General features: G+C 44.5%; 6 protein-coding genes and 3 long non-coding RNA genes across 25 annotated transcripts in view; 6 read left to right on the top strand and 3 right to left on the bottom strand.

The window, feature by feature from the left end:
* Positions 1-116,968: 116,968 nt before the first annotated feature.
* On the bottom strand, positions 116,969-222,838 carry LOC133515307 (mediator of RNA polymerase II transcription subunit 13-like). 5 transcript variants are annotated; one of them, XM_061847748.1, is made up of 32 exons: positions 222,659-222,836; positions 191,554-191,791; positions 153,966-154,050; positions 149,527-149,610; positions 138,029-138,174; positions 135,811-136,008; positions 134,875-135,039; positions 134,493-134,649; positions 134,315-134,419; positions 133,922-134,215; positions 133,568-133,837; positions 133,077-133,290; positions 132,888-132,966; positions 132,678-132,799; positions 131,206-131,302; positions 130,905-131,125; positions 130,331-130,509; positions 129,240-130,168; positions 128,834-129,013; positions 128,545-128,774; positions 128,275-128,473; positions 127,908-128,175; positions 127,339-127,591; positions 125,963-126,151; positions 125,441-125,664; positions 125,179-125,321; positions 123,858-124,016; positions 123,588-123,752; positions 122,294-122,457; positions 120,578-120,742; positions 120,124-120,233; positions 116,970-118,827 (listed from the first exon to the last, which is right to left on the bottom strand). In XM_061847748.1, the coding sequence occupies exons 1-32, from the start codon at positions 222,728-222,730 to the stop codon at positions 118,695-118,697; spliced, it is 6,237 nt and encodes a 2,078-aa protein (XP_061703732.1). In that variant the 5' UTR covers positions 222,731-222,836; the 3' UTR covers positions 116,970-118,694. The 5 variants fall into 5 exon arrangements, with proteins under 5 accessions (XP_061703731.1, XP_061703732.1, XP_061703730.1 ...); XM_061847747.1 differs by having other exon boundaries at positions 116,969-118,827; positions 133,568-134,215; positions 134,493-134,642; positions 134,875-134,992; positions 222,659-222,838; XM_061847746.1 differs by having other exon boundaries at positions 130,905-131,122; positions 133,568-134,215; positions 222,659-222,837.
* Positions 120,707-122,282, top strand: LOC133515310 (uncharacterized). The gene is made up of 3 exons (XR_009799006.1): positions 120,707-120,837; positions 120,914-121,023; positions 121,106-122,282. It is a non-coding gene; the product is annotated as an uncharacterized LOC133515310 (long non-coding RNA).
* LOC133515311 (uncharacterized) lies at positions 134,554-140,497 on the top strand. Its single transcript, XR_009799007.1, has 3 exons — positions 134,554-134,659; positions 134,868-135,019; positions 139,839-140,497. It is a non-coding gene; the product is annotated as an uncharacterized LOC133515311 (long non-coding RNA).
* Positions 142,876-147,806, top strand: LOC133491110 (uncharacterized). 3 transcript variants are annotated; one of them, XR_009792359.1, is made up of 4 exons: positions 142,877-143,658; positions 143,889-143,963; positions 145,945-146,072; positions 146,145-147,806. It is a non-coding gene; the product is annotated as an uncharacterized LOC133491110 (long non-coding RNA). The 3 variants fall into 3 exon arrangements; XR_009792358.1 differs by having other exon boundaries at positions 142,876-143,127; positions 145,945-147,806; XR_009792357.1 differs by having other exon boundaries at positions 142,878-143,658; positions 145,945-147,806.
* A 16,264-nt stretch (positions 222,839-239,102) lies between the features above and the next one.
* Positions 239,103-244,422, bottom strand: mtfp1 (mitochondrial fission process 1). Its single transcript, XM_061847666.1, has 4 exons — positions 244,268-244,422; positions 242,450-242,577; positions 242,124-242,356; positions 239,103-240,876 (listed from the first exon to the last, which is right to left on the bottom strand). Exons 1-4 carry the CDS (start codon positions 244,335-244,337, stop codon positions 240,810-240,812), a joined length of 498 nt encoding a protein of 165 aa, XP_061703650.1. The 5' UTR covers positions 244,338-244,422; the 3' UTR covers positions 239,103-240,809.
* A 397-nt stretch (positions 244,423-244,819) lies between these two features.
* lman2la (lectin, mannose-binding 2-like a) lies at positions 244,820-250,676 on the top strand. 2 transcript variants are annotated; one of them, XM_061847655.1, is made up of 9 exons: positions 244,820-245,163; positions 245,354-245,472; positions 246,840-246,957; positions 247,044-247,126; positions 247,585-247,617; positions 247,775-247,936; positions 249,035-249,149; positions 249,443-249,565; positions 249,644-250,676. In XM_061847655.1, exons 1-9 carry the CDS (start codon positions 244,959-244,961, stop codon positions 249,784-249,786), a joined length of 1,101 nt encoding a protein of 366 aa, XP_061703639.1. In that variant the 5' UTR covers positions 244,820-244,958; the 3' UTR covers positions 249,787-250,676. The 2 variants fall into 2 exon arrangements, with proteins under 2 accessions (XP_061703639.1, XP_061703640.1); XM_061847656.1 differs by lacking the exon at positions 247,585-247,617 and having other exon boundaries at positions 244,830-245,163.
* Positions 250,677-256,398: 5,722 nt separating this feature from the next.
* wbp1 (WW domain binding protein 1) lies at positions 256,399-261,105 on the bottom strand. Of its 3 annotated transcripts, XM_061847659.1 has the most exons (5): positions 260,972-261,103; positions 260,566-260,848; positions 259,688-259,790; positions 259,434-259,601; positions 256,399-257,883 (listed from the first exon to the last, which is right to left on the bottom strand). In XM_061847659.1, exons 2-5 carry the CDS (start codon positions 260,578-260,580, stop codon positions 257,384-257,386), a joined length of 786 nt encoding a protein of 261 aa, XP_061703643.1. In that variant the 5' UTR covers positions 260,581-260,848; positions 260,972-261,103; the 3' UTR covers positions 256,399-257,383. The 3 variants fall into 3 exon arrangements, with proteins under 3 accessions (XP_061703643.1, XP_061703641.1, XP_061703642.1); XM_061847657.1 differs by lacking the exon at positions 260,566-260,848 and having other exon boundaries at positions 260,972-261,105; XM_061847658.1 differs by lacking the exon at positions 260,972-261,103 and having other exon boundaries at positions 260,566-260,884.
* On the top strand, positions 260,942-266,268 carry LOC133515273 (ADP-ribosylation factor-like protein 3). 6 transcript variants are annotated; one of them, XM_061847665.1, is made up of 7 exons: positions 260,942-261,082; positions 261,890-261,931; positions 263,683-263,826; positions 263,897-264,016; positions 265,063-265,113; positions 265,297-265,482; positions 265,602-266,268. In XM_061847665.1, exons 2-7 carry the CDS (start codon positions 261,929-261,931, stop codon positions 265,647-265,649), a joined length of 552 nt encoding a protein of 183 aa, XP_061703649.1. In that variant the 5' UTR covers positions 260,942-261,082; positions 261,890-261,928; the 3' UTR covers positions 265,650-266,268. The 6 variants fall into 6 exon arrangements, 5 of the variants coding, with proteins under 5 accessions (XP_061703649.1, XP_061703648.1, XP_061703647.1 ...); XM_061847664.1 differs by having other exon boundaries at positions 260,951-261,082; positions 261,876-261,931; XM_061847663.1 differs by lacking the exon at positions 260,942-261,082 and adding an exon at positions 261,167-261,298 and having other exon boundaries at positions 261,876-261,931.
* Positions 266,269-284,107: 17,839 nt separating this feature from the next.
* Positions 284,108-288,358, top strand: part of pax8 (paired box 8) — a 12,104-nt gene continuing 7,853 nt past the window's right edge. For all 3 annotated transcript variants that reach the window (XM_061802118.1, XM_061802119.1, XM_061802117.1), the window contains exons 1-2: positions 284,108-284,221; positions 285,927-286,125. In XM_061802118.1, the coding sequence (XP_061658102.1) occupies positions 286,104-286,125 (22 nt within the window). In that variant the 5' untranslated portion in view covers positions 284,108-284,221; positions 285,927-286,103. The remainder of the gene's footprint in view (positions 284,222-285,926; positions 286,126-288,358) is intronic.

The raw sequence follows: 288,358 nt of genomic DNA, 5'->3' as shown, positions 1-288,358 counted from the left end.
GGCGCACTGATTGATATGAAAAGTGTGCGCACGGAACCCGGAGGCGCGCCTTCGGTGCCTTTTACTTGGTTTGACCGTCTGCGGCTGTTATAGGCGCCTTAAGAGCTTATGGATTAAAGAAGAGGATGTGCTGTACGTTTGAGTGCCGTGACGAGACATTAGGCGCTCTTTGGTGGAGACAATTACACGGACGATGGGCGTAAAGCATTGCTACAAAACATTGTGATGCATGGAACAACGCGTTACAGGTGCCTTTTTAGAATCCTCAGCCGCATTCGCTTCCACGCGGTATAGATCTGCACACTCAAAGTTAGGCACACTGGCACAACAGCGCGGGATGCAGCGCGAGAACGTTCTGCACGTGCAAAACGAAGCATTCTTACCCGATAGCATGCTACAGTATAGCGACGCATTTCGGTGTACGCGTTCAATTACAGGAAGTGCACTTCTTTAGTCTGGAGAACAGATAAGGAAAAACACCATCTTCCCTCAACGCGAGTGTTTATTTGTACATTTCCTTAAACGTCACATTTTTGTTGTGTTCTCACATTCCGTTGATGAACAAGACTTATTTTTTTTTTTTTAAACTAGACACCTTTTTCTAAACAGGACACTTCCAGTAAACAAAGTCTCCAGCCCACGCCAAGATATGAGTCACGTTGGAATCTTTTTATTTACCCAACAAACATGTTTTGTAAAGCTCCCAAGATGTTTTATTTCAAGTGTTCAAGGTTAACATTTCCTGTTGTATCTGTGCAGTGGTGTGATACGGCACTTAGATCTTATGAAGAGCTGTTTGTAATATTTTGTCTCTTCCATGTTTCTAAATAACACTTTGGATGATGGAGTGCAAACCAACCTTGAACCAATGGTTTACCTTATTTAGCTACACCAGAGAGACAAAACTTGAAGGTATTTTGAGAAAAGATTCAATTATGATCGGAGGCATCGAGGCTTTGAGGGGGTTGTTATCGCTCTTTTGTCTGGTCAGCTCCATCCTCAGGACCCTTCTACCAATATACTCGCTCTCTCGCCTCTGGACATGTCCAAACCATCGAAGTCTGCTCTCTCGAACCTTGTCTCCAAAACATCCAACTTTGTCTGCCCCTCTAAGGATCTCATTTCTCATCCTATCCAACCTGCTCACTCCGAGCGAGAACCTCAACATTTTCATTTCTGCCATCTCCAGTTCTGCTTCCTGTTGTCCCGTCTTTAATCCGTACATCATGGCCGGCCTCACCACTGTTTTATAAACTTTGCCCTTCGTCCTAGCGGAGACTCTTCTGTCACATAGAACACCAGACACCTTCCGCCAACTGTTCCTTGGACCCGTTTCTTCACTTCCTTACCACACTCTCCGTTGCCATTGAACGACTTAACTGTGCTCCAAATATTACGATTCGGTACAAACTTTGGTTTTAAGTCCAGATTTTTGTTCATAGTACACTCCGGGAATAAAAATGCAGACCTTTGAGGGCTTTGTGACTGTTAAAATTATTTTCTCACTCACTCTCAATCAATTTGATCTGCACAAAAACCTAGCGGTAACGTTGTGTTTTATACGAGTTGGGCGGATGTTCCGATAAGTGAAGAGAAATTTTCCGTAGGCAAGATATTTTGTGATGGATAAGTAATTTTAGGCAGAAAAAAATGAAGCTTTTGTGGGTCACATAAAATGAAGTGGATGGCTACATTCGGCCCTCAAGCCTTGAGTTTAACACCGGCGCCGACGCCTAATTGTGTGCCCGCTAAGTGCAAATTCAGCCGCCGAGAGAGCTGCTGGCCACACACGGCGCTTCAATTCAACACGTTGTGAGACATCAGAAATGTCTCCCGTCCGTCTCCAATCTCTCGCCATCAGCCGTCCATCAGCTGTCGGCGGAGATGAGAGGCGAGCGGACAGATCTGCGGCCGCCGTATCGCTTGGGTTTTTATCAGCTTTCAGCCCTCAGCCCCGCCGGTGATTAGAGGGGCCGCGGGGGGAGGGCTCAGCACATGTGGGAGATGCGCCGAAAGCACTGACGAGGCGTCGGCGTTGGTGCCTCTGTCGGAATTTACAAGATCCTGAATTCCATGAATACGCTAAAAAGCAGAGCGGTATAACCGTACTGTTAAAATCCGTGAACGAGCACAGGTGTTAAACTCGTCCCTGGGCCAGATCCGGCCTGCCAGATCATTTTGCATGGCCCATGAAAGTGAGTCGTTTCTGTCTGCTGAGTATTAGGGACGCGCTGATACTAGTGCCAGGATCGGCGCTGAAACTGTACTGCACGTCTGTACTTGTACTCTAAAAAATGATCAGGTATTGAGTCACGGATACCACTAAAATACTACCAGACTCACCTTTTGACCTAGCTCCTTCTTTACCACCACGGACTGATAAAAGGCTGCACCGATCCGTCTGTCGATCTCCTGCTCCGTTCTACCCTCACTTGTGAACAAGACCCCAAGATACTTGAACTCCTCCACTTGGGTAAGGATCTGGCTACTTAATATTAAACAGCACACGGTTTTGGTGTCTTGGGAGTGAGTATAAAGATAGCTAAACTGTGAGGTGTTGGTAAAAAATAATGTTACGACATCAAGATATTAGCTTTCCTCAAGTCACAAGCAGTTAGCGATCAAGCTAGCTCAGCACCTGGCCGGCACTGGAGGCATCCGCATCATTCTTGACAAGAGCTTAATGTCTTTGTTGTCAAATATGTACTTTTTTTTTTTAAAAGATAAAACCTGCACACTTGTCTGTCACTATGTACCGTAAGTACTGACTTTATATAATCCCCCTCGTGTTCAGACCGAGACTCCACAGTACCACATAGCTGAAAATCCTCACTGCATGCTAATACTTAAGCGAATTGTATAGCACAACTGTTAGGAAAAACATCGCAGTTTGATGTTAAAGGCTAGTTTGGGACTCTAACTAGTTTCGTGCTTGACTGAAACCTTTGCCATGATGTTTCTGAACACTATTTGATTAAAATAAAGCACATTTCCGTCACAATTGCAACGTGAGTAAATGTACTTGTATGTGGTTTCAAAAAAATATAAATATATCAGTGCGGGCCTGTATTGGAAAATCCATTAAAAAATAAAATAACTTTATTGTAGGGGCGCGAAGGATCACGCGCGATACAACACATTGTAACCCTAAATATAAACTAAAATGTCATCCTGCTGCAGGGGCGTTGATCACACACTCCGCAGTTAAAAGTGTCATTTTGGCAATAAACGAAATTAGGTCACCTCACATGTTAACACTGTTAATAAAGGTTGTGTTTGTGTGTGTGTGTGTGTTTAGATGATGATGATGATTTTTTCTTTTTTAAACACTGCACATGTGGATGCGTATGCCGCTTCGGGGCGCGACTGCAGTAATGATTTACTAAATGTCAAATGAACACCAGTTGGGAGAAAACACCATGCAGCAGGCGCGTTGGCTGGGAGCTCTTTTAGCATTTCACGCCCTGATTGTGAGACGGCTCCGTTTGAGCGGCGAGCGGCGACGTGTCCGCCGAATGAGCGCCCAGGGAATTAAGCGAGCGGTCATTTCGAGGGGCCCTTTGCGACACTTTGCAACGGCGCGCCGCAAATATCCAGCGACCGTTTTGCAGACCGGATCGAACGGATGTGAATTGCTGCAGTCAGGACCGACCGGCACGCGTTTTATAATCTTTTTTTTTTTTTTTTTTTTAAAGGCCGAATAGCACAAACCATCTGCGCAATAATAGCTTTTATGAGTTTGTTCCCATCTCGCGGAAAGAGCGTAAACGTGGTCTCCCGGGTCGGGCATCACGAGCGGCGACAGCCTGATGCGGTCTGAGAGCCGCCCGGCTGTCCTGTCTGGGCGCTCTCAGCCTCGTCTGCGGGGGTCCGCAGAGACCCGCCAGGAAAAAGGGGGCCTATCGCCAGTTCTCCGGAGCCGTAATCACCCCCCCCCCCCTTTGCATCCTCACGGCCGCTATTCGCACTCTGGCCCCGACGCCATCATTTATTTATCCGCCCCCCCCCCCTTCTCGAGTGTTGTTTTCCATTCGGCGGCATGTTTTTTTCACGACGGGCGAGTGTGGTGGTTTCGGGGTTTTAGTTCGTGGCGCCGGTGGTGATGATTTCTTCCACACAAATTGGAGCAGGGGGGCACAAACATGCCCAGGAATAGAAGATAGTTGTCACGCAGCATTCAATGACTTCTCGCTCTTTACCTGCTTTGACTGTGCTGACCGAGGCCGAGGCTATGAATAGTGGACGGACCGGTCCAAAGTGTCACCCGCGACTTTATGTAAATGTGGGTCACCGTGTTTGGCACGAAGGAAGTGGGGGGGGGGGTACCAGTTGACGCGTCTAGACAGGTTATTGGTTTGCCTCATCTGTCCATTTTCTTAGTCGGTTATCCTCACAAGGGTCACGAGAAGTGCTGGAACCCATTCCGGCTGCCAACCGGCAGGAGGCGGGGTACACCCCATACTGGTTGCCAGCCAATCGCAGGGAACATCCAGACAAACACCCACACTCACAAAAATCACACCTCGGGGCAATTTAGAGTGTCCAATTAATGTTGCATGTTTTTGGGATGCGGGAGGAAACCGGAGTGCCCACCTGGAGAAAACCCACGCAGGCACGGGGAGAACATGCAAACTCCACACAGGCGGGTCCAGGATTGAACCAGGGACCTCAGAACTGACTGAGAAGAGCTAACGCTTTACCAGCTGCGCCACCCTCATTGTTACCAAAGATAGACCATCATTCTTCAAAATAAAAGCAAGAATGAATCGAGTCCATGTTCTTTATTAATTTATTTCGCCCCAAGATTTCCCATTACAATTATTATAGTCACAAATATACATTCTGCAAACTGGTACGTACGAAGTCAGGTTTAATTTAAAGTTGAATTCAAATTAGTAGAAGACATCATTAATATTTATTCAACACAGTAGAGCGGTCCCCAACCTTTTACAGGTTTTGCAAGTGACCGTGCTGGTTATTAGTACAATATCTCCATACGCTTATAGACTCGTCCGACGGCATGCCATACTGCGACCGGCGTCGTGCCGCTATGTTGTTAAGCGATACAACCGTCACGCTGCTGGTTTGCGTGGGTTGTGATATGAATCACGTTGCGGTGATCGCGCAATTGTTGTGTGCCAAATATTGGCCGAAACATTTCGAGGACCAAGATGGAGATTCACTTTGCGCCGCGGTCCTCCTTCCACGCCGGCGGTCTCGGGGTCGCACCGGTATGAATATTTTAACGCTAGCGGCGATCAAAATAGTCGACGCTAGCGAGGGTAACCGCTATTCTCTTTCGCAGGCGTCTTATTTTTAACACTCTCGGAGCCACGCGGATGTATGAAGACTGTCGTGTTGTTGCTCGGACCGTTTTGCTCTTCAGACCGTTACGGTCTGGTCATGGCAGCAGAAGCACGAGTCCAAAGTCAGTACAGTACATTCAGTACTGTAAAGCGCTATTCCTTGTGTTACATTAGCATTGAGTTAGCATCCCAAAAAAACCTTCTTTGAACCGTTTTACTTTTCCCACAAACATTTAATAGGTTTTAACTTATAGTGTAAGATTTGTTTTTGGGTTTTACTGTTTGCGTGGCACTTAATTTTCACCTGAAAAGTGCAAGGGCATCACAGTGAGTTAATAATACGTCAACACATAACAAAACAAATTGCTATTAACCGCAGATTCTCGAGATGTAGCGAAGATTTCCGTCATGAATATACTGCCTTCCATAGATAACATAGATAAGGGATCAACCCAGAACACCTAGGAGAGGTGAGACAACCAATAATCTACATATACCTTATAGAATCCACACAGCTTTTCCGCTACACTAATGCTATGTTATCTATGGATGTTGTTCTATGTTTTTACCTGGGCAGTCCATGATATCCTCTCATTGGTTACATGTCCTCGGCTCGGCTAGCCAGTTAGCATAGCATCGGGTCCACCGAAAAATGAAAACAAGCAGCCCAGACAAAAAAAAAAAACAGTTACTCACAGGCGATATCTGCTGTCTTCTGGCACCGTGTAAATGCTACCGGCTTCTTGTGTGCACGTGACAGATCACACAGGTTTCTGTAGCAATGAACGTTTATCGGAGTCCGAGGACGTGTAGCCAGCGAGAGGGTATCGTGGACTGCCCAGGTAAAAACATAGAACAACATCAACAGATAAACATAGGTAAGGGATCATCCCATAACACCTAGGAGAGGTGAGACAACCAATAATCTACAGTATATTTTGAAATGACTTTTTTGCGGCTAGCATGTGAACAGCTGCCACCCTGAGTGGAATAACCAGGAGAGAAAATCTGACACTGACAAGTCAGAATCATTCATATTCATCCATCCATCCATCCATCCAATATCTTCCGCTTTTCCGGGTCGGGTCACTGGGGGAAGTAGCTTCAGCAGGGATACCCAGACTTCCCTTTTCCTAGCCACTACTTCTCGCTCTTCCGGAGGGATCCCGAGGCGTTCCCAAGCTAGCCGAGAGACATAGTCTCTCCAGCGTGCCCTGGGTCATCCTCAGGGTCTCTTTCCGGTGGGACATGCCCGGAACACCTCACCAGGGAGGCGTCCGGATCAGATGCCCCAGCCACCTCATCTGGGTCCTCTCAATGCGCAGGAGCAGCGGCTCGACACTGAGCCCCTCCCTGATGACCGAGCCTCTCACCCTCTCTCTAAAGGAGAGCCCGGACACCCTGCGGCAGAAACTCATTTCGGCCGCTTGTATCCGGGATCTTGTTCTTTCGGTCACATAGGTGAGGGTAGGAACGTAGATCGACTGGTAAATTGAGAGCTTAATCTTTTGACTTAGCTCCCTCTTCACCACAACGGACCGATACATTCAAATTCAATTTGATTTAATTGTCATCCCTGAAAAATGAACGTGGAATTTTTAAAAGTACTGTTGGAAAACAGGAGCTCATCTCTTTCTGCCGGTCTCCGTTCAAAGCCCCAAGTTATTGCGCCATCATCCAGGTGTCGGCGAGCATTCCATGATATTCTCTTCCGCGCATATTTCTCCAGGTGTTATCTCACCCGCGGTGTAAAAATGCGGAATGTGGTTACAAGAGACAACTTTTCAAAGCTGCCTCAAGGAAAAGCGTCATGTTTTGTTTTGTTTTTTTTCATTGTGGTAGCATCGTCTTTTTAACGGGCATTCGTTGTTGTCGTTTTTAACTTCCTGGTTTCAAACACTGCCTTCTGTGCCTCGGCTGTATCGCAAGGGGAGGAAGAGGGAGTCGACGGGTGATAAACCGCGGGTGCAACAAAGTTCACTTTTTTTTTTTTTTTTCCACTCTTGGAGGTGAAAGAAGTCTTGCCAACATGTTTCTCTTGCGGATGAGTCACATCCCTGCAGCACAAACTCATGGCTAGCGCTACAGATTTGGCTAACCTCAGATTAAATTATTTTCCCCATGTTATGCTGATGTTTTATTACTTCCGCTGCAGAGGTTATTTTCATTGGCGGCGGGGGTGGGGGTGGAGGGTGCTTATCCCTTTAGTAGTTTGTGTGCAACATACTGTCGACGGTCCTTCATACATAAAAGCGGGAGATTTGGCACGATTTTGCAGCGCTTCTTCCAAAGATGTTCCCCGTCACGTCTCGTGAGAAACGGAAAAAGAAACGAGTCGGCGAGCGGGAATAAGGCGACTGAAAACGTCGCGGAGCCGTCGCGTCGGTCGGCTAAAGCCGTAATCGTCGTTAAAGGGGCCGCCGCATAAGCGGAACGTCGCCTGTAATTCCGCGGCGCAAACTTGTTCGCGGCGTGCGGGGAGGTTAAAATGCAGCAATCAGATTTTTGAAATGTTCACGTTTATTCCATGAAATTGTATTAATGTAGCCCCAGTAATCCTTTGCCTTCATTTGGTACCGTTTCTCTTGGCTGCACTGCTTCTGGGACATCTATATTTAGCTGATTAGCTATTAGATATTGAATTTATATTAAAAAAAAAATGTGTTTTTAGATCTACTTACCAATCGATTTAATCAATTATTTATTAATGGATGTTTACCGGTTTTGCTACGCTATCTTTTCATCCTACATCTGGACTCTGTTGGGCAAGATGGGTTCTTGGATTGCATTGGGCACAGGTGTCAAACTCAAGGCCCGGGGGCCAAACCCGGCACACCAAATTATTTCATGTGGCCCGTTAAGGCAAATCATGTGCGTCAAGAATCATAAAAGCCAATATTGTGATATTGCCAGCATTTTGCGCTACCAAACATAAACAACAGTTGGAAAAAAAAACTGTTCCCTTGATTTCTGACTTCAAAAGTAGTTCATAAAATTTGCATGTAAATACGACGAGGCGATTATAAAGATTTTTTACGATTTCACAGTCATAACGGCCCTCTGAGGGTAACCGTAATCGCAATGTGGCCCGCGATAAATGAGTTTGACTGTTTTTGTTTTTTTTTTGTTATTCATGATATACGATTGTGGTTCGGTGTTTACTGTGGTTCATTTCGCCCGTCAAAGTACAAAATCAAAAGTGTTTTTTTTAACAGATAAAGTAATTAATACTTTAATTATCGAACACAATCAGAAAAAGACGATTTCGCTCCTTTTCTCACCTGCTGCTCGCTGCCGCGTCGAGCTTATCTTGCAACTTGTGAGCGCGAGATCGGACAGGTGTTCTTGGACGGTGTACCTTTCCGCCGGCGTGAGCGATAAGACAATTTATCCAAAACAACTGTTGTGTTGCAACACAATCGCCGGGGATGTGTGCGTTTGTGCGTGCGCAAAGTGTCTCATCTTATGTTTGGAAACCGGGGTGGGGGTGGGGGGGGGGGTATCTGGAGTTTAGATTTCATCCTGATAGCGGGGGCAGCCATGGAGGAGGGCCAAACATATGTTCCTAGGGCCAGGAACAAAAGCACTGACACGTTAGCCTTTTTTTTTTTTTTAACGGAGATGACCTTTCCGCCGCTCCCGATCCCAGACTCGCCGCCTGCCGCTGTCCTTTTGTCTGCCAGCTCGCCCCGGGCCCAGCTCGGGCCCAGCGCTAGAATTTCTCCTCATCTCCCCAAATCTCCCTTGACTAAATGTCAGCATTACATATTTCTGTGCTCACAAACGGGGAATTTAATTAGCGCAGCGCTGTCTATGCATGCGCTATATTTATATATTTATATTCATGTGTGTCTACGCATCAGGGGGCTAATGAATATGCATTAGCGTGAACCACTTTGCAGTTAAGAAGCTCCCGTGGAGCTTCCCCGTGTTGAGTCCGAAACCTTTTGACCACAGAGCTGTGTGAAAATGAGTGGAACGGGGGTCGTATCGGGGGTGGACTAGGCAAAAAAAAAAAAAACAAAATTACACTTGACACTTGTGCTAATGTGTAAATGCACCGCAAATAAAGAAATAAATGCAGGTTCAAAGATGACACACGAGGTCACGTTAAATACCCGCGGCTCAGGTGGCGTGCGCACGAACACGGGTATTTTTAAGAATGTACCTTTTTCCCCTGATGTGTTTCTGCCTTTCTTCCACACGCAAACCGCGTTTTAGGTCACTGGGAATGTAGTTTGTCGAGTCGAGGCATGCGATTCTTTAGAGGGGAAAACGGCTAAACGCATTAGCGTATTTAGCGCTGTTTAGCGGATGCTAACAGTGTGGATTAGCTGATGCCAACTCTTTTGGTCAACCGGGCGAAAAGTCATTTTTCAAACATTTTTGATATTGAAACATAGTTACCAAGAGGATCGGTATCACTAACGTTATTTCCAGCTACCTTAACCGACTCTGTGTTTAGGCTAGCGTTCCTACTAGTGATAATGTAGTTCAACGCTGCTTCAAACGAGCCCCTAATAAATTTGTGTTTTACAACATTATATTAAAGCAGGCAAGCTCTTTTTCCCATTAGCACGTTTATTAGTATACTATGACTTTGTTACTTCAGGTATTGCTTATTTAGCAATACAATAATCATTTTTTAAGATCCTCACTAGGAACTTTTTAATCCAATCTCAAATATTTAACAAATTTTACACGATCGACCTGTCTACGACTTCATGTTTAAAGCCACTGATCTGTCGTCATGACAGTAACTTGCAAAATAATAATAGTCTTGAGGTTACAAAATATTTTTTTAATCAGTTAAGTGCGGGTTAAAATGTCATTATGTATATCTACCCCCAGATAAATTGACCATGATATTTGAAAGTGGTGTTTTTGGCAACCACTTTTCCTATTCTGAAATAACAACCGTGATATTAGGCTAATATTATGTCACAATTTAAATTCATATCTTGAAGTTCAGGATTGGCTTTGACACATGAATGTCAGGCATTTTTGTTTCTTTATTTTTTTTTTGGGACACTGACATTGTAATTGATAGGCTAATGCTAACTCTACTAACCCTGCTTCTGCGGCAAAAAAAATAATAAAAATAAATAAAAATCATGCTAATATAAACAGCTGTGCCGGTGGATGCGAACAAGAGGCTATTGTTTTTTTTTTGTTTTTTTTTTGTATGTTTTTCCGGAAAATGTTCATTTAAATAACCACAGGCACGCTCTATTGTTCTAAGTTCGAGAGGCTATTCCGTGTCTAAGGGGGCTGATGTTAATTAAGGAACAATGATTTAATAATTCACGCTTGTCTACACTGCCCACCGACACTGTTCTCAGCAGCCTGACTTGATGGCATTAAAACAAATCTACATTAACCACAAAAAAAAAAAAAAATCACACTCATGTGGCAATACATAACACCGATGAAAGAAAAACTTTGCTATAAATATCTGGAGGTGGTGCCAACGGATATGGGGCACCGCAGTATGACGGTCCGCGTGCGTGTTGGACTTTTGAAGGGACGTCACATCACACTGTCAAGACGGGCTCGTGTACTCGGAGAGGCTGGCACTTACCCAGTCCTCCACGGGCGCACGCCGGGGACTGGTTCTGAACTGGTTCCCTGACTCGGGGCGAGCCTGGGATCAAACCCTCCGTCGCCTCTAATTAGGGGAGGCGCCCAGGCGCGGGCATAACGAGCTGATGAATAATTAGAATTGGAGGAAATTGTGCAGCCAGGGTGGCAAATCTGGAGGGACAAGTGCTGAAAACAAGGCAAGCGGCATTAAGTCTACAGTCAGTCAAATCTGTGAACTTGGCCGGCGGCGTTAACACTCGGCCTGTGTGAAGAGGAATAAAGCTCCAGCGCTGGTGGCTGGCCAAGGCCACGCTCGCGCCCCCAGGGCCGATTAAAAGAAACAAATAGGAAGCGGGTGATAAATGAATCCATAAATTGCCGCCGATGAATATGAATTTTAGCGTGCTCCCGTCATGTGATACCGCTAGATAGCCGGCAAAAGGCGAGAGAACGTTCGGGTTTTCGGAGGCGGCGTGTCAGAATCCAGATGAATGATTGATAGACGCGTTTGGCCGCAGAAGACGTTCTCGCTTCCAGCGCTCATGCAGAGACGACGACCGCCTCACCACTTCGTGTAGCGACAGTTGGATTGACGAGAGCGAGCGAGCGTGACTAATAACTGGAATTTATTTTATTGGTCCCATAGTGCTGATGCACAGAAATCAGGGGAACGGGGTACTGCTCCAAGGTAAAACCTACACTAACGCCATTGTTGGACTGAAAGTAAACGTGAACGTAGCGGTTCACGCAGTTCGCGCTAGCCTCAACGCCCGGTGACCACTCCGGGGATTAGAGACAGGCTCCAGAACCCTGCGACCTTAACGAGGATGATATAGAAAATGGATTGATGGAAGGACGGTAACTGTTTCTGGAACCACTGGAAGTCTAGTAGTTCACACGGCTGATGACCATTGTTCTCTTGGAAGGCTCAGTTCCTGACTCGCTAGTGACCAATTCAAGGAGCAAGTCTCCTCATTTGACATTGACTCTAGCTCTCTGTGGTCCTTATCAGGACACATGGATAGTAATTTTTTCTACAATAGTGTAGCAATGCATATAGGTGACTTTTATGAAGATAACAAAGGCTTAATTATCGGTAATTTGGTAGCTATGGTGGACTCCAGACCCCTTTCATCATGATCAGCGTCAGCAGTGTGAAACAGAGACGGATGCCAACGGTTTCTCGGCTTGTTGGAAGGGTAGTGATTAAACTAGCCAGCTTTCTGTAATATACGATGTTTAAATTTGTTATTATTCCGTTACAGTCATTGGCGTGCAATGCCATAATGTGTTTGTAGCTCATCTCCAGCCTTAATATCATTTTCCATTGTCTTGAGCCCAGGCGCTAACGCCTCTTTTGTGTTTTGCGAGAAGATGAACTCCAATTGTTTCTCCACAAGTCACGCCTGAGGCTCCGTCGAATAGAAAACGGATGGAAGGTACTTTTTTTTTTCCCAGGCCCAGAAACACTCGGGCGTGTTCCAAAGCTGTGAAAGGAAAGCGTCAAGGGTATTAAATCACTATCCACGACTGCACAATCCGCAACTGGCACAAGTTAATCTTCACCATCAAGAACGTGTTTTTGTAGCTTGCTAAGGTGCGCGACTATAGCAACAACATGTTAGGCCAGCGTTTTGATTGACATGGTCGGGGTCGGCCTTTTCCTCGGACAAACATCCCCCTCATTAGCATGGGGGCTGGCATGAGAGGTTGTTAGTTGGAGGGTGGGGGGTTGAAAATTAGTCCCCGGGCTAGGAGCGGTTGAGTGATGACTACATCCGAAGGGGTGAATCCAAGGACTGCGCACCCCTCTTCCCCCACAGTGACGATTCCCCTGACAGCCAAAATGGCCGCCCGGCGTTAATTAGTGCTGGCCTTCCCCAGTCACCAAGGTTGTTGAGCACCGTGGGTCATTTAACACTCTTGCCCGCTTTGCGCTTGCTCTTTTCTCTGCCAGCTGTGCCACTTCGTCTTGGCAGAGTGGCATCACGCCGGGGTGATGACGGTGCCCGGGCATTAGACGTGTGACTTTCATGTTTTCACCTCATTGCTCGGTGACCTGTTTGTTTTGTCATGTGCTACCGGTATGTGCGAAAGGCGGAGGAGGCGGTCCCTCGTCCGAACGACTTCAGCGTTCATTTGACGCTGTAATAATGACCGAGGTTTTCTTTTATTGGAGTTTTGCCCTTGACTCTAGCTCCGTTGGCGAGGTAGAAGCATGCTAGAAATTGTAGCGCAGGAATATATTCCGCGATATTACAGCGATGGAAAAAAGCAGCATTTCAATAACAAAAGGCCAAGTTTTCAGGTCCATCAGAGAGTTCTTCAATCAGTAGAGCGTAAATTGCGAGGAAACGTGTCCGTGCAAGGTCATACAAATTAGAATGAGATAAATACATCATATATTTACTGCCCCAGTTTGGTATCGAAGATTCCAGAATGTTTGTTAGCATCAGGTGCCAGGATAGTTCTGGGAGACTGCGACTACTGCTGACCTGAGCACAAAAAAATCCCAATTAATCCAACGGAACTTTCAAAGAGTTAATATCTGATAAAATTAAAATGCTTCTTGGTAGCGTATCACTCAATCCAATGCCTTGAAAATGAAATAACCTGCTAAAATTAGAATATTCTCAGGCATGCTTCCATCCTGGGAATCAAACCTCCATTACAGGGTTTGTGGAAGACATTTATTTTCTCTAGAAATGTGTAATGGTTAGCTGGCTAACACGAGGTCTGGTTTAGCCCCATTTCAACACTTTTGTGCCATTAATCCAGGCTACAAAATCAAGGTCAAATGATCGTAGCCTTCTTAGCTAGCTAAGAAGGACATCGGCCATGCTAGCTACGTCAACTATCTACACTAACCTAACAGATTGTGAGTCAAACAGCATCAGTCACAAAAAGAACCACTTAGCGGTCGGCTAAGCTAATTTACAACTGAAGGTAGTATGCTAGCCTGTAGGCTACAACTACCATCACCAAGCTATTTCATTTATCATTATCTCTGCATTAACTCACCAATGATCACATTAACAGTGATGTCTGTAAAATGTTTGAATTTCCACGTCTAAAATATGAATCACGTCGGACGTTGAGTCTTCCATCCAAGCAGTTTGGCATTTAAGACTTCCCGTGCCAGAAATCTCAGTTCCGCTACTTTGTTTACTCATTGAGAAACTCTGTGTTTTGCCACCCTGTCGAATGCATGACGTCACAGTATTATCGCATAAAACTTTGGCTCGGATCATAGAAAGGATTCCTTACACGGGAGTGTTTTGCTTTTTCTTGATTTTCTCCCACTACAGAAGGTTGCCGCTGATAAGGACCGTTGAACCGCTGCAGAAATGTCGTCCGCCTTGTCTCTCTTCTGGCTGCTTAGTGCAATATAGATAAGTCGAGGATATCAAACAAGGGGAAGGGAACGTCCACCCACGTACACGCTAGCTGCGTTTAGTGTTTATACTCTACAAAGATATAATTCCCGTCTGTATGTTTTAATAACACGTAGCGCAACAAGGCATCTGTGTGTACTAGCAAGCCGGTGTAGTACATGAGTGAAAATGATCTATGAAAACATATTTACATACTGGCGAGGTCTCACTCATTTGGTGTCTTTTTGATTTTGAAATAACTCCTAGTCCCAAAAATAAAACCTCAAACCAACATCATTTTGTGGTACAGTAAAAATCCATTTTGAATATGTCACGCTGCCAACGTACCAGCTGTGGCTAATGTCAGCTTCTTAACAGTGCTAATGCTAGCTTAGTATTGCTAGTGTTGCGATTTTGTTGAAGTTGTTTTCCCTGTGACTATTTATTGCAACCCCGCACTTTCATAATCACACGCTATCTATTATTTAGTGGGTGAAATGGCGAAATGAGGAAAGATTCAAATTTTTAACAGTTTTAAATCCCCAAACGCTCCTCGGAATACAAATTTGGGTGATGTAGCTGATGCGACAATGGAACCCCCGACCCTGAAATATTATTGTTCTTTGTTTTAATTTTAAGTACGCATTGTTTTTAAACCATTTTTGGGGATTTAACTATGTTAAAAAGTGAATTTTTTCTGGTGAGTGGCCTTCGTTTCGACTGCCTCGGATTGTTTTTGCTTGAGTTTGTGTAAGAAAATCAGTTGCACTCGCGTACACTCGATAAAATGTCACTGAAAACGTTACCTCTACAATTTCTAGAGGCCTGGAACACATTTACTCGATATTTCTTGTGAGGAGCCGAAATCGGAAGTTAACCAGCGGTGCCGCAATGTGTTTTCCAGTATTTAAATCTAATATAATATTTCCCTTTTTCCATTTCTGCGCACATCTCTGCATGCATCACAATTTCCAGCCGCTTTCCCGAGAGCATTCTTTCCCGATGGCGGCCGTCGCATGACTTGTTTATATATAAAACATGTGGTCAAAATAATACGCTTCCGTTGCGCATCGCGAGGCAGATAACGGGAGGAAATCACGCAACTGCAAATGCGACTCATCTCCGTTCCTTTCTTTTTTTTTTTTTTTTTTTTTGCAATCTTCCGAGCCATTTGAACGCGATGCCGCGTCTTGATCCTTCCGATGCCAGTATGGCGTCGGGCGGCGGCGGATTTGAGGTCAACGCTCGTTAGCTTCCCCCTGTAAGAAGCGTGCCTGGGCGCTGATGGCTCTTAAACACGGGAAGTTATGTTTTTCCATTTTTTTTTTTTTTTTTTTTATTTTTCCCAGTTTCCACGTCATATCATTAGCCACGAAAAGGAGGGAGCACGCGGTGTCTCAGCATCCCTGCTCTCCGTCCCCTTTCCACATACATTAGTGTCTCCATGTCACATTTCATGTGTAGCGGAAGGGGGCGGGGGGGACGCGTTGGTTCCCCTGGCCCGAATGTGGGCTAAAGGGGGGCGGGGGTGGGGAGCCGGGCCTTGGGCAATCGCAGCAAAGGAGAGTTGTGGCATTAATGGTGATGAGTAGTGATCACAGACTCTGGTCATTAGACTAATGGGACTGTATTCAAATTAGCCAGGGATGTTGCCCCCCCCCCCCCCCCCCCCCGTTATTATCAAGCCTTGAAAAACACATATCCCGATCCGAGCTCATCTCCCTTCATTGTCTTAATAAAAGAACTAATTAAATGAGGCCTTCCTTCCTAATTAATAATTATTTTCCCCCTGTCAAGCGGAAGAATGTTTGATTTTTCTTCCCCCCCTGCTCATTATTTGACATCTTGTGTGGTTTTGATTGGGCTTTTAAGAGTGAGGGATGCTCTGCGCACGGACCATGACATTGATGACATCATTAGGACGCAACTAACAGTGGGAAAAATAACGAGGGTTAATGAAATGCTGTCGAATGAAAGCCTTCAAATCCATACGGAGCGCATTGGTAACTGCAAGCCTCTGTGTAATTGAATTTAAAGTTGGTGTATTTTTATAATGTAGTATTTTGTGATTGAATACCTTTTGGCAGATTTCTTGTGATGAGAATCGTTGCATTTATTTCTCTCTTCTTCCCCCACACCCTTGTCGTTGACATTATTATAAGCTATAAAGTCATCAGTCGTCATATTTGCCACATTTTTCCCCTTTGCCCGAACCTTTTCTGCTAAAGACCCATTTATATGCAGTAAAACCTCGGTTCTCGAACGTTCCCTGTTTTCGAACAAATCGCTTCTCGAATGAAAATCGGGACAAAAATAAAATGACACATTGCGAGCGGCCAGACCAGCTGACCCGCGCCGCGCTTTGATGTGAATTCCCACGCCGCCGAAAAAAACCCGGAAATAACATAAATGTGCACGGCGCGAGCAGTTGACCCACCCACGACGCGTTTTGTTCTTGTCAATTCGAACGCCCCCCGAAAAAAAAAATGGAAATGACATTACGCGTGCGGCGCAACCAGCGCACTTTTGTTATTCTGTATAACGCCGCCTCTGTACACAAACGTCTCCCGGTAGTGGCTTGTTTTTCTTCTCATAGACGACTAGCGTATTAGCCCCCGATCATGGCTGCAAAGAAGGCAAGTTGCTTGTTTAAAGTTATTCTGCACTTTTGTCAATAAAAAACAGCTTACAAGGGTGGGGGCCGAGCCGCTACAGAAATGGCAATGCGCTCCCAGCCTAGCAAACTACTATTATACTATTAAAGCATATGTTTTAAGCAAAAAATAAATGTATTTCTTCAATTATTTTATTATATAAATTATTTAAACTATACATGTTTTACTACTATGCAGTTTATTATCAGGAAAAGCTAAAAATAATGCTTTAAAATGACGCATTTTTTTTATCCTTGGAACACATTATTTATTTTTCCATTCATTGTAATGGGAGACATCGATTCGGTTTTCGAACAAATCACCTCTCGAACCGTTTTCTGGAACGGATTGTGGTGGAGAACCGAGGCGTCGCAGTACTGCATAACAATTATAGATGAATCCAAATTGTCTTCCTCCTCCTGAGAGCCAAATTTCAATCCCATTTTTGGCATCTTTTTATATCCACCAGAAGAAAGCCTTTCCCAGAAAATCCACCCCTGCTTAATGAACGATAATTAAACGTTCGACTTCCTTTGTTTTACAAACCCCAAGTCGCACAGCGTAAATACTAATCATGTAACGCTAATATTGAGTGCCTGTATTATCAGCAAATGTTGTGTCCAGCGCATGTCGTGGGTGTTGACAGCGGAATTTGCAGTTCACTGACTTTGTTTTCCCTCAAACATCTCCGTCAGATGAACCCGCACAACCCGACAGAATTTTTGCCCCCCCCCCCACCACAACTGTTTTCTTACTAAATGAGCCCGACTCATTATCGGGATTCGTCTCCTCTGGTTCCCCACATGTCGCGGGTGTCGACAGCAGAATTTGCAATTCACCGAATTTGTTTCCCTCAAATATCTCAACCAGCTGAACCCGCACAACTCGGAATGAGAATTTCATCCCTTTTTTTTTTGTTGTTTTTCACCACAACTGTTTCCTCACAAAATGAATCCGTCTCATTATCAGGACTCGTCTCCCCCGGCATGCTGCGTTTATTGTGGGGGGGGGGGTAGCGTCATATCATCGAAAGAGTGATAGAATCTTGCGACATCCCTGCGCATCAGCGGCAAGCCTTAAAAACCGATATTGAGTTCAAGTCCTCCCGCGCGGATGCGGAAAGTTCATCTTTTAAAACGCGGAGACAACATTTTGGAAGTGATGCTTATCCTCTGTGCAATGCCATCAGGTTCTGTTAGGTCTTCTAATGCCACACACGGCTCGCGTTACTGCAGGTAAAAGCCAGCGTAAAGGTCTCGCCGGTCCGTCCGCGTTTGCGCTGAGCTCGGCGCCCGTGTGCCGTGATGACGGCCGACAGGACCGCGGGCGTCGGCGTTGATCAATGTGTCGGCGCTCCGGGGGGGGGGGGCGCATCCACCCGCCTTTAAAGACCTGGACCCCGCTCGAGTGGCGCTTGGGGCCCCGGTGTGATTTTAGGGGCTGACAGTGACCCTGCCAGGGATGGGGCGAGTACTGTGGTGCTCTGTGGAAATGTCCACAGGGTGTTGGATGTTGTGAAGGGTAGCGGGCGGCGGGGCCGGGTGGGGGTGGTGGGGGGGGGGGGTGTATGGGTAAGCTAGTTGCTGGGGGTCAGTTTATATTGGGCCTCGTTCATCCATGTGGTGACCTTGCAGGCCGCTTTGCCCACTGGGGAGCACGAGGGAAGGGGAAGTGGAGGGTCACGATCCCTGCGGTGCACGTGTTGGACGCAGATGCTAACGCGGCCTGACGAGGATCTATTGGAAACATATTCTCCGGGCCCTCGCCACTTTAGCCGCGCTCTTTCCCCCTTTTTTTTTTTTCCTTTGGCTGTCCCCCCCCACCCGACCCGATGAGGCCGAGCAGCGATCGCTGACCTTTTCCCTGACACTGAATTGTTCTGCCCAGCACCATAGGATCACTGTTTACGCACCCCGGGCGAGAGCCTCGGGGAGGAAAAGCACGCTGCCTACAGCGCATGAGCACAAACAGACACACACACACAAGAGTTGAGTGGAATTGAGCGCTTTCTGGTTCTGTGCGAGTCCTTTGTTTCCGCAAATTGTTATTATGCGAGGTTGCCCAGGAGACGACTGCGCAGAAATGTCTGAATACATCATCGACAATGTCTTATTGTGGTCAAGCCGAGGCGGAATCGTTATATTTTCACCATCTGGGGCACGGGGGTCCGGGTTTCGTGTTCCGGATCTTCCTTTTTCGCAAAGGCTCGCAACGCCGCCAAAAGCCGACGTTTGTACGCGTTAGCACTTTTTGTTCGTTTGCGCCGTCGCGCCCGCGGCGCTCAAAGGGTCTTTCGGGGGAAGCGGGCGCATCACGCACGCTCCTCTTCGAGCGCCTCGCCGCCGTCCTGTAATCTCCCATCTGGAATGTGTAAATCACGACTCTGTATACGCTCAACGCCGCAGCCCTGACAGATTTATACAGCACGAGCTTGTGTTTCTTAGGCTCTAGAGGCAAAGAAAATGTAAACTTTTTGAAACAGTTTATCACGGCGACCCGCTTTGCTTTCAAAGTTTGGGGATCACGAACGCTTTGGGTGAGAAGTCCTGTTTGTTTTTCGGAGTTTTGTGATTCCGTGTTTACGGCAACGGTCGACCAACCTTTTTTTTTTTTTTTTTTTTTGCTGCACGGACCAGTTCCGGGTAAAGAAATGTTTTTCACAGACTTGCATAAAAAAAATCTAATCTTGGGGTAATCCGAGACAATGACGACTGAAGTGTCTGATGTTCAGTTTTACTTTGCAAATTTGTTTTGGTCAACGTCATGGCAGAGACTCCCGCTTCATTGAGTTAGGATGTTGGAACTGGAAGCCAAGAATTCAGGCGGGGGTCAAATCTCAATTGAAATCCAGGACACAAGTCCTCGATCTGAAGGAGTTTTGAAGGCTTCATTGCCTGTCAAAACATATTACACGGAGGAATACTGCAAGTAACTGCTGATGTTGTCTCTTAAATGCAGTTTTGAGTTTCTTGGAAGTTGCAAGCTCTTCTTCTATCGCACCTTTTGGCCTTTCCGACTTCTTGGGGCTTCCTGTTTTACAACCGTATCGCGTGACAGACGAGCGATGAGTAGGCAGATGCGGCCAATTTTGCAAATAAAACTTCTTAGTGTTAGTCCCAGCTGTCGCCCGATGCGTTGGGCACAGCTACTTCACAAGACGGCAGCCCCCAATTGTCTATTGATAACATAACCCGAGCGCGATCGAGTTCGCACGTGACGCCCTTTCAGTGCCTCCGCCGGCGTCCGAGGTCGACCGCTTTAAACGGGCGCTCGTGTCGTGTTCTGCATCAGCGTCGGGGGCCGCTTGAGCGTCGGCGGCAGGGGAGCCGACATCGAACACGGAGGTTAAGTGACAGGCGGGGCACAATAAGGTCAGCGTCGGCAGTGTCGGCCTTCCAGACCTCTCAGGAACAGAGCGGCAGGAAAAGGCCCAGTCAACTGCTTGCAGATGTGTCTGGACGCATGCTTCGCCGGAAAACACCAGGCAGGCGCCGCTCTCTGATGGTACCGCCGGTCACTTCTAATCTGCATCTGGTTGACAAGGGAGACGTGCAACACTCCAGTCAGGACTCACATGTGTGCGTGTGTAATCTCAGCCACTCGACTGAATTGGACCTTGACAGGATATTTTGACTAATCTCCTGATAGCTGGCATCTTTGCTTGAGCTTGAGGAGTTCATGCACCAGGGGAGGTCATAAACATCCTCAGCCATCAACTTTGATTTCGTTCACTTTTCTATGCCTTCCACTCGTTGAGTCGTGTTGCGTGTAATTTGCACAAAAGCGACACATTTTGGGGGTTTATTTGAAAAGTAATCCCATGCCACAATAAAATGAATTTGCTACATTATTTCAAACCCTACAGTAAAAATAACACAAAAAAAGCTCCCAACACAGTTAAATATAATTTCAAACTTGTTGCAACGTTAATCCAAAAATAAATGGTTTAGCTTTTCATCGGCATTTTGAATCATAAGTGAGCCAATTTACACGTTTTTCGAAAGATTGCTGGGTCAATTTTATTTATTTTTGCTCTGAGCAAAAATTTACGACACGAGCGCTACGTCGTGGGAGGGAACACAAACTCGCGTCCCGATTGAAGTTTACTGTCAAACTAAACTTAAAACAAAGAGAATTTCACATATTGTGAGTAGCGTTTTTTTTTTTTTTAATCTTATATTTAAACTATTACGAAAGGAAAAGCCGAAAGGAAAAAAACAACAACAACAGATTGCTAGAACACAGAAGGCCAAAACAAATTTTCTAGTTTTGTTAAGTTCAGTGCAACTCTTGTTTGGACTGCTGGCAGTTAATAATAATTTAAAAAAAAAAAAAAGTTAATAATAAAAAAAAGTCAATTAATTGGTGCTTGAAACAATGTGTCCTTGCCACTTAATTGAGAAAATAATAAAAAAAAAAAAAAATATGCCTCCAACAAATACCTTAGCTGCCCCTTCCTCTCCCGCGGTTAATAAATAAACACCCTCGGCCACCGTCTGAAGAAATACGAGCTTGTAAGTAGAGTCGACAGTGTTGCCGTGTTTGCTGATGCCTCGGCCACTTCGTGTTTAATTGATCAGCGTGACGCGGGTGTGACTTAACAAAAAAATCACAAATCTATTTGAAGAAGACGCCATTTTGTCAAAACCTGCCGTATACCTTCAAATCCATGCGGCCTTTTTTCTGAAAAAAAATTAACACCCAGGTTTGCGTGACCTTGATTATCTCCGGGTGGAGTGGGGTAATTTCTTACAATATTAAATTAAAGAATTAGATATTCTCGCCATAGGTCTGCGCCACGTCTACAACGTTGTGCGACTTTTGCAAAAGAGGGAATGAATGTAAGGAGCGACTCGGATCTGGAATGAGATTCGGGCAGTAATTGCTTAACTCTCCTCACGGTAAAATCAATTTGTGTTATTATATTTTCTAATCAACGTGGAGACGGCCACTTTGGCTGTCTCGGCTGTCTCAATGTAATTTAAATTTACATTTTGACTTGGAAAAAAAACAACATAAAATACCCTATTAACAAAAAGGTTGGAATGTTACAAGATCAAGCATCAGAGAGTGAATTTCAAATTTTTGCGATCCTCACACAAAAATGCTGATGTTGTCTATGGCTTGTTGGTATTATTAAATATTGACATCTATCTTTCATTATGTGTAGAGCGTTTCGTGACACTTGACAAATTTTCTGGTGTACTTTACAATGGCAGAAAGAGTTTTGTTTTTTTTCCCCCTCACAGAAATACAACTTTTTAAAAGTACTTCAACCGCTAAAAACAAAAGGTTCCTCTGTTCTTTCAGTATTAATATCACAAAATACATCTTTTTTTTGGTCCACGACAGATTTTTCTCATGGAAATATGACTTTGCAGTGACTTACTTATCATAGTTTTCACATTTATTCTCATAACTTCAAGACAATAACAACTTTGTTCTAATTTTTTTTAATAAAAAGTAATTGGTATCGTTTAACTTTATTCTATTCTTTCATTATTTCATCATGTTTTGTTATGTTATGAGGTTTTTATTTTAAAAATTCAGCCTTCACTTCATTCTCATAGTGTACATTGAGACATATTTTTTGATTTAAAAACAAATATAACTTCATTCTTTTCAAGACTTTTACTTTATTCTTGAACATATTTTATAAATTCTACCATCCTGAACTTAATATCATAATTTTCCAAGTCCGTTTTTAACTTAATCTCAATTTAAAAAGTAAAACTACAATGTGCTTGCTAAAAAAATATATATTTTTACTTTTTTCTGCAAATCTGCAAAGTTTAAATGCAGATTTTATTGTATTTTTTGCTTGTTTTGTAAAATATTAGAATATTTATTGTTAGCCTAATAACTTTTTGATCGATTACATTTCAGGTTTCCTTCATGCAAATACGACTTTTGATGACACTTCTTGAAATATGTATCAGTCTTTGACTTTATTTTCATAAACTTGAGACATATGACTGTTGTCATGATATTGCAACTTTTTTCCCCATTGTTTGTAATACTTGGACTTTACTCCCCCCCCCCTCCCCCCTTACATTTCTGTGTCGCCTCAACACATCTCGAAACGGCTTCAGCAAATATGTGCAGAAAAAGGGAAAATCTTTCAATATGTTCATTCCCGCTGTCATCGTCTCCATTTTTTTTCCCGCCATTCCAGGTCTTGTTTTCATCTGATTGTGTGCACCTATTGACTGACAAGTGGCTCCAGAGCCACTCAGGCCTCTTAAAATACCAAGGCCGGGGCTTCGGGTTTCAGGTCCCGGCCTCGGGCTCGGGCTATTGTCTGCGTCTGGAAGGCTGGCTCCGTCCCATCCCATCCCATCCCGGCCCGGCCCGGCCCGGCCCGGCCCGGTCGGCTCCCCCATTCAGCCCCGATTGCTTTTATGTGGGCTGCTGCCTGCTCGTTTGCTCACCGGGCCCTGCGCTAGGTGGGGCTGACAAGGTGTCAACACTGACAAGAACACGGCAGTTGGGAAGAGGGACAGGTAGACGGCACGCCTTCCGTGGCAGCCCATCTCAAGGGTCTTGCCTTTCTAGTGCTCCTCACTCATCTTTTTTTATTTGCCGCCGTTGTCTTTCGTCCCCGTCGCAACTTCACAGGTTCCCCGACCGGGAGGTGGTTGGCGGTGGCCGCTCGCGGTTTGCGTCAATGGGCCGAAGCTCACGTTTCCCGCTCCGTGAATGGCGCGTCCAATCGAATCTCCTGCACCGGCCCGCTTTGTGTCTGCGGGTAATTACGTACAGTTCGGTTATCGTGATGGCGACCGTAGCGCCGGCCGGCATCACGCCCTCGCGCCTCTTTCATGTGGGGCTCGGCGTCGCGTCTCGTCTGCCCTATCTGACATTTTAATCAGGCTGAGTTGTTTGCGCCGCCACATCCCCTCAGCCCGAAGTCTCATCCGGAGAATGCGTGTAATGAAATTTGCCCTAAATCACGGACATCGGGCTGGAGGTCCCAAAGGTTAAGAGGAACGCCGGGTCAGGGCCCATATAAAGCTCCCTGGGCAGAATTAAAAGGGAAAGGCTTCCTTTGTCCAAGCGGCCACGCGGGTCAAGCGGGTCAGGAGGTCAGTGTCTGAGGGTGGAAAGGTGGACCGGGGTGGAGTGGGGGCATTACCTCACTCCTCCACCCTCCTGCAACTCCACGCTCCATCCCCTGCTCCAAAATCCAAATCGCCTCTTGAAAATTTGTTTATTTTACGGCCAGGGGCACAAGAACACCTTTAAATCCGGTGGCTTGCAAGTACCACCATAACGACCGCTCCTCAAAAAAAAAAAAAAATCTTTTAAATTTTTTAATCCCATTCAGCCAGCCATTCCTTTGCTAAACCGCTTATCCCGTTCGGGGTCGTGGGTCGCTGGCGCCTATCCCGTGTGAAGACTACACCCTGGACTGGTCACCGGTCACTCACAGCCCAGATATTGGGACAGACGACCGTTTATACTCTGCTCACGTTCACCGCGTCACTGCCTGCGACAAAGTTCGGCAAGTGTACCACTTCACTATCCTTGACTTGCTTCCTTTCATAAACAAAATATATATATTATTGTAAATTACTGTAACCCCTCATTCCCGGTTTGGGCACCAATGTCGGAAAATGAAATTAAAAAAAAAAACAATAATTGAACACGTAATGACTCAAATTCTATTGCACCAAAAAAAGATTAGGACCTAATGGAAGAGGAAGAAGCTCACAGTACAAGCACCTGTGACATCATTGTTAGCGGCGCATGAGGGCAGATGACACAGGGGGGGGGGGGGGGACGATATGTTTGGAGGGGCCAAATTAGATTCACGTCAAAGCCCCTTGCTCATTGATAAAGATGACAGATGCTCGCGCGGGGCACGGCGCGCCAGAGTCAGACGTTAACGCGGTTAACTGTTATTTGCTAGCAGTGCTATTACTCTAAATGGCATTACGGCGGGATGGGTGGCGGCAAGACGCGCCGGTGGGCCGACTGGGTGTGTCCTCGCGTGTTTTATGGCTCCGCTGTTTTTAAATATTGAATGAAAATGGAGGCTGATTGAGACGAATGGGTGTTGATGGCCGATGTCCCAGTTGGGACAAAGAGGCTAAGAGAGCTAAGAGCGCGCTAATCGTGGGTAAACGCTACTGGATAAGTTGCTAGCATGGACGGTCACGAAGCGGTTCAGTACAATTCCGTCTGGAATGACAAACAATGCAACAATAACAGCAGTGAACATTAAGAAATTACAAATAATTTGTGAGTGTGGTTTTTCAGATACCAGGACTTTTGATGATGATTATTATTTTTGTCTGTTATGTTCGAGATTTGAAACCAGATATCGGTACTATAGGAAAACTGAAGGAAATGGGGAGATAAAAATGAAATATTGTGGAGTGAAAAGAAGTCTGAAAAGTAGCGCTAGGCGGCGAGTTAGCAGCCCCGGACGAGTTTTTATCCTGCTGGTTGGCGCACTAGACTCCGGACCTGGGGGATCGTCGTGGGTTTGAGTTGAGGGCAGGATCGCGCCAGATGATCACCGTCACACTAACAGTTCACCTTTTTTCTTCGTCTTCTGTAGTAGTCATTTAAACGAGTTGAAATTCTAGTTTTCTCATTTTTAATAAAGGAAAATAGCACTCAGCTGTAGTTCAAATGAAACTACTCAAGGAGAAATAAACTGGTTTCATAAAGCGTAAGTATTGTACACACTGTAGAATGTGTTGCATGTGTTCCTTTAAGGGGCACGGCCGAGTGAGTGACATCAGGAGCCCCTACGGCGCCCCCTTTTGGGCATTCTTGACTGTTTGTGTCTTTCGTGACCAGAATTTTTGCTTGCATCACAGTACAAAAATAAATCAAACATGTAATTAAATCATTGTACCACTGTACTAATTATGTTTCTTCTTCTTTGTATTTACTGCCTGTCTGGAGGCAATCTGGTAACATACTGCCCCTCACAGGTCATTCTTGGGATTGCAGTAGGGGCAGTGGACTCCAAACTGTCGATTATGTGCATGGTTTGTTGTTAATAATCTAAAGTGCACTACAACGGTATACAATTGTGTGACGCGTCTGTTGGCGTGATACTGTAAGAGCAGTAAAAAACACTTTGTAATATTTTACGGTTTAACTATCCATCCATCCATCCGCCCGGTATGCGCCTTCCACCCTTGACGAGTTTTGACAACAGACGCGCACAAAAAGGTAAAAGGTAAGCCGCGCGTCTTTTCAATCCACTTTGATGAGCTCCGGAAACACCGAATACATGTGAAAGTATGCGTCGCTGATAGCAAATCCTCAGACCAACAGGAGGATCAATTAGATAGAGTAGTTTGCGTCTGGTCTCATGTCTTCGGGGTAGATCGAGAGATGTCTGCCATGTTTACGTGGAGTGACCCTCATTCTTCTTGTCCATTGCAAGGGCTCTCCTTCTCTCTCTCTCTCTCTCTCTTTCTGCCTCTGTCGGTTTCACTCTGGCGCTCTCTATCTCGATCTACCTCAGTGTCTCGGCCTCGCTTCCCTTATCAGGCTGTCTGCGCTTGTTGACCCAACCTGAGTTGGTTAGTCATCCTCTCCAGGCGTCACTAAGGCAATTTCAGGCATGACCGTAAATCAGCTGACGGGCTCCGCTATCACTAACTGACACATTGAACATCTAAAGCAAAGTTTAATGGCGAGCTATAAAACCTTTTTGGGTATGGCTTTTCTTTTTTTCTTTTTTTTTGTGTGCGTGGAACTCTTTGGTGGAGTATCTCTTTGGAACTAGTTCAGTCCCTCTCTTCTTATCATCCACACACCATGTCAGAGTTACAGAGACAAAACAAGCTGCCGGCACCCACGTAACCTGTTTGTTAAGATCGGAGTCATTCCGCCAAAAAAAAAAAAAAAAACGCTGATGTATTTATACTTCTCCTCTGATTGGACTGTTGAATGACTCCGGGGGTCAAAAGGTGCTGATAAGGCCCCCAGAAAGGTGTGAAAACAGCGCTTCGAATAACAAGGCACAAGGTCGGGTTTGTTCCGAGTTAAGAGGAATATAATAAAATAATCTGCGGGACCTGTTTTTACAGCACTCCCACTTTGTAAACACTTTAATCAGATAAAGGAGCAAGGAAAAAATGTTGAGTGGTGTGGACTCCCCGAGCATCAGGACTATTTAGCCAAGCTGTCAAAGTGGGGCGTCTGACCCGGAGGATACGTGAGCCTCTGGGAGATTAATACGAGCCGAAAATTGCGCTCTAATGCGAGCGACTCAACAAATATCAGACAAAGTTATTTTATTGTCTGCTGCCCGAGTGTGGGATTGCCTTAGCGCGATGTCTTGACTTGAAATAGATTTTGGGGGAAGGCTAAAATTGCCCAAATCGACGGCATGTTAAAACTGCAATTAATGTTAATGTTAATCAAATATAGTACATAACCAATTATTATCATATTTGCTTTACCATCCCTTTACGTTTCAGTTTTGCGTATACACAATAGTTTTAGTGTTGCCCTGAGATACAAGTGACCCAATATTACAAGTTTTTCGAGACATGAGTCGTGGTATAACGGAGTTGTAATTTTCAAAAAAAAATTAATTTTATATTTATAATTATTTTTTTATATTTATTTAACTTGTGAGGGGGGGGGATTATGTGAGCACTGTATATTAGCGGTGAACTCAACCGACTTTACAGGATGCTGTATGGCGGTCAACGAACAATTCTTCAAAAAAGAGGCGTCAAGTAGTTTATTGCCACCCCCAGTTAAAGTCTGCTGTCAAATTCAATATAAAACTAAGAGAATTACATGTTACATATTCAAAACAATCACATATTTTGGCCTTAAGACAGCCTGTTAGCCTAATGCTAACAAGTTACTCAAAATGCCATCAATGGGTCGATAGATTCGGTATTAGGTTGTTATAACCCTTTAAGCAGCAGATGTTTGAACACACATTGTGGCGTAGTACACAAACAATATTCCCACAGGCAGATATTCTTTATCCACTGCGATGAACGACAATATATTGCAGCTTGTTAAAGAGTTGTGATCGTCTCTGTCTGTATTGTACAGCCCCAGCTGGGCCAAGCCACACAGACCAAAGGTGCACATTCACAATGACTTCAATTTTTTAATTCTTAACATTGTATTTCAATTTGTTATTTTTAAAATGTACAATGTTAAATAGCGCTGTATTCCATATTTAAAAAAAAACAACCAAAATCTGTTGCTTTTTTCAGAGGCAGCTGGAACAGATTGATGGCATTCCAATTCATTTCAATGGGAAAAGATGATTTGAGATACAAACATGCATTATCACTGTACTTGTGTAGCATGCAGGCAAGTATAGTATACCATCAGTGGCAATCCCAAAATTATGTATTAAATATTTTAAAATAAAATAAAAAAAAAAAGTCATGACCTGACTTTGACACAGTGCTGCACTGGTACAAGTCATCTTTAAGCATCATGACAAAATAATGTTTGTCCCAAAGTGCGCGTTGAAATCAGTTTTCCCATCTGCACATTGTGTGCACTCGTACAATGGATAGCACAGTTTGGCATCCCAGTGCAGCGCTCGCACACACACACACACACACACACACACACACACAAAAAGTTCCCTTACAGTGCAAAACAAAATCGCTGAACAATGCAACAAAGGAGTTCGCCAAGCATCCCGGATCGCGAGTGGCGGCGGCGCGGCGCAGATATGACAACGTGGGTTTAATTAGAGCATCAACGCCAGCATGCGGCAGCGGCCGGCTGATAAGGAGAGCAGACAGATGACAGGAGGTGTGCGAGGCCGCTTGGAGACAGTCTTATCTCGGGGCGGAGAAAGACTGCAGCCGCCCCGGCTTCCTCACGCAATGGAGGGAGGGGCGGAGGAGCTTGTGTGGATGTGTGTTTGCGGTTTGGATCTGCGCTAGGCTTGTTACCTGTGAGTCACCCGCGCTTTTCTTCCCGGATGACCGGCACGTGTCGCGGGCGGGGGTCGAAGGCCGCCGTTGTCAACCTCGGCGCCTCAGTGCCACCTTCCGTTCTCTCGTGTTTTTCCGCGAAAGTGGCGCAGTGGCAATGGGGTTGATCCTTGAGGAACACCCAAATGGCTAAATAAGGGATCCGCACGGTCGTCGACGTTTATATGGCCAGCCGTGTCCTACATTTGACAGCTCGTCAGAATCAGATTGTAAATATTTCAAACTGGAATTCACATATCCATATAGAGTTCCAACTACGCCATCTTGTGTGTCATAGAGGTCTAAGAAAGCAGGTGATAGGTGAAGCCTGAAGTTTTTTTTTCTAGCGTTAATTTATCCGATTGGTCGTTGGAAACCTATCCATTCATAAATGCGGCGGCACGGTGGCTCTGCTGGTAAAGCGTTGGCCTCAGAGTTCTGAGGTCCTCGGGTTCAATCCCCGCACCCGCCTGTGCTGAGTTTGCATGTTCTCCCCGTTTCCTGCGTGGGTTTTCTCCGGGCGCTCCGGTTTCCTCCCTCATCCCCCCCAAAAAAGCACGCAACATTAATTGGACACACTAAATTGCCGCAAGGTGTGGTTGTGAGTGCTGCTGTTTGTCTCGACGTGCCCTGCGATTGGCTGGCGACCGGTTCAGGGTGTACCCTGCCTCCTGCCTGTTGATAGCTGGGATAGGGTGCGGCCCTCCCCGCGACCCTCGTGAGGATAAGGGGCAAAGAAAATCGATGGACGGATTTATAAATAATAATAAATTGTAGCTAGAATCTGGAACTACAGACGACATGCACCGGAATGCGAAGAGTGATGTTATTTGTACTCGTGAGAATATGAATATAGAATATGGTTTGAACAATTAATATAGGCATTTTTTTTTTTTTTAATTTTGGGCGGTGTCATTTTCACGCGGCGTTTCGCTTTCTCCGGCGCAAGTGCGACGGCGCCCCGATTGTATTTATAAGCTATTCCGTCCGTAGCGGGTTGAAAAATGTAAACCCAAAAAGTTCGACGCGGCTAAAGCGTTAAGATCAGACTTGGTGGAAAAAAAAAAAAACACAAAAAATAAAAGTGGGCGACGCAGTTTTTCATGTGCTCTGGAAAGGGGAGGCTTGAAATGAAGTGCGGGCAGATGGATGACCATCTATTTGTGTTTGTGTATGCTAACGTTTATGGGGGATATTAAGTCACCGAGGTAGATGTCCATAAAAACGGAAAAAAAATCTATATAGCCCTGCTGCTATGGCTTTAGTGCGTGTATGAGTGTGTTTGTGTGTATGAGTGGGTCTGGGTGGGGTGGGGAGTTGTGTGTGTGTGTGTGTGGGGGGGGGGGGGTGAGCGTGAGGCTCTGGCTCCTAGCTGTCTGCGCCTCACTCCCTGCCGCTCACTGCACACCACATTATTTTTAACCCACTGCCTCCGAGAGGAAGCAGGAGACGTTTGGGCCTCTGAAGTCCAGCACAATGAGGAGTGCACACACACACACACACACACACAACACAACACAACACAATTAGCGAGTAGCACACGTGCGCTCGTACACCTCCGCGCACGCACAGACAACAGACGCGGCGGCGGCGGCGGCTTTTGTCATCCGCCAAACTAACTTTTGTCATCTGTCGGCGTACACGCGCGTGCATTAACGGGCGCTTTTACCGCCCCCCCCCCCCCCCCCCCCGACTCAGCTGTCAACCTTCCGCTCTCGGTGGGACGCGCTGGCCTCACCCACTCGCCGTGACGCCGGGGCGAGTCCCCGTTGACCCAGATCCCCCCGGCGGGTCACCCCGGGTCAGCGGGCCGCAAATGAACTGCTGCTAATTACGGTAAACACCAACACGGCGGCGGCGGCGTGTTGGCGTGCCCGCCTGCGTGTGTGTGCATGTGGAGAGTGGACGTGGCTAATTCTTGGGAAAAGGGAAGCTCCCATGAGGCAATCAGCCCCAGTGTTGATTGTCCCACTTTGGGGGGGGGGGGGGGGGGGGGCGTTCAGCATTTAGGCGCTTGTATCTATTTTCTCACTTCCCCTCCTGTAAACTTAATCAGGGGGCCCCCCTCTGATTGGCACCTGGAAATGCGGCGTTTGGGGTCCAAATAAACCGCAAAGCTATCAGCAGGAAGTGAGAACATTTTGCAGAGGCGGGGGAGTCCAGTCACGTGACCTGACCCAAGCTAGACTCAAGTCGTCACATTTTAGGTTAGCTAAAACGTACGAAAGACTCGACTTGATGAAGACTCGGTTTGACTTCGTTTGGCATTTTAAAACCTGCACGCGATAGAAGTGTGACCAGATATGAAATCGACCATATTTGGACATGGGTGGCTCAGCTGGTAAAGCGTTGGCCTCACAGTTCTGAGGTCCCGGGTTCAATCCCGGACCCGCCTGTGTGGAGTTTGCATGTTCTCCCCGTGCCTGCAGTGGGTTTTCTGCGGGTGAGCCCTCCAGTTTCCTCCCACACCCCCCCCCCAAAAAAAAAAACATACATTGATTGGAGACTATAAATTGCCCGTAGGTGTGATGATGAGTGCGACTGTTTTGTCTCCATGTGCCCTGCGATTGGCTGCCGACCAATTCAAGGTGTACCCCGCCTCATGCCCGTCGACAGCCGGGATAGGCTCCGGTGCTCCCCGCGACCCTCGTGAGGATAAGTGGTGAAGAAAACTGATTGATGGATATTCGGACATACAGTTATGGTTTTTGCCCGAAAATGATGATAGTCGCTAGTTACCTGTAGATGTAGCTAGCCTGGGATCACATGATCCACTCACCCGCTCCTCGCCCCCCCCCCCCCACTCGCCTCACATGACTCCATCTTGTCTAATTGACTCCACTCTCTGCAACGCACCCAATCAAGCGCTCCCAGGATGCCTCGCAGGGTGGGGGGTGGGGGGGGGGCGACAGACTGACTGAGTGGTGCCTTGTAAGTGTTTAACCTCCTGCAGGGGGGGGGGGGACACACCAACACACACACACACACGCGGCGTGGCTGAAGCCGGTGCCATTGACATCAGATTACAGATGAGGCAGCCCATAATTTCCAGAAAACCGCAAACGCAGCGGCCTTGGAAACATACACCTCTTCTTTGCTCCTTTGCTTCAAACACACACGCACACACCCGTGCAAAAAGCCACGCGTCCACACGCCCGGGCGCGCGCACACTTGACGGGAAAAGGTGATCAACAGGGAAAGTGACGGGTCGGGGTAAATTGAGGGTAATTAAGTCCAGAACCGCCGCGTCTGAATCGATGAGATGAGAGGTCGCAGGCCCGGCGGCTCACGTTGCACTTCTCCGTCTCAGCTCTTCTTTCCGTCCTTTTTCCGCCACCCACTTGTTCGTGATCTGTTCCATTTTCTTTTTAATTTTGTTTTTGTTTATTTTTGTGTGTTCCCGACCAGACATCTTAATCGATTAATGAGACGATTGGGGGTTTCCGCCGGACGTCTTCGCACCCCCCCCCTCACACCCCCTTGAAAAAATGCAAAACAAAAGCCATCGGCCGAGGGTGTCAAACTTGGGTTTTTTTTTTTCGTCACGGTTCGCGTCGTAGTCGCTGGCCCGTTTCGACCGCGGAACCAAATGATGCGCGGCTAGTAATTATTTTAAAAGGAGGGTTGCTACGATATTGCAGTGTTGTCGAAAAGGGGGAAGACAATATGCAATTATGGTATTTGAACAAAGAAACACATGCAGTCGACGCAAGATTTGAAATAAAATGATGTAGCGGGCTGGAACTGCACCCCCCCCCCCGCCCAAGCCTTCAGTTTCACACTTGCGGTATAGCGAACGTCCCTGTAATTTTGTCCAAGTGGTGCGTAGTGCTGCCGCGCGCGCTAAATAATAACAGCCACCCCCCCCCCCAACCCCACTCCACTCGGTTCTCTCCCCAGCGGGGGCGGCAGTTGACATCCTGCTTCGCGGCCCATCCAGCCGCCACAGTGTGCGGCCCGACGCCCTGAAAGTGTCTGCGGCATTGTTCTCCCACTTGAAAGTCAGCAAAGCTTTGTCAGCGTCCTCTCGCGCCCCCCCCCCACCCCCCAAAAAAATCCCTATTCACACGCTTTGCCCTATTTTTAGCTCGTCCGACTTCGTTCCTGCTGTTCCGGCAATTCTTGAGTAATCTTTTTCAGACGACGCCCCCCCCCCCCCCCCCTTCTCACCCCCTCCCACGCCCCACGGCCGCGCCACCTCCAGGCCATTGTATTTTTGGACAAAGGTGAATAATGGCAGAACTGATTGTGAATTATGAAGGGCCTTCCCGTTGATGAGGGGTTTGAGATTTTTGCAAAAACACGTCATCAACAGCGACAAAAAAAAAAAATGACCCGGAGAGGATATCACTGAAGTTTTACTTTTTTCCCTAACTGCACAGAAAAAAAAATCATAACCCCACATCTTCAAAAAAAAATATATATATATATTCAAGTCATTTGTGGTCTTGTAAAAGTGAAAACTTTAAACCAAAGCTCCTGAAACCCAAGCTAACAGCCCTGCATTAGGCTGCGGGAATGTCTTCCGTCTCCGATTGGTTATTTTTCCTCAGGTGCGGTGGTTCATTGCAGATCAAAGTGGAGGCATAAAAGAGAAAGCTGAAATGTATTTTTATTTTTCACTTATTATTTTACTCATGGGCGGCACTGTGGCTCAGCTGGTAAAGCGTTGGCCTCACAGTTCTGAGGTCTCCGGTTCAATCCCGGACCCGTCTGTGTGGAGTTTGCATGTTCTCCCCTGTGCCTGCATGGGTTTTCTCCGGGTGCGCACTCCGGTTTTCTCCCACATCCCCAAAACATGCAACATTAATTGGACACTCTAATTTTCCCCGAGGTGTGATTGTGAGTGCCGCTACGTGCCCTGCGATTGGCTGGCGACCAATTCCGGGTGTACCCCGCCTCCAGCCCGTTGACAGCTGGGATAGGCCTCCGGCACTCCCCGCCACCCTCGTGAGGATAAGCGGTGAGGAAAATGGATGGATGGATGGATGGATGGATTTTACTTGTGGACTACTACTATCGGGTCATACGGACAGTTTTAACAAATATGACAAAAAGATATCTGTGGGCCATTTTTAAACTCCCTCTTCGAGAGTTGCCATGAATGTGTACTCCTCCTTGTATTTGGACCCCCCCCCACCTCCCCAAAATAAATATCGGGGCAGAGAAAATACAAGCACAGAGGTTAAAATCATTCATAAGTGTGTGTGTGTTTGTGTGAGAGTGTGAGGCTTGAATCCACAGCAACTCTGTCAGTGGGCAGGGGAGTGGCCCGTGGGAACACCACCTCTGAGAATGTGACACATTATCTCTGTTTTACTGTACTGGGGTCCCCCCCCCCCATCCAAAAAAGAAATGACACCATTGGAAATATAAATATGAGTAACTGCACATCTACAAATGAAATTGAATAGGCTTCATGATTGAAAACAAGATTTATGAATTACAATTCAGGCGACATATTCTGCTCGGTATGCGCATCATCTGTCTTTTTGCCATCCTTTTTCTATTTTTGTACAAATATGCTCATTATTTGCTGTTATTGTTTTGAATTGAATTTGCTGAAAAATGCACACTTGTTTGACTGTGTTTGGCCATATTGTAATGCACCAAATGCCTTTTCATTGCGACTGAATATCTTTCTATAATCTGAAAACATATTAGAAAACATTGTACTTGAACTTGAGTTAAACGTCTCGCTAAAATTTGATAAATTCATCCAGAATTGGTGACATGATTGGACTTACAGAATATAGGCCTTTTTTGGAATACCCTGAATTTGGGTTTGCGCGTGAATCACGTTAAGCAAAAATTGAAAAAGGTTAAAATTGTGTAAAATCCAATTTGCTGCACTTTTAATTGTACCGCCGTCAGCCACGCTGATAGGAAGCTGCGGCGTCGGCGTGAAGCTCAAATATTTCCGCTAATTACGACTCCCAAACTCAAGTTCGCACAATCACAAGGTTGCGAGGTTGATTCGTGCTTTTTAACTCGTTGCTGGCAAAATCAGCTGACGCTCATCCCGTTCTGAATCGGGCTCCATTTCCACTGCAGGTCCAAGTGACAAATTTCCATTTATTTGATTATAATTTTTTTTTTTTTTTTGAGTGCCTACAACACATGTGTCAAACCCGAGGCCCGGGGGCCAGATCCGGCCCGCCGCGTGGCCCGCGAAGGCAAATCACCGGGGTCAGAATCTATGATTCTTTTGAAAATATGTCCCAACACTTCAAATTGTGGATGTCATAAATGCTAATGTTCAGATATTTTGGTTGCCAAAGATGAACAATGGTTGGGAAAAACCCATTAGAGTTGATTTCTGATTCCAAAAGTAGTTCATAAATTTCAGGTGTGAATACGATGAGGCGGTTCAGGATTTCCATGGTTTCAGAGTCATAACGGCCCCCTGAGGGAAATCGTAAATAGATTGTGGCCCGCGACAAAAATGAGTTTGACACCCCTGGCCTACAACATTTTTAGCATTTTCCTGGCCGTTTCGTAACATCAAAATTACTCCGTAGGTTGACGTCAGCCCCAAGTGTGAATGTTTATAAATGCAGGTTGAAAACTTTTTTTTTTCCTCATGCATTTTTAGAGTAGTTCCACTTTACTTCACTTATTTCTTGCACTTTACGCTGTTATTAATTGTAATTTTTGGGGGTGATTTTTATGTATATATTGTCATTTTTAGGTTTTTCCTCCTGTTTTAAATGTTTTATTGCTTTGTATTGAAATCCTTTTAATCATGTAAACACATAGAGTATGAATTGTGCTATATGAATAAATTTTAATTAATAATTTTAATTTAAATTAATTTTAATATCATTTTAATTACTTAGATTTATTTAATCATGGATAGTTCTCTCATGTAGCATATTTAGGCCGTGTTTGATTTTCAACACTTTTGCTGTCGTTTAAATTTCAAGTGAGGGTTTTTTGATGGGTTTTTTTTTTTTTTTTTTTTTTTATGTATTGCTTGGGAAAACTCGTGTGTAAATTTCACTAATTAGTGTTTTCAAATGACATCTAGCCGGGCTTGTCCAGGCTTTATCCCGCCTGTGCGTTTATGCTGCATGTGTGTCGACATCAGACTTAATGCACGGCCAATCAAAGCAGCTCCTCTCATTCCCTTTCAACAGAGACGCGCCTGTGGGAAAGAGCACCTCGGGTAATCGCAGCTTCCCGTGCAACGTCACCGGTCTTGGGCGGTGTGGCAACGTACATCTTTAGCAGGTACCCTTATTAAATACGGGACGAGCCGATGAAAACTATTGGTGGTACATCCTGCTTGCTAAACCAGACCAGTTTTCTAAATTGGCAGGAAAAAGGCAGCTTGTTCGCCAAACCCTTGCGCTTGCATGAAAATCACAATGTGCCAGTTTTGGGACTCAACCGCAGTTGCAACATCCTACGAAAAATAAGGCCCGGGGGACCTCTTTTGTTGAAGAACTGCTCCCAATCTGTGCAGCTCGTTTTGAAGTTTGCTCGCACCATTTAGCGCTTGGAATTTTCATACCCAAAAAATGGAGGTCAAAACAAAAAACATCAGCCGAGTAACGACTAATATCTTGGAAAAACCCTGAAATCGGGTAACTTGTAAGTCGACTGAATATCAAATCAATATTGAAATGGCATTATTTGATTGCAGCCCCTCGAAAAAAAATTGTTTAATTAAAAACCTGAGAAATTTATATATTTATTTATTTTAAATAAACAAACAAATAAATAAATAAATCGGTGAGTAAATAAATAAATAGCTTGATTGAACAGCGTCCAAAAAAAAAAAATCGATTTAGGTTTGAGTTGCCGCTGTACCGCAAATAAAAATAAATTCCCAATTGTAGGGAGTTTGATGAAATCCTACATCGTACTGAAATCAGACTCTATGAAGAAGCTCGAATGAGCGGGTACGCGGGCCCGTGACCTTTTGAATCAATTTCAACGACCGCGCGTTTTTGTTGTTATCGGACGAGAGCTCCAATCCGACTAATAGACGCGAGCAAATGCGACGCATTCCGCGGAGAACACTCTCCTGCGCGGCTTAATTGGTTTTCTTGAAGTCGGACGGGGCGAAAGTAGGGAAGGGGGGAAAGTGGGTGGGGGTACTTGAAGGGGGTGAGTCAAACCACTCTGACAATCCACGTTTAAGGCGACCGTGTTTCATTTCCTGTTGCCCGCCTCAGTTCCCCCCTTAAGCGGCATTACCTGTTGAAGCCAGTTAAATCGCGGACAGTGTGATTAGAAGGCCACTGAGGACACTCAGTCTGGGCAACAAAGTCGGGACTAGCCTTTAATTCAATTTCTCTTTGCAAACATACACATCTGTGGCTAATTTCCCGCAAATTTTCGAGATGTCTTTTACTGCTCCGGCGGAAAAGTTTGGCCTTAACTAAAAAACACTCTCTCCTCCCGTATCTGGATTTTGATCATGTAGCGCCCCCCGTAATAAGGTCTAAAGGTAGTGAGTGCTGCACGAAACAGTACATAAAATATCGTCCTAATGGTGCGTTAATGGCCGGGATCAAAAGACGACCGCATTAGCTGGGGGATTGCTTATATTTCCCTGGGCCGGTTCCGGGTTAATGAGGATATGTGGTTTCCCTCCCAATGTTATTTTGATGGATTCGCGCTTTGTGCTCCGCGTTAAATCCCGAGAAAAATCCCGACATTTTGCAGGAACTGTTATTAGCCCTGGATTTGAACGTTGCCTTGGACAGCGCGACCTTTTGGAGAACTTCTTTTTCTACCCGTGGAAAGCGAAGTCCGGTACCTGGGTTTAACTTGGAATGAAGCGGGGGGGTCGGGGCACCAAATCCAAAGATGGTGCCTACTACCCGTCAAATCTCGTCACGAAAACACTTCACAAGTATGGATAGATAGATAGATAGATAGATAGATAGATAGATAGATAGATAGATAGATAGATAGATAGATAGATAGATAGATAGATAGATAGATAGATAGATAGATAGATAGATAGATAGATAGATAGATAGATAGATAGATAGATAGATAGATAGATAGATAGATAGATAGATAGATTCTAACGGCGGGTCGTCGCACGCGATGCGTCCGTTTTATGACGCTCCCCAGTCGGATCGGGTGCCCGATGAAGCATGTGTGGCTACGCTATACTTTATATCTATTTTTTTTTTTTTTTTTCGAGGGCGGGAACCCGACATGTTATGGGATCAATTTTAGGGTCATGAAACTAGTCGTCTACTGTCTTTGGCCGTTCATATTTGTCCGATATGCTTTTATCGCGTCAGACCTCACGGGTCCTGAGGTCCTTTGGCAATCGGGCCTTTTTATCAATCCCACGGCTAGACCAAAACCTCATCGAGAGACTGCATTCGACCACTATGGCGCGCGACGCTGGAACAGTCAATATAATTACATCCATAATCTCCTATGATGATGTATTGATTGAAAAACCCGTCAAGGGAGCCCTTGGGTCAAAGTATCAACATTATGCCATCACCTAATACAAAAACACTTAACTGTATCGGTTATCATTTTTCTTAATTATATTGAAGCACAATATGTATATTATCGCAGATATTAGCCGGCGGTGGGCTTTGGCAAGCTATCCGCACACCGTTTGAGGAATGTCACCAGTTGGTTTGATATTGAGCAGGCTACATTAAACGCGCATGCTCATGTGGGGTTCCTTTGGTTTTCTTTGTGGTTCTAAGCCCCGCTGTACACGGAAAGTACCTTTTTAACTTTTGCTGCGAATTGGATTCACATAAATACTTCGACTGTGATGCATGGAGAATGACCGGAGGCGTTGCATTCTGGGGCAAAGGGAGCAAGTCAATTGCGACGTGAGCGGCAAACACAACAAGTTCATCAACAAAGCTGCTTTTTTATTTGGATTTTATTAGAAATTGGTTTTGTAGATTTTTGGTTATCGACCCCTACTATGTTGTGGCTTTATCGCAGATGATATTGCGATCTGCAGGGTGCAGGCGGAAGAACAATTAGAAAGATGGATGGAGGCACGCATTGGAAAGGAGAGGAATGAAGATTAGCCAAAGTAAAACAGAGTATATGTGCGTGAATGAGAGGAGCGGAGGATTAAGAGTGAGGCTCCGGGGAGGAGAGATGGCGAGGGTGGATGACTTCAAATCCTTGGGGTCAACAATTCAGAGCAATGGGTGTGGTAAGGAAGTGAAGAAACTGGTCCAAGCGGGGTGGAACAGTCGGCGGGAGGTGTCTGGTGTTCTATGCGACAGAAGAGTCTCCGCTAGAATGAAGTGCAAAGTTTATAAAACAGTGGTGAGGCCGGCCATGACGGACGGATTAGAGACGGTGGCACTGAAGGGACAACAGGAAGCAGACTCGGAGACGGCAGAAATCAAGATCATGTGGTTCTCGGTCGGAGGGAGCAGGTTGGCTAGGATTAGAAATGAGATCCTTAGAGGGACAACCAAAGTTGGATGTTTTGGAGACAAGGTTAGAGAAAGCAGACTTGGATTGTTTGGACACGTCCAGAGACAAGAGAGTGAGGATATTGGTAGAAGGATGGTGAGGATGGAGCTGTCAAGGAAGAGATGGATGTTGTGAGAGAAGACATGAGGACAGTGGGCGTTAAAGAGGAAGGTGCACGAGATAGGCTTAGATGGAAAAAGATGACACGCTGTGCCGACCCCTAACGGGACAAGCCGAAAGGAAAAGAAGACTATATTGTGGCTTTTGAAGGAATATTTTTTCATGTTTTTACGATATTAAGGCGAGTTAGACTTCAGAGATTTGCGCTTTCTGTATGTTTAACTCTCAGGAGCATTTTTTTGTCTTTTTTTCGGGAAGAATTGTTCACTCTGTGTCAAGCCATCTCATGCTAGTATTGCAAATTTTTGCTCGCAATTCAATGGTTGCGTTTCTTGAAAGTCGAGGTATTTTGGTTTTGAAATACTAAAGCTACGATTGAATCGACGTGAATCGGAATTTTCACATTTGACTCAAAATGAATCAAAGAAGAACGTGCTCATTTATTCTGGTAAGCGTTGCAACGCCGCCGCCGCCGCCACCATTGTTTATGGCAGCCGCCAGTTTGACTTGCCGCTCATTGCTTCTGCGCATGTATGTATTGTAGCGTCCCCAAAAGGTCCAAAACGAAAAAAAAAACAGAACAGTTTTAGCAACGGGGGACAGTCTTGCTAACCACTTTTCCCAGCATGCTGCCCGCGCGGGATCCGTGGGATCCCCATTAGCCACGTCCACCACGCTCACCGCCTCTTGTCATCTTGTCCGCAATCCCAGGTCCTGTTTTGGAAATATAGGGGTCACACCCCTTCAGCCTCGCCCCCGGGACCCCCACCGCCACCCCCTGTTGTATTAGCATCCAAACGCGATGTAATTACACCCACTTAGCCGCGGACGAGCCGCGGAGGACTGACAAGTAGGCCGCGGTCTAGGCTCCCTGTCTCCCCCCAAGACAAGGGCCGTCGTGACCCACCTTTTGTCTACCACGTTGACCCTCAGACACCATAAGACAACCGGCGGACATAACGAGGACGTGCGTATGTTTTATTTATCTTTTAGCACATTACTGGAATCGAAACCGCCCCACCATCCCCCAAAAAAGTGACACCGCAGCCAGCTGTAACCACGCCACGCACGTCATTAGGGTGTTATCGGTGGCTGCATCAAAGGATGGGCCGAGGGAGACGTGTAACAAATCCTTTGCCGCTTAAAGTCAGATAAGCATCATTTATCACTCCAGAGTGCGGCTGGCCCATTAACAACCACAGCTCCATTAGCGCTATCTGCGAGGCTTTTATAATGCTTTGTCTGGCCACATCTTTACGTTTGTGCGAGGAAATCATTAAGCATTGTTTGTGCCGGGCGGATGTAGCTTTTAGGCTAACGGCGCAGCTGGATATCTCCGCCGGCGTCCTGCTGGGGCGGGTGGAAGAGGCGCCAAAGTGTTTTGACTGACGTGCTAGGGATTTTATTTGGGGCGTCGGGATGCTAAAGGTAGTCGTGTACTCATGTGCTATAATTCATAATCACAAAAGGAATTTGCATTGACACTTCAGCGATACAGTCATTTAAAGGTCAAGTGTCATCCCCGTAAACATTCTTAAATAGATATTGAAATGAAAAATACATATAGTATTCACTTCAATGTCTATAAGAAAAAATAAATGTGAGCGGAGAGCGCGTCATCCAACGCGTCAAGTTGCGGAAATGTCATTCGACATCCAAGTGGTCGCCACATTGGCTGCATCTCCTGCCCGTGATGTCACCCCGGATGGTCGCCATTGAAAACGCGCGTGGCCCCAACTGTGGGATACGAACACGCCCCTTCTGACACGGAAGATCTTTTCGAATCGAGTGAAGTTACCGGGGCAATATTACCCTATCGTTACCAGCCATATTTAGAAGATATGCGGATCACGGCCAAACCACCTCCCCGACCGATCCACCTCCGCGCGGCGGTGATAAAAACAACGTCGCCCGCGGGTGACATGACGCCGCGGCCAAACCGCCTCCCTGTCCGACCCACTTGCGCCGCCCAGCCGCGACGAGTCACCCTGGCCGACAAGGCTGCCGGCTGACTCGACTTTGTCGACAAGGCCGGTGGCGATCCACAAGGCCTGCGGAGGCCGTCCTTCGGCGGCTTCTGCACGGAAGCCTTCCGATGCGCACATCAACACATTTAGCACCCCTGATTTACGGATTACGCCCCCTCCCAACTATTGTTTTGGTTTTTAGTAGCTGTATACACACCTACATGTCCTTTGGACTCGTGCACTCCATTTTTCACGGCGAACCGGGTCTTTTGGAAAAGTATGAAGAGCGAATCCATCCTCCCGAGTGCTGGAGCACTATCCAGCAATGCAACGAGCCGGCATTTTGGCTAACGCGAAGGAGCAACGAGTTACCTTCTAGCAGGTAAAACTTGTAGACAGATACGAGACCGCTTGAGTGCGCTACTACCCTGTACGTCACTTCCTGCTTCTTCTCGAAAACAAATCCGTCGTGAGGATTTTCATGGCGGGAGTTACAACAAGCCATATACGTCAAAATTATGTTTTGTGGTGAAAACACGGATTCATAACATACTAAAAATCATCCATTTCATGACAGTGGCACTTTAAAGTGTCTTCTAAATTTCAGTGTTATCAACAATCCTGCCAATTTTGAACGATGAACTCATTCACTGCCACGGACATTTGTATTCGTCCAGAGGAGCCTGACCCATTCCCACCGGGTCTCGTCAGGTCCCGGGGAGTGGGAGTGAATTTCATTTTTAATCACCCCGGAGGGAACGTCACTGGGATTGGGCGAGAAAGGGATGACAACAAAAAGACTGACCGTAGAACCCATGACATGAATGGATATGCATGTGTTTTTTTTTTTTTTGTGTGGTTTTTTTTTTTTTTTTTGCGATATTCTTAGAACTGTTAGAATTGGGAGCGGGACTCAAAGTCCACTCCCTTGTCAGCCTCGAGTAGGCGTGAAAGATGAACTTTCCCAGCTTGTGTATGAAATTCCCTTGGACACTTGTAGGAACGTGGGAAGAAAAAAAATTATTCCAGCAGGGATTTGCAACCCTTTTAGAAATGGACAAAATATAAATTGACATATTCTGTACATTTTACGTTTTTTGTTTATGGTACTGTACATCCGAAAAGTCAAAACAAAATGGAACATATGGAAGATGAGTCATTTTTCTTCAATAGGAAGTATGACAAAATCTAAAGCATGCACTAAAAAGTTCTGCTGAGTGATCAGTACGATATCTGAAAGCATAACTTACCCAAAAAAAAAAAAAAAAAAAAACTTAAATTAGGCTATATATAGTTGCGTCTTGAGATATGAGTTCAATTCATGACTTGAACTCGCTAGTAACGCAAAACACTCGTATCTCAAATGTATTTAGAATGAAATTGTTTTGCCATTGCTTGAAATCGATGGATATTGTGTTACTCCTTCGAGTGTGTGCATCTTGGCATCCTGGGGGGGAGTAAAAACAGACACAGTACATGAAACCGGTCAAAGCTGCTCTAAAAGCTGCAATAATATTAGTTGTTGTATTTACAAAATACAGAACATATGCCCGTGAGTGTTTTTATGTTTCAACGTGTGTTGCTGCACTGTTTGTGTTCATCCCCGTTTCCGAAAGGGTAAGAAGACATAGATGCTAATTGCTAGATATATAGCATGTTAGCATAAAGGTAGCGGAGACTATGTGTTTGTTTTAAATAGACAATATGTTCTTCTCTATGTTTTATGTTTAATTTGACAGTAACATTAATCTGACAGCATAAATAAACATCTCAAACATTTTTTTTTCTCAGAATATTTAATAATTATATTTGGGAAACTCCCTCGTATCTCCAGGCACCACCGGGCGTCTTTATTACTACAATAATAATAACAGTACATTTTCAGAATTTGAGAATTGTTCACGCAGAGCAAAATATAGCCACATATTCGACTGTATTTGTTGTTCTCATGGGAACGGGCTAAACTGGGAATGTATAAACAAACTGGTCCAGTCACCGCCAGCGGCATTAAAATTGGAAGACGAGTGTTTACTGGAGGGGGGGACAAAAGTCGAGGCCGCCGTCGTGTAAACTTTTCTCAAATTAGCTACTTGTTGTCAGAAAGCCTTTTCCGCCTCTCAGGTTGTGAGAACGAGACCCCCGCCGCCCACCCCGACCGCTTCTAATCCCGCCTCTTGTTGCGTTGAAGAAGCTCGGGGGGGGGGGGGCTAAACAGTCATTTCCATTTGTCCCTCGGTCTGAATCAATGGAAGGGGGGGGGGGCACGGGGGGGGGTTATATGTACGGGTGAGGGCTGGGGGATTAAGATGGAAGAACGAGGGATGGGGGGGGGACGGACTCATGCGCAGATGAGGACAGTTATGTTTGTATGAACAGACACTGGATTTCATTGTCCCACACACTTCCTGCGCCCTCGCTGACATAAAATGACCCCCCCCCCCCCCCCCAATACTCAATCTGCCGAGGTATCCTCACCCTGTGAAGATTTGCGCCTAGGCGCACGCTTCCTCTTTCTGCCGATCGGGTGACATCATTAACAATCATTACCGGGACACCAGGAAGCGCTCGCGTCACGAGATCCGGTTCGCCTTCGCTCGTACCCCACTGGATTTCATCGACGCCTCGCCAAAAAAAAAAAAAGATTAATTTGCGTCGAAATCCAAACCTATTGTTTTCTTTCAAAGAATTCCGCCGCAAGCGCCCGTGTGAACCGACGCTCCCCTGTCGGCAGTTTGCGAAAATGAAAGACACACTTTGAGGCTTTGATTGGACGACCTCATCGTTTATATTTAGGCTTCCTCTGATGTTGGCGTCCGACCACTTCAATGTGACACGGATGCAAAGGCGGGGGCTTTTTTTATTTTTTTTGTGTGTGTGTGGTTTTGCGAGGCCGGCCCCGCTTTCGGGATTCGGGCTGGACCCAACCCGGTATGGCCTCTCGGAGCCAAGGCCGGCCGGGCTCTCGCGGGTGACGCAAAGCTTCCTTGAGGCCGCTGGCGTCTCGGTAGGCCGTCTTGTGTGACGGCGACCGCAGCTACCGCCGGCAAAGGCGCGACTGATGTTGCTTTAGGCGAGAGCGGATCCTTGACGGTGCGCGCGGTTCTGCAGATGTGCGCGCTGGCAGTGAAGCGGGAGCGAAATAAAAGGAGGGAGGCGGCGGACACTTCAGAGGCTTTTGGTTTTATTCAGCCGCTCGTCCGTTTCGACTCCACGTCTCGCTTTTTCTTTCACAGCGGCACCGAGTTAAAAATATCGTTCGGTGTGATTGTAAAGCAGAATGTGGATATACTTTGTTGATAGGGCAAGGCGGCTGACACCCGGAAACGTGTATTTTTGTCGGGAAAGTTCATGTAGTACAAGGCGGCGTCTTTTTTTTTCGGGGTTGAAACTGTGATTCGAATTTTGGCATCGCGTCGGCCGCTCGTTGAAAGTCGTCGCCAAACCGCGCGCGCAGTTCAGTCGGGTTGGGCCTTGTTGCAAGTCGAAATAACATTTCTGCAGCCCCCCCAAAAAAGATGAAAATTATATATATATATATAATATATATATATATATAGTGGCACTGTGGCGCAGCTGGAGAGCGTTAGCCTCACAGTTCTGAGGACCGGGGTTCAAATGCCGGGCCCCGCCTGCGCGGAGTTTGCATGTTCTCCCCGTGCCCGTGTGGGTTTTCTTCAGGCGCTCCGGTTTCCGCCCACATCCCCAAAACGTGCTTTAATTGTAGACTCTAAATTCCCCCAAGGTGTGATTGTGAGTGTCGTCTGTCTCCATGTGACCTGCGATTGGCTGGCGACCAGTTCCGGGTTTACGCCGCCTCGTGCCCGAAAATAGCCGGGGTCGGCTCCAGCACTCCCGCTACACCCTTGTGAGGATAGGCGGCGGCTCAGTAAATGGATGGCTATAACTTTGTGGTGTTTTAACACCATCACCCATGTTTGACAGCGAGGAAGTTGTTTTTCCCCAAGCATACGATCGAACTGTAGCTGACTCGCCACTCGTGTCGAAAGCGTCATTTGTGTGACGTTTAAGTGCTTGTGGTTATTTCTCTTAATGCCTTTTTCTACACCAGCAGTTTTATTTTTTTCTTCCCAGCGTCAACATTAGCAAAGCAAGTTTGACCGCCCGTCACGCCGCGGAGTGTCGGGTCCAAGCGCGCTCCTTGAGGAACAGGTGTTGGGCATCAGATACGCCAGACGGATTAAAACAAGTTGGTGAGGGATTGTCAGTAAAAGCGGAGATTTGCAGATTACGCGCATAAAACGGGAAATTCACACTTTAATCCCACCGAGGGGATATTGCCGGGGTGTAACGACTGTATTTCAAGATATTTCTCTATTAGTCAGCATCAAGTATGCTTACGTTGAGAATATATTTACCGTAATTTCTCGAGTATAACGCGGACCCCCAAAGTTGACCTGAAAAAAATCAGGAAAACACTTCCACCAATGTACAACGCGCACCACTAATTTGCTGCTATCCCTATGCTCAAAATATTGGGAATTATCTATTTCTGTTTTGCTAGGTTTGTCATTTTTAATGTTTGTCCTTGGATTGTTTTACAAAAAGTCATCAGTAATAATAATTTTTGTGCATGTACTGAATCAGCAGTAATATACATTTCAGGACAGGCCACAGGACACGCTCGCTGCCGGTTTGGCCGCGTCACGATCATAAAATGGAGGAGGTCAGAGTTCAAGTTGGTGGCGCACATTACCGTAATTTATAGAAATGTGTAACATAAGACATCAAATATCATACCGGTATATATTTGTGTATTTTCTTTTTTTTTTTTTTTACCAGTCTACGTACCTGTATACGAGTATAAAAATTCATTTTATTTTTTTTATTTTTCATCCGTACCTAAATATAATGCGCTCTCTTGACTTTTGGAAAATATTTTTCAAAAAAATTCCACATTATTTTCGAGAAATGACGGTATGTATCGGGGCTACGTAAAAAATGAAAAATTTTAATGAGAAAATAGCACTCTATAATGTTAATTCTAATAATGTAGGGGATTGTGTAACGTAAGACATCAAAATTGTGTAACGTAAGACATCAAATATCTTACCAAAATGTATTTGTATACTTTTTTTTTCATTTATCGCTATACGACTATACAATGTGATTGTATTTTTTTAATTTTTCATCCGTACCTAAATATAATGCGCTTTCTTGACTTTTGGAAAATATTTTTTGGAAAAAAAATTGTGCATTATTTTCGAGAAATGACGGTATGTATCGGCGTTACTTAAAAAATGAAAAATTTTAATGAGAAAATAGCACTCTATAATAATTCTAACAATGTAGGGAATTGTGTAACATAAGACATCAAATATCATACCGAAATGTATTTGTATACTTTTTTTTTGTTTATCACTGTACGTACCTGTATACGACTATACAATTTGAGTGTATTCTTTTAATTTTTCATCCGTACCTAAATATAATGCGCTTTCTTGACTTTTGGAAAATATTTTTGGAAAAAAATTGCGCATTATTTTCGAGAAATGACGATATGTATCGGGGTTACTTGAAAAATGAACAATTTTAATGAGGAAATAGCACTCTATAATGTTAATTCTAACAATGCAGGGAATTGACATAAATAGACGGAATTCAAAATAATTGAACCATTTCTGTCCAAATTTTTCTGTCGTTATGTACAGACACACTATACTACTTCTCTTTCAGCTTCTTGGTTTGGAAGTAATGTTAGTTGTTCATACTGTGTGCCCGTCAGTATTATTACACATTATTTTTCTTTTCTTTTATTACGCCGCACGATGTCTCTTCTTAGCTTCTTAGCTCGCTGCTCTATACGCACTTGATCTGTCATAATCATGTCATTTATCTAATTGGCTGTGCCTCGCCCATCTATTCACGGACGCGATGCCTTTATTGCGTCCGCGCCGTCCAAGAAGGTCAATATCAACATATTACCGAGCCGTGACCGAGCCGGCAGAAAGTCACAATGGGACGGAATCGGCGAGTCGGCAGCACCTGCCGCTGTTTGCGTGGGACCCGAACGCGCACGAGCGCGGATGAATAAATACACAAGGACGCTGGCACGTACACACTGGTGCCACTACCCCCCCCCCCCCCCCCCGACCCCCCCTCGACCCACCCAGCGGCTTAATCTAATCATGTGCGATGGCTAGCTCGATTAATAAAGCCAGCTATTGACTTCTAATTGGCGCCGCTCTGCTCTGCTAATTTCCTGGGACGATGTTACACTAATGCAGTTTGCCTGATGGACTACTTATAGTTCGCTCCCGAGAGAGCCGGCCGGGGCCTCCGAGGCGGATAGATGGCAAGGTTGAAGAGAAGGGGGGTTGGGGGGGGGGGTGGAAGAGGGCGGGAGGATGTTAAAGTTTGATAAAGATCACAGGCTGTTGTTTCAGCGCAGAGCATTTTCTAATCAGTGGCCCTTTGGAAATGTCATCCAGGCCGGTGTCGCTTTACCGCGCCATGACACAGGAAAAGGGGCGGCGGGCGGGGGAGTTCGGGGGGGTGGAGCGGGACAGCTCGCGCCGCCGCCTTTCACCGGTGCCCTGTAACACTAGCCACCTGTACACGCGCTAATGAATTCCCCGCAAACCGCTCCGGAGCGCCGAGTGCCGCGCACGCTCGGGCCCTGATCGCGTTAGTTCTGGCGAGCTGACCGCGAATATCTGCCCGCGTAAATAAAACAGATTGACAAGTCAAAAAATAGTAAAGAAACACTTGGATCCCAGTTCGTTTTTATATTTTTATTCTCGACTGAACAGCAGGCAAGACGAGAATTTTTTTAAAAATATGTTCACCACATAGATATAGTATAGTGTGGGGGGGGGGGTGTTCGCATACGTCCTGCAATATGTGAAAATTACATTATTTATTGCTTCCACAGCCAAGATCGTAGCACAATTTACTCGTGCATCCACTTTCTCAACGGAATCTACCTGCGGCCTTTCACTGACCGCAATTTTCCGGCCTACAGAGCGCACCTGAGTATAAGCCTCACCCAGTACATTTGTAAAGGAAATACCATTTGGTACATGCGTAAGCCGCAAGTGCCCACATTGAAACCCACGTTGAAAAACGAGATATTTACAAAGAAAGACGGTAAACAGAGAATATCTTATCTTAACATAGCAACAACACAAACAGGGCTGGTTGGAAAAAAATAACAAACAAACAAACAAAAAAAAAAACATACCGGTAAAAAAACAGCCACGGCAGCTACACAGTCGCAACACGGTAGCACAGCACTGTCAGGGCCGGTTGAAGAAAAACATACTTAAATCACTGAGACGCGGCAGTAACACAGCAGCAACCACTAGCGCCGTACTAACCGCTAGAGCGGCGCTAACAGGGCCGGTTAAAAAAAAAAAAAAATACTGGCAAAAGTCACTTCCTCGACACACATATTCCACCGGTCTCACTCTTACCTTTTCCGCTCGAGCGCCCCCTTGCGGCCGTTAGAAAAAATGCACAAATTAGCCGTATCACTGCATAAACCGCAAGGTTGAAAGCGTGTGGAAAAAAAACACGGATTATAGGACGGAAATTACGCTAATCTAGTTCCATGGACCTTTGTGCTGTTTCAGATAACATTGCACAGCACCATATTGTGTGCTAAACGTTGCCCACTCAGGCATCCGTTGTAGCTTGGGCAACCCGATCGGACAGGGCTGTCAAAGTCATTTTTCATCGCAATTATTGGTTTCCCTCAAAGGGCCGTTATGACTGTGAAACCATAAAAGTCTTTAATCGGCTGATCATTATGACACGTGAAATTTGTGACCTAGTTTTGAAATCAGAAATCGAGGCGAATGGGTTTGTCAACTTTTGTTCACGTTTGGTAACACAAAAACGTTTACTTTTAAAAAGAATATCATGGAAGTTGTTGCAACGTGATTTACCTTCACGGGCCACGTAGGCTCATGAGGCGGGCCGGATCTGGCCCCCGGGCCTCGGGTTTGACACCGGTGTCCCTTTCTCTCCAAATGGGGGTTTTGAGTTTTTCATTTCCTTCCTTGCCTCGGGCGGCGTCGATGAGGGGATGCGGTGGATCTTTTTCAGGTGTGACTCTGCGAAACCCTTTGAGACGCTTTTGTGATGAAAGGGCTGTTCTCCACAATAACCATTGAATTATTAAAAAAAAAAAAAAATAATAATAATAATAATACATCTCCTATCCATCAACACTTTGGATTGAAAAACTGTTTACAGTACTGACATTTGTTTTCAATTAAAGTAGGGAAAGAAGTTCCAGTCTAGAACTCCTGTGCAATAATCCTCCCCAATCTGCCGTCAAAACACACACACACACAATCCCAATTTTGTTTTCTCAAGACGGAGATTGTGATCAAGACATGCCAACAGATTATCTGGTGAATTTAGCACTATCTGCGTCTTATTGAGTTCCTAATCTCCCATATTTGCAATCTCAGTCTGTATGGCCGGTAATTCTCCCGGTGGCGCGCTAACAATCCCGCCGCGACACATCCCGTAATCCCGGGTTGACACGGATTCCGGAGGTCCGGGCACCTGCTCTCGCCTCGAGATTAAGACGTGTCACGTAAACACATTATTGGGAAAATATTTTTATTGGATGATGTAGGGTAGAATGGTTTTATTACTGGTCCTGATACGCAAAATATTAGCTAGAGTGAACTAGTTAAAGTGTAAAAATCGGCTATTCCTCCATGAATTTCTCCCTCGTCCTTTCTTTTGACCTGGATCGCGGCAACTTTTCTTGATCCAGTGTTAAGATCTCGTATTAGGGAGAGGATTGGTGTGTCTTTAATGCCCCAGATTGCCAGTAATCTTATCTCCTCGGATTACTGAAGAATAGGAGCACGCCGGCGTCCAGCCAATTTCCGACGCCCTTCCTTGACGTTTAACCGAATTAAAATAAGGAACATTTTTGGAGTCAAGTGAGGCGAGGGGCATGAAATAGATCAAGGGTTACGTGGTCGTTTCCTGTTTTCGGCTCTTGTTTTTGCACAGGGATATGTCATTTCATAAATGATTTTAAAACCATCCGCTGCAGACATCGTGAAATTGCATATTAAGCATATGAAACGGTAAATCCACTTAGTCGGTACGCAAATGATTTCCATTTTATTCATCCAGACCGAATAAACACAAAAGCTAAAAATTGTTTTAAAGTGGATCAACAATGGAAAGATACCTTCCGTGATTAATATAAAAAGAAAACATTGACTGTTACATGCGAAACTCGGTGTGCAATTTTGCTGGGGAGAAAATCCGAGTTGATCCGTTAACGGATCTGGTTTTTTTCTGATTGAGCTCATGTGACGGCTTGATTTAATCTCTCCCCCCAAAAAAAAAAAAAAAAAAAAAAAAAAAGGCGAAATGCTAGTCCAAAAAGATAAATCAATTTCTCAGCATCCGTCTCTGCGGGCTCAGTCCAATTTGAGGGAAACACATGACGGCGAAGGCCGGCAAAGATCATGCCATGTGCTCTTCTTCTTCGCACCGGAGCGCTGACAACTTGAAAGCTTGACTGTCATGCCTATAAACGTTCTAAAATAGATATTGTAATGGAAAATACATATAACATTATTCACTTCAATGTCCGTACGAAAAAATAAATATGAGCAGAGAGCGCGTCATCCATGCGCAAAGTTTCGGAACTGTCATTTGACATCCAAGTGGTAGCCATATTGGCTCCATCTTCTGCCTGTGACATCACCCCGGACATCCGCCAATGAAAACACGCTGCGACCCCCTTCAGACACGGAAGCTCTCTTTTCGAAGAAGAGAACATCTCACAACCGAGTGAAGTGACTGGGGCAATATTACCCTATCGTTTCGAGCCACATTTAGATGATATGCGGATCACTTCTAACTAACAACAGACTCCCAGACAGTATGTATGAGCCAGCCCGGCCGAAGCTAGTCCGGCTACCTACTATGAGACGCGGAAGCTCTTTTCAAAGAAAAGAACATCTCACAATCGAGTGAAGTGTCCGGCGCAATATTACCCTATTGTTTCAAGCCATATTTTATGTGATATGTGGATCACGTCTAACTAACAACAGACTCCCAAGACAGTACGTATGAGTGGTCTGAAAAAGGTCGTCCGCCCACCTACTATAGGACACGGAAGCTGACGGGCACATGGACACATTTAGCACCTCTGACTTACGGACACGGATCTTTTGTTACGTTCTGAGAGGATTATGTCCTCCCCCCAAACTATTCCCTGCTAAAAAATTTCTACAGAAATTCTCCAGAATTCTATAGAATTTGTTCAGACCAACTTGTTCTATAGAACTTTGGCTGAGATTTTCTATAGAATTTCTACAGAACAATAGAATTTCTAGAGAAATTCTATAGGAAATGGGTCCTAAAGTTCTATAGTTCTTTAGAAATTCTTTAGAAAGGTTCTATAGAATGTTTTTTTAACAGAGTTGGGTTTTTTTAGTAGCTCTATACACACCTGCCCACGAAGCTCTCGTCCTTTGCGCCCGTGCAATCCATTTTTCACGGCGAACCGGGTCTCTCGGAAACTTACGAAGGGTAAATCCGTCTCCCCACCTCCCGAGTGTTCGAACGATATCCAGCAACGCAACGAGCCGGCAATTTGGCTAACACGAAGGAACAACGAGCTACCTTCCCGCAGGTAAAACTAATCGAAACAAACGAGTCCATCTCGAGTGCGCCACTGCCCATAACGTCACTTCCTGTTTCTTCACCAAAATAAATCCCTCGAGAGGATTTTCATGGCGGGAGTTACAAAATGCCATATTTGTCAAAATCATGTGTCTGTACTCCTTTTTTTCCATGAATAACATACTAAAAATCATGCATTTCATGACACACACACGAACAAGCACAAAGGCTCGTGTAACCGGGTCCCCTTGACCGAGGTCCAGGCCCGCGCTCGTTCAATTAGCCGGGACCGCCAGGGCGACGTCAACACGGGCCTCCGAACAATGGACGTGTGGGGATTCATAATGCGGCAGGGAGGAAATATGAGCTAATGCCACGATTCCAATTAAAGCAACATTTGTTGCCCCCCCCCCCCGTCGTGACACCTAAACGTGACTGCGGCACAATAGAAGGTGTGCGAGGGGGTTAGGCTGCGTCGTATCGGTGGGCCGGCGATTGTGTGAAAGGTCGAGCGCCTCTCTCTCTTTTTCTCGCTCCTTCTGTGGTGGTGCGGGGGGGGGGATTTTTGTTTTCCCTTTTTCAGGGTGTTTTCCAGCACTCCCTGAAGCGCAAACATAAATCCCATCTGCTGAAATATGTCCTACTTTTTCAAAATACAGTGACTAGTTATCTGCGAAGGATCTGAAGGGAGGGAAAAAAACGATAAATTCCGTGAAGAGGTGGATTTCCAAATGTCGAACCACAAATATGTCCGCTGGAGTAGTGTTTTGTTGTTGTTTTTTTAAACTACTATCATCCCAAAAGAGTTAAATATGATTTCAAACTCACCTGACAACGTTACCGTTAAAAATCAACAACTTGGAGATTGTTTGATTTTGACATTCACACCAGAGGAAAATGAAAAATTTGTCACTGAAGCAAAGGTGCGCATTTTTCAAACGTGGGAGGACGTCGAGATGAAATACCTGCGGAACACCTCGGAAAGAATATAAAACCTCCACACGCAGGCCGGAGCCAAAATTCGAACCCCTTGAACCTCAGAACTGTGAGGCGCTAGCTAGCATACCGTGCTAATCATGGTTTGATTTTGAATGCACTTTTTTTGTTGGAGACCCAAGAAGGAACAACCAGACTCATCCTGAGGTACTGATTTAAAGGTCCCCCTGCCATGAAAATCCAATTTTCGCCACCGATTTACGCATAACGGCGCAAAAATGAGTCCGTGACCTGACTTAAGTGTGACATCCTCGCCGTTTGTCGATCGTTTGCAGTAGCTGATGAAGCGCGAAAGTCGTGGAAAACGGGCTGGAACTGAATTAGGTGTGGTTGCGATGAACTGCAGATACGCTGCAAATAGCTCAACGTGGGGGGGTGGGAGTCGCCGACGATCATTTCATTTCGCGGACGCCGAGATGTCTGCCAATCAGAGCAATCACCTCCAAAACATCCAAGTTTGGCTGTCCCTCGAAGGATCTCATTTCTAATCCTATCCAATCTGCTCCCTCCGACCGAGAACCACATCATCTTCATTTCTGCCACCTCCAGTTCTACTTCCCGGTATTTCTTCAGTGCCACCGTCTCTAATCCGTACATCATGGCCGGCCTCACCGCTGTTTTATAGACTTTGCCCTTCATCCTAGCAAAGACTCTTCTGTCACATAGTACACCAGACACCTTCCACTTGGTCCAGTTTCTTCACTTCCTTACCACACTCCCCATTGCTCTGTATTGTTGACCCCAAGTATTTGAAGTCATCCACCCTCGCCATCTCTTCTCCCTGGAGCTTCTCCGCCCCTTTCATTCATGCACATATATTCAGTTTTACTCCAGCTAATCATTCCTCTCCTTTCCAGTTCCATTTTAGGCATTTTAGACCATCTACACCCGCTTGAAAAAATTACATGATGGGCATTATCCGCCCAGGTCTCACCACTGTTTTATAGACTTTGCCCTTCATCCTAGCGGAGACTCTTCTGTCACATAGTACACCAGACACCTTCCACTTGGTCCAGTTTCTTCACTTCCTTACCACACTCACCATTGCTCTGTATTGTTGACCCCAAGTATTTGAAGTCATCCACCCTCGCCATCTCTTCCCCCTCCGCCCCTCTCATTCACGCACATATATTCAGTTTTACTCCGGCTAATCTTCATTCCTCTCCTTTCCAGTCGCATTTTAGGCGTTTTCGACCAACGACACCCGCTTGAAAAATGATATCATGGCCGTTATCCGCCCAGGTTATCTTCCAAACCCGATGAAAGGACGTCAAAGATTGCAAAAGTTTGTAAAAAAAATAACAAGTAGAAGAAGACATCCATTTCTTCTCCATTTCTACTCCTCTCCCCCACATTCTTTTTGATCCCACGTATTGTTTGCGCCAAATGTAAATAATAGGAGCGAAATGGGGGGGGGGGGACTGTTAAAGAAAATATTTGTATTTTACTGAGCTAAATTACATTGCCACTGGGGCTGAGAGTGTTGAGTTTCCAGCGGAAAAGATCTAAAGGCTTTGTGTGCCTTTTACCACATGGGAGTTAAAGAACCACAAAATGATCAACACAGCCAAGCAACTGGAACCCGTCTCGGTCTCACCCAGACCGGACGGCAGCAGCCAATCTTTTGCTCCGGGGCTCTGTCGGATTTCAAATCACAGCCGCCTCTCCCGGATTCTTCCACCGCGTGTTTGCACGTATTCGGTCGCTCGCAGTTCCGTCTCGATATTGTACACGCTAGCGTCGGGGGCCGAGGCCCCCCTAAAGATCACCGGGCTCCACTGGCCCAGAAAGCGCAGCTCCCCCCGGGCTACGTCTGAGACGCTGGTGGCTAAGTTGGCCTGACAGCTACATGCTTGAAAAGGAGGCATTCCCCCTTCCGCGCAAAAACGCCTCCGTGGGTGCCGATAAGTTCAAAAAGTAAGCTTGTACTGCCGCGGCGGTACGAGAGAGAAGGCGGTGTTGGCCGTCGTGATCAGTTCTTCGGTTTTATGAGGCGGCAGCGACATTATCAGTCAGTTTAATGTACATTACATGAATGTGTATCGTGGGAAGATGATTTTTTTTTCCAATTGAGGTCAGTTAGCCGTGCTAACCACCGCTTCCACCGTGCCGCCGAAATCGATTTGTTTCCTCGGCTTCTCCCGTTCGCGCCGCACCTCTTTTAGGGTGAAATTCCCAAGAGGCGAGACGGAAACCGTCGCCCGCAATCTTTGCAAGCGTTCCCAAAAACGAGGCGTCTAATTCCTCCCAGATTAAGACAAAGTATTCGCTGCTGATTCGCACACAAGCGGGCTTTTTACCGCAAATTTTCCTCTCGCATCAGTGGAATTAAGTCGGTGCCCTCTTCTCCAAATGTTCCCATGTTTGACAAAGGGCCCATTCCGCCGGCGTCCCAACAAACGCCGCCATTCACGCGCGCCAAATCATGTGAAGCGCGGCAGAAGACGTGACCAGCTGCTAACCTCCTCCCTGGACTCCAGTGCACCTCAGGAAATCAATGCCGATGACTCAAAAGTCAGAAGAAACAAAAGCCTTCATCCGTTCTCTCTCTCTCTTTTTTTTTTTTTTTTAACATGATCCCCCCGCCGGCTCGCCGCTCTTCCCACTTTTCGACTTTTACACGCGGGCGTGTAAACACGGCCTCAGAGGATGTGGCGTCGGGCGTAATAGAAATGATCCGTCAGTGCCTCTTTCAACGGGACCGAAAACAAAACCGTTGGAAACTATTTACAGCCAAAAACGGCGGCTTGTGGGGAAGCTCAAGTATTTTTTTTTTCCAGAGGTAGCAAAAGCGCTCGCGCTCTGTACTTCAAAGTACGGCGGTGCCTTGAGATATGAGTTGGATTTATTACTCAGCCTCTCTCGTAACTCAAAACGTGTCATTTTTCTCCATGAATGTGAATGGAAATGCCAATAGTGTATTCGAGCCTCGCCAAAAAAAAAAAGATAAAACCATGCCATGTCATTATCCGGGCCGCTTATCCTCACAAGGGTTGCAAGAAAGTTGGAGCTTATCTGAGATAGCTTCGGGCAGACGACACCCTGAACTGGTTCCCGGTCAGTCGCAGGGCAGATATCGACACCGCCACTGAGCGGGAATCGATCCCAGGCTGTCCGCACCAAAGGCAGGCGTGTGTACTACAACACCATCAGTGAGTCCTACTATGAAATCATACTTTATAAAAACATACTAAAGACATTGAATAGAATGTAAAAAAAAAAAATGTTTTTGACTTTTTACCCTCTTCAGTTCAATGGACATTGTGCTGCTCCTTTTGGTGTGGATGGTTTAGCTACCTAATAGAATCCAATATATGTATATGAGCATATTTATAATATCAACAGTTGTTGATATGGATTAGATTTCGTCCGTGTATCAATAATCATTACTAAGAGTTATAACTATTGCAAAATGGATACTAGTTTTGTTCTCCCGTCTGTGGTGTTTTGTATTTTGTTGGCACTATCACATTGTTGTTTAAGAAGTTGCGATTATTAGCTTTTATGATATCAAAACATTGTTCTCGTACCCTTGCTAACAATGGGAACTGTTTCATACACACATTAAAATGATAATAGTAACAACTGCAAAAGTATTATCATATCTTTTTTTTCCCAGATGAGACAAAAACTGGTGGTTGTTCGGTCAGCATAAGCGCCGAATCATTCTTGTTAGCTGACAAATTAATAATCCTCCATAATAACATCTCGTTCCTCCGAATCGGTTGTGGTTGTCGAAAATGCTCTTCGGTTCACGTTCCTTCATGTCGCCGCTGTCCTCGTAAACCCCCCCCCGGCCCCCCCAAGACCTCAGTCAGTCAAGATCTCAACCGCAGTCGACTTCACCTCTCTCGATCTACGTATTTTTTTTTTTCTTAATAACCTCACGTTGTCGTTTCGACAAAGCGAGGAGTAGAAAGTCCGGATGACTTATGAAGTATAAAGTCATCAGAAAAACAAAATGCTCCAGCGGCGGGAACTAAGTGGGTACACAACCGCTGTTGTTTTGCAGCGTTTTCACCGGCCGCCTCCTACTTTCGGCCTCGTGCCGCGACGCGTGTTTGTGTTGCGCTAGGAAAAGCAGCACTTATTAGGTGTCACGTCGCGTTAGAAGCTGCGACCTGTCAGGGCTCGTCTCGCCACTTATCTGTCACCGGCTGCCTGTCGAGCAATCCGGCGGCGCACCTTCGCTACGGATGTCTGCTGCTCGAACGTGCCCCCCGCCCCTATTGACAACGCAGGGGTCGCCCATCGAGATGACCCCGATTGTCAAACCGCAACAAAACACAAAGACGGTTTATGCGCTTTCAAAGCCTGGGGGCTGCGTGGCCAGACCGCCGTTATCAACAATTAGCATTTTAGCTGGAGATGAGATACGGATTTTACAACAATTTTATTTAAAAAAAAAAAAACACTTGAAGTTCCAGACCACTGCCTAAACCATAGAATAATCGGGAATAGTCGCTGCTGTCAAATTTGAACAAAGACATAATTGTACCATTTGGAATTTTCCTTTTTTTTTTTAAATCAAATGATCTGCTATTCATTTTGAGGGCAATGTTAGAAATATTTTTTGATATAATATTTAGTGATATTTACAGTTTAACCCAGCGGTGCCCAATTTTGAATTAAACGTGTGGCTGTCTAAAGAGCGTGGGAAGTCCATCACGTCTTCCTCTGGTCTTCCAAAAAATATATTCATAATAAATTGGTTTTATTCTGAGCTTTTCACTGGCAGCAAAGATGCGAATAGCGCAATTTCCAGTTTGATCAAAAAATTGTAGGAATCACAATTTTCTGCACTTTCGATCTTCTCGAGGCCCGATTTTACAGCAAATCACAGTCATGATCTTAATGAACAGTCCTTACTGCAGATTGCTCCGGTTTTTGGTTCTCGGTGCAGGCGTCGATCTTTTCTTCGTGGAAGATCGACCACCCCGAAATCCTGAGAAAAATCATAAACTATTTTCATCAGCACCTCCTAATCCGAGACTACGGTCCTCGGTCGGAAAAGGGCGATGTGCCCTCTCCAGGTCGGGGATGAGATCCTTCCCCAAGTGGTGGAGTTCAAGTGTCTTGGGGTCTTGTTCACGAGTGAGGGAAGATCGGAGCGGGAGATCGACAGACGGATCGGTGCGGCGTCCGCAGTGATGCGGACTTTGTATCGGTTTGTTGTTCGTACCCTCACCTATGGGCACGAGCTGTAGGTCGTGACCGAAAGAACAAGATCCTGCGTACAAGCAGCCGAAAAGAGTTTCCTCCGCAGGGTGTCCAGGGTCTCTCCCTTAGAGATAGGGTGAGAAACTCGGTCATCAGGGAGGGGCTCAGTGTCAAGCCGCTACTCCTCCGCGTTGAGAGGAGCCAGATGAGGTGGCTGGGGCATCTGATCCGGATGCCTCCAGGACACCTCCCTGGTGAGGTGTTCCGGGCATGTCCCACCAGAAAGAAATCCCGAGGACGACCCAGGACACGCCGGAGAGACTATGTCTCTCAGCTGGCTTGGGAACGCCTCGGGATCCCTCCGGAAGAGCTGGAAGAAGCGGCTGGGGAAAGGGAAGTCTGGGTATCCCTGCTGAAGCTACTTCCCCCGTGACCCAACCAGGAAAAGCGGTAGATAATGGATGGATTCTTATCGGCCTCAGCAAAAAACTGTGGAATGTAATACGTTACATATCAAACGAATATGTAATTGCTTATCCTATCTTTACATACTCTATCGGATTGTTTTTAGCATGTTTGATTCATTTTAGGTAGCGAATGTCAAAGTGGTCCTCGCAGCTTTCATTTTTCAGTCTCTTCCAATAAACTCCCAGGGACGAGGACTCCCCTATCCATAAAACTAAGTGACACCCCTGGTGTGCCCAATTATTTATTATATTTATTATACTATGACCGGAAAAAATAAAAAGTATACAGTACTTCAAATAACGTGGAGGACTTGGAGGATAGGGAAAACCAAAACGAGGACGCTGCTTTCTGAGGCTTCGGCCCCCGCGCAGGCAATTCTCCAAGCTATAAATCACGCTTGTGATGGAGGCCTGGAGAAACTGGAATGCGAGAACGTGACAGTGATGGAGGTGAGCCGCCGGGTTCGGGCGTCAGGTAGCCGCCGCACGACGGCAGTCGGCGCAGCGGCGCGCCAAAAAGGCCCGGGCCGGCCCGGCGAAGACGGTCGGGGATGGCGACGGGGTGACGAGAAGCAGAAGCCGTCGGGAAGGGGCGGGGGGGACGCGAGGACGGGATGTCACGTTACGGCGGCCGCGTAGACGTGGCGCCGCTATCTCTGCGGAGACAGCTGCGAATGCGCTCACCGGGTGGTGCTGATGATTTTGTGCGTCACTTCAAAGACGGAGCTGGCCGGGTCTGAGCCTCTCTCGCCGTAGGAACTAAAAATGGAGCCTCTCGTTTTTTTTTTTTTTTTGCATAGCTCAGCCACACTTGTGTTTTTCACATGCTGCTTGTACACGGTGCTCGTGGACATATTTTATCAATAATGGCACAATTATTGCGTTGTCAAGACAGTGGAGCTCGTATTACACTAATGCAGTGTTTGGCGCCTTGAGATGCGAGTTTATTTCGTTCCGTGACCAGGCTCGTTAGTCGAAGACTGTAAGAATGTCTTTCTTCTTCTTCTTCTTCTTGTTCTTTTCCTTTCGGCTTGTCCGGTTAGGGGTCGCCACAGCATGTCATCTCAGATGGACGCATATTTGTTTGGCACAGTTTTACGCCGGATGCCGTTCCTGACGCAACCCCTCTGCATTTTAGCCGGGAATAAACTGTAAGAACATCTTTGTAAGCTGCAATAATAGAAGAAAATATGTCTGTGAATATTTTGTCATTCACGTGTTGCTCAACTGTTTGGATTGAAATATCAATTTCTTGAGGGATTTTGATACCGATGCTATTTGTTAGAATGTGTATAGCAGGAGTGAAGAAAGGTGAAGGTGGTTTTTCCTCTGTCCGGCGTACTCACGGTCCTCGTCCCTTTTTCTTCCTTGAAGTCCAAACACAGCCTCGAAGCTAGCGCCCTTGTCCTCTCCCTCGTGGTCCAACAGACAGGCCTTGCTAGCTAGTGTTAGCTGGTTGCTAGCCCCCAGGCCAAGTCCCATGCATGCACTTAGAACACGGTGGTAGCGGCTAACTCCACCACGTTACGGCGTTATTTGAGTAGTCCACTCAAACGACACACTATCCCAGTTGAGATTTCAACATTCCTTGTCGAACACGTTGATCAAACTTTGATAAACGTCCACCTTTCACTTTCTTTGTCCGTTCATTCTCGTCCGACCACCACTGTACCTTGTACCCCGTCTCGCCTTTGTTTTCTCTCTCTTTTTCCCGCGTCTCCTCAACACGTCACTTCCCGTCCTCCTTAAGCAATGGTTACAACAATAAAATGACAAACAAAAGTATTTCTTTTTCCACAAATCCCTACAAAGAAAATAAAGTCAGCACACACAGTTTAACATATATTCCATCAAATTGCATAAAGAAAACCTATAACATAATTGCTATTCTATGATACTGAACTTTTACTTGTACCAACTTTTAACCGGGTTACACTGTTCAGCTACTTCTTGGATGTATAAAAATATTTTTAAACCTCGGAGTCTGGCTTTAATCATCTGTGTAGACAGATGGTAAAACCCAGCGTGTCATCGCAAACTCACAAAGACAAAGCTGAGGTGAGTTTGTGGATCTGCGGCCACGCCGAGAGGTAGAAGCCGTTCTCACCAGATGAGACGGACGGCAGGAATGAAATGATAATTGTGAAAAGTGCGCGATCGGCGCGGCGCTCAATGTGCCGCTTGTCAGCGATTCTCATGATGCCGAGCGAGCGCAAAAGATGCCTTTGTGCCGCCGAGGTCGGTCGCTCAAAGGCGGCATTCACAGTTGTTTGGACCTCCTCGGGGGCCCGGCAAAAGTCCCCTGATGCTGGATTTTATGTAAGAATGGCAGCGGAGGTTGGTGCCGACATTTTTCTTTGACTGACTAAATTGTGAGCGACTTTAAAAGTCATAAATTGTGCCATTGTCGGTACAACCGCACTCGATATCTCCTCTGTAGATCAAACCAACTTTTCTTGTGGCAATAACATTTTACTAAACCCTCTTTTACCGCTGTTGCATTTTTCTTTTTGTAATCTAAGTTTTTGAAAGACTCCTTTGATGGTTTACTGCACTCAAACCGAGCAAATGAACGCCGCGATTTTGATTTCGACAAGTGGGGAAAAACCCTCGACTGACCGTGGAGAGAATTTGTATTTTGGTTTAAGAAAATTAAACTGGTTATTAAAAAAAAAAAAAAAAATTAAAACGATATTTTACAGGAAAGAGAATTGAATGCAAAACTAACAAATAACAGATTTAAAGAACTGTAAAAATTACAGACTGTGAGTGAACAAAAAAATGAATACAAGCAAGCTAAAATTGCTTTGTTTTCAAAAGCTTGCAAAAATGCATTTTTGATTGACGATCCAAACGGCTCTCAACTATTTTGTGTGATTGATTGACGCACGCGGGCGGCATTTTTGGGTGAATTTATACATGAGTTGTGTCAAAGAGTCACGCAAGGTATGACGCCGGCACCTCGGGCCTGGAGGCGGACGGGTCCCGCGTAACGCTCGCCAAAGGCAGGTGGCTTTATCAGCTCCATCAGCTCAACACGTTCCGCATTGCTGAGCAAGAAGTCATCGGGAACCCCCCACCCCCACCCCCCGGGAAAACTCGTCACTGTGTCCCTTCCTAGGTGGGATCAAAAGTGTTCAGGGTGCAGATATTTTGCCACATTAATGCTTTTCTGGTGTCCGAATCACATCTGAAATCCGATCGTTATGCGTTCCGGGTTTTAGCTCAGAATCCAATTCCAATCACGGTTAATGAATGTGAGTTTGTCTAATGCCAGGGGTCATTTATTTAAATATTGGTATTTGGATTGTGTACTAGCTGAAAAGATTGATGGATTTCGGCAAAGGTTAACGTGTAGCCGAAGACACTTCCGCATTCACGAGACGTCTCCCCGTTGAAAACACATCCAGCAACGCAGTATTCGTATGCGTCCAGACTTTTCTACGCTATCAAACTCTTCCGTGTAAATCTCGACAACTTACTCACCAGATCCGTGTGTAGATCCAGTTGTCCAAGACAAGCGGAAGCGGGTTAACAGTCCGATTTCTTACCGGCGAAAACATCGACTTCGATATTAAATACAGGTCCTCTATGCAGTGTTTATCTAATTTTTCAACGTACCTTCGTTTATTATCACCTTCTAAATGTTTACTATTTCAGACACAACTCTGGGCGTCGTGCTATAGGACGTATTTTTCGTGTCATCTCCAAGCGACTTAGCATTGAGCAATGCTTTGCTTGACCTGCAACATGGCGACGTAAACAAGTCATGTGATTTTATGACGTAGGTGCACGAGTTCTACAAGTGAATTTGCAGCTATTTTCTCGTTCCATTGTACACCGTACATGTTTTTTCAGATTATACGGAGTCTTTTTTTTTTTATGGATCAGCACGAGCTTGCGGTTTTTCAGCTGGCATGCCACATCACACGCTCACTGCAAGTCCTTCTTGGAACCGACAACATCCAACAATTATCTTTTATAACACCGTAGATGGATCTTTTCCGATTCTGTTGCAATGTTTGTTTGTTTTTAATTCTTTTTTTGATTCTTCCACTTTAGAAGTCAGTTCAGCTCTCCATCAGTCAGTTAAGATCCCAACCGCAGTTGACTTTGCGCCTTTGTATTTCTTTCTTTTATCGGGTCGAAAGAAATCACAAGCCCCTTTTGACAAAGTAATAATGGTATATTTTTAAAGTAATATCAGTAAAATAACAAAGTCACCAGAAAATCAAATACTCGCAGAATGTCCAAATACCTGAAACATCCAAGAACAGCAGCGACGTATTTGTACTTCCTTGGATTTCAGTCTCAACCTTCGCCATGTCCCGTCCCCTTTCACGCCGTGCATTGGTGTTTACCTAAAACGCGTCCTTTATTCAGCGGCATGACCGAGAAGTTTAATGATGGCTGCAGGGGCCTTAGTGCTACGTGCTATAATCTCTCATTGGCAGTCAGTCATTTTTTTCTTCTCGTCCCGGCCCTGAAGGCGGCAAGGGGGTGAAGTCACGGTCAGGACCCCTGAACGGTAGGCCGGCGTGGCTCTATCTGCGCGCCAATCGCAAGAACTGTTTGTCAGATGACGTGCGAACGCGACGCGACGCTCGCCGTGCCCGCTGACGTTGAAGCGCCGCGTCGCCTCCGCCGACTCGTCGTGTGCAAACAGAAGCCCGAACACCAGTTGGATGAGTCCGGCCATAAAAGTGTCTCAATTATTTACACGGCGTGTTAAAATATGCATGCGGGCTGGCGGATCAACAAAAGGATATTTTCAGGAGGCTCTTCAGACAGAGTGGTTTAGTGTGACTTAAGTAGAACTATATTTAGGGCCTAAATACATATTCTACTATAGAACTCCTATGGGGGTCGTGTTCGGGGTCCTGTGTATTCACTTCCAGGGCTAGGAACAATATTTGATCATTTAGATTACATTCCTTTGTCCTTTTTCACCAATTTTGTTCATAATTTTCATGGACAGAATTTCTAGGCGCAGAGTGTATTCGGTTTGGTGGCCTCAGCGTCGCATCTCTGCTCTTTGCAGATGATGTGGTTCTGTTGGCTTCATCGAGCCCTGATCTCCAGTTCTCACTGGAGCGGATCGCAGTCGAGTGTGAAGCGGCTGGGATGAGAACCAGCACCTCCAAATCCGAGACTATGGTGCCCAGTCGGAAAAGGGTGGCGTGCCCTCTCCGGGTCGGGGATGAGATCCTGCCCCAAGTGGAGGAGTTCAAGTATCTTGGGGTCTTGTTCATGAGTGAGGGAAGAACGCAGCGGGAGATGGACAGACGGATTGGTGTAGCGTCTGCAGTGATGCGGACTTTGTATTGGTCCGTTGTGGTAAAGAGGGAGCTAAGTCGAAAGGTGAAACTCTCAATTTACCAGTCGATCTACGTTCCTAACCTCACCTATTGGCACGAGCTGTGGGTCATGACCGAAAGAACAAGATCCTGGATACAAGCAGCTGAGATGAGTTTCCTCCCCAGGGTGTCCAGGGTCTCTCCCTTAGAGATAGGGTGAGAAACTCGGTCATCAGGGAGGGGCTCAGTGTCGAGCCGCTGCTCCTGCGCATTGAGAAGAGCGAGATGAGGTGGCTGGGGCATCTGATCCTGACGCCTCCCTGGTGAGGTGTTCCGGGCATGAGACTATGTCTCTCGGCTGGGTTGGGAACCCCTCTGGATCCCTCCGGAAGACCTGGAAGAAGTGGCTGGGGGAAGGGACGTCTGGGTATCCCTTCTGAAGCGACTTCCCCCAAGACCTGACCCAGAGAAGCGGAAGAAGATAGATGGATGGATGGATTACATTCAATGAGGATGCCACACACCCCACTGTAAGGCAGTAGAGCCATGTAATTTCTCCCAGCCACGAAGTTTAAAAGTTGAGATTTAAGAAGAATTTTTTTTTTGCCAAAATATAGAAGGTATTTTATCATTTTCATACCTCCAAAATTTTAAACCTTCTATAAAGCAATAATTATGGGAGGTCTTCAATGTGTCTAATCTATGTAAAGTACATTGTGAGTCCAGACTGAATCCCTTCAACATTCCAGAATATTATGTTGCACACACGCGAGTTATCCCTGAAATATGCTACGGTACGTTATTATTATTATTGGGAGGGGAAAAAAATGAAGTCCAATCAAACAAGCGTTTTTGTCAGTCGCCCACGTCTCGATGGCGTCCTTGTCTCGCCGTGAAAGGCGCGTATCCCCGCGAGTCTTTTTCATCTTCTCCATGTCAAACAGCCCCCGACAATGGCACAGAGCTGCAGGCGGAATCCGTCCGAGCGCCTCGCGCCGCCCGAGTCGCGAAATCAATATTTACCGACACTCCTCTTCTTTAGACGGGCATTCATGTCACGACGAACAAACGGTGCTCGCTGTCGAGGTAATGTCCAACCCGCACCTAACGACACCATACGCTCTTTCTCTTACCCCCCCCTCTACCTCCCCCACTTGCCCCCCCTCTCCCCTCTCTAGCACATTCTGCACTGAGACAAAAGGTAAAGGTTGACAAAAGGTGTCTGTGGATCTTTTGAGTGGCGCACAGCGGCCCGCCGTCTGCACTCACCCGGCAATTATCTCCGTGGAGACTTAATCCTGGCTGTTAAGTGGCCGGCTAAAAGCATGTGTACACAGACGCCCGCACAAAAAAAAAAAAAAAACAAGGGAGGGGGGGCGGGAGCGCCGTTTATCTGCGGGCGTCGTCGCACGCCTGATATACGCCCCCCCCCCCAACGGCCTTACGGGAAGCCGCTCTTGGTGACCTTGGCACAGATTGGAAAGTACAAACGCGCGGCAAAGTAATGCGGGCTCCGGCATCGGATGCGTCCGCCGCGCTTTAATGGACTCGTGTCACGTCAATAAAAGCCAAATTGGCACCGACGGCCATCCCGAGCCACTCACGCTTGCGTACTTGCGGCACTTGACGAAAGGTTTCTTTGGGAAGACTTTTCTCACGCGCTAATGTTCATGAATTGATTAACTTGAACATAATAAAGCATTTTTTTTTAAATGACAAATCCACAAATGTAAATGACAGTTGTTGTTTTTTTTGTCTAGGCTCACTATTTGGCAAGTGAATTAAATCGCCCATTCAGCATTAAAATCTACCGACCGGTCACAACTGGTCTTGTCACGTCTAGTTTTGCTAAGACTCAAAAATTTTAATCACCGGTGTTGTCACAAATTACGATGTAATAACCAATCAAAAATACACTTTCACCCTTCCCACCTCCCCAAAATATACTTCTGATAGGCTGCAGCACTCCTTGCGAGCCTTGTGAGGATAAGCAGCTCAGATAATGGATGGATCGAAGAAACAGTTCTGTCAATTGTATGTGGAGCCTTAAATTCCCCTACGGGGTCGCAGTTATTTCGTTTCGAGCCGGAATTTCCACTCTCGTCCAATTATCCGGCTTACCCAAAGCGCTAACAAGCTAGTTAATTTGTGAATTATTAAAATTATTGCGCCTTCATAAGGTGTTTGTTTTGGGCATGATGGGATCACTCCATAAAGGTCTTGGCTTAATATTTGGCAAGTTCACGAACAGTTACACTACGCTTTTGGTGAATCTAGTTTTAAAACTCTCAGATCTGGTGGTCACCATTAGAGTGCTTCACCATTAGTTGCTACGTGTGTTGCTACACCTTTTGTTGTACTGTTTGTATCCAACAAGTAGAGTTAAATGGGAGCTCACTATTTAGGACTGTTTATTGAGCCTTTTGGGTCTCTCTTTTGGCCACATGCGGCTCAGCTCATAATGACAGATTCGAACTGTAGACCAGCCGTCGTTGCAAAGAACAGTTTTAACTTTTCACTGATCATAAATAATGGCCCGCAACTCCCAGGATTCTTTTTCAAGTACCCAAAAATGTCTGCGAAATGCTATTACCCTCGTATGGCTTCCTCCCAAACGCGTCGTCCCCAACCTGTCCACCAGATGGCCTCGGACTTCCTCGGGTTTGCCGGGCGTGTCCGCCCACTTCTCACCTGCGCCCAAATCCCTCAGCACCTCATCAGTCACTCCCATTGTTTGCTGACACATTTTTTGTTGGTTAGCCAGGTGATAATGACTTGTTTGTACAGGTTTTGTAGCTCAGATTGTTGACCTTTATTTGCTTGGTTTATGACACCTGCCATCTTAACTAAACCACAAGCCTTTGCACTTCTTGCTTGGTTCTAAAAACTGATGGCTTAAACATTTGGGAAACCTACATTAGGCAACTAAAAGTTGTACTTCGCCTCCTCCCAAGCATCTATTCTCTTCGTTTCGTACAGTTTCTCTTGACTGCACTGCACCCTGTGTGTTTATTTTCATTTTTCCCAATCAGTTTTCAGCCTGTGTTGCCATGTTAATTTAATCTACTCGCGGCCTTCGGAATCAATAGATACCAAATCCATCCATCCATCCATCCATTATCTACCGCTTTTCTGGGTCGGGTTGCAGGGGAAGTAGCTTCAGGAGGGATACCCAGACGTCCCTTCCCCCAGCCACTTCTTCCAGGTCTTCCGGATGGATCCTGAGGCATTCCCAAACCACCCGAGAGACATAGTCTCTCTCTAGCGTGTCCTGGTCATCTCGGGGTCTCTTTCCGGTGGGACATGCCCAGAACACCTCACCAGGAGGGATCTGGATCAGATGCCCCAGCCACCTCATCTGGCTCCTCTCAATGCGGAGGAGCAGCGGCTCGACACTGACCCCCTCCCTAATGAACGAGCTTCTCACCCGTTCTCTAAGGGAGAGCCCGTACACCCTGCGGCGGAAACTCATTTCGGCTGCTTGTACCTTGTTCTTTCGGTCCGACCCACAGCTCGTGCCCATAGGTGAGGGTAGGAACGTAGATCGACTGGTAAATTGAGAGCTTCGCCTTTCGACTTTGCTCCCTCTTCACCACAACGGACCGATACAAAATCCGCATCACCGATCAGTCAATCGATCTTCCGCTCCATTCTTCCCTCACTCGTGAACAAGACCCCAAGATACTTGAACTCCTCCACTTGTGGAATGATTTCATCCCCGACCTGGAGAGGGCACGCCACCCTTTTCCGACTGAGGACCATATTCTTGGATTTGAAAGAGCTGATTCTCATCCCGGCCGCTTCACACTCGGCTTCGAATCGCTCCAGTGAGTGTTGGAGATCGCGGCTTGATGAAGCCAGCAGAACCACATCATCTGCAAAGAGCAGAGATGCGACGCTGAGGCCACAGAACCGGACGCCCTCTACGCCTCGGCTGCGCCTAGAAATTCTGCCCATAAAAGTTACGAACCAAATCGCATGACATAATTTTACCTGTGTTCGCAAGGAGATTGCCTTTCCCAATCAGATTAAAGGTACTGGTGAGTGTAGTGTATTTTATTTGTTTTTAGCTATGTTATTTTGAAATGCTCAAGATGTACATGGCGCAGTTCCAACAGACGTGAGCCCACGATCATAGCATTCCCTTACCAATTTCCAATGGAGCAGCACCACAAGATTAATGGCCTGCAAGAGGTTTTTCTCTGAGCGGTAGTTTGAAGAATGTTATTGCTGTCACACCCCTCAAATGCAGTGTCCAACTTGGCAACATTATCCTTGGAACACTTCGAGAAGACGATTAAGATGCTCACCAACCTGAATTCGGGTGACGCCCCATCACTGTCCGAAGAACCTGCAGAACTGAGCTTTTGTCAAGACCAAGTTCCAATGCAGCCAAGCTATGCGAGAACGCCCGCTCTAGGGGTTCGCTTGGTGTTTTCATCGGTGGCGGTTCGGCAAAGTCCCCGCCGAAGCGTACCAAATTCACAGCCCACCCCTGGAACCAGAAGTTTTCTCTCTGCATTCATTTGACCCAGGAGTTGCAAAACTGAAGCACACTTAGGACATGATAATATAGGAGAAACGTGCCATTTTCGAACCGTATCCTACCCAGAAGTCCCTCTGTCTCCAGCCTCTTGATGTGTGTGTGGTCAAAATGAGCAAAAGCCGCCTCTAAACAGAGGGTTGAGTGAGGTAACTGGAGCCAGTGTGAATGGACTCATTGTTGCTTTGCCTTAATAAGGCGTGACAAGTGAGGCGTGAATAGATTCCCATCATTAGGCCCCCTAAAAATGCCCATTAGAATCAACGGGCCACACTCCGGTCAGACTTTCTGTCTACCAGCCACCGTGCCTCCTGTACCCCCCGCCTCCCCCTTTAACACGCAGGACACTGGATACAGTTACAGCCACCCAGCCGAGGTGAACTCAAACAAGGCAACTCTATAGCCGCAGCCCTAACACCCGCTGTAATGCAGTTGACGCCACAGAGGAGGGAAAAGGGCAACGCGATGAGAGAGGTGGGGCACCTCTATCGTGAGTGCTTGTTGGAGGCCAAAGCGAATAGAACTCCTGATGTTTACAAGAAAGTGTGTGCGCGTCCGCAAGTGTAAGTGTGGCGCAGACAACGGATCCAGGCAGCCGGCGTGGTTGATAAACTGCAGGGATTAGCAGCCACTTCTGGAGCCCAAGTGGCCCTATCAATACAGGACCGGGCCCATTGATCTGTTGTCTGGACGGGTGCTGGCGCTAATTCCCGGACCTTGGCTCTGAGTGCTGTTGGCTGGGGAGCTCGGAGGCGGGGGGTGAGACTGACTGGCTACTAGTGGCGCCATCCGCAGACCCTACTGGATTTGAGGGCTCAGCGTTTACCATAGGCCGGCTCAAAATAGCAGCCTGACCGCGGCGCGGCTAATCATTAGATGGACTCAGCGACATGCTAATGGTAATTTGAAAACATGGATCATCGCAGCTTTTCTTTTCATTCTTTCTTTTTTTTCCAGGCTCATGTCATAAACAAACACTTTGGTCCAAAAGCCCCTTCTACTTTGTAATTACGAGCAATTATGTCAATCCGCCGACTGCTTCACATACTCCACATTATCACCCTGAAACGACATGTTCCGCGCAAAGTCTGCGACGGGAATTACAGAGTGTTGACAAATGGAGTTTATCTGGAACCGAGTAGTCCACATTAACACCTCCTGACCGGCCGTCCCCGTGGAAGATACGGATGACGGAAGGAGAATTAGAAGCCTCGGCGTCGTGAGTGTGCCGTTTTAGCCGGGGTTGACATGCTACCGTAAAAGAGCCGAGCAAAGAAGAACGAGAATAGCGCTCGGCGGAGCGCGGACCTCCGCCAAAGCTAAAATCTAAGTTGTAGAGTCTGGTATTGCTCGCAACATCTTGTCAAGGTTCAGAGCATGATGTCAGATGCAGGAATTCCCGAGTTTATGACAGAGTTCCAATCCCGGGACTGGGATGTGACCCGCGTTTGTACGTGCGGTCAAACGCAACGCTCCCTAAAATGGCCTAAACACTGACCTACATTTACAACGAAACTTCAATTATTTGTTCCAAGTAAGTGGATTCATTTATTTCCAACAATCTATTCTCTTCATTCTCTAGCATTTCATTAATAAATGTAATTAAATATAATGAGGGCGGCACGATGGATCAGCTGGTAAAGGGTTAGCCTCACAGTTCTGAGTACCCGGGTTCGATCCCGCCTCCGACTGTGTGGAGTTTGCACGTTCTCCCGTGCCTGCGTGGGTTTTCTCCGGGTGGGCACTCCGGTTTCCTCCCACATCCCAAAAACGTGCAACCTTAATTGGACACTCTAAATTGCCCCCGAGTGTCATTGTGAGTGCGACTGTTGTTTGTCTCCATGTGCCCTGCGATTGGCTGGCGACCAGTTCAGGGTGTACCCCGCCTCCTGCCCGTTGACATCTGGGATAGGCTCCAGCACTCCCTGTGACCCTCGTGAGGATAAGCGGCAAAGAAAATGGATGGATAGATAAATATAATGAAGACATGACGGTGATGTAAATCCCCACTGAAGTACCAAGTACCAAACAAATGGCTTCTTCCTGACTATTGTACGCTGACGCAGTTAAGTCACCATTTTAGAGTAAATATTTTTAGAATAATCATTTCAGTGCCATAAAAATTGAGCAACTCCATTAAAGAAATAGTAACTGAGTGTACCTTTTCGAGCTGTATTCTTCGGCCACGTGCCTTTCATAACCTCGAAATTTCGTACGTTAGCATCTCCTGTATCCGGAGGGTGGAGGTGGATGACTAAGAACATACCATTTTTCATTCTGAAACGGGGTGGAGCCCAAACTGCAAAAAGAGAAACATTTGGAAATTTACCCTTTTGCATTTGTGAGTAGTGGACTGAATTCTGGTTCACGGACATAGACAATCTCATTTGCTCAACTGGATTGTAATCCTGTGATTGGGTGGCCACCGCCAATCTGGAACGGATGGATGGACGGATGGATGGACGGATGGACGGACGGATGGACGGCTGGATGGATGAATCGATGGATGGATGGATGGATGGATAGACGGATAGTATAGAAATGCATGGATGGACGGATGGATGGGTGACGTCTGGATGGATGGATGGATGGATGGATGGACAAATAGCATAGAAATGGATGGATGGACTGACAGACAGATGGATGGATGGACGGAAATCTGGATGGATGGATGGATGGATGGATGGATGGATGGACAGATAGTATAGAAATGGATGGATGGACGGACATCTGGATGGATGGATGGATGGATGGATGGACTGACGGACGGATGGATGGATGGATGGATGGATGGATGGATGAATGGACAGATAGTATAGAAATGGACGGACGGATGGATGGACAGACAGTATTTGCAATCAGCCACTTCAGAACATTATCTGTATCATTATTTGGGATTTACGTCAACATTCCATCGTCTCTTTCTTGGCCGAGCTGACACGCCTTCCATGCGATGAAACGTTGCCTTCCAAACAATTTCTCCCTCTGGAAAGGGAGAAGAACAAGTCCATATTCATAAGGCTGAAGCCACGAGATGATACACTCGGCAATTCCTGGTAATACACGGAGGAATTCACATCTGTTATATCGTGACTGAAATTGAGTAATTATCTGAATAAAGAGTGAGTTTTGTTTATTTTTTGTTTTGTTTTTTTGCACACAAAAAAAAATTGTGGGGTGGGGGGGGGGTTGGAGATATGGCTACAAAACACACCGCCACAATAAAACTAACCGAGGAATGGTCGGGTTGTAAATAGCTCCACTAAAAACATATCATAGCTCGCTCAGACCCGACAAAAATTGTTTATGATGGCTCGAAAGACATTTTGACACCGGGGGCTGTTTTGGCCTTTATCTCTTGGGTGGGGGGTTGGAATTTTTCTCTATGCTCACCTCGCTAAGAGTTTATGGCTTGTCTTCAGGTATTCCCAGAAGATAAATGTAAGCTTTTGTCACGAAAAAAAAAAAGTGAGGGGGGGGGGGTGGTCAAAGCAAGAATGTGTTGATGCATTCAAAGGCCGCTTTGTTATTTTAGTGTTGGCCGGAACGAGCGAGAAAAATGCAATTGCACGCAGACCCAAACAGATTATCGCCTGATTTGCCCAGCTGTCCATGCAAAATTTAAGATTTCCTACATTGATGTGATGGTGACGAATCGGCATGTGATGGGGGGTTGGCAGGGAAGGAGGGGGGGGGGGGGGGGCGTTGCTTTTTTGTTGGCTTTTGTCCCTTCTTGGGAAGATGTTACAGCATGTTTTTGACAGCACCAAATTGGTAATAAAACAAATCCTGTCCAAATCCGGTGATGCCCAAAAAGTTCCTTTTTTAATGACGTTTATTTCTTAAATGTTTCAATTCTGACTCAACTGTCTGTATAAATCATATGTTTTATTACCTACGCTATTTATTGTGTAATTAAGCCTTTATAAACATAAGGAAATATGAAAGGAGGCGTTTTTTCACAATTTTCACAAGGTGCGTTTGAGACTTCCCTATTTTTTTCAATTCAATTTTATTTTTTGCCTAGTATGGAAGGTGGCTATTTTTTTCTTATAACTTACCATATGAATATTGCAATGCACTAGCATTGTTCTTCCTATACGTACATACAGTATATGTGAATAACAGTCAATTCCCTGTTTCCCATTTGGCCAAATGCCCCGCAAATAACATCACGATGTACATATTGGTATTCCAAACCCCTGGAAAAGCCAAGTATGCGAACCCCCCGACATTAGTGGGTCATCCTTACCCCTCCATCAACTCTCATCTTTCAGCCAAAGCGTCTCCCTTAAAACAACTTTTCACCTCCCCAAATTCTTTCCAGAGGAAGCTGTTACCCGGGCCAGGCGCCCCCGCACCCCCCCCCCCCCCCCTCTCGGAGGAAAAGCCATTCATATTTGATTGGCGTCTGAGCAGAAATGGCAGTAATGTGTGCCGTAATCGCCACAAGTGTAATCAGGCAAGCTTCTGATGGCTTAACGGCTGGACGCGCACTCCGCTAGTGTGCCAGGAGTGATATTGTATTTGGCGGCTGGGTCACGGATTTTTTTTTTTTTCTTCTTCTTCTTCTCCTCCATTCTTAAAAGCTCGTTTTGATTTCCAGACGAGAAGCCTTTTTGAGTTCTGCTGACATTTTGGATGTGTTTTCAATACTTTTAGTTGTTGTTTTTACAGCTGAACAAAACCCAAATGATTCTTTCCCTCGCTGAATTTTTAGTCACGACGTCACCGACGTGGGGTGCTTTTTCAATGCTATTTGATTTATTTTTAATATTTTAACAAAAAGTCCCGCGTTCAAAATCAATTTCCTAAACATACAAAAGATTAGGCGGAACGGTGGATCAACTGGAAAAGCGTTGGCCTCACAGTTCTCAGGTCCCGGGTTCGATCCCTGACCCGCCTGTGTGGAGTTTGCACGTTCTCCCCATGAACATAATGAAATATTAAAGGAGACGTTTTTTTTTCCCAGTCAATTTTCACAAGGTGCGTCTGAGACGTCCCCATTTCACACATTGAATTTTTTATTATTATTTTTGCTTAGTATGGAAGGTGGCTAATTTTCACGACTTTTTCTATTCTTCCGTTATTACACGAATATTGCAATGCACTAGCATTTTGCTTCCTATATGTGCATATATATGAATTACAGCCTGCGTGGGTTTTCTCCGGGTGAGCACTCCGGTTTCCTTCCACATCCACAAAACATGCAACATTAATTGGACGCAAAAAAAGTCTCCTAACAGGCCACAATCAAGGAAATAACATTTCTTTTTCATTTATGGTTAAATTATATGATAACTTTACTAATTTCTAATCTCGTCCCAAAAATGGGACGCTGCCCGCGAGAGGGTACTTCGGTTTTCTTAGTAGATCGTCCCAAAAAACAGAATCAGATAACTTTACACTTACATATTTTCATATACTGAAGGATATAATGCCCGAAAATCGTGACGTCCCAAAAATGGGACTCTGCCCACGAATGATAAATGTTTAATTGCTCCTAGGTGTGATTGTTAGTGCGGCTATTTGTCTCGATGTGCCCTGCGATTGGCCGGCAACCGGTTCAGGGTGTACCCCGCCTCCTGCCTATTGACAGCTGGCATCGGCTCCGGCACTCCCCGTGACCCTCATGAGGATAAGCGGTGAGGAAAATGGATGGATGGATAAATTACACCAAGGTCTGATTGTGAGTGCGGCTGTTTGTCTCGATGTGCCCTGTGATTGGCCGGCGACCAGTTCAGGGTGTACCCTCCCTGCTGCCCGTTGACAGCTGGGATGGGCTCCAGTACTCCTGTGACCCTCGTGAGGATAAGTGGCTAAGAAAATGAATAGATGGATGGATACAAAAGATTATAAAGCACGGTAGACAAAACACAGATCATAAAAGTGATTTTTATTACAGTGGGGGATCCAAATTTGGGCAATTTGGCATTCGGCAAATATTTCTGGAATAAAACGTCTCATCGTGTGCACGGTCAGCCCATTGAGCAGCGCTGAACTTTGACCCCTCCCCAGAAGGGCACCAGCGATGGCCGAGAGTCAAAAAAAAAGGAAAACGATAACCGTAAGATTAGAAACACGTGAAACCTTCTGCGACACGGAAACGAGTCCGGCCGCTCAATGCCACGTGAGCGATGCATTGAACTGCGTGTCAAGTGCATACGCGGTACCGCATGCACGCGTTAATTTTTAGTGCGCCGGCGCCTGGCGCTGTAATCTGTTCCAGGCCGGCGACATTGTATGGAAATGTGTTTTTAATCAGGAAAAACAGCATTCTGTAATATTGTGCATTACGAGCAAAAAAAAAGAAAAAACACTCTTGTAGTACTGCAGTTGAGTTGGGTCACCAAAAAGTTCCCTGGAAGTTCTCAACTCACGCGGCCCAGGATGAAACCACTTTTATTTCGCTCATACCAAAATGCGAGCGGGCCATTTTTTAAAAATTTTACATCAGCGAGGCATTGAGCAGGCCCGTGCCGACTCGGAGGAAAGACGAGATGGGCGAGGCGGTGGGGGGGGTGGTGGTGGTGGTGGTGGGAAACGCCGTCGCAGAAATGGGCTTTAATGTGTCATGAAATTGCGACAAGTGTGACATCAAGCGGGAATTTTGATGGGCAAACCGTTGAAGCGCACTCCTTTCACGCGTCAGGGGTGATATTCCATTTGGCAGCCTCGTTGCGTTTTTTTTTTTTTTTTTTTCGTAAAAAGCTTTCCACGCATTTGCTGACAAAAAGGTGCTTTTGAGGAACCCGGCGACGCGTTACATCCATTTCCTGTTCGCTCTCCCGCTCGAGGAAGAGGGGCGGCGCCGGGGCCCCGCATTGATCTGAAACGATGATTTATGGGAAATGATGGAATTCTGTCCTTGGTTTTCATCGGTCTCCTTTAACTCGGGGCCAATCCTTGTCAGCGGAACACTGAGGCCTGTTCTCAAAAGTCCGAGTTATTCTTTACAGATTGTTTCTCATTGAAGTCCTTGGCGCCGTGTCCCGTGCGCACACGCCTGGGACTGTTCACGCACATGTTTTTTTTTTTTTTTGGAGTGGGGTGGGGGGGGCACGCTCTGTTCGCGGCATCCGCCTAATCAGCCCTGACACCCGACCAGAGGCCCCCCCGGTGCCCTACGCTAATTTCGGCCTCAACCGGCAACCTCTCCGCGCTCCCTCCGCCGGGCTGCTCCAATCAGCGCACGCCGACGGCAAATGGCTTCCAGAGCCGCGCCGGGCCCCCATTATTCCCAGCGCCGCCGCCACCGGCCGTAACTGGCGCGAGGGCTCAGGTGAAATTGCCCGAGCTGGAGAAAAGGGACAAGGGTCACCCTGCGGCTGACGCAGTTTTTTGGCTTTTTGCACTCGCATCAGAGCAATCAGCCGACGTTCGGCGAGGCCTTGACAGCTTAAGTGCGGGCGTGCGCGGTCAAACTAACATATGCACAGAAGATGGCACAGGTAAACACACGCGCGAGTGAGTGGGGACAGGGGGGGGGGGGGGGATTAGGGCCTAAACAAACTCAGGATGCCAGCGAGCGCGGGTCGTTTAAGCGCTTCCGAAAGAGATCAGGTGGCCTCCGATGATTGCGGCGTTATAAGTCTTGGATATCCTCCTCAAGTGCTCCGACATAATCATCGAAGGGAGGACGAAATCAGGCTCTGGGGGGAAACATTACATCAGCGGGCTGTGACTAATATCAGTGGGGGGAAAAAAAAAAAAGCCGCATTTAATTTGCTATCGCGGTGCCAAAGATCTCGACATTGCTTGGATGCCATACAAAGCTGCCTCTGAAAAGACTGCAATCGTGTCTGACTCGCTTTTGGAATTCACACCGCCGGACTCGAGTGAGGACTGGACGGACCGCAGCTCACAAGAGTTATTGTTTCAAAACACGTTTCCAACATGAGAACAACTATTCTACGTGCTTGTGTCGGTATTCCTGCATGTGACTTTAAGAGGGGGGTCTTCATGGGCTGGCATGCAACGTCTGCGTGAGTGTCTTGGCGTGAGCTGTGGCTGACAGCAGCTCCTAGGTGTGCGTGTGTGCTCAGTGACTCTGGACCTCTTTTCTCCCATATCGCAGGGGAAGTAGCTTCAGCAGGGATACACAGACTCCGCTTTCCCCAGCCACTTCTTCCACGTCTTCCGGAGGGATCCCGAGGCGTTCCCAAGTCAGCCGAGGGACACAGTCTCTCCGCCGTGTCCTGGGTCGTCCTCGGGGTCTATTTCTGGTGGGACGTGCCCAGAACACCTCACCAGGGAGACGTCCAGATCAGATGCCCCAGCCGCCTCATCCGGCTCCTCACAATGTGGAGGAGTAGTGGCTCGACACTGAGCCCCTCCCTGATGACCGAGCTTCTCACCCTATCTAGGGAGAGCCCGGACACCCTGCTGAGGAAACTCATTTCGGCCGCTTGTATCCAAGATCTTGTTCTTTCGGTCACGACCTACAGCTCACGCCCATAAGTGAGGGTAGGATTGTAGATCAGCTGGTAAACTGAAAGCTTCGCATTTCGACTTAGCTCCCTCTTGAACCACAACGGACCGATACAAAGTCCGCATCACTGCAGACGGCGCACCGATCCGTCCGTCGATCTCCCGCTCCGTTCTTCCCTCACTCGTGAACAAGACCCCGAGATACTTGAACTCCTCCACTTGGGGAAGGATCTCATCCCGGACCTGGAGAGGGCACGCCACCCGTTTTCCGAGTGAGGACCATAGTCTCGGATTTGATTTGATTTCATATTCATCTCGCTTAATTTGGGGTCTGGGTCTTTGAGACTAATTGACGTGACCACCCAATGTCATGTCGCTCAATGGTGGAAGGGGGCGCTAGGCAATATTTGGGAGGTTCTGGTACTCTTCTGCCAAAAGTGAAACCCAACTTCTTCATCTTTTCTGTCCCTGTTTTTCTTTATTTTATCCTACAACCTTTCCCTTTACCCACTTGTCTAATGTATCCGCCGGCCTGCCTCGCCCCCCCCCCCCCACCCTTCGCTCATGTTGTCGGGGGACGTATTGATGAAGAATTATGGCTTGTTTGCTTAAGTCGGAGGCAAGAGCAAAGTTCACGGTGTCGCGGGTCACGAGGCAAAGTCGACTTGTACGTGTAGAGGCGGGGCCGCGTGACTCTTTAAAGCTCTCTAAGTGATTCCCTTCAGTGTCTTGGCCCCCCGGGGGGGGAGAACCAGGCCAGGCCCGTTTCAACACATCCGAACAAAGCGAAGACACCGTCAACGTCGGGGCTACGATTTTCTGACGGAAAGTGTAGATATCGCCGCGTCGAATCATGCGACCGTAATTTATACAACGCGTGACATGAAAGGATCGGGTTAGATATTGGACTGGTTTGACTCCAAATTGGTCCCGACCATTTTCCAGGGCCATCGCCAGCTCCGCGACCGCGGATCTCGCTAACACCAGCCTTTTCCGCACTTCAGGACGTGATTGTGGCTTTGGTTGCCGTGGCTACAATAATACCAGGAAGTGAACAAAGAACAGAGGCCCCCGTATTCCTCACGAGCACGAAAATTGTCAGGAAACACGAGCCCCCGCGTGATGGCTTTAGTCGCCTCCTAACATAAAGTGCACACCAGCGGCAGGCCACGCTGCTCGCGCACAAAACAAACTCGATTAACTCCGAGCGACAGCGAAGAGAACCAGCCAGCCGCTCTCCTCCTCGCCGTCCCACACATCTCGCCGTAAATATTTACCGCGGTGACTTCTTTCGGAGTCTAGAACTGACACATAAAGACTCTCGTCCGTTGGTTCAAAGTCAAGGTAATGCATCAATTTCCGTGTGATCTTTTTTTAATCGTCGTGTTCCCCCTCTCACTCAAACAATCTTTTCCCGACAAAGCAGAGAATCTTTCCCTGTCAAGTTTGTATGCGTCATTACTCCATTTGTTAAAGTGGAAGTTTTCTCAAGGTTTGTAATTACTGTAGCATAGGTGCTAAATTGCCTTTGCCTATCCATGGCGTTTCACATTGTAAATTGCCGTATTTTCGTAAAAACAACACACTAGTTTGGCTGAACATTGTGATGTTTAAATATGTTTAATACTCTTTATGTTTATGTCAGTTTTGCACTAAATTTCAACTGGGAGGTGACAAATAGCTTGAAGCAAACACGCTTTGCTTCTTATTTGGACAACTACAAGAACGAGAGTTTTTCTTTATTTATTTCCTCAGAGATTATTATTCGATTTGATTGGCTCCCAGGCGTGTTTCAATGTTTAAATGCGTGTGAAAAAAGCAAAATTACATAAAATAAAAACATTAAAAGCATCGTATATGTCATAGATTTTCTGCTTTAGCTGCTGAATCTGCAATTTATCCCCTGCAAAAAAAATCGGGATTACTGTGTAACAAATGATTTCAAATCCAAGTTAACATCTTGCTTAATTAGGAGGCTGCATTTTTGTCTTTGACAAGCCCGAAAATTAAGCATTCATCAGTTTAACTCTTTTTACTTAGTGTGTCTTGCACTTTAATTGAATTTGAGGATAAATTTGCTAACAGTCACATTTTTGGTCCAATGTTTCCACTTAGGTCGAGCGCCGTAAAGCAAAATGTCACGATGTTGGTCCATGTTATAGCAAGTGAATTCTATAGCTAATAAAGTTTATTAGCACACATATCTCACAGTTTATTAAAATGTTAGCGATGTTAGCCGTTGCACTCCGCGACCCCGCCCTTGTCCCACGCCGTCAGTCCAGACTCGAGGTACTACCGGATTGAATCGTTTAAGACTCACAGCAATGGGACGAGCTGAAGCTAGCGAGGCTAACCGCTAGTCTCGTCCGCCACCATCTAATTTTGCTACACGTCAGAAAACAGCCTTTCATTAGTCTTGCAATGGAGAAATTCCAGTTGTTCGGGAGCGGAGGAGCGCAGTAGAATAAGCGAGTTAAACGTTTGCAGAGTCCCTTGTTGCCCACCTTGGCCCTCATCCAGCGAGACTCAGCAGAGTCCTCGGACAACGGAGGAGGAGGAGGAGATAATAGCGCCACTGAGGGCTGAGTGTGGGTGATTTTCGTGTTGCTAACACCCCTCGTCGATCTCAACAAAAAGCCTTGTGGTTTCATTTCGCACGTGATCATGCGATCCACGCGTGAGCGTTTGCAGGGCGACCGGAAGGGGGCACGCGAGGGCATCCCGTCCCGGCACAATTACTCTCTTTCTGCCACCCCACCCCCCCCCACCCCCGACGTCTCTGCTCTGCGTCTCCTTCACCTCATCACCTCTGCGTGTATCTCACCGCTGCGAGGGAAAGGAATCCGAGAGGAGCGTCGCGGCGGCCTGATGCGTTTAACAGTTCCTCCTCCGTGCGTCTCTGTCCGGCGCACGCGAACGGGAGACTATGAATCCGTCAAAGAATAGACGCGAAGAGATATCGTGAATAGGGCAGCATATTTGACACCAGGGCCCCGGGTGAAGAGGCTTGGATGAGTTCCACCGCGTACACACCCGCGTATATCTCCCCGCACGCACTTCTCCCGGGAGTGTGCGCCTCCTCGTCGGCCGAGTGCTGCTACGCTTTGATCCGAGCTTCTTTCTCGCCCTTTTTTTTTTTTTTTTTTTTTTTTTTTGCTCTACTCACTCCCACACTCCCCCCCCCCCCAACCCTATTCCGATCCCTGCAGCCGTCTGGACGGCTGGCTCAACAGCCTTGGGGTGTTTAGGTTTTGGAGGGATCCCAATTTCCTCTTCTAATCATGACATCATCCCCGCCTCAATAGGTTAAAGATGTGGCCAGGATATTCCCCGCTTCCTTGTTTTGCAGCCTCCCATCAAATTACACACATTACACGTCGCCTGCTGCACCAACACACTCGCGCCGTGTCTGTGGGGAAGGAATGTTCTTAATACCGCTCCGGCGAGGGGCGATGAGCATGGTTTGGCTTCGGTGTGTGAACTCGGAATGAAGTAACTCAATAGTGCTGTTCATCAGTAGTTGGGAGATTGTGAACCGCACTTGATTAAAGGGAGAAGCTGATTAGGGGTGAGTAGTAGCTCCGACCTGCCCCGCCTGTCAATCGACGTTAATATCACCCGCTCTTCTGCCTCTCATCTTGTTTTGCAACACTCGTTTCGGAGTAAAAGTCTCCCATTTTCCCACCCAGCTCACATCTGCTCCACGACAGGAGAGGCGATGAGACAACACTGGTGGGGAAAACTTCCGGAGAAAACCCCGCGCGGCCCTCTCGAGGGGGGAGGAAATTCCCGTTATGTGCTAATGTCATCATGTAAGCTTTTAGCGAGCCGAGGGGAAACGTCACGGCTCACCGCGAAACGATAATGTCACAGAATTGTACCGAATAGAGAAGAGTGAAGTTCCAGGGAGAAGAGATGGCGAGGGTGGATGACTTCAAATACTTGGGGTCAGCAATGGAGAGTGTGGGAAGGAAGTGAAGAAACGGGTCCAAGCGGGGTGGAACAGTCGGCGGAAGGTGTCTGGTGTTCTATGTGACGGAAGAGTCTCCGCTAGGAGGAAGGGCGAAGTTTCTAAAACAGTGGTGAGGCCGGCCATGATGTACGGATTAGAGACGGTGGCACTGAAGAAATACCGGGAAGTAGAACTGGAGGTGGCAGAAATGAAGATGATGTGGTTCTCGGTCGGAGGGAGCAGGTTGGCTAGGATTAGAATTGAGATCCTTAGAGGGACAGCCAAAGTTGGATGTTTTGGAGACAAGGTTAGAGAAAGAGAGAGAGACAATCAAAATGACTGAGCTAACCCTAGCTTCTTCTACTTCTTCTGTGGTAGTAATGGTTGGACTGACAGATAACGATAGACTTGAATCCCCTTGGACCATGATGTTCGCAGATGATATTGGCACACACTGGAAAGGAGAGGAATGAAGATTAGCCAAAGTAAAACAGAGTATATGTGCGTGAATGAGAGGGGAAGTGGGGGGAGAGTGAAGCTCCAGGGAGTAGAGATGGCGAGGGTGGATGACTTCAAATACTTAGGGTCAACAATCTGGAGCAATGGTGAGTGTGGTAAGGAAGTGAAGAAACGGGTCCAAGCGAGGTGGAAAGGTTGGCGGAAGGTGTCTGGTGTTCTATGTGACAGAAGAGTCTCTGCCAGGATGAAGGGCAAAGTTTATAAAACAATGATGAGGGCGGCCATGATGTACGGATTAGAGACGGGGGCACTGAAGAGACAACAGGAAGCCGAACTGGAGGTGGCAGAAATGAAGATGTTGAGGTTCTCGCTCGGAGTGAGCAGGTTGGATAGGATTAGGAATGAGATCCTTAGAGGGGCAACCAAAGTTGGATATTTTGGAGACAAGGTGAGAGAGAGCAGACTCCGATGGTTTGGACATGTTCAGAGGCGAGAGAGTGAGTACATCGGTTGAAGGATGGTAAGGACGGAGCTGTCAAGGAAGAGAGAGGAAGAGGAAGACCAAAGAAAAGATTGATGGATGTGGTAAGGGAGGACATGGAGACTGTAGAGAGGAAGATACACGAGATAAGCTTAGATGGAAAAATATGACACGCTGTGGCGAACCCTTACGGGACAAGCCGAAAGAAAAGAAGAATTGTTGCAAATAATCACGATTTTTGACTTAGTGCCTGACAAATGTGTTGACTAGGCCTGGAATCTGGACCCGTTTGGTCGAACGCAAAACTGATACACTCGCAGGAAACTACGACTCATTGTGTTGTGTGACTGAACGCAGGTGGCTACACAGGTTAATTGTAGTGTCGGGAATCACTGATCTGAGGCAGCGACCGTTCCCAAACGCCGCGCGCTAGCAGCCCCAGCCACAGGTCATCGGGTATTCTCTGGGAAGCGATCCAATTTCACTTGATTAGGCCGCAAAGAATTATTTACTTTTTTGGGGGGGGGAATAGTGCGTCTTTGTTCCGCTATCTATGCCGGCGGTGTATAGTGACAGGGGGCGGGGCGGGGGGGGGGGGGGGGGGGGGGGACAATGAGATGCTCTTCCGTGAGATGGCGGAAGAGGTACAATTAACCTGCGTGGCCACCTGTTGCCATTCATGCGAGCCAATAATAATAATAGCTTTGTGTTTGGACTAAACGGGCCCATTGAGCGAGGACATCTGAGGGTCGATAAGGTCCAGATCCTCATTTTTGGGCATTTTTGCGTGGTGGTGACTCGACATAAAATATGCGTCGTGGCTCAATGTAGGTACAGAAACTGATCTACGGCACACATTTTGTAGAGTGGCCGTTGTCATTTGTTTTTCAACTTACACGCGTGTTGCACTTTTAGCCACACCCCCCTCAGTGATTATTATGACACACTGGGCACATTATTAGGTACCGCTTCATGATTTAATGATCGGATCATGTACATTCTGTTTGGTAAAATATGATACAGTGGATTTTTTACATATTAAAGAGGGAGTTCGCATCGGTAAAACTGCCAGCAAGTTTTTAGTAAAGCCTCGTTTGACTTCTTGACTCTACCGTCAAATATCAGGGCAAGGGCGGGACACCCGCTAACGTGCAAAAATATGATTCTAAAACATGGCCATAATGTGATGATTAGTGTGCATATTCGTGATCAATAGTCAGAGAGAATTCATATCTAGCATCAAGAAAATAGCAGCTTTTGTTTTATTATACTAGCATTAGCATTGCTAACTAGCTTTAGCCACCCACCCGTTCAACAATGCTGGCGTACAAATTCATAACAGAGTGTTAGTGTAATCCTACAAGTCATTAATTTGAAGTTTGATTTTTGGAATGTACAACCAGTTGCAAATCAAAACGAGGGATTAACGTAGCCTGTGGAGGTGGATATTTTTATTTGAAATTAATTTATTTAATTTTTGTGTCGCTAAGTGCTCCCACAAGTAAAACATTGGATTGGAATTACAAGAAGAGGGAGGATTTTATTTTCATTTTTTTAATAAAGATCATTGAATTGATGCATTCCAGAGGCCCCGTAGCTCAGTGGTTAGAGCACTGGTTTGGTAAACCAGGGGTTGTGGGTTCATATCCCACTGGGGCCTCCACTCCCTGAGAAGGGTTGCGTCAGGAAGGGCATCCGGCGTAAAAATTGTGCCAAACGTATATATGCGTCCATCTGAGATGATACGCTGTGGCGACCCCGAAAGGGACAAGCAGAAAGAAACACACAATTGAATTGATGCATTCCAGCTGGATTGAGTACTGACAGTTTTAAGTGGTTATTGTTTGGAGTGACTCATAACTCATAGAATATTTAGCCTAAATTGTTCTCTTCTCCTAATAACTTGTCAAAATATATATATATATATATATATATATAAAAGTGGCTTTATCCAGTACCAATAATTGTCATTGTAGATATGAAGGGAAAATAATCCATCCGGATTCCAAAGGTGGAAATTGTTCCTCCGAAGTCCACATCCGATAAAGCGCGTCCGCCGTTGTCGGCCGTCGCTTTTGCCATCCACCTGTTCCTCCGCCGCAAAGTCTCCAGGGCTCCATTTGGATGAAGGTTCATTCAGCACCTCTGACGCCGAAACCCGAGCCATCAAGGGAGGCTTTCAAACCCGAGTGGGCCCCCACCCAAAAAAAAAAACTTTGCTTTTAAGAAGATTTTAATCTCCAAGGGGTCTCTATCACTCCTCCCCGACCACTAACACTTCCACATTGCAACTGATTCTCTCTCGCCACTCATTTGGAACCGGCCTCCTACCTGAGGAATGCAATAAACGTTGGAAATGTCATCAGCGCTAATAACATTTAGCATTTCACGTTTCACTCACTCTACACCACGTCAACGTCTGGCCGTTTTAATATCCGAGAGTAAATACGCAGTGAAACGTCCCTAAATGCCATAAATATACAAGAAAAATATATATATATGAGTCATTCTGCTAAATCGGTAGCATTTGCGTCTAAAGGAAATACTAAATTATGTGCAAAACTGATTTGAAATCTATTGAAATTGGATGACTAGCATGTGTTGCTTTAAAATGTACATTTCAGTCATGTCGCTGGTTCGACTTCTCCGACACCGGCAAATCAGCTTCTTCATCTTCCGTAGACGATCAAAAACTATCGATGTGCCACTCGAGTGCTGCGTTTAAAGGAAATGAGAGGAGCAGCTTCGATTGGACAGGAGTGAAGTCGCCTGTGATGGTTTAAATGCACTGGGAGGAAACAAAAATGATCCACGAAATTGATTAAAAAATGTTTGGGCCTGATTTATGCAACTTTCTGTGGACCTTGTCACTTTTGGAATAGTCATGAGTGAATTTAAATTGATAATAAATACATAAATAAATACATTTAAATTAAATTCATTTAAATTTAAAATAAATAAAGATTGAAAAGGAACAAAAAAATTCTAAAGGATTTAAATATCAATAATATTGGACCTGTCTATTTCTAACTTATATATATATATATATATATACATATTTTTACATATACATGTTTTTTTTTTTTTGTCTGACGACCACTGCGTATTTTGGGTTTTATTTTCACGTCAAGCATGATAATCATCCTATTTTTAAGCCTCCCTGTTTTTGAAATCTATTTTAGCGTCATTAGCAGTGACCTTTTATATTCTTTAGCGTTGTTTTGAATGTACATTGTTATGCAGCAGGAAATAATCAGCGCAGCGCGAAGGAAGCTCAAGCGTCACAAACCTAAACAAATGCCCCCCAAAAAAAATGGACTTTGTGAGCATGGAAAGTCACCGGTGTAACATTTAGCATGCGGGCTGAGTGTGTTTTACATTAAAGGCATGGGGGGGGGGCTAAGAGTGATACTGCGCTTGAACCTGGCATGTAGTAACCTTTATGGTGGTATGAGAGGGGGCTCAAGTCAAACTGACACAGACGTTTTTAATTCTCCAGACTTTTTCATCTCTGGCTCACTCGGCCTGGAGAGAGTGTTGTTGTTGTTTTTTTTTTTTAAATATTCTCACAACTACGATTCTTCTTTTTCTTACCCCAGCGCAACGCTAACAAATGCTACACTTGTAGCCGAAGCCGGCGGCAAATACCTGACGGCTCACCTGACAACCGAAAAAAAAAAAAAAAAATTCTACCACCTGCTGCGGAGGTCACGGCAGCCGGCGGCGAACTGACTTTGACGACCGCTTAGCAGCTTTCGAGAATATCTAGCACCACCCCCACACACACTTTTTTTTTTTTTTTTTTTTTTTTTTAATTTGCAAAGCGAGAACGGCAGAAGAGACTGGTGGAACCGGAGTCCTCCGAGGCTTGCTGTTCCCAGTCGTAGTAGACAGCTGGGCGCCCGCTACAGTTAAGATCAGAGGCCTTGATAACCTGGGCTCTGATTTATGGAGAGCAAGCGGGCCTCTGCAATCACCTAATGAGCCGGAGGACGCCCACTGTTTACATGTTTATTAGATAGTCTTGTGCACTCGGTCTGGACCCCCCCTTGTACAGTGGAGATAAAGCCCCGGCACACCCCTGTTCAAATAAAAATGTTCACATTTGTTGTAAAGAAACAAAATAGGACCAGAGTACATACGTTTTGGAGGGTTTTTTTTTTGCACTATTAATGTGACATACGGTGTTACGGTGGAAAAACTGCGCTGATATGAAAATCAATCATGGTTCCAAAGAAGGCAAGTTGCTTGCTTAAACATATAAATATTCTGCACTTTTGTCAATAATAATTAAAAAAAAAAAAAAAGTTCACACGGCTGGGGGCCGAGTCGCTGGAGATGCGGCAATGCACTCCCAGCAGCCTAGCGTACCCTACTGCTAAAGCACACATTTCAAGCAAAATATAAATATATTTCTTCAATTATTTTATGATATAAAGTATTTCAACTATGCATGTATTTCCACTATGCAGTTTATTTTCAGGAAAACCTAAAAAAAAATGCTTTAAAAAGCCCAATTTTATAGGCTTGGAACGCATTATTTCTTTTTCCATTCATTGTAATGGGAAATATTGATTCAGTTTTCACTTCTCGAACCGTTTTTCTGGAACGAATTGTGGTCGAGAACCGAGGCATCACTGTATCTATATTTTATTTACTTTCTAGTGGGAGCTTTTGTGCTAACACCAGCTGGTATTTAGAACTCATCAAAACTCCCTCCACGTTAAAAAAAAAAAAAAAAAACAGTTAATAATAACGCTAAAATAATCTGCTTGATCAAAAAATACAGTCATGACCTAATTATGTAAAATATGAAGAAATGAAACTGGTTTTGCCCCATTGCCTCAGTTCAATGGACAGTGTGCTGGTCCTTCTAGTCATAGTATGTGCATCTTGGCCACCTGGGGGCAGTATAATACAAACATACAAATGTATATGAGACAGTTCATTATTCAATTCATTCATCCAGCCATTTTCTGAGCCGCTTATCCTCACGAGGGTTGCGGGAGTGCCGGAGACAACCTCAACTGACATCGGGCAGGTTGCCAGCCAGTCGCCAGGCACATGGAGACAGACTGGAGTTTGCATGTTCTCCCCGTGCCCGCGTGGGTTTTCTCCGGGCACTCCGGTTTCCTCCCACATCCCAAAAAACATGCAACATTAATTGGACACTCTAAATTGCCCATAGGTGTGATTGTGAGTGCGACTTTTTGTCTCTATGGGCCCTGCGATTGGCTGGCAACCAGTTCAGGGTGTAACCCACCTCGTCCCCTTTGACAGGTGGGATAGGTTCCGGCACTCCCCGCGACTCTTGTGAGGATAAGCGGCAAAGAAAATGGATGGAAATTTAGGGTGTTGTCAAAATAAAATCAAAACTGGCAATGGATCCTTACTATTGTCCTGATTAGTCTGCCTGGTGTAGTTTACGACCCCCCAGCAGAAGCGATTGTGCTGTTTTTTAACACATAATACAATATGTTATTGTTGTCGCGATATGGGAGGGTCACGTCGCGCGTCCTCCATAATCTCAAGGCAGCGACGCTTCTCGGGATCACGGGCAGAAAAACACAATTTCAAGTATTCCCATTGGGGTGGGGTGGGGGGGAGTATTTTTTTATACAAAAACAATAATGTCCAACAGATCACTTTTGTGCTCCCTTTTTTTCGTCGAACTTGTAAAACCTTCCCGAATGAAATATGTTTTCCATCAAAATAGCCAGGATGTGTGTGTGTGTGTGTGTTATTTCTTTTGGAGAGTGAGACTAAGTTGCTGCCGCTTGGCTCTTGAGCATGTGGGATTCTGGCGAGAAAAGTTTGCTCGGGAAACGTGACGTGACATGACGTTTAAAGCCCGAGTGTCATCCCTGTAAACGTCCTAAATCCAAGTGGTCGCCATATTGGCTGCGTCTACTGCCCGTGACATCACCCCGGACATTCGCCATTAAAAACACGCTTGAGGCCCTTACTGTGGGACGCGCCCCTTCAGACATGGAGGCTCTTTTCGAAGAAGAGAACATCTCACAACCGAGTGAAGTGACCGGGGCAACATTACCCTATCCTTTTGAGCCATATTTAGATGATATGTGGATCACTTCTAACGAACAACAGACTCCCAGACAGTATGTATGAGCCAGCTCGGTCGAAGCCGTGATCGGCAGACACGGCGCCGACGGGCACATCGACACATTTAGCACCTCTGACTTACAGTCGCGGATCTATTGTTACGTTCTGAAAGGATTACGTCCTCCCCCCCAACTATTGTATTTTTTATGTAGCTGTGAACACATCTACCAGTAATTTGGAACCCACATAGCTCTCGTGCAATCCATTTTTCATTTTATGAAGGGTAAATCCATCCTCCCGAGTGTTCAAGCAATATCCAGCAATGCAACGAGCCGGCATTTTGGCTAACACAAAGGAATAACAAGCTACCTTCCCGCAGCTAAAACCAATAGGAACAAACGAGTCCGCTTGAGTGCGCTACTGCCCTTAGTGTCAACTTCCTGCTTCTTGTCGAAAAACAAATCCCTCGAGAGCATTTTCATGGCGTGAATTACAAAAACCTTATGCATCCAAATCAAATTTTGTGGTGAAAAAACGAATGGGTCCATCCCGGCTGCCCGTTTTTCCCATTAATAACGTACTAAAAATAATCCGTTTCATGACAGTGGCTCTTTAAATGCTTTCGCTGATAGACCAATACAGACTTCCTTTTGACTGAATAGCAATCACTATTTATGATATATATTTCTATGTACTAGAGTGATTTTACTCAAATGTCAACTTTTCAGGCAAATATGAGAAACATTTCTGTTTTCCCTGATTGGGGGGTGGGGTGGGGGGATGCTTTCATTGATGTTATTGTTCACACACAGACGAGAGAGCACGTTTGAACTCTGTTGCTAAGCAAAACGGCAGCACCGAAGGATGTAAATAGCGTAGGGGCAACTCCTATGTTCCCGCTGTCTTTGTGACGCAGAATGACGCCGCGGTCACGTCAGGCCCTCCTCAGCCGCCAGTCCCGGCCGCTTTCAGAACCCGCCCGACTCGGGTAAATCACTCTTCCTGACACAATTCCCTCAGCTGCTCCCTTCCTGCGCACGGTTGAGTGCAAGTGTCGCCCGTCTGCCTGCCATTGTGTGCTAATTTTGGGCCCATTATTCTCCGTAACAAATGTGCCGTGGGCCGAGTCACTTTCACGTTAACGGCCGAAGGGAAGTCTTCCCCCTCGTCGTGGATCAAAGGTCTCCTCTATTGTGTCCAACTTCCTGCCTCTCGTTTTTTAGGCGCACCGTCGCTTTTCGGTCTCTAGACCTGGAAAAAAAAAAACGGACGGTTCGGGCCTGCGGATCACCTTCCCGCGATCTTCTGCCGGCGCAACGCGAGCTCCGTGCCGGCGCTGCACCTCATTTTTCACGCACGAGGTTTCTACTTTGGCGTACCACCTCCAGTGAGTTACTGCTTTGGCCCGATGTAACTACGTGTCACAGGAAACTGTACAGTGTAGCCGAGCCCATCGCATGGGGGATGCCTGGCGGGCAATAAATAATCGTGGGGGTGGGGGCCGGGGGGGGGGGGGACATTTTGCTCCCATTATGGCTAAAACAGCCGCAGTTACCGAACCAGAACCCCGCGTCCCAAAAACTTTGAAACCGTTTTAACGCCGCTAATTACAACGCTGATCCTGCGCTTTTTCAGCCTCGCCTCGCGCTCACTGTTTTTCTAACCCCGCCCAAAATAAAAAATATATACAAAAAAAAAAGATCTGGCTGCAAAACGAAAACAAAGTGATAATTGCCGGCCACGTCAGGTTTGGGTAGGGTTCGAAATCGATGCTTTGATCTTGAGAAATAATCCTTGAAATGCAGGATATCCTGGAAGGGAGGCATGGAAAATGGTGGACAATCTCACCGCCTGTCAAAATCGCGCAGCACAAACGTAGCTCGTCGGAAATGGAAGCGAGGTATTAAGAGATTTTTGGGGGGGTTATTTTTCCCGATTGAAAGGAATGAAAATGCCGGCAAAACGGCACTTGAAGTGTCATTCGTGTGATACGGCTGCAAATAAGTATTTGAACACCTTTCTATCAGCTCGATTTCTGACCCCCAAAGACCTGTTAGTCCGCCTTGAAAAGTCCACCTCCACTCCATGTATGATCCTGAATCAGATGCACCGGTTTGAGGTCGTTCACTGCATAGAGACACCTGTCCACCCCACACAATCTGTAAAACCACGACCAAAGAGCTGTCCAAAGACACCAGAGACAAAATTGTACAACTCCACACAGCTGGAAAGGACTACGGAGACATTGCGAAGCAGGTTGGTGAGAAAAGGTCCACTGTTGGAGCAATCGTTAGAAAATGGAAGTAGCTAAACATGACGGTCAATCTCAATCCCACGCTAGATATCACCTCGTGGGGTCTCAATGATCCTTCGAAAGCTGAGGAATCAGCCCAGTACTACACGACAGGACTTGATCAATGACCTGAAAAGAGCTGGGACCACCGTTTCCAAGGTGACTGTTTGTAATACATGAAGACGTCATGGTTTGAAATCATGCGTGGCACGGAAGGTTCCCCTGCTTAAACCAGCACATGTCAAGGCCCGTCTTAAGTTTGCCAATGACCATTTGGATGATACGGAGGAGTCGTGGGAGAAAGTTTTGTGGTCAGATGAGACCAAAATGGAACTTTCTGGTCATAATTCCACTAACTGTCTTTGGAGGAAGACGAATGATGAGGTCCATCCCAAGAACACCATCCCTACTGTGAAGCACACGGGTGGTAGGATCATGCCTTGGGGGTGTTTTTTTTACACATGGGACAGTACGACTGCACTGTATTAAGGAGAGGATGACCGCGGACATGTGTTGTTAGATTTTGGGGAGCAACCTCTTTCCCTCAATCAGAGCATTGAAGATGGGTCGTGGCTGGGTCTTTCAACATGACAATGACCAGGAACCACACAGCCAGGAAAACCAAGGAGTGGCTCCGTCAAAACCACAAGCAAGGTTCTGGCGTAGCCTAGCCAGTTTCCAGACCTAAATCCAATAGAAAATCTTCGGAGGGAGCCCAGAAACCTGTCCGATCTAGAGAAGGTCTGTGTGGAGGAGTGGGGCAAAGTCCCCCCTGCAGTGTGTGCAAACCTGGTGAACAACTAAAGGAAACCTTTGACCTCTGTAATTGCCAACAAAGGCTACTGTACCAAATATTAACATTGGCTTTCTCAGGTGTTCAAATACTTATTTGCAGCTGTATCACACAAATAAATCATTAAAAAAATCAGAGATTGCGATTTGTGTTTTTTTCTTTTTAAGATTATCATTATTATTAATGTTCAAATACTTATTTTCTTCACTGTATGTTGATGGACTCTTCATGTTCATATTTCCTTTGCTTAAAATATTACACCACCAAAACGTAGCTGCTTTTCATTAGCCCGCCTATGGCGTTTTGCATTGTTTGTTTGTATTAAGGCAAAGTTTGTACTCTTGCCCACCTCCTGAAGCAAGTGCCGCGAAAATGGTACAGTCCATTTGCGTGAGACGGGAGGCGGGAGCACTCGAAACCGTCACGACAACAAACCGCCCCGATGCGTTTTCATGCGGAACCGAGTGCGTTTGCTTCGCGGCAAGTCCAGGAAAAAGCCTGAAATCGGGAGCGCCCGTCCTGAAATGAACGGAAAGTGTGCGTGTACACAAATCAGACACTCACGCGCGCTGTACAACACAAAACAGCTGTGTGTTGCACTCCCGCGATAAACAGATATCAGGATGCGAGAAGAGTTTCCACCGCACGCCACCGTGAGAGGAAGTCACGCTCTCTCTATTTCGCACAGAAGGTGAAAGGCCTCGCCGGTTGGCGTGGGGGGGAAGGGAAGCGTTCCGTGTGTCATCGTGCCCCCCCCGTTAACGCGCGGCGTCCCCCCCTGTGGGAGCGCAAGAGCTGTGGCGCTTTGCTCGTGATACTCCGGGTCAAGCATTCCCCTCGCGGCCACTCAGGCTGATGATTTCACAGAAAGCGTGTAGACAGGCCCAGTTAACTCGGCACCGGAGGAAATGTGTCTGCGTGACACCGGGGAAGAATGTCTTCCATCAACAATGTGTGTGTGTGTGTGTGTATATTTAGGAAAAATGGCTACGTACGGTCTTGTAAACTGTGACGGCGACGGGAACACAAATATTTCGCAATGTTTTACTCTGAGGGGGAAGACAAAAGTGGGCAGAACTCATAACTGTGAAGAAATGTTTTGTTTTTTTTTCAAATCAGGACTAATGTGAAAAAGTAAAGCGTCATAATGCAAAACTGGAAATTTGCCCCATAAAACTGATTAGTTACGCCAAAAATTACCATCATTCCAGGAGAGATTTACAAAGACGGTACATAGAAAGAGTTTAACGCTAACGGGGCCGGTTAAAATAAAACCTACCGGTAAATATCACTGAGACACACCGGTAAGACAGCAGCAACAGGCTAGCACCGTGCTAACGCAAGCGCCGCGCTAAAGGTAGCGCTTAACGCTAGCGCCGTGTTAGCTAACGCTAAGAGGGCCAGTTAAAATAAAACTTACCGGTAAATATCACTGAGACACGCCGGTAAGACAGCAGCAACACGCCAGCACTGTGCTCACACTAGTGATAACGCTGGTGCCGCGCTAAAGCTAGCGCTTAACACTAGCGCTGCGTTAGCTAACGCTAATAGGCCCAGTTAAAATAAAACTTACCGGTAAATATCACTAAGACATGCCGGTAAGACAGCAGCAACACGTGAGCACCGTGCTAACGCTAGTGCTAACGCTCGTGCTAACGCTGGCGCCACGCTAAAGCTACCGCTTAACACTAGCGCTGTGTTAGCTAACGCTAACAGGGCCAGTTAAAATAAAACTTAGCGGTAAATATCACTGAGACACACCGGTAACACAGCAGTAACAGGCTACCACAGGGCTAGCGCAGCGCAAAAAGGCCCGGTAAAAGTTACTTCCTCGGCACATATATTCCCCCAGTCTATTATTATTTTACACATGTTACCAGTGGAGACATAAATACATGCTGTTATTTACACTGCACTTCTAAAACGTTCCACGTCATTCTTGCGATTTCGTGTCTACTTTGAGAGTAAACCTCGACTTTGCATTAAATTGAGTCATAACCATAAACCATAATTACGAAAAATGAAATAGACCGTGCGCGTGTACCTAATAAAGCGGCCGGCGAGCTTTCGCGGCGTTCCAGCAGGACTGTGGCCACGCCCCCCGCCCCTCACAATAGGCGCCGTGGTGTCAAACAAACGGACGAATTGACTTTCTCCTCTCCGGCAAAGATCAGGGGTCTGAGAGAAAGATGGACGAATGGTTCCAGATTGGGGGGGGGGGGGGGGGGACATCTTGGAGCGTGCGTACGTCACAAAGTCACGGGCCAGCTCACGCCGCGCGGCGTCGGGATTTTGAGGCCGGCGGTGGTGTTGGGGCATTGGAGGGAGGGTGGTGGTGGTGGGGGGGGGGGTCATCGGGCCTCCAGGCAGGTGGGGGTGGGCCCAGGACTTAATTGGTAATTTGGGCTTTGACGCTGAGCGGCGCTGACAAGTCTGCGCGTCCGCCGCGTTCGCGGGGCACGCGTGGCGCCGGCTGTCGCGGCTCGCCAAGCGCCGGCGAGGCGAGGGAAGATGCGGACGAGTCGGTGGGAAAACGAGCCGCCCGGGTGCGGGACCGTCAGGGGGTTCTCAAACTGGGGTCGGCCAGCCGTGGCTTGAGCGCCCGCGGGCCTGTGATTGGGTCCCCCGGCGTTCACAGCTCCAGAGTGCCTGTTAGCTTGCATGCTTTTCCCACGTGCCCCCGTTTACAGGAAGTAGACAGAGTGCTGCCTAAAGATACAAGTTTTATTTACTCAGTGACATGCTCATAACTCAGAACACTCACGCCTCAAATCATCTTTCCCATAGAAATGAATGGAAATGCAATTAATTCGTTCCAGCCAGACAAAAAAATGTATTTCATGTCTATAAAGAAAGGAACAAAGGAAACAATGAGAACTTCACAAAATTGTGCTATATGAAAACATACAGTAATGACATGATTAACTAGAATTAAACTTGTCGTCGTACTGCATCAATCTCTGGCCCGACGCAGCAGCCAACGACTGCAGGTGAGAGCGTCATGCCTCAAACGCAAATTAAAATCATCATAAAGCTAAACTGAAATAGCTTAACTCATCTGTCAGCTCGTCACTACGTCACTATTAATACTTGTTCTATGCAAAGTATTGTCTGTCTACACGTTGCGCTTCAACAAATGCTAATTGCGGTTCGCAGTAAGCTAGCGGGGCCTTTCATTAGGCGTGTTTGGTTTGCTTGCAAGAATTAATGGTCTATGTTAGGGTTTTCAGTTGGACATCAAAAGTTGGAATGAATTGAACCCGTGCGAAAGCGCCACTGGATTATGATTGATACGAACTCGTTCATAAGCCAACTTCTTTGTGGAGAAGCGTCGGCGGAACGTGAGCGTTCCACCGAGGGGAGGGGGGCGAAGGGCTGAGGGGGACCGAGAGGCCGTCGCGTTAGAAGCCCGACGCCGGAGTGACTCACAGAATCCCCGCTTCTAATTGTAGCCCAAAGAGAGCATCGGACCCGGGGCGCGGGTCAGCCGCGGGCCCCCCGAGGAAGGTTGCGCTGGGACCTCGTGAACCTGTCGGAGTCGCCCGGCGCTCACATAAAAACGACACCTCGTAAATACGGGCGGCCCAGGAGTTGGTGAGGGAGCGCAGGGTCGCCTACGCGGGTGAACCCTGCCCTTTGAACTTGCGCTCACCTTGGTCCCGCTGCCAAGTGCCTGTTAGCTTGCGCGCTGCGTGGAGCGGGTGGCGGGCAGCTGCGGGCTCGACGCTTTTGGCGTTTTTGGCGAGATCTGCTGCCCCGGCTCAGGAGCGGAGGTGTCCCTACTCGGTTTTCCACTTGAGAAATTGCATCAATGTCACCTGCAAGCTTCTGTTACACAATCTATTGATGTAGAACATCGCAAAATTTATAAAAAGATAATTCTGAATGTACCTGTCTACATCAGATTGGCATTGCAAGTACACTATGCAGCACAATTCTTCAACGCACAATACTTCTTCGGTACTTGTACCCGACATTTGCAACATTTCCACTGCAGTTGCCAGAAAAGGGGCCCTGCGACTTCAAATAAATGCTGCCTGCTAACTAATAACAGCTGTTTAATGGATAAACAATATTCGAAATATGCTGATATCGTCCGCTGCTGTCAGCGCGAGTGCATGAGACATCGGAAGTCCCGCTAAACAAAGCGGTAAATCATCAAACATCCTCTCTGACTCGACAACAGGAGCTGGTTATGAACACGGGGGCAGGGACTGTGGTGTCCCGCAAGATTCCGTTCGTGGTACACTGTCTTTTCTTTCAAAAGTACAATAGCACCCTGTTATTTAGTTTTATACTTTATATAACGGAAAAAAAACAACATTCAATACACTGATGACAATTTTAACGAAGGTAAAGAATTCAACAGTTTTTGCTACTTTTTTTGTGTGTACTTCAATTCAATGAGCAATGTGCTGCTCCTTTTGATAATTGAATGGAAATCCGCTTTTCTACCTTCAATTTTCTTCTCATTCATCCATTGATGACTCGGCATCAGTATCTTGCTCATGGGCACTTTGACAATGGCTGAGCGTCAACGGCACAACCATTCTGCCTTAGCCTCATTTGTGTGCTTCGTGGCCACCTGGGGGCAGTATAGTACAGACATAGAGACGCAAACATAGAAGAGTTTTACCACTGATTTAGTAAACTGCAGTAATATTGGGCATTTTTTGCAAAGGATGAAAAATATATGCCCGAGTATCATGACATTGTATATCTATGTGTTGCTCCACCGTTTGTATTCAGATATGTGTTTCAAGATATAATTAGGAATGTTTTTGGTCGACATCGACGTCAACCGATAACCATTGCATACTGGTCTGTTTTTAACAGGTAGTTGTTTGTATCAATAAATAGTGATAAATATATAAATATTAGATAAATAAATTAATTAATAATCAGATAAATAAATACATAAATAAATAAGCAAATAAATTAATATAATAAATAATAAATTTAAAAAGTGTAAAAATAGTCACAGCTGCTGTAATAAATAGACAACTTGATAAATCATGCACTGGTGACATAAATTTTCCGCACATCACCCGTAGAACAGCTGTTCCGACGAGATGTAGCGGCCGATCTAAACGCAGGATCGAAACAATTGCGTCATGTGTAAAGAGGTGGAAGAAAAGTCCACGCGCAACCGGGCTACTGTTGGCATAAAATCTTCAGCTTTTATTTTGAAAGCTAATAAATACATTTTAAAAATGTCAGGAAAAGCCTACCAGAACCCGAGTGGCTAGCCTGCGGTTTGTTTATGGACAAAAACGCTCAATCAGAATAGCGGCGCACTCCAATTGTTTATTTCTCTGGTTGAAAAATAGATCACAATTCCAGCGGAAGGCGAGCCTGGTAGGTTTATGGATGTTTACTCAGATGAAGAGGGGGGGGGGGTGGGGGGGGGGTCTCATTTCTCGCCATCACTTCGCCCTCTTCCCCGGCCCATTTTCTCCATCTTGTCTTCTGCGGGGACCGACGTGAGGACAAAAGACGCGCGTCTACCTAATGCGGGCCAGACACCGGGCTGCGAGCGTTTGATGTCGCCGTCGAGTGGCGTCCCGCACTCGGCGTCCGGGGGGCCCCCGGCTCGGCTTTTCCGCCTAGCGGCTATCGGCTCGCGCAATATTCAAATTGGGGCCGCGGAAATGAGCTGACGGCAGCTGCCGTCCGCCGCAAATAATGTTTGCGATGCCAAGGCCCTCATTATCTCCCTGAGGCCTCGAGTGGCAAGACAAAGCCTGGTGGAGAGCGACGGCGCAATGCTTTTAACCTCCTTTACGCTCACTTGTTGCGCGCGCCTCTTCACTCCCCCGTGCGCGCCACTTACATTTGCAATTATTGCGAGCGGCAGCCGCCGCGCAGGCATATGAATAATGACGGCATTAGCCGAGACACTCCCGAAGACAATTCGTCTTCCATATGCACTCGCGGCCTTTCAAGTTCCCCTCATTGTTGACCTCAGAAAGTCCATCAGAGCGCCGACAATACAGAAGAGCTTTGATACGGCGCAGGTTCACACGCTTTAAATCACGCCGGCGACGCAGGAGTTCAAACGTTTGTTTGATTTTGTGACACTTTTTATGGGGGGGGGACACAAAAAGAAAAATGTGATGGCAGCAGAACAATATCCAATGTCTTGCTTTTATGCACATTTTTCCCCGGTCGGATGGGTGAAGTTGGCACAAGGGCAACAATGTATTTCTGAAAATGAGTCATAATCAGAGTGAACATTTTGCATGTTTTACAGAAATTGCTGCCCAGCGTGTCATTTATGCGGCAACTGCCCCGTTTCGGTTTTTGGCGATAACACGACCGGCATTTTGTCTTTCTTAGATCAAGGCCGAAATCGTTATGAGTAGCGGGGTCAATATTTACACTTTTGTTCCCTATGTAGTTCGATTTTTGTCAGGGTTAATATGTCTACAATGTCATGGTGACATCAAACCTTTCAAAATACTTTGAAACTGTTAACTGAATCATGCCGCCGAGTGCTTGGAGGTTTTTGCAGTTCTTGCACCCGCCGACGTGGGTTTGATTGCTGTTGCTCAGGTTGACTTCTTCTTTTCCTTTCGGCTTGTCCCGTCAGGGGTCCCCACGGCTTGTCATCTTTTTTCCATCTCAGCCTATCTCGTGCATCCTCCTCTCTTAACACCCACTGTCCTCATGTCTTCCCTCACAACATCCATCAACCTTTTCTTTGGTCTTCCTCTCCCCTCTGAACATGTCCACACCAAGTCTGGTCTCTGTAACCTTGTCTCCAAAACATCCAACTTCGGCCGTCTCTCTAAGGATCTCATTTCTAATCCTATCCGACCTGCTCACTCCGAGCGAGAACCTCAGCATCTTCATTTCTGCCGCCTCCAAATTCTGCTTCCTGTTGTTTCTTCAGCGCCGCCGTCTCTAATCCGTACATAACGGCCGCCCTTACCACTCTTTTGTATACTTTGCCCTTCATCCTAGCAGAGACTCTTCTGTCGCATTGAACACCAGACACCTTCCGCTTGGACCCGTTTCTTCACTTCCTGACCACACTCTCCATCGCTCCGGATTGTTGACCCTAAGAATTTGAAGCGGTGCACCCTCGCCATCTCTTCTCCCTGAATCTTTGCTCTCTTCCTCCTCCGCCCCTCACATTCGCGCACATATATTTTGTTTTACTTCGGCTAATCTTCATTCCTCGCCTTTCCAGTGCCTCCCTCCATCTTTCTAATCGTTCCTCCACCTGCTCCCCGCTTTCACTGCAGATCACAATATCATCTGCGAGCATCGTAGTCCAAGGGGATTCCGGTCTAACCTCATCTGTTGCTTAGGTTTACTGCGTCCTTCATTATTTCGTTTATTTGCGTAATTTTTTTTGTTGTTGTCGTTGTTGAGCCGCTTCAGCTGCTTCCACTTGGCAGGATGTCGCGGCACCCCCCGATATGATATATTTGACAATCAACGAATGGCCCACTTCAACGCGTATGGACTCCTTCCAAGTTTTTCCTGAACTTAACAATGCTTGGCAGGGATCATATTCCGCGCTTAAATGCGGGGATTAAGCCGTGCGACTCGTATTCAATGGGGACATCTGTCACGGTGATGTATGGGGCAAAAATTGTCACACAAAGGCGGGAAATTGTTGAGCAACTGGCGTGGCCATCTTGATGTTCCGCGGCGATCCAGGTGAACGCGTGATTTGAGTCGCTCAGATGGACGGACGGACCGGTGGACAAATTCACATCCCTCAAGGGCCACGTTTGATTTTTTTTTTTGAAAACTGAACAGATGGGCAAGTGATTTGTAGATTTGCTGAGGGGAAAAAAAAAGTATGTTCAAAATTGTATTTTAATGATGAAATAATAACACCTTTTTTCAAAACTTATGTTTAATTCATTGAATTAAAAGTAAATACTGTAATTTCCGGCCTACAAGCCGTGACTTTTTTCACATGCTTTCAACCCTGCGGTTTATGCGGTGATGCGGCGCTAGTGTTAGCGCGGCGCTAGCATTAGTGCCGCGCTAGGGTTAGGGTTAGCGCACCTGGTTATAAGCCTCAGTACGCAGAAAGTGTGTACCGAGGCTTATAACCAGGTGCGGTCTGAAAGCCGGGAAGTGCGGTACGTGAACTGACTATCAATTCCGAACCCTGCTAAAAAATTTTCTATACAAATACTATAGAAATCTATACAATTCTATAGAATTTGTACAGAACAACTTGTTGTGATTTTCTTTTGAAATTCTACAGAACGATAGAATTTTAAAAGAGATTCTATAGGACTTGGGTCCTAAAGTTCTATAGTCTTTAGAAATTCTTTGGAAATGTTCTATAGAAAATTTTTAGCAGGGAAATGTTGATTTTCTGCTAGATTCCGACCTGATTTTCAACATCCATCCATCCATTTTCTCTACAGAGTTTGGCGCCACCGGCTGTCACGGATCAAATGCATTTCCATTCATTTCAGTGTGTTAAGACGATTTGAGATGCGAGTCTTTTTTGGTCACGGAACAGAACTTTTAAGTCGCGGCGCCTTTGCGCTCAATCCTGTCCGGCGAAATCCAGCATCTCCTTCCTAATGATGTGTGTCAGGGAACAATGAGAGGAAGAGCGCGATGCAAGCGCAAATGTGCGCGGTAACAAGCGTACAAAAATAAGCGCACAACCACACATACACATACTCGAGCGAAGTACAAACATAATGCAGTATACACATTTGGTGTAGCGGCGGCAGGTGCTCGTTGAACATGTCGGTCTTTGATCAGGCCGAGCGCTGAGGGCCCGAGTGTGTTTTCCTTGCGGGGATGAGGGACGGAAGCGCCCTCACGTCTCCGCAAACTTGTTGTTGTTGCTGTCCGTCAAGCGGCTGGCTGGAAATTTGAAGTGTAGTGCGGCGGCTAATGAGGGTGTTGAGGTTTTTTTTTTATTTCGTCCCCTCAAAGAAGATGCACCGCACGTAGTCGCGCGCATCCTCCATTAGCGCACAAACGGGAGAAACCGCCGAGACGTGAAACGTCGCTCACATGCGGGAAAAGATAAAAAAGCGATGTCATAATAATAAGAGTCATGATATCATTGGAAAAACTTGTAGTGTCTGTAACAGATTTTTTTTTTTTTTTTTTGCGTTCAATGGACATTGTGCCGCGTCTTGTGGTGTGTGCGCCTTCGCCACCAGGGGGCAGCATAATACAAGACGGTCACAGTTCCCCAGTAACCTGCAGTGATGTTCATCATTCTCCATATTGGATAAAGAATACATGCATTTGCATTTTTCCATTGTCTACATTCTTCACTCTTTGTGTTGAAATATCCATTATAACACAGTGACACAGATGGTATTTGTTAGCCCATCTACGGCATTTTTGTGCAGAAATTACAATGGCAGCCTTTTGGGAAAAGTTATGTGGTTGTTTTAAAAACACAACGTGTAATTTTTTTTTCTACCTGCTGCTTGTTGTAAGTTGAGCTCTGCACATTCCACACAGCGCTCATATTGCATATTTCAAAATTTTTTTGATTTTCTACTATTGTAATTTCTTGAACTTTATTCGCTATAAGCTATATTTATTAAAACAAAAAAAAAAAGTACATTTTTAAACTATACCTCATACCTAAACCTTTTCAGATTTAAAATAATGTCAGAGGGTAGAACATTACGGAAATTCAATTCATGTGTTCCAGGGTCAAAAATATCATCAAATATCAAAACTTTTATGTCCTGCGTGGGCAGTTTTGGAAGTGTTGTTTTCAAAAGAAATAAACTTTTAATGCTATTTAAAAGATATGTAGATAAAAATGTTCTCTCCCACCTACTGCTTGTGTTTGTGAGGTGAGGTCATCTCCCATAAATATCCACCCAAGATCCATTTCTGATTTGCCATTTTCTTTTTGGAAATCACAAAAAAGACATAAAAAGCCAAAGAAAAAGCAAAACACGCCTGCAGAGTTCCATCCTTCAGCGCATCCTCATCGCCTCCCCTCGTACACTTTATAAATTAAACGTTACATGAGAAATGAAAGAGAGGAACATGTTACCCAAAGGTCAAAGGGCGTGGGTACGCTTCGACATGCGCGTCATTTGCATTAGCCGACGTCGCGGGAAGACGAAGAGTCGACGGATCGCTGTGGAATATTGCAAACGAAATGGAAGTTCATGTGCCGAGGATGAATTAGTGCCATTTTCATATCTCCTTCGCCCCCCCCCCCTCGATCCCCCACCCCCAATTGTATTTTATTAAAGACAAATCCTTCACTTTCCCTCGGCTGCGATCAATCTCTTTTAAGTGTGTCTAAGACTTTCCATTTGGCTGTCACTTTGCGTCGGGCGTCCTACCTTTGAGCCGGCGTGGAGGAGGCGTGCCGCTCGCCGATGCCTCGGATGGCGAGGGCGTCGCAACGGAGCGGGGCCGCCAGCTGATGGATTTCGGGGCCGCGTGCGAAAGGATGGCCTGAAAAAAAATCAAAAAAATCATCATTTGGGATGGCACTCAGCAGAGCGGAGTTCTCCACAAAAATGGGCTGGGGGGCATCGGGGTAGACTTTAAAGATGTTTTTATTCAGGATCGTCCATCACAGTCATGAGACAATACGGACGTTCGTCAGACAGTAAAATTTCATTTTAATAAAAATGTTTTATTTTCTGTTCTTTCGGTAACACCCTGGATTGCCACAAGATGGCGCTGTAGTCCTGCATAATAGGAAAGGAGTAATTACTCCCAAGAAAGTATGCTCAAGTGTAATATTGCAAGATCAGTGATATTAGTCTTTTTGCAAATTTGAATTTTTACAGTTTATTTCATCTTTTAACAGGCAACCTGTGACCTGCGGACGGTCACGTGACCAAATCCGGAAAATGGGATATTCCTGTGGATGCGACGCTTACGAGGTTTGATTGCATCGTCATTGGTTTGGTGTTCGGCTGGCGTCTTTGAACAAAAGTTAAATACATGCTCATCATTTATTTGTACAAATGTGAATAAAAATAGGACATAATTCAATATGAATGATCCCCAAACATTGTAATTTTAATTTTTTGGTGGCTCTATGCTGACATTTTGTCTTTGTGTTGCTTTGTCACGGCCCCCTTTGCTGTACACCAAACCGGGAGAAAGTGCTTGGACCCGTTTTGCAAAATCCAGAAGTAATTACACATTAATTCACTATTTGAGAGTTTGCACACCGCCTGAAATAACTCGTATGAGGAAAAAAACTGGTCTGAACAAAGTAAACAAAGAGACTAGAACCATGTGTTGATATTTTATCCTCACTTTAAAAAAAAAAAAAATCACGGCATGTCATTAATAAGTCTGATAGTTGCGGATTGCCGTGGATGATGTTCTACTTCGGTCCTGTAGGTGGCAGTACAACTTAGTTCTGCTAAATGATGTAGTTGGTGAAAGCGCTGTACGTGTTTTTCTTTAACAAACCATCCGGTTGCATCGCGCGTTGAATGGTGGCCCGTTGAAGTCGGGCTGTTTCAATTTCACTCATACTTTTATTCTGAAAGGTTTGCTACTGAATTTCTACTAGCTTGTTGCATCCACGCGGCCACAGGCGCTCACGTAAAGCGACACAAGTGACATGATGTTAGCAAACAATTTTTCTGATGGATAAAGTTCTGGTTAGCGCGTAGCCGTTTTCCGCGCTAATGTTAGAAATCACATTTTGTGCGCCAAAGATGGCGTATAATTTGGCACTGTGGATGATGTTCTACTCCGGTGCTGTAGGTGGCAGTACAGCTTAGTTGAGCTAACTGTAGTTGTTGGTGAAAGCGCTGTGCGTGTTTTTCTTTAACAAACCATCTGGTTGCATAGGCCCGTCGTAGTGAGGCTGTTTCAATTTCACTCATACTTTTATTCTGAAAGTTTCGCTTGTGATTTTCCACTGGCTTGTAGCATCCACGCGGTAACACACACTAACGTAAACCGACACAGGTGACATGATGCCAGCAAACAACTTTTCTGACGAATAAAGTTTTTGTTAGCACGTAGCCGTTGTTGGCGCTAATGTTAGAAATCATATTTTTGGCGCCAAAGATGGCGTTTAATTTGGAGCCGTGGATGATGTTCTACTTCGGTGCTGTACAGCTGAGTTGTGCTAACAGTAGTTGTTGGTTAAAGCGCTGTGCGTGTTTTTCTTTAACAAACCCTCTGGTTGCATAGCGTGTTGAACGGTGGCCCGCCGTTGTCAGGCTGTTTCAATTTCACTCCTACTTTTATTCTGAAAGGTTCCCTAGTGTATTTCCACTAGCTTGTAGCGGCCACACACGCTAACGTAAAGCGACACAAGTGACACGATGTTAGCAAACAACTTATCTGACGAATTTTCTGGTTAGCGCGTAGCCGTTGTCTGCGCTAATGTTAGAAATCAGACTTTTGCGGCCGAAGGTGGCGTTTTATTTCGCGCCGCTGCAGCCGTTCTTTGTCGCCAGTCCCGAAGGTCCACTATGCTCTTCAAGAACCGGTCTGTTGATCCACGTGAACCGTCGCCTCATTTGCTTGACATTTCGCTGCGAGTTGGAAAGTCCGATTGGCCGATGAGATGTTTAAAACGTGCTTGGCTTGAGTCGTGAAGTCAGCTAATCGGTTCGGGCCAAAGCTGGGGCCCGTTTGTCGACGGGTGGGGTCTTGGTCACAAAGTCCGTTACGTTAGCCGTACAAATCTCTGTAACGGGGCAGAATATTGGACTTGTTATAAATTGCCGGTCCAAAAGGAACATGAATATGTTTCCAAAAAGAAAAAAGTCCAGCGTGAAGGGCAGCAAAACAGAACTTTTGACAATTCCGCAGCATTTTTTTCTTTTTTTATGGTCGAGTCCAGAATGGAGACTCAAAGAGATCCTCTCGCATTTCCTGGCAACCGTGAAGAAGCGAGGGGCCGTCGGGCGGGTGTGTAAATCTAGTCCAGCGCCGGCAAAATCTCTCAGCCTGATGAAAGGCGGGAATAATCAAATTTGGAATTTTTTTCCTTTTTCCGTCATGAGGGAGAGTGGACGTTCGGGCCAAGTCTAAGTGTCGGGTGTTGATGTGAGCAGAATGGACAGAACAAGGAGAGCTTTCTCCGGACGGACGGCCCGAAACGAGGCCGGGGCGGGGGTGCCGGATCTCGACACGGTCGCGAAAAGAAAGAAAAAAAAAAAAAAGCAGAGGAGGGAACATGAAGCCCTTTGTGGACGGACGAAGATGCGGCGCTTGATTTGTGGGCCCGGCAAGAACGGGAGGAAACGCGTGAATTTATTGCGGTCATTTTCTGGGGGGTTTGGTGCGTGTCTTATTTGCTCCGCAGTACAGGCAAAATCACGCCTGGCTCGCGGAACACGGTTTTCCGTGACGTCCTGGCGCATATTTGGACCGTCTGCTGCTTTTATCTGTCCATAAAACAATCATGACAATATGAAAAGTCGGCTTCCAAGGCGGAGACGCTGCACGTGCCGATGAATGAATGAATGTGTCCCAGTCTTGCTTGAATGGATGACGACAGGACGCCACTTTGCTAGGTACACCCCGTTATGTAAATATGACGTCATGAGCAGAGATGTTGCTAATATTTTGCCTTGGGAATTAAAATATTAGCACTTGGTAAGATGTAGTGGAGTTTATATATATATGGTATAACAGATCTGTGTGTGTGTCTAAATTAGCATGATCATTTTCTGTTTTGGATTATGTATGTACAATATATGAACTGGGCTAGCAATATTTGGTAAAATTGTTTTTAATAGCCCCTGTTAAAAAATAATATTCAATGCTGCGAATAAAGATTTCTCATACATACATATAAATATACATAACATTATATATTAAAAATATGTAAAATTTTGTTTTTACGTATTTTATCACTTAATAATTGTGCCAATGTTTTAGACATTATAAAGTGTCTTATACACACGTGTGTGTGCATGTGTGTGTGTGTGTGTGTGTGTGTGGTGTGTGTGTGTGTCACTTTTTTAAAAAAATAAATCTCATATAAGGTTACATTTTTTATCGTGCAATATTTACATTAGCAACTTATCTTTAAAATGTATTTTAAAGATATTGACGTTGATATTGAGTATGGACTTTTTGAGGCGTGAATAAAACGTAGTTTGTGTGTTGAAGTCCTTGAAATGTGATTGGTGACGTCATTAAAACGGTTTATAATTAATATAAATTAGCAGGTGCTATTTATATAAAAAATGTTTCGCTTTGTTTTTAGCGCACGACAACAAAGTTTATCTTTTTGTGGATTGGGAGCGAATTGGACCCAACGTTGCACAGTATTCATATTCTATTGTTGTCATTTGAAAATGTCAATCAAATGGAATCGTGGTTGAGCATAGTTATTTATATCCTGCAAAATAGTTTGCACATTCTCAGAATTCTCATTGACAATCAATTTACACACACACACACACACAAAGAATTCATCTCAAATTCAACATTTTTCAAAGCATTCACATTTTAATTGAAAAGGTTCATTATTTTAAAAATTGCAACATGACATTTTTCACCTCTATAATTCGTATGTTTTTTTAGGGGGAGGGGGGATCTTATCATGATCTGTTCAAATTTCCACCTTCTCCACATTTCTATTTCATCTTACAATATTTCAGTTCAGCTGAGCTCTTCATTCCACAATCTCATTTTTATTTATTTTTTTTATTTGACACGTCTTATTTTCTTTGTTTGTCTTATTGTGGCGTTTCTATGACACACGAAATAATCCTGTCAATTTTTCTTTTTTTTTTAAAAAGTCTTGCAGGTCCCGAGCGCCGTTCAGTGGTTAGTGGGGGGAAAAAAACACTCCCAATCGACCTCGCAGTTGTACCCCCCCCCCAAAAAAAAAAAAATTATAACTGTCAAATGATTTTCTTTTTTTTGCCTTATTTTGGGAATAATGAAAAAAAAACCATAGAAGATAAAAAAAGGAACGTATCGTTCTACTCCGCCCCCCCCCTTTAAAAAAAAAACCGTCTTTGATCTGATGTAAGTTTGCACACACCACGTCAGAAAGTCAAATAAACTTTGCTGTTTCAGTGGACGTCAAGAATCCAAAGCGTTTTGCCCCCCCAAATCCGTTTTGGGGAGGGAAAAAGCCTTAATAGCCTAATTGGGGCCGACCCAGTCAAATTGATACAATAACATCCCGACCTTGCGCGCGCGCACGTGCGTGCGTCTTTTTTTCACTCTAATGACTTATTTTATTTATTTATTTATTTATTTATTTATTTTTAGGGGGAGGGGGGCAGTAAAGGAAATATTACATGAAGACTTGATTTGTCGCTGGTGCACTTTCGTGCTCCTGAAGGGAGTTTGAACACATGTCACCTCTCATTAGTGATGTCCACTTCTCTTCCCCCACCCCGAACTTGAACACAAGGGCGCGACTGAAAACTTTAGAAACATAAACGGAACCAACCAAAGAAAAAAAATAAAAAAGCTTTATTACTTGGATGCGGGTTTTTTTTCTCCTCATCTTTTATTACTTGGATGCGTTGTTTTCCCTCCTAATCTTTTATTTCTTAGAATTTCCTTTTTGAGAATCTTTTTTTTCCCACCTCAGTCGTTTGTTATTATTATTATTATTTGACATTTGCGAGTTCTGTGAAAAGAAAACGTGAACTTTGCACCCCCTTTTTTTGTTTTGATGCAATATTCACCTTCAAAACTCAACACTTTTGTGGTTGACTTATTTTATCATTTTCCACCCTGTTTGAAAATCAAATAATATTATGGTACGAACGGTATTTTAACGTGCGTCCAATTTTGAAAATATTCAATACAAGATTAAATATTTTGGGACTAGAGAGAGTTGAATATTTTTGGGAAATGTATGCACACTTTCTTAAGTGCTGATTCGCCAAATACGTTTTTCCGTTGCTCTCAATTGAGGATGCGCAAAGTCTTGATTCGGACTTGATTCCCTGCTCGATCCTGCGGGCAAAACGGCATTTATACGACAATCCGTGTGTTTTGTTTTTCCTCCAGGGTGGGGGGGGGGGGGGCGCTCGGCCGCCGTTGGACGCGCGCACTTCTCCATCTCGCTTTTGTCGGGGGGGGGGGCGTGTTGACGGGAGGAAACATCTGCTGCGTCCAAATCGAGAGCGATGACTGAAATTAGACGCAGACGCTGAAGCCTGCCAGCCCTCGCGGCTAATGTGATCACGAAGAAGACGCTCTGATCGCTCTCCTTTTATTTAAAAAAAAAAAAAATAAATGAGAAAATCTTGCTCCAAGCTTGCAAATGTCACATCTGAAGGCTGCCGAGTAGCGCCCTGACTTAGCAGCTGTCACTTTCGAGCACTGACGACACGAAAACAAAAATGGAGGCTCTCCACTTCAGTCGGTGAATGAATCAAGAATCCGACTCTTGAATCGGGATCCATACCAAGGGAGTTTTATGTGGAAGGATTTGGGAGACTCGAACTAAAATAAATCACAAATTTGCTCATTTTCTTGCTGCCATTGTGGTTTTTGTGGCCTCAGAGGTCTGAGGACCCAGGGGTTCGATCCCGGCCCCGGCTGTGTGGAGTTTACATGTTCTCCCCGTACCTGTGTGGCTTTTCTCCGGGTGGGCACTCCGGTTTCCTCCCTCATCCCAAAAACATGCAACACTCTAAATTGCCGCTTGGTGAGATTGTGACTGCAGCTGTTTGTCTCTCTGTGCCCTGCGATTGGCTGGCGACCAGTTCAGGGTGTACCCCCTGCTTCCTGCCCGTTGACAGCTGGGATAGGCGCCAGCACTCATCGCCACCCTCGTGAGGATAAGCGGCAAAGAAAATGGATGGATGCATGTTTTTTTTTTTTTTTATGGAGCCACCATCTGATAAACTCGTGATGGGTTTTGGCCTTTTTCGATCACGGCCACAAGATGGCGCCAAAGCCGGGGCTAACAGAAAGGTAGTAATTGATGGCAAGTGCGCAGGTAGACGCGATGAATTTCGACCGGAGGCGGTAGGTTTAGCCTGGGTTGTAAGCGGAAATCATGGAGAGAGGGTTTTTTTTTTTTTTTTTTTTTTTTATTTATTTATTTATTTTACCAAAATCCAACCAGCAGTCAGCCATTTATTTATAAAGATAATGTAAGATGAGTTTGAAATGATATGAAAACCTTTTGAGTCACGTGGTGGCTTGAAAAACTTAAGTGACGTAAACCACGTCTGATCACCGATTGGTCAATCGGACCCGTCAGTGGCATTTCAAAATGACAAAAATAGACCCAAACCCTTAAAGTTAGTTACCGGTGTTGCCTCACCTCACCTCCACAGTCTCCTCTTGACTGCAGCGCCCCCTCTGGCGGTGCCCTTAGTCTCCCCTTGGATAAAGTGCACGTCCTTCCCGTCGGCGGCCAATTCCGTGTTCTCATTCCGAGCGTTCTGGGCAGTTTCCCGCCGCGTTATTTCGAAGCGTGGGGAAACCGAGCGTCACGATTGGGATTGCGGGCCCGCCGCTCACATCTGGAGTGACGGGTCAGAACGAAATCAACCCCCCCCCCTGCCCCCCTCCCTGTACTGTAGGTGTAGCCGCCATGTGCGCCAGATACTTTTTGTGTATACAGTCCAGTCGTCTTGCGCATGCTTGTGTGAATTCGACATTGGCCCTGGGCAGTCTGCCCCCCCCACCCCCACCCCCACCTCCAGCCCCCAACCCCACTCGAACGGCCCCCGCTCGCGCCACTTGAGCGAAAATGGAATTTTGAAAGGTGGGGGCCGTGTTTCACCTGGTCGCTTTTCGCTCGGCAACAGCGGTTCGCTCGATGCTTTTATGATTAAGGCGGTGAAATTAGAAGCAGAGAGAGTCAGGCGAGGGGGGGGGGGCTGCCAGTTGTGTGTGTGTTTTGGGGGGGGGGCCTTCACGGGAGCCAGTGAAGCTTTGTTTTTGCGGAGAGATGAACGTTGTCGTTGTTTTTCCAGCTAATCGCCACAAAGATGGCCGCGTGTCGCTCAAAACCTCAAGAGGTGGCGCAGACCGGCGGGAATCCATCAGCTCTCGGTCTTCGTGGTTCTCACTGCGCTGTTGGGTCTCGGTAGACCACAATGGGGGGGAGGGGGGGGGGACTTTTGACTTTGGAGGCCTTGACCTCTCCACGGTACATAAAACACGCGCACTCCACTTCGGTGTCGAATCGGCGCGTACTTTACATCGCTCTCCTTTTAGCCGAAGTAGCTGTCGCAGGACTACTACAAGTAGTAATTTATATTATTACTATATTATTATTTATATTACTACTCATAGTACAAGTAGTAGTCGTATTAGTAGAAGTGTGGTGATGATGTTGATGAGTAGTTGTAGTAGTATGAGCGGTAGTTTTAATTAGTAGTAGTAATATTGTGATGATGATGAAAAATGATGATGAAAAGTAGTAGTATGAACCAATGGCAGTATTACCAGTACTCTTTTTTTAAATTTTAAATAGTATTGTGATGATGATGAAGTTGATGATTACTGGTAGTGAGTAGTAAAAGCAGTATTATTAACCATTTTGAGTAGTAGGAGTACTGTTTGTTTTTATCATTTTATTATTTTTTATTGGGTATTATGATTATTATTAGTAGTAGTGTGAGTAATGGTGGAAATTTATTATTATATTTAACAGCAATAGTATTTTTCTTTGTAGTAGTCGTAGTACAAGAATTAATAGTACTCCTTTATAAATAGTAGTTGTAGTATTGTGATAGGATATTGTAAGATTATTATTATTATTATTACATTTAACAGCAATGGTATTTTTCTTAGTAGTAATCGTAATACAAGAATTAATACTAGTCTTTTATAAATAGTAGTTGCAGTATTGGATCATTATCATTCTTATTAACAAACTATATTTTGTAATAGTAATTGTATATATATATATATATATATATATATATATATTTATTTTTTTTTTTTTTCACAATGGAAAAATGGTCCCAAATTTTAAACTTTCTAATCGTGGAATGAGGAACACGGAGGTGGCTATTTTTTTTTACGTAAAAACAATTGTAATATTTTCTTTTAATTAGTGTGTTTTTTTAATAAAAAAATACAGTGATACGTATGATTTATTTTCATGTATTTACATTTTTTTAAAGGCTGTTTTTCCAATCAATAGCCATACACACTCTTCTGGACTCTTCATTGGGTCCACATGGACACTCTGAACCGAGCCGGCTCTTCAAAATAATTCTGCTCGATTTTAAGAGGAGTTGATTTATGATTTTATTTTTATTTTTGCGCTGGTTGCGGCTTTTTCTTTATCATCCCAAAAGACAATTTACGGTTCATACGATTGGGAACAACTTTACCTGTGATGCGACGTTCCACGGCACCTTTGCGGTCAACATCTTGTTAAATGAAAATAAAATACCTCTTTTATCCTTTTAGTCCAAAATAAATCATAATTTTCTTAATCATAACAAACGCGTTTTTGGTAGGATATGACGTATTTATGTGCAAGTGTTCTAAAAGTAATTATTTGCTGATTGAATCGACTAAAACAAATTAATCTTGTTTTTTTGCTTTTTTTCATGAATCTTACTTGTCGCATTAAGTCATGTAAATAATATACAATAACACAAATGTTTTTTTGGATTGCCTGAAAATGACAAAAATGGCTTTTGAGCGTCTCCGGTGCATCTGTTGACTCGCATTGCCTCCTTGTGGACATGTTGGGTATTGCACGAAAACGCAGTTGACATCCAGTGTTTTTTATTTACATTAAACGGGGACAATGAACCGGTGGCATTAATGCACAATAAAATTATTATTTTTTAAGTGAATTAAAACATCTTCCATCCGTCATCCATTTATCCATCTTTTCATGTCAGTCATCAAAAGTTTTTAGAACAAGTACCACCTCAAAAAATATGAAAAGTACCCACTGTTAACTTTATGGTCAGCTTGCAAAAAAGTCATAATCGTGTGCATCTGTTTGTTGCCGTACAAATGCATCAAACGTGCGTATTGCGGCGTTTTATGCGTGCACGTACCCTTTTGCTTTTGTGTCTAATAATTAAATAGAATAATCAGCTCTAACCACAGACCGTATCGATGAACAAAAGGCCCTTGGAGGGCAGGGGGGGGGGGGCACTTCGGTCGCTAGGCGACGCACACATACAGGAGTGTGTAATGAGCCGGCGGGCCCTCCGTCGGTGTGAGGGTTCGAGTCGCAGGTGTGCGGCGTGCTCGGGTGTCGCGCTTGACAGCTGCATCAAACATGTCTGCTCTTGATAATCAGGCCAAGTCGCGAGCGCCACAATGAAAGAACGAGCGGCGAGAGGCCGCGTTTTCCATCTCGCAGGCGTTGATAGGCCGGCCTCGAGTGGCTGCTCCGAGTGAGCGATGGCTCGCCGCGGGAAAAGAAACAACAACTCGCCGCTCTCGGCGTATTGTCGAAGAGCAAAAGGGGCACGTTGCGTAAGTGTTTGATGATTGTGTTCTTCGGGGATGAGCGTGCCACAAAAGCCTGTCGGCGAGGAGTTTGATTTAGCGCGCTAATGCGCGATGGATGACTTTCATATGTCAAAAATTTTAAAAAATTGCACCATTTGTTCAATCAAAGCACAAAACAGGACTTTGAAGTGTCGTAAAAGTCACGATAAAGTTCCTGGTGTCCTTCGCGTGAACGTGAGCTCATCAGCAATAGACTGGTTTGGACCACGTGACTACATCCGAGGCGCGCGGCCATGTTGGATGGGTTGACTCGACTGACGTGCCGTTCACTCTGTGGCTTTTGCGCGCAGACCGGAGTTACGCAAACGTTCGTAAGACTGTTAAAAGTGACGCATGACGGGACAAGCCGAAAGGAAAAGATGATTACATGTCATTTCAAGAAACCGTTACGACAAGAAGTGCGCTTTGATCGACAATATCGATCCACAAACACAAACGGAGCACATAAATGTGGGCATCGGTAACCTACCCAGATGTCGCCAACTTTCTCTTCTTCTCGACAGGCACTTGTACCGCAGGTGTCAAACTCAAGGCCCGGGGGCCAGATCTGGCCCGCCACATGATTTTATGTGGCCCGCGAAGCCAAATCTAGAGTGTCAATTTCAATGATTCTTGTAAAAAAAATTTGTACAAAAATTTCAAAATTGTCATGCATCATAAATTATAAAGTTGAATATATTATTATATTGAATATATTCCAAGCATTATTGTGTTGCCAAACATGAATCGTTGAATAAACACGTTACCCTTGATTTCTGATCCCAAAAGTACATCATAAATTGATGATGTAAATGCGATGAAACGATGAAATATTTGTGTTGTTTCACAGAGAGTTGTAGATTATTATTTTCATTTTTGTTACCAAGAGAGAGACGTTCGACCGGGACGAGTCCCAAGTAGAGCCCGCACCTCGTTCTCCGCTTCCACGGCTACATTTTTAAGTCGACTCACAAAACATCTAGCGGTGCGGTAACTCGTTTTTGCAAACTTATTTTATTGCAAAGTAGGTGTGAAATTCTAAAAGGTATCCAATACTTACTAAGAACAAAACGCTCCGACCAAACTCGGATTTGGTCTGCTCTGCTGATACGAGACAACCACAGTTGTCGCCGTTTGGTTGCTAACTGCTCGGTTTTCTCGCACTGGGTCTGTATCACAGCCGGTTGTCAAAAGAAAGACGCTTGACATACGCCCGCTTTGGTTTGAGCGACCGATCACATAGCAGTGCGCCCACTTCCTGAAATGATTCCTGCTTAGTTGATGTTTACTTGAACTCACCAACCCAAGATGGCGCCCGCGTTCTAAATCGGAAGTTGTGTGACGTCAATCGAAAACAGTCTATTGCCAGCTGAAGCGCAGTAGCTTTTGTTAGCTTAGCATGTTTCGTTTTCGCTGTGCCGAGCTCAGGTTGTCGAGCGTCACGATCTTCTGCTACTTAATCGCCCTCCCGAATATCCGCCGTATGGACTTTTCCGGACTTTGCGGCAACGCCCGCTGTAGGCGTTCATTGTTGTCGTCGCTTATGCTAGCAATGCCGCTACTACAAGTACTACTTCTTCTTTTCCACCGCACATTTTGCCATCTTTGAAGGATCTAATGCCCTGCGAAGACGAGGCATTGTGTCGCATTGCGTGCAGATTGTCCCGGTCGTATTTTTAGGGGCCTCTTCGCAAAAAAATGCCCCCCCCCCCCCCCCAAGACTCTATCAGATGTTTCCAAGCAGGCCACCGCGTGTTGTGTTGGCAGCTGTCGCGTCGCCTCCGCGTTGGCAACACTGAGCTTGGATTTTCCCGAACGCCATTTGAAGGAAAATTGCGGGTGAAATTCTCATGGTACTAAAACTGCAGTCAGCCATTTAATTGGTTCGTCAATCGGCGATTTTAAATTTTCATGCGATGGAAACGACAAGTTGACGACTGTCAAGTGTCGAAACGTTTTAATCGGAGGACTCGAACCGCCTCCTCCCGTGCGCCTTGGCGGCCGTTCAAGGCGAGCGCCGCCGGAGGGACGGACGTCATTCGCCGCCCGCGGCGGCGTTTGATGCCGAGCGCCGTGTTGAACGTGCCCTCGCAAGCGTCTTGTGAGGCGGCCCGTTTCGTTTTGCGTTTAGCTGATGGTGGGTGTGGACGTGACCGACTGATCGTCATTACATAACTCGCCGCACGAGCTAGAACAAAGACAAATTCCTGACACCTTTTTTTTTTTTTAATCATTGAACCATTTTTTTGTACACCTGCGCTACTATCGAATGAAATCCATTAAGTGCTGTCACAATTGAATCTTTATAGAATCGATTAAGATAGCAAAATTTAATCATCCCAGACAAAAATATATTTTTTTTTACTACTAAAATGTATTCTATTGACATTTGCGGCAAGAGGGATGTAAATCTTTCCTTCAACTGCTAACGAGTGTTTGCTATAAACTTGTTCAGCCTGAGACAACAAAATTAGCCTTTGCTAAACGATTAGCATTTTCGATTAGCATTAGGGCGCTAATGATTAGCATTTTAGGTAAAAAAAAAAAAAAAAAGACTGCTTTTACACCACTTCCTGCTACTACTCCTATTCATTCCTATTATTATTACAGTGTATATATTATTACTATGATTATGATTATGAGTATTTTTTTGTACAAACAAGTACTGTCATTATTCTTTCTAATAGTGCCCTCGGAGAGAATAAGTACACAGTTTCATGTACGCTACAAATATAGCAAGAAAAAGCGGTTTTGACATGAAAGCGCTCAGTCCCGTGACCCTTGACCCCTCACAGCTCGCACATTGTAACACGCCGCCTTTGAGCCGCGCCACCCACGGCGGGCCGAGCCTTGAACCCTCGCTGACCCGCCGGAGAGCCCCCGCGTCACCTCCGGTTGCCATGGCAGCGTATCCGAGGAGCGTGCGTTGGTCTCGTTGACGCTCTCTCGGGTTCGGGTTCGGGAAAAGATCGCCGTTGCCGCCGTCTAGAAGGGGGCGTGGCTTCCGCTCAGAGGGAAAGTCCGAATGTGGTTTTGGGTTCCGAGTGACTTGACTTTTTCGGTCTCGTGACATAAATGTCAAATCCTTCAACTCAACTAACATCACAATAATTAGCATTTAATCACGCAATCAGTCTGAGCATCTTCTTCTCCCCGTGCCCGCGTGGGTTAAATTGCCCGTAGGTGTGATTGTGAGTGCGGCTGTTTGTCTGCATGTGCCCTGCGATTGGCTGGCGACCAGTTCAGGGTGTGCGCTGCCTCCTGCTCGCTGACAGCTGGGATAGGCTTGTGAGGATAAGCGGCAAAGAAGATGGATGGATGTTGTTTTTGTGGAGCCACCGGCTGAGAAACTCGTGGTGGGTTTTGGGCTTTTTCGATCACGGCCACAAGATGGGGCCAAAGCTATTGCTAACAAAAAGGTAGTAATTGATGACAAGTGCGCATGTAGATGGAGGTGAGTCGGGAAGGCGCTAGGTTTAGCCTGGGTTGTAAGCGGAAATTGCGGAGAGAGTTTTATGACCCCCGTGAGGATAAGCGGCAAAGACGGAGGTGAGTCGGGGAGGCGGTAGGTTTAGCCTGGGTTGTAAGCGGAAATTGCGATGAGAGTTTTATGACCCCCGTGAGGATAAGCGGCAAAGACGGAGGGTAGTCGGGGAGGCGCTAGGTTTAGCCTGGGTTGTAAGCGGAAATTGCGATGAGAGTTTTATGACCCCCGTGAGGATAAGCGGCAAAGACGGAGGGTAGTCGGGGAGGCGGTAGGTTTAGCCTGGGTTGTAGTTTTATGACCCCCGTGAGGATAAGTGGCAAAGAATATGGATGGATGGTAGTTTTTGAATTTTGATCATTATGATCCTACTTAGAGGGTTGTACTTGGTATATAAAGTTTTTAAAATAAATAGTGGGGGGGGGGCGCGGTGGTTCAGCTGGAAAAGCGTTGGGCTCACAGTTCTGAGGACCCGGGTTCGATCCCGGACACGCCTGTGTGGAGTTTACATGCACTCCGGTTTCCTCCCACATCCCAAAAACATGCAACATTAATTGGACACTAAATTGCCCATAGGTGTGAATGCGAATGTGCCGTGTGATTGGCCGTTGACCAGTTCGGGGTGTACCCCGATGACGGCTGGGACAGGCTCCAGCACTCGCCGCGACCCTCGTGAGGATAAGCGGCAAAGAAAATGTATGGATGGACGTCCGATAGAGTATTTAAGTGCAGTGTTTATGTTGAAACTGTGCTGCTTGAAATATGAAATGATGTATTTCCATTGACTCGAGCACATTCTTCCTCTTTGACCTCGTTGGACCTCTTAAGTAAAGACGTTTTTTTTTTTTTTTCCCCCCACTCGTCATAAAACGCCGTCGACCTCCAAGCGCGTGCGCGTCAACGCTCGTCGTCGTCCTCCGTTCGGCCGCGTCCGCGACGGCCGTGGCCTAATTGGCCATCTGCGGGCAACACAATGCGCTCAATTAAGTGTCGGCTTCCTCCCGGTGGCGGCGGCCATTAGACGGGCGGCTCCACAAGTGACCCTTGACTGGCTTTTACTCTTCAAGCGTTCGCTGCTTTTCTTTTCTTTTTTTGCATTTTTCCTTTCAAGCGGGGCCACAGTGACTTTTTGTCTGCTTTTCCCGTCCGCTCCGGCCCCCGGTAAAATGTTTTTTTTTTTGCCTGTCAATCAGTACGTTGGACCTTGACGCCGTTCCTTTATTCAAACACAAATTCGACAGACGTCGCCAAGCGTTGGAGTGGCTGCTCGGCAAATGTACAGTCAATCCGTTTTCCGTACCGCTTATCCTCACGAGGGTCCCAGAACGTGCCTATTCCGATTGTTTACCAACGGTCGCCTTTAGATTTGTTTGTAAATATGAGGGCGGCACGGTGGCTCAGCCGGTAAAGTTCACAGTCCTCACAGTTCTGAGGTCGCGGGTTCGATCCCGGCCCCGCCTGTGTGGAGTTTGCATGTTCTCCTCCGTGCCTGTGTGGGTTTTATTCAGGTGGGCACTCCGGTTTCCTCCCACATCCCAAAAACATGATTGGACACTCAAAATTGCCTCTAGGTGTGATTGTGAGTGCGACTGCTCTCTATGTGCCCTGCGGTAGGCTGGCGACCAGTTCAGGGCGTACCCCGCCTCGTGCCCGTTGACAGCTGGGATAGGCTCCGGCACTCCCCGCGACCCTAGTGAGGATAAGCAGCTAAGAAAATGGATAGATGGATGGATAAATTGCCCTTAGGTGTGATTGTGAGTGCGACCGTTGTCTGTCTCAATCTGCCCTGTGATTGGCTGGCAACCAGTTCAGGGCGTACCCGGCCTGGAGTGAGAACCTACACCAGGGGTGTCAAACTCATTTTTCTCACAGCCCACTTTGCAGTTCGGGTTTCCCTCCGAGGGCCGTTATGACTGTGGAACACAAATATTTAATAATCTCATCACCAATTTACAAACTACTTTTGGAATCAGAAATCGAGGGTAATGCGTTTTTCAACTCTTCGCGTTTGGTTACACAAAAATGCTTGGAATATCTCAACTTTATCATTTATGATATATGACAATTTGAAAAATTGGTACAGATTTTTACAAGAATTACGGAAATTGACACTAGATTTGGCTATGTGGGCCATATAAAATCGTGTGGCGGGCCAGATCTGGGCCCCGGGCCTTGAGTTTGACACCTGTGGTCTTCGCAGACATTAAAAAAAAATCAATTTTTAGCAAGCACAACTTGGGCAATTCTGCTATTAGCCTCTAGAGGTCAAAATTATACTCTATGTACATGATGTTCATCATCTGAGAGCTTTGCTAAATTTAGCCTGGGTCGTCGGTGGGAATCACGGTGACTAACCGCTGCGTGTTTTATTTTCAAACGCTCAAGCTAACAAACGACGGCGGTCTCGTGACTGCTTGCCGATTTCTGTAACGCGACGACGTACGTCTGAGAGGTCGCTCGCGATTTTGTCTTTTGTTTCCTAATCCCCGGGGGTGGGGGGGGGGGGTGTCTCTCGTATTTTGAAAATCACTTCAGATGTTAAATATTGGTACGCGTGTGACCGATTGCACGTAATAAGAGCACAGCGAGCACGTCCTCACTTAGAAGGCTTTTAATAATTTACTTTAAAAAATAGTGTAAAAGCAACAGATATCTTCCACTCGTGTGGATCTGTTCCATATTCAAATTGATGACCGACGTAACAAAGTCTTGCAAACTTGCATTTGTCTGTACAATTGTGAACACCCACTTGGCAATTTCCATATTTTTTTTCCCCCCATTTTTTGTTTTTCTTTTTTTGGCTGGAAGTAAATGACTTTTTGCACAGTATACTGTATATATTTATGTTCATAATAATGTATAAAAGCTCACAGCAAAAAAAAAAAAAAAAAAAAAAAAAAACAACAGCTCGAAATGTACAGCTTTAGAAAATTCCAGAAAAAACACAGCTGAATGGTGTATAATACAAACATGCTGAGATTGTAACAAGTAGCAAAGTGACGAGGACGCCGCGCTTCCCTCGCCGATCGTACGAAGCGTCGTTCATTAAATATGTGATTCGAAGAGCTTCCGTCACGCTCCTCCATATTTTTTTTTTTATTTTGAAATCGAAAGCCGTTAAATAAAACAAACATTTTTTATTTGTATTTTTTTTTTTTTTTAAATTGATGTCCGTCACCGTTTTCTTATCATTTAAGTGCCTGTTTGGAAGAGGTAATATATATTTAAGTATACACGTATAGATATCAAATTCTATGTTGACGATATAATTTGTATAAATATTGCATTAAATTGACAACGCTCATTTCAGATCCCGAGAGAGTTACCATTCGGGAATAAAATGGCCTTATTTTTTTTTTTCCACTTTTGTTTTTAAATATTAAAAAATAACTCGGTTCTTTGCAAATGTTTTACATTATGAACACCCACACGTCGCCATTGTTTTTCCGTTTTGTTGTTATTTTTTTGTGTGTGTGTACCGCCGTTGCTTATCGACAACCTTTTGAAAGGTGAAGAAAAAGTGCTGCTTGCAAACGTTCGCCCCCCCACCCCTCCCCCGCGCGGTAGTTAAAAGTGACCGTTGCACTTTTCGTTGTTGTTCTTCAAGAATATGTTAAAAAAAAAAAAAAAAAGACGCAACGATGCCGCGTGTGTGCGTTGACATGCAAATATGCTGGTTGTACAATATTACAGGGATGGAGAGTTGGTGTGAAAATGCCACTTGGGTGTGACGAGAGCTCGCGGGTTGTCTCCGCGAGAAAGCACCGTGACTGCCGTTTCCGGGCGTTTTCCTGTCCCTCCATCTTGTCACTCTGGATTTACATTCCGGGCCTCGGGAGATTCCTCTCTTTCTCTTTCTCTCTCTCTTTCGTGAGACGAGGAGGCGCGAGGAGGAGGTGCGCACGGCTACAGCATGTTGAGGATGGCGTTGTACATTTGGACCAGCACGGCCAAGTGGACGGGCAGGCAGGACTGGCGGTCCTGGGTCGCGGGTGTGCACGTCAGCCAGGAGAGTGCGTTGTACTGCTCCAACACAAACCTGCGTTTGGGGGGGGAAACATAAAAATAAATATGTCTGCATATAGATATATAGATATAGATATATATCTATATATATATAGATATAGATATATATATATATATATCTATATATATATCTATATATATATAGATATATATATATATATATGGGTTGCTCCGTCCAGATAGCTCTATGTGTGCATATATATATATATATGGGTTGCTCCGTCCAGTATCTATCTATCTATCTATCTATCTATCTATCTATCTATCTATCTATCTATCTATCTATCTATCTAATCTATCTATCTATCTATCTATCTATCTATCTATCTATCTATCTATCTATCTATCTATCTATCTATCTATCTATCTATCTATCTATCCACACACACGTATATGTATAAAATACACAAATACACAAGCACATGTGTATATATATATATATATATATATACACACATATATACACATATAGTATATATATAGAGATATATACACACACGCACACAGATATATATATAGACACACACGCACGCACACAAATATACATATTTATGTATATATAAACACACATATACACTGTATATATATATGTATATATATATATATATATATATATATATATATATATATACATGATATACACACATATACACACACACACCCATATACACACACACACACACAGATATATAGATATTTATGTATATATAAACACACATATAAAGTATATACACATACACATTTACATATATACACAAACACCCATATACACACACGCACACACACACATATATATATATACACACAAAAAAATATATATAAACACACACACACATATATATATATGTGTATATATATATATATATATATAGTGTATTACATTACACACTACACATTACATTACATTACACTTTTATAGTGTAATGGAACTAAGACAGTACCGTATTGTATGTATGGCCCATAATGTTCATTGATGGATATTTGATCATTTTATTTGTAGTGTTTAGGAAATGTTCAAACCCTGGCAGGCCGAATTTGTTTATTACCATCATGATAGCCGTGAAAAATGTGTTGCTAATAAAGCTGTTGGACGAGCTCAAAAGCCACATGTCAGAGAGCCGCGTGAGAAAATACTTGTGTGCATAGACGCTCAAATAAATAATAGCGGGGACAGTTTTTCTCGTGTCACCCGCATAAATTACGGCAGCGCTGGCTCGTGGCTTTCCAGGCCGCAGAGCTTCTGGAGTCACGTTAGATCACGTTCGACACCCGCGGCCAGGAAACCCTCCCACACGTGTTGCGTGTTTACCGGAGCACGTCGGAGGTGGTCTTTGAGTCCAGCGGGTGAGGGGTCCGCTTGGACTTGTCGGCCACCAGCTCGTCGGACTGGACCGTGGAGATGTGGTGGTGCAGCGAGGCCTGCGGAGAAGAAGCGAGCGGTCAGCACAGTGACGGGTGGGGGGGTTCAACTTCATCCGTGCCGTCAACCTGGCCGGGGCACGCGTTTTTTTTTTTTTCCAGATGAAAACAAAATAATTCATATTTTTTTTAGAAACTGTTGTTCTGCAATTCTACTGCAGACTTGACTGTTAGTTGCTAACGGGCGCCCCCTGGTGGTGCCAGGTGCACATATGCCTTGTTGGGGTTCTGCTATTTTGTGACTTTTCCAGCCGGCCCCGCTCTCGCAACTGTTTTTTTTTTTTTTTTTTTGTCCTAAATGAGATCCGAATCGACAGGTCGCACGCGTGATGTGTTTCCAGTACCTTGAGGAACAGAGGACACTGGTTCTCAGCCTGAGGATAGGGGGCCCAGAACCAGTGCGGGAGTCCGCCGGCCTGCGCCGTGGAGACGTAGTAGCCCAGCGCCAGCGGCTGCTGCTTCAGCTCTTCCGGGGGGTTGTCTCTGGAGAGCAAGCGCTCCCCCTGGCTCTGCGCAAACAGGAAATTCAATTATTGACCATGTGCGCGCTTAAACGAGACCGATGCATCACTGACAGTTGGAGGAAATGAATGCAGTCTGTCCGGTAGGCCTGCGTGGGATTCTCAGTGGGGGGGGGGGAACCAAAAACACAAACACCAAATGTGGTCGTTTACGTGCAGGAACCGTTTTTATTCACTTCAGCAGAACGGCCACCAAACGCTTTGCTCACCCTGTCGATTCAAAATGAAACATCAAAGCGTACAAGAGGCCGAAAGGACACATTTTATCGGTATGGCGCTCGCCTCCTCCAGCTTTCCCCTAAATCAAAAGCAGCTGTGAAGTCTCAAGTCCACTTTTATCTCTTCCCTCAGGTGAGCCGCGACGCGTCGGGAGTCGAGGCGCCCTCCGCTTTTCGGATTGAGCCGTTAAAGCGACTGTCATCGCGTCTGCCTTTGGGTTTGCGTCTCGCCCCGGAGCCAAATTCCTCCACGCTTGGCAACGCTTCAATCTCGCGCGCCGTTTTTTGGGTCACGTGACGCGTGTGATGCCGCGCGTCGGTCGAGATGCTATAGCGTGGATCCGAGCCGCAGAAGGTACGTTGTTCTGACAATTGTGATATGATCTCAGCGTAATTATTACTAAACGTACTTTTGGAAATATTTGGAGAGCCGTGTTTTCTTTTTAAGTTCTACTTCCTTGTACATTTTCATATCAAGCAGTTCCATACAATTGCATTTTGCGACTTTATAATATTAAAGTGATCCGCCGTTACCTTGATTCTGTTCTGTTTTGAATAAAAATATGACACAAAGCTTATTTTGTTTTTGTCTTTTGTTGTTTTTTTTTACTCCTCTGATGTAGCACAATTTTCATCTTCAAAAGCACTCATCGACATATACCGTAATTTCCGGCTTATAAACCGCGACTTTTTTCACACGGTTTCAACCCTGCGGCTTCTGCGGTGATGCGGCTAATTTGTGCATTTTTTTTCTAACGGCTGCAAGGGGGCACTGGAGCTGAAAAAGTAAGAGTATATGTGGAAGTGGAGTATATGTAACGAGGAAGTGACTTTTACCGGTCCGGGCCTGTTAGCGCTGTGCTAGTGTGTGACTGCCATGTCTCTGTGATTTCTTTTTTTTTAACTGGCCCTGTTGGCGCCGCGCTATCATTAGCGCTGTGCTAATGCGTTGCTGCTGTGTTACTGCCGTGTCTCAGTGATTTTTACAGGTATTTTTTTTAATCGGCCCTGTTAGCGCTGTGCTAGCATGTTGCTGCCGCGTCTCGGTGATTTTTACCGGTATGTTTTTTTTAACTGGCCCTGTTAGTGCTGCACTAGCGTTAGCACTGTGCTAGTGTCTTGCTGCTGCGTTAACACCGTGTCTCAATGATTTTTAGCGGCATGTTTTTTTTTACCGGCCCTGTTAGCGCTGTGCTAGAGTGTTGCTGCCGCATCTCAGTGATTTTTACCGGTATGTTTTTTTTAACCGACCCTGTTAGCGTTGCGCTAGCATTAGCGCTGTGCTAGTGTGTTCCTTTTTTTTTTTTTTTTTGTCACTCACCCTGGTGTGTTGGAAATGGGATCCCATTCCCATTCCGGACGGGGAGCCCGGCGACGGCACAGGCGAGCTGTTGGGGGAAGGGTGGAGGTTACCCGTGATCAGCATCATGTCGTGGCCGATGTCGTTCTCCAGTTCGTCAGGAAAGGGGAGGTCAAACATGTCGTCTGCGGGAAGAGAAGTCATTCATTTCATGATTTTTAATTGGATACTAATCTGGATCTACTGATGTGGAACGACGGCATGGAAGTAACAAATTGCACAAACTGTAACTATCAATGAAACGGAGCGAAGCTGCCCCCTGTTGGTGGAATAGAATAAAATAACACCATAATAATGAATTATTTATTGCCTTGCCGTACCATGGAACTGGATTTATTTCCATGAAATGGATATTACTGAAAAAAATGAGTCCTCTGACAACACACACATACATTGTTAACACAGTTTTTTTCACCCCAAAATATTAAAATCAATTTGGCTAGGAAAAGATTTTTTAGTAGGTATTCAACAGAGGCAGCACCATATTATACCCACAAAATGTGGTACACGCATTACAAACATATACAAAACAGCGAATTTTAACTTTAAAAAAAATACTAAATATACACAATGATGGGCGGCACGTTGGCTCAGCTGGAAAGCGTTGGCCTCACAGTTCTGAGGTCCCGAGTTCAATCCCGGACGCGCCTGTGTTGACTTTGCTTGATCTCCCCGTTTCCTCCCACATCCCCAAAACTTGCGACATTAATTGGACACACTAAATTGTCCCTAGGTGTGATTATGAGTGCATCTGTTTGTCTCCATGTGCCCTGGTTCAGGGTATACCCCGCCTCCTGCCCGTTGACACTTGGGATAGGCTCCAGCGCTCCGTGCGACCCTCGTGAGGATAAGCGGCTAAGAAAATGGACGGATGGATGGATATATAATGACAAAAGAAACAAAAAAAATCCTGGATATGCATTAATATTTCAAGGCTTCTTCCCTGTTTTGTGAAAATCGCTCCACTGTTTAATAAAAACTAAGCACATGATTTCGTAGTCCAAGAACGTCATAGTGTTAACAAAAGTAGAATCAAAGTATCTACCCCACAAAATTTCTCCGAATCCTGCCAAATTCTGCTGACGCCAGGCTTATTGGTTGACAAACAGCGCTATCATTATGAGTCATATCTGCGAGGTGGACTAAGCTTAACGGCGTTCCGGCCCATGATTTCACCGGCCACGCATGTGTGGCTTTATGGCTGTCTAAAGACGCGACCTTGGCGCTACATTATCCTGTAAAAGCTAATGAGTACCGTTATTGTCCTCAGTGGGGTAGGAGCTTGGCGCCAGCTGGGTGGTGGCGGACGTCGGGAAGACGAGGATGTGCGTGCACGAGGCGTCCTGAGGCGTGTTCAGCTGCGACGTCTGCAGGTTCAGGGCGGTGCTGCGGCCAAACACCGAGCCCATCGTCACGGCGTCTGAGAGCAAACATGCCGCACAAGAAAAAAAAAAAAAAGGAAATTTGGTGTGTTTGATTTGACTCGAAACCCCTCATAATCCACACCGTGCTGCCCCCTACTTACCGGGCATGACCACGAGGGAGCCCTGCGGCTCCATGGCTACCAGGCAGGCGCTAAGGATGGAGGGGGCGTCGGCCGCCGAGATGCCGCACATGCGGCAGGCCTCCTTGAGCTGGCGACCTATCGAATGCAGCGAGTGCTCCCCGAGGAGCGAGCTCCAGTCTGGCGGAGAGAAAAAACGACAAGCGGCGTCACCTCACACTTTAGAATCATTCATCCGTTAAATATGTTAAAGCGTCATCTTCGTGACTGTCTTGTAGCTAAATTACATCCATTTTCTTAGCCGCTTATCCTCACGAGGGTCGCGAGGAGTGCTGGAGCCTATCCCAGCTGTCAATGGGCAGGAGGCGGGGTGCACCCTGAACCGGTTGCCGGCCAATCACAAGGCACATCGAGACAAACAGCCGCACTCACAATCACACCTAGGGGCAATTTAGAGTGTCCGATTAATGTTGCATGTTTTTGGGGTGTGGGAGTGCCCCGAGAAAACCCACACAGGCACGGAGAGAACATGCAAACTCCACACAGGCGGGTCCGGGATTGAACCCGGGACCTCAGAACTGTGAGGCCAAGGCTTTCCAGCTCAACCACCGTGCCGCTCAAGTAGCTAACTTAGTAGCTATAAATATATAGTGTACAGCCACATGATTTCCTATTTTAAGTAGTAAATACTTGAAGGTAAACATGAGTGACAAGAATGAGACAAAACATAATCAAATGCCTTCTATTTACAAGCTACATTTAAGACACTCATGACAATTTATTACTCTAACAAGTGTAACATTTGTCCAGAATTCATCCCGTGTTCAACATTTGTGCTCTTGTGTTTTTTCTCTGTATTAGCAGGTACTCAAATGAAATATTTGTACTCCCCCAAAAAGTGCTATGTATGTAAGCCTAGTCCTTTTCACTAAAAACATGCAAAAAAAGAAAAAAAATGTCCAGTGAACAGCGTGTATCTCTGTATTTATGACTTACAACTTTTCATAAAATTATTCAGAATAAAAACATATAAAAAATAAAGTCAAATTGTTTTATTAAAGCAAAAGTAAATTTGTGGTTGTTTTTCAGTCACAATAAAAATAATAATAAAATTGTTTAAAAATACATGTAAATAATTAGGTTAAATAAAATAAATTGTATTTTGTGAGAACACTTAACAAGTTGTGTTGTTGTTGAAGGGGGAGGTTGGAACCAATTAATGGGATTTCCATTCATTTCAATTGGGAAAGATGATTTGAGCGTGGTCACAGAGACAAAATGTAACTCGCACAAGCTCACTGTGCAGTCAAATATTTCAAAAAAGTGAAGTTATGTCACTCACCTTTAAGTTCGCCGTGGCCCAGTCTCCCTAAGCGACCAATCACAATCCTCCAAGGTAGCGAGGTCATCTGGATGATGCCGACGCACCACTCCCACAGCTTCTGCAGACCCATCTTGCGAGCGGACACTTTTGGGCGGCGTGCCCTGCGGTGAAAACATTAAGTTGGGAAAATCTGAACTACGAGGAGACTTGAGCAATAGTTTCATGTCATATAATATAATAATTTAATAATAATAATTTTTTTCAAAAAGTCTCCACCAACCTGTTCGGCACATCAATGTTGATGATGCACGTCTCCAGCAGCTCCCCCTGCTGGTCGGTGCAGGACACCAGGATCCAGCGCTGGTCATGTGACAGGCAATAACCCACAAAGAGCACATTGTATCTCGGAGGGACTTCGGCCCAAATCTCTCCTTGTTCCGGCTGCTTGGGGCGGGTGGGCCCGAGGATGTAGGGGGGCGAGTAAAGATGCACGGGGCTGGGATGCTGCAGTGGCGACAAACGTAGGAAAAACGTCTTAAATTGGGAGAGTAAATCGGTATTTTTTTTTTTCTTGGATTATAGTACTTTCAATTATGAATATAGTATTCTCATATAGGTTGCGGTTTGGCACATTTTTTTTTTCAAATTTAATTGTCTCCTCTACAATTAAATCTCGTAATACACTTTTCCAAAAAAAATTTCTACACAAAACTTATAGCTGATGGTAGCTTACGCACCTCATGGAACTAACATTGTTGTACTAAAGCAAGACCCCGAGCGATGAGGAATTAGCATCACTTACGTCTGGGCTCTTGAGGACGGACGTGACAGTGGACACGGGTCCAAAACCGGTCAAGGACTTGATGTGCGTGTGCTGGGGCCGCAGGCGTCTGCATTGGGAGTAACAGGAGAAGGCCAGAGAGCGAAGGTGCTGCAGGTACACGTGGCTCTCCCCGCTTGCGGGCTGCAGGAGGTGCTGGTATGGCACCACCTGCAAGAAGAACCTTGCTCTCAGCTTGAAGTTCTGGTTCTTGTCCGAGGAATACAGATAACTGATTGAAAGCTAACAGAATAAAGACTGCTACTGCTACAACTTTTTTTTCTTGTTAGTCAATACACATCGTGAGCAATGCTATGGAAACGTTGTTTTGATAGTTAACTGATAGTTAATGCTAGCTAGCTAGCTAGCAAGCAATTAAACAAGAGCATGCAACATGTATGTCATGTAAAACTGAAATGGTGTAAAAACATTTAACGTTACGTAAAAGTATTTATTCAGAATTGATTAATAGCTTGCGGTCTTTGCTGAACTGATTGAAAGCTAACCGAATAAAGACTGCTACGACTTTTTTTTTGTGTTCATCAGTCCACATCGTGAGCAATGCTATGTGGAAACGTTGTTTTAATAGTTAATGCTAGCTAGCTAGCTAGCACTTAAACAAGACCATACGACATGTAAAGGTTTTTTTTTCTTCTTCTCCTCGGGCCCCAAAAATCAGGAAAACTGAAATGGTGAAAAAACATTTAACTTTACATAAAAGTATGTATCCAGAATTGATTAATAGCTTTCAGTCTTTGCTGAACTGATTGAAAGCTAACCAAAGAAAGACTGCTATGACTTTTTTTGATAATCAGTCCACATTGTTAGCAAAACTATGGAAATGTTGTTTTGATAGTTAATTGATAGTTGAAAACAAGAGCATACGACATGTAATGTGATTTTTTTTCTTCTTTTCCTCCTGCCCCAAAAATCAGGAAAACTCAAATGCCGAAAAAAACATTTAACGTTTTGTAAAAGTATTTATCCAGAATTGAGTAATAGCTTTCAGTCTTTGCTGAAATGATTGAAAGCTAACTAAATAGACTGCTGCGACTTATTTTTGTTAATCAGTGCACTTCGTTAGCAATGCTATGGAAACTTTGTTTTGATAGTTAATTGATGGGTAATGCTAGCTATCCATTAAAAGCTTAAAATGCTTAAACAAGAGCATATGACATTTAATGTGATTTTTTTTTTTCTCCTGCCCCAAAAATCAGGAAAACTGAAGTGGTGAAAAAACATTTAACGTTACGTAACAGTATTTATCCAGAATTGAGTAATAGCTTTCAGTCTTTGCACATTTTTAGCAATTACTCCAAATTTCCACTGAAAATTCACTGAATTCCACCTCCGATTACCTGAAGAACGAGGGCGGGTCTTATGGTCTCGGGGAGGGTCTGCAACATCTCTGAGTAGCAGCGAAGAAGCCCGAGCAGCCACACGCTGCCTGCCTCAACTTCATCACCTTCCTCTTCCTCCCCTCCGTCACCCCGCGCCCCAGTCGGGCTGAGGAAAGCGTCCACGATGTAAATAACGATGGCTGGTGGGTTTGTGCGGCTGTCTGCGGAGTCCGGGCCAGTCGGGACGCCTATTCTGGACTGCTCGGCGGTCCTGGTTAAAAAAAAAAAAAAAAAAAAAAGGGGGGGGGGGGAGAGACACACACCATCAGGTGCAGTCGTCCAAGGGTATTTGCATTAGGGGCACAATCTCACGGCTAAGATGGTGGACAATTTAGAGTCTTGAATGAAGTTTGGGAATGCGGGAGTAAGCCCACGTACCCAGAGAAATTCATGCAAGCATGGGCAGAACATGAAGCCAGAGCCAAGATTCAAACCTGGGACATCTCGATTGTGAGGCAAATGTGCGAGCCAATACGAACAATTACAAATACGGAGCTTGGATGTGAGCATGTTCTTTCGGCTCTTACATTTCAGGGTTTTCTGCTGGTGTGTTGGCCGCCCGTGGTCCACTCAAGGGTCCCTTTGACTCGCTGGACCCCCCGGGGGTCGTCTCCCCCATGTGGCCCGAGGGTGCTGCATTCGGAGTTGAGGTGTTTGCTCCCGAGGTCGGTTCCGCATCCGACGTCCACGTTTGGGATTGTCCGGAGGAGACAGGCTGCGCTGAAGAGGTGGCTGGTTGGATTTTGGATGGCAACAGGAGCGTACTGTCCAAAGGCAGGACTGAAAGCTGGGGTCCTGAAAGAGTGAAGAGAGAATTGTGATATAGAATTGGTATTCTGTATGGATGTCATATGTCGGTGAAGATATTTGGGAGTTTACAATGGAGGTTCTTACCGAGCTGCAGTTTACAGGCGTAGGCGTAAAGTTTCAATTTGTTGAGGTTGTCTGTGTGTTGCTCTCCAGCCCAAGGTCCGGTCAACCACTGGTCCACATCCAGCTCCTCGAGCCTTTCTGACTCCACCTCCTCACCGACCCGAATGATGCCATCCCGTGACATCTTGGTCAGAGGGCGGTGCTTCCCGAGCCGGCACGTCTGGGAATGAAGTCGTCACCGTGAGGGACGTTCTTTGAGACGTTTGTCATCAATTCAATGCGATTTCCTACCTCGTACACAGAGCTGAGCTCCTGGAAGAAGGTTCTGGCTGCAGCCAATAGTGGAGGACTATTGGGGCAGAGTACCACATAGGCGACATCTCGCTGACCCCCGTAAGGCTCCAGCAAGAGCTTCTCCCAGAAAGGCAAAGCCAGAGGAGACAGTGCCAGGAAGTCGCGCTCTCGGTCGTAGCCAAGTAGCACCGTGGGGATGGGCAAGGGCTCCGGAGACTCCTCAGAACCTGAAAACGGGATTCCGCCGTGAGCCGTGGCTCGATTCTAATCAGTTGGTTCTTCTTACCGTACGAGCCTCTCCCCGCCATCTTGTGGAACTGCTGCCAGGTGAGCGGCCCCTGAACGTGCTGGATGTTGTCCCACGTCCGACCGGTTCTTTTCTTCTGGATGGCGTCCTGCAGGAAGGGCTGCAGGGACAGCAGCAAGCGCACCATGTCCTGGGACGACAACATGCTCATGTCCACCACTGCCGTGATGAACAGTGACACGGAAACAAGCGCGCACACACACACGCGCACAGAACAGATACACACGTGTTAACGGGAGCCTGAACACCAAGGAAACGAGTCAACAAACATGAAACACACCAATACATGATTAAGATCACACAAAGGGAATTAGTTGAGAAAAAACACTTTCAAGATCGTTCATCCACAAACGTCCCGTCTTCAGCCGGCGAATTTGAATCTTACCGTTAGTTTGAGGCCAGGGATGCAGAGCTGTACTTCTGACAACAGCTGGGTCGACTTTCCCCCCTGTGGAGTTGTCCACGTACTGCAGCCCCTGCTCCAAGGCATTGTAACATTCTACGCAGGCGTCGCTCCCGTCCGCCCACTGCTTTTCCGACATCCAACTCTGGAGCAGTGCCCCGCTGCGGGAGTAGCCCGAATAGCCGTGAGGAAGGTGCAGAGAGGCGAGGGACGAAATGGGCTGGGAGCACTGCTCCTGAAGTAGGACCACGACCGAGGGGCAAGCGGGGGCTGCGTCCTGAGGCCGCTTCGCCCTGGCGTCGCCCAACGTCGGGTCCCGCCGGCAAAGGGCCAGCCTCCTCTCGGCGGCCCGTCCCACCTCGGAGGCGCGACCGTAAATATCCAGCTCGTCTTCCAGGAAGAGGCCCGTGCCGTGGGCCAGCTGCCTGTTCACGATGGCGCTGAAGCCGCACATGCAGCGGTACTGATCCTCGCAGGTGGAATCGGGGATGTACACCCCCACGTCCGCCCCCTTGACGTTCATGTTGCAGGCACAGATGCAGCAGCTGTCGAAGTTGCGGTCTTTGAAGACGTTGAGGACAGAGTCCGACAGGAGGAGGATGGCGTACAGGCTGTGGCTCTCGGGCAGGCAGGGTCTGGGCCGAGCCAGGGGCTCCACGGAGCTGAGAGGTAGGCTAGTGGAAGGGGTCGAAACCGGTGAGCTCAGCTCAGTGCCGTCCTGCTTGACGGAACCTTGGCCGGAGCTGGCGGGGTTCATGCCCCGCGGCGTGCGAGGGGTGCGCGGGGTGGGCACGGAGAAACGAGGCGTGGCCGGGGAGGGCAGGATGCCCACCGTGGTGCTCACAGACGCCATGGTGCCGCTCATCTGGTTGTAGTCTTGGTCCGTCAGAGCGCTGACACTTGGGATATTTCTGAAAGACAACGAAAACCTGTTTGCATACAATTTGTTCAAACATTTCTAAGATATAAATTGAAAAAAAAGATTTTCTGTATACAAAGAAATTCTAAGGCCAAAATTGTACACCAAAGCACAATCCAAAATTACTTAAACACGTCCTTGCAAAATGACTCACGTGTACCCATCCCTGACGAAGCTGCTGCTGTGGGTGTGCATGACAGCTGGGATGTGCTCCATTTTGGGCAGGAGCGCCCAGGACGGGCGGTAGTAGCACTGCTCGGGAATCTTGAGCGGTGCTAAACTCTGACTAGGCAAGCAGGAAAGCGGCGCAAACATGGCGGAGACCACCTGAGTCTGGACAGAGGGGGACAAAAAGACATCGAGTTGGGTGCATTCCCTGCATGGATGCATACAGTAGAGGCGACGGCATTCATTTAGCTGGAATTAATATTTTTCAGGTATTGTTATATTGCAATCAATATAACCCTGGGATGCATAATTAATAATCTACACGTATAAGCCAGAGAACTCAGAGAGTAAAATATGTGACTATTGATTCCTGTGCTACGGAAGAATTTCCAGTGGATTTCAGCGAATTATGGAAGTCGCATTGGCGCCATCTTGTGGCTTTTTTTTTTTTTTGCACACACAAAAAAAAAAAAAAAAAAAAAGGTGTTTTTCAGCAAGTAGCCAAAAAGACAAATGGGTGAATTTGTGAATAGAGTTGACTCGTGTGTTACTTTTCTAACCTTGAAGTCTTCTTGCCAGGGACTGGACACACCCTCCTCGAGCTCCATCCTGAATTCAGGCAGCTGGCTGGAGGTGACGGGCAGAAGAAGGTGGTCAGGCGCGCCGCCGGGCGCGGGGGGCTCCTGGCTCGGCGTGTCCCGGTAGGTCATGATGGGGGAGAAGGCCGGGTGCTGCTCCAGGGAGGGTGGCGTGGGGAACATACGCTGCAGGTCTGCTACTGCTGAGGTGGACAGAAGCAGATTCATTACGGCGTCACGCTTTGGGAGCGGGAGGGATGAACGTGAAGAGATCCAAACCTACTTGATGGATAAGGTACTGCCGCTCTGCCTTCTTTACTCAGGGGGCGATCCTCTGCGGATATTGTGATTCTGGTTGAGTGCTGGTTGGGGTAAACCGTCTACAAATCAGGAGACATCAGATTAGAGGATCGGGGCAATATAGTTCATCGGGAACAGAAATACACACTCAATTTGGTACACGTAATAAAAGCCAAAACACAAGTAACTGTAGGAAGTGCCTCCACAATGATAAAAGGAAGCTCATCAAGAAATAGTCTTTATAAGTAGGTGCTAGCAAAGAGAGAGGTCGCTGTGGAGTTTTTGACCAAGTTATTCAACAGAACACTAGCGGGCAAGAAGATGCTTGAAGAATGGAGGAAAAGTGTGCTAGTTCCCATTTTGGAATTAAGTTGATGAGCCACACGATGAAGTTATGGGAAAGAGTAGAAGAACCTAGACTCAGGACAGAAGTAAGTATCTGCGAGCAACAGTATGGTTTCATGCCGAGAAAGAGTACCACAGATTTTTTTGCCTTGAGGATGCTCGTGGAAAAGTACAGAGAAGGTCAGAAGGAACTACATTGTACCTTTGTGGATCTAGAGAAAGCCTCTGACAGAGTACCAAGAGGGGGACTGTGGTACTGCATGCGCAAGTCCAGTGTGCCGGAGAAATATGTTAGAATAGTACAGGACATGTATGGGGGCAGCAGAACAGCCGTGAGATGTGCTGTAGGTGTGCCAGAAGAATTTAAGGTGGAGGTGGGAGTGCATCAGGGATCCGCGCTGAGCCCCTTCCTGTTTGCGGTAGTAATGGATAGGCTGACAGATGAGATTAGACTGGAATCCCCTTGGACTATGATCTTCGCATATGATATTGTGATATGCAGTGAAAGCAGAGAGCAGGTGGAGGAACAATTAGAAAGATGGAGGCACGCACTGGAAAGGAGTGGAATGAAGATTTGCCGAAGTCAAACAGAATATATGTGCCTGAATGAGAGGGGTGGAGGGGGAAGAGTGAAGCTCCAAGCGAGGGTGGAGGACTTCAAATACTTGGAGTCAACAATCCAGAGCAATGCTGAGTGTGGTAAGGAAGTGAAGAAACGGGACCATGCGGGGTGGAACAGCTGGCGGAAGATGTCTGGTGTGTTATGCGACAGAAGAGTCCCCGCTAGGATGAAGGGCAAAGTATACAAAAGAGTGGTAAGGGCGGCCATGATGTACGGATTTGGAGACGGTGGCACTGAAGAGACAACAGGAAGCAGAACTGGAGGTGGCAGAAATGAAGGTGTTGAGGTTCTCGCTCGGAGTGAGCAGGTTGGATAGGATTAGAAATGAGTTCATCAGAGGGACAGCCAAAGTTGGATGTTTTGGAAACGAGGTTCGAGACAGCAGACTTAGATGGCTTGGACATGTACGTGGTATTAGTTTTGTAAAGGCATAAGCGTTTTGTTTTGTTTTCCGCATATTTCCCCAAAAAGGAGCTTGGGTGCCTCACCCCGAGCTCCTCCTCATCCTCATCAAATATGTTGTCCAGATCTGAAATGTTCACCACCAGGTCTTTTTCTCGGGTCAGAGACGGATTGGCTTTGCCGGCTGCATCGTCCGGACTGGACTCGTCTAAAGGAAAACAAATAGTTTCGGGATTAATGGCTTATAAAATGACCAACAAAGTTGTCTTATAATAACATTGACGCGTCAGAGGCACCTGATTTGGGAGCGGAGTTAAAAATGGACATCGCGTCTTTCCCATCTGGCAGGTTGCCGTTGCTGGTGATTTCTTCACTCTGGAATTTGGAAGAATGATTCAAGGGATTCAGTTTTTGATGGATATTAAATGATGACTTTGCAAGCTTATAACAGGCTCACAGCAGCCAAGCTGCCCGCGTTTCCCTACCTTGGTTCTTTTGCTGGATTCCCGCCCTTGACTCTTTAGTCTCTTGGAAGTGGAGAACGTGTACTCGATGTCGCCTTCCTTGAAGTCGTAGGGGTCTTCCCCCGGCTCGCGCAGCGCCTCCACGCCCGGCTGCTGGAGCAGGCCCAGCGTCTGGACGTGGTCCCGCAACCTCTCGTCGGAGATTTTAAATCTCTTTTGCGTCTGTGTGTAAAGTCTGTGAGGGACATTTGCGACCCGTTAAAGTAAAACCTGGAAAGCGCTTGAATAGCACGCCGGCTTCTAAGGTACATTTTACCTCACACCCCTTGTAACGATTTAGTGATTTTATCGCACCTCTTACAAATGTGTGTCCTATGAAACGTTTCAATAAAAAAATGTATTCAAATTTTCTAAATGAATGTTTGTCCACCTCGTGTTATCTGATCCTCTATTTGTTTACTATCTGGTATCGCTTCCTTCGCTCCCTCCCAATCGCATGATATCTCTCCTACCTCTTTAGCAGCGCTCCCTCAGGGAACGCCTCCGACTTCCCCTCTTCTAGTTTATCAGCCGAAACTTCCGGAGGTCTGAAATCCATCTTATCAGTCCTGGGAGTCCGGAAGCCTCTCCACCAACCGGCCCCGTTCTCCCTCTGCTTCAGCAGGGCCGCGTACACCGCCGTCTCGCTGGTCATCGCCCCCACGCCCGGGGCTGCCTCCGGACATACGTGGATGTCCAGCGGCCCTTCCGGTACCTCGGGGTCCTGCACGCGGGGGTGTGGGCTAAGCGTGGGAGGAAGCGGCGACATTGGCGACAAGAGAAGGGACTCCGGAGCTTTCCTGCCGTTGGAGAGCGGTTTGGCATACTTGCAGCTTGCCAGAGTGGCCAGAGGCTCCATGGGCGGCTCCAGCGGTACCAGACCACCGAGCTGGGCCCCCCCAGGTGAGTCCTGTTCCAGGGGGTTCTCAGGGGTGACAAATACACGGTGGTGGAAGGGGATCACGCCTGGCCTCTTGGATTGTTTGTCAGCCTTTTCCGTCTTGTCGCTGGTCTTGTGTTTTGGCATAGAACCTGCGTATAGTGACGAGCCGGAGGACGGATTGACGCCGATCTGCGGGTTGGAGGCGTTTGCGGCCGCCGTCGGCTTCTGCTGCTTCAGTCTGAACGAGAAAGAAAAATCGATTCCATGATATTCTTAGACGAAGAAAAATGTTATTGCAATGCCGTCAGTGAACAGCTTGAGCGCGGCTCCGTGGTACCTCGAGCAGCTGCAAGGCGCTCGCGCTCCGACGTCACTGAAGTCCCACGTGGTGACTCCGTTTGGCACTTCCTTCTTCGGGGTCACGTCAGCCGCCTGCTTCAGTCTGCCAAGAACGAACAAATGTGCCCATTCAGGCCTACGTTCCCGAGTGGGAGCTTGGTCTGGGGATCACGTACGTGCGCTGCGGCTGGCTGAGGTAGCACTCCCTCCAGGCCTGGTGGACCACCTGACAGGTCAGCTTCTTCCCAGAATGCTTTGGGCTGAGGCTGGCGACTCCTATACTGCTGTCTGGCGTCGGAACACTCGAGGCCGAGGTCACGAATCCACTGTCCGCTGCGAGGAGGTAGGAGTTAGCACAAATCGCAACACATTCAGCTAACAACATCAAACGATTCAATGAAATAAGGCCGTGGACCGTCTTGGTCTCGTTTCCCCGAATCTGAATTCCGCCCCAAGATCTCGACCGCAGTTGACTTTACCTCTCCCGATTTACGTCTTTTTTCAAACATCTTCGAAATCTCTCGTGAAACCCCCCCGGCATTTGCGTGCAGTCGTTACCCGAGCAGGGCTGCTCCGGCGACGTCGGCGGCGTGAGCGGCACGCTGCAGTGGTTCTGCTCCCTGGCGAGGCCCTGGACTGCGGGAGCGGGCGGGGGCGGCTCCGCCGGCAGCTGGCCCTGGGCGATCAGCACAAAAGCAGCTGGGTAGGTCATCCTCACCCCACCTGAGGAGAGCAAAACGGACATGACGGGGCTTAGGCGGCTCGTTTATTCCCATTTTTAATACCTCCCGAGGCTGTGAACGCATTTGGATGAAATATGTGCGTCTGTTGTACGACCGAAAGAAAAATGAATCGCAATCTGGATCCGAACCATCTTGTTGCGACCATGTTGTAAACATGGTATAAACATTATAAAGGTATAAACAACTGTTGCTCAATCGGGTCAACTTTTTGTTTTTATTTACATGTACGGGCATGTTCGCCTTAATAATTTACATTATTCAAAATTGTATTGTCTTCTTTTTTTCATATTGTGTGACATTAAATTACAGTATAAATGAAGGACAGAAGTTAGAAGTCGCTGGTGCGCATTCCAGTTTTAAATGTAATGAGGTCAAAGAAACCCGAAGGGACCAAAAAACTGATTAGACGAAACTCCCGGGAGTTGCGGCTCCATCTTCCTAATTTGAACTTCCTGTCGTTTCATTCATCCTCTTTTCCCTCTGCATCGTTTGCTCGTTTTTCCACCACCCCCCCCCCCCCCCCCCCACCGGGCCAAAAGACTGTGAAGGTGCTTTTCAAGATCGTCGGCAAATACCTCAAACGGGAGCGAGAGAGGAGAGAGCGAAGTGGCGGCTAATTTGTGGGATGGCGCTCGGCGGTGTTTGCTTAAGCAGAACAAAGTCGCTGCGGTCTAAAGTGATTTCGGTGGGATTCCGGCACGAATGCGCGGGCAGCGGCTTTTGAAGCGGCGCTAGGGAAGTTCTGGCGTACCGACGACCACCTCCACCGCCACGTGAGCGTTGCCGTCATCGGCCGGCGCGTCGTTCCCCTCGCCGCTTCTCTCCTTCCGCCGCAGTACCATTGGGTAGAAGTAGCTCCACTCCTCCATCAGCTTGCGTGCGGCCGGGTCGCTCATCTTGTAGGCCTGACCCGTCAGGGTGCCGCTCAGGCCGTACGGGCTCAGGATGACTGCCAAACACACCAGAGGAAATCCTCGCGCTCGGATCAATAAAGTGACGGCTATCGTGCGCATCCTCGTCGCGGATGAATTGATTTTTGTCTCTCGACTGACATTGGACACAATTACAGTCTGAAAAAGATCCAAACCTTTCTGCTTTGACACAATTGAATATTAAATGAGTGCTAAATTTACATAATTGCCATATTTAGAGGTTAAAGCAAGCTGAATTTAAGAGCTAATAATGGCCAATAGCATCAGTCCATATGACAATTGATAAGATATCATCTGTTTATTCTTAAGACTTTAGAACAATAGATTACATCCATGGATCCATCCATTTTCTTTGCCGCTTATCCTCACGAGGGTCGCGGGGACTGCTGGAGCCTATCCCAGCTGTCAACGGGCAGGAGACTGGGTGCGCCCTGAACTGGTTGCCAGTCAATCACAGGGCACAGTTTGAAAAACAGTCACACTCACAAACACACCTAGGGGCAATTTATCCATCCATCCATCCATCCATCCATCCATTTTCTTTTGCCGCTTATCCTCACGAGGGGCGCAGGGAGTGCTGGAGCCTAGCCCAGCTGCCAATAGGCAAAAGGCAGGGTACACCCTGAACTGGCAATCGCAGGGCACATAGAGACAAACAGTCACACTCACAATCACACCTAGGGGCAATTTATCCATCCATCCATCCATCCATCCATTTTCTTTTGCCGCTTATCCTCACGAGGGGCGCAGGGAGTGCTGGAGCCTAGCCCAGCTGCCAATAGGCAAAAGGCAGGGTACACCCTGAACTGGCAATCGCAGGGCACATAGAGACAAACAGTCACACTCACAATCACACCTAGGGGCAATTTATATCAATTCATTTTCTTTTGCTGCTTATCCTCACGAGGGTTGCGGGGAGCGCTGGAGCCTATCCCAGCCGTTAACGGGCAGGAGGCGGGGTCCACTCCGAACTGGTCGCCAGCCAATCGCAGGGCACATCGAGACAAACAGCCGCACTCGCAATCACACCTAGGGGCAATTTCGAGTGTCCAATTAATGTCGCATGTTTTGGGGATGTGCGAGGAAACCAGAGTGCCGGGAGAAAACCCACGCAGGAAACGGGGAGAACATGCAAACTCCACATAGGCGGGGCCAGGATCGAACCCGGGTCCTCGGAACTGCGAGGCCAACGCTTTACTAGCTGATCCACTGCGTGGCCCAATCGATTACATTTTAATTAAAATTCGGGCACAACACAAGCTGTAAATCTCGACAACTTGTAATTAGGGAGCTGTGGACACACTGAATGAGCAGAGAAAAGTATTGGAACAGATGATCGCCATGACACCAAATAGGGAGTAAAAATCAAAGAAAGGAAACTTTTTTATAAAGCGTGATTACAGGATCAGACACATTATTAAAATGATACATTATCTGGGGTTAAGCAGGCTTCAATTTAAGACCTTTTTAGGCCACTTTGGTCTCATCCACTGAATGTGATCGTTCGGAGTGGTCATAGCTTTGAAGAATAGATTACTTGATCATTTGTAATTCCATAATAACAATTTAATCCCGAAATTGAAGGGGGTGGCTCCATAGCTCAGTGGGTAGAGCACTGGTTAGGTAAACCAGGGGTTGTGGGTTCATATCCCACTGGGGCCTCCACTCCCTGAGAAGGGTTGCGTCAGGAAGGGCATCCGGCGTAAAAATTGAGCCAAACATATAAGTGCGTCCACCTGAGATGACACGCTGTGGTGACCCCGAAAGGGACAAGCCAAAAGAAACAGCAATCCCGAAATTGAAGGCAGACAAGAGATTTTAAGGCTCTGTGGACATCCCCATATTAAAACAGGATAGAAGTTGCCACTAACTTTAGAAAGTCACACGGTATCATCAGCAAGTTGCAAAAAGCCAGAAAAGTGGAGGTGCCTGGAAATTACAGGTCAAATTAAGGTCACCTGTAAAGATTTTCTGATCAAATTTGACCCGAAAGGCCGACATTTCGGTGACCGGTGCGTCTGGCGTCCCGTGCGTTACCTTGTATCGGCGCGACGGAGGCGTGCGCGAGGCGGACGTGCTGCTGCGTGACGTGGTACGCAGGCTGGTGCTGGGCGATCTCCACGCTGGCGCACACGTTGCTCTCCCCGTGCAGGAAGAACGAGAAAGAACACGACAGGTGCTCGCTGTCGGAGACAGAAGGGGGAACGGGTTTCCGTCATGGGATGAGCCAATGGTGGGAGACATTTTCACGTAACGCCGTAAAATTCCAACATTTGCCATTACGATGCAGTACCAAGGTGTGTCAGAAAGGGTTCCGGGACTGGCGTCACAGCAGAAAGATTTCACACCTACGCCACAACCTTGGAATTTTCTCCTACAATGTGGGTCAGATGATCAATCGGCACATTTCCAAAGAAATCCTGCAGTGTTTGCTCCCTGAGCATCTGTCACTTCCCGGCTGAGAACAACATCGTCGTCCTGCAGCAACCTCCCTACAACACCCGACCTTGTTCACTCTATATCATTCTTTTTTTTTTTTTTTTTTTACTCAAGTGGGTGATCAAGGGGACTTGGAAGAGGTAAAATTGTACTTTTGATGTGCTTCCAGTCCTGGAAGCTTTCTGACGCTCCTCGTACGATTGCAGATGCTGCAGCACTAAATAAAAGCACTCAATTAAATTGAGATTAAATGGAATTTGCAGTGCACTTGAAGAGAATTAGATTTTTATTGTTATTTGAGCAAGACAAAAAACTGTGGAGCCACCTCATTATGTGCATTTTTATGACTTACAATAAAAAAAAAAATACTAGAATACTACAACATTACAAAAATGTTCAGTTTTGATCAGGATGTCATATATATCAACAGTATACATAAGTACAAACATAAAAGAAACTCTTCTACTCTTTTATATTGGACGACCATAATTTATGGCCTATAAGCCGCAACTTTTTTTCCACACGCTTTCAACCCTGCGACTTATGCGGTGATGCGGGTAATTTGTGGATTTTTTTCTAACGGCCGCAAAAGGTAAGAGTGAGACCGGTGGAATATATGTGCCGAGGAAGTGACTTTTACTGGTATGTTGTTTTTTTTTTTTTTCAAACCAGCCCTGTTAGCGCTGCGCTATCATGTTGCTGTGTCTCAGTGATTTTTACTGGTATGTTTTTTTTTTAAACCGGTCCTGTTGGCGCTGCGCTAGCGTTAGCGCTGCGCTAGCTTATTGCTGCTGTGTTACTGCCGTGTCTCAGTGATTTAGGTATGTTTTATTTTTTTATTATATTATTATTTATTATTTTTTTAACCGGCCCTGTTAGTGCTGTGCTACCGTGTTGCTACTGTGTAGCTGCCACAGCTGTTTTTTTTTTTTTTTTTTTTTTACCGGTATGTTTTATTTTTAACAGCCCTGTTCGTGGTACGTCGGTGTTGCTATGTTAAGCGAAGATAAGGTATTAAAACTTTGAAAACTCTTTCTGTGTACCGTTTTTCTTTGCAAATATCTCGTGTTTCAATGTGGGCACTTGCGGCTTTTGCGGCTTATCTATGTACCAACTGGAATTTCTTTTAAAAATGTACTGGGCGAGGCTTACAGGCAGGTGCGCTCTGTAGGCTGGAAATTACGGTGCGATGTGCAGGCGTACCTAATATTGTGCCCAGTGAAAGAATAATCACATTCAACAGTCTGAAATCATATAACATGTTCTTAGGATTCTTCGGAATAACGATTGGCTAATTGCGGCCGAATTCAGCAGTTCACTACCTGATGAATCTGTCGGGCCAGAGACTAGCATGACTCTCTTGTAATCTCCGACATCTCAACGTGACTGTTTTCCCTCCCTCAAACAGAAATAGCGTCGGCGCGCAAAGTGCTCGTGGGCTGTCCACCCTCTGCCACACGCATCCATCACGGTCCTCGCGTGGCCCTCTTATTGCAGGTATGAATCCTCATTTGTTTAATGACGTATTGTTCACACCGCGTGTTTACATCTCTTTATTACACCGCCTTCAACCGTCCATCATGTGTACTTATTTATTTTTAACAAAGAAGGGCAATAATTCGGGTCTTATTGCAATCTCCGTAGCGGCGGGCAGCCCGCGTGCCATTAACCACCGCCGAGGCTTCTGTGATGTATATTTTTAATCTATAAAGCCCCTTATAACCTTGGTTATGTACATCAAGATGACAATAAAGTCAGCAGGTAGTGTGATCTCCTCGTGATTACACCGCTGCCCTTGCAATATCTCCTTTGCCCCCAAAGCACCAGACCTCCGTTGGAGCAGTAATGGGTCATCAAATTCAATAAAAAAATGGTGAAAAAAAAGAAAAAAAGACAGTTATGCCTTTAATGGGCCGAGCTGAAGGATGAGTCATTAAATACTGTACGAAAATGGCCTCCAGGTGGCGTTGGGTGCACCCGAAGTGAAAGGATGAGATATTTGAAAAAACAAAAAGCATACAGCAGGGTCTCTCAGCCTTTCTTTTTGGTCAACATACAAAAGATGACACTAGAAAAATATTTCTTACCCTAACCCTTTGTAATAAATTATAATTTTTGGGGCAGTTGAAGGAAATAATCCCGTGGAAAAATTGGACAGTCTCACAACACAAAAATGTAAGATAAAAATGTGTATTTTCTCAATTAAATTTGTAATCTTGAAACAAACTAGAATATTTTTTTGATTAAAATCCCAATTTTACAAAAATAAAGTGGGACCAGAGGGGGAAAAAAGTATATTTTCCAAAAAAAAAAGAGAATTTAATTTTATTTTATTTTATTTATTTATTTTTACAAATTTTCAAGTTATATAGTTTTCCAGTTTTGAGTGCCATATTGCTATAATTAAATTGTACATATTTTAGATTCAAACTGTAATATAAGAAGAAAATGGTGTATTTTTTTTAAAGATGAATTTTACCTTTTAGGCATTTTAGAATTAAATCTCAATCCTGTCAGAATAATGGCTATTTTTTTTCTTGAATTTAAAATTGGAATATTGCAAGCAAAAAAGTTTTGATTTTTTTAGGTTATAAAGTTGGTCATTTATTTAACAAAAAAAAATCATTTACCTTTGAGAGAAAAAAAGTTTTCAGAATAAACACTCTTAATATTAAGAGTACTAAACTAAAGTCACATATATCTTTGTTACCCTAACCTAAACTAACTTTAACCCTTTGTAATAAATCAGAATTTTTGGGGCAGTTGAAGGAAATAATCACGTGGAAAAAATTGACAGTCTCTCACAACACAATAATGGAAAATAAAAGTGTGTATTTTCTAGATTAAATTTGTCATCTTGAAACAAATTTAAGATTAAAATCACAATTTTACAAGAATAAAGTGGTAGATGTGGGGGAAAGTGTATATTTTCAAGACAAAAATAGAGAAAAAAAAGTTACAAATCTTCAAGTTATAAAGTTTTCCATTTTTGAGTGTCATATTACAGTAATTAAATTGTACATATTTTAAATTTAAATTGTAGTATAGAAGAAAATTTTATGCATTTATTTTTAGAGATGAGTTTTGCCTTTTGGGGATTTTAGAGTTAAGTCTTAATCCTGTCAGAATAATGTATATTTTTCATGAAATTAAAATATTTTTTAGGTTATAAAGTTGGTAATTTATTTAGCAAAAAAAAAACATTTATCTATGAGAGAGAAAAAAAGTTTTCAGGATAAACACTTAACATTATAAAGTCACATATATGCTCCCATGTTAATAAGATACTGTATGCACAATTACAAATTACAAACAAAAGTAGCATTGCAGAGGGATTAAAATGATTTTAAATCTACAGTTAATATAAACAATAATAATTTCACAAAACAGGAGTTCCAGTTGTTGCATGTCGGTAGATATAAAAGAAATGAATATATAAATAAATAAAATAAGGAATAAATATTGTCCAAATATTTATGTAACATTTGTGCCTTAAGTGCAAAGAGAGATCCATAAAACGACGGCGCGATATGAAGGTGGCGCGCACCAAACAAAAAATATTTTGGTGGCGCCGCTCTCCAACCGCATCGGAGGAGCTAAAAATAGCGGCGCGAGGGGAAGCAGATGCGTGTCCAGAGTAAAAGTTCTGCTAACGGCCCTCCGTGTACTGCAAGCGGGAACATGCACAACTGACACTGCGTGAAAGGTACTGGAAAGAGGAACTGCTCAAGTGTACCCTTTTCGCACGTGACTGAAAAGGGAAAAATTAAAAATTAAAAAGCACCCACGGCATTTAGAACCATAGTGCACTGTACATTAGCTATTGTAATTTTAGTGACACATAGTAATAAAGAAATCCTTTTGCATTAAATGAATCCTTTTACTCTGTCAGTCAAACTCGTGTTTTATCTTTTTGATTGAGATCTCGCATTATGTTGCGAGTGAAATAATCGCTCCAGCCGAAAGGTCATGTTTGCGCTAATTATGACGTGAGCTCTCTCGCGCCGTCTGAGCGGCGATAACAATGCTGGAATCAAACACGAGCAGCATTGCTGCTGTCAAACTGGTTTTCATCGCTGGCCGCATAGCAACGTTTGTAAAAATGCGTAATGGCGAGGTCCAGAACGCTGCGGCAAAAATCATAGTTTCGTACATAGTTTGGTTTTGAGATGACGGTTCAGTTCAAAAGGGGAAGAAAATGCAAATAAACGTACATTTTATGTTAAAACATTTGCTGAAAATTTGAATGAAACATCAACTGCTTGAATCATTTTTTTAGAAAAGTGCGACTGTGATATGTGTTTGTGTATTATTATTCTTTATTCTCTTTATTTTCCTTTTATGCTTTTAAGTTGTTACGATGCGGATCTTTGCGACTCTGTTTCCTTTCATACTTTTAAGTCGTTATGACGCAAATCCTTTGTGATGCGGTTTCCTTTCGCGCTCTTGGGTCATCGTGACGTGGATCTGTGCCGTGGAAGTCTGGAATGTTTCAAGGAATACCTATAAAAGGACGAGAAAGACGGACAACGGGGGCTTCTTACGACCTCACTGCTGCTTTGGGAAACGTTGCTTGGAACACTAACTATACACGGGCGCCTGTTGCCTTTTGCTTCTGGACCCGGTAGAACTTTCGTAAACTTGGAATACCCGCTGGAAGGAACATTTACTCGTTGGGAAATATTCGTTCGACGTTGGTGATTATTCGCCGTTTTGGCCCAACTACTCTGTTCTTGTACTTCTATTTTGTGTTAGCTATTTTGTCGTGTTTTAGTTGTGTTGAGCAAAGGGGACGTTAGTCTAAATTCACACGAAACAAAATATCCATACAATTAAAAAAAACATTTAGCTTTGCTAAGGTACTATATATTCGATTCATAAATACTTTCCTGCTAGTTTTTACACTGATTTTGATATTGTGGGGATGTAGCAAATAAGATGAGAAAACGTGAAGCAGTCACTGAGTTTTCACATCAAACAGCCAACCACGCCATTTGAAGCCAACATCTCTCTCATCTCTTACAGATACACGCCCCTGTTGAATGTCTCCCTCGTGTGGGTCACCGCCAATATCAAAATTACGCACCCCTTATCCATTCCCTGAATACCGTGATATGAATTTGAGGCCACATCACCCACAGCCGCCCTAACTGGGGGGGCCACACGAGCACGGGCAAAGGCTGAGACTTGTGCTCCGCGTCCTTTGACAAAGGGCATTTTCCTGCCCTGTAAGCGGCTCTATGTGGACACACAGCACTTCTTGAATCCTTTGGGACTCACTGAGTGTGTGTGTGTGTGTGTGTGTGTGTGTGTGTGTGTGTGTGTGGTGTGTGTGTGTGTGTGTGTGTGTGTGTAAAGAGCAGTAAATATGGCGTCCGGATGGTACTCATAAATGAAGCGTGAAGAGTAGTGTGATGAGTAAAGATAGGAAGGCCTTCACTTTTTTTTTTTTTTTTAGGAAGAAAGAGAAGAATCTCTGGTGGTTGGAAAAATTAAGCAAATGCACAAGACGAAGTGTAAAACTGCAAGGCAGGTACAGGGGGGAAAAAAAAAAAAAATACTGTTTGAAATACAGAGTGAGAGCAAAGCCAGCCTGGGAGAAAGTGCTGCGAGTGAATAATTCAGCGACGCACATTTGCCTCGCACATATCAATGAACTCGGGAGTTTTAGCAACTGGGTGCATCTCCCCGCTAAAAGGGTTCAAGGAACGCCGACCAAAAATCGCGCTCTGAAGTCCATAAAAGTGCCCTTATTTAAGATGATGCTTTTATTATTGCGGTTGCAGTGGCGTAAAACAACACTATCGTATTCAAAACTGCTGACCGTATACCTACAAAAATATAAATTGACTCATCGTTGACAGTGGCAATCAAATTGGTGCATTATTTTAGAGAATATGTGAATGAATTATCAGTACAAGTAAAAGAAATTAATTTAATATTTAAACATCTCTAGTTTGAACGTGAATTATTATGCATTTCTCGTTCGTATAGTATAGTACTGTTTTAATGACTTTTTGTACGATTATGACTTTAATATTGAAAATATTTTCATCTTAAATACTGTATATCCAACATTTAAATTAAGCAGTTTTTTCTTGAAAATATATCTTTTTTTGTAAAAAACATGCAACTGTAGTTTTGTAATATGAAAATTTAAAAAAAAGAAAAACAAGTTTAACTTTTTTCCCCTCATATTTTTTAACAAAAAAATACTATTTTCCCAAGATGTATTTTTCTCACCAATAATATAAAATGTTATTCTTTAAGTTTTACAACTTTAATCTTAAAAATATGCATCTCAAAAGTGTAGTCAGTATAGTATAGTACTGTTTTAATTACTATTTTTGTAAGATTATGACTTAAATCTTGAAAATATTTTCATCTTAAATACTGTATATACAACATTTAAATTAAGCAGTTTTTTCTTGAAAATATAATCTTTTTTCTAAAAAATATGCAACCATATACGTGCGTTCATCTGAGATGACACGCTGTGGCGACCTCGAAAGGGACAAGCCGAAAAGTTAAAAAAAAAAAAGTTTGTAATATGAAAGTTAAAAAAAAATGAAAAACAACTTTCACTTGTTTCCCCTCATATTTTTTAACAAAAAATATTACTATGTTCCCAAGATTTATTTTTCTCACAAATAGTATAAAATGTTATTCTTTAAGTTTTACAACTTTATTTTATTTTACAACATGAAACTATTTTTGCAACAACTTTGATTTAGAAAAAACATGCATATATATACTTTTTTTTCTCCCAAACATTTTGGAATAAAATTGCAACCGTATTCTCATAAAATTCATGACTTTAATCTTTAAAACACCATTTTTTTCATCGATAAGGTACGGGACTTTTGCTCAAAAATGTAGATTTTTATTCTATGACACATAATGGAATACTGTAATACTCTATTGCAGATGTATAGCTTCTGTCTTGGAAAATTACCTAAAATAATATTTAACTTTTTTCTAAAAAAAAAAAATATATATATAGTTTTTTTACTTTAATCGTGAGAATATTTACGTTTGTTTACCTAAAAAAGTTTTTCTAAAAAATGTACAACATATGAAAAAAAATCTCAAAATATAACTGTATTCTCATAATTAGACTTTAATCTCGTGAATATAAAAAATATACAGCTCTCTTACTCAAAAATATACGACTTATTCTTATTCTTGCACTGATTTTAACCTCGTAACTTTTTACACTAACTTTGAAAATATACTTCTTTTTCAAAAATGCTAGTTTTTCTCAAAAACGATAGAACTTCTTGCAAATTTTACAAATTTAAATTAATTTTAAAATGTGCTTTTTACCCCAAATTCCAGTCTATCCATCCATCCATCAATCGTGCAATCTACCCATCCATCCATTTTCTTTGCAGTTTATTAACATGCTCAGCAACACTACGACAAGTGGGGGCAATCTCAATGTCAGGCTTTCAAAATAAAAGTGTTCCAGTGTATTCCATCCATCCATTTTCTTAGTTGCTTATCCTCACAAGGGTCACGGGGAGTGCTGGAGCAAATACACGCCCCTGTTGAATGTCTCCCTCGAGCTGTCAACGGGCCGCAGGCGGGGTACACCCTGAACTGGTCGCCAGCCAATCGCAAGGCACACAGAGACAGACAGGTATGCTCACAATCACACCTATGGGCAATTTAGAGAGTCTAATTAATGTTGCATGTTTTTGGGATGTGGGAGATAAACCGGAGTGCCCGGAGAAAACCCACGCAGGCACGAGGAGAACATGCAAACTCCACAGGGAGGGCTGGGATTGAACCCAGGACTTCAGAACTGTGAGGCCAACGCTTTCTACGTTCTACGCAATTTACCCATCTTGTTATTTCAGTTCTAGAATCGCATTTTATTCGAAGGTGTACCTAATGAAGTGGCCGATGCCCACATGAAGAGACATGCTAACTACGCTATAAATATGCAAATAAGCTTGTGTCAACTCGTGAGTACAGCGAAAGTGACATCGACAATCGCTGAGACCAATCAGGACAAACTTATCCAGTTTACATATGTAGTCAAAAAACATGGGGGGGGGGACGCCGGCGAGGCTTGTCGTACACGTCGCATTAGCATGCAGCGTTGTCAGATTAAAGAGGATGGAAAATAATGCTAATAGTACAATAACGAGATTTAGCGAGTAGCTATCAAGTCTGCCGGATGCCAACTCCAATCTTGAAAACCTTGTAAGTCTGGTCGCTTGTATCTCGAGTGATTATGTTTGAGTGGGTAAAAATGTGATTTATTTACAAAGCGGTTGTGATAGCATGCCAGGCGACACAAACTGGCGCCGAAACCGAGTTGCAGCCAGTAAAGCGCTTCAAAAATAAACTTGTCTTTCCTCTTTGCTAATTCAAGTGAAAATCATCTGTCTCGGATACGCCGCCATCGCCTCCGCTGATCCTGGCTTTTATTTAAGCCTCTCGCTGGGATTTACCTGCTAATGTAAAAAACGATACCAGACACGGGCAGAATATTGTGTTGTGTTTGTGTTCGACTTCTCCTCCAAGGAAGCCCGCTACACGTGGAGTACAAAAAGCGCGTCAATAAAACGACTTATTTCACGAGGACGCTTCAGATGAATTGGCTGCGACGCAAACGACGGGCTCTGGACGACAACTTTAATTGGAAATTCTGTCAGTGCGCGTGCGTCTCTCCTGATCGATGGTTTACATTTGCATGAAAAAAAAATACATTAATAGTGACAAATCCAATTAATTGCTGACTGTTTAGCATTAGCAAAACTTGTTCTAATGACGCTTTGCACCAACATCGACGCAAAACCTCCACCAAAATCATGTACTGTCATTTAATTTACACAATAAATACATAATCGTGAGGTTGTTATGGATATATCAAAGTCTGCGCCTCCGTTGAACCCCTGACGAGAAAAAAAAGGCTTTAATTAATGACAGCTGACGAATGTGCGTACATTGGCAGCCCAAACAGTTTAACAATTAAAAACAAAAATATGAGCTGACTGGACAAAGAAGTAGGTCGATATTAAACTGCACACTTCTGCATATTCATCTTTGTGGCTGAGCGCTTCCTTCTGCTTTCAAGCATTACAGCGATCAGTATTGAACAAAACAAGATGACAAATTTGAAATAATTGGACACTCTAAATTGCCCCTAGGTGTGATCGTTGTCTGTCTCCATGTGCCCTGCGATTGGCCGGCAACCGGGCCAGGGTGTGCCCCGCCTCCTGCCCGATGACAGCTGGGATTGGCTCCGGCACTCCCCGCGTCCCTCGTGAGGATAAGCGGCAAAGAAAATGGAGGGATGGATGAATGATTACATGTAAATGTATTGTACTTGGAAGTTAAATAAAACTAAACTGGATTCAATAAATGGTACTGGATTTTTTTAAGATATAAAATAAAGTTACATTAATCAGAGTTTTAACAAATAATTTAGTGTTTCCTCACTTCTCACAACTAACTGTGCACTAGGTTACCTGATGTCCACCAAAATGTAGAAAATTAATCAAACCTCACACTTAATTGACAAAATAAAAACCTCATTGTTGTACTTTTTGCACTGCATGCTATAAAAACAGCCCGTTTGCGAAATAATATCTCCAACATATAACAGCACAACAATGTTTCCCCTCAGCTTTGATATTCCGTGACCTTGGGTTATGGCTGGGCACCAACGTGTCTGTTGCCAAGACGACGGCAAATACCTCAATGTCACCCGAGGAGAGCGGAGCATCTGTGCCGTATTTATTGAGTACGAAGAAGTACTGTTAAGGAGGTAATACAACTTTCCCCAGCGCAGTCAGTCGCAGGAGAAAATGTTTTCTTTCTGTGTTTTTTTTTCCTTTTTTTTTTCCAAAATATAAATATAATAAATGGTGTAATGTTTTCAGCCACAAATCCAAAAGATTCATATTGTAACGTCGTTGGGTGGCATGCATACGACTGACTGAACTAATGAGAGGGACAGACTGTAATGCATCAATTCGGCTGTCTGTAGTAATGATTAATTTATGACCACCACTCCAGCCTCCCCTCCCAGAATGCCCCCCCCCCCTTCCTCTCATCCTCCCCCCCCCCCCCCGACCCCACACTCCCTCCTTTTTAAGCGTCTGATGCAATTCGCGACTAACCCGGAGAGCTTCCTCCTCATTCCGACACAAAGGGAGCAGAGGGAGGAGGTTTTGGAATTCTCTCCTGGATGTGGCGCTCTTCTGCGCCGCTACGGTCCCCCGGGGGGGACACGCGCGAGATAAACACCGGGGGAAGCTCGACAAAGGCAGAGGGGGGGTGGTGGGGGGGGGCGGTGGGGGTGACGGCGGCGCGCTGGGACGGACGCCCTCTGTTGGGGATAAAAGTCACAGGCGCCGGGGAGGTGGAGAGGAGACAAAGGAGCCGGTTACGGCGGAGGATGGAGGTCACATGACATCAACTGAGCAATGCTCCCTTGTGTCGTGAGGATGGTGATTTGGAGGTGGTGGGGGTAGTCCTCAGGCTGGTGCTATGTTATTACGGGAAAGGAGGAATGAATGACATAAAATTGGTGTTTAAAAAAAGTGTCAGTCACAAAGCGCTATTTGTTTTTGGACATTGAAGGCTGCAGTGATAGTTTGCCTTCGCCCTCCTTGCAGGACGTGCTCAATAATTCAAAGAGGCAACTGGGCTCACCATGAGGTGGGGGGGGGGGGCAAGCCACATGACAACATACCCACAGAGATGCCCAAATTAAGAGTTAAGTCTTATATGCGCTGCGGTGCGTACATATTGCGGATAATTCCGATAATAATTCTGATAATAAATGGCTACTAGCTTAAACATTCTAAGCCGGCAATAAGACTGAAAACTACAAGGAATAAAATATATTATTTTTTTTGCATAACTTTGTTTCAGAGGCATTTAAGACTATTAAATAGTGTTTTTAGAGGTTAATAAGAGTGTGAGGAAGGCTGCCGCCACCCCGAGGACGACCGCGCTGAACAAAGGAGGTGAAGGATGCTTTCGCTAGCTGGGAAACGCTCTTAAGGTGGCCTTTTTTTTACGACATACAGTAAGTGTGAGCGGGTAAAACGCGCCGTTGTGTGAATTCCACTCACCTGCTGCCCACGGACTTTTCCTGCATTTGGTGCGGCTTGAAGAACCACTTGCCGACCCGCACGAAGCCTTTGTCCAATAGACATCTGCGGTGGCGAGAACAACAATGTTAACGCGCTCAGTTATTTGCAACAACAGTCATCATCGTTATAAACTGAGACTAAAGAAAACTAGTCACAAATTGACATATTTCTTTTTGTGTCCTTTCTGAAACACCCTCAAAAAGCCCCGTCTACATAGGAAAGTTGTACTGTCATTATTCCGAGGAATTATGTCAGAGATACATCTTGACTGACTGCTAGAAAAGCGATTTAACCATGGAGGAGCTAAGTTTAGCCTGAGTTGCTAGCGAGAATATCATCCATGAGCATGTACATGCGCAATTCCGCTGCCTTTTTTTCAAAATCAAACAATTTATAGGCCATTTAATTTTAAGAGCAATGTTGGAATGTTGTGTGTGTATATACCGTAATTCCCGGGCTACACAGCGCACCTGGTCATAAGCCTCACCCAGTACATTTGTAAAGGAAATACCATTTGGTACATACGTACGCCGCAACCATGTAAAAGCCGCGAGTTCCCACGTTGAAAACGACATTGACGACATTTTAACGCTAGCGCTCTCGCGCTAATGCTAACGATAATGCTAAGGATAATGCTAACGCTAGCGCCACCGCGCGAATGCTAACACCAGCGCTGCGCGAACAGGCGGTTAAAAAAAACATACCCGTAAAAATCACTGAGACACACAGCAGTAACATGCTAGAACAGCGCTAACACGCCCGGACCAGTAAAAGTCACTTCCTCGGCACATATATCCCACCGAGTGCCCCCTTGTGGCCGTTAGAAAAAAACGCACATATTATTCGCATCAAGCATAAACCGCAGGGTTGAAAGCCGTGTGGAAAAAAGTCGCGGCTTATAGGCCAGAAATTATGGTACATATAAGATGACCCAATCAAATCTGTTGTCTGGGGCAATCAGAAAAGCGGTAATAATGATGGAAGAAATGTTACAAATGGAATAAATATGGTAAAATATATTCTGGGGTGTGTGTGTGTCAATTGTATCCCAGGCCAATATTAATATTCTGTCCAACAGGGGAAAAAAATGGAGGATTATGTTTCAGAGAAAAGGAAAATAAAAGTATACTTTTCTATTTTGGGATAAAAACATCAACTCGCAAAAATGTGATGTCTGTTTTTACCACAGGCTGTGAAAATCATCCCTGCTCTCACATAAATAAATACACAAATACACGACTCGGATTCTTTTACTGTTTTGAGATTTCCCCCCCGGCGCAACGCAACGGGCAGCTGGTGCGTTTTTTTGGCAGGGATCCGAGCGATCGTGGCGAGGACGCGGAAAGTTCTCAGGACTGTTTCGAACTGACCGCTGAACACCCCAAACACTAAAAAAAAAAAAAATGTAAACTGTTTATGGCTTGTACAGCTTCGCAGTTTCTAGATTCTTACCATTACCGCCATTTTTCTTTTATGTAATACACACGTCATGTCAATTTTGTACAGTGGAATTACATGTTTTTGTATTTTGGGTCAAACGTCATGAATTACACGCTGAAACAAAAATGAACTTTTTTTTTAAAATTGATGTCAAAATAGCTACATAACAGAACAGAATGTTGGGGTCAACGAATGCCTTATAACAAGTTAATCAGATGTCATAAATTTAATTTAAATGATAAAGAAAGGCCCAATTTTACAGCCTTCTGGGGTGATTTTCCGGAATCTTCCCTTCCATCGGACTCGTTTAATGCTATCAAACAGTTGAGATACTCTACTCCCTATCTTTTTAGTCCACCTCCCTTCCGTGACCTTCTCCGCGGTCTCGACTTTTACCGCGTGTGCCGGCGCCGGGGGATTCCGAGCCGGATCTTCTGACCCCGGGTGGTCGATTTAAACGGTTGTTTTATGGACTCCGCTTGGCGATGTCAAAACAGGCGCACTTCGGCGTTTCCGTTGTAAGCTCGTCTGCTTGGTCGTTTGTTTATTTGGCTTCCGTGTTTCATTTGCTTTATTTATATAGAAAGCAATTACACTCCGAACCAGCAGGGGGAGCCTGGGAGCAAACAACCGAACTTGAATGCTAACGCCTGACCCTTGTGAGGATAAGCGGATTGAAAAATGGATGAACTGATGGATGTCCCCTTTGCAAAAATTCATCCAGATGATTGATATGAGTACAATTAACCATTTTTAGAGCAGTTATGGGAGGAGATAAATCACTCTTAACACACCCCACAACGCCTGATAATTCCATCCATCCATTTTCTTAGCCACTTATCCTCACAGGGGTTGCTTGGAGTGCTGGAGCCCATCCCAGCTGTTGACGGGCAGGAGGCGGGGTCCACCCTGAACTGGTTGCCGGCCAATCACAGGCCTAACCTAAACCTAACCCTATCGAGACAAACGGTCACACTCACAACCACAGGTTGGGGCAGTTTATCCATCCATCCATCCATCCATCCATATTCTTAGCCGCTTATCCTCACAAGTGTTGCGGGAGTGCTGGAGCCTATCCCAGCTGTCATCGGGCAGGAGGCGGGGTACACCCTGAACTGGTTGCCAGCCTATTGCAGGCCTAACCTAACCCCTAACCCTATCGAGGCACACAGCCGCACTCACAATCACACCTTGGGGCAGTTTATCCATCCATTCATCCATTTGCTTAGCTGCTTATCCTCACAAGGGTCGCAGGAGTACTGGAGCCTATCGCAGCTGTCGACGAGCAGGAGGCGGGGTACACCCTGAACTGCTTGCCAGCCAATCGCAGGCCTAACCTAACCCTAACCCTATCGAGACAAACAGCCGCACTCACAATCAAACCTTGGGGAAATTTGTGTGTGCAATTAATGTTGCATGTTTTCAGGATGCGGGAGGAAACCGGAGTGCCCGGAGGAAACCCACGCTGGCACGGTTAGAACATGCGAACCCCATACAGGCGGCTCCGGGATCGAACCCGGGACCTCAAAACTGTGAGTCCAACGCTTTCCAGCTGAACCACCATGGCCGCCATGTAGGGTCATTCTAAAATATCGTTTTGAGGAGACATGCGATAATCAGGCCCTGGTTAGAAGTTGGGGGGGAAATGTACAAATCGGGCCTGTAATTATCAGTTTATAAGCATCCTGGTTGATCGCGTTAAAATCCGCGCGCCTTGCTTCACACACCCGAAAGCTTCAGCCGGCTAATTCAATCAAACAATTTACAACCCCGCCAAGACCTCTTCCGACGGTCCCGACCGTTGCCCGCTTGCGGTTTCCGCACGTTATTAAATAGTTCCTAATTGCGTCGCTCGCCATCGTTTGATTAAGGCCCGCTTGACGGGAATTCGCGCCCGTTCGAGCGGAGCAAAAACAAAAAAGCGGCGCCCGGCGACCGAGTTTATTTTGTGGCGGGGAAGGCGATTCCCCTCCGTCTCGCGCCGAAACAGTTCGCAATAAAAGGCGTTATCTTCAAGGTAATAGGAAGGTTAATTCCGCCTGCCCCCTATGATGATCGCTGATGCTTCACTTAATAGAGAGCAAATATGTGCTGCTTCATTTAACAGATGGCTCCGGCTCAGAAAAGGAGAGCTTTGGGTACTTGAGCAAATGATTCAGCGCTCAGATTATTAATTTCATCGAGGTGAGGATGCCAGAAGGCGACTGGAGTTGCTCGAACGGCGACTTTTTTTCCATTCTTTCTTTTGGCACTTTTTTTGTTTGTTCAAATATCTTTTAAAAATCATGGCAGAGCGCGACGACAATTTGAGGGTCAGAATTCTAGCTGATGGGCGGGTGTTCAAATACTTGTTTGCAGCTGCATCACACAAATAAATTGATGACCAAAAAAAAAATCATACATTGTGATTTCTGGATTTTTCTTTTGAGATTATCACATGCACATACGATGAAAATTTCAGACCCCTGCATGATTTCTAAGTGAGAGAACTTGCATGATAGCAGGGTGTTCAAATACTTATTTTTTTCACTGGATGTGGAAATTTGATCTTAAAATATCATTTGAAATGATTTTGATTAGGGAGGCACAGTGGCGCAACTGGTAAGAACTTTTGCTTTATGTGCCGTTTTGCAAGTGGGCGTGACAAACATGTCGAGGCAAGATCCTCTCGTATTAGGAGAAATGTGGGAGAATCTTTTCATTTCCAGAAAGTGATGTAAAGCCCATTTCTTGAAGAAAAGGCACACAAAGATATGATTTTTTTTTTTTCAAAGTGTGTTTTTGTCATTTTCAGTGTGTTTAAAGTATTTGTTTCAGATTTTCAGTCTGGAATGTTTCCCACCATGATAAACTGGGGTGTTTACAAGATTTCCATTTTTTTCCTGAGGAAATTGTTTTTTTTTTTTTTGTTGTTGTTGTTTTAATTCCAAGCAGGTTTGAATAATAACAATAATCCTTATCATTGACTTTGTCATTACCTTTCAAGTAGGTTGTGTATGGCCTTGAAGAGCAGGGTCCTGCACTCGTAGGACAGTCCGCACTCCCAGAGGCCCTCCTCAGCCACTGCAAGTACAAAGCGTCAAATCATGAATCGCGATATACGGCATTATTACACTCGCTGCTTTATAATCTACAGATCCCCTAAAGGGACATTGAGAAAAAAAAAAAAAAGGGTTTCTCATGACAATGAGTAACTTACACATTGTAATGAGTAACTTTGTTTTCAGGACGCTACCGCAGGCAGATAAATAAGCTACGACCCACAGGTAGCCGCTTTTCGACGCTCTCATTGAAATGAGGAACTTACTCATGAGTTAAGAGGAGTAAGTTACTTATTAAGTTACTCATTGTAATTACTAGGTTACTCATTGCAACGAGTAACTTACTCATTAAAATAAGTTACTCATGAGTAATGAGTAACTTACTCATTAAAATAAATTACTCATGAGTAATAGTAACTTACTCATTAAGTTTGTTACTCATTGTAACAATGAGTAACTAACCTAATGAGTAAGTTACTCATTGTAACTCATGAGTAGGTTACTCATTACATTACATTACGTTAGTATGAGTAAGTTACTCATTAAAATGAGTAGGTTACTCATTACAATAAGCTACGAGTAAGTCATTGTAATGAGTAACTTACGCATTAGGTTACTCATTGTAACTCATGAGTAAGTTACTCATTGTAATAAGTTACTCATTAGGTTACTCATTACAATGAGTAAGTTACTCATTACTATGAGTAAATCACTCATTGTAACTCATGAGTAAGTTACTCATTACAATGAGTAAGTTATTCATTACATTAAGTTACTATGAGTAAGTTACTCACTGTAACTCATGAGTAAGTTACTCATCACAATGAGTAGGTTACCCATTACAATGAGTAAGTTACTCATGAGTAAGTTACTCAAATGAGTAAGTAAGTCATTGTAATGAGTAACTTACTCATTAAGTTACTCATTACAGTAAGTAAGTGCTATGAGCAAGTTACTCATTGTAACTCATGAGTAAGTTACTCATTACAATGAGTAAGTTATTCATTACATTAAATTACTATGAGTAAGTTACTCACTGTAACTCATGAGTAAGTTACTCATCACAATGAGTAGGTTACCCATTACAATGAGTAAGTTACTCATGAGTAAGTTACTCAAATGAGTAAGTCATTGTAATGAGTAACTTACTCATTAAGTTACTCATTACAGTAAGTAAGTGCTATGAGCAAGTTACTCATTGTAACTCATGAGTAAGTTAGTCATTACAATGCGTAGGTTACTCATTACATTACATTAAGTTACTATGAGTAAGGTACTCACTGTAACTCATGAGTAAATTACCCATTACAATGAGTAAGTCACCATGAGTAAGTTACTCATTACAATGAGAGTGTCGAAAAACGGCTACCTATAGGTCGTAGCTTATTTACCTGCTAGCGGTAGCTTCCTGCGTTCAGATAGTCGTAGCTTATTTACGCATCTGCTAGTGGTAGCTTCCTGAATAAGCAATAAGGGTCTTTTATACATGCACACATGCAATTGACTAGTTACTCATTACAATGAGAAAGTTTCTCATTGCAATGAGAAACCAGTTAGTTCTTTTTTTTTTTTCAATATCCCTTTAAGGGGCTCCGTAATAATCCCTCTCGGTGGCAACAGTAACAATATTTTCAGAGGCGGAGAAGCATCTGTACGTACCAGCTTGAGGATTATGAACAACACGTGCTTGTTTGCGGCGTGTTCTGTCACCGCTACGATGCGCGCGCTGATGAGGAAACCTGCGCGTCATATCAGGAATCACGCTCGGGGAGGAAACTGTGTGATGCGACGTCGCTGTGTACGCGTGTTTGTGTACTGTACATGCAGGGCGAGTGTCAGGTTGGCTGCAGCGACGGGCCAGTCAGTTGTCAGCCTCGCTTAGCGTAAGAGGAAGTGTGTGTTCGCTAAGGCACTCGCTTTTACTCGCGTGCTCAGGCTCTTGCACTTGCGTGTATAGTTGCCCCCCCCCCCCCCCAATTTGTTTTTTAACCCCGACCGCCCAGGGGGAGAAAAAAAGCAAGTGAGCGACTCTTTACTCAAGAATTTGGCCCATCAGCAGCTATGGCACGTGCGTCAAACCCAATGACATCCATCCGTCCATTTTCTTTTTGCCGCTTATCCTCACGAGGGTCGCGGAGAGTGCTGGAGCCAATTGCAGGGCACGTGGAGACAGACAAGGGGAAATTTAGAGTGTCCAATCAATGTTGCATATTTTTGGGATGTGGGGAGAAACCGGAGTGCCCGGACAAAAACCCACGCAGGCACGGGGAGAACATGCAAACTCCACACAGGCGGGGGCCGGGATCAAACCCAGGTCCTCAGAACTGGGAGTTCAACACTTTACCAGCGGAGCCACCGTGCCACCCACCCAATGAAAACATTAGAAAACCATCCAATGCACGTTGCGATGTTTATTTTGATCCATGAACCCTGCTTAGAACTCCACTGAAATTCATTTCTTCACAAGGGACTATGAGTACCGTTATATTGTCTGTCTCGATGTGTTCCTACACCATTTGTGTTCAAATAAGTCTCGCTTAAATGGTTGTAACGTCGCTGCATAGATGCTGATAAACGCAGCTGTCGGCGGTAGCCTGAAGCTAGCGAACTAAAGGCTAATGCTATGTGGTATGTGTAACGTATCCTAGCAATGAACAGTGAGTAGGGGAGGGGGTTGGGTTGGGGGGGGGGGTCACTGTATTTCAGCACATGCTCCCAAATTAAAGACACGCACACAAAGTGAGCGGCGAGTTCACACTGGTTGTCTTTGTTCTGTGCCATATACCTGCAGGGGCTGCCGGAGTGAGCGTGCGCAGGGTGGGTGTTGTGGGGGGGGGGGTGTATGGGTATGGGTGCAAAGCAAACCCTAGCATCATCACGGAACGACCCGAAAAAAGAGAAATGCTAAGATCACATGGTGGGGGGGGGGGGATGGGTGGGTTTCCTTATCCATCTATGATTTATGTCATGTGCCTTCCTCCTGTCCTTGTGCTTCAGTTAATATTTTCATCATATTTTTTCCCCCTCCCCTCTCCCCTCCGAACGAGGGTGAATGAAATTTCCTTACTCGCCAGAATTACCCCCGTCGCCATAGAAACCCAGGCGGCGAGAACATGGCGTCCTGGCAATTTCAACATGACTCCCTCCTCCTGCTTCTTCCTCTGTTCTTTTGCTTCCAACACCCTATCCACACCCCCCCCCCCCCACCACCACCACCACCACCACCCAGCCCTCATTTACTCCTGCTTGAGGGCGCAGACAGGAAGCTCGCTGGAGCCGGCTCGCTCTATCTAACACAGCAGCGAGATGAGCAGAATGCCAAGTCGCCGGCGAAATCCAGCTCATTAGCTCTCGCCGCTCTCCTGATATCTCTTCTTTCTCTGTACACCTCTTAAAAGAACCAACTTTGCGGGCCACCGCTGCTGAACCCGACCCAAAGGACGGCCGTCTTCTTCTTTTCTTTTCTATTTTTTTTTAAAGACCGAAACGTGTCTCTGCACCTTGCCAAAGTATAAATCCTGCCCAAAAGGCAATAAAACGGAACAAAAGGTGAATATAATCATAGTGTCAGAATAGACACTGTTTTTTTTCTATTGTTGAGAAAATTGTATGTGTGGGGGGGTTGGGGGGGTGCAAGCTGTCACCGTCGTCATTGTGCCACCCCAGTCGTGTACTCTAAGTGGTGGTGATGAGGAATACTATGTTTGGACAGCTAGGAATGTACCAAGTAAACTATAGTGAATCCCCGCCTATTTTGAGTTCACTGTAATGCCCTACACCGCCACAAGATGGTGCCAAAGCCCGGCCTAATGTAAAAGTAGTAATTGTTGAAGTAATACATCTCGACTGAGAAAAGAGCCTTCGCTGCATGCAATGTTCCCTCTGAGCTGCGCAACTGCGCATTTGCGCACTTGTCGCGCACTCTCAGCTATTTTTTATTTTTATTTTTTGCCTCTCACAATGAGCTCCAGACAAGCCACACACTCTACTTCCTAGTTAACCTGACTCCGCCCCCTCTGCTCTTAAATTACAATTGGTGCGTAATGTTAAAATTCCACCTCGGCGCAGCCTGATGGAGGATGAAATCACAGATGATACAGTGCCCAAAAAGGTAATTCTGTATTTTAAATATAGGAGGCAACATACAACGTCAAAAATTAGAGGGAACATTGACTGCATGTCCACGAATTTAAAGTGTTTTTTTTTTTTTTAATTGTAAGGGTAATCTAAGGTGAGTTTGACGATTTAAGTGTTTTGACGATCATCATTTGGGGTGCACTTAACGTTTAAGTTATTAATAATGTACAAAAAAAAAAAAAATCAATGGGTGCAAATTACTTTTTTTGCTATCAGCTGCAGGGACTCGCTTCTCGTATTTTAGCTGGGTGGGAAGATGCGACAATTTACAAGGCCATCATATCATAATGGACACGCCTGTTAAAAGATACAGTAATTTTTATTCCAACGAGGTTTTCCTAGCCAAGTAAATATTAACAAAATAATTGAAAATGCCTTGGCTGTGTCTGACGAAGACAGCCAATCAGAGTAAAGATGCATAATTCTTTACAGTTTATAGTACTTCAGTCAACTAACTTTACTTTGGATTTTGCCAATTAAAATGTGACATTTTACTGAATTTATGGGTAAAATTACAAATATTTACACTTTATAAGTTAGTTGACTAAATTTACTGTTGATTTTTGAAGAAAACGTGAAATTTTGTTGACGACAACTAAAGTTTAAAATAGAATAAATAAATTCGTCAAACAACTACAGCTAAATCTAAAGTATTATTAAGTGAGGCGGCACGGTGGATCAGCTGGTAGAGCGTTGGCCTCACAGTTCTGAGGACCCGGGTTCGATCCCGGCCCCACCTGTGTGGAGTTCGCATGTTCTCCCTGTAATGCGTGGGTATCCTCCGGGTGGGCACTCGGGTTTCCTCACACATCCCAAAAAACATGTAACATTAATTGGACACTTTAAATTGCCCGTAGGTGTGATTGTGTGTGCAGCTGTTTGTCTCCATGTGCCCTGCGATTGGCTGGCGACCAGTTCAGGGTGTACCCCGCCTCCTGTCCGTTGACAGCTGGGATAGGCTCCAGCGCTCCCTGCGACCCTCGTGAGGATAAGCGGTGAAGAAAATGAACGGATGAATGGATGGATGGATATTAGACTAAATGTGAAATTTAGTTGACTAAAGATTCAAATAGAATAAATAAATAAGATAATAAGATAAGTAAGAGTAATAACAACTAAAACTAAATTATTATTATTATTATTATTAAGTGAACACTGCTAATAGAACTTGCTGGGAAATGTAGTGTAAATCAACCTTTTCATCCAAAAAATTATCTCCCAATAGACCTGGACCCATCCATCAATTTTGTACAGCGCTTATCCTCAATAGGGTTGCAGGTGTGCTGGAGTCAATCCCGGGGAACATATCGGAAAGAGAAACAACTATTCACTCAAGTTCAGTCAAACAACAACAACAAAAATGACTTTTAAAAAAAATAAATAGGCGACATGCTCGTGCAGCTGTAGAGCGTTGGTCTCAGAGTTCTAAGGACCAGGGTTCAAATCCCGGCCCCGCCCGTGTGGCGTTTGCATGTTCCCCCCGCGCCTGCGTGGTGTGTGATTGTGAGTGCGACTGTTGCGATTGTCTGGCAACCAGTTCAGGGTGTACCCCTGCCTCCTGCCTGATGACAGCTGGGATAGGCTCCAGCACTCCCGCGACCCTCTTGAGGATAAGCGGCAAAGAAAACGGATGGACGGTGGGGAAAAAAAAAAATAAAGTACTCCTCCACATCATCAACGTTGGAAGTATATTTCAATGTGTGCTGTATAAAGGCTTGCTGTCAGGGCGGGATTTTCTCTGCTTCTCTCGAAGAAAAACAGCTGTAAAAGCCTTTTTTTTATGGATCCCAACAGTAGTAACGTAACACATTCCGAACACACAAATACGCAACCCCCGCAGCGCCAAATCAACACAAGTGTCAATTGTGTCCAAAAACCTCGTCCAGACCAACGCTCGGGTGACGTGTCGAACAAAACAGTCGGGTAAACGGTGTATGTAGGCTAAAGGAAAACACGGCAGCGCTGTCACTGTAGCAACAGCGCGTCACTAAGCGCCACATTTTCAGATTTACTGCCTGTTAATCAGGGGAGGAAAACAGATGGCCCGGGGGGGAAAAGCGTGCTGCAGCGACTAAAATGTGCAGCTGAGTGCAGTGGGGCTTTAATGCATCGTGATCCGTCATTCATCACGGAATGTAAATGTTGTCAGCCGCACTCTCGCAATTAGATTAAAGTCATTTCGGCTTTTTACTGATTATCGCGGAAAACGAGGGTGAGACGGCGGAGAAATGAAGAAGGAACATTTAACTGCTCGGGTTTTTTTTTCGCCGCGGAGCCGACCGATCCTCGGCTGGTTTGCCGTGATTTTGCTCTAAAATGCCACAAGGTGGCGCCAAAAGCCCTAGCTGAATAGCAAAGTAACAATTGGTGTCAAGGAAGTTGTCGCGATGCTTCTCAACTGAGCTAAGTGTAGCCTGGGTTGTTCGTGGAAGTTTCAAACAATCTGACGCATGTGAATGTATGCGCATGCCTTTTAAATCATCCATTTCCTTTGCCGCTTATCCTCACGAGGGTCGTGGGGAGTGCTGGAGCCTATCCCAGTTGTCATCGGGCAGGAGGCGGGGTCCACCCTGAACAGGTTGCCCGGGACCTCAAAATCGTGAGGCCAACGCTTTACCAGCTGAGTTAATTGGATTTCATTTTAAGAGTAGGGCTTTGGGCTTTTTCATATTTAATGGTTTAAACAATTATAGCCAAATATAAACATTTTTCAGGGCTGGCATCAATTGGAAGCAAATAGCAAGTATATAGTCTTTCAATTTGTTTATAAAATGATTATTACATAGTAGTTCCAGTCCCACATAAGTACGAGTTTCCGTCTGCCAAACAGTGAGGCCCTTTCATAGTTAAATGAACTACTGAACTCCTTGTCATATTTTAATCATACTGTTTATGCTTTATTACCAGGCTCCATTTTGCCAGCTATGAATGATAGATAGGACTGCAGATTTTGTACAAGTTTTTTCATGTTCCACTTGCCATATATTTGGCAAAGAGCAACTGTTCATAACATGACAATAAGAAATATAACGAGCTTTACAGGTAAAAATTAAATACAATTAAAGACAAAAAATTAGTAATTGATTTTACATTAGTTATTATCACTTAATAAACAATTCAACATTTCTTTACTTGAATACCCTTGTTACTATATAAATTATCACCCAAAATTTTAAATTACTGCAGCGCCAAGCAAAATGATTACAGCCACGTTGTTACATGTTCTTTATAATTCCATATCACCACTAGGGGGGCGCAATCACCAAGCACACTGATGAGCAAACAAACGAGGCTGCAATTGATCACCTCTCCCGGCACATTTCCTTCCCGTTTTCTAACGCTCTCGTTTGTTCATTCGTCTCGGATCAATGGGACGCTAAGATGGGGGGACTGACTCTTTGTCCCAGACCAGGACGAGTCTCAGCACTAGTTAGTGCCACGCTAGTGAAAAACAATTCCATATTTAAAGTACTGTAATGCCCTTGCACGCGGGAAAGGAGAGTCACAGTCGCCGATGCACCTGATTGAAAAACCCCTCATATCATATTAAAAGGTGTCAGTAGATTTTATTTCGTTATATGCAGGGGGATGTTGTAAAAATGGACGCGCAGGTAAAATTGCCAGAACCAAACCCCATTAGCCTAGATTTACAGCAATCTTGAATAACTGCTGTTGGTGCCCCCGCCTCTGTTTGACTCCTCGTGTTTACCTATTTTACTCACACGAGCATCAAGTGCGCTGATGATCACAAGGCCGGGAAAGGTCAATGGCATGTTGCAACACTCTAATGAGGTTGAATTTACCTAGCAGTGCATAAATAGCGTTTGCAGGTCGCATGCGTTTCCACTCAGCTACACACACGCGCACACATACACGGTCTAATATAGAGATAAAGCCTCTAGTTGGGTGTCTATGGGTGTAATAAATGTGTACTAACATTGTAATAACATTCTTTGTAAGGTGGGTTTTTTTTCCTCCACTCATTTGTCTTCGCATCCAGCTGACATATTTTCCGACCATTCTTTCCCTTTGAGCAAGATTTGTCTGCTCGGAACAACGCCGCCGCCGAGCCTCTGAACACATACGTTGAAAAAATTACACCTTGATCCAACCTCATGAATGGTTTACAGCCACTTGAAACGCTGGCAGCCTGTTTAACGGACAATTTTCCGACTACATGTGTAATAACTTCGAGCATTCTCGTACTGGACTAGCTGGGATTTAAAAGAAGAGATGAGACGACGTGTCATTGTGAGAAATTAGCAGAAAATTTAGCATGTTCTCTTACCCATTTTAATGACCATTTTTCAAATTTTCCTAAATGGGAAGACAACAAAAGCTGGACCTAGTTATGTAATTTTACACTTGTCTTTTCTAGAGACTCAACTATGTGTATGCAAGCAATTAAAAAGTCACATTTCCTTAATTGAAAAGATATCAACCATGGTCTGGGACTAAAATTAATAATCAGACGAAAAATTTAAAGTAATGTTTTGAAATAATTTCTTGAGATACGAGCAGGTTTTTTTTTGGCTATAAGCCGTCACATGGGAAAAAGCATCGACGCACGGGCTAACCATCAACATCAATGTATGCGTTACCACACTTTAAGGAATACATATCGGAACACAAATGGTGCAACAACGCATGTAGACAAAGAATGTACTCATAAGTGTATATTCTTTATCCTCTGCGAAGCAAAAGTAATATTCCTGCCGACCTGAGAAGTCAAGATAGGAGTAACTCTCCGATAACAATATCACCATGTCTGTTTCATACTGTCCCCTGGTGGCCGAGGTTGGCACACTACAATAAGCATCACAATCTGCATTGAAAGTGTAAATGTGACAATTTCATTATTAGTAGTTCTATTTAATTGTGTCATTACTGTGCATTTTGTGCGGCACGGTTGCTCAGCTGGTAAAGCGTTGGCCTCACAGTTCTGAGGACACGGGTTCGATCCCGGGCCCGCCTGTGCGGAGTTTGCATGTTCTTCCCGTGGCGACCAGTTCAGGGTGTACCGCGCCTCCTGCCCGTTGACATCTGGGATAGGCTCCAGCACTCATCGCAACACTCGTGAGGATAGGCAGCAAAGAAAATGGATGGATGGATGGATGGTGTCTTTGATGCAGTCAGCGTGGGATCGATTCCCGCTCGGCGATGGCGTCGACATCCGCCCTGCGACTGACTAGCGACTACCTTTTGCCCGAAGCTAGCTGGGATCGTCTCCAGCAATCCTTGTGAGGATAAGCGGCTCGGATAATGACACGACATTTGCATTTTAGAGTTTTGAGAAAGAATTACGTTCATATCACTAGTTTGGATTTGATGGAATTTTGAATGCTTATGGAAACAGAAAAGCGGACAATTTCCAGCAGGCAAAAAAAAAGCAATCTACGAATTAAAAAGCCTCACTTTTTTTCTTGGGCGAACATACTGATGTTATGAATGTAATACGCACGCACGCAAGCATGTTTCCATAAAGTCACCAGACACCAATGTCATGGAAAAGGCGCGCTCGACGTCGAGACCCAGCGAGTCCAGAAGGACGCGTACGGAGAGTTGAAGACTTGCGGGGGGGAATCTGGAATCAATTACGTGACGGAGACGGAGTTGCTCGCATAGTTGTGAGGGTGAGTCAGGCGAAAGAGAGGCAAAAAAAAAAAAAAAAATTGTAAAAATCAAATTAAAAAAAAAAAAAAAAAGGCACCAGGATTGTGGAGGTGTTTTAGAATGTGTAGCACACACGATGGCATGTCCGTTCGAAACAAAAATAAAAGAAATGACTAGTTAGGATCAAAAAGTTCCCGGTCGTCTTGTTTTCCTCCGAGTGAGAACTGAACCGGCGGAGTCAAGTTGCAGTCGGCGGAGCTCCACCTCTGCGAGGCAGGGGTCAAAAAGTGGAGGGTAAAAAGTGGGCGACTGGCAACCGCCCAGACCAGTTCAGTTCTCTCTCTCTCTCTCTCTCTCCCTCTTTCTGCCTCTCCCTCTTTCTCTCTCTTCACTCGTACAACTTCGCCTTTTGCTGCTTCTCTGCACTTTGCGCTCACCTCTTGGCTTTGACAACGGGGGGGGGGGGGGGAATTTGACTCAGGGTGGAAGGGGAAATAAAATAAAATAAAAAAATCAAAATAAAAAGACTTTCAGAAACTCTCGGTGCAGATATTCTGGGGGAAAAAAAAAAAAAAAACTTATGTTGAACTTTTGTTTGGAAATGATTTTTAAAACATGTGAGACTCATGTCGTGGGATTTTGACGGATTGTTACTGGAGACTCATGTAGCAGTAAGCGTGAGAGAGCAGGAAGGAGGGCATAAAAAAAATGAAAATGTCCAAAGTTTGGGATCATCCATCCATTTTCTTTGCCGCTTATCCTCACGAGGGTTGCGGGGAGTGCTGGAGCCACTACACCATCAAATGGAAATGCCATCAATCCTTTCTACCCTACCCAGATTTTTAGAAGAATAGCGCTCAATAGTATTATACGTCATCAAAAATGCACAGTATCCATCCATCCATCCATTTTTTTGCCGCTTATCCTCACAAGGGGCGCGGGGAGTGCTGGAGCCTTTCCCAGCCTGTCAACGGGCAGGAGGCGGGGTACACCCCGAACTGGTCACCAGCTAATCGCAGGGCACATCGAGACAAACAGTCGCACTCACAACCACACCTATGGGCAATTTTAGAGTGTCCAATTAATGTCGCATGTTTTTGGGATGTAGGACGAAACCGGAGTGCCCGGAGAAAACCCACCCAGTCACGGGGAGAACACGATCGAACCCGGGTTCTCAGAACTGTGAGGCCAACGCTTTAGCAGCTGATCCACCGTGCCGCCTATGGGATCATTTTACAGTTAAAAAACAGCTGAAGTCCAATACGCCTATTGTAGTCGTAGTAGTAGTACTTTTTATCATTAATTATTTCTTATTATTAATAATAAGAAGAATTAGCACAATATGACTTCCCAGACAAAGTGACACAAATAGCTGGAAATATGTAACAGACAAGGCTGCACGATTACATAATCGAAGACGGGCGATTGTCATGGGAACGCCGAAGAGGAAAATCAATAATTGAAAACAACACAAAATGCAAACATCAAAACCCCACCAGCGCCGCTCAAATATTCACTTAGTCTCATGCTAAAAAAATCAAATACAGGATGTTGGTCGTTTTGATAAGATTCTAATAAAAAAAAAAAAAAAAAATTGTCAGATAATCATCTCAGCAGAGCCAGAAAACAGATTGCTCGCGATAAGCTGTTTAATTGATTAAGGATGGCTGTGCGGCGACGGCGTGGGAGATTGTGTGACAGAATGTTGACATCGCAAAATACTGTACATAATTCACCGGCTATTTACTGTATTAATGCGGCGTCGGCGTCGCAATTAAAATGACCGGGCGAGGAGCAGCCGGTAAAGATGGCGGGAAATGTGAGGCCGCACGAGTTTGGTGCGTTTGCGTGGTTGGCATCTCGCAAACGACGACTTTCCGACGTTCATTCTCTCGTAATTTGAGATTTACTGCGGGCGCACACACAAAACGAATTGTTTTCATATTTTGGATGCGGCATAGATGGATGCAAAGTGCCGAGTGTCCTCCCATAAGTCGGCGGTAATGAATAAATGAACGCGACGTGGTTGTCTGAGCTGTTTTGTCTCACGTCGTCTGGAAACTCCCGTCTATTTTCATCCATCCATTTTCTTTGCCGCTTATCCTCACGAGGGTCGCAGGGAGTGCCGGAGCCTATCCCAACTGTCAACGGGCAGGAGGCGGGGTACACCCCGAACTGGTTGCCAGCCAATCGCAGGGCACATAGAGACAAACGGCCGCACTCAACATGCAAACTCCACACAGGTGGGTCCGGGATTCAACTCGGGACCTCAGAACTGTGAGGCCAACGCTCTCCAGCTGATCCACTTTGCGCCGCCAGTCTATTTTGCATTTAAAAAAAAAAAAAATGTCGTGTTTCACATTATAATGTGAATCGTTTCACATAATAATGTAGAAAATGATAAATAAATTTCACCCCTCTTTACCCCCCCCCAAAAGACAATTACTTCCGGTTCGATGCACGTTCATCGGGCGTCGCCGAATCTACGTTATTATGTGAAACGAATCTATGTTATTATGTGAAACACATCTACGTTATAACGTGAAACAATTCACATTATAATGTGAAACACGACCTTTTTTTTGCTTTTTGGTGTCTTAATAATACGCTTCCATAGTTCTGGATATCAAAGCAATGACATTTGATGAATGAAATGAGAATTAAAATACGAAAATCGATAGCAGAGAATTTCAGCTGAATGAACGCTTCCTGCAAAACACGATTTGATAGTAAGTACGATGATTTCACGAAATTTTGCATTATTCAAGTAACCCTCCCGTTACCTATAAGTTTCCGCAAAAAGTTACTGTTATATACAGTGCGGCGGTGCCTCGACATACAAGTTCAATTTTGACCACGCTCATAACACTTATATTATCTTTCCCCGTTGAAATTAATAGGAAGGCCATTTATCCGTTCGAGCCTCCCTGCAAAATTTTTTTTATTGTTTTCATTATAGAAAATCGGGCTCTACAACAATGTACTTTTGCAAACCAAAGAGGAAAAGCATAATTAAATAGATCAAAGAATTAAATGCTTCACCTCCATTCTCCGTTATGTTAGCATGAAGTTAGCGGGGGCTATCTCTAGGGAGTTGTTTCTTCTTCTTTTCCTTTCGGCTTGTCCCGTTAGGGGTCGCCACAGCGTGTCGTCTTTTTCCATCTAAGCCTAGCGTTAGCTCGTCGCTATCCTTAGCTTGTCACTATCGTTAGCTTTTTGCTATCGTTAGCTTGTCGGTATCAATAGCATGTCGCTAGCCTTAGCTCGTCATCGTTTTTTTAATTTCGCTCTGGTAAAGTGTTACCGGCCTCAGAAATGGGCAACGCCTCTCCCTGGTTGCAGGTTTAAAGGTTAGTCGGGGTGAGGGTTTGGATTTTGGGGATGTAAAACTGGCTCAAGGGAGCACCTGCACCAGAGACATCAAAGTTGTTTGGTTCTTTTAAATACATATTGTGTAATTATCTTTGTTTGATGTTTAGTTTGACAGTAAACTTCAACTGGGATTGTTATAAAAAAAAGAAGATTGAAGTCTCTCTTTTGATGAATTATTCACTATTTGATGTCACAAGTTTTCAAATCAAAGCAAAAAAAAAAATAAAATCTGATATTTTACAACTCGTATTGCAAAAAAAAAAAAAAAAAAACAACTCAAATTGGGTCATTCGTAATTCACCAAAACAAAATCATTTGTCGTTCAAGTTTATGTTAATGGATTCGCAACTTGATAAATTCCCATGACATATTTCAGTCTCCCCTATCATTTGTATATTAATAATGTCTGCATCAGTGTGAAATTTACCCTCAGAAAATTATCATAAGCATACCTTTCTCCCTGAGGTTAACTGCCACTGTATTATTATTTAGTTAGTTGCTCACTAAATGCTGATATGAAATAATTTCCACTCCGAGATTTTCCACTGTGTAAATTAAACGTCAGCCCCGTGCAAGCAAACAAAAACATAGATTAATACCTTAGTCGTATTTTTAATAAAGACATAAAGCAACTCGGTACCATTAAAATTACGCGCGGGATGGTTTGAGGTTCCTCTGAACGGCTCGACTCTTTTTGATTTAATTTGCCGCGCGTGCTTACTTTAACCGACGAGATTATAAAAATGTGCATCGCCCTCGTCGTCGGCGTTTTATGCCTCCCTTTTATGACGTTGCCGCTCCTCCAAACCGCGCTGCTTCCCCTCGGTGTGAATCCAGTCTGCGTAAAAGTGTCTGTTTTGCTGGCGGCTGAGCTTTTACTGACAGTTTACTATTAAATATTATATGCGATGTCGGTGGGAAAAAAAATAACGGAAAAAAAATCCAAAAGAACGCATGGCATTTCTTTCTCCCTTTCCGCCGCCGAAGACGATCTCGGGACAGAATATGCAACATTCCGGCGCAGGTGCAATAATGAGAGAAATGTCGATTTTATTAAAAGGGATGTAAAAGAAAAATAAACCTTTTCAACTCGACAACATTCAACGTTGAATGTGGGAACTGGGGGGCTCTCCACGTCACAGCGTTTCTGTGCCACCACAGTTTAGTCCAGTCTTAGTTTATGTTTCATAATCATAGTCAAGTCCTAGTCCGTGTTTCCTAGTTTGTCTCCCAGTCATCAGACCTCGCTTCACGTTTTCGGATTCTGCCTTCGCTTAGCGTCTTGTGCCTCTGCCTTCTCGGACTGCTTACACCGTGTGCGACCCTGCTCCTTGAATAAACCACGCCTAACATCATGCTCGCGTCTCGGAGTCCTGCATTTGGGTAGTCCGTGACAAATCTTGATTCCTCTCCTTCCCAGTGCGTGCCTCCATCTTTCTAATTGTTCCTCCGCCTGCTGACTGCTTCACTTCATATCACAATATCATCTGCGGACATCACGGTCCAAGGGGATTCCAGTCTAACCTCATCTGTCAGCCTATCCATTACCACAGCAAACAGGAAGGGGCTCAGCGCGGATCCCTGATGCAATCCCGCCTTCACCTTAAATTCTTCTGTCACACCTACAGCACACCTCAGCACTGTTCTGCTGCCCTCATACATGTCCTGTACTATTCTAACATATTTCTCCGTTTGTTCCCACTTCCCTTTTCTTTTTACTGTACATATACCAGATGATTTTTCAACCTATTTTCCTGTGGTGCTAAAATATTGACGGGCGAAGTTTGTCAAAGGAGGAATGCTAGAATTTGAACAAAAAAGGACTAAAAAACTCAAATAGCTGATTTTGTGCTCAATTAGATTTTGATACATCCTGTTATGACAAACATGTCCACCGAGTGAATGAAAATGAAAGCAAATACATTATTTTTGGAATATATACGTATATATCAGCTGGTAAAGCGTAGGCCTCACAGTTCCGGACCCGCCTGTTCTCCCCGTGCCTGCGTGCGTTTCCTCCGGGCACTCCGGTTTCTTCCAACGTTCCAAAAAAAAAAAAAAAAACATGCAACATTAATTGGACACTCTAAAATTGCCCCAAGGTGTGATTGTGAGTGCGGCTGTTGTCTGTCTCAATGTGCCCTGCGATTGGCTGGCAACCAGTTCAGGGTGTACCCCGCCTCCTGCCCGTTGACAGCTGGGATAGGCTTCGGCACACCCCGCGACACTCGTCAGGATCAGCGGTGAAAAAAATGGATGTATATACATAGAAATTTGTTTTAAATATGGATATTTTTTTTTCCACGAGGCAATACCGAGTACGTTCCAAGTAGTCATTTCCAGCACTGCTTCCACAAATATGCACGCCCTTGCCGATATTGATGCTTTTTTTTTTCCGTGAAAAATGAAAATAAACGCAATGATTCCAATGCCCGATGCCGTAACCGCCCAGCAGGTAAACAGTATCTCCGAACAACATTCAAAGAGCATAATACCATCAATCGGGCTCGTGTATGCGAGCGCAACATGTAAATGTGTGTTTGTCCGGAAAATAATAACAATAACAACAAAATGAAGGGTCTCATTTCAGCGCTGTTGACCCTCATGTTAAGCCACAGACACTTGAGCACCTCATTAGACGTGAATGAGGCTTGAGGTGGGAGGCAGGGCGGCCATTGAGCGGCTTAGTGGGACTCCACAGGGCTCCCTAACTGCCACTAGAGGGGAGGGACGGGGAGAGGCGGCCGCAGATTGACAGTTAAGCGCTCTCTCGCTCTCTCTCCTCCCCTAAAAGATGAGCGGGAGGGAGCTGGAGAGCCCCCCCAGGCGGGGCACCAAGATGCACTCGCTTCAAGCACAGGGGCGAATCTGCTCGGCGGCTCCTCAGCCGCTCGGAGCGTTTATGATCCGACGGCGCCGTTCGCAGATCGGATCGGTCGGCAGGTGCCCCCCCCCGTTTACCTGGATTTGACACACGTGGCGACCGACAGCATGATGCGATGGGTGCGATCAATGGTTTTTGTTCCTTTCTTCCTCACCAATTCGATTGGTAAGGAGTCGGAAACGGGGCGAAACCCACCGAAGGATATTCCAGTGTTCCCATTAAATTGAGGTTCATTGTGCGCGCCCGCCCTTCCCTCGCTACGCCACGTTTTTTTTAATAACTTGAATAATTCTGTTGCAAAAAAAAAAAAAAAAAAGTGAACGCAAAATCTCATCCTCCAAGTTTCGCAGTGACCAAGAATATTTAATCCATTCACGGGCAGGTTGGCAATTTTTTGCCTTATTGAGATAAAAGTCTCCTAACAGGCCACAATCAAGGAAATAACACTTTTTTATGTTTATGGTTAAGTTATATGATAAGTTTAGTAATTTATAATCTCGTCCCAAAAATGGGACATTACCCGCGAGAGGGTCCTTGGGTTTTCTTAGTAGATCGTCCCAAAAACCAGAATCAGATTAAAACACTTAAATATTTTGATATACTGAAGGAAAAAAAACGTGAAAATCATGATGTCCCAAAAATGGGACGCTGCCCATGAATGGATTAAGGTTTCGGATCATTTCACACTTTAAACCACATGTTTCAAACTCAAGGCCCGGGGGCCAAAATCCAGCCCGCCGCGAGATTTTGAGTGGCCCACGACGGCAAATTATGAGTATCAACGTCAATGATTTTTGTTAAAATCTGTCCCAAAATTCCAAATAGTCATGACATAAATGATAACTTTGAGATATCACAAGCATTATTGTGTGCCCAAACATCAGCAATAGTTCAAAAACTCACTACCCTTGATTTCGGATTCCAAAACTAGTGCAGAAATTTCATGTGTAAATATGATGAGGCGAAATATTTTTCACAGTCGGCAACGGCCCTCTGAGGAAAATTGTAACTACAACGTGGCCCGCGACAAAAAATGAGTTCGACATTGAAACAGACAATATCGTGTCATAAACTGCAAAGCCTGATTAGCTTACCATAACAGCACATTATCGACAAGTTATTATTATAATATTAGCTAAATATAGCCTCCCATCACTAGTTAGAACGTGACTACTACAAGCCAACAGTGAACTTTCAATCCCTTTAATGTAAAAACGGTAGGAAAATAAACAGATACAATAATAACCACATTCATATAGCGCAGTCACAATTGCGTCCCACCATTTTGTTCTTTTTTGTTTTAATTTTTAATTACTAACACATTATATTTCATTGTAATTAAAGAGGACTGAACTTCTATCCTTAAACTGCATATTTTGGTATTGAGTTAAGTGTGTAAAGTATGTACAAAATCTGAGACAACAAACTAAGCCTTTGGTAAACTTTTAGCGTTCGTGATTAGCATTAGCAATTAGTATTTTCGGTGAAAAAAAAACCCACTAATAACCATTCCGTTCACTGATACATCATGTTACAGGTACATTACACATCTAAAAGCATCGTAAAAATCACATACAAATGCTCCTCTATCATTTCTTGGCAAGGTTTATCAGTGGCCCAACACTACAGCTGTCTGCAATGAATGTCCATGTGAAATAATGGATCAGGCAGTGCAAACATGGTTCCAGGTGGAACTTTATAGCCGATCGGTTAACAAATAAAATAACTCGGGAAAACTGAGCTATTTGATTTGTTTTTCAGGCTCACATTCATACATGAGATGCATCTACATTTTGTTGTTTTAATAATTAAAAAAAACATTACCTGTCTGAGACTCTAAATTGCCCCTTGGTGTGATTGTGAGTGTGGCTGTTTGTCTCTATGTGCCCTGCGATTGGCTGGCAAAAGTTCAGGGTGTAACCCGCCTCCTGCCTGTTGACAGCTGAGCTCGGCTCCAGCATTCCCGTGACCCTCGTGAGGATAAGCGGCAAAGAAAATGGATGGATGGCATTATCTGTCTGATTATTTTATAGGACAATCAGTAGAATGATCGATTGTAAAAAAAAAAAAAAATTCAATAGCTTCAAGTCAAGATGGTCTTTAGTTTTCATGTTCAAAAATGTATTTATAAAATATGCTTTCATTAATGCAAATGTATTTAAAATTTGTGGGAGTGTAAAACAATTTTTTGGAAAAAATGCATTAATTCTCTCTAGAGTAGAGATTTTCGCCTACTGCATGTAGATAAGTGGTGTTTACTGTAAAGTATTTTGGGATTATAGGTTGTGAAATATTTATGATTTAAATTATTAATACCATAATTCCCGGTGTACAGAGCGCACCTGGTTACAAGCCTCACCGAGTACATTTGTAAAGGAAATACCACTGTGTAAAAACCGCAAGAGCGCACACTGAAACGCGAGATATTTACAATGAAAGATGGTACAAAGAAAGAGTTTAAGGCTAGCGCGGTGCTAAAGATAGCACTAATGCTAGCGCCGCGCTAGTGCTAACACTAACAGGCCCGGCTAAAATAAAATTTACCGGTAAATATCACTGAGACGTGCCAGTAACACAGCAGCAACACGCTAGCACAGCGCTAACAGGGCTGGTCTCATTATTACTTTTTCCGCTCGAGTGCCCCCTTGTGGCCGTTAGGAATAATGCACAAATGAGCCGCATCACCGCATAAACCGCAGGGTTGAAAGCGTGCGAAAAAGTCGCGGCTTGTAGGCTGTAGATTTTCACATACTGCATGTAGATAAATGGGGTTTACTGTCAAGTATTTTGTGATTATAGGTTGTGAAATATTTATGATATAATTTATTGATATATGGAATTGTAAAAATGTGGGGGTGGGGCATCAATTACTGGTACTTACTTTGGCTCTGTCGCTATTCCCCATTCATAGCAAAGGGTTACCTGTACTGTAAATTTGTATATGGGTATACCTGCAAAATTTTCTATGCCGCTTATCCTCAAAGGGGTCCCGGGGAGTGCCGGAGCCAATCCCAGCTGTCAACAGGCAGGAGGCGGGGTTCACACTTAACAATCACACTTACGGGCAATTTAGATTGTCCAATTAATGTTGCATGTTTTTGGGGATGCGGGAGGAAACCGGAGTGCGTGGTGGAAACCTACACAGGCGTGGGGAGAACATGTAGGTCCGGGATTGAACCCGGGTCCTCAGAACTCTGAGGCCAACGCTTTACCAGCTGAGCAATTGTGCCGTCCGAGGTACAAACTATAAACAAACCATTGTTGATGTACAGAATATTCCACACGCAGACGCGTGCTTCCCCGTTTCAGCATGGCATCATAAATTCATCTTTGCCATTTGCCAAGACGCGCAACCCGAGATGAAACCAGCTGCAGAGGAAGCATCGCTTGTGCGGGTACAGCAACAAAATCTGCTTTCCTACGCTGATAAAAAAAAAAGAGAGAGGGAGAGAGAGAGAGAGAGAGAGAGAGAGAGAGACAGACAGAAAAAAAAGGCCAGGGGAGAAAATCAATTTGGCCGTAGTAGTCACTTGACGCAGGCTGAAAGGCCGCACAAACTGCTGATATGTGCCCTCAAACACTAGAAGGGAAGCAGACGACTGCATAATCCCGACTAAACCACAAACACATCCACACTTACGCTCACGGTCATCCCGATTTAACATTATTTGCAACAGTCACTAACATCTTCTTTTTTTTTTTTGTTTTTAATCACTCAACCCAAAACTCATCAGCATTAGCACTGTACCTATTTGAAAAGTGACATAAAACATATAGCGGCATGCATTTCTCTATAGTAAAAAATGAATCATCTGTGCGATTGCCTGGTGCTTTTCAATTGCTGTGGGTAAAAAAAATGACAACTTGAGGCAGAATTATTATCGGCAGAAATGATCATTTTCTCCGTCTGGTGATGGAGCTTGCTCTTGTGACGATTTAAAAAAAAAAAAATTACATACCAAAAGTAATGAAAAATAAGACCGCGCGAGGCATTAATTATGCATGCGTATCATTTTTGCAAAGTTAGGCATTCTGTATTAATTTGAGTTATTAGATTAAACACTGGGTTCAGCCCAGGTAAAGATTTGTATCTTATTTTTTTAAAAAAAAGTCTATTGTTTACTATTTTACCACAAAAGCACGAGGTTTGTCGGCAAAAATGTTACATCCAATAATACGCGGAAAACAACTGTGTGCCAACAATAACTTCACTCAGCGTAGAAGTTATGTAATTACATAAAACTCACAGATCTCACAAGACTTGCATTCGGTTTACGACACTGAAACAGACAACTAGATTCGGTGTGATGGTGAGTTGTATTTCAAATAACGAGGTTTTTTATTTCTATGCGGGCCTGTCGAAATATGTCTTGATGTGAAACTGGTCGATGGTGCAAAAATAGGTTGAGGAGCACCGTAATGTGGTGAAGAAAATAACAATACCATTGATTCATCAACTTCACAGCAACTTTCAACACAATGGACCGTTCCGATGCCCATCTTAAGCTCCGCCCCTTTAGCCACATCCCACAAGCTTCCAAAATGGCGATTGAACAGAACATGTTTGAAGTCGATTCTCTATCGCGTATTCCAGATAATACTGGGGTATGTTTTTTGCCAAATGCGTTAGACTTGTCCATGAGTGTTCTACGGAGAGGTCTCGACTATTTCACGCAAGGATACGTAGACGGAATTAAGATTTTTGGACAGAGCACGACCCAATGTCACAGTTGCAGCGAAGCGCTGGCAATCGATCCAAAAAAAAAAATTGGACGCCTCACAAATTTCATATTGAAATCCACATTTAGTTGTACGTGCGCTCTTCCGCAAGCCTTAATCCATCGTAGACACGTCATCAACTGTATTTTAGGGTTTGGAAAATGAACCAAGCGGGCCCCTTGTAAGCTAGCAGGATATCTTTCATCACAATTGCACGTTCTGAGGACGATTTTCTTCGTAACATGAACTTTACCAAGCGCACGCTACTGACAACCAGCATTGCCTGTGGGACAATACGGCCAGAGGGACGTGGCAAGCCAGGGGTTAAGACGATGCGGCTATCTGATTGGCTATTATTGTACAAATGATTGACAGGTCGAAAAGGTCCATTAGCATTGAAACCTTAAAATATTAGAAAAGTCCAACTCTTGTCAATTTATTTCCACTTTTTGCTTCAAGAACCCATAGCTTCATAGTTCAGTGGTTAGAGCATTGGTCTGGTAAACCAAGAGTCGTGAGTTCTTGTCTCACTGGGGACTCCACACCCCAAGAGGGGCTGCATCTGGAAGGGTGTCCGGCGTAAAAACTGTGCCAAAGAAATATGAGCGTTCATCTGAGATGACACGCTGTGGCGACCCCTAATAGGACAAGCCGAAAGAAAGTAGTAGTAGTAGTAGATTCAAGAACAAGATCCCGGATACAAGTAGCCGAAATGAGTTTCCGGGTTCTCCCTTAGAGAACGGGTGAGAAGCTCGGTCACCCGGGAGGGGCTCAGCGTCGAGCCACTGCTCCTCCGCATCGAGAGGAGCCGGATGAGGTGGCTGGGGCACCTGATCCGGATGTCTCGCCGACACCTCCCTCGGGACGACCCAGGACACGCCGGAGAGACTGCGTCTCTCGGCTAGCTTGGGAACGCCTCGGGATCCCTCCCGGAAAGAGCTGGAAGAAGTGGCTGGGAAAAGAGAAGCCCCTTCTCCGTTCTACCGACCCACGTCGCACTTTTTCCCCGCCTGTCAACTCTGGAGTCGCACTTCTTCCCTGATACCTCCGCATTTGGAAATTTCCTTCACTCCGTAATGGCTTCAAAAAAAAAACTTCTCTCCATCTGTTTACTCCTTTAATATTCTCTCTGTTGCTCTTTTTCAGTCTCTCTATCCCCCTCCTTCTTGAGATGCACACACTCGTGTGCACGCACACACAAAGCTCTCATTCTTTCTGGTTGTGGTTTTCTTTTAAAAAAAAAAAGGGGGGGGGAGAAAATGTATGCTCCCTCCCTCCCTCCCTCCCCACCACCCTCACCCTCTCTGAGCGCAGCTGGGAAACTTCACCCTTACATCTTGTCTCTCTCACACACACACACACATGCACGAAAAACGCACACAGTAGAGGGTCAGGGGGTCACAGGCCACGCCCTGGCAGCCCAAAAGGAGGGGGGGGGGGTGGATACAAAAGGAGGAGGGAAGGAAATCAGAGATTCTCAGTCCTTCCTGACAAATTTACAGACAAGTAAACACGACTGAGGTCATTTTTTCCTCGTTTCTTTTCTTTTTTAGAACCCCCCCCAGGCCCCACCCCTCCACCAACACCACTACAAGCCGAGCTAAACGGGAGGGGGGGGGGGTACTTTCCTCGTTACGCCATGACCGAACATTTGTCCGTATGAACAAACCGGCCGCACGTTGGAAGTGTGAATGTTGCCCCAACTCGGCCGAGAATAGGCTGCAAAGTCCGTCCGACGAATACCAGATGTTGCCCCCCCCCAGCCCCCCCGTTCCTTAACGAGCCTTTTCTTCTCTTTGGAAGCAGACACCTCCTCCTCTTCCTCCATCTCACCCGCTACACGTATATCTTCCCCTCCCTCATCTCCCCCTGTTTTACTCCTTCTCGCCCATGTTTTTCTTTCGGGAGGGTGGGGGGGGGGGGGTCACTTTTCCACATGTGACTCACTCTTTCACCAGCAACGGGGGCGGGGGAGTCAAACATCTCCATTCTCGCTCCCTTTCGGCGGTCTTACAAGGGTCTTATCACCTACGTGGGTCTCCCTTTTGAGTGGGGCTTGTCCCGACTGAGACAGGCGGTGACCTAGTTCCTGATTTCAGGGAAAAAAAAAAAATGAAAATTAGAAGGGAAAATTATTCACCGTCGAGTTTAAGTTGCGCTCCGGTGAGAGAAACGAAAATCCTGAAGGACCCAAAAGGAGCAGCCATTGATTGGCACTCGTACACCACCACCACCACCACCCCCCAAAAGCCCACCCCCGCCTTTTTATTTGCAGAGGAGCGAAGCACGCGAACATCACAGGGAGGAGCGCTAAAAACAAGAGAAGGGAGGAAAATAAAGCACAACAAAGCCTGAAAAGAGGGAGGGAAGGAGGGAGGGAGATGATGGAGAGTAAAGGGTGGCAAGGCTGGAAGAGGAGGCAGGCGTCACAGGAAAGAACGGACGCCAAGGGAAACTTGTTGACGCAGAAAAGCAGCTCGGGAGTTGCCATGGATTTTTCTTCCTTTTAAATACAAAATCAGACCATTCTAAGCTTTCTTCTTACAATAAATTTGTCAAATACCATTAAAAAAATGTAAACAGACGGAACCAGTGCTGTGAAAAAGTATTGGCCTCCCTCCTCAAAACATTTTTGCATATTTTCCCCATTTTCATTAATCAAGCAAATTATTAGACAAATATCACCCAATTGATATTAGTTTTTAAATGGTGGTTTTATCTATTATGGAAAAAAATGTTGAATCTTACCTGTCCCTGTGTGGAAAATAAATGAATTCTTCGTGGCTTATCGCAATTTTTGGTTAACAAAGGAATTTGGGACACTTTCCAAAGAACTGCAGGTCCGACTTGCCTCAGTTAAGGTCAGTGTTAATGCCAACAATTAAAAAAAAAAAAAAAAAAAAGAGATTGGGCAAAAATGGCAACCATGGCAAAGTTCCAAAACGAAAACCAGTGCTGACCAAAAAGAACATAAAGGAGTGTCTAACTTTTGATTAAAAAAAGATCTGAATGATTGAAAGACTTTTGGGAGAATATTATATGGATTAACAAGATGTTAATTGAGCTTGTTGGAAGGTGCGCAGATGTAGCACAGAATTTCAGGAAAAAACATCCCACTAACAATCTAAGATTGTGGTAGTAGTGTAGTAGTATCTTGGGCTGCTTCGCCACCTAAGGACCTGGACGACTTGTTGTGACTGACAGAACCATAAATTCTGCTCTTTAAAAGAAAATAATGAAGGAAATATTTGTGAAGCTGAAGCTTTCGGAAACAGGAGTGTGATCCAAAACACACCAGAAAGTCAACTTCTGAATGGGTTAAAAAAAAAAAACTAAATGAAGGTTTCGGAGTGGCCTACACCAAGTTCAGACTCAAAGATGGACTTGGACTTTCTTATTCGAACAATGGCCCTAAACAATTCATCAATTATCAAAGTAGTTGTCAATGAATTTACTCATTGATTAGTTGATTGAGGGCGGCAGCTGGTAAAGCACTGGCCTCACATTTACGAACCAATGGTGCACGGCCGGACCCAAATGCAGGACTCCGAGACGAGGACATGATGTTGAATGGGTTCAATCCCGGACCCGCATGTGTGGAGTTTGCATGTTCTCCCCATTCCTGCATGGGTTTTCTTCGGGCACTCCAGTTACCTCCCACCCCCCCCGACCAAAAAAAACATGCAACATTAATTAGACACACTAAACTGCCCCGAGGTGTGATTGTGAGTGCGGCTATTTCTCCCCATGTGCCCTGCGATTGGCTTCCAACCAGTTCAGGGTGTACCCCGCCTCCTGCCCATTGACAGCTGGTTTAGGCTCCAGCACTCCCCGCGACCCTCGTGAGCATAAGCGGCAAAAGAAAATGGATTGATGGATTAGTTGACTGATTTATCAATTAACTGTGACACCTCCACACTTTTCTATGGTGTTTTGCGTAATATTTTAACAACACGCTAATGCACTTTCATGGGGGAAAAAAATACATTGTTTGGTTTTTAAACGTTGCTGAATAAATATAAATGTTTGAACGTGTCCATTTTATAGATAATGTCAAGTGAAAGTGCCAAAGAAAAAACAATGAACTCATCTCACGGCAACACTGTATTCATGAGTTTTTTCAAGTAATCCCCCCAAAACATGCCAGTTGCCTGCTTACATCTTCCGTACCAAATCCTGCTAAATACACAAGAAAAGACGCCTTTATTACATTTTTATCAGTAAATACCCTTTTTCACCTATCGCAAGGCAAATAGACACACGCACTCTCAGGAGCATTTTTCCCCGCAATGAATAATAATGGATACTCCTCTTTTAAAACAAACCAGCTCATTTTCATAAACTCTCTTTTTTTTTTAATTCCGTTTCTTTATTTTTAAATAACCTGTGGGTCCTTTTTGCCCTTCATCTCAAACACCTTCCGACAATTTCATATTCGGCAATTTACTGCGAGTCGTAACCTCAATTGCTTTCCGAGGAAAACTGCGCAAGGAATGGAATTGCCGCTCTCACGTCGCAAGTCAAGAAAAACGGCGGAGGTGGCGAAAGTGTTCACACCCGCTACATGTTTATTTGCACACGATATAGAATCGAAAAATATACTGTAAATGCAACACTTTGGGTTTTTTTGGGACTAAAATATACCCAAAATATAAACCCGCTCGAAAATGTTCAGATTTACAGTAGCGAGGGGCAATCAGAAATCCAGTCGGGATCCGGCTAAGACAAAAGTAGTTTCGCACATTTGTACCAAAGAGGGGGGACGGCGATGCATACCAGGAAGCAGATGCTAATTTCCGAACACTTACAATGCAAAATTGAGATTTCCCAGCAGCCCCTGAAGATAATAAGGCGGCCCTCTCGGCAGCCCATAAAGAGTGGACAGACACGTTAACATTCGTCCAGGCCACCATGAAAGGTCTAGTGTCACGCCTATAAACATTCTAAAATAGATATTGTAATGAAAAATATATATAACATTATTCAATTCAATGTCTATCTGGACAAATAAATATGAGCAGAGAGCGCGTCATTCATCTGCAAAGTTGCGGAAGTCTCATTCGACATTCAAGTGGTAGCCATATTGGCTGCATCTTCAGTCTGTGATGTCACACTGGGACCATCCAATCCACCTCCGCAGCGGTGATAAACAACGCCGCCCGTGAGAGATGACGACGCCGCAGCCAAACCACCTCCCCGTCCCGATCCACCTCCACGGCGGAGATGAGCCACCGCGGCCCGGCGTCGACGGTGGCAGATCGACACACTTAGCACCTCTGACTTACAGATTACGTGCCCCCACAACTATTATATTTTTTAGTAGGTGTATACACACATATCTCTCATTTGGAACCCACGAAGCTCGTGTCATTTGCACCTGTGCAATCATTTTTCACGACGAACTGGGTCTTTTGGAAAAGTGTGAAGAGTGAATCCATCCTCCCGAGTGTTCGAACAATATCCAGCAATACAACGAGTCGGCATTTTGGCTAACGCGAAGGAACAACAAGCTACCTTCCAGGAGGTAAAACTGGTATAAACGTACGAGACCGCTTGAGTGGGCTACTACCCTGTACTTCACTTCCTGCTTCTTCTCAAAAACAAATCCCTCTAGAGGATTTTCATGGCGGGAGTCAAAATCATGTTTTGTGGTGAAAAAAAAACGATCGGTCCATACCGGCTGCTGTTTTTTTTTTTTTTTTTTTTTTATGGATAACATACTAAAAATCATGCATTTCATGACAGCGGACCTTTAAGGACAGAAGGTTAAAAAGTGCACACGCCTTTGGTCCCTTAACAACTCCCGCTGCATACCGGGAAGCAGATGCTCATCTGCGCACACTGACAATGCGAAATGAAGATTTCCCAGCAGCCCTCGAAACCTATACGGCGGCCCTCTCAGCAGCGCATAAAGAGTGGACAGGCACGTTAACATTTGTCCGGGCCACCATTAAGCAAAGAAGGTTAAAAAGCGCACAGGCCTTTGGTCCCTTAACAACTGCCGCTGCGCTGCACTTCAAGGAAAACACTTCATGCATCACCGATCCGAGGATGTGATACTGCTAATAGGTGGACAGGTGCCATTGTATGAGTGTTTGTGTGTGTTGGGGGGGGGGGGGGGCGGTGGCTATAAACGCGGCATCTGTTCAGCAAATCTGCCCTACAACAGCAAATTAAGGAACACTTTAGCCAAAAGTGTTTATTTGGTGGCTTGCTGGGAGTTAAATTAGCAGGTTTGCATCTTCGCACTACGCATCGCCTAACGGGCAAAAGTATCAGAACACTTGGCTGTTACAATCGCAGGAAGCGGATGTGCATGAACGTGTGTGTGTGGTGCCCATTTTTTTTTTTTCTTTCCCGCAGATACAACAGCTTCCGCTCGTGGGGTTGGAATGCATCTGTGTGAAGCGTAAATATTTTAGCGACAGAAGAATGAAGGCAATTGACCAGAAATTTTCCCAGAACAAGTTTAGAAATCGGGGAATTTTGAAAACCTTTTTTTAAAGTTCTTATTCACTGTAGTGAACTCGCCATTTGGATCAATTGCTAAAAAAAAATGCGTACAGTAGGTTGGGTAGCTCAAATATTTGCGAAGATTATCGCTTAAAATGAAAACATCATATTCACCAACTCAACTAATTATCATATTTTTCCAAGAAATACTCAAATTTGTAATCCAGAAATTGAGTTTTTCATAATTGGCTTTTGTCTGTCTTTAATTTATATACTGTACAAATATGAGTTTCACTTTTTGAATTGGTCTAGCGTAATTCCCGGCCTACAGAGCACACCTACTTACAAGCCTCACCCGGTACATTTGTAAAGGAAATACCATTTGGTACATGCGTACGCCACAGCTGTGTAAAAGCCACAGGTGCCCACATTGAAACCCACATTGAAACACGAGATATTTACAAAGGAAGACGGTAAACAGAGTTTAACGCTAGCGCCGCCGCAGCAACACTAACACTAGTGCTGCCCTAACAGGGCCGGTTAAAACAAAAAAAAAACATACCGGTAAAAATCACTGAGACACGGCAGTAACACTCTAGCGCAGGGCTAACAGTGCCGGCCCGGTAAAAGTCACTTCCTCGGCACATATATTCCACCGATCCCACTCTTACCTTTTCCGCTCGAGTGCGGCGGTTAGAAAAAAAACTGCACAAATTAGCCGCATCACCGCATAAACCGCAGGGTTGAAAGCGTGTGAAAAAAGTCGCGGCTCATAGGCCGGAAATTACGGTATTTATATGAACTTTTCTGCAATAGTCTCATTTATTGAGATGTTTGGTCATAAACAGTTGTGCAGTCAATGTAACAATATTTTTGAAATTATCACTGTGAAGTGGAATGCATGAAGCGTGGGACTGAGCTATGCGCGGTACAACAATTTTTTTTTTTAACATATTTGCTTCACCCATAATTAGAATGCAAACTTGGGATCTGGCCTGAGCCTTGATTGAGAAATGATATTATTTCAGCAGTGTGTCCAAATACTTAAGCCCATTTTGTCCCTTTGTGTGTGCGCATGCGTGTGTGCCTTTTTAAAGTCATGTCCAAGTCACTCTCCTCTCCACGTTCTGTTAATTCCATAACCCGTGATTATTTTCGCCTAAGTGGCCGCCGATCTGATCCACTCGTTGCTGACGTATCATTATTGCGCCGCAGCCGATAATGGATACGCACGAGCCAGGTTTTTTTGTTTTGAAATGAATCTTTCATTGTGTTTCACTTTCACTCCCACAGAACGCCAGCTACTGTTCAACCTGTCAAAATGAAGCTAAACGGTTTTCTAAAGGAGAAGGATCACAATGAAAGTGAGCCATTTTGTTGGTTCTGAGATCATAAAGTGACGCTTATGAGACGTGCTATCTAATCGTGTCTCTTTTCTGTGTTGTTTAAAAGAAGCGTTTGAATTAAATGTGCATTAAATCGAGAGTGGTTAGTGACACACATTTATTCTCTACAACTTGTTATTTGTTTTCAGGTTTCAAAAGGTGTTCCGCCTCACAGTCTCCATCCACGGCATATCATTGCTTCTCTTCTTCTTTTTCTTTCGGCTTGTCCCATTAGGGGTAACCGCAGCGTGTCACCTTTTTTCATTCAAGCCTATCTAGTGCATCTTCCTCACTAACACCCACAGTCTTCATGTCCTCCCTCACCACATCCATCATCCTTTTCTTTGGTCTTCCTCTCCCTCTTCAGCCTGGCAAGCACCATCCTCAGCCCCCCCACCCCCCCCCACCCCCCACCCTACCAATATACTCACTCTCTCGCCTCTGGACATGTCCAAACCCTCGAACTCTGCACTCTCGAACTTTGTTTCCGAAACATCCAACTTTGGCGGTCCCTCTAATGAGCTCATTTCGAATCCTATCCAACCTGCTCACTCCGAGCGAGAAACTCAACATCTTCATTTCTGCCACCTCACAACTGTCGAACTATCCAATGATGACACGAGATGGAAAGGAAGTGAAAAGGAAGTTGACCCCTTCCTGATATAAATTAAGATTTCAAATCCTGTCAAATTGGACAAGTTTCTGATTTTCTTATTCTTCTGTTACCTTTGTCTCTTAACCAAATCAACACATTCATGGACGTTCTTATCTATTTTCGGAAATGTTTGTACTCAAACAATGCACTCATTACACAATGAGTGCCCGGTCTGTCCAATTTGAAATCCTCCGGCCCACCAAAACCTTAAACTCAAAACTCAACATATGAGGCAAGGATCGGTAATTTGCCAAACAATGTCCCATCCAGTAAATATGTGCAAAGCAGAGATCAGATTTGTTTATTACATTCAGATAGCGAGCAAGCACGGCATTATATCGTTGGTAACAATAGCAGTCTTTCATATTAGACTTTAGGACACATAATGTAGCACAATGCTAACTTTTGATTGGGAAGTTCTGGACTGTAGTGGAGTGGACCACCAACAGACCTTTCCGACCTGTCAATCACTCGTACAACACTAGCCAATCAGATAGCCGCATTGTCTTAACCCCTGGCTTGACACGCCCCTCTCGCCACATTGTCCCACAAGCAATGCTGGTTGTCAGTAGCGTGCGCTCGGAAAAGTTAATGTTACGAATAAAATGGTCCTCAGAACGTGCAATTCTGATGAAAGATATCCGGCTAGGTTACAAGGGTGCCCAATTGATTCATTTTCCAAAGCCTAAAACACAGTTGACGAAGTGTCTACGATGGATCAAGGCTCGCGGAAAACCGCACCCACAACAAAATGTGAACAATATCAACAAACCTTTTTGCATTGATTGCCAACATTTCGCTGTAACTCTGACATTAGGTCCTGCTCCGTCCAAAATCTTAATTCCCTGTACATATCCTTGCGTGAACTAATTGAGACCTCTCTGTAGAACTTTCTTGGACAAGTGTAACGCATTTGGCAAAAAACATACCCCGATATTATCTGGAATACGCGACAGAGAATTGACTTTCAGCATGTACTGTTCAATCGCCATTTTGTAATCTTGTCGGACATGGCTGAGGGGGCGGAGCTTAAGATCACCATCGGAAAGGCCCATTCGCATAGACGTCGACTTTTCACATTCATCGACTCGTGCCATATTATCCCTTCTTACGTAACCACAACCGATTCATTTTCAACATTTGATAGCATGGCAAATCGGTGCATTCAAGGCGGCTCGGAAATGCATCCTTTCGCGGTTAAAAAAAGGTTTGAGTAGTTTCAATGGCTGTAAAATTTGTATGAGTGAAGGGTTACGGGGAAAATATTCCGTTATGCTCGTATTCTTGCTCTGTTACGGCCCCTGTGATTCTAGTGAAATTTTTATATCTGACAAACGTGAATTTCACTCATGGAGGAACAGCTCACGCCACCACACAGAGACTTGCCCCCGTCGCCCATTCGCATTCTCTCCATTCAACGGGTATAACTATTAATTCCTGCGATTTACAACTGGGGTATCCATCCATCCATTTTCTAAGCCACTTATCCTCACAAGGGCCGCTGGAGTGCTTAAGCCAATCCCAGCTGTCAACTCGGGCATTTGTGCAGAGTTGGAAAAAAAGGACCTGCAAAAATGACTTTTGCCATCCTGTAGATTTTATATAAATGTACCATCTGCTCAACGGTGTGAAGTCTTCCCCCTGTGCTCACCTTGACCACATGCTGCCGTGACAGCGCACAGGAACACCGCCTGCAGCATTATGAAAGTCGTCTGTCTTTGCTAAACTCCACACCGGAAAATACCTTAGATTAATTATCAGGATTATCATGTAAATCCATATTTGTGTTCTGACCAAATAAAAGTCATGCCCCACAGTAAAGTTTGAATACCCTGATCATTTTACTCTACCCGACTGCAAATTTTCTTCCCCATCGGTCAGCAGATGTATACAAAGGGGATCTAGCAGTGAACACTGGGGAACATCAGTGGGTTTGTTCTGTATTACATCCAAAAACAAAAACAAAAATTGTATCTTGGCTGTGTACACGTATGTGGTTTCATCAATTTGGTAGGTTTTTATGTGCATCAAAAAGGTCTTTTAAAGTAATATTCTGTTAAAAAAAATATATATATATATATATTTTTTTTTTTTTAACTATTTTTTTGCTTTTTATATATATATATATATATAGTGGTATAATTACTTTAATTTAAAAGTATAGCAATGTGGTATGGGTACAGTGTGATGTGAAGTTTGGGTAAGAATCCTAAATATCTGAATAATAGCTTAAATCTGAACTGTTAATGATGGCAGAGGTAAAAATAATAATAATAAAATAAATAAATTGCATTTCATCATGTGTAGCAAGCAAACTAACTTGGTAAAAGCTAACTTAGCCCGTCAGATAGCGCGGCACCGTTAATGCTTCTACCTTTTATAACATTAAGTGCTTCTCATAATTGTAGTTAGCTCGCTGGTTTGAAATGTAATTATCATTTTTCCGGAGGTTGAAGAATTTACGTCGCATTATTTGTTGTTGTTACCCATCAGCCGATAAGCTAACGGCAAAAGTCGTGGACAATGTACGTCAGAGTTGCTCTCGTCTCTAACGAATTGCTTTAGCGTTGCATAAAGCTCTCATTGGACCGCAGCTGGGATATTACGATATGGCAGTTATTTAAATATCCGGATAGTAGATAATGTCTCTCTCATGTTTTGATGAAATATTCATGGTGATGATGAATCATCTCATTAGCCACACTCGCAGATTGCGCCAGTGTGTGAGTATTAAAACTGTGATGATGTTGCACAATAACCTCCAAAAATCTGCTGTGTTATGTGTGATCCCGCACCTGGATGAAAGTACGTACTTGAGTGGAACTACAGATAAGTATTTGAACATCCTGCCATATTGCAGGTTCTCCCACTTAGAAATCATGGAAGGGGTCTGAAATTTTCATTGGAGGTGCAAGTCCACTGTGAGAGAGAGAATCTAAAAAGAAAAATCCAGAAATCACATTGTATGATTTTTTTTTTAATGATTTATTTGTGTGATACAGCTGCAAATAAGTATTTGAACACCTGTCTATTAGCGAGAATTCTGAGCCTCAAAGATGAAAAATTGTCCTTAGAAACCAGCACATGTCAAGGCCCATCTTAAGTTTGCCAATGACCATTTGGATGATACAGAGGAGTCATGGGAGAAACCTTTGTGGTCAGATGAAACCAAAATGGAACTTTTTGGTCATAATCCCACTAACCGTGTTTGGAGGAAGACGAATGATGAGTTCCATCCCAAGAACACCGTCCCTACTGTGAAGCATGGGCGTGGTAGCATGATGCTTTGGGGCTGTTTTTCTGCACATGGGACAGGACGACTGCGCTGTATTAAGGAGAGGATGACCGCGGCCATGTATTGTGAGATTTTGGGGAACAACTGCTTTCCCTCAGTCAGAGCATTGAAGATGGGTCATGGCTGGGTCTTTCAACATGACAATGACCAGGAACCACACAGCCAGGAAAACCAAGGAGTGGCTCCGTCAAAACCATAAGCAAGGTTGTGGCTTGACCTAGCCAGTCTCCAGACCTAAACCCAACAGAAAATCTTTGGAGGGAGCTGAAACTCCGTGTTTCTCAGCAACAGCCCAGAAATCTGTCTGACCTAGAGAAGATCTATATGCAGAGGAGTGGGCCAAAATCCCTCCTGCAGTGTGTGCAAACCTGGTGAACAACTCCAAGATATGTTTGACCTCTGTAATTGCAAACAAAGGCTACTGTACCAAATATTAATATATTTCTTAGGTGTTCAAATACTTATTTGTAGCTGTATCACTCAAATAAATCATTAAAAAAAATCATACATTATGATTTCTGGATTTTTCTTTTGAGATTATCTCTTTCACAGTGGACCTGCACCTACGATGAAAATTTCAGACCCCTCCATGTTTTCTAAGTGGGAGAACTTGCTATATAGCAGGGTGTTCAAATACTTATTTTTGTCACTGTAAATGCTTGAAAACTGCGCTTGACTACAGGAATGAACCTTCCTGTACTTGCCACCGCTGAGGATAACAGTGCGTCAAAACTGCAACATCATTCATAAAACCAAACACTGCGAGGGTGCACATGAGAGTATCGGCATTTATGACTAGCATCCAAAATATGTCGCTTTCTCTGCAGCCTTACACGCAACACGTTGATGACTCAGCCCATTCATCTCATGCACTATAAACAGCACTCAACCCATACTTTTTCCTCCTTTTCTTTTTTTTTTAGATTTATATACAGCCGAGACATTTGAGACCAACCTATTAAAAGACGCCACTTACCGTGAAAACGGGCTCCTTAAAGAGTTGCCACCGAAGGAAAGACAATATCGGAGCGGCGGCGCGAGCCAGGAGGGGCGACACTCCATCCTGGCTGCTCACGCTCCTGGCGCTATCTCAAAGGCATCGTTTATTTAGACTTGAGCACCAGCGAAGAGATTTATCACCTTCAAACAATAGCGACGCTCTCAACATTTAACCCCGCGGCTACTCAGCACTTTTTCACGCCGACACGTACGGTCAAGCGGGTTCACGGACAGACGTTTTAATCACAGGATTTTCTTTTCTTTGTTTTGTTTTTTTTTTTTACCCCTCAATTTGACTTTCACAATTACCGAGAATGGGAAACACTTCAGTCAGATCAGGGCTTCGCAAACGTTTTAAGTACGAAGGAGGACTTCCTCATAATCCTAACATCAAATAAAATAACTACCATCAGGGACTAAGCCATAGGAATTTAAAAGTTGCCATAATGTGACAATAAATTCGTGTTTTATAGAAAAGTAAGCTGTAATGCGACGGCTAAGAAGTTGGATTTTTTCATGAAAAAAGGCGGAATCATTACAAGAGCCAAAGATTTATTATGTGTGGGTAAGAAGTTGTAAACTGACAAAAACCGCCGGATTATTTACAAGGAAGAATCTACACAGGAAATTACCGAAAGTAAGCAAATTCAAAACTCTAAAAAGATGACGCCGCAATACTTTTGTCGCATGTCCCCGCACAATTTGTCACCTCCCAAGATTAAGGCAGATCCCAACTTTTGTTGTTCGCCGAGCTCCCGGGGCCACTTCAGTACGTTTGGATAAACTTGTACGGTGGCCCGCGGAGGTCAAGATAAACATGTCTAATCCGGACAAATTTGTTATCTATCTTCCGTGTCTCGCTGTGCAAACGCATTAGGCTGTTTGCACGGAAAATAAGCAACAGGGCGGCTCGTGTTTTCGTTTCCCCCGCCCGTACTGGGAGCTCGAAGGCTGCCGAGCCCTGGAAAGTTTTGTCGAAAAGCCTGGGAACTGCTTTTCAAGTACGACGGTGTTATTTCCCTCTTACAGTGCCAAATTTGACATTTTATTTGTGCGTAGCTACCGTATATGAATATCTAATATGTCATTCTCTTGAGATCAATAGAATGTGGCAGCACAGTTAGCATGTTCTCCACGTGCCTCTGTGGCTTTTCTCCGGGCATCCCAAAAACGCTAAATTGCCCCTAGGTGTGATTGTGACTGTTTATCTCTATGTGTCCTGCGATTGGCTGGACGAACGGTTCAGGGTGTACCCCGCCTTCAGCCGCGATAGGCTGCAGCACTCCCCGCGACCCTCGTGAGGATATGCGGCAAAGAAAATGGAGGCATAGATGTGTATTGTATTCGATATTCAATTCAAAGAAGCTATGCAACACCCACGCCCTGTAAAAAATTGTCAAGCATTGACCGGTCCGCAGCGATAAAAAGGTTGGGGGCCACTGATCTAGAATAATTATTGCCGTTTTAACCCAAATGCATATTTTCAGCTGGAGCTGCCCGTAGCACTCCGCAAGCGAAGCAGCGAGCCCGCATACATTTGCTGGCGCAGACAATAGATTTCTCCCGTGAAAGCCCAATTTGTGCCCGAGCGCCACGCTGAGTTTATTTCTCCAACCTGCACACTTCCAACAGGCTATTAGATGACTGGGGGGCTGCGCGTTGGCAGTCGTGTGTCTGGAACAACAATATCAACGTACAAAAGGAGCTCTCTGTATTACACGTGCCGAAACAAAAGGCTTTAGCCGACATCTGTCAAGCATCCGCGCGCTGCGCCTTCAAAGCTCTTTTCATGGTCAATTCGCACTATCGCGACAACCTCTGCATCCAATCTTCCATCGTCCCCCCCTCACCTTCCCTTGTTCTAATGAAAGCACAGGCGGAATAATATAATCCCTCTTCCGCCTCCCCCGCGCTGTCTTCCCGCGGCTTAGTCGATATGTTGGATTTCGACGCACGTGCGCGGCCAGATAATGCAAATGTTTCTATAAATAGGGGCAATAGTGCTGACAGTGGCAGTCTCCCGAGTGCGATAGCTCAGTGTGATTCTCTCATACGCGTGCACGTGCAGTGCGCCGTCGTAGCGATAGCGGCATATAAACACTTGAGCTGCAAACCAAACACATTATAGAAATGTGCTATAGGATGCTCAGACCAAGGACTTCCCCCGTACAAGGCATCAACGCGTCTTGAACAAACAGCACAAAGCCCGCCGAGGACTCGAGAGCTCACGCGACGAGGGGCAGATCGCGCGTTAGACAACAAGCGCAAGCGTGCGGCGTCACGGCAGGTTTCGACGGTGGGGGGTCATTTCAAATCAAGTGCAAGACAACTGAATTTGCCCCAAGAAGTAGAGAGGTACTTTAAATTGCGGGTTTCACCAGGCTCATGACTCAATTTACCGGTACTTGTACAGCGGACCACCGCATACCCGTAGTTCCACACACACAGATTCAACTATTTATTTATTACAAATACAGGGAAGAAAATAAGTATTATAACACAGTGCGATATTGAAAGTTCTCCCACTTAGAAATCATGGGGGGGTCTGAAATTTTCATCGTAGGTGCATGTCCACTGTGAGAGAGATAATGATAAAGAAGTATTAGAACACTTGTCTATCAGCTAGAATTCTGACCCTCAAAGACCTGTTAGTCCGTCTTTAAAAGTCCACTTCCACTCCATGTATTGTCCTGAATCAGATGCATCTATGTGAGGTCGTTAGCTGCATAAAGACACCTGTCCACCCCATCCAAACAGTAAGACTCAAACTTGTGACATCACCAAGACCAAAGAGCTGTCCAAAGACACCAGAGACAAAATTGTACAACTCCACACGGCTGGAAAGGGCTCCGGAGAAATTGCCAAGCAGCTTGGTGAAAAAAGGTCCACTATTGGAGCAATTGTTGGAAAATAGAAGAAGCTAAACATGACGGTCAATCTCAATCGGAGTGGAGCCCCGTGCAAGATATCACCTCGTGGGGTCTCAATGATCCTGAGAAAGGTGAGCCATCAGCCCAGTACTACACGACAGGACTTGATCAATGACCTGAAAAGAGCTGGGACCACCGTTTCCAAGGTGACTGTTGGTATTACACTAACACGTCATGGTTAGAAATCATGCATGGCACGGAAGGTTCCCCTGCTTAAACCAGCACATGTCAAAGCCAGTTTTAAGTTTGCCAATGTCCATTTGGATGATGAGGAGTCATGGGAGAAAGTTTTGTGGTCAGATGAGACCAAATTTGAACTTTTTGGTCATAATTCCACAAACCGTGTTTGGAGGAAGACGAATGATGAGTTCCATCCCAAGAACACCATCCCTACTGTGAAACATGAAGGGGGGGGGGTAGCATCATGCTTTTGGGGTGTTTTTCTGCACATGGGACAGTACAACTGCACTGTATTAAGGAGAGGATGACCACGGCCATGTATTTTGAGATTTTGGGGAACAACCTCTTACCCTCAGTCATTGAAGATGGGTCGTGGCTGGGTCTTTCAACATGACAATGACCTGAGGCACACAGCCAGGAAAACCAAGGAGTGGCTCCATAAGAAGCATATCAAGGTTCTGGTGTGGTCTAGCCAGTCTCTTATCTGGAGAACATCTGTGTGGATGAGTGGACCCAAATCCCTCCTGCAGTGTGTGCAAACCTGGTGAACAACTACAAGAAATGTTTGACCTCTGTAATTACAAACAAAGGCTACTGTACCAAATATTAACATTGGTTTTCTCGGGTGTTCAAATAATTATTTGCAGCTGTATCACACAAATAAATCATTTAAAAAAAAAAAAATCATACGTTGTGATTTCTGGATTATCTCTCTCACGGTGGACATGCACCTATGATGAAAATTTCAGACCCCTCCATGATTTCTAAGCGGGAGAACCTGCAATATGGCAGGGTGTTCAAATACTTATTTTCTTCACTGTATTTGTGGTCCGGCCACCTTAGAGTAAGTAAACAAAAACTAGTTCCATAAAGTGTAAGTACTATAGTGCACATCGCGCTCACCTTCCAACTCATGATGGATGACGTCCGACAGGTTGGGCTCGTCGCCCCACCAGAAGATCCACAGCTCCTTGGCGTCAGGCTTGAGCTTCCGGCGCCACACGCACAGCAGGTTGGCCTGCACGCAGCGCATGAAGCTGCGCAGGACCGGGTCGTCCTGGGCGGGCGCCGAGATCACCGGACCGTACTCGCCGCCGCCGCGGAAGTTGTAGCAGCGCCATTTGATGCCCGTCAAATCCGCCTGATGGCGAGAAAGGGAGAAATGATGATGAAAACCATAAATTCCACATTTGTTATCATTTATTAGCAATTGTGGCATTCATCTTTTTCAAGGGTAAGGGTCCTACAATGAATGAAGTTCCTTTTACACATCTCAACGTGCTCCCAAACTCACTAATTTTGGAAAAATCGAGGGGTCCCTATCACGATCAGAATCAGAACATAAGAACCTGTGCAATCTATCATAATTACAATTTATATTTTTTCATCTCTGTAAAACCAGTTACTTTTGCGGCTATTAGCTACCTAGTAACTCAGTTAAAAAAATGTGCAGGACGTCTATAATTTGCGCAATTTAGTCAAATCGTTCATTTGCTGGAGGTCTTTTATGTTTTGTTGTTCCAGTCGTGTATTTTCCTACGCAGGATGATATAAAGCAAGCACTAAGCACCAATCAATAACGCGACTGCGGCGAGGCTTTTACACTGCAACAGCACTGTTGTGTTTCATGTGAAAAAAAAATAAATAAAAAGAACATCTAATGCGATCGATAACTCCTCGGAGGACGTCCAATTACGTTTGCCTACTTCCTGTTCAAATTCACATGCGTACGCAACATCTTGCTGTAAAGGGACAAAGAAGCGGTCGGCCCACTGGACCGGACGCAACACACAGTTTGTCCATAGAACAACATTTGGTACATAAAATATAGGAAGATGGAAATTGAGCATAATTGGAATCTTCCACTATAAATGTGTTGTCTGTGTGGTCATTTAAGTGTGTACACTATATCCATTCATCCATTTTCAGTACCACATTTTCAGTACCGCTGGTCTTCACTCAGAGTCGCAGACGAGCTCGAGCCTATCCCAGCTGACTCAGGTGGGGGAACAGACAATGGACCTTTCCGACCTGTCAATCACTCGTACAATAATAGCCAATCAGAAAGCCGCATTGTCTTAACCCCTGGCTTGACACGCCCCTCTCGCCGAATTGCCCCACGAGCAATGCTGGTTGCCAGTAGCGTGCGCTTGGAAAAGTTAATGTTATGAAGAAAATGGTCCTCAGATTAGGGAACGTGCAATTCTGATGAAAGATATGCTGCTAAATTACAAGGGGCCCGGTTGATTCATTTTCCAAAGCCGAAAACACAGTTGACGAAGACTCCACGAGGGTTTAAGGCTTGCGGAAGATCGCACGTACAAGTAAATGTGGATTTTAATATGAAGTTTGTGAGGCATCAAATTTTTTTGCATCGACTGCCAACGTTTAGTTGCAACTCTGACATTGCGTCCTGCTCCGTCCAAAATCTTAATTCCGTGCGCATATCCTTGCGTGAAATAGTTGAGACCTGTCTGTAGAACTCTCTTGGACAAGTCTGACGCATTTGGCAAAAAACATACCCCGATATTATCTGGAATACGCGATAGAGAATCGACTTCAAACATGTTCTGTTCAATCGGCATTTTAGAAGCTTGTGGGCCGTGGCTAAGGGGGCGGAGCTTAAGATCGCCATCGGAAAGGTCCATTGTAGGCCTCACACAAAACTAAGGCTACAACGGTTCATTTTCATATCGAGATTCGTGTTTGTCAACGGACAACATTGGTTCATTTATAATAATAACTATTCAGTGGCTGGAAATAATTTCAGTTAGTCAGATAACATTTCATTGGAGACGCTAAATTCCGTAAAGTTTTGCCAAGTTGCCAAATGGATTTCTATGAAAATCAAATCCCAGGGAAAGTCCACTTGCCAGGAATTGCAGCCTCCAACAGACTTCAGGGAGTCACGACCAAATGCGGTTGCGCATATTTTCACCCAGTACGCACGGGGTTGTGTCAGAAGTCACTTCGGGAGAATCGGTGCACCTTTTTGTTGTAGTGAACAACATCGCAGGAGAATCTTTTAGAGACATCGGACAATCAGGCTTCTCGGGAATTTCACTCGAACGAGGAGATTCGAGGGGTGAACTGATCCCGACTATCGGTATGTGGGTAACTGTGTCCAAAAGGCCGCAACGCTACACACGATCCACAATGCGCTGCAGCGTCTTGCATGCACACAGCTGCATGCCGAGCGCAGCCATAATTACAAACGAGTCCTTCCATAATGACAGTGCGTGTAATGGGAGGTATAAACATTGGCGCTGTGATAAGCCTTGCCCTAAAATTAGCTACGACAAGGTCAAGGATTTTGCGTTTCCCCAAACCCGGTCCAAAGAGAGAGAGAGAGAGAGAGAGAGAGAGAGAGAGGGAGACATCTCCCTCGTCACTTCCAGTCGGTGTCAAAAGTCCTTCCTCTGTTTGACACCGCTGTGTCCCGCTACCGGGTCGGCGTCGTGCGCCGACACAAGCGCACGAAGCGAAATGTGCAGACTTCCTTTCTGTGCGGTGTGTCCCCAAATCCCGCTGAGCGCCCATGGGGGACAACGTACAGAGCGCCGTTGCATGACGTGTGCAACACGTGCCATGATGGTGGGCTCATCGCGGCGCCGGGTCGGGCCGGGCCGCTTTACGGCGTTGCCGTCGCTCGCGGCTGAGTACGCTACATACTGTCGGGGAGTCTGTTGTTAGTCAGAAGTGATCCGCATGTCATCTAAATGTGGTTCGAAGCGAAAGGGTAATATTTCCCCGGTCACGCCACTCGAATGTGAGATGTTCTCTTCTTCGAAAAGAGCTTCCGTGTCAGAAGCGACGCGGGAAAAATCCGAAAATCTGGCGCAGCGTCTTCTCAATAGCGACTGTGCTAGTGCGACAGCTGTAAAGGACGTAGCAGGCAAGATGGCCGCCACTTGGATGTCGAGTGAGATTTCCGCAACTTTGCACCTGAATGACGCGCTCTCCGCTCATATTTATTTTTTCATATGGACATTGAAGTGAATAATATGTCATTTTCATAACAATATCAACTTTACAATGTATGTAGGGATGTCAGTGGGACTTTAAGCTTTTTTTGTGTGGTCGTGCAATTCTAATTTCACCCTTTTTGCTAACCGTGCCGTAAAATAGCAAAAAACTCTAAGTTTAGTGGTGCTTTGAGGTCCGAGTGACCAGAGTTATGAATTTGTTAAGATATGAGCCGGTAGTCAGCCATTTTTTTTTTTTTTTGCTTTGACTTGCAAGCAAAAATTGAGATACAAGAACGATACGTTGCAAGTGAACTCAAGTAGCAATTTAACAGATACAGAACATCCATCTATCCATTTTCTTAGCCGCTTATCCTCACAAGGGTCGTGCGGAGTTCTGCAGCCTATCTCAGCTGTCAACGGGCAGGATGCGGGGAACACCCTGAACTGGTTGCCAGCCAATCGTAGGGCGCATAGAGACAAACAGTCGCACTCACGATCACACGAAGGGGCAATTTAGAGTGTCCAATTAATTTTCCATATTTTAGGGATGTGGGAGGAAACCGGAGTGCCCGGAGAAAACCCACGCAGGCACGGGAGGACATGCAAACTCCACACAAGCGAGGCCGGGATTGAATCCGGCACCTCAGAACTGTGATCACTTTCTTGCTCATGTACTCACTCTTTTTGTGCAAATTATTCATTGTGTGTGGAGTTACAATAGCATAAAATATAGTCGTTAATATAATCGTTACACCTCTGCCGTACTATTATTCGGCATCTCCGATTTCTCATCACGCTATTCTGATATTATCAGCCTGTTATCGCAAGAAGGCATTTACTAAATTCACACTTTAAACACTAGCGTGAAAGCTGAGGGGAACACCCCCCCCCCCTCGCCGACCCTGCAAATTCAATTATCTGCCGTTCAATCGGCGCATTTAGTGAGAAATCAGCACCGCAATCTGCCACGCAAAAAAAAAACTTTTATTGTCACGGCTTTAATGGTACCGTTTGTTGTTCGCCGTGAGGCGGATTTAAGAGGGGAGTAAAGAACAGTTGCAGTGACACCTCGCTGGCTCCCCGAGGGGCTCGAGGAGGATACCGAGATTAACTCACGGGATGTGCGTCGTGTTTGTTCATCTTTGGTTCCGAAATACCTTTAACGAGGATCATATTCCTACGTCGCTCTTTACGTCTTTTGTTTTTAAGAGATTCTGGCAAACAAATGATCCTTCTGTTCTGATTAAAGAAAGACTAGCTTTAAAAAAAAATTGCATATTATACACGCAGTCTGTTTATACTCGTGGTTCTCAAATCTTTTACACCAAGTACCACCTAAAACAAATACTTCTCCAAGTACCACCATAATGATAACATTTAAATACAGTAATGAACTAACTTCATAGACTTTCATCGAAATTAGCTAAATCGCTAATGTTGTATTTCTGCTCCATCGTTCATCCGTCCGAAATCCTGGGGAAAAAAGGCTAAAGCTAAATAAAAAAAAAAACATCTCACTTTAGGTTGGCCCAGCGAGAAGCAGAGGTCAAGGTTTAGAAAAATGCAAAAAAAAAAAAAAAACAAAAAAAAAACAACAACCATGTGTTTTTGTCTCTCTGTCAATAAAACCTTCAGTCGTCTAAGTCTCCCGTTCACTAGGTCGGTGGGTTCAATTTAGGACTCGGCGCAGGACCCAAAAACGAGAGCTTTCCCTTCCACCTCTCGAGCGGTGACCTTCCTCTCACCTCTATTATCTCTCACCATCTCCGCTCTCTTTCGCTCTCTCTCATCTCTCGCCACTCGTTCTCTGTCAGGCAAAGCCTTTTAGGAGTGTCTAATGAACCCTCCCTCGAACCCCACCTCAGTCATCTTACTTTGAGTTAAAAGTAAACAACAAAAAAAGCCAACAATTGCATTCCTATACATTTCTCACATTTGACACGAATGCGTTTATTTATAGACGCAACCGCAATCCGTGAAACTCTGTCAAGTCTTTATGTTATTCTGTTTTGTAGGACGATTATGACCTCATAATCTTCTGCTTTAGTGCGCAGATGAGAAAGCAGACCTTGTTGCTCTCGGTCTCTGACGTTGTTTTATCGCTGCTTTGGGACAAAGCAAGATGTCTGCGGTTGAAGGGGAGCCAATTTCATAAAGCATATGATAACTGCCTGTTCATGTACATATCCTGTATACTGTACAGTATATGACCTCGTCTAATAAAAAAAATGGGCAGACATATCAAGTACTACCATAATTTCCGGCCTATAAGCCACGACATTTTTCACACGCTTTTAATCCTGCGGTTTATGCGGTGATGCGGTTAATTTGTTGATTTGCTTATCATATTATTATACTATATATATTATTATTATTTTCATTATATTATTATTATTATTAAGATGGAAAAAGATGACACGCTGTGGTGACCCCTAACGGGACAAGCCAAAAGGAAAAGAATTATATTATTATTATATTTCATCTTATATGATATATATATATATATTCTTATTATATTATAGTTGTCAATTTCTTAATTCAAACGGCCGCAAGGGGGGACTCGGGCGGAAAAGGTAAGAGTCAGACCGGTGGAATATATGTGCAGAGGAAGGGACTTTTACCGGTCAAGCCCTGTTAGCAATGCGCTAGCATGTTACTGCCGTGTCTCAGTGATTTTTACCGGTGTTTTTTTTTTTTAACCGGCCCTGTTAGCACGGTGTTAGCGTTAGCGCTAGTGTTAGTGCAGAGTTAGCATTACCGCGGGTTAGAATTAGCACAGCACTAGCATTAGTGTTAGCGCAGCCCTAGCATTAGCGCGATGGCGCTAGCGTTAAACTCTCTGTGCATCGTCTTTCTTTGTAAATATCTCATGTTTCAATGTGGATTTCAATGTGGACACTTGTGGCTTTTACACAGCTGCGGCCTACGCATGTACTAAATAATATTTCCTTTACAAATGTACGGGGTGAAACTTATAACCAGGTGCGCTCTGTAGGCCAGGAATTATGGGAGTTCAACTGTCTCCTTACATGTGAATTTTAATTCAATTATATCTTAATATTCTCAGAGCTTTTCCAAAGTGTTAACATTTTTCATTTACAACTCACTTTAAAACACTCGGTATAGCAGATATATGAAAGCGAATTGTAAACCGGTGTCTTAACTGCGAGATCCTGACAAAAACAAGGTGACCTGGCGCTCAGGTTTGGAATTACCGGATGCATGTGCGCTCCGGCAGAAGGTCAAGCTCAGGACATGTGCTGATAATCTTCATCATCCATTACAGGAGACAGCGGCGAGGCTCATTTCCATACGCCGCAGAGGTTTAAAATTGTGCCGTCCTGAAGGGAAACGTCCGCGTGTGAACTGAAAGCGACGCTTGGAAATGGACGGGAAGCGTTCACTTGCTCGGCCAGGAAAAGAGAAATGAAGATGAAAAATTGAAGTGTTCACAATGCAATACCCGTTGTGCGTCATTTACGCAAACATACAAACATTTTTTACATTTTTATTAGTATTTGTACTATATGTATTGTTTTCTGTTTGATCTGATGGGAAGCACTTTTTAAAGCTGTTTTTTTTTTATTGATCTTATGAATCATGTCGCGATCAGTTGCATTTTAGTTTATTATTTTAAGATTCTAAAGATGTGATTTAATAAAGAATTATCAATTTTACTGATAAAAAAATGCATTGCATTGAATCCATCCATCAATTTTCTCAGCCACTTATCCTCACAAGGGTCACGAGAGTCCTGGGGTCAATCTCAGATATCATCGAGCGGGAGGCGGGGTACACCCTGAACTGGTTGCCAGCCAATCACAGAGCAGATACAGTCAGACAGTTGCACTCACAATTCACACTTTGGGGAAATTTAGCGTCTCCAATTAATGGCTGTTTTGGGGACGCGGGACGAAACCGGAGTGCCCGGAGAAAACCACCGCAGGCACGGGGAAAGCACGACAAAATAATGTGACAGCCATGTGTCGGGAATTTCCCTCGTAGGGCCCCTTACGAGCCGGCTGGTGGCTGGTGGCTCGGAGGAGCCCCGTCCAGCTCAACGACACAACCGGAAGCCCCCGTAGACGATGCAATAATAAGTCTGGGATTGGGAATCTCCCTCATGTCGCCACGCTTACAAGCGCGCTTGTTTATTTTATGCAAGATTTGTCTGCCTTAATGATTTAATAATGTGTCTTTGCTTATCTGCCATCCTTGTCTTTGTTTTTAGAGGGTGCCTCCATTCTCCCAGGGTTTCAGAAACTTCCCTAATTCTTATGCAGCTCATGAAAGTCTGACCCAATTTTACACAAAACATCTTTTAAAATCTATAGCACTCTTGTTCTGTAACGTCAAAATAATCTTATTTCTACAAATAAATGAATGACATTATAACACCTCTCATGAGCTACAGCAAGCATCTTGGTTCCGATATTAGTCAAACAACGGAGTTCTTGCCCGTGACATGAAGCGAAAATAATTTGTGTAGACATTACGCCCAGCAGAAAGGTGAGGAAATTTGACCCCCGATTCCCCCCCCCCCCCAAAAAAAAAAAAAAAAAAACATGACAAAGATTATTTTTAAACTGACAAAGCTTTAAAAATTACCTGAAATGCCACCAGGCCTGCCACAAGCAGGCATGTGTGGATTTCAATAAAAATCAATAGACCTAGATATAGTTGATATATAAAATTATGGCGCTATTGACCTAGCTTGAGGCAAAATTCCCCGATAACGGGCTAAACCCGATGACTCACAATGAAGCAGCATGGCGTAAAATGGAGGCCCACAAGCACCAGCTCAGATGTCGGTCGGAATCAATATGCTTCTTGCTGGGACAAATTTAAGAATTATGGAAAAGTGACAAGAAGCCATTTCACTTCAGATATCTTATGGGTCAGATATTAATTCATATCTTTAGAATTGTAGGGTTCACTGCAAAGTGCTGTACGAACACAAGTTTTAAAATGTGAGCGACCACACACAACGAGGAAATGTATGATTCTTGGATTGTTTATTGGCATCGTACCCAAGTAGATCTCAGAAGGGGAAAAAATAACTCTTATTTCAGGATAATCTTTTAATGACATCAGATTAAGGAAACTTTGCTGATTTTGATCAAGTAAAATGATGAAATTTGACGTTGAGTTGGGTTTAGTTTATGCTCCTGACACCAAACACACATACTAACCCGTTTGAGAGTGGAGGTATGAAGGTTCATTTTATGTACCTTAATTCCCGGCCTACAGAGCGCACCTGGTTATAAGCCTCACCCAGTACCTTTGTAAAGGAAATACCATTTGGTACATACATAGGCCGCAGCCGTGTAAAAGCCGCCAAGTGCCCACATTGAAACATGAGATATTTACAAAGAAAGACGGTACACAGAGAGTTTAACGCTAGTGCCGCCGCGCGAACGCTAACCCCGTGCGAACAGGGCCAGTTAAAAAAAAAAAAACATACTGGTAAAAATCACTGAGACAGAGTGGTAACACGCCAGGTTACCACCACATACATATGCCGCAGCTGTGTAAAAGCCACAAGTTCCCACATTCACACACGAGATATTTACAAAGAAAGACAGTACACAGAGAGTTTAGCGCTAATGCTAGTGTTGTGCTAATGCTAACGCTAGCGCCACACTAACACTAGCCCCACGGTAACACTAATGCCGCGCTGATGCTAGCGCCGCCCTAACAGGGCCAGTTAAAAAAAAAAAAAAAACATACCGGTAAAAATCAGACATGGCAATAACACGCTAGCGCAGCGCTAAAGGGGTGGACTGATAAAAGTCACTTCCTCAGCACATATATTCCACCGGTCTCACTCTTACCTTTTCCGCTTGATCGCCCCCTTCTGGCCGTTAGTAAAGATGCCCAAATTAGCCGCATCACCGCATAAACCGCAGGGTTGAAAGCGTGTGAAAAAAGTTTATAGGCCAGAAATTATGGTACTTTTTTTTTTAATCATTCAATTTCTGAAGGTCCATTCTATTAAAGAAGGTATGAATGATTTAGGTTGAAATATTAAAAATAATAATCTCCATGGCATTGAAGGGTGCACATGGTTGTATAAATAGCATAAGGATTATAAAGGGGCCATGAAAAATGTCTGAAAACCCCTGCGTATTCACAATAATACCATATTCCAAATATCAATACTGTAATAGTAACATATTGGACAGAAATAGATATTTAAAAAAAAAAAAAAAAGAAAGACCTCACAACTCTAGCAGGAGCCGCGACGCAAGAGAAAACGGGCAATTTTATCCGTCGCGTTAAACGCCTTAATTACTTTATGAAGCCTATTCTCATCCACTTCAAACTGCGTGTTTTTTTAAAAAAAAAAAAAAAAAAAAGAGTCCAAGAAAAAGAATTTGACTCTTAACAGGCACGCTTGTAGCTTTTCACGGTCGTGTATAAATTGCAGCTAATGCGCGCAGTGGGCAGCTCCATCAAAGCTGACACACACTCCGCGAGCACGACATCGAAGAGCAATGACACTTCTTTTTTTTTTTTCCTCCTCTCCCTCTCGCTTTCTCTTTCTCTCAACGCTTTGTAGAGCCTCGCGAGCTGATGGGCTGACAAAGGAGGCCCTTTAGGCAATTGAGAGACGGCTTGTATCAGCAGTTTTACCTCGTCGGGCACAAGTGAGACACTTGTTCTGGCCGGGTGGCATCGCTTTCTCATCAACTTCCAATCTGCTTAGGCGCTTGACGAGCTGCCAATATCGGGGCTTGGCTCGCGCGGCCGGCGGGACACGAAAGCTTTTGTGATATGTTATCTTCATCGGGCCGTTATGGAACGCGCTCGCTTTGGCGTGTCATAGAGCGAGGAGACGAGGTTGAAGTAATGTTGGATAAGTGAATGGATTATAGCGCAACGGCGCCTTGGGAAAAGAGTTTATTGCATTCCGGGACCATGATCGCAACGCAAAACGTTTGTATCTCAAATTACCCTTTCCTGTTGAATTGAATGGAAATGGCCTTAATCTGTTCCCGTCATAAAATAGGCTTGGCCACTGCCAAGAGGGGCATGGCCTTGCCACTGCTCTGGGCGGTGAGTTGCATTCACTCCCTGTGGGACTCTCCGCTTCTACGTCCAAGTTAGAGTAACCCTGTCTTTTGGATCCCGCCTAGCCTAGCGCTTCTGTGCCTCTGCCTTGTCGGACTGCTACATCGTGTATGACCCCCGGTTTCCGGAATAAACCGCATTGAACATTATGCCTCTGCTTCGAAGTCCTGCATTTGGGTCCGCCCCCGTACCGGAGGCTCGTGACAGTTCCACTGTTTTTTTACTTTTTATTAGAAAAGTTGATTTGAAAATGAACACTAGTGTTTTTTGTACTTTTCCAGCAAAGCGCACTCTATGTAACAGTAGCACTACTGTATGTGCCGGTCTCTCATATTTTGGGAGACAGGAATTATAAACAGTTATTATACGTATGGCTATTCACGGGAGCCCTGAACAAACTGAGAAACAACATGAGTAATTGACACCACCTAAAACAATTTCACAATTATGGTACTTTTTTACACCAAGTACCACCATCATGACCAATATTAAAATGCAGAGGGCCAAAAACAAGAAAAATGTGTACTTCAATAAATACTTGAAAACAAATCCATCCGCGCCTCTCATTCATTTTTTTACACTTCAGGCTAATTTTCATTCCTCTCCTTTCCAGTGCGTCCCTCCATCTGTCTCACTGTCCCTCCGCCTGTTCCCTGCTTTCACTGGAGATCACAATCTCATCTGCGAACATCCTGGTCCGAGGGGAATCCAGTCTAACCTCGTCTGTCAGCCTATCCATCACTACCGCAAACAGGAAGGGGCTCAGCGCGGATCCCTGATGCAGTCCCACCTCCACCTTAAATTCTTCTGAAGCAAACATTTCAATAATAATATACTTAAGTTAAACACAACTGAAGCCGCTGTCACATTCTGCACAGTTTGAACATTTAATTCAACGATTTTTTTTTTTCACGTACAAAGAGAGGGAGGCCGGTACTGAAGCACGCTTTGAGAATCACCGTCAATAGGGACAAAGATGATAACAAACCAGCAGCGGAAAAGAGCAGGCGACAACTCCCCCTTCATCAATTAACCCGCTGAAATCAAATTAACCCAGTCGGAGTCGGGCTCCCCTCGGGCGTCTTCCAACGCAAATGAAGAGCAACGCGCGTTACGGCGCGAGTGAAGGAGCGCAAATCCCGACCCGAAAGCGGCGAACAGGTGCGGAGGGACGGGGCGGGGGAGATTGGAAGCAAAGCGGCCCGAGGGGGCCGCGGGCGCTAAACAGATGCTTTTTCCTCCGCTTTGTGCCGCCACCTCCGCCCGAGCCCCAAAAACAAGGCGGCGTCATTTGATCTGTGCTGCGCCGTAGCACGCAGCGCTGGGAGGTGAGCGAGCCAAGTGACCCAATTAGAGCAGCGAGAGTCCCCGGGGCTGAGTGACAGATAGAGCTGCCAATCATACGGCGGCGAGCCGACGTCAAAGCCGCCGCTCCCCACCTGACACAAAGAGGCGTGCGGCGGGAGGCCGCGAGACACCGACGAGGCCGGTCGGACACGAATAAGGGCGCACAAAAAGCCCCCGCGTCCGACTGCTGTCAAAGCATCGCGGGATGGTCCGAACCGGGTGGGATCCTGCTTAGCCTAAATAATTAAGGCGCAAATAAATAAACCAGTCGGCCTCACTAGTGTCTGTGACTTAATTAAGTGTGACGAGCCGGCGCAGAAATGAAGTCAAGACAAAGACGCGCGGAAAAAGCCGCGGAAGACGCAGAAGCACCAAAACAGTTGCTAAGCAACATACAACAGCTGCAGGATTTTTCACTCTTGCAAACAAAGGGAAAGATGAAGCAAGAACAAAATATTCTTTGTATCTATTTTTGTATTGCTTTATGCATCTAAAACGACCAGCTCTGCTCCTTCGTTTGATATATTCTACACTCAGATGATTTGGATGTTGGAACATTAGCTAATTTGCTTGGCCAACTTTTTTTTTTTTTTTTTCTTAAAGGAGACTGCTGTGGGGAAGATAATAATTAGCAACTGGGTGATATTCATAATACTCTTGTTCTTTAGGGTTTCATCTTTATTAGCGGCGCAACAAAGGCTGAGAGCGCATTCCGACGATCCAGGCAACCAATTAACAGTTACATGGCGAACAACAATATCACAGTCAAAACACTAATAACAATACTACTCTCTTATCACAAAGTTGAATGCCAGACTTTGTTCACCGTGTCAGAAAGATATTGTGATAATAACAAGGCACATAAGGTTTGTATATAAAATATATATATATATATTTTTGGATTACCGTAATTCCCAGCCTCCAGAGTGCACCTGGTTATAACCCTCGGTACACAGAAAGAGTTGCTAGCGTTAACATTAGCGCCACGCTAACAGTAGCGCGGCGCATCACCGCATAAAACGCAGGGTTGAAATCATGTGAAAAAAGGTTGCGGCTCGTCGGCTGGAAATTACATTTTTTTATAGCTAATAGATAGTAACACAAAAAAAATCTGAAGATCCGACCACTATCAATTCACATTGATTTCTTTACCGTAGGACAATATCAGATGAACCCATAAAAATATGACTGAGTCGGATAAAATGCCAATAATCGCACCACTTAAATAAAATGAAAAAAACTACAAAGAAGTGAAGGAAATAACAACATTGGGGGTTGGGGTGAAAAAATCTGTGGCGAGATGAAATCCACAAGTGCCAAAGTGTGTTTATGTGGTTTTGTATATTTGCGTGTTGTGTCTTTAAATGGCATAGCTGACTTATAGCTGTCTATCTCTCCTTGTCACTCACTCTACTTATTGTGAAGGGAGTTGAATTGCGTTCACTACCACTAAACTGTACTCATATATCAAGGCAAAAGTTCACTCGGTGAACTCGTATCTCAAGCCACCACTGTGAACAAGAAAAGTTTTAAATGATTGTTCACGAAAACAACCAAAGGCACAAACCGTGAACCACAATATACTTGCAACAGGGGAACTTTCCATCCATCCATCCATCCATTATCTACCACTTCTTGGGGTTGGGTCGCTGTGGAAGTAGCTTCAGCAGGGATACCCAGACTTCCCTTCCCCCAGCCACTTCTTCCGGCTCTTCCAGGAGGGATCCCGAGGCGTTCCCAAGCTAGCTGAGAGACACAGTCTCTCCGGCATGTCCTGGTTCGTCCCCGGGGTATCTTTCCGGCGGGACGTGCCTGAAACATCTCACCAGGTAGGCGTCCGGATCAGATGCCCCAGCCACCTCATCTGGGTCCTCTCAATGCGCAGGAGCAGCGGCTCGACACTGAGCCCCTCCCTGATGACCGAGTTTCTCACCCTATCTCTAAGGGAGAGACCCTGGACACCCTGCGGAGGAAACTCTTTTCGGCCGCTTGTACCCAGGATCTTGTTCTTTCGGTCACGACCCACAGCTCATGCCCATCGGTGAGGGTAGGAACGTAGATCGACTGGTAAATTGAGAGCTTCGCCTTTCGACTTAGCTCCCTCTTCACCACAACGGACCGATACAAAGTCCGCATCACTGCAGACGCCGCACCGATCCGTCTGTCGATCTCCCGCTCCGTTCTTCCCTCACTCGAGAACAAGATCCCAAGATACTTGAACTCCTCCACTTGGGGAAGGATCTCATCCCCGACCCGGAGAGGGCATGCCACCCTTTTCCGACTGAGGAACACGGCCTCCGATACTGAGGCCACCAAACTGGACACCCTCTACGCCTCGGCTGCGCCTAGAAATTCTGTCCATAAAACTTATGAACATAACCGGTGACATTCCAATCCTTAATAAATACAAATCCAACTGAGCAATTCATATATTTTGCTTCGTCTTGTACTTTATTGGAGCTTCGTGTTAATGTCTCAAAGTCTATGTGTCATTCCAGAATGAGTGATGTAAAAAGAGAAAGAAATGAGTCACCGCTGTGATTTGCTGATCAGCGCTGCAGGGAGGCGTCAGTGCCGAGGAGTACCAAATCGTCTCATTGTTCCCAAAATTGGCTAAATGGAGCATAAGTGGTATGAACCATATCTCATTTTGCTTTCAATCTGCCACATTGATTTCTTTTTTTCCCCCCTTTACTCCAACAGAGTGTCGAGCAGTCACGTGCCTTGAAGTAAACATGGCCGGGGCACCAACTTCAACCTGGATCTCACCTTGGCAGGTTTGAACTCGCAACAGGCTCTCTAATCTGCTGTTGACTCGAACACACAACAACTTGCGAGTCCCCTAAGCTACACGGCTAACACGTTCCGCGTAGTAATGCGTAGTAATGCTGACACAAAGGCCTCATGTTCTCATCACGGCTTTTATTACTAACGGCAAGCCAGAACCAAAAATTGAGCTGTACGCATTTCCATTTAAAAAAAAGAAGAATGGGCCTAATTCAAAGATGAGCGTGAGGGAGAATCGATGCTACACAAACGCTGTGAATCAACAGTCAGCGCACGTGTTTGTTCTCCTCAAGTAGCCTTCTGATTGGTCACAGATAATCTCTTGGCGGAACATGAGCACATGATGATCATTAGAATTTGCAGCGGCGTGCAGACAACACCGTGTTGTCTCTTTCTCTCTCTCTCTCTCTCTCTCTCTCTCTCTCTCTCTCTCTCTCTGCTGCCCCCCCTCCCCATCTCTTGTTCACTGGATCTAAAAAGGAGCCCTTTTAACCTAAGTGGGCTCTGGACGGAAGCCAAGTGGGATACCAGCAGAGCCGTTTGGGTTGCAGGAAATATGTGGCCACTTACGAGCTCGCGAATGCATCCCTTAAATAAAGTTCATCCTCTTTTTCAGCGTGACTTCCGTCGTAAAAAGATTGGCCCTGAGATAAAAACGCCTCTACTAAGGCTTTAACATTTGTCACCTTAAAAAAAAAAAAAAAAAATCAATGAGTCAGCAGGCAGTTTGTGCGCCGTTTTGTAGTCAAAACGAAAGCAAAAACTTCAGTTTGGGGGGGTTGTTCACTGTTTTTGGAGCCCGAAGCTGCAAAGTTTTTACATTGAAACTTTTCCGAAAATGAACTATCATTTGACTTTATGATGTTGCTAGCGGTGATTTAAGAAAATTGACAAATGGAAGTTCTCACATCTCCTGACATTAAATCGGGTCAGCACCATTTATTGGGAGTGGTGCATTTAAACTCCACCAGTAAAGAGTAAAAAAGTATTTTTTTCTATTAAAAAAACATTCAGACTCCATCCATCCATCCATTTTCTTTACCGCTTATCCTCAGAAGGAGGGGGCGCTGGAGCCTATCCCAGCTGTCAACGAGCAGGAGGCGGGGGACACCCTGAACTGGTTGCCAGCCAATCGCAGGGCACATAGGGATGAACTCACAATCACACCTAGGGGCAATTTAGAGTGTCCAATTAATGTTGCATGTTTTTGGGATGCGGGAGGAAACCAGAGGAAACCCACGCAGGCACAGGGAGGACATGCAAACTCCACACAGGCGGGTCCGGGATTGAACCCGGGACCTCAGAACTGTGAGGCAAACGCTTTACAAACTGAGCTACCATGCATTCAGACTCATTAAACAGAATTTCAAACAAATTGTAAGAAAATACTGTACATGTCTCTGTCCATGCATGTCCCTTTAAGAGGTCGGGCCCGGCGGGTTGCCATGTGACATTGAAGAGTCTGCGTGAGTGTCTGGGTGACAGCTGTGGCTAACACCAGCTTTTGTGAGCATGTCCTCACTGTTTTATGGTTCTCCAACCATCCAATTAAAAGCTGAAACATGCTTTGGTGACTGCAGCTCTCCTTTATCACGTGTAAGTGCATTGTAGTAAGTATGTATTTTGCAAAAAAAACATTGAAAAAAACTTTAACATATGCTGTAGTTGTCATGCTAATAAAAAAAAAATCAAGGTGCAGAGATCTTTTTTCAAAATAGCCTGTAAATTTTCGGAAATGTGGAAATTGAAAATATTCTTGTTAAGCGGGGTAAACTCAATCTGTGTGTAGTATTTTTTCTTCTTTGCTTTTGTCAGATCGACTTTGATCATCCGAGATTTCACTCTTAAGAGGACTGGATTCGAGCTTAGCACTGGAGCAGAATCTGTGTGTGTGTGTGTGGTGTTCTTTGTTGAGATAATCAGCGCACACCACACGCAGTACATCCAAAACTGTGAAATGCCTGATTTATTTTAGCTATGTGTGTGGTGTCTGTTGCAAATAAAACCAGTATATTCATCCATTTGCACGGTTCGCTCACTTATTAAAGTTTAAATGCTAAAAATCAGGGTTGTGTGTCCCAAGCTGTGTGTGTTTAGTGTAGTGATCCGCGTTTGTCAAAACTCAAGACAACAATGCCGGAATTCGCAGCTATTGTTGCGCTTTTAACATGTTTACAGTACAGTACAAAAGATGTATACATGATCTACACTGGAGAAGTATTCAAATTGCCATAACAGACCGCACTTTGTTATAAGCCTCACACAGTACATTTGTAAAGGAAATACCATTTGGTACATACATACGCCGCAGCCTTGTAAAAGCCGCAAGTGCCCAGATTGAAACACAAAATATTTACAAAGAAAGACGGTACACAGAGTTTAACGCTTGCGCCGCCGTGCTAATACTAACGCTAGCGCCGCCGCATTAATGCTAGCCCCGCGCTAACAGGGCCGGTTAAAAAAAAAACATACTGGTAAAAATCACTGAGACACAGGAATAACACACTAGCGCAGCACTACCAGGGTCAGACCGGTAAAAGTCACTTCCTCGGCACATATACTATATTTGGTCTCACTCTTACCTTTTCCGCTCGAGAGTTGTACAGAAAAAAAAGGCACAAATTAGCCGCATCACCGCATAAACCGCAGGGTTGAAAGCGTGTGTGTGAGTTGCGGTTTATAGGCCAGAAATTACGGTACACTTTCAGATCAGACCAGACAAGCAGTTGGTGTACAGTACATGCTTGTTATGGTTCATCATCCAATATCTTGCTGTTGACGTGGCATTCATATTACAGTGTTTTCAGGTACATAATCACAACAAATTACATCCTGATCTGGGACTGAGATTTTAAGGGTGTTAAACAAGATTTTCCAGGTTAAGCATAACTGGTACGAAATGCTCAAAGTCAGATTTGGATCAAAGACGATTGGGCATTACAGGTCCCGACCCAAAACAAGATTTAAAATGTAAAGATTTTTTTTTTTTTAATTATAATTATTTTACACAGAAATGTCATGGAAACATTATTTGCTGGAGCGTGTTCAAAAGGGTAAGACATGAAGTAGCGCACAAACGACTTCATGTAGATGAAAGTATAACATGCTTGGCAGAGGTAAACCGTAAAATGTATTGGAAGGCGGAATAATCCGTGAAGATGTGTCTGAGCCAGATAGAGCGTCTCTGCCCGAGATAACAAGAACATCCCCCCTGATGCAACAGAACAGCTAAATTGGTCATAAATAAGAGCGGCGGTAGAAGCCGCGGCGGCGTGACAATGATGTGTTTAATCTATCCATCCAGGACTCTATCTGCCAGTCTTTTGCTCATCTGCCAAGCTAACTTTCCAGGAGCCAGCTAGCGTCGCTCGCTGCCAATCCGCCGTCCCCGCCCGTGCCTCGCGTCGCCCGGCGCACATGCTCCGACACCAGTGGGCGCTAAGAATAGAACACAGCTGGCACTGCGGGCCTTACATATTTCACACTCGGCCCACGGCGCTCCAAAATGCCGCTGCCCCGCGTCTTGCCCCAGTTCCCGACTCGGGGAGCCCAGCGGTGCTCGCCTCCCGACCGACTTCGAGGAGCCCACCCTATATTTCTGCGCCTTTGAACTGATCTTCACCTCTGTGGCTCGCCTCTTAGATAAGATCCGAGACAACGCGTGAATCTAACTTAGAAGAGTGCAGCACGCCACAAAGGCTTAACAATCCTAATGATGTGACGTGCCCTACGAGCAAGATTACCAGTCCACACAAAAACTGCAGTTATGTGTCGTAACAATCAAAAAAAAAAAAAAAAACTCCCATGGACAAGGTGAACGTTGTCATCCAACAAGGCTCTTAACAGCCGTGAATGACGGATTTCAGTTGTTGAAATGGATCTCTGAAAATGTTTTCTTAAACATATAATCTGCATTCCTGGATTCATTTTTTTTTTTTCATCTGGATATACTTCGGCAAATAAACAGCACTACTGCCACGGCCAAGTTAACTAGAATAGCTTATGAGTCGAGCAATGACCTCCTCCAAGGCAATAAAATCAGTGCAAAAAAAATCGATTCAGGCATTTTTCACTCAAAAATTCAGGACATTTTTCTGTAAAAACATTTGTTGTCAAGGGTCAAAAATTCCTCCAACCGCATTTTTGTTTGGATCTCCAGTAAAATTTTACTGAACCAAGAAACAAAAAGCAATATACACAGTCAACCTTGATAGAGCTACACCAACTAGAAAACTACTCAAGACAGTCCGGACCTCAGCCAAGGTGGAACAATCCTGGATAAGAAAATCCTGGTCACATTTTGTCAATAAAATCACTTTGAACATAAGCAAAATGTTTTAAGTAACGCTGGAATCATCACTTTTTGTCCACTGCATTTTTCCAGAGCAAGAATACAGGTAGGAAACCCCACGACCAAGGTGAGCAGAACTGCGCACAGATGTACTCTGACCTCCACCAAGGCTAATTCAAGCTAGTGTAAAAATTATCGGTAATTCGCAGATGACATGTTAATGTGTACGTTACATCCGTGCATTATTCAATGAAAAATGGATTTCATTTTTATAGCTGTACAGTGCAACCTCGGTTCCCGACCACAATCCGTTCCAGAAGGCGGATCGAGAAGCGATTTGTTCGAAGACCGAATCGATATTTCCCACGTCTGCGTACAGATGGAGCGTCTCTGCCCGAGATAACAAGAGCATTATACACAATAACAACGCGCGTCGTGGATCAGCTGGTCGGGCCGCGCGCGTTAGGTTGTTTCCGGGTTTTGTCGCAAGCGTTCGAGTACTGAAATTCGTCAGAAAACATAAACAAAAATTTTCCTACGAAAACCGATGTGTTCGAGAACAGAGTATTCACTGTATTTTTAAAGTTTATAAATATACATTTGTATGAGGCTCTGTATCCATTTTTTTTTTTTTTTTTTTTAGTTGAGGCGAAAAAAAAGTAATGGAAACATTACCCCCAAGGCAATGCGCCACACCCAATTAGAGCATTTTGTGAAAATCAGTTAAGAACTTGTGACGTAATTCTACCGACAAACACAAAAGAAACAAACCGCACCGTAATCATGACCTGCTTGGCAGAGGTGACTCGATGAGATGACGTCGTAAAAAAAAAAAAAACGAGAAGCGAGCGAGCGCGGCCCTCACATTTTTCCTTTGTGATTCCCTGCAGCCGCCCCACCCACACCCCACGCTCGCATTGTGCTACAGCGGCGCAGACGAGCCGCACTTGAGACACGGGTGATGTCATGGCGACGCAGGTGAGCCAGGCAGAGGTTGCAAAAGGACTCGCGCGTTCCACTTGGGGAACCTGGAAATTGCTTGCTGATAAATTATTCCTTGCTTTTGCAAAAGGTGTTGTGCCCTTTGAACTTGCACAATATTATTCATTTTCTACCAAATCTTATTACAATCGATTAACCGATAGATCACGGGTGTCAAACTCAAGGGCCGAGGGCCTGTTCTGGTCTGCCGCATGATTTTATGTGGCCCGCGGAGGCAAAACGTGCATAATCTGTACCAAAATTTCAAATTGTCATATCATAAATGACAACGTTGGGATATCACAAGAATTTTTGTCGCCATACAACAATATTTGAAAAAAAACATTACCTTTGATTTCTGATTCCAAAACTACCTCATAAATTTTGTGTGTAAACATGATGAGGCGGGTAAAGATTTTGATGGTTTCACAGTAATAACGGCTCTCTGGGGGAAACCAGAACACCAATGTGGCCCGCGACAAAAATTTGTTTGACACCCCTGCAATAGATATTTTGTCGAGCACTTGAGTAATCCCCTCCCACCCCCCGTCAAAAAAAATCAAACTTTGAAAAATTAACTACCAATGTAATTTATTTGGGCGGTCAGCTGGTAAAGCGTTGGCCTCACAGTTCTGAGGACCTGGGTTCAATCCCGGACCCGCCTGTGTGGAGTTTGCATGTTCTCCCCGTGCCTGCATGGGTTTTCTCTGGGTATTCCGGTTTCCTCCCACATCCCAAAAACATGCAACATTTATTGGAAACTCTAAATTTCCCCTAGGTGTGATTGTGAGTGCGACTGCTTGTCTCTATGTGGCCTGCGACTGGCTGGCGACCAGTTCAGGGTGGACCCGCCTCCTGCCCGTTGACAGCTGGGATACGCTCCAACACTACCCGCAACCCATGTGAGGATAAGCGCCAAAGAAAATGGATGGATGGATGTATTTTACTTCTTATATCCTTAAACTTATATAGTATTTGTACTGAGTGAATGGTATAAATTGTACAGAATTTGAGACAACAAACTCAGCCTTTGCTAAACAGTTAGCATCCGCGCACTAGTGGTAACCATTTCAAGTACAAAAAGAAAAAATAAAAATTTTACACATACATCGTGTTATATGTACTTTTTTGAACACTTGTTCACTATCTGCCAAACTGACACTTATTCTGAAGTGAGTTGAGTTTTCTTACCCAATAAACTGCTCGTATCTTTTTTGCAAGTTAAGCCAAAACATAAAAACCAACCCCTTGTATCTAAAGGCACTACTGTACGTTTGTAAGTACAGTCGGGAGGTAGTTGTACTTTGTTACTTCCCACCACAGGGAGTCAGTAGTATTTGGGGTCAAGTCCCACCGCGATGACAAGAGAGTCTGGTCGCAGTGACGGGCAGATTAGTGGGAGGCGGCACCACAGGCACTCAAGGTGATTCTGAAGCTGGCGGCCGTCAACAGAGTGGGGGGGGGGGGGATGCCGGGTTCAGCGGGAAGTGACCAGTTGGAGGTGCTGGAGAAGAGTGGTACACAGGAAGTTGTCCTGGAAAAGCTGGACTGGTTCTGTCCTTAGTTAGAGGACGCCGTCGTGGCTTTTACATCAGCTCTCAAACGACTTTAAACTCAATCTCAAAGAGTTTAAAATAATGGCGATACAGTTAGAAATTCAGAAATTCCGCCGTCCTTCCACTTCATCGCAGTTCACCTGCCGTGGTCTCGCTATATCGTCATCATTATTTTCACTTGCTTTCATACAGTTTAGACTTGTTTCTCTATGCGTCCTCTGCAACTGAGTGCCTACCGAGCTTGTTTAGGATAATAATCCATCCATCCATCCAGTCATTATCTACCGCTTTTCCGGGTCGGGTCGCGAGGGAAGTACTTTCAGCAGGGATATCCAGACTTCCCTTTCCCCAGCCACTTCTTCCAGCTCTTCCGGAGGGATCCTAAGGCCTTCCCAAGCCATTTGAGAAACATAGTCTCTCCAGCGTGTCCTGGCTCGTCCTCTGGGTCTCTTTCCGGTGGGACATGCCAGGGAGGCGCCCGGATCAGATGCCCCAGCCACCTCATCTGGCTCCTCTCAATGCGGAGGAGCAGCGGCTCGACACTGAGCCCCTCCCTGATGACCGAGGCTCTCACCCTATCTCTAAGGGAGAGCCCGGACACACCCTGCGGTGGGAACTCATTTCAGCCGCTTGTATCCGGGATCTTGTTCTTTCGGTCATGACCCGCAGCTCATGCCCACAGGTAAGGGTAGCAACATAGATCGACTCGGACTCGAAATTTCCCCGGTCGGCGCTCTCCCGCGCTTTGGCGGTGAGAATCCTATTAATAAAAAAAATGCAAACACAAACAGCCCTGCGCTAAAAAGACCCCGCTACCCATCACCTGCGTCCTCTTACACGGCGCCGCGCCCCGTCCGCCATTAATCAAGACGCCGCGCTTAATGGCGCTCCCACGGCTGCATAGCTTAGCACTTTATTTCCGGGCCGGACCATCACATCGTTATTATAAAGGCGGGATCTCTATTGGAATACAGTTTGTGCTAATGAGCGCCTCTTAGTTGATCACATTAGACCTCCACTTGAGGACACTTTAATTACCAATGGTGCGCTCCTCGCCCGTTGAGGGGGGGACGCAAGACGTCCTCTAATTAAAGAGTCTGCATTCTACCTGTGTTTGCACAAGTCGGCGTCCTTGGCGGGGATGTTTTCACAGCGCACACACACACACACACACACACCCATCAAGTCCATAAAACATACTGTGTGCATGTGCAAGTACGGCTGGCAGATTTAGTGTGTTTCCAATATGAAATACATACTGCATGTTTGCGTGGCCATGCGGGTGCTTTCAATCTCCATCACGTTTATGTGCGTCTTGCACGATGACTGTTTGAAGGTTGTCTCCTGGGCGTGGACATCACAGGACCACAATATTATGACCACTTGCGCACGGATCGAGAACCAAGACAAGTGCTTTATCTAAAAAATAATAATAAGAAGAATAATACCGTGTAACCTTTAAAGGGGAAATCCATTGGTTTGCATTAACAATGTATCCAATAGGTCATGTAATATTTACTCTATTTTGACAATGTGATGTTAAATCCTCTCTCATTTAATCGTGTTTTGAGAAGATTTTTATCGACAATTACGAATTTTCAGGGGCGCCGCCATTTTCGCGAGTCACATGACCTACGTGGGCGGATGTGACGTGTTACGTGCAGTTCCAAACGCTCGATTACATGGAACAGCATTACGCCCAGTGCTGATTTCTCTGATTTATCCTCATCGGTTGAAGGAATAGCAGTACTACACTAATACTTACATGCAGAGCGGTGGAGCAGTGAGCTCTCTTCCCGCCAAGCCAGGAATTCGTCAGACTCCGCGTCATTCCGCCCCGAAGAACCATCCGACTATTTAACAATATTTACAGCCGAGCGGCGGAGCTCGCTCGCAGGGGAGCGAGCTCACGGCTCCGCTGTTATTTACAGCCACCGGTTCAAATCTGTATGGAAGTATTCCTCCGTCTTCCCGATCAACCGACCGGCTGAGCCACTCATGGCTATGCCGCCCACGGATGTGTAATGAAATATTCCTCCGCCTTCCAGATCAACCCAGCAGTCGAGCCGCTCACGGCTGTGTATGGAAGTATTTCTCCGTCCTCCCAATCAACCGAGCGGCGGAGAGCCGCCCACGGTTCTGTATGGAACTATTTCTCCGTCTTCCCGATCAACCGAGCGGCTGAGCCACTCATGGCTATGCCGCCCACGGATGTGTAATGAAATATTCCTCCGCCTTCCAGATCAACCCAGCAGTCGAGCCGCTCACGGCTGTGTATGGAAGTATTTCTCCGTCCTCCCAATCAACCGAGCGGCGGAGAGCCGCCCACGGTTCTGTATGGAACTATTTCTCCGTCTTCCCGATCAACCGAGCGGCTGAGCCACTCATGGCTATGCCGCCCACGGATGTGTAATGAAATATTCCTCCGCCTTCCAGATCAACCCAGCAGTCGAGCCGCTCACGGCTGTGTATGGAAGTATTCCTCCGTCTTCCCAATCAACCGATACTGCTATTTCTTCATCAGATGAGGATAAACCCGAGAAATCAGCGCTGGGCATAAATGGCGTCCCATGTAATCGAGCCTTTGTTGCGGCACGTAACACGTGACATCCGCACACGTTGGTCATGTGACTCGCGAAAATGGCAGCACCCCTGATAATTCGTAATTGTCGATAAAAACCTTCTCAAAACAGTATTAAATGAGAGATGATTTAACATCACATTGTCAAAATAGAGAACATATTACATGAGCTATTGGATACATTGTTAATGCAAAGCAGTGGATTTCCCCTTTAAAGTCCAGCTTCCCCTTTCGGTCCGGTGGCACGATTTTTTGAAATATATACACCGAACCCGCGCTATCCTCAGGGTAGCGGGACCGAGCAAAAGGAAACGAGGCGGCGAGAACCCACAATCTCCGATCCACCCTGAACAAGACGAGTCAGACACGCAAATGGTTAAACGAGAACACTCACAACGCCATAACTCAGAAGTCCGGTCCCTTGGCCACGCCCCTCGCAGGCACACGTCCAACCCAAACACTGCCGTACATACGGCGACCATGTTTAATATATTTTGCTGTTGTTTTGGTGGTATGTCGTGACCATTTCCATTATAAGATGCGCGCCTTGGCTCAGTAGCGGTCGGGAAACGGCATTAGGTGGCGCGGGTGTGCCTAATTTAGTGGCCGGTGAGTGTACAAAGAGCACAGTGGAGGCTTCCTGCGTGTTGCTCTCTCTTTTTTTTTTATAGTCTCCGCCTTTGCTTAGCTTGAGTCACTGTTACAATAAACTGCACATGTCAACAGCCAGATGACTGTTCTCTCTCTCTCTCTTTCTCTCCCTCTCTCATTATGCTCTCTCGCTCTTTAATTTTCTCTCCCTCCGCCCGACTCTCTCTCTCTCTCTCTCTCTCTCTCTCGCGCTCAAACGGGGGCTGAGGCCAGCAGTCAGGAAATGCACATCAGTCATAATACTTTCCTAAAATGAAAACAGATTCCACTGCAGTTCCTCAGCTTCTCTCTCTCGCTCGTTCTCGCTCACTCTTTTCCTCTGCGTTACAGCAAAAAAAAAAAAAAAACACATTTCCCCCACCCCTTGACTCGTCCTCCACCCTTTTCCCTCCTCTGTTGCCAGCTCACGTCCTACACGGGACTCGTTTGTGTCCAGTCACAGATGGATAATCACGGGCACACAAGACAAGTTGATTTTCAATGTGTGTGTTGATCCGAGAGCATGACACCGCTGACGGACACCCCCGCGACAGTAACGCGTCGCATATTTCTCCTCTCTTCCCTTTACTTCCTTTCTTCTTCATTTTTTTTTTAATGATAATGATGCAAGTCGCGGTTACAAGCGGTAAATCAGTTTGAGGGACGAGGTTAGCGCACGGCGGAATGCAGTAAAACGGGTTGGCGCGCTGCTCAGCCAAGATCTTTTTTTTTAATATTCCGACATACTGTAGGTCAAGTAATGCCCACTTCATACTAAAGAGGCCTACTGCGATATTTTTTTGAATATTTGAACAGAATTGGGAAAAGTACACACATACTTATGTATATTTTAAAATGGAGAAAATCAACAAGGACGTGAGACGTAGCAAACAGTTCCACTCGAAAATTATATTTATCACCTCTTTTTGATTTTTAATTGATTATATATTCTCCCAGAAATGTCAAACTCCTAAAACATTTAGCCCTACAGTGTCAAAAATAAGTCATGTCATAAATGTAGCGGCTAACATGGCGCTAATGTTAGCCTAGTGTTGCTAACGCTGGCGTTTTGTCCGAACTGGATCCGTGTTCTCTGTGACTATATATAATTTTCATCAGCATTTTCAATTTCATAATGACGTGCCCTGATGTTTGGCCATTCTAGAATCGCTTGCACAAAAGTCAGTCGGCATTTGCTCGACTTTTATGCCATCAAAGCAAAGTTTTGCTAACATTGTGGACTAGATAAAAACAAGCTAAAATAACTAAAGATAAATGAAAAATGGGCACCTTTCTGGTGAGTTTTTTTCTTCAGAATAGAAAAAGATTTTTTTTTTCTTTATTTAGTTGGCACAAGACACACATGCAACAAGTCCTCGCAGCCAACAATGTAAAATAATTTACCGTAATTTCCGGCTTACAAGCAGCGACTTTTTTTTTACACGCTTTCAACCCTGCGGTTTATGCGGCGATGTGGCTAATTTGTGCATTTTTTTTCTAACGGCTGCAAGAGGGGCACTAGAGCGAGACCGGTGGAATATAAGTGCTGAGGAAGTGACTTTTACCGGTCAGGCCCTGTTAGCACTGCGCTAGTGTGTCACTGCCATGTATCAGTGATTTTTACCGTTTTTTTTTTGTTTTTTTTTTTGCAGCCCTGTTAGCGCAGCGTGGTGTTAGCATTATCGCGGCTACTATTAGCGTTAGCACGGCGCTAGCATTAGCGTTAAACTCTCTGTGTACTCTCTTTCTTTGTAAATATCTCGTGTTTCAATGTGGGTTTCAACGTGGGCACTAGCAGCTTTTACACGGCTGCGGCGTATGTATGTACCAAATGGTATTTCCTTGACAAATGTACTAGGTGAGGCTTATAACCAGGTGCGCTCTGTAGGCTGGGAATTACGGTAAACGTCTTAAATAAGGCCATGAATATCTTGCTCGCCCGAATCTGTTGCGTGATGAAGGTTTATCCTCGCTGGTTCACGTTCCTCCAAGTCACTCCTATTCCTGTTTTTTCCGCAGTTGCAAGATCAATCGAGACGCTCGACTGCAATTAACTTTACCGCTCTCTATTTATATCTTAATGTTTCATCATCCGCTGATGTTGATAAAAGTCACAAGCCTCTTTTAACAAGGACTAAAAACTGATAAGCAGATACCTGAAAAATTCGCATAAATACTGTATCTACATTAATACTAGTGTAGAATAGAAAAATTATTTATTGTCTAGCGAGGTGACAAGTGATACCCAATTATTTTCCTGCGATGAATTAACAATAGCAAATGTACAAATGACTGCACCACGAAAAAAAGAAAAAGGCAGGAACTGACCACGGCTCAATCACATGTGAGCTGGCGTCAGGTTGAACTTCTGGTAAATCTCTTTATAAGTCACGCGTCACGATATCCTTTGTCAGCGCTGCATCACTCGCCTAAATTACGCAATTCAATCATGCAACCACATCTACTGTACGGTGACAGCGCTCGATTTTGATTGACACTGACGCGCATGTTTACTATTGCGGTTAGACTGTTAAACTGCGTCCGACCGGTGGGACTTAATAAGATAACAAATGTCAGAAACAGGGCTTGATATCATAAAAAGCATTAGTTTAATATGTGCTACTACTACTAATATGATACCATAGGTGACATTATTTCAAAACCAACCACAGTAGCAGTACAATAATAAAGCACTAGCAGCCTTATTACCATCACCAAATGTAAAAATTAAATTTTAAAAAATTGTGATTTTAGACGGATGATGAGTTGAGTTGAAGTTGTATGTTTAAGCTGTAAAAGTGTCTTTTTTTTTTTTTTACATGAACATCATATTATGCAAACAAACTAAGATCTTTTTGAGGAAATGAATGGTAGATATTTTTAGATGAACTTTAATGCCATAATAGACTATTAAAGAGATGTACATTTTTGTCTGCATCTTTAGATTAGCATCAGAGATTTTTTTTTATGATAAAAGTTGCAGCATTACGAAAATAAAGTTGCATATTTGTTTAGAGGTTATTAAATTTTTAAATTGTATTACAATCTAAATACATTTCTAAAATTTTCTTTTCAAGTATTTTTAAGTCATATTACAGAAATAAAATTGTCCCTTTTGAGGAAAAGGTTCTACATTTTTATTACCATTAAATAAAATGCAATTTAATGAAAACCTAAATTTATGATAATAAAATAAATTTAAAAAAAACTAAATATTTGATGCCTGTGTTTTAGATTTTTTTGTACAATCGTAGGAGTATAAAAATAGTTGTACCTTTTTATGACAAATGTTTATATATTTTTAGAATAAACTATTATATATATATATGAAATATTTCAACATTAAAGTTGAATTTTTGAGAAAATAAAAATCCTAATTTACAAAGAATACAGCTGTATATTTTTAAATAAATAGTATTGTTTTCAATTGAAGTTGTAAAATTATAAAGGTAAAGCTGCACATTTTTTTAAGATCTTGTAGATTTTATGGATTAAAGCTGTCAATTTTTGATATTAAAAGTGTAATATTACATGAAAAATATAAAATATTTTGATGTACTTTTAGATTAAAATTGTACTATTGGAAAAAAAATCTGATTTTCTGATTTCTTTTTAACAATGAAATCGTGATAGAAGAATAAAGCTGTATACTTTCAAGAGAATGCGTTGAGGGTTGTTTTTTCTTAGATTAACATCGTCATATTAAAAGAACAGTTATTCATTTTTTCTGAAAAAAATGTAGGTTCAGGATTAAAGTAGTATTATGAGAATCGAGTTGTAAATTTTCAAGAAATTTTTGGGGGGTACATTGCCAATAAATCAATAGATGGCGCTCTCGCGGGGGCTCTCATTGGGTGCTGCAGGTGCGAACAAGTTTTCCAAATCGTAGCGGGTGAATGGCGGCTTAGTCACAATGGAGAAGGCTCCAGAGAGATCTTATTGCTGCACCGTGAGCCACAAGATCTCGTGACACCAAAATATCGTTGACCGATGACGACTGCTCAAGTCTCGGCCTACGACTTGAACGGTCAACGGACGAAACGCACGATTCGGCTTAGCGGCGACTCCCGGGGCGCGAGATCATCCCCGGGGCCCTCGGCGTTGTTTTCCGGAGCCGAAGCCCGGACTCCGGTCTACTGCGTGCCTTTCCGCTCGGCTGCCCTCGGGGGAGCAGGACAGTTAGCGCCCCGCTTCTTGTTTTGCGAGGGGGTGTCGGAAAACCTGCCAAACACGACACCGACTTCCCGACAAAGTCACCAAATCTCACCCCGAACCGTACCTGCTGTGCGTGTCGCCGCCTGTCAAAAAATTTCCATCAGCCAATCTTCGTGAGGCCAACATTAACATTTTATCAGCTTTTATCTGGAAGGCTGATGGGGGGGAGTAAAAAGCTTTTGACTTGCTCCTCAGCTCGCACGATCCTCTGATTTATGAGCTGGTAAGCCGTTTGTGTAGCTTGACACATTACAATATTGAAGATGAGGAAATCATTATGCCTGGGAGAAATATTTGAGAGGCAGCCGCTGCTCGGTATTGTAGACTGAAATGATTATTTAAAAGGGGGATCATTCTACAGAGGTGGCAATGGGGGCAAAGGGTGGGTGGACGGGGGGTTGTTCTCTTCACCCTCCGCATGATCATAGACAATGCTTACCTCCAGAGTGAAGTATTTGGAGCATCACTATACAAGTACATCACGAAGAGGTGTGGTTTCCTCCATTATAGCTATTTTTTTTTTTAAAGTGCAGGATTATATATTGATGAGGATCTTGGACTATAATGAATATATTGCCCCTCCTGTGGCGCTAAATGTGCCCGTGCATTATTAATTAAGCAACATGTTTATTCATGCGGTTTACAGTGGTGCGGAACTGCATTCTATCAGGTATGATATTTTGTTTGCCTTTTGCGAAATGAGCGGTGTCATATATGTATGTATATTTTTTTATAGCGGGAGAGTTGAACTACTTGGAGCTAATCAAAACCAAATCGAAACCAAATAATCTTACTTCTCAAAGTAAATGGAAAATATTAGACACCCTAAGTGCCCCCCCCCCCCCCGAGGACTGCAGAATCAGAATCAGCTTTAATTGCATGTTATAGTGTTTTTTTTTTTGTTTGTTCATTATTGATGCATTTGTGCAGCATTGTATTGCATATATAAAAACTAAACCAGCCCATTTGCAGTAAAAAAACGGATGCTGTGTTTATGCTTATATTCATCCAAAATATGAATTGACAGGCCTCAGTATGCTGCAGTATTGTTCAACCATGCCAACAATAAACATTTTATTAACACATGTCGCAGGATAGTCTAACAAATACTGTCCACCCATTTGTATTTAAGTCATGCATATAGCGCAATTATGTTCATCTCTCTTATAAAAATCACAATATCAATTAGCACCCCTCAGTATGATGCAGTACCTTCGAGAGCAGGGGTGTCAAACTCATTTTTGTCACAGGCCACATTGTAGGTCCATTTTCCCTCAGAGGGCCGTTATCACTCAAACCATAAAAGTCTTGAATAGCCTCATCATGTTTACGGATCAAATTCATCAAATACTTTTGAAATCAGAAAATCAAGCACAATGAGCAATTCAACGATTGTCGGGATTTGGCAACAAAAATGCACGCAATACCTCAATAATTTAATTATTTTTTGTAAAGATTTTAACAGGAATCGTGGAAGATGACACGCATGATTTGCCTTCCGGGGCCACATAAAAAAACATGCAGCGGGCCGGATCTGGCCCCCCGGGCCTTAAGTTTGACACCCCTGTTCTAGAGCAAGAAAAATTTTTTTACATTTTGTTGAACCTGTAGGCCCATCAAAACTGAGCTTTAAAATGCTTGCAATATTTTCATTTATGATGTGAACATTTGAAATTTTTGTAAAGATTTGAACGGGAATCGTGGAAGTTGACACATGTGATTTGCCTTCGCGGGCCACATAAAAACATGCAGCGGGCGGGATCTGGCCTCCGAGCTTTGAGTTTGACACCTGTGTTCTAGAGCAACAACAACAAAAAAAATGTAAAAATATGTTTTGTTGAACCTGTAGGCCCATCAAAACTGATCTTTAAAAAGCCAGCTGCATAGTTATGCCTAGTTCGCATCACTCGAAACCACCTTTGGGGCACACGAAGGAAAGGGGCAGCCCCCCAAAAGCACCAGGACACCACGACGTAAGATATCAAATTATTTTTTTTCCACACATTTATGTTCAGCTTTGCCTCATGTATAGAAACTACACCAATGCTGTTGCATTCAAGTTTACACTTTTGTATATCCTCATGCTCAGCATGATGCAGTGTTGTCCTGCAATCACAGCAATGAAAATATTGTTCAAGTAATAACTAATCGAAATAAATTAGGAGGTAAGGTGTCAAAAAAAATGTAGATTCATGTTTCAGGTCTGTATTACAAATTATTATTATTCTATTCTGTATTCTACACAAATCTACTGTTTTCTCAAGATACGAGGAGCCATGCAAAGAAAAGGGGCATCAACATCATCAGTTATTTTCACATCTGTATTACATAGTTATACACTTTTTTTTCCAGGGCTGTGGCCAGGAGACTATGAAGTAAGCTGTCAAATCCATTTTTTTTTGTTTGTTTGTTTGCTTTATTCATTTATATCCAATCCGCTCTGTTGTTGTCTATAAACACTGCGCTGTAGTTGTGGACCAGGAAGGCATCATCGCACAAAGACAGTAAACTACACACTTGACATGATATAGTGAAAGTTTTGTGTTGTTGAAGTGAGGCATTGTTTTCTGCGTCCTACCAGGGAGAAGATGTTGGAGTGGCAGTCCTCAAGGCTTGCCCCGTTCGCCACCCAGTTCGTCGTTGTCGTCATAATGCTCCCAGCTTTGGTTCCTCAGCGTTGGGCATGTCGAAATCCTACATCAACACCCCCTCCCACCCCCCCCCCCCCAACACCGCCGCCGCCGCCCCCGAGGGGCTGACACACACAGCGGGGGTCCCGTCCCTGAAGCGGGGGTCCACTCCACACACACACACACTCCCACCCAAAAAAAAAAAAAAAAAAAGGAAGGCTCGAAACCTCACAAGAGGTCCAGATAAAGTAAGAGAGGCAAATAATGCTGGGGCGGACTCACAGCGAAGAAGAAGAAAAAGAAGAAGAAGGAGGAGGAGGAGAAGAAGAAGTGCACGATGAGTCCATGGTCGAGTTGAAAATAATCCACGCGGGGGGGGGGGGGGGGGGGGGAGATCAAAAAACGATTCCAATCCAGGTCAAGCGGGCACATCCAAGCCATTCGGAGAAGATCAACCGGAGGCGAACATCGTAGTGATAATCGGAATAATGATCCATGGCTGCGAAAAGCAGCGACGAACGCGCAACACCCCCCCCCCTCCAAAAAAAATAACTTATTGAACCGAGGGAGGGGGGGAGACACCCAAACAAACACTAGTAGGGTGTTTTTTGTTGTTGTTTTTTTTTTTTTTTACACGCGTGTGATTCGCGATCCCATGCACCACTTGTGATAGTTTACGAGAATCGCGCGAGGGCTATTTATAGCCGCCTTTCTTAGCACAACGCACAATGTAACGCGGGGCCAGGAAGCTTTTAATCCCTCTGTTGCTTCTCTATTCAGGAAAAAAAAAAGCGATGGAGATTCTCTTCCAGATCAGCAAAAAAAAAAAAGCAACAATCCCAAACGGCGCTTCCTTGAGGGGGGTTGGACAAAAGTGGGGCACAATCCACGATCGTCCGAAAGCGGAGACAAACTATTCCAGCGGCAGGAAAGAGACAAGCAGCCTTCTGTGCGCCTGTGAGAGGGGAAAAAACATGTTGGCTTTTTTTCTTTGAATAAAAAAAAAAATCCTTCCTTCCTTTCAGTTTTCTATCATTACGACACGTCCTCTCGCGGCTGCACACGCGTGCACGTGCACCGAAGGAGCGCCGATTTTGTTGCACGGTTTATTGTGTGCCCCCGTGCGTAAAATTGCTCGCTCTCGCGCGGACTCGCCGTCCTCGCTATGTGTGATCATGTCATTGAGGTTGGTAAATAAGAAGTGCTGGTGTGGAGTGGAGAGGGAGTGAGGGAGGGAAAGGGAGGGGGGGGGCGTCCGTGGGGTCTGCGCGCGCACGCTCGTGCAACGTAATAACATCCAAAGACGCCCCCCCCCACCCCTCCCAACCTCTACGCGCGGCAATGTAATGGCGGTCGTCGCACAACAAGAGACTCGCCTTTCCCATTTGACCAAGCCCTCCGCCCGACATCTCCACCCACCCGACCCCGACACCCACCCCGTGCGACCCACGTGATCAAAGTGTGGGATTACATCTCGCACAACTGCAAAAAAAAAAAAAAAATTCACCGCGTGTCCGTCACATACCGTCCTCCATTATTATTCCTCAGAATAATATCATAGATTTGGAGTGTGCATGCGACCATAAGGGAAAAGGAGGAGGAGACTGTGAATTCAATGTAGCTTTATCATAATAGTAATAATAATCAATGATACGTGCAAGAACCTACCTATGAATGAGGACTAATATTGGGATTAAAAATTATGAAATATTAATGTCTACCAAAAAAATTGTATTTAATCTGAATTTTTATCAAAAAATATTCTACTTTTTGCTGGATTTTACAATTTTTATTATCCTATTTTAAAAATATGACATTTATTCTCAGAAAAAAAATATTCTTATATTATTACTCATTTAATCTAGAAAATTTGTTTTTTCTATTAAATATGTGACTTCCTGTAATATTCTGACTTTAGTAGCTATAAATATGATCATTTGTTTTATAAAATTGGAAGACTTCAGTCTTGTAAAACTGTGACTATTGTGTTTTTTTAATGTGAAACTTTATTCTCAAAATATTACAAATTACATTTTGAAAATATACAAATATATTCTCATAATATCACAATGTTATTCTCAAAATTAAACTTCTATTTGCAAAATATAAAACTCTATTCCTTTAATGTCGTAACTTTTAATCTCAAACGACAACCTTAAAATATTTCTCAATTATACATCATTTGTCTTAAAATTAAGGCTTTATCATGAATATATACTAATTTTGTGTATTTTTTTTCCTTGAAAATATACAAAACAAAAACGCGTTTCCAATGCAATACAAACAATATACAACACGTGACCCCCTTTTAACATGAGTTTGAATGTGATTGGTTCATTCTGAATGCAGCCACGCCCCCTGTTGTAAGAGGGTGTGCACACTTGTGCAAGAACATTATTTCACTTTTTTTGTGTATATTTTTTTTTTATTCAACTTTATTCTTCTTTGATTATGACTTTAATCTTGATAATATATTTTGAGGGATGAAAAGTAGCTTTTTTTCTTGAAAATATATATCATTTTATTTGGGTAAAATTATCATTTGAATCTATATACAGTGTATGTGTGCGTGTAAAAATACTTTTTATCTCAAAAATAATAATAACAACATTTTTCCATACATACAACTAAAATGTAGAAAAAGCACACAACATAAAAATATGAGTTATCTTAAAAAGATACTGTATAAATCTCATGGATATACATTTTGGGAGGAGGTATGTAATCTCACAAATATTACTTTTATTTTTAAAATATGTATAGACAACTTTATATCACATGACAGCACTTGCCAATGAAGGAATATTAGGGGCCTCTTGACTATATTGAATATTAAAAGTCTACCCTGTCATGACCCCCCCCCCCATCCCACTCCAACCCCCAAATTGGAAAACCATTGCATTACTGGCGGAAGGAGTTTGGAAAAATGTAGTCTTCATCTCACTTTTTTTTTTTTATATACCCCGAAAAAACGGGGTGTGTAGACTTTTTAAAGCCGGCCTATGCATATTAACTCTACTTAAAGTTCTAAACTTTGAATTTTTTTCAAAGTCATGATCAATTATGCACATATGAACTTACTGCTACAACCAATAGAGACAAGCCGGGGCAGTTTGAGTTTCCTGCAGGACTTAAATACATCAAAAAGAAAGTCCCGGTCAAAATTCTCCCTCTCGGTAACAAAAATGAAAATAATAATCTATGCCTCTTTTGTTGGTATAATCGACATTATTGAACACGACGCTGACGAGAATCACGCGGTACACTAACATTAGCAGTGTGCTAACAATGGTTACCGCCGCATGACGAACCCAGCCATTGATGAATTGGTTCTACGGCCTCCAGACCTTTGTAATTCTTTAGTTGGTCCACGGTATAAGCCAGGGGTGTCAAACTGATTTTTCTCACAGGCCACATGGTGGGTTCCGGTTTCCCCTCAGAGGGCCGTCGTGACTGTGAAACAACACAAATATTTCATCGTCTCATCGTATTTACATCATCAATTTATGATCTACTTTTGTAATCAGAAAGCAAGGGTAATAATGTGTTTTTCAACTCTTCATTTTCGGTAACACAATAATGCTTGGAATATCTCAACTTTATCATTTCTGACGCGTGACTATTTGAAATTTTTGTACAATTTTTTTACAAAAATAATTAAAATTGACACTAGATACGTAAGTAGCCCACATTTGTGTTTGTGGGTCGATATTGTCGATCAAAGCGCACTTCTCGTCGTAGTGGTTTCTTGAAACGATGTGTAATGATCCCCGATAACTTTCCAAAAAGTCTTTTTAGCCATCTTGCGCCATTTTTTAACAGTCGTACAAACATTTGCGTAACTCCGGTCTGTATGTAAAAGCCATGGAGTGAACGGCGCGTCAGTAGTGAACCCGTCCAACATGGCCGCGTGCCCCGGATATAGTCACATGGTCCAAAACAGTCTATTAGCGGAACAGTTAGCTCGCGTCAATTAATCCGAGCTATCGGATGATTATTAAAAACCTCCGCGGTTGAATTCCTCTGCGTTCGTATGTCACGTTAGCCATTTCTTCATGCGTAATATGTAAAAATGGTAATGATCAAGCTGGTGCGCCCGAGGATTGTTTTCACGCATGCTCGTCGCGCCTTTGAATTAGTCGTCGGGTGACGAGCAAGACGGGCTTTGAGCCGACGTCGGGAGATCTCCAAATCCGATTTTAAGTGACAATCATTTCAAAAGCGGGGAGCAGATCGAGCCCCCACCCCGTTCGAGCGCCCGGCAAATCTTTATTTCCTAAGCTGACGCGGCGGGATGTTTACATTATTTTCCCCAGACGGTTTTTTGACAAGGCAGTCCGGCCTGGTCTAAACCCCTCCGAGCGGTCGCCCGCGACACGGCGGCAGTTTGATTCCCCCTTTATAATTAATAGCTTCCTCCCGCCCGGCCCCGACGCTCCATCCATCCTTTCTGCCGGAGCGAGATGTTACCTTTATGTGTAAATCTAGCCGAGCTATTTATAGGCTGTTTCTTACTTCGGTGCCACGCTACTTACCGGGAGAAACAGACTCTTCCCCCCACCCCACCCCCCTTTATCCCCGCCCCCCCCCTCCCAAGTGATGTAGCGAACGTGTCCGATGATACTGGTGCAGTTTTGACATGAATCTTTTAACGCCGCCTCATGCATGAGAGGACATGTTGTGGCGCGGTGCCACGGAGGGAGGAAAGAGAGCCTGAAAGTCCACAGATTCCTCCTCGAGCCGCTACCGGGGAGGGGGGTTGGGTTGGGGGGGGGGGGAGATAAACATCAGATGGATGAGCGGGGGACTTAGCCTGGCGGTTATTGATCCCTCTGCTCCAGGAATGATCCAGAAGTCTTTCGGATAACCTTTTTTTTTTTTTCACTTTTTTGTCCGATAGATTCTTAAAGGCTTCTCAAAAATAGGGGAGGAGGAGATAAACGTGTGCGCCGAGAGTCCAGTTGGTGTGCTGATAGATGAAGATTTCAATAATTCTGTTCCGATATGGTGACTCACTTATTGTAGAAAATATGGGCGGCTTGGAAAGCGTCGGCCTCACAGTTCTGAGGTCCCGGGTTCGATCCCGGCCCTGCCTGTGTTGAGTTTGCATGTTCTCCCCGTGCCTGCGTGGGTTTTCTCCAGGCACTCCGGTTTCCTCCCACACCCCCCCCCCCAAAAAAACATGCAACATTAATCGGACACTCTAAATTGCCCATAAGTGTAATTTTGAGTGCGGCTGTTTGTCTCTATGTGCCCTGCGATTGGCTGGCGACCGGTTCAGGGTGTACCCCGCCTCCTGCATGTTGCCAGCTGCGATAGGCTGCAGCTCTCATCGTGAGGATAAGCAGCAAAGAAAATGGATGGATAGAAAATATGTAGCGTTATCTTGAGATACATGTTAAATTTGTTCCACGACCACGCTCAGAACTCAAAACAGTCCTGTCGGAATTCATTTTTTTTTGTAAATGAATGGGAAAAACTATTAATCCATTCAGCCCACACCCACATTTTTAATAAGCCTTTAATAATACGTACTGTATAATATATCCATCCATCCATCCATTTTCTTCACCGCTTATCCTCATGAGGGTTACAGAGAGTGCTGGAGCCTATCCCAGCTGTCAGGGCACAGAGAGACAAACAGTTGCACTCACAATCACACCTAGGGACAATTTAGAGTGTCCAATTAATGTTGGATGTTTTTTGGGGGGGGGTGTGGGAGGAAACCAGAGTGCCCAGAGAAAACCCACGCAGGCACGGGGGAGTACATGCAAACTCCACACAGGCAGGTCCGGGATGGAACCCGGGACCTCAGAATTGTGAGGCCCACGCTTTCCAACTCATCCACCATGCCGCCCCTGCATAATATAAAATCATACAATTAGGACATACTAAAATCGACATTACATTTTTTGCTTCAATACAATGGGGATCGTGCTGCTCTTTCTGCTAGCGACCCAGGCTAAACTTAGCTCCTCCCTGACATACAAAGATGTTAGTCTCTCAGTTAAGATGTATCACTTCAACACGCATTTGAAAGAAACGATGCACTGCTTTCCTATCGGGCGGGACTTTGTCACCACCTTGTGGCAACACGGGCATCACTGTGGAAAACAACAACCATGAAAATGTGAATTCACAAATCGTGAAGCGCAGATTTGCAGGGGACTGCCGTACATCTGCTTTTCCTCGCGACGCGTTTGGAGTCGCTCACATTTTAAACATTAAAAAAGATGTAAGTTGGTGAAAGTGCAACCCGCTCGAAACAAACGAAGTGCATGAATCCGTTCCAAAAGGGGTTCCGTGACGCCGCTCACGTCGATGCGGGAAGCGCCAGAAGCTCTCCCGCTCCGTGTTTCTCGTCGTGTTTTCGCACAGCGCTAACTGCGGGGAGCGCTCATTAATGATTCAGGACGAGCGTATTTCAAGGCAATATGCCTGCGTGGACACTGTAGGGTGGTCATCAGTCATAGAAGTGCCCCCGCCCCTCGCCCCCTCCCCAAAACAAACACAAATAGCAGTTATCCGAGTGGGTATCTTCATCAGTGATTGATGGGCTCGCTGGCCGCTAAGCTAACATAACGGCAAAGTCTGGCCGCGATATCAGATGAGGGCTTCGCTCCTCTTTGCGCGAGCGCGACTACCTCGCCGGCATTTCCTGGAGCGCGGCGGCGGAGTGCGGCCGAGCACAATAGATGGTTCGCATTATAATGAACACGGGCTGACACCGTCTCATCCATCATGGCGGCCGGCTAAGTTATAGGAGTTAGCGGCGGAGCGAGAGAAAGACTCGAAAATCACGGGGACTTCTGAAGGTCTAAAGTTTGCTGTTGTTTTTAATTAGAAGAGCCAGAGTCCGCCGTCCTGTCAGGTTTTCGGGATTCTGACCCTGATCCAATGACGGCGATGCATTAGGGGCAAGGGGGCTGCAGTAGGGGGCCGACACCACATCCAGTATCATTAAATGCTAACCTGACATCATTAGCTATTTTTCATTAGGGACACTTTTTGCATTTGCTGTTTTGCAAAAAAAAAAAAAAAAAAAAGTCATGCGGTGGTTAGGAAAATAAAATAAAATAAAATAAAATATAATAAAATAAAATAAAATAAATGCCCGTCTTGTACTGCCCCCAGGTGGTAAAGGCGAAAACACAAAAAAAGGGGCAGCGCAATCTCCATTGAATTGAATCCAAATGAACAACTTTTTTTCCCATTCCATTCAGTTATGTCATTCATGTATTTTACTATAAAGTACATTATGTGGGGATGAGCGGCTTGGATTGTGCATGGATGAAAACATCCATCCATCCATTTTCTTTGCTGCTAATCTTCACGAGGGTCGCAGGGAGTGCTGGAGCCTATCATTTAGAGTGTCCAATTAATGTTGCAAGTTTTTGGGATGGGGGAGGAAACCGGAGCGCCCGGAGAAAACCCCACGCAGGCACGGGGAGAACATGCAAACTCCACACAGGCGAGGCAGGGATCGAACCCCGGATCTCAGAACTGCGAGGCCAACGCTTTACCGGCTGATCCACCGTGCCGCCGGATGAAAACATCGCGAATCTTTTGCCATTTTTGGGAGGCCGGCTCGGATTAATGGTGTTTCCATTTGTTTGGATAGAGAAATACGATTTGAGATGCGCACTCTTCTTCGGCGTGGCGTTTGTACGCTCTTGCGTGACTTCATATTTTCACTGTACATCTTGTACAAGAGCGTAAATATGCTGCCCTTTCAAAGTAACTCAAGTCGCAGCTGCGAACAACAAAAGTGAGCACACCTCAACATGAAAATGTACTCGTTTTGGCCATGGCGTCAATGTTTTGACACGTTTCCGTGGCCGCCGCCACCCCGCAACAAACCTACACAGATGAACACATCCGGCATTCTTCTCCTTCTCTCGGAGACGTTTACCATCTGTGTAGTCGGATTACAAAGACGTCTCCGAGTCACGGCCAAATCAATATGCCGCACGAGCCCCGTCGCAACACGGCGCTGCCAGAGTGAATCAACCCAGATGTCGCGGCGCGCACTCCTCGGCAACAAACCGCAACACAACACAACACAACACACACGATTGGTGTGACAAAAAGTCACTTTCAAGGGAGAAAAAACAAGAAAATGATAATAACAGTGTAGTAACAGTATAATTACATTGCGACTCATCGAGTCAGTTGTGTAAGCTCCAGTTTTGTCATTTGTATGTACAAGTGCTGCACGGGAAATGAAAGATAGCTCCCGGAGGGTGTGGCCGCGGAGCCACACGGCGCATTACATTCATGGCGCGCACAGGAAGCCATCCTTGTGTCTTCTGCCTGATTTGTGGCGTAACAAATACTTCAGCCGCCAGTCCCCACCCCTCGTGAAACTCGTCTGATACTAAAATACACTATGGAACCCCTTTATAATGAACTTGTATGTATTTATGATGCAGAAATAATGATCGCTGACGCTAAATAATTTGTAAACAAATCAAAAGGTAAATATGGAAGCATCTCCGGGGGGGCGTCGTTTCCCACATACAACTAAAACAGGGGCTACGGCCTTGGAGAGCAAAGAAAAATCACGATTCACATTTCTGAGATGTATTACCCTATTTCCTCATGTAGTGGCAAAGTGTATTTATGTACACATGTGCCCCAAACATCCATTTTCTTAGCCGCCTATCCTCACAAGGGCCATTCATTTCACTCACGTACTTCTTTCTGGCTATAAAGACAGCCGTACCAGATTTTTTTTTTAATTGCAAACTCTTCATCAAATCAGCAAAATTTCATACGACCGTGGATCAATTAGTGTTTATGTACAATATACAACTTAATTCTATTTGTTTTATGCATCACTTTCAAAATAAACCAACTGGGAGTGACAAAGAACTTGAAGCAAGCACTCAGGACATTTTTTTGGGGGGGAAACACATTGCAAAAAATTTGCAAAGGGAAACTTAAGTGTTTTTAATTACTTAATTATTACTTAATACATTTTATGTACGTGGGTGGGGGGGCATAAAAAAACTTTTTAGATCACACGTGTCAAAGACAAGGCCCTGGGGCCAGATCTGGCCCACCGCATGATTTTATGTGACCCGCGAAGCCAAATCTCGAGTGTCAATTCCTGTGATTCTTGTAAAAATCTGTACCAAAATTCCAAATTGTCATATATCATAAATGATAAAGTTGAGATATTACAAACATTTTTGTGTTCCCGAACGTGAATAGTTGAAAAACACATTACCCTTGATTTTTGATCTCAAAACTAGTTCTTAAATTGATGTAAATATGATGAGATGACTACATATTTTTGTTCCAGGGTCATAACGGCCCTCTGAGGGGAAACCAGAACAACAACATTGCCCGCGAGAAAAATGAGTTTGACACCGTAGATGCTACGTACGTTTCAAGTCTGGCATGTTAATTACTGGATTATTAAAAACTGGGACCATCCAGCCTGAAATGAAAATATAGACGTGACGCTTGGCTGAAGGTTTTGCGGCGAGGCCTCTGGAGGCGCCCCAGCGACCCGCTCGTACGGCACATTTTCACCGAGCGAGGGGAGCGACTTTGTCCGAGGTGCCGTGCGGAGAGATTTTACCGCACGCGACCCGCGCTAAGTGACCGTCCGGCGTTTCCGATCGGCCGCGCCCTCCGACGCCACCTGAACGGAATTCGGCGGGCGCCTCGGAGCGGCTCATGCATTATGCATCGCCGACGGTCTGCTCCGGTTTTCGCGTTCGCTCGAATTCATCGAACAAAGAGAGCGAGGAAGGGGAGAGCGCAGCGAGCCGCGTGACGAGCATCAAATCGTGATAAAGAACTGTCATGTCGCCGTTTTCGAGGCATCGCTCACTCCCCGGATTGCCTTCGCCGTGATTGGCAAAATTAATCTAATCACGGCGGTGATATGAATCACATAATCTGCCGGTTTCTGGGCTTTTATTTGCATCTCAATTCAAGGCGATCGTTTTTGTCGTCTCATGACTGCCAATTCAAACGATGCGAAATTTTAACGAGATGCGTAAAAATGAAACGTTTCCCACTCTTTAAAACAGTTTACGGGTGTCCTAATAACATTTCTGCAGCGTGCTTTTGTCAATATGCCCCCGCAAGGATGAAGAATTATGGTAAAATCCCCACCCCCAACCTGCCAGACACTTTGTCCCAATTTCTTACACGTTTGCTTATTCACACACACACACAAATATGCCACATATTAATCCAAAGCATATTGTCAATGATATAAATCGGGTTCAACAGATGGCAATTCCACAATACAGATTTTTATGAAGAACTCCGGTAAGGCAATAACAAGCCTCCCGGTCTGCTCGGCAACACTTGGACAAGTTAGGGTAACATTGGCTTAAATAACATCCTTTCAACAGTCAGGCCTTCAGAATAAAAGTATGCCAGTATAATAATATTTTGCTGACACTTTCTTTGTCTCCAGTGTGGCTAATTTAGCATTCACACAAATTTATTATGTCCTTGTTGATTGAATGTGACTAAATTAGCCACCATGTGGTCCAATAAATAACCGTAATACACTGGAACGGTGGCGCAGCTGGAAAGCATTGGACTCACAGCTCTGATGTCCTAGGTTCAATCCCGGAGCCGCCTGTGTGGAGTTAGCATGCATCTCCCCGTACCTGCGTGGGTTTTCTCCGGGCACTCCGGTTTCCTCCCACATCCCCAAAACATACATTAACAGGACACGCTAAAATTGCCCCTAGGTGTGATTGGGAGTGTGACCCTTTGTCTTGACGTGCCCTGCAATTGGCTAGCAACCAGTTCAGGGTGTGCCCCGCCTCCTGCCCGTTGACAGCTGGGATAGGGTCCACCACTGCCCGCGACCCTTGTGAGGATAAGTGTTGAAGAAAATCAATGGATGGATTGATGGAATCCACTGGAATGCTTTTATTTTTGAAGGCCTGACTTGTGACAGGATGTCACATCGACATTGCCCCCACTTGTCGGAGTGTTGCCGAGCATACCCGAAGGCTTATTGCCTTGAATTGTTAATGAAACTTTGCCTTGTTTCCCTTACAGTAGATTCGGAAGTTTCTTCTTCCTCGTTTGTGTCTGCATGGCTGGAGTGAAGTCTACTGCTGCCTGTTGGCCACACCAGGAGCAGCATCATGAATTGGGTTGTGGTACAAATTGTGTTTTATTTTTTGCCCTCATTTGATCTATTTGTTTGTATTGGATATTTTTTAAGCAAGACAATAGCGTGAGATTGTTACCTATTCAAGTCATTTTTGGGTGGATGATGAAACGGATTAATCGCCTCTCCATTCATTCCAAAAGGGGGAAGATGATTTGAGTCACAGAGGCACCGAAGCGCCAATGTCGGCTCTTTTCCAGCGCAACGAAGTCGACCGAATCAGCCTGCACGCGTCCGCTCCCCCTTTTTCCTCTCCGGCAGACGTTTATTAGCAGAACGCCCGCTGACGCCACGGTGCCCTCATTTCTTCCCGCGTCGACCTGCTACGTTTCCTTTGTGCTGTCGTTTAATGTAGCACCCTGGTCTCTCGCACCCCCCCCTCCCCCCTCCCTGAGCGTGAAGTCATTCAGGGAAATCAATCTAAAGGTATAGCCTTGTCTTCTCCTTTTCAAAACGTAGCCTTGCGCTGACCTCCATAAATCCAGCGGCCGGCGTTAAACATTTCAGTTAGTGCCCTGAGAGTGGCCTTTCCACAAACATGCTCCTTCACTGGGGGGGGGGGGGGGGGGGGGTGGCGGGGTTGTCATTGTGTGTGCGTCAACTTGTTTGTGTCCGTCCGAGAAGAGCCGCGCAGTAACCGCAACTACGGCATAATGCAATTACTCTTAATTGACCATAACTAATGATTGTGTCAGATCAATTCAATTATTTTAGAGGCTGGCATGTTTTTTTTTTCCCATACTTTTTTTTTTCCCCCGCAGTATTTTGCAATTTATTACTATTTCCTTGGATGTATCATTAAACATGTTTTGCTTAAGTCTTCCACAATTTTGCAAATTATGGCACTTGAAATTCACATTCTAGAAAAGCCACAAAAAAATAAAGGCATATTTGTTTTAATATAATTGGGTAGTTTGTATTTATTTTGTCATAAATACATTTTTGTATATTGTTTGCAAACGTTTTTGTACCTACTCCAGGAAATGTATTTCATCTAATTTCTGATGCATTTTCACTATCAGGAAAATAATATTCTCCATTAATAAAGTATTTTTAAATATGTAAGGCGTCTACGTTGTCTATGTCTCAGATGATTGATGAGTTACTTTTTAAAAAAATATTTTATATTTCAAGTAAATTATTTGTGTGTGTGTGTGATAAATTGCGAGTTGAAATAACCAAAGCATTTCATAATGAAGCCAATTTTAAGTACAGTACTGCATTTATTTTTTCTTTACATTGCAGAAATAACTTAAAGTTTGATGCACTGTAATGTTTACATTGTCACTTGAATTGTCGTGATTTAGATGCACAAATATTTTACAATAAAATAAAGTTGAACTGTATTAAAATATGGGAAGCTTTTAAAAATATTCCACATTGTTCAAATCAGTTTCCATATTTTCTACTCTAAAAATGTAATTTTGACCTAATTCAGTTAGCGTAGCCTGAGGATAATCTTTTTTTTTTTTTTTTGTAAACACATGTAACCCAGGTGGGCACCCAAAAAGTATTCATGAATGATATTTGATTTCCCTCGAGATGCTCACATTCATATTTGTGTATAAATAGAATAAAGCACCAAAAAATTTACTTGTGATCGTCCCAAGTGAAGGCTTCTTTCTTTGCAATTGGGTTCATGGAAAACAGAAGAACTGTGAGATAAAAGGGAAAAAAGAAAGATATGAACGAGAGAGGAGGGAACGGAGGTCTTTCGGCCTTTCGTCCACTTGTGGCCTTTTCGCAGGGGGGGGGGGGCACCAAATCATAGAAGAGACGTGACAATCGGAGTGACACGTGGACAATGGCGGCATTTTGCAGCCCCCCCACCCCGTGTGAACATTCCCATCCATCACAAGTGTGGTGTTTTTTTTTTTTTCCTTTTTGGGGGGTGGGGTGGTTGAATTCGCCCACACCCCTCGACGATACCTGATTTTGCTAAAAGTTAGTTTCACTTCACTTGCGCAGTCATTTGCTACCATTATTTAAAAAAAAATGTTTATATTGTATACGTTATATATATTAGAAAAGCTGTAAATACTCCAGGATGGTATTAAGGGGACACCTTTTGCATGTAGCTTTGATTTGAAACCCATTAGTAAAGCAAATACGTATGAATCAAAAGGTAGTACAATACATATTGGAACAGATAGTCACTTTGTGCGATGTACAAAACAACACTGACCTCTACTGGTCATTTTAGTGACTGACGCGGCCTGCTTTTAATAAAACTATTTGAGTTCGTTTTACAGACGTGTATACTTTTTTAAACTTTTTTTTTTATTGCATTCTAGCTTCCATCTGTGCTCCCCATGCCTTTCAGCAGTTTTGTTAACCTCTTCGTTCCCGTGACCAAGTTTTTTTAAGTTGCGCTTTTCAAATGTTCTGCACCAAAGGATTGGATTACTCGAAAAGCACCTCATTCTATAGGAAACTACTTAAGGATCAAAGCAGTACTGTACCCATTTTTAAGACTGATGAGCATATTGCATGATGTACATTTGCTTTGTTTTAGACTATTAGCATAATTTGCAGCCGATAAACCGCTACTTTTCATACTCTTTTAACCCTGCGGTTTATGCGGTGATGCGGCAATGTGCATTGGCTACCAGTTTCTTACCAAAATACCCAAACTGAAAATTGTCTTCACGTTTAACAAGACATTTAAACCCATTTTGTAAACAATCCCCAGTTAAAAAGTTGAAATTTTACTGGCTTCTGTTCTTGTCCTGCATTTATTGCAGTCTACAGCAGTACAAAGGGATGCAAATTATCTTTTAGTCAACTCTGGTTCAACTTTTATTGCTGCCGGTGCAAATGAATTAAATAAAAAGCACGAAAGAGGTTTTGAAATATATCCATATTTATGGTCTGCATCGCAAACAGGTCCAGAACATAAATTCTGAACCAACAAAATGGACAGAGCTCTTGTTTGTGTAACAATACCCTTTACCTCAATACATTACAGTACTTAAGTGACTTAAAATGATTCTGCAGGTAATCGTGACACTCCATTTATTATTTTTTTTAATTGACTCAAGCCTCCACTCTGTGAGGTCGATAATAAATTCGGCCACCTCTCCAGACACACATATAGTAGGCCGCGCTCAAACACCCGGCCACAGACACCAGGAGGACGCCCACCACCACAGCCGCCTTCCACACCGCCGATCCCGCTCTTTTCTCGTCTGAATCATCCCAATGACACACACACAAAAAATAAATAAATAAATAAAATAAAATAAAAAGGGAAAGGAGTTAAAGCGCACTTTGGAAAAAAAAAAAAAAAAAAAACTGGACCGTGACCTCACCTCGCGCTTTCAGAAGCAACGGTTCTCTCGTAGTAGTCATCAGGTTCTCGTCGTCCGGCAGAGTGACGCCGTCGGTCCCCAGGGTGCTCCAGGGCACCGTCAGCGTCTCGTAGTCTTCGGAGGACTTTCTGTAAAGCTCGTCGAGTTCGTCATCCGGAGTGTTCTCCTCTGAGGTCCATTCTCTCAGGATTTGTAGCGGAAGGCCTTGAAAATATGACAGTGAGACAACTTGAGAGAGCATCAAAACGTACAATTGGCAACGCAGTTCGCAGTTCTTATCCACGGTATTTTAATAGTGCCGCACTGATGAGCCAGCCTCAAGAGGAGTTGACTAGGACATCGCAATCTTTATTCCTCTAGTGTAGTTTCTGCTTTGGCATAGAAGTCCAAGTCTCAACAGATTTGTTTTATGGATTTATACACATTTCTCAAAGTGCTCCAAACTGGAATCGTCATTGGACGACTAACATTTAAAACTGAGTAAAAATCAAAACTTTAGAATGAAGCTTGTTGCCATGGGATTTTTTTTTTTCCCAACCAGTGTATTTTTTTAAGTTTCCCGTGCAGCATAATTTAAACCAACTTTTGACTTCAACTGTGGTGCTTGCAGAAGCCCCGTGGGCCCCAAAATTATCTCGTTTATTTCATTTTTAATCAGAGCTTTTTCTGTGCACAACGAGCGCAGGACTCGACTCACTTACCTCGATGACTTGCCGACGGCGTCATCAGCGCCAAAAACAACAACTGAAGAAGAAGAAGCAGCAGCATGACAGCAGCGGATTGACTTGCACTCAGTGTTGCTTCTCCTTAAATGCATGACGTCATTGGGACAATTAGCATCAGCTGCAGTGATGAGGATTTTTTTTTTTGGTAAAAAAATAAAAATACTGCAGCGTGTGTGCATAACGCCTCGGGGGAATATGATAATACAAAATAAAACACTGGAAAATGTTTTATTTATACTACTTATTTTTTATTTATACTATTATATGTGTGTCTATATATAATAGTATCAATAAAAAAATAAGTACATATTTATAATTTTGACGTCATTTAGAAGGTCAATAAAAGTTGAGTTTAATTACAAATAGGAAGATAAAATAATGAGTTGGATGGTCACTTGGTAACCTTAAAAATGTATTTGGCTTTTCAGATTAATTTTAATAAAACATAGTTATTGCATTTCCATGAGTATATTTTGGAGAAGAGATACAAATAATTGTTTGGAGAACTACTTTTATTTGAGTGATATTTTTTTCAGAGATTCTCTAATACCACCTGAAAAAAAATACTAAGCTTGCCCATGACCAAAATTTTAACTACACTGTGGGGGGTTGGGGGGAGCGCAACTTCATTTATTAAAATGTGGCAAATTGATGTAATTTTTCCCATATAAAACAACAAAATGTGAGTTGAACACATTTTACTCAAATGTTGAAATGATGTAATTTTCAGCATATAAATGCTCATCCAAAGTTTTTTCCCCAAAATATTGATAATTTATATTTGATTAAATGTGTAAAAATGAGTAAAAAGATTGAATGCAAATGCATTAAGTATTGCATAAATACATATATTTTGCCCTTTTATTAAGTTGCTGCAACATTATGCAGTATCATATCATCAGCGAGCCTGTGTACCACACTTTTGAGCATCAAAATTGTGTGTTCAAATGATGTAAATTTCCGTATATAAATGCTCATCCAAAGTTTTTTTCCCCAAAATATTTTGATACAATTTATATTTCATTAAATGTTTAAAAATTTGTAAAAAGATTGAATGCAAATCCATTATGTATTGCATAAATATATTTTTCCCCTTTTTTAAGTTGCTGCAACATTATGCAGTATCATATCACACTTTTACCACATTTTTGAGCATCAAAATTGAGAAACCTCATTAAAAACAAATAATACAACACAATACGCACATCATTGTAATATTTATTTCACAACAGTTCCAAGTTTTTTTTTTTCTCTTTCCAGTGTTGCAAACAGTAAAAGCGTGTGGGAGGGAGGGTCCACTACGACGAGAGAGGCTTTAATATTCAGTTCAGAGGAAAATATTGCTCTAAAATATTGCTCAGACTTAACCCATCCCACATCTCAACCCAAATACTTTATATATTATATATTTATGTATGTTCCAACAAAACTACTACATGTAAAACCTGAAATGTTAACTGTATATAAACACAGTACCATTAGCGATCCCTTAGGCCTCCTTGCTTTTCTTCCCCCAGCACCGAAAGAAACATGTAATAAATGTAAACTCAAAAAGTGACAGTTATTGCTAATAAGACCAAAAAAAAAAAAAAAACACTCAATATTGAATACCCTTGCTGCTAAACGGCAGCGATTCCCTTGCATAGCTCATAAGTTTCCGCACCCTCCATTTAACAAGTGTTTCTCTACAGAAAACGGCAAAGTTGTGCGTCGGTAACAGATTAAATAGCAATACGTGTCAGGACTCCCGCATTTACAGTACCGCGTCGCAAAAAGTGGGAGTAAATCATCTTCCTAGTGCACTGCTCAATGGCTCCCATGGCTTACAACTCGGTAGAATCAAAGTGCATCCGAGGGGGGGTACCAGACAATTTAAAATTGTGAGGAACAAGGTGGTGAACACAATTTATGGCTCAAGGCGAGGGACACGCATACCAAAAACTAGTCTTGTAAAAGTCACAATGCTCTTTGTAGTAACAAAACTGACCACAGGGGTGCAGCATGGTGTCATTGGACATCCAATTTACCGGAAAGTCACACAAGAAGAAGAAATAGATGGAAACTAGCTTAACCGTTAATATGGAAGGAGATCAGTGCCACCAGTATTTGAGTTTGAAATGTGAAGTGAAAAAGGATTTGAATTTGAAATGCCACAGAAAACATGATTTGTATTTGAAATGTAAATTGATCACATTTTTAATCGTAACTACAATTCGCTGTCTAAAATTCACCGTCTGTGCCACTAGGCAGTGTCAATTTCAGATCACTGGTGGCACAGTCGGTGAATTGTAGCAACTACTTAAAATGTGATTTCAAATTCAAATCCTGTTTTCTTTGGCATTTCAAATTAAAATCCTGATGGCACTAAATCTACTTCCATAGTTGATCAGGACATTGCCATCGCAATCATCTAATTTTTATTGTGGAGATGTTGACCACACATTACGTACATATAGTACCGAATACTTTGGGATATTGTCAGTCACGACCATTTTCCCAGCAAGTTGGAGATGAAAAAAAAAAAGAAAAAAATGCTTCAACGCCATGAAAAAGGCTCAAATTTGGCCCGGTTCTGGACGCGTGTATAACTGAGCTGAACTGGCTAACGTTCAGTTTCTGACCTCATTCACGATCATCTTTCAGACATCTCCCAATTTGTCTTTTTCTGATCGTAAAAGAGGAAAAATGTGACAATTACCCTGTCATCAGTATGCGTGTACCCCGCTTTATGCTCACTTACAGCAAAGTACAACCCTGCCGTGTAACATGAATAAAAGATGATCGTCATATTCATGTCATATTAATACAGCAATACTCCTGCATAGTGTTATACAGTACGATTTAAAGATCTACTATAAAATCCCTTTACTTTATGGCGCCACGCAATCCTTTGGTGCCTTGTCGCTCGTTATTCCTGTTTCTCGCCGTGACCGTAGACCTTCCGAAGGCTCGAATCCAGCAAGTAGTCCACAGACCTGCAAGGTGTACATGGGGTAAATAACAGCGGTTTGACAGTCGTATATAATATCATATACGGTCAAGCCTCCTTTCTCGAACGACCCCGTTATCCAACGAAAATTTCGAGATTTTTTTGCTTCTGTTTTCGAATGAAAATTGGTACTCGAACGCCCCCGACAAAACCCGGAAATAACATAATGTGCACGGTGCAAGTAGCTGACCCACCCATGACGCGTTTTATCAATGTCAATTCGCATGCCCCGCCCCTCCCAAAAAAAATGGAAATTACATAACTCGCTACAGATACGGCAATGCACTCCGAGCAGGCTAGCGTACTCTACTACTAAAGGATGCATTTTAAGCAAAAAATAAATATATTTCCTAAATTATTTTATTATAAAAAGTATTTAAACTATACATGTTTTTCTACTATGCAGTTTATTATAACGAAAAGCTAAAAAAAAGATTTAAAAAGCCTAATTTTTTTTAGGCTTGGAACCCATTATTTCTTTTTCCATTCATTGTAATGGGAAATATCGATTTGGTTTTCGAACAAATCACTTCTCAAACTGTTCTCTGGAATGGATTGCGGTCGAGAACTGAGGCATCACTGTATGTGTGTGTATATATACATATAATACCATTCAAAAGGAGGCGGGGTACACCCTGAACCGGTCGCCAGCCAATCGCAGGGCACATAGAGACAAACAACCGCACTCACAATTACACTTATGGGCAATCCATCCATCCATCCATTTTCTTAGCCGCTTATTCTCACAAGGTTTACGGGGAGTACTGGAGCCTATCCCATCTGTCAACGGGCAGGAGGCGGGGTCACCCTGAATCGCAGGGCACATAGAGACAAACAGCCGCACTCACAATCACATCTCGGGGCAATTTAGAGTCCAATTAACGTTGCATGTTTTGGGAGGAAATCGGAGTGCCCGGAGAAAACCCACACAAGCACGGGGAGACCATGCAAACTCCACACAGCCGGGTCTGGGATTGAACCCGTGACCTCTGAACTGTGAGGCCAACGCTTTTGAGCCAACGTGCCACCTGTTTTCTAATTCATATTGCAAAAATATAGCATTCGAACAGGGGTGTGTACACTTTCCATAACCGCTGTGTATGTAAATTCACACACACGCACACACACATAATAGTGATAGTAAAGTGTCCTAACTATGGCTCCCGGACCATTCGCGGCCCGCCATGCATTTGTAGCGCCCCACGGCAAAAAAAAAAAACACCCGCACGCTACCTGTCGATCGGGGTTATGATGAAAGGGATGATCGAGAGGCCGACGGCCGTGGTGGTCCACTTGCGCACGGGCAGGGGCAACCTGGTGCTGCGGCCCAGCAGGTGCAGCGTCACGGCGCAAACCCGGTTGATGGTGAAACCCGGGACGACGATGGAGGCCAGCGCCTGCCACACGAACGTGTCCGCCACCGCCGCCGCCACCCGCGTCGTCTGGCCCGGCTCGTCCGCGTGCGCCTAAAACAAGCGGAACAAGAACCGGGCGGCATCACCGGTGCGGCTCAGGCGACGGAGTCCGATTCGACCTCCTCCTCCGGCGCCGCCACTCACCGCAGCAGCTTTCTTCCCTTTGTCGACGGCATCAGCGGTGACGTAAGCGGTGGCCACGGCGTAGCTGCCCCGCACCAAGCTCACCGGCACCAGGGGGCGGAAAGCCTCCCCAACCTCGTTGGCGTAACCTGGGGAATCGGGGCGAGGGGCAGGGGGGCGTACAGGGTCAACAGAGGATCTACCTTTCACTCATTTTTTATCTTTAAGTAAATTTCAGATCCTCTCCAATTTCTCGCAGATCAAAAGCTCGAATTTGCCAGCGGCGGTTTTATTAGCGTCGCGGCAAAATGTTTGTTTAAGCGGGATCCTGTTGAGAGGCGCCCAGCACGCCAGCAGCCTCTAATCTCTTGTTCCATAATCGCGCAAATTAACCGCTGTAAAATCGATTGAAATGATTTTTTTGCAGTCAATAAAGAATAAATTTGAAAAAAATTAAAGTGAATTAAAAAAAAACTGCAGAAGTATTTATTGATTCAAAAGTAAATCATACATTGAAGCAAAAAAATGTAAAAAATGAAATTCAGTGACACGTGCGGGTCCATGATCCAACAGGGTGCAAAACGAAAAAAAAAAAATATATATATATATATATAATTATATTATTATGAGCACTGCATAATGTTTATTTGGGGACCACCATTGCAGCGGCCTCTTCACCTCTAATTTTTTTTCCTACGCAATTCCATGGTCGCATCCATCCATCCATTTTCATAGCCGCTTATCCTCACAAGGGTCGCGGGGAGTGCTGGAGCCCATCGCAGCGGTCAACGGGAAGGAGGCGGGGTACACCCTGAACTGGTCGCCAGCCAATCGCAGGGCACATCGAGAACAACAGCCGCACTCACAATCACAAATAGGGGCAATTTAGAGTCTCCAATTAATGTTTTTTTTTTTTTGGGGGGGGGGGCATGTGGAAGGAAACCGGAGTGCCCGGAGAAAACCCACGCAGGTATGAGGAGAACATGCAATAAAGTATAAATTTGAAACTATTGTAGTCAGTGACAGTCGTCCGCGTCCATGAATTTCTCGTGGATCAAACAGGGTTCAAAACATAAATATTATGAGCATTGCGTAATGTGTTTATTTGCAGCCTCTTCACCCTTCTTGTCACATAAATCCATTGTAGTAAAACAAAGGAAAATTTAAATAAATCATGATAATACATTAAATTAAAAAAATATTCCTTTCATCAAAAAAAAGATTACAATAAATTCATTTTTTTTAAAAATGACGTGTTTTTAATCAAAAACGGTTACAATAAATTAAACACTTTTTTTTAAATATAAAATGAAATGCACCCTTGTACCCTTCCTCAGGATGTGCACATTTTCCCCAAAGTATTACTGCACCACAAAATGCATATTGTACTGCATATTGTGCTTGCACCTACTAGTGGGGAGATTAAAAAAGGGAGGTTTTGTTTCTCCACAAAAGAGAAAAGTGATCCACTCTCTCGTGACTTTCTGACACCCAAGTGGATGTGAGTCACTGCCTCATCTTGAACTTGCTCGACTACTTTGGTCTGACCGAGCTGCTAACACAATCCACACCTAAAATTCACCCTGAATTAAAAAAAAAGTTAAAGCGTCAAAGTTTAAAAAAAAAAAGCTTGTCACAGACTTGTGCTACAAAGTGCCCTTGTCGGTCACGTTTGCTATAAATAGACATTTTTACCACAGCTGCTAGCTAGCTAGACGGCTAGCTAGCTAGTTAGCAGCTAGCTCCTAGGTCACCCTGCTCTCTGTATTCATTCTCCGCGTGTTTCATGTCAGCTCCCCCCCCCCAAAAAAAAAAAAAATCAAAAAAAATATTACACACCTAGGAAGCGGACCCATGTGTCGCGATAGATGTCGACCGCTTTGCTCGCCGTTTCGTCCGTGGGCTCCATGCTTCGCTGCGGCGTGATTCACTCCATCGGACCGATGCTCAGTGAACGAGTCGAGACACCTGGAGAGGGGGGGGGGGGGGGGGGGGTCACCGGTAGGCGTGGACCTCTCGCAGCATCCAACACGCCGAGTGAGTGCGACGGTCGAGACATACGACAGTGAGCTTTATGAACTGAATAACGATGAATAAACAAAAAGGAGGCACGTTCGAACGCAGATTTCAACACTACACCGTGCTTATTTAATTATCTTAATATTTATTTAACCCAGAAATTGTTGCATGAGATAAATGGAAAGTCAACGTTTGAGTACAATAATTGTCATTCTAATAGTAATAATTAGCGTAAAGAAAACACTGCTGTCATGTAAACAAAAGTAACCTGCAAGGTACAGAAATATTGCACCTTTTTTCAAAATGTTGCACATTTAGCACTTTTGTACATATATATATATAGCTAAGTGCACATTTTGCAATAGCGTTTCTATATGGCCGCGCCTTTATATAAAACTAAGCCAATAGACGGCGTTTATTATGACAGGCGGTAAAACAAACCAATGAGAGTGTGCCATACAATCTGCAGAACCAATAGGAAACACGACTGGGCGGTGACGTTCGATTTACTATGGCCGCCGTAAACTGGAGCAGGCGCAAGCGGGACTCCAAATCAAACCAAATTGTTTTAGTTTCCCGGCAAACGATGGCGCCTTTTGCGCTATTGTCCTCTTTCGTTGTTTTAATCCTCACCGTTGGTCACTGTTTCGCCGACGGTGACCACGAATTGGAGGAATTCCTCAAACGGGAGTATTCCCTCACCAAGCCCTATCAAGGTACAGTATACCCCCGGATTTATTGAGTGGAATATTCTAGAAGGATAGAACGCTTGCTGCTTTTTCACATCTGGTGCATATTAGTTGCCAAAACAACCATGTTTGACCATCACGATAGTCCGCGTGACCGTTGAGGGGGGCAAAGAAAAAATAATATTAATAAAGTGCCTTTTGTGTGCTCGCTTTTTAGCTGTGGGGTCTTTAAGCTCCTCCCACTGGGAACTGATGGGCGATGCCATGGTAACCACGGAGCAGGTGCGACTCACACCTGACATGCAGAGTCGACAGGGGGCAGTGTGGAGCCGCCTTGTGAGTATTGTGGAAATAGAAGTACAGTACAGTACAGGTACAGGTATTCTTTATTTGCGTCGTGGGGTGACCTAAAAAAGACTAAATAGTGTACACATCAAGCGGTATGTCGATTAGTTGAAGCCAGTTGGCCGCCATCTTGGTACTCCCAAAACGTGTGGAGGACGTGGTTTACAGGTTGGATTATGGGGAGGGTTTTCTCAAAATTTGGCATCTCGAATTAAAACTGGAAGGATTTAGAATTCGACTTGGTAAGCCAAAAAAAAGGGCAAGTGCAAAGGAAAGACATATAACACCGTGACTAGCGAGAAACCTTGCATATTACCTGAGGCCCGATTTCCGTGACATGTTAACTTTTACCAAAATACGCTGTGAAGCACTATCATCATAACATAGCAAAAAACTAAGCATTTTTTTGTCATAAAAACATACATTTTTAAGTCTATCAGTGAGCTATATTTTTGGAAATATGGGAAAATACATGCTAAACGCATTGTTCATTTGTTGTCTCTGCGACGTCCTATTTCAGACAGAAGATGTCAACTTGTTTCCTCACATTTGAAAATCAAATTCAATTTGCAGAGTTCTGTATTGTGAAATTCATCAAAAAAATTCACAGAAAATGTGTTTTCTTGCTTATCCACTGAAGTTTTGGAAAATATTTACATCGCTTTTTTTCCGAAAAACCCTCGGCCTACAAATGTGAAGCAGAGAGTGAACAGTGAACAGCAACAACCGTGAACAAAACTTTGTTCAAGTGAATTAAGATCATCAGAAAATAACAAAATAACCTATACAAACAAACTTCAACAGTTTCAAAGTAAATCTTTTTAACTTACCTGTGGAATATTTCCTCACAGCCACGAAACTGGCGATTAACGCTGCACACGTCGGCATGTTTTTTTTGGGAGTATCAAGATGGCGGATGGAAACTTCAGTTTTGGTGCCCGTTGACCCATCCAGTCTTTTTTTTTTTTTTTTTTTTAAGATCACTGGGGGAGACGGCCATAAACATCACCAACAATATTAGCTAGCACAACTAGCCTAAACATCACCATCAATATTAGCTAGCATAACTAGCCTAAATAACACAGCAGCACGGACTGTTGTACTACGACTTAACATGTCATCAAACACACCTTTTGGCACGTACACACAATACTGTATGTAAAAATGTTTGTGAATATTACAATTGTAACTGATAAGTAAAGAACACAGGCTTTTAGAAGCTGCATCGGGACAAGAAGCAGAAACGCAAATGCGAAATAGCGAATATTCGGGGGACCGCTTTAGGGTTACTTATTATTATTATTATTTTTTATTCCTGGACATGACTTTTTTTTTTTTATCACGTGTCTTCCTCCAAGCCTTGCCACCTGAACGACTGGGAGATGCAGGTGCACTTCAAGATCCACGGGAAAGGGAAGAAGAACCTCAACGGCGACGGCTTGGCTATTTGGTACACGAAGGAGCGCATGCAGAAAGGTAAACATTATCGCATTATTGCTCTTTTTTTGTACTCCCTTAATAAAAAAAAATTTATGCATTTTATCATTATCACACACACACAGGTCCCGTATTTGGGAATAAGGACAATTTCACCGGATTGGGAGTTTTTGTGGACACATATCCCAACGAGGAGAAACAACTAGAGGTGCACACTCTTGCGTTCTGTGGTCGACGGTCACGGTGGGTCAAGCAGTACAGTAATCTCCTGCCCGTATGTTGTTAGATCAGTATCCAAGAAATGACCTTTTCATTTTTTATATATATTAATATAATATACATATACAATAAAATATATACATTGATAAATTATTATACATATATTTAATATTTTTATTTTTTAGTCATTATTTATTATTATTTTGTTATTATTTATATTACATTTTTTATCCTTTTTTTGATGGGAGCAACCATCATTTTTGCCACATTTGCTATTACTGTTTATCCCATTTTTAACAACTTTAGGAGGGAATAAATTACTTTTAATATTTTTTTTGCTATCCGCAGCAAGGCACTCGTGGGGGATTACTGTTACTGTAGTACTAGTACAGTGTTGTGTAAACGGGGCTGTCTTTTGTGTTCTTTTGTGCATTCGCGCGGGGACAGGCACAAAAAAAGAGATACACGCCGAGCGCGCAGGTAACCAACTTTGGAACGTGCATGTTTGACGTGTGCGTTTGGTTTTCTTGTTGTTCGCAATTGCGATGATAAACAAATAATAAACAAACAATAATAATAATAATAATGACTGAAGTCTTCTAACCTATGCAACGCTTTCCTCTTACCGACCAACAAGAGGGTCTTCCCCTTCATCCTCGCCATGGTGGGCAACGGCACCGTCGGCTACGACCACGAGCGGGACGGCCGGCCCACCGAGCTGGGGGGCTGCAACGCCATGGTGCGCAACCCGAAGCACGACACCTTCCTCTTCATCCGATACGTCCGCCGCAGGCTGACGGTGAGGCGCGTCCCTCGTGATCGTCCTCACGCTCGCACGCTGTTAGCACGTTAGCTGATTTAGCGCTTTACAGTCAGGAAAAGAGCAAAAATGAAGCTAAACAAATACAGGAAAGCCTCGGTTTTCAAACGAAAATTTCGAGATTTTTTTTTTGCTTCAATTTTCTAACGAAAATCGGTACTCGAACACCCCCGACAAAACCCGGAAATAACATATTGCGCGCGGCCAGACCAGCTGATCCACGGCGCGCTTTGTTGTGAATTCCCACGCCGCCAAAAAAATACGTAAATAACATAATGCGTGCGGCGCAAGCACCTGACCCACCCACAACAGGCTTTGTTATTATCTATTCGAACCCCCCCCCCAAAAAAAAACGCAAATGACATCACGCGGGCGGCACAATCAGCGCACTTTTGTTATTCTGTATAACGCAGGCTCTGTGTCGTGGCAGTTGTTTTTATTCTCATCTCATTCTCATCATCTCATTTTAACCCCCAATCCCGGCTCCAAAGAAAATCTTTTTTCCCCCTCTTTATTGTTTGTTTGAAGTTATTCTGCACTTTTGTTAATAAAAAAAGTTTACCAGGCACAGATACTGCAATGCACTCCCAGCCTAGCGTACTCTACTACTAAAGCATATATTTTAAGCAAATACATTTCTTAAATTATTTTATAATATAAAGTATTTAAAGTATACATGTATTTCTACTGTGCAGTTTATTTTCAGGAAAAGCTAAAAAAAAAATGCTTTAAAAAGCCTCATTTTGTAGGCTTGGAACGCATTATTTCTTTTTCCATTCATTGTAATGGGAAACTTGGATTCGTTTTTCGAACAATTCACTTTTCTGGAACGGATTGTGGTCGAGAACCGATGCATTACTGTAAAACAAACAAGTGAGATACTTGCTGGGGGGTTACAGGGTGAATCCACATCAATTTCTTTCAGTGTATGTCATTCTTATGTGGTTTGGGTCCAAATCGATCCGGTACAGGATTTGGAATTGTGGATGAATTTAATATTGTTTATTATTGTTGTTGTCATTGGTGTAGAAATGCACCATGTCGTTAAGATAATATCATAAACTATGTGTTGGTCAGGTAATGTTGGACATTGACGGACAGCACGAGTGGCGGGACTGCCTGGATCTGCCTGGCGTGCGGCTGCCCAAGGGCTTTTATTTTGGCGCCAGCGCAATTACAGGAGACCTGTCAGGTGGGACAACTTGTAGGCACCTGCGTCAATCACACACGCAGTACTTCGGATTGAATGGAGGTGGATTTACACCGTGGGTGCCTTGACTTAAGGGTTTACAGCAGGGGTGCCCTGTCTTTTTTTTACCCTAAGATCTACTTAGTAAAATTGGAGTCTACCGTACTTTGTCGAGCGTGCGTCTTGTTCCGGTCTGTATTGTACCAAACCCTCCCGTGCACTTGTTTCTAGTGCCGCACGCGATCCAGTTTGACCTCCGGAGTTTTAATGAACTTTCTCCCGACTCGAATAACTAGACAACCACGACATCATCTCGCTGAAACTCTACCAACTGACGGTGCTGCGGACCAAACAGGAAGAGGAAGAACAGGAGGAGGAGATCACGATCCCCAGCGTGGATAACATGGAACTGCTCAGATGTAAGACGCACACATACACACAACTTGTCTTTCATTCCCTCCCTCCTTCCGAATTTCTCTTGTCTTTTATTTTTTCAGTGAGTCGGACCGAGGAAGGAATGAGCGGACTGGCCATTTTCTTCACAGTGCTCTTCTCCATGCTGGGTTGCATCTTCCTGCTGGTCGTCGGCCTGCTGCTCTACGGTCACTGGAACGAGAGCCGGCGCAAGCGCTTCTACTGAGGTGGCGAGGAGACCGATGGCTGGATGGGCGGGTTTGGGTTTGGTTTTGGGTTTGGGGACGGAACTTGACTGCACAGAGTCCACACACTGCGGGTAAGAGATTTTGAGATGATTGATGCTCATCCTCGTCCGAGCAGCTACATCTGACTCTTACTGTAAATCTCAAATTATTTTATTGTTGACTTGAGATCCTCAAACGTTTTGGGTCCGGGTGAGAAATTGATTCCAAGCACCGCTTCATAATCCTAAAAACAATGAAACATAACTACCATGTGTAGAACTCAATTAAAAATTAAAAATTGATACGTTTTTTTAGGGGGTAAAAATGCCACAATGTTACACCAACAAATTAATCTTTTGGATTGAAAGTTATGAGACGACGTTGACAACAACAAAAAAAAATCATAATTTGATGACAATAAGAATAATGTTACTATGAAGTGCCTTTGGTGTGCTCATCATAATTAGGCAGCCGACGTGAAAACGGAGCAGAATAATGAAATTCCGAAGTGTTATTATAAGTGTCCAAATATTTACACACATGTATGACGAGTCTTTTAAAATGTTTCCTTCATTTTATACACTTTGGATGTACGTACATAATTTTGGCATGTCCCGCTCCACGCTCTGCTCACTACAGTGTGTGTAGTAAACGGTTAAATATAGTCCACAACAAGCTATTTGATTAAATGTGTCATTTAATATTTTTGTTCTCATATTAAATATTTTACATTTGAGTGTGTGGTGGACGCTGTCGCTCAGACGTTTTCAGAATTTACATTTCTGTTCCGTCATATTATGCGTGTAGTTAGATGCCAAGCTGAAATGTCCTGTCATAGTGAAATATCAATGACATAAAAACTGATTAAATAAAAATTATATTTGTTGGACAGTACGCAGTCAGGTTGCAAACCGAATTGTTCCAGCAGTAATTATTGTAGTAAAATGAATATGAAATGAATGAATGTTAAATACATTTAAGACTGTGTATGTTATTGCTGTTTTAACAAATGCTATTTTAAAAAATACAACTTTATTCTCATAATTGCAACCCCCCACCCCTAAAAAATAAATTAAAAAAAAAAACAAAAACATGTTCTTGGGAAAATATGCCAATGTTTTCTATTGATATGCCACAATCAGAGCTTTTTATTTGGCCCAAATTTAAGGTAGTCAAGAGTAAATGGTTTGTTTTCTTTGGGGTGCTGGTCCCCGTATGTAAATATACATTTTTTAAAAATGAATTTGGTGCAACTTATCGTGGACGCCATTTTGAGTACTCCCGGAATAATGTGTTGATTTGTCCTTTGTTAGGCTATTCTGACCACCTGCTGCTGTATAAGGTTGAAAATATATTTTATGTTATGCTTAGTGGCCTCAATATTAATATACCTGCACATTATTAAATGACTACTACACGTACTGATTTTTAACATCTTAACATTTTTTTTAAATTATTATTTAAGAGACACAAGGTGAGCAAAAAGCTTGACTTTTCTGAGCAGATGGAAAATTAAGGTCAGGGTCACAGAAATATCCGGCAATTGGGCCCGTTTGGGTTTCGAGCACCACTGCGGACCCTGCGCCGACCCGGAGACTTCTGGTACTCTTAAATTCCTCCGGGCCCTGTAAAAGGCCACAAAGTGACAGTTATCACTCTGCCAGACACCATCCTGCTTCCTTGCTATCGTGTTTGCGTCAGTTGTCTTAAAAACAGCGAGTACCGTAATTTCCGGCCTATAATCCGCAACTTTTGGTACACGCTTTCAACCCTGCGGTTTACGCGATGACGCGGCTAATTTGTGCGTTTTTTTTCTAACGGCCGCAAGGGGGAACTCAAGCGGACCTGTGGAATATATGTGCCGAGGAAGTGACTTTTACCGGTCTGGCCCTGTTAGCGTTGCTCTAGCGTGTTACTGCCGTCTCTCAGTGATTTTTTTTTTTAAACCAGGCCTGTTAGTGCGGCGCTAGTGTTAGCGCCACACTAGCATTAGCGTTAAGGCGGCGGCACCAGCTATAAACAGCAGTTTAAAACATTGCCGACACAGACAAAGGTTTTATGATGGCGACCAGATGAATTTACTAGTTTACTATGGGAAGATTTTTTATGAGAACAACTAGAGTAGATTGTGTTCCGTGTTAGAGGTTCTGCTGCAGTTGAATCATTAAATGTACCTTTTATATGGAAGTAAATTAGTGCCACCAGGATTTGAATTGTGGTCACATTTTCAATACATGCTACAATTCGCTGTGTAAAATTCAACTGGCTACAATTTGCTGTCTAAAATTCACCGTCTATGCCGCCAGGCAGGGTCACTTCAGGTCAGAACCGAACAGCCAGCCAATCGCAGCGACGCTTAGTATGTGACGTCACATGATTGGCTGGGTGTTCGGTTCTGACCTGAAGCAACCTTGCCTGGTGGCACGGATGGTGAATTTCAGACAGCGAATTGTAGCAACTATTGAAAATGTTTTCACTTTACATTTCAAATTCAAATCCTGCTGGCACTAATTTACTTCCATACTTTTACTGCCTTTCCTTTTGAGTATACTAAAGAAAGATCACAGTTCCTGTAACTTTTGTATCATGAAATTTGCTGTATTTAAACCTTGACTGTCCACTGAAAGTTTTTTTTTTTTTTTTGTTTTCTCAATTTTTCTTTGTTGCACGTGACATATTTAACATAATTCACTCCACAGGCTTTGCTGTTGTGAGCGACTAGATGCCCAAAGAGCATCCATCTTCTTCAAATATTGTAAATTATGGCTAGGATACTTTCAAGTTTTATGATTCATTTGTTAGCTCAAGATGCGTATACATTCAATTACCTGTTTTCATATTTTCATAGACCGAACAAGTACCATACCTCATTAAAGACCAAATATTTGAACAGCAAAGGTGTCACCTGACTAAAGTTGTGATTTTTGTTATCAGATTCAGACACCCCACCCCAAAATAAACACATTTGTTTGGTGTAGATGTTTAATTTTATTAAAAAAATAAAATACAAATGATGACCCAAACATCACACGGCAGACATATTAAACAAAAAAAAAGCATCATCCATCTTTCAGTCAGTGCCCCCCCAACCCTTTTTTTTTTCACTTTTTGGCGGAAAAAAAAAAGTCGTATTTGGAAAGAGAAAAGCAATCCAACCACAGCACTTCCATCTTCCACACTGAGGTTGTCCATTAAGCAATACGCAAAACTATGTCTAAGTATGAAAGGCAGCCGTTAAATATTCATTTTGTGAATGTTTAAATATGGGGGGGTGGGAGAAACTGCTGTTTAAGCAAAAAAAATAATGCACCAAAAAAAAGGGATGGACGGAACAGTGACAAAACCCACCGAAATATGAATCAATCCAATAACAAGCACAGTTGACTTCTTTCTAGTAACTTAATCATAAATGTTAGTGGTTGAAAAGGAAGGTAAGCGGTTACTTTCTTCAAATGAGGGGAAATAAAGTATATATACAAACAAAAACAAAAAAAATTGCCTTTTTTTTAAAGCCCCTCTGTGTACATACATTGTTGCTGTAGCATTACATTTTTTTTTTCCATAAACAAAGACCACAGACCCACCCACACTCACAGAAATATTACAGTACAGTGCTTTGCCACAGTACTGAGAGTTATATTGCTAGTACTGGTGCCCACGTGACAGGAAGTGGGCGGCAGCATTACAACAGTTAAGTTTTCTGTATTTTTTATTTAATTTTTTTTTTTTTTTTTTTTTGCATAGCCTGGTTGAGTGACGCCTACACGACACCGCAGATGTAAAAACTACAATTCCGATACGAGGTTGAAATGAAACCGATGCTTTGGCTGAATGGGCGGGACGAAAAATGTTCCGTTTGGATGCAAAAAAAGCAAACAAAATAAATGCAAAAGTTTTAGCCTGTGAAACAAAATAAAAATAATACACTCAATCACTGTCATACAATCAGCCAATGTTTCCAATTGAGGATCGGAACAAACAAAAAAGTGGATGGATGTCATAAATAGCCCTTAATCTCAGTAAACATGAAATCGAAGGAAGGCCATGAACAACTTTTTAACTTCCATCTTAAATCCTGCGCATCCTTTTATTGATCCTCTGCCTTTTTTCCGCTGTTGAACATACAACAGAATATTGGAGCCGTACTGAAAAGAAGAAAGTTTGAGAAAAAGAAAAAAAAAATTGCTATTTTACAGAAAGTCATTTATAGAACTATCCGACTTTATTCAATGTCAGATTTGTTTTTTTTGTCACCAAGAATTTCAAATTTTCCATTTTTGGAGTGTCGTCATTCTCATCTTCACTTTTGTCACATGACAATTTCCCCCCCCCATCCATAATTTGTAAGTTTAACGTCTTCCGCGACATCCTTTTATTCTCGTGACTTCATGTCATGAATCTTAAAAATATTACAAATTCATTCTGTTACAACTTTTTTTTTCCAAAATTATAATAATATATTATTCCTTATTGTGATACAAGAATTTTATCGGAGCAATGTGGACTTTTTTCCAAAACATTCTCTAGTCTGGTGATTTCATAACATTTATATATTTATGACTTCCTTATCAGTGTCTCTCAAACTCTGATGTGAACATGAAGGGCGGGGGGGGGAGAATAAATCACCGACAACTAAAATATAATCTCTTTTTGGGCATTCTTCGCAAGACAACAAATATGGATTATATGCGCAAAAACAAACTTTTTTTTCCCCATTCCATCAGTTAGCATGCTTATGAAGTAAATTCATCTTTAACTCCGCACTAGTGCCCCCCCCCCAACCCCCCCCCCCCCCTGGTTGGTCTAAATCTGTTACATAAATACTTGCTTTTGGTGGTCGGGGGGGAAAAAAACATTTTTTTTTTTTTAAATCCATTGACCACAAGTTTTCACCAGAAAGTCAAATCGCAAGTTTTTGGGATATTTTTTTGTTTGGTGGCCTGCCGTGAAGCTTTAGGGAAGGTTTTAAGGTTAGCTAACAATGCTATTTAGCATTATTATAAGGCAGAAGTGGACACACCCATCGGGAACGTCTGTCGAGATGCAGCGACAAGTCTTCCTCCGCTCGCAATTGGGGGTGTGGTCGCGTGCTGCGAGTGTCACGGCCCCGTCCCGAAAAGGTCACCCTCGTCTTCGTATGACTTCACGTCTGCACACTCGCTGGCGGACCCGCGCACCTCTAACGTGTCGCGCTTGATCGGGCTCCCGCTCGCGTCGCACGCTTTGCGTCGTCTTCCTGACGCAGCGACAAATTGCACGCACTGAATGTGAAACACGAGCACGGCCGGTCAAGTCAAAACTGGTCCGCCGCGACCATCAAGCTGTCTTTGCGTCTCGTTAAGTATTCTCGTCCGCGTTCATTCGCGGCTGGAAATAAACCCACGCGGCTCATTTGCATCGCCGAATCAAAAATAGACGGCTTTTGGAAACGTTAACGTTCATTTTGCACTCAAACAGCTGCTGAGTTCTCGGGGGCGTCGGCTCGATTGCAACCGGACTGTTCTCGTTGTTTTAATAAACGTGCCTCCTACCTCAGAGCATAAATAGCATCTAAGACAAGTCCAGTTGCGATCCGATCTATCCCCTGAGAATATTCACAGGCGTGTTGCAGAGTTACGCCTGAATGCTACATTGAAAAAAATAAATACATGAACAGGAGCGAGGCAGCCTTGTTAAGGTCATGAGGAAATTTTGTGGGATTTTATAGAAAATCAGAACGGACCAGAATCCAGGAGCTTTTGATAGCATGCTAATACAAACCTCTTACCGCAAAGGGAAGGAATTTTTCCCTATCCATTAAATTGTTTTATTATTCATGGCCAAAACATACTTTGAATGCTATTGTTCTTCGGACTTAACCACCGTGTTAGCATCGTTTCATGTTAGCAACTAAGGTGCGTTCCAACTCTGGTTACGAGGTCTAGGAACGGAACTCTGCCAGAAAACGAGGATTTTTGGACCCGTGCTTTCAATGCAGTGTTTACTGCTTCAACTTTTGCACATTTCCAAGAAACGAGCACAATACGGCAAACACCCTGGCTAATAGGAACAGAGCGATTGTTGTTTTGTTGAAGTTATGCATCAAGATGTTTTTAATATGACAGGGAGGCGCTACATTTAACTGGACTTATCGACAGAAGTTAAAAGATTCTGCAAAGGCCTTATCAAAAGGTTTGGTGCTGTTTTCAAAATCAAATCATCTTATTTTAAGACCAATGTTGTCAAAAATGGTCTGAAATTATATTAAAATCTTTTGAGATCATTATTTTAAGGTGTATTTATGGTTAAAACTATCAATATAAGCTATCGAACATCTTTAGGGCGGTGTCTATTCCGGTTCTTCACAAAGGCGGGTGTTTACTGGATATCGCTCCACCAAAGTACAAATTCCTAATTTGGTTCTTGCAACATGATGTAACTTACCGCTGCTAGCCTTGAACATGTCGAATCCACAATAATCTCCACCAACCCCCCCCCCACCACGTCAACCACTTTGTACAAACACTGTGGAGACACGCAACAGCGAGAGAAGCATGCAGTTAACACAATTGGAGTCTGCTGGCAGCAAGCTCAAGCTCCACCCCCATACCCCCCCCCCACCACCACCACCACCAGTGGAAAATACCACAGCAAATCACTCCCGGGTGCCAAAACTTCGGGGTACAGATGAGCCCGACGGCCACGCTTCCGATCAGAATGAAAGACGCGCTGACTTTTTCATAACTGTCTGGGGGCAAATCATTGCAGCCAAATTTAAAAAAAAAAAAAGTTTTAAAATAACACAAGCTAAGATGAAATCATGCAAACTAGCAAGATGTTAACAGCGCCTTTCCTCCAAACGACACTAGTAATGACTCTCGACACGTTTCGAAGACCGCGCCGCCTCCCTGTCTGGGTCGTGCAGCCGCACCCTGCATTTGGTGACATTTGCTCATTCTGTCAGTCATAGCTAAGTTTTCTTTCTCCACTTGTAGACTCAGCAACGTGCGGACCGAAGGGAGACGGAACTTGACCCTTTTGCTGGTGTGCGTCTTGGGGGTCGACATCCCGAGCGGACGGTTATGTGTCAAACTGAAGAAGCGGGCGGAAATGCTCCCGACGAGCCAAAAGTAGGAACGGTAGTATTAACGGCCTAGTCTAGTCTGTGGGTTCTCAAACTGGGAGCCGCAAAATGATTTGCAATTAATTATTGTGTTTCATCATTTTTTTTTAATCCCTGCCTCTGTATAGTCAAGGGATGAAACATTCAAACTGGATCATTTCACTGAGATGCTAGTTGTGTCCAATTGGTGTCAAAACGAAGGTAGAAAACCAAATCCTTCCCTATAAAGGGTCCCTGGACCGAAAAAGGTTTGGGAACCCGTAGCCTCGTCAAGCCCAATCAATTCACTCAACGGAAAAACTAAAGGAACGGAGAGCCAAGTGGACGAATAAGCGAGTCGTGTCGCGGGGGGGGGTTAGCAATCGTCGTCATCTGAGTGTGGGGTTTCCACGTTAGCCGGGTGGATTAAAACAGACGTTCCGGCGTGGTGACAATGTTAAAAGTCGGGCGTCGCACCGGGTTGGCTGAGCTGGAGGGAACCGGGGTTGGGGGGCTCACACCATGCTGTCTCCGGCGCCGGTGGCTTGGCTGGGCGTGTCGCAGGTGTGCTCCTTGTGTCTGAAGGCGTGCTGGTGGTGGCGGGAGCAGCATTCCCCGCCGGCGGCCCCGCACAAACGCCGCTCCTCGTCGCTCTCCTCCTCCGGCCCCGAGCCCTCGTCCAGCTGGCAGACGCACACTTCGATCCCTGAGTCGCCGGTCACGTGCCGGCGGCGAGTGATGAGCTCGTCGTCCTCCTCCTCCTCGGCGTTCTCCTGAGGCGAGGACGGCGGCGAGGCGGCGGCTCCCTGGTTTGAATGTAAGGCATCGGCGGCAGGCCCGGGCTGCACGGCCCGCGGGGGTTCCGGGTCCGCCGCGACAGCGACGGCCGGCTGACTAACTTGAGGGGGGTCAGCTGGAGCGGCCTCGGGAGGGTTTTCAGAGTAAGGGGGCGGCGGTGTGGGAGGATGACCCACCACCTCCTCGTAGTCGGGGAGCTTGCAGTCGTTCCAGAATCCTGAAAGACAGCATAGCAGCTGCTAAATCAGGGGCTAAGAGTGAAGAAAATAAGTATTTGAACACCCTTCTATATTGCAAGTTCTCCCACTTAGAAATCATGCAGGGGTCTGGAATTTTCATCGTAGGTGCAAGTCCACTGTGAGAGATAGAATCTAAAAAGAAAAATCCAGGAATTTTTTTTAAATGATTTATTTCTGTGATACAGCTGCAAATAAGTAGTTGAACACCTGTCTATTAGCTACAATTCTGAGCCTCAAAGACCTGTTAGTCCGCCTTTGAAAGTCCACCTTCACTCCATGTATTATCCTGAATCAGATGCAACTGTGTGAGGACCCCTGTCCACCCCATCCAATCAGAAAGACTCAAACTTTTAACATGGCCAAGATCAAAGAGCTGTCCAAAGACACCAGAGACAAAATTGTACAACTCCACACGGCTGGAAAGGGCTACGGAGAAATTGCCGAGCAGCTTGGTGAAAAAAGGCCCACTGTTGGAACAATTGTTAGAAAATGGAAGAAGCTAAACACGATGCTCAATCTCAATCGGGGTGGAGCCCCGTGCAAGATATCACCTCGTGGTTCCATCCCAAGAACACCATCCCTACTGTGAAGCATGGGGGTGGTAGCATCATACTATTGGGGGGGGGGGGTTCTGCACATGGGACAGGACGACTGCCATGTATTGTGAGATTTTAGGTAACAACCTCTTTCCCCCAGTCAGAGCATCGAAGATGGGTCGTCGCTGATTCTTTTAACACGACAATCACCAGAAAGCACACAGCCGGGAAAACCAAGGAGTGGCTCCGTAAAAACCATAAGCAAGGTTCTGGTGTGGCCTAGCCAAGTCTCCAGACCTAAACCCACTACAAAATCCTCGGAGGGAGCTGTAACTCCGTGTTTCTCAGCGGCAGCCCAGAAACCCGTCTGATCTCGAGAAGATCCGTGTGGAGGAGTGGGCCAAAATCCCTCCTGCAGTGTGTGCAAACCTGGTGAACAACTACAAGAAATGTTTGACCTCTGTAATTGCAAACAAAGGCTACTGTACCAAATATTACCATTGGTTTTCTCAGGTGTTTAAATACTTATTTTCTTCACTGTATATATGTCTGAGTCCCCGTCAATTTCTCTTCCTCTGTCAGCCACTGTGGGTATTTAAAAAAAAAACCCTCAAATGTATAAAGGCATGCAAAGCGCTCTCAATGTGTTACGGTAGTAAAAACTTGGCTCGCTCGCACCAACCAATCAGAGAGAGCAAAATATTTACATTATCGCCCCGCGAAGCCGTACTGAAATCGGATCGGTTAGAGCAACAACCCCATGGCTCATATAGTTGGGAGGTTCCGCTAGTGACTCCGAATGCCACGGGCACATTAAAACACAACGTAAACATCGCTATATACATGTTGGAAGCAGTCCAGCATGAAATACATTACGCATACATACATGTAACAAATATTCAAAATATAGGTTGTAAAAGTAGGTCAGAGCTTGTGACGGTGTTCCAGCCAGCAGAGGACCCCACCCCCATACCAAATATACCTCTACTCACTGGGGTTGAGTGGCGGGGGTGAAATGAAGGAGCTGGAGGCGCCCTGGTAAGCCATTAGGCTAATTTCACGCTGCCGTTGCTCCTGCTGCAGCCGCATTTTCACCCTGCGGTGTCGATAGGCGCAGCAGCAGCTCAGCATGATGATCAGGGTCCAGACTAACCAGAACCCTAAAGGACGTGGGGCGGGTCAGAGACGGCTCCGATTTAGATCCGAAAAACTCGTCAAACGCCACAATAACGAATTGTCAACTTACACCAGAGCTCGTAGTAGTAAGTGCAGCATTCCGTCTCTCCGCAGCAGTATCCCATCTCGCAGCGGTATTGCTCATTGTTCACCCCAAAACAGAACTCCTTGCCCTTGATTGAAAAACAAAATGTGTGAGTCAACATGTAACCACACGCGAAAAGAGAAACCGGACCGGGACGAGTCAAGAACAATAACATTGGTTAGCGCGGCACAGCTGATCCAAGCAGATAATGCGGAACTATTGCCCTGCAAGTAGTTGTTAGCGATCTGATCGAACGCTTACTAAACATTATGATGGTCAAGTGATTCCAGAACAGGACGTCACAATTCTGGCTGTGAAAGCGATTTTCCAGTGCTTTGGAAAGTTTTTCTGCCGCAAGTCACATCTTTTTTTTTTAAGTTTTTTTTTTTTTTTAATTTAGGTAGAAAAAAACGTTGGATTCTTTAGCATTTGCGCAGGATATTATTTGGAAAGATCCCACTTTGCTGTCATCTCATGCATCAAGTCACGACATTGAAACATATACTGTTTATTATATCAGAGTGCAATAATAGTATGTGGTCCAATGTCGCTTCTGGACGATATTTAAAAACGGTACAAGTGGTAATAGTAGTAGGCTACGAGTACCCAAGCGGTCACAGCATTATTAGGATAAAAGGGGAAAGGTTGACCACTTTTAATTCACGCAGTTAATAATAAAACACAACCTTGTGTTTTAATTCCAAGGTTCGACCGAAAAAGTTAGCAAATATCCTAATTCATTTGGTAGCAATACACCAAGTAAATTCAGCTTCACTCCACGCAAATATGTCACAATCAATATAAAGTTGCCGAAACCTTGCTAGAATATATTTTTAAATGTTTAAAAAAAAAAAAACACCTACTAAAAGAGACTCCATCCGTGTCTAGCCAGTGGCTAGCCCCCCTCGGCCTAGGAAGCCACTATCAACTGCTTCGACTAAAACTAGCCCGGTGCCGTTAGCAAGAGCTAACGTTCATCTCGACCTCCTTCATCCAAAACTGCAAAATGGAGACATTAAAACGTCGGGGACGGCGGCTGTTCGCCCGAACTCCAAGTCTCGTCGCAAGTGACCGTCGACAAAATCTGGAAAACTTTGAATAACTGACGTCACACGCAGCAACACGAACTGAGCCGGAGTCAGTTTCCTTTGTGGAGCAGAACAGAATCCAAAAAAAAAAAGACATAGAGGTGAGGCCTTGGCCAAGCCCATGAGCCTCGGCCTCGACTGAGAGGGGCGACCGATCTAAGGAGCGCTCGCGTCGGCTTACCTGCACCAGACAGACGCCGGTACACACGAGCCCTACAATGGATCCCAGCGCTTTCTGTGGCATCTTCCTGGGTTGTCGGACGTCGACGCGACGGCGACCATAAAAGCGAAAGTGCGTAAAATATCGACGGCGTGTCCAAGTCACTTCGGGCGGCCGCGGGCGTTCAATTTAGCGGTTCCGCCAGTCGCCTTCCGACATGTTTATGTTGTTTCTTGACTCAAATGGAGTAATATGAGAAAGTGCAGGAGGGCTCGATGAGCCGCAGGGGGCGCTGCAGACGACGTTTCCACCAAATACTGTCAATTGGGAGTTGACGTCATATTTCATGTAAAGTATATTCTATTTTAAAAACTTTACGAAAAATGTTAGTTTTGTCAAAATGTCAGCGGTGGGAGTAATTGGGTGTCACGAATTTTTATTTTAACCCTAAAGTTTCACGCAAGTCCCACACGACTGTGGCAAAAGCATTTCAAAACAAAAGGGGGAAAAAAATTAAAATAAACTACAAAAGATGATTAAAAAAAATGTGAAATAACGTACATCGTATGTAAAAAGATTTAAAAAAGAGAGATTTTAAAATAGCGCAATCATAATCATGAGACAAAATAATAATTTGAAATATGGATTTAAAAGCATATATATATATATTTATGATACATATTTTGGGATTTTATATATTTTTTTCCTTCTATTCTGCCTGCTTTCTGTTGGACTCTTCATTTCTCACGTGTCTTAATTCTTAACAAAAGATGGTCACAAACCTAAAGTGTGACATATACTTTCATAATTTATGTGGGTTATTTTGTGTTTTTCCTTTTTTTTTTTCTCATTCATTTATAACTTTTCGCTAATCTTTTTGCTGCTGTTCTCCTGACGTCACGACTGACGTTCCACATGGTCGAAGCGATGTTAATCCAGTCAGCCGGACCTGGACTCAGCGATTCGCCGGACGACATCATGGTACGTTATCGATCCGCAAGCCTGTATGCGTAATAATTAGTCAATGATTGGGGGATTTTTGTGTGTGATATTTGTAATTCATTGACATGTCTCCGAATGCAAATCAAAAATGAATTCTGTCAAAAAAATAAAAAAAAAGAGCGGGTGCTATTATTATAAATCCTGATTTTGGTTTTCCTCTACTTTTATGAGACGATACTTTCAGTTATGAGCAACTGTTAGCGCAGGCTCTATTTTATGTTCAAATAGTTTCAACTGTTGAACAATAAATTGAAAAAAAAGGTGCAGAGATAGCTTGTGCCAAGTCATACTAATGCGCATTTATTATTTCTATATTTTCTATAATTTAGTAGTTCCTCACGGTTAAGCTTTCATAACCCGTAATCGCGTGATTCCAATTTGCACACGTGACTCGTTGCAGAGTAGAGTGACGTTGTTTTATTCTTAGCCGTGTGGGAACTAAATAGCTTGAGCCAAAGCTTTTCCTGAACTCCTTTTGGAGCGCGTCCATTCACGGTGTACTTTGCTAATCTCGACTCAGTGGGAGACTTTTGGCACGACAACACGCACAGCGGCGCTGGTGATATTAGCAGCCCTGCGGTTCAAGCGAGTGGAATCCGTTCTGCTGTCGGATTTGCTTGGCGCAAACACGGCACCGCTCGTCGCCGAAAAGAACACCGACCATCCAGTGAAATAGGATGGCAGCAAAATTCACGCTTTGAGGATGGTTTTCTTCAGCTGGGGTCTTAGAAAAGGTGGAAAGAAAGACCGCAATCAATATTTGCGGCCCAAAAAATCTGCAGGCTTCTGGTAGAAAGCAAAAAATAATAATAATAATAAAATAAAACTACTAGCACATCTAACATGTATTTGTAGTTAATCAAAATTAGATCAATTGAACTGCAGGGAAATGTAAATACTCTTCTGTTTATGCACCCATTCATTATCTTTGCCGCTTATCCTCACGGGGGTCGCGGGGCGTGCTGGAGTCTATCCCATCTGTCAACGGGGAGGAGGCGGGGTACACCCTGAACCGGTCGACAGCCAATCGCAGGGCACATCGAGACAAACAGCCGCACTCGCAATCACAATCACACCTATGGGCAATTTGGAGTGTCCAATTATTGTTGCATGTTTTTGGGATGTGGGAGGAAACCGGAGTGCCCGGAGAAAACCCACGCAGGAAACAGGGAGAACATGCAAACTCCACACAGGGATTGAACCCGGGACCTCAGAACAGTGAGGTCAAGGCTTTACCAGCTGAGCCCACCGTGCCGCCCGAGTTTGAATGTGATTGGTTAATTCTGAACACAACCACAACCATATTTATTGAAGGGTGTGTGCAGTTGTGCAACCAAGTTATTGTATTTCCCTTCCCAACCGATTCATCGGTTGGCTGTTTTTATCGTTTTATCTGTTTTTTAAATATTCACAATAGTTGTCAATTATGGTTCCTCTCTTGGAAAGATTTTGAGTTGAAAAGGTTAAAGGTCACGTCATGGTGGGCGGGGGGAAAAAGGTTTAGGGTTACGGTTAGCGCGAGGGTAACCCTCACACTTGGCAATAATGGATCTTGGTGTCATTTTTTTGTAGTCTGTCATTCGACCAGGGGTGTGTTGACTTTTCATATCCACTCCCCAGTATTTGTACCGCGCGTCATCAACGCAAAGGTTGAAGGAACACAACACGACTCGCGACGCGTTCGACTGCAAAACGGCCCGCGAAGCCTCACGTGTGCACTCAACCCGCAGGGCCTGCTGTCCGCCCTGCGGCGACTGAAGCACCCCCAAGACCAGGAGGTCCGCTTGCTGCTGCTGGGTTTGGACAACGCCGGCAAGACCACGCTGCTCAAGCAGCTGGCCGCCGAGGACATGGGCCACGTCACGCCCACGCAAGTAATGGAGCCGCAACGTGCCCCCCGCACGCACGCGTCGGTGCCGTGACATCGCTGTTCTGTGCGAAAAGCAGGGCTTCAACATCAAGAGCGTCCAATCGTCTGGCTTCAAGTTGAACATGTGGGACATCGGGGGGCAGCGGAAGATTCGCCCCTACTGGAAGAATTACTTTGAGAACACCCACGTGCTGGTACGGCTGGCATCACGACGTACGCCGTAGCGTGTACCGTAATTTCCGGCCCGCAAGCTGCGACTTTTTTTCCGCATGTTTTCAACCCTGCGGTTTATGCGGTGATGCGGCACTAGGCGTTAGCGCGGCGCTAGCGTTAGTGTTAGCGTACCTGGTTATAAGTCTTGGTACGCAGAAAGAGTTTGACGTTAGCGCACTTGATTATAAGTCTTGGTACACAGAAAGAGTTTGACGCTAGCGCCGTGCTAACGCTAGTGTTAGCTCACTTGATTATAAGTCTTGGTTCACAGAAAGAATTTAATGCTACTGCGGCACTAGGGGTGAGCACGGCACTAGTGTTAGCGTACCTGGTTATAAGTCTTGGTACACAGAAAGAGTTTGACGCTAGCGCCGTGCTAACGCTAGTGTTAGCGCACTTGATTATAAGTCTTGGTTCACAGAAAGAGTTTAATGCTAGCGTGGCGCTAGCGTTAGCACCGCGCTAGCATTAGCGTATCTGGTTATAAGTCTTAGTTCATAGAAAGAGTTTAAGGCTATCGCGGCACTAGGGGTGAGCACGGCAATAGTATTAGCGTACCTGGTTATAAGTCTTGGTACACAGATAGAGTTTAACGCTAGCACGGCGCTAGCGTTAGCATACCTGGTTATAAGTCTTGGTACACAGAAAGAGTTTAACGCTAGCACGGCGCTAGCGTTAGCATACCTGGTTATAAGTCTTGGCACACAGAAAGAGTTTAACGCTAGCACGGCGGTAGCATTAGTGTACTGGTTATAAATCTTGGTAAACAGAAAGAGTTTAACACTAGTGCCGCGGTAGTGTTAGCGCACCTGGTTATAAGTCTTGGTAGACAGAAAGAGTTTAACGCTAGCGCGTCTCTAGCGTTAGCGCGTGCCTAGCGTTAGCACACCTGGTTATAAGCCTCGGTACACAGAAAGAATTTAACCCTAGCGCCACTTTCTGTGTACCGAGGCTTATAACCAGGTGCGCTCTGTAGGCCGGGAATTACGGTATTTCGTATGATGATTGGTGTCATCTGTGTTTGCAGATCTACGTGATTGACTGCTCGGACAAAAAGCGGTTTGAAGAGACGAGTCTGGTGAGACTAAATCGCTCGTATGTGTGAATGTGAGTGGGGATGAATGATGTTTACATGTGCCCCGCGATTGACCGGCGACCAATCTCGGGTGTAGCCTCTTGCCAAATGTCATCTCGGACTGACAAAGACTCGGAGCCATCTTGTCGCGCGGACGTTTGCCCCAACCGCACGGCTTTCGCGCAGGAGCTGGCCGAGCTGCTGGAGGAGGACGACCTGGCGGGCGTGCCGCTGCTGGTCTTCGCCAACAAGCAGGACCTGAGCGCCGCCATGTCGGCCTCCGAGCTGGCCGAGGGCCTCGACCTGCACACGGTCCGAGATCGCATGTGGCAAGTCCAGGCCTGCTCGGCCGTCACCGCGGAGGGACTGCAGGTAGCTCATGCGTGCTCGTAGCGCTTAAAAAGTCTTTTCTTTTCTCTGCTAAATAAATAAAAATGAACAACGCGAGCGTTTAGATGGAAGCCGACTAAATGTGTTTTCTTCCCGACCAGGATGGCATGAGCTGGGTGTGCAGGAATATCCGCTTTTGCAAGAAATGAAGATCGGACGGATCTCGCCAAACCGATCTTGACCCGTCAGATCAGGGGTGTCAAACTCATATTTGTCCCGTTCCACACTGTACTCGCGGTTTCCCCTCCAAGCGCCCGTTATGCCTGTGAAACGCTAAAAAAAAAATTAACCGCCTCATCATATTTACACATGAAATATATGAACTAGTTTTGGAATCACAAATCAAGGGTAAGGGTAATTTTTTTCCTACTGTTGTTGTTTAGTAACATGAAAATGCTAGTAATTTCTCAACGCCATAATTTATGATAGGACAATTTGAAATTTTGGTACAGATTTGAACAAAAAAAAAAAATCATGGAAGTTGATACACATGATTTTGCCTCTATGGGCCACGGCGGGCCGGATCTGGCCCCCGGGCCTCGAGTTTGACACCACCGTGAGATCAAAAATAACTGGCATATTTTGTCTATCACTCAATGTGTTAAACGAAATTTGTTCACTTTATAGAAACTTCAGAATGCGAAATGAATGTACTGTATATAATGTAAATATGAACGCGGTGTTACTAAAGCAAAATGAATGGCAACTGCGTGGTGTAATGTTCCAAATTAAACGCCAGAGGGAAACCTTTCACCGTTTCATGTTAAATCCCTGAAGTTGCAGTCAACCTTTTTTTACACATTTGATTTTTTTTTTTTTTTTTAAATCGGAATCAAATTGAAGTCCTGACACCAAACACAGCACAAAACCGACCAATCAGCAATGTTAAATATTGATTGATATACTTTCACGCTCACATTGTCTTCATTTAGAACAAGGTCGTACTGAATGACGGTTATGGTTGTGTGTAAAAATCTTAAACACGATTTTAAGAAAAATTGCAGAAATTTTTCGGAGGTTTTTTTTGTTTTTAATTGCCCATTTATAAAAATTTTAAAAAATTGTGTGATTCTCTAACCAGGACCAATCTGCAGTTGCAGACCTGAAAAATAGCAGTTGGGGGGGGGGGGGGTCGACAGGAGACTTTTTTGTCATATTATTTGATTTCTTGGTTTTGTTCTGAATGTTTGGACCTTTCCAAAACAATATTTCGTAACCATAACAATAACTGTCCAAAAGTTGATGTTTGGGGTGCTTTTAGAATCTTTGCAAAAGCATTTTTTTGTTTTGAACGATCATGAACCCTATCACAGTTTTATATGTTATTGAAGATGTTTGCAGGGCGCCACATCGGATTTTGCACCTGTTTTGGGTTTGTCGCGAGCGGCGCGTTTGCAGCATTAATCCAAAGTGACCAAGCGCGCTCCTCCGAAGTGGTCCGACAGGACATTTACATAAATGCTTTTTTTTTTTTTTTTTTTTTTTTTTCCACGACGAATAGCTCCCCGCTACGATTTGCATTTATATAGACCCCCTTTCGCGGCGACGTGATTTGCTGCCTTCGCCCGTGATCAAATAAACCTCCTTTGGCCTTGAGTTACCGGCCTGCTGCCTCCCCCGTGTAAGCTTGGCTGCGTTTAATCGGGGCAGAAATCCCCCGAAATGGACTCGAACCGTCGTCCGGGATCGGTGTCGGGTTCGCCCTTGACCTGTCCAAAGGTCACGTTCAATATTCAGCCTATAATTTGCTTGTTTTCCCTCCATGAACAGAAGCCCGAAAGGACAATTTGAGCAGGGTTTCCTGAACTGGGGGGGTCCAGAAGTGTGTTTTTCCATAAAATAATCTGCAGTAAATTATGTCATGTCATGTGAATTTAAAAAAAAAAAAAAGTGCATACTTACAGTAAATCATTCATAAAATACTCCTCCTACCTTGGCTTTGGCCCAGGCTCTGATATGAATGTGACGTATCACATAAATCAGACATCTCAGCATGGATAAAATAATCTTTTTTTTAATTAAACACACTATTACTCATGACCCATGTGAGGATAAGCGGCAAAGAAAATGGATGGATGGATAAACACACTATTACGATAAAGTCCTATGACTTAATTGACAAGAATATAGTTTTTTTTCAAGAGGATTAAAAAAAGCATGTTTTCTTTAACAAAAGGTGGAAGTTAAAAAGAAAAAAAATAAACATTTTTGAAATTCACTTCTTAAAATATGTCTAATAGGGTTGCTATAATTTTATCTTTTATCACATACTTCCTAGAAATAAAAATATGAATGTGCTCGCTCACTGCGTCTGTGTCATTCTCGGTCATTGATTGACAACGGCAACCCGCAAAGGTCAAATCCCACTTGACTTTTCTTGCTTTATGTATTTCTTTTGTTATTTATTATTTTTTCCAAAAAGCAATTATGTCATTCCCTCGTGTTTTAACATCATAATATTGTGATTTTTTTTTTTCATGGAAAAGTATCACTTTAATTCTTCTTGGATTAAGATTTTTCATCCTGACAAAAGTCTTTGTTTTTTTTTCTTTCATTTTTTTCTTTTTTTCTCTTAAAAAATGATAATTTGTTCCTGTGTAATGACAAATTAAGGAAAATAATGCACTTTTTTAATTATTAAGGGGGTGCGCATGTAAATTGTGTTAAATTATTTTATTTTTTAAATTATGTGGAAAAAAATGTCTCCCCTTGTGGGTGACCCGAGACTTTTGAGAACAACCCCCCCCCCTCCGCCCCCCTACCGATTTCGAATCCCATTTTTGGAACGTGTGGAAGGGGGCTGAGAACAAGCCCGCCCGCGAAGGCCTGAGCCGAGATTCGAACCGCGAACCTGAGAACTGCGAGGCAGACGCGCCAAACCGCTCCCGCGAATGGTCCAGGAGGTCTCCAAACGAGGAGAAAGTCATGAATAAAGAAATGAAAGTCCGCCAAGTGAGACTGAGAATAAAGCGACCCCCCCCCCCCCCCCCCATTTTCTTCTCTCCCACCAGGTCGCTTAATCATTAACATCAAATCTACGTGATAATCAGCCAAGCTTTAAGGAAAAATAGACCCAATTACACACAGAGGTAGTTTGCAAAATCCTTCCAATTTCATATCAAACAATGCCACTAAAGCGTCAAGCGCCCTCGCCTTCCTTCCTTCCCCTAAGAACTAAAGTGAATTTTTTTTTATTATTATATATTTTTTTTTTTTTTGGGGGGGGGGACCAAATAGAGAGTGAATTGGAGCGTCGGGCTTGTGTTTAACTTGTGTGGCTCGATCTCAAGTGAGATGAGAGCCGGTCAGGCCTGCAACGGGGGCCATAAATCACAGGACTTTCCCAGCCACTGGGCCCTGCACGCCGGCCTCCCACAAGGGGTGGAAGTAGTGGGGGGGGGGGGGGAGACACACACACACACACCCAGGCCCTCGTCCCATTGACTCCTGAGGCCTTCGGTGGGTGGGTGGGGGGGGGGGGCAGATTATCCTCTGACTTAATTACAACCGAGAGAGCCTCACACTTGGCAAATCTGAATCAGAATCAAGTGAATCCGAGTGATGGATTCAAGTCAAATGTCGTCGCAATCGTGAGGACTGCAGGTCCACTTGGGTTCTGCGTTTGATTCCCTTCCCTTGAACCGCTTTGGTGAAAACTGGCATCACAGAATGAAATAATTATTGAGAGTATATTTAGAAAAAAAAAAAAGTTCAAAATGAAAATTGAGTTGTGCGGCACGGTGGGAGCAGCTGGTAAAGTTCTGAGGACCCGGGTTCGATCCCGACCCCGCCTGTGCGGAGTTTGCATGTTCTCCCCGTGGGTTTTCCCCGGGTGGGCACTCCGGTTTCCTCCCACATCCCAAAAATATCCAACATTAATTAGACACTCTAAATTGCCCCAGGTGTGACTGCGAGTGTGACCGTTTGTCTCGATGTGGCCTGCGATTGGCTGGCGACCAGTTCAGGGTGGTACCCGCCTCCTCCCCGTTGATAGCTGGGATAAGCTCCGGCACTCGCCGCGACCCTTGTGAGGATAAGCGGCGAAGAAAATGGATGGATATTCAAAATGAAAATTTGAGTTGTGTGGCACGGTGGGAGCAGCTGGTAAAGCGTTGGCCACACAGCTCTGAGGACCAGGGTTCGATCCCGGCCCCATCTGTGTGGAGTTTGCATGTTCTCCCCATGCCCGCGTGAGTTTTTTTTTCTGGGTGGTCACTCCGGTTTCCTCCCGCATCCCAAAAACATGCAACATTAATTGGATCATTAACACTCTAAATTGCCCCAAGGTGTGATTGCGAGTGGGACCGTTTGTCTCAATGTCCCGTGCGATTGGCTGGCGACCATTTCAGGGTGTACCTCGCCTCCTGCCCGTTGACAGCCGGGATAGGCTCTGGCACTCCCCGCGACCCTCGTGAGGATAAGCAGCAAAGAAAACGGATGGATGGAATTGAGTTGTATAGCGGCTCCGGCACCCCCGTGACCCTTGTGAGAATAAGCAGCTTGGAAGATGCAATGGAATTAGAATTATTGGTGAATTTCTTTTTTACACATAGATTTATTAACTATCATAACAACCGCAACATTGAACTTCCTTAGCCATGTGATTTATGAATTTTATTTTAGACGGTAAACAAGTCGAAAGTGAATCAATGGCGCCGCTGCTGGATTAGCATGAAAAAAAAAATACAAACGGACCGAATTTGATCAGCCGTAAAACCGCCGTGCTTAGCTTGTTGAGCGTTTACATATTTGACTGTAATATGTCAGGAGGAAGAAAAAAAAAAAAGTTTATTAGCAAAGAAGTCAACGTTCATCCGCGTTGTCTTTGATTAAAAGTTAGCGGGTAACTACCACTAAAAAGGAAATAGTCCCGGGCAGCAATTACATGCTCGTGAACTGTTTGTTTGGCCCGCGGAGTCCCTCCTGGCTCGTTCCCGGGGACACTCCTTTATGATGGAGCAGATAAGTGCAGCTCGCCGATGATAAAACTAATAGCAAATGTCCACATTCCTCCTGTAGCTCCTTTGATGTACGCCATAATAAAACTGCAGTCACAAACAGCGAGGGGACTATAAAAATGATTGGGGGTGGGGGGGGGGATGCTATCAGCTAGGGAACAGCAGTGGGCACGAGGGGAGCGACTTGGGAGAATAGTGAGGGACAGAACGTGGGGGGTAGGCCCAGTTGGGGGTCTTCGGCTCCGGAAGTAAACCCAAGACTTGCACTTTAATAGATGTCGTCCACCCAAATGTACGTGCAACGGTATCGACATCGGAATCAAAATGGCTGTAAACGAAACCAAAGTTAACCTCCGAATCTTCTCTCTCTAGACAATTATTAATTTACCTGCTAATTTCAAAGTTTATTGCGCACAAAAAAACAAAAAAAAAGTCTCTTTTGCATTTTAAAAGTCAGCCGCGTTGTCGACGCTAGCCCGCGAACGCGCCGAGCCCCAAATGCCATCCGTTTTGGGCGTCTTATCGGCGCAACATTTAAAGTGCAACTGCGTGTGAAGAAGCAATCGCGAGTTAATGAAAATGTCACGGGCGCATGCTAACGCTAATACGTCGTCGCTATTTGGGCGCGCGATATGATGCGGATTGACATAATGAGCAGATCTACGGCGCGCGTCTGTCCCGTTACACGCGCTTAGCCGGCAGTGGGATAACAGCGTCCGGCGGGTAATAACGCGCGCCTAGCCAATCGCTTGACGCCCGACCGACCGCCGTCTCGCTTGTCACTCGCGGGAAGGTCGGGGTTCACGCTCTTGACCTCTCCCTGACCTCTGACCCTCAACTGCACCACCAGGAAATAACACTTTCCGCCGTCCAAAACGTTTCCCGGATTGACTGATTGCCCTTATCATTTGACGGATTCGCTCGGCTTCTCTTCCCCCCGTCCCGCCACTTTTGTCCCTGCCTGGCGCTCGTAATTTGACTCTTTATCACCTCGCGCCGCGAGAGCGACGCGGCGCCATCCGTCACCGCGGCCGCACGCTGACAGCCGCTCGCGCGCGCATGGATTTTTTTACATTTGACGCAATTCCGGCGGAATTACTTCACTGTAACCGATTCAATATTCCGCAAATGAGTCGCGCGGGCGGCGTACCGTGCGACGAGGCGCGCTCCATTCGGGATAGCCTCCATCGATTGTTCGGATACTTCGGAACAAAAACACAATGAATCATTTGGATTTTTTTGATTCACATGTTCTGGTGCGTTTTGTCCATCCCTCCATGCATTATCTACCGCTTTTCCGGATTGGGTCGCGGGGGAAGTAGCTTTAGCAGGGATACCCAGACTTCCCTTTCCCAAGGCACTTCTTCCAGCTCTTCCGGAGGGATCCCGAGGCGTTCCCAAGCTAGCCGAGAGACATAGTCTCTCCGACGTGTCCTGGATCAACCTCTGGGTCTCTTTCCGGTGGGACGTGCCCAGAACACCTCACCAGGGAGGCGTCGGGGAGGCGTCCGGATCAGATGCCCCAGCCACCTCATCCGGCTCCTCTCAATGCGGAGGAGTTACCGGCTCGACACTGAGCCCCTCCCTGATGACCGAGCTTCTCACCCGTTCTCTAAGGGAGAACCCGGACACCCTGCGGAGGAAACTCATCTCGGCCGCTCGTATCCAGGATCTTGTTCTTTCGGTCACGAGCCACAGCTCGTGCCCATAAGTGAGGGTAGGATTGTAGATCAGCTGGTAAACTGAGAGCTTCGCCTTTCGACTTAGCTCCCTCTTTAACCAAAACGGGCCGATACAAAGTCCGCATCACTGCAGACGCCGCACCGATCCGTCTGTCGATCTCCCGTTCGTCCCTCACTCGTGAACAAGACTCCAAGATACTTGAACTCCTCCCCTTGGGGAAGGATCTCATCCCCGACCCGGAGAGGGTACGGCACCCCTTTCCGACTGAGGACCGTGGTCTCAGATTTCCCATCCCAGCCGCTTCACACTCGCCTGCGAATCGCTCCAGAGAGATCTGGAGATCACGGTTTGATGAAGCCAACAGAACCACATCATCTGCAAAGATGCGATGCTGAGGCCCCCAAACCGGACACCCTCGACGCTTCGGCTGCACCTAGAAATTCTGTCCATAAACGTTGTGAACAAAATCGGTGACAAAGGGCAGCCTTGGCGGAGTCCAATTCTCACCGCAAACGAGTCCGACTTATTGCCGGCAATGCAGAACAAACTCTGACAGCAGCCGTACATGGACCCCCCCTGGACCCTCGAGGATCATGCCGACGGTGTAGAGCTGGTCCACTGTTCCACGGCCAGAACGAAAACCACATTGCTCCTCCTGAATCCGAGACCCGACTTCCCGACGGACCCTCCTCTCCGGTACCCCTGAGTGGACCTTACCAGGGAGGCTGAGGAGTGTGATCCCTCTGCGCTTTATATATTTGTATAGAATTATTATTCTTGTAACCAATGAATGAAAAAAGGCTGCCATTTTGTTTGGAAGCCACCATTTTGATTGAGCTACAAATCGTTTCCAGAGGAATTTGCCCAAACAAGGTCCGTTCAAAGCGGGAATCGAACCGGGTACTCACGGTTCAAATCCAGCGAGTGACGAACTTATCGATTTTCGGCCGGTGTGGAACATTTCCAGCGCTCATTCCTTGTCTTTGTGCCTCGGCAGGGGAAAATTAAACGTTTGGGCTTAGCAATGCAGGAGAATCTTCAACAATAAAGTCATCGAGCTGTCACTTCATAGGAATGGTCATACAATTATTGTATGTAAAAAAATACATAAAAATGAATTGACAGAAAAAATAATTTGAAAATGAAAGGAAAATATATAAAAATAAAATGTAATAAAAATGTTGATATAGTTGTAAAAAAATGAATTGACTGGGAAAAAAATATTTGAAAATGAAAGGATAATACATTAAAATAAAATGTAAAAAATAGATGCAATGGTAAAAAAATGAATTGACAGAAAAAAATATTACAAAATGACGGAAAATATATTAAAATAAAATGTAAAAAAAATTTTGATACAATGGTAAAAAAAAATAATTGACAGAAAAAAAATATTTGAAAATGAAAGGAAAATATATTCAAATAAAATGAAAAAAAATAGATACAGTTGTAAAAAAATGAATTGACAGAAAAAAATTGAAAATGAAAGGAAAATATATTAAAAAGAATAGATACAATGGTGAAAAAAATGTGAATTGACAGAAAAAAATGTTTTAAAATGAAAGGAAAATATATTAAAATAAAATGTAAATAATACAGGGGTAAAACCAAAAATTAAAAATGTTTTTTATTTAAAAGAGCTACGCTATTCTCTGTTTGATATGAACAGCAAAACAGTTTTCGAATGTTGCCGTTGTATCGTTGTACGGCGTTTTTATTTCAAGATAGAGAAAGGGGGGAAATATTTATTTTGTTTGCACATTGCTGCAGCTTTTTATGGCTTGCGTGCACGCGCGTGCATGCGTGCGTGCGAGCGGGCAAGGCGGCAAAGGGAGGGAATAGAAAAGAGGTGGAGAGCATTCTCAATTCCCTTCTAAAAAAGAAAATTCATTTGCAGTTGCTAATGTAATGTCATCGTTGTGTTTACCGAGCGTGGATGATGTATAGGGGATGTTGCATTGAGTGAGACTGCTTAATGATGCATAGAATTAAGTCTGTGGCTTTCAGCTGAGCTCCCATACCCCCCCCCCCCCCACACACACACACACACACTTCCTGCTTCGCTCCCGTTTTACCTCCTTTAATCCACACCATCCTCCTCCTCTTCCTCACCTCGCCAGCCTCTCTCCTGTCGTGGACTGTTGGCCACACGTTGCTCTGTGCTCTGTTGCCTTCCTCCATCCATCACTGTGAGGCCGTGTGGGAGGGTGGCGGGGTCCGTGGGTGGGGTGTAGTGCGGTGTACTCTCGTAGGGAAAAGGGAGTCCGGGGGCCTGGGGGGGGGGGGTGATGTGAAGAAGGGGAGTAGAAATAACATACAGTTGAAGAACAATAAGCTGTGTGAAAACGCACATGCAGTTTAAAAGGGGATGGGAAAGGTCACCGGACAGTTCATTAGGTTCACCTGCCTAACACACCGCTTCATCTTTCAACTATCAGTGTGAGCGCAAAACCATGTTTTTGACGCAAAAAGGAATTTAAAAAAAAGTCAGGAAAAGCCTACCAGAACATATTAAATTTCATATGCTCTGGAAGGCTTTTCATGTCATTTTGGGCACTTTTAATGATGACAGGCATAAGTTTGACTGTGATTGCTTCATTCTAAACAAACACACCTCCAGTTATCTGAGGGTGTGCACACTTGTGCAACCACATTATCTCTATTTATTTATTCACCTGTTTTGTTTAGTTTAGTTTTTTTACAACTGAGTTTTACAGATTGATTGCCACAATAATGCTAAAAAAAAAATAAAAAATGATCTATCTGATTAACCTGGCATTTGAACAGGGGTGTGTAGACTTTTTGGATGTGTCCGGCAGGTGTTTAATTCAAATGCACGCTGCAAGAAATATTGAAATGAAGGAATATTAAACCGTAGAATCCATCTTCGCCTTCATCAACCACCTGACCACACAGTTAGGCTTCGGGTGTGCACACTTGTGCAACCTGATTATTGCTATTTATTTATTTATTCACCCGCTTTGTTTTTTACAAGTGAATTTTACAGATTATTGGCCACATTAATGCTAAGATATATCCATATATATCTATCTGATAAACTTGGCATTTGAACAGGGGTGTGTAGACTTTTTGGATCCACTCAGAGCCAATCAAAGCTGAGTAATTGTCATCGTCAGCGGGCTGCGTTGGTGCGCTTTAGAACGTGTCCGACATGCTGCAAGAAATATTGAAATGAAGGAATAATATACCGTCGAATCTATCTTTGCCTTCGACGACCACCTGACCCGCACTCGATGCAGCTCTCCTTACCTTTTGGAATTTAGCTGACGGCAGGGCGTGTGGGTGTTTCTGCGCGGCCGCGTTTCACACAACGTAGTCCGGGGCGTCGCTTGAAAGTGGCTCCGGATCTTCGCCCGGCCTGGTGACAACAGAGGAAGAGTAAAACTCAATACTCGAGGCAGCACCAAACGCAAACGCCGCCAATATTCCAGGGAGTCGTCTTCTTCTTGCTGTGTGTCTGCGTGACTGCGTGATGCCGCCTCCCAGTGGCCAAGGCGGGCACACCAGAAGGGACGCCGCAACGAATGGGATTGCGCGCTTTCTTTCATCCATTATTTCCTTCATGTTTTTGATAAATTGATAATAAAAAGGCTGCACGGTGACTCAGGTGGTAAAGCGTCGGCCTCACAGTTCTGAGGGCCCGGGTTCGATCCCGGCCCCCGCCTGTGTGGAGTTTGCACGTTCTCCCTGTAACTGCGTGGGATTTCTAAATAGTTACATTTAATAAATAATTGTAAAATTAATTAAATAAATTGTAATTAAATAATTACATTTAAATAATACATTTGGATTATTTTGAGTGCTCCGGTTTCCTCCCACATCCCAAAAACATGCAACATTAATTGGACACTAAATTGCCCCTAGGTGTGATTGTGAGTGCGGCTGTTTGTCTCGATGTGCCCTGCGATTAGCTGGCGACCAGTTCAGGGCGTTCCCCGCCTCCTGCCCGCTGACAGCTGGGATAGGCTCCGGCACTCCCCGTGACCCTCGTGAGGATAAGTGGCTATGAAAATGGATGGATGGAATGAAAATGCACCTCGGTGTGGTTGTGTGAGTGCGGCTGTTTGTCTCGTTGCGCCCTGCGATTGGCCGGCGACCGGTTCAGGGCGTAACCCTGCCTGTTGACAGCTTTGATAGGCTGCAGCACTCGTCGTGACCCTTGTGAGGATAAGTGGCAAAGAAAATGGATGGATGATAATAAAAAAAAAAAGTGCTCTTTTGTCATAGTTCCTAACAGGAGACCAGTCGGAACTCGTTAGGACGGACAAAAACAAAACACATGCTAGTTGTCCGATCTTATTGTGTGTGATTTCTTTCACTCTCTCTCTCTCTCTCTCTCTCTCTCTCTCTCTCTTTGTCACTCTTTCACTCTTTCACTCTTCCAGTCAGTCAGTCCGGCTATGATGCATTCTGTCCTCCTTCATTCATCATTCCCAGCACACACACACACACACACACAAACACACAAAATTATTATTTCTCTTGACGGGCGAGCGCTTGAAAACAAATCCATTTCTCTGGCCATCAATTTATCATTTGGAATGGCGGAGTCACAGTTGAGTTGTAAGGGGTGATGGACACGCGTGTGTGCGCGTGCGAGTGCAAGTGCGCGCGTGTGTGCGTATGTGTGTGTGTGTTTGTACAACCAAATATGCACGTGGATTGTATCTGTGAGCAATCACTGTGAATTTGGGAGAATTTAAACCTCTTTGCGTGCATGTGTGTGTATGCGAGTGTGTGCGTGTGCGCGTGTTCTTCTTCACCTGACGTGTGTGTGATAATTTATCACTCCTCCTAGCTTGGCTGACAAACTATTTGCAGGAAAATGAGTTTTTCCGCTACGGATTTGTCCTCTGGGAATAGAAAAAGGGGGGAAATGCTGTGTGTGTGTGTGTGTTTTATTCCATAACATAGAGATGAATGTTTGTATACACACACACACACACACATTCATGGGGACTTGGGACTTGAGGTCTTCAGTATTTATTGGGGGGGTGGGGGTTCTTGAAGATAAATGAGGTAAATTAATAGAGTCACTGAGGGAAAAGATCCGCTTCCGCACCAGCAGATCTGCTCGTGACGCACACACGCTCGTGCGCACCTGCCTCTACACGCACCCCCCCCCATCCCAGACCACCTCCCACCCCCTCCCTGCCGCCCCTGAGCCCCCGTTTGCCCTCCCACAAGATGACAAATGTTACAGCGGGCCGCACAGCCTTCAGAGCATAATGTCAACTTAGATCAACACTGGCACAAAAAAAGCAAATATCACAACATCAAGACTGCATTACAAGTGTGCGTGTGCACGCTTGTGTGTGTGTGTGTGTGTTTATTTGTTGTCGCCATGACGACGAGGGCCGACCAGGGGTCACCGTCTTCCGTCCTCGCTTTTCGAGCCCATCAAGCAAGATATTGACAATATGCTTGGCGGAGAATTACACGACAGTAAAGGCCTAATTAGGCGGCCGTTACCCCGGGCGCATCCGTAATCGCCCCAACACGGCGCCCCCAAAAATAAATCTGGCCCCGCCTCCTGCCACCCTCTTAATGCCTGTTAGCATTACTGTGTTAACATCCCCCCCCCCCCAACGCCCTCTGCACTTTATTGTTCGCTGACGTGGGCTAAACAGCGAACGAATGCGTTAGGAGCCAATTTGTGCAGTTAAAAAAAGACTTTGATAATTAAAAAAAATAAATAAAAATGCTTTCGGAGATTTAAAAAAAAAAAAAAGTCTTGATTGTGTTGTGTGTATTGAGGAGATAATTAGTGTATTTCTGCAGCAGTGTGCAAATACTTCAAGGATAGTTTTAAGCGCTTTTTTTTTGGGGGGGGGGGTTTCTTTTGCCCAAATGCCCAAAATTTTTGAGAATATGAAACTGTGGAACACGTATGATCGCTCAAAATGAAATTTAATCCAACTAGATTTGCTTTCTTGGAAAATAAAATGTATTCAAAAATGTTTTGAGGTCAGGAAAATAGCACTTTACAATATTGCACTTGAGAAAACATACAGTACTTACATAATTGAATGGGATATCCATCCATCCATCCATCCATCCATTTTCTTAGCCGCTTATCCTCACAAGGGTTAGGACATGGAGAGGCAATTAATCCCTCTCATCATCCACCCAAAAAATGACTTAAATAGGTAACAATCTCACTCTATTGTCATACTTTACAAAATATCTAATATAAACAAATAGATCATATGTGGCAAAAAAAAAGAAGAAAGATTAGATACCGCAACCCACTTCATTACACTGCTCCTGGTGTGGCCAATAGGAGGCAGTATACTACACGACAGTCATCCAGACACAAACAAGGAAGAAGCGACTTCAACATCTTCTCTAAGGGACACAATGTAAAGTTTTAGTAGCAATTCAAGGCAATAAGCCTCCCGCTATGCTCGGCAACACTCTGACAAGCGGGGGCAATGTCGATGTGACATCCTGTCACAAGTCAGGCCTTCAAAGTAATAGCGTTCCAGTGTATTACATCAATAAATCCATCAATTTTTTTGGGAGGGTACTTATCCTCACAAGGGTCACGGGGAGTGCCGGGGCCTATCCCAGCTAAGGCAGGAGGCGGGGTACACCCTGAACTGGTTGCCAGCCAATCGCAGGGCACAACACAACAGGTGAACCGCGATGCAGCACACCGCGGCCTGTCCGCGGTTCGGTAGCCTCCTCCCCGCAGGCGCGATTGTAATGACAGCGTGTCGCCATATGGAGGACGTTGTTCGACGCCCGTCCTCCGCGTTGTCACGTCTTGACCCCGCCGTCCCGTCCCATCTGTTTCGCTCCCTCATCTCGGCAGTCCACCTTTGTCCGTCCCATTGTCCCCTCCCGCGCCCCGCGTTTCCGCTCGGGGTTTGCCCTTTGACCCCCGGCGCCCGAGCGACCCCTCCCCTCCCTTTCTACTCCCGTCGGCACCCCAAATCTTCTTGTTCTTCTCTTCAACGCCTCTGAGACTTTTTGAGCTGCTAATAACTGTTGCCGGCATGCGGCGTGCAAAATCCTGGCACGGCGAACTTTGTGCGTCGCACAGCCCGCCACCCCACGAGCGGCGGGGGGGTGTCGGACCGAGAGCGATGTCCGGGCCACGTGTGCCGACGGAGTGCCCGCCTGGGAAGTAACCCAGTAAAGGCCCGCAAATACTTCATCTCCGCACTAAAGCCTAAATTCTTTGTAAAAATCGCAAGCTCATGCCGCTCAAAAATTCTCAATCTAATCTGAAACAATACAATGAAAAAAAAAATATCATTTTTCATTTGCTGATTTTTTTTTTCTTAGTCAGTTGACAACTTTTGCAACATGACGTTTTAATAGCATAAAAGTTTGAGTTCATAGAAAAGAGGTGAGCGTGTCAATATTTTTATTTATTATATAAAAATGCACATTGTTAAGTATATAGTTATGTTTCATTTTTTCACTTTGTTTTGAAGCATATTTCAGGGTCTTAACTAAAAGGAGTTGAATCAGTGCTCGTATCATTTTATTTTTTCCATCGTATTTGTAATTCGACTACTTTTGGCTTTGCTTTCTACTTTTGAAAAAATATGTACTCTACATCTGATTTATGTTTTTTCAACCTCAACAGATAACGACCCCACATGCAGTTTGACCTCCTAACCTTCTGCTACCTCAATGCTAACGTACAATAGGAAACTCCATAGGCGCACGGGCTAAGTATTAGCATCGAAGTGGCCATGTTGTTACCCTGTCAGCGCTAGGTATCCGAATACAAATGATGGCGCAACAAACTTAGACGGACAATATCAAAATCCTCACAGGCAGATATTCTCCGTCCTCTGTGAAGAACAACAAACATTACTGCCATGATGACAAAAAACGAGGGGAGCTGAGTTTCCGGTAGCCTAACGAATACCCTGGAATGGATTCATTTGGCAAGGTAATGTTTCCCCTTATCGTTAGCCATTTAAGCATTTTGCTAGCATAAAAGTTAACAAAAGAGGGAAACTTTTGTGTAATGTTATTTTTTTCAGTTGTGCTACATTTTCCCCAAAAATATTTTATACAATTGACAGTAAAACCTTTTTTACTTATCAAAGTATGTATACTTTTACTAAAGTACAGCGCGTGAATACTTTTGCCACCTCTGCTCCTCCTCGTCACTTTTGGATTCAACAATCTCGTGTGCGTAACGTAAAGAATTTAAATGTTTTTGTTCATTTTTTTTTTTTTTACCTCAATTCAATGGACGTGGTCCCGCTCATTCCAGTCTGCGCGCCTCGGCCAGTCATAAATACCGATCTGAACAGACGTTAAATCAAACAAGTACATTTTAAAAGTCATGTTCAGTAGAATACGTCGTAGTGCGCAAATCATGACCTAAAGTAACATTGTTTACTCGTTGTACCGTAATTCCCGGCCAACAGAGTGCACCTGGTTATAAGCCTCACAGAGTACATTTGTAAAGGAAATACCATTTGGTACATACACACACCGCACCTGTGTAAAAGCCGCAAGTGCCCATGTTGAAACACGAGATATTTACAAAGAAAGACGGTACACAGAGCGTTACTAGCGCTAATGCTAACGCTAGCACCATCGCCCTAATGCTGCTGCGCTAGTGCTAACACTAGTGCCACACGTACTAACACTAACCATAGCGCAGCGCTAACAGCGCCCGACTGGTAAAAGTCACTTCCTCGGCACATATTTCACCGGTCTCACTCTTACCTTTTCCGCTCGAGTGCCCCCTTGCGGCCGTTAGAAAATATGCACGAATTACCTTATAAGACGGAAATAACAGTAAATACTTTTTCCGAAGAGTTGAATTGAGGTCGCCATCACCATGCAAACAGCGCTCGTATCTTACATCAAAGGGAAAAAACGAATCTGGCGGTGGCGGCACTGTATACGGATTTTGGTTTTTTTGGGGGGGGTTGGGGGGTGGGGGGGTGAAAAATGTTTTTTCAGCACTTGTGAGGAATGAGCGGCCTAATGGGCTCATCAATAGCGAGGCTATTATGACCTCATTATCTGCCTCATCTCGACTGACTGACCACAAACACACATGCGCCCGCTTCCAAAATTGCCATTAAGTGGGCTTTTCGCTGTGATGCAGTCATCATCTCATTTTGGGGAGGTGGGTAGGGGGGGGGGGGGGGCGGCAACCAGAGAAATGGCTTTATTTTATATAACTTGAAAACTCATGACAGGATTTTACAACTAAAAAATGAGATGATGCTAATCAATCAAAAAAGCTTGTTGAAGACGTTGTACAGTGGGCCCGTTCGGAAGCGTTGACGTGACCTTTTCACCTCATATCGACACGACTTTTTTTTTGCCAATAAATCCAGACCCCTCCCAAACAAGACCCCCACCATTTTTCCCCCTGTATGATCATAGCAGATTTTGATCTGTTCACTCTATTATCAACGATTACTCCAAAATCTAATTGAGAATAAATGCCAGTATTATGCCCAAAATAAAAGATTTATAATCATAAAGATAATAGATGAAAATGAGAAGTGTTTGTAATATTTTGATGATAAATGAGCGCGCAGGGGATGATGCATAACAGCCACAATGAGATTTTTGTCAAGAAAAACTGAGTTAAAAAATTATTACAATAAACCTTTATACCATCCAGTGGGGGCTTTTTATTTAATTTTTTTTTAAATTTCCATTCCACCTAATATCAATTATGACATGCATAACAAATAAATGTATATTTAAAAAAATCTATATTTCAAACGCAATAATCATGGCAATATCCTTCCATATTTTTTTGGGGGGGTGGAGGGTGAATCTCATTTTCTTTAATGAAGTACTTTTCCCCCCCTCATCGTTTTCTGGAAAAGTTAATTCATAGTTTTTAGTGTCATTAATCGGCAACAACAACAACAACAAAATATATATTTAAAATGAATGGGACTATTGTTAATGATAACATTTTTTTTATGAATGAAGATGGGGGGGTTAAACCATTTTTATACAGGACGCAAACTCTCAAATCACTTTGAAACGATACGTACGTGTATATTTATACTGTGTTTGAGTGTGTGTGTGTGTGTGTGTGCGCGCGCCCCCCCCCCCCTATCATCAAACACAAAATAATCCACACTTCGTCTGATAACAATCTGTAGTTGTTATTTTTCTAATCCCTTGTTAAACTCCCGCTAACCTCTCCGGTGTGTTGTCAACTTGTCCCTGCAGGCGACATCTTGTGTGTGTGTGTGTGCGCGTCGATGTGCGTGTTTATTGCAACAACACTCGACTCCATTGTTTTGCATTTCTGCGAAGAGGAAGGGCGGAAAAAAAGAAGAAGAAAAGAAAAAGACTTCAATCAGTCACCAGCGAAGCTCCACTCATTTCTTTCATTTTTTTTTTCCGTTCCGAAAAATAACCCCCCCCCCAAAAAAAAAAGAAGAAGAGCAGATAAAGTCCATCGCCCACCGCGGGGGGTGTTGTATTCCTGTCATTAGAAGTGTCGTGTTTGTTTAACAGACTGCTGAGAACAACCTTCAGAACCTTTGCAAGTGTTGGCGACCCCCCCCCCCCCCGCTGACGTCTGACGTCATCCTCGCAGAATGAGAAACTTTCTTTTTTTTTTAAACTCCTCACATTCTCCGCAGAAAGAAAAGAAAACAGTCGTGCTTTGGGAAAATACAATTAAGTCATAAAACAGCTATTAAAATGTATTTGTTTGTGTGTGTGTGGGGGGGGGGGAGGTAGGATAAAAACATCTTCACAATCCCTTTTCAAAATGCAATGACGTCATTAAACAGTTATTCAAATCCATCTATCCAGTTTCTATACCGTTTATACTGTTGTTAAAAAATACAAAAAAACTTTTAAACAATTATAAAATACATTTATATTGAGTCATAAACTATGTATTACAATATATTTCATTTATTTTTATTTATTTATCTTGCAATGTTCGATTACAATTAAAAAAATCTAATGAACCAAAAAATACATTGCCTTATTAAGGTTTTAAAAAAATACATGTAAAATCATGAAAGAATTTTTTTTTTAAGTATGGAAAAAGGCCACAGGAAAATATAGTTACATTATTCAAATGACCAAAATGGTTACAAAATATTACAATCAAGCTGTTAAACAGATATTAAAATAAGAATTCTTTAAAAATAAAAAAAACTTAAGAAGACACACACTCTTATCTTAAATATACACCTCATAAAGAAGATAGACAGGTAGAGTAATGTAATATTGTGTAATTTATATATTATATAAACGTGGCAACAAAATTATAAATCACTTACATTTTCTTTTATTGTTAAAGCACAAAAGAATGTCATGGAAATATGTATTTCATCTAATTTGAGGGCCCATCTTTACCAAAGCGTCAACACATTTTTTTTTCAAACCCCGAAAATATTTTTTTTTCCTGAAAGAAAAAAAGAAATCTATTCGGAATGAATATTATTTTTATTAGTTGGACTTTTTTTCGTCTTTTATTAAACAAAATATGAGCATTTATTGGCTGTAAAGTTGTAAATTTTCACTCTCAACGATTTGATGGAAATGAATCGTGCGTTTTTTCCACAATTTAAATTAAATAATAAAGTGGATGCAATCTGAAATTTAAAAAAAGAGCAACTTTATTATTATTGAGGATAATGAGGCCGTCGTGAAGCCGTCAAATGCCAAACTTTTGGGTTCGGGTGTCACAAACGTCTGGAAATATTTTCTCATACTAAATCCGAAATGTCTGAGCTGCGATCGCGCTGTCAGCCGGCAAAATGGTGACGGATGGACGCAAATCACGCGCTAAATTGCGTGTGAAAGCGCACTTTGGGACGTGCGCGCCACGGAGCGTGCGCGCGCGTGCGTGCGCGTGCGAGCGTGGGTGGCTCCACCCCCTTGCCGGCCCTCGTCCAACGGCTGCGGGGCCACCTCGGGTGCGCGCTCCCGCTAGGATAAAAAAAAAAAACCCCCGCCGCGGCCGTGAGACAAACACACACGCGCGCCCCGGAGACCCTCGTGAACGCAACATTTTGGGATAATAGCACGGACCGTCCGGGACCGAGAAATCTGCCTTTTTTTTTTTTCCACGTCCAAAGGTGAGCATTTGGAGCACAAAAAAAAATCCGTCACGTTGATGGTCTCGCATGCAGCAGCTTATGAATAGCGAGCGTTTCTTTTTTTTTTTTTTGGGAGGGGGGAAAGACTTTTCAGGTTAAAAAAAAAAAAAAAAGATAATGTAGTGCGTTACGAAGCTGAGAAATATCATTTTGCTGCTTTGTCTACGAATTCACTGAAAAAGATGCACAAATTGGGGCTTTATTTCCGATTCAATTGCTTATTTTGTCAAAATTACTATCATATATACCTTCAATCAAACTCGGATATTCACTTTTATAGTAATATTATTCGTGCTGGTTTCTATGGGAAATGTCAACGCATCTATGTGAAAAAAAATTCCCCCTCCAAAAACATGAAATGAACACATTTTAAGCACGTGTAAAATATGTACATGTTCAAATTAGCTAATTCATATTACCTGATTTTTTTTGGGGGGGGGGGCTTGTTGTACATAATTCAAAATATTTATCATCATGTGTACAGAAAAAAAAAACTTATAAAACAAGAATAGGAAAAACAAAAGGGGTTTAATGACTTCAACAATAGTGATGAATTTTCTTAAGTTAAAAATGAAAAATACATTATTTTTTTCCCGCCTTAATGACAAACAATACTATTGCGACGACGGTACATTATTTCTATAAACTAAGTTGTGCGTGGTCAATGCAGAAACATTTTTAAATCTGTACATTCTTAAATATGTCCATCATTGTAAAACTAATAAACTAAATTTAACAAAACAAAATACAAATTCATGCATTTATAGATAAAAAAATAATCTTGTTTTTTTCTGCTTTATATGTGATAAAGTACACAGGTAATCATTGATTAAATTGTACAAGAGGAAAAAGCCTCAAGGAAAACATTTTTTGCCATGATGATTCCATTCAAAGTGTGTCCACATTTGCTCTCTTTTCTGATTAATAATTAAATTAATTCATGTCAATGATTTGATGAAATCGCCATAAAAATTTCTGTTCCCAACAATTTGGACTGAAAATTGTCGGCGCTGTGCCCAAACTCACATTTTGGATCATAACATTCAAACGTGGGTGACGCTGCAAATGTTTGTCTCGCTATTAGAATAAATCCAATTGACCAAATTTGATTTCATGTTCACGCATTTTCATATTGGGATATTTACAATTGTGAAATTATTCAACACCTCAGCCTCGATCAAGGTGGTTGGCATCAAAAGATTCACTTCTCGATGTCAAAATGCAAAAGTGCTTATATCACATATCGCAGTTAGCAAGTCTTCTTTCATCTACTTTCATATTTCATTAATCCTTTTGTCTGAAATAAGATAAGTTTTTTTTTTATTTGTAAAAGTTATTTTCGTGTTATTTCTCTGCTCTAAATATGCCCAAAACGTCATTCTTAAACCTTCTGAAAAACAAAAAACAGTTCTGAAAGATTAACTCCAAATGTATTTGGATTTCAAAGTGAAATACAACTGAACTGTACTTAATCAATATAGCGTACAAAAAAAGTTGAAAGTTTTGAAATACTACGCCCAATTTGTATATTTGATTCAGTGATTTTTTTTCTGGAAGGAAAAAAAAAGTTAAAAACAAAAAAAAAAAAAGATGGCTTTTGTGATTAAGTTCTAAATAACTTTAGCAGTAATGCTATGAGGCTAACGATATGTCAAAGATGACGAAAAGTGTTGTGTCGCCGCAGAATCGGACGGGCCACCCTCATGCCCGTCGAGGCAGGCCCGACGTGCAGGGAGTAGAAGAAGGAGAAGAACAAGCAGAAGAAGAAGAGGAGGAGAAGAAGAGCGACAGGGTGGAGGACGAGAGTGCGCTCACGCTCACTTTGGGCTGGTGGACGTGCAGGGAGCGACATCTCAGGGATATGTCCACTGGCACGCCGAGAGGTAAGTACGCAGCACCCCCCCCCCCCAAAAAAAAAAAAAAAAAATACTGTGCGGGGGAAGGGGGGGGCACCAGGGCTCCTTCTAGCGGCACCCCAAAGAATCAAATATCCATTCAATTTCTTAGCTGTTTATCCTCACGAGGGTCGCGGGGAGTGCTGGAGCCTATCCCAGCTGTCCAGGAGGCGGGGGACACCCTGAACTGGTCGCCAACCAATCGCAGGGCACATAGAGACAAATGGCCGCACTCACAAGCACACCTAGGGGCAATTTACAATTAATGCATGTTTTTGGGATGTGGGGGGAAACTGGAGCGCCCAGAGAAAACCCACGCAGGCACGGGGAGAGCACGCAAACCCCACACAGTCGGGTCCGGGATCGAACCCGGGACCTCAGAACTGTGAGGCCAATGCTTTCCAGCTGAGTCACCGTGCCGCCAGTTGTAGTTCACTTTTTTTTTTTTTTTTTAATTCTATTTTGTACTTTTTAGGGCTGTACATTCTTAAAGTACAGCAATATTTTCACAATTTTTTAACTCAGCGTAGGATCATTTTTACTTTTGAGGTCATTTTTTTTTTTTTTTTTTTTAGTACAGTTGAGGTATAGAAATTATTTCCCCCAAAACATTTATTACTTTTTAGTATCTGCTGCCATTCGAGGCGGTGCCACGACCCCTCTGAGCAAATTAGGGTTCGCTGTCTTGCCCGAGGGCACTTTGACAGTGGCCATTCAGAGCCGGGATTCAAACCGGTGACCCTTCGGTCACTGGACGAGCCGCTCTCCCAACTGCGGCCCTTCTCCACTTTTAAATGAAGTAGGTGTTCTACACAGAGGCAACCTATCAGAGGAAAGGTGGGGGGGGCTTGCCCAAATTTGGACAAAGCGGATACGAAACTGGGTCAAACGGCAGTAACTGTGGAGGGGGCGTTTCCGAGCAATTGTATATTTTATATTTAAGAAATTGATAATTTTAGATGATGTCCATGAGCTTCAAATTGCCAAAATATGAAATGTTTAAAACCAGTAGAGTTAATTTTTCAATTTTTGAAATACCGTACATTTTAAGCATGGTACATTTGTATCAACGTTTAGATCTCTATTTATTACAAAGTACATTATTATTTAACATTCATGCAGTAACGTACGTTACGTATAATGATTATGTAGGTTCTTTTGCATTTTATTATATTTCGGCTCAGTCTTAGTATTCAAACAGTACAAAGATGTTTACAAAAATATTAGGAATAAAACCTCATACAGCGGCTGTGTATTTTTTTTTATTTTTATTTATGTTTTTTTTTTTTTATAAATCGGGATCTGCAGTAACTTCAGTGCGACGCCAAACAAAGTAGGACACAAAAAGTCCAGTTCAGTTGTATTTAACTTTAAAGTCCCACCGTTTTGTTTTTGAACATTCCTTTCAGTATGTTTTTGTTTTTATTTTACATTTATGTCTTACATTTTCATGGAATTATCACTAAAGCAGTTTTTTTTTCTCCTGATAAAGAGAGAACGGTTGCACTACACTCGAAACAAAAACAAAAAGAAACACATGGACAAACATCTGCATGCAAAACCTGCATTTTCTCACTCCTCTCATTCATTTTATCCCCCCCCCCCCACCCAAAAAAAAATCTGCATGATTCATTTATGACTCAACTTGAGTAATAATAAATTGGTTGGACAAGGAGTTTGTTCGCCTAAATGTAAAAAAAAAAAAAAAATGCCAGCAGACGTCGAAACCTCGGAAAAAAAACAACAAAGCGAGAGTGTGCCCTTGACAAATATGATTAAAGTTATTTTTTTCATCATCATTTGTACATAAATTCATGATGAACATTAGTCAAGTATGAGTTGGCTAAATAATGACCTCTTATTAATAGTATTAGTAAATGACATTTTTCTTTCAATTATTAAGCATAATAAAGAAAGCATATTTTTTTAAACATTTGTCAAGGAAGATTAAATTATTCTTTTTTATTATTATGTAGATGCTGGTGTGAATGTGAGTTATTGGTTGCACTGTGATAGGGTAGCATTCATTCATATTTCTTGTAACATAGAACATATTTATTATTACCATTAACAATTATGAAAAGCAAATAATCATTTTTATTATAGTTTTTGGAACTAACGGTTGTCAAGTAGAGGTTGATATATAATTAACCTAGTCTAGAAATAAATCGGTTTGTTTATAAGTATCCAACAATTAAAGTAAATATTTTAAAAATATTTA

This window comes from Syngnathoides biaculeatus, chromosome 17 (assembly GCF_019802595.1).
Source record: "Syngnathoides biaculeatus isolate LvHL_M chromosome 17, ASM1980259v1, whole genome shotgun sequence".
NCBI lineage: Eukaryota > Metazoa > Chordata > Actinopteri > Syngnathiformes > Syngnathidae > Syngnathoides > Syngnathoides biaculeatus.
Note: the sequence above shows the minus strand (reverse complement) of the source record. Positions and strands in the feature narration are given on the sequence as shown.

Coding starts and splice junctions, on each gene's coding strand:
- LOC133515307 (XM_061847745.1), bottom strand. CDS start 222,730: ATGACGACAACGACGAACTGGGTGGCGAACGGGGCAAGCCTTGAGGAC. Junction 122,458..123,587: donor CCCCACTGAGGACAATAACG/GTACTCATTAGC, acceptor CTCTTCCCGCAG/ACGACATGTTTGACCTCCCC. Junction 120,743..122,293: donor CCCATTTCCAACACACCAGG/GTGAGTGACAAA, acceptor CTGTTTGCGCAG/AGCCAGGGGGAGCGCTTGCT.
- mtfp1 (XM_061847666.1), bottom strand. CDS start 244,337: ATGGAGCCCACGGACGAAACGGCGAGCAAAGCGGTCGACATCTATCGC. Junction 242,357..242,449: donor AAGGGAAGAAAGCTGCTGCG/GTGAGTGGCGGC, acceptor CGCTTGTTTTAG/GCGCACGCGGACGAGCCGGG. Junction 240,877..242,123: donor ATCATAACCCCGATCGACAG/GTAGCGTGCGGG, acceptor TACACCTTGCAG/GTCTGTGGACTACTTGCTGG.
- lman2la (XM_061847655.1), top strand. CDS start 244,959: ATGGCCGCCGTAAACTGGAGCAGGCGCAAGCGGGACTCCAAATCAAAC. Junction 245,473..246,839: donor GGGCAGTGTGGAGCCGCCTT/GTGAGTATTGTG, acceptor TCTTCCTCCAAG/CCTTGCCACCTGAACGACTG. Junction 246,958..247,043: donor GAAGGAGCGCATGCAGAAAG/GTAAACATTATC, acceptor ACACACACACAG/GTCCCGTATTTGGGAATAAG.
- wbp1 (XM_061847657.1), bottom strand. CDS start 261,034: ATGCCACAGAAAGCGCTGGGATCCATTGTAGGGCTCGTGTGTACCGGC. Junction 259,791..260,971: donor CCGGCGTCTGTCTGGTGCAG/GTAAGCCGACGC, acceptor TTTTCAATCAAG/GGCAAGGAGTTCTGTTTTGG. Junction 257,884..259,433: donor ACCCCCGCCACTCAACCCCA/GTGAGTAGAGGT, acceptor GCTGTCTTTCAG/GATTCTGGAACGACTGCAAG.
- LOC133515273 (XM_061847660.1), top strand. CDS start 261,866: ATGGTCGAAGCGATGTTAATCCAGTCAGCCGGACCTGGACTCAGCGAT. Junction 261,932..263,682: donor ATTCGCCGGACGACATCATG/GTACGTTATCGA, acceptor CTCAACCCGCAG/GGCCTGCTGTCCGCCCTGCG. Junction 265,114..265,296: donor GGTTTGAAGAGACGAGTCTG/GTGAGACTAAAT, acceptor GCTTTCGCGCAG/GAGCTGGCCGAGCTGCTGGA.